This window comes from Chaetodon trifascialis, chromosome 7 (genome assembly GCF_039877785.1).
Source record: "Chaetodon trifascialis isolate fChaTrf1 chromosome 7, fChaTrf1.hap1, whole genome shotgun sequence".
Taxonomy (NCBI): domain Eukaryota; kingdom Metazoa; phylum Chordata; class Actinopteri; order Chaetodontiformes; family Chaetodontidae; genus Chaetodon; species Chaetodon trifascialis.
The window spans coordinates 25,015,444-25,286,199 of NC_092062.1; the positions used below are offsets into that span (position 1 = coordinate 25,015,444).

General features: G+C 42.5%; 17 protein-coding genes across 29 annotated transcripts; 7 read left to right on the plus strand and 10 right to left on the minus strand.

The window, feature by feature from the left end:
- The first annotated feature begins 13,105 nt into the window (after positions 1 to 13,105).
- Positions 13,106 to 17,292, plus strand: ethe1 (ETHE1 persulfide dioxygenase). Its single transcript, XM_070966518.1, has 7 exons — positions 13,106 to 13,691; positions 14,514 to 14,658; positions 15,247 to 15,395; positions 16,000 to 16,129; positions 16,308 to 16,397; positions 16,719 to 16,835; positions 16,940 to 17,292. The coding sequence occupies exons 1-7, from the start codon at positions 13,491 to 13,493 to the stop codon at positions 16,984 to 16,986; spliced, it is 879 nt and encodes a 292-aa protein (XP_070822619.1). The 5' UTR covers positions 13,106 to 13,490; the 3' UTR covers positions 16,987 to 17,292.
- Positions 17,293 to 23,292: 6,000 nt separating this feature from the next.
- phldb3 (pleckstrin homology-like domain, family B, member 3) lies at positions 23,293 to 46,440 on the plus strand. 2 transcript variants are annotated; one of them, XM_070967278.1, is made up of 15 exons: positions 23,293 to 23,775; positions 30,629 to 30,777; positions 30,997 to 31,107; positions 31,564 to 31,701; positions 32,153 to 32,281; positions 33,923 to 34,105; positions 37,076 to 37,186; positions 39,314 to 39,415; positions 39,961 to 40,048; positions 40,583 to 40,736; positions 41,930 to 42,011; positions 42,362 to 42,505; positions 43,347 to 43,557; positions 43,817 to 43,902; positions 45,719 to 46,420. In XM_070967278.1, exons 2-15 carry the CDS (start codon positions 30,631 to 30,633, stop codon positions 45,851 to 45,853), a joined length of 1,821 nt encoding a protein of 606 aa, XP_070823379.1. In that variant the 5' UTR covers positions 23,293 to 23,775; positions 30,629 to 30,630; the 3' UTR covers positions 45,854 to 46,420. The 2 variants fall into 2 exon arrangements, with proteins under 2 accessions (XP_070823379.1, XP_070823380.1); XM_070967279.1 differs by having other exon boundaries at positions 23,476 to 23,775; positions 43,350 to 43,557; positions 45,719 to 46,440.
- lsr (lipolysis stimulated lipoprotein receptor) lies at positions 24,115 to 143,722 on the minus strand. 2 transcript variants are annotated; one of them, XM_070967275.1, is made up of 12 exons: positions 143,540 to 143,722; positions 142,069 to 142,398; positions 140,347 to 140,466; positions 139,963 to 140,019; positions 138,533 to 138,679; positions 137,422 to 137,625; positions 137,049 to 137,105; positions 136,087 to 136,203; positions 135,339 to 135,630; positions 132,084 to 132,546; positions 130,162 to 130,569; positions 24,115 to 24,124 (listed from the first exon to the last, which is right to left on the minus strand). In XM_070967275.1, the coding sequence occupies exons 1-11, from the start codon at positions 143,577 to 143,579 to the stop codon at positions 130,534 to 130,536; spliced, it is 1,863 nt and encodes a 620-aa protein (XP_070823376.1). In that variant the 5' UTR covers positions 143,580 to 143,722; the 3' UTR covers positions 24,115 to 24,124; positions 130,162 to 130,533. The 2 variants fall into 2 exon arrangements, with proteins under 2 accessions (XP_070823376.1, XP_070823377.1); XM_070967276.1 differs by lacking the exon at positions 139,963 to 140,019.
- On the plus strand, positions 47,470 to 53,553 carry LOC139334197 (B-cell receptor CD22-like). The gene is made up of 12 exons (XM_070966956.1): positions 47,470 to 47,541; positions 47,657 to 47,700; positions 48,358 to 48,439; positions 48,626 to 48,994; positions 49,082 to 49,378; positions 49,976 to 50,233; positions 50,318 to 50,578; positions 51,683 to 51,949; positions 52,035 to 52,331; positions 52,426 to 52,516; positions 52,721 to 52,790; positions 53,299 to 53,553. Exons 3-12 carry the CDS (start codon positions 48,394 to 48,396, stop codon positions 53,551 to 53,553), a joined length of 2,211 nt encoding a protein of 736 aa, XP_070823057.1. The 5' UTR covers positions 47,470 to 47,541; positions 47,657 to 47,700; positions 48,358 to 48,393.
- Positions 55,718 to 64,551, minus strand: LOC139334098 (B-cell receptor CD22). Its single transcript, XM_070966850.1, has 16 exons — positions 64,226 to 64,551; positions 63,695 to 64,123; positions 62,343 to 62,630; positions 61,576 to 61,827; positions 61,090 to 61,347; positions 60,702 to 60,998; positions 59,789 to 60,070; positions 58,665 to 58,934; positions 58,173 to 58,442; positions 57,949 to 58,030; positions 57,791 to 57,851; positions 57,556 to 57,695; positions 57,288 to 57,345; positions 56,414 to 56,505; positions 56,259 to 56,328; positions 55,718 to 55,973 (listed from the first exon to the last, which is right to left on the minus strand). The coding sequence occupies exons 1-16, from the start codon at positions 64,278 to 64,280 to the stop codon at positions 55,731 to 55,733; spliced, it is 3,147 nt and encodes a 1,048-aa protein (XP_070822951.1). The 5' UTR covers positions 64,281 to 64,551; the 3' UTR covers positions 55,718 to 55,730.
- On the minus strand, positions 64,615 to 67,429 carry irgq2 (immunity-related GTPase family, q2). 2 transcript variants are annotated; one of them, XM_070966489.1, is made up of 2 exons: positions 67,317 to 67,429; positions 64,615 to 66,578 (listed from the first exon to the last, which is right to left on the minus strand). In XM_070966489.1, exon 2 carries the CDS (start codon positions 66,574 to 66,576, stop codon positions 65,437 to 65,439), a length of 1,140 nt encoding a protein of 379 aa, XP_070822590.1. In that variant the 5' UTR covers positions 66,577 to 66,578; positions 67,317 to 67,429; the 3' UTR covers positions 64,615 to 65,436. The 2 variants fall into 2 exon arrangements, with proteins under 2 accessions (XP_070822590.1, XP_070822591.1); XM_070966490.1 differs by having other exon boundaries at positions 64,615 to 66,559; positions 67,317 to 67,409.
- Positions 71,024 to 73,884, minus strand: LOC139334199 (myelin-associated glycoprotein-like). The gene is made up of 5 exons (XM_070966957.1): positions 73,567 to 73,884; positions 73,085 to 73,405; positions 71,741 to 72,022; positions 71,324 to 71,626; positions 71,024 to 71,040 (listed from the first exon to the last, which is right to left on the minus strand). Exons 1-5 carry the CDS (start codon positions 73,757 to 73,759, stop codon positions 71,024 to 71,026), a joined length of 1,116 nt encoding a protein of 371 aa, XP_070823058.1. The 5' UTR covers positions 73,760 to 73,884.
- Positions 82,110 to 87,098, minus strand: LOC139333893 (myelin-associated glycoprotein-like). The gene is made up of 9 exons (XM_070966583.1): positions 86,979 to 87,098; positions 85,691 to 86,101; positions 85,144 to 85,464; positions 84,545 to 85,015; positions 83,616 to 83,885; positions 83,232 to 83,513; positions 82,964 to 83,075; positions 82,810 to 82,876; positions 82,110 to 82,659 (listed from the first exon to the last, which is right to left on the minus strand). The coding sequence occupies exons 1-9, from the start codon at positions 87,085 to 87,087 to the stop codon at positions 82,264 to 82,266; spliced, it is 2,439 nt and encodes an 812-aa protein (XP_070822684.1). The 5' UTR covers positions 87,088 to 87,098; the 3' UTR covers positions 82,110 to 82,263.
- LOC139334200 (sialic acid-binding Ig-like lectin 5) lies at positions 91,834 to 95,050 on the minus strand. Its single transcript, XM_070966958.1, has 5 exons — positions 94,831 to 95,050; positions 94,284 to 94,604; positions 93,601 to 93,882; positions 93,345 to 93,450; positions 91,834 to 93,270 (listed from the first exon to the last, which is right to left on the minus strand). The coding sequence occupies exons 1-5, from the start codon at positions 95,048 to 95,050 to the stop codon at positions 93,162 to 93,164; spliced, it is 1,038 nt and encodes a 345-aa protein (XP_070823059.1). The 3' UTR covers positions 91,834 to 93,161.
- On the minus strand, positions 99,771 to 126,843 carry mag (myelin associated glycoprotein). Of its 6 annotated transcripts, none has more exons than XM_070965694.1 (14): positions 126,789 to 126,816; positions 117,954 to 118,062; positions 114,944 to 115,094; positions 114,740 to 114,846; positions 113,433 to 113,508; positions 112,958 to 113,326; positions 111,056 to 111,352; positions 109,207 to 109,464; positions 107,898 to 108,158; positions 107,291 to 107,596; positions 105,281 to 105,380; positions 104,573 to 104,669; positions 104,247 to 104,300; positions 99,771 to 103,595 (listed from the first exon to the last, which is right to left on the minus strand). In XM_070965694.1, exons 5-14 carry the CDS (start codon positions 113,476 to 113,478, stop codon positions 103,437 to 103,439), a joined length of 1,947 nt encoding a protein of 648 aa, XP_070821795.1. In that variant the 5' UTR covers positions 113,479 to 113,508; positions 114,740 to 114,846; positions 114,944 to 115,094; positions 117,954 to 118,062; positions 126,789 to 126,816; the 3' UTR covers positions 99,771 to 103,436. The 6 variants fall into 6 exon arrangements, with proteins under 6 accessions (XP_070821795.1, XP_070821794.1, XP_070821792.1 ...); XM_070965693.1 differs by lacking the exon at positions 126,789 to 126,816 and adding an exon at positions 121,980 to 122,104; XM_070965691.1 differs by lacking the exon at positions 114,944 to 115,094 and having other exon boundaries at positions 126,789 to 126,843.
- A 19,197-nt stretch (positions 143,723 to 162,919) lies between the features above and the next one.
- LOC139334151 (uncharacterized) lies at positions 162,920 to 166,842 on the plus strand. The gene is made up of 4 exons (XM_070966913.1): positions 162,920 to 163,080; positions 164,524 to 164,662; positions 165,063 to 165,170; positions 165,571 to 166,842. Exons 1-4 carry the CDS (start codon positions 162,935 to 162,937, stop codon positions 166,570 to 166,572), a joined length of 1,395 nt encoding a protein of 464 aa, XP_070823014.1. The 5' UTR covers positions 162,920 to 162,934; the 3' UTR covers positions 166,573 to 166,842.
- Positions 166,843 to 170,162: 3,320 nt separating this feature from the next.
- On the minus strand, positions 170,163 to 187,742 carry LOC139334297 (beta-1,4-galactosyltransferase 3). Its single transcript, XM_070967100.1, has 7 exons — positions 187,596 to 187,742; positions 178,305 to 179,684; positions 174,820 to 175,055; positions 174,052 to 174,239; positions 173,799 to 173,921; positions 173,466 to 173,570; positions 170,163 to 173,265 (listed from the first exon to the last, which is right to left on the minus strand). The coding sequence occupies exons 2-7, from the start codon at positions 178,576 to 178,578 to the stop codon at positions 173,010 to 173,012; spliced, it is 1,182 nt and encodes a 393-aa protein (XP_070823201.1). The 5' UTR covers positions 178,579 to 179,684; positions 187,596 to 187,742; the 3' UTR covers positions 170,163 to 173,009.
- A 3,733-nt stretch (positions 187,743 to 191,475) lies between these two features.
- On the minus strand, positions 191,476 to 198,883 carry psmc4 (proteasome 26S subunit, ATPase 4). Its single transcript, XM_070966838.1, has 11 exons — positions 198,808 to 198,883; positions 198,059 to 198,157; positions 197,181 to 197,367; positions 195,358 to 195,504; positions 195,005 to 195,114; positions 194,777 to 194,870; positions 194,397 to 194,564; positions 194,163 to 194,239; positions 193,171 to 193,339; positions 192,119 to 192,174; positions 191,476 to 191,955 (listed from the first exon to the last, which is right to left on the minus strand). Exons 1-11 carry the CDS (start codon positions 198,838 to 198,840, stop codon positions 191,842 to 191,844), a joined length of 1,254 nt encoding a protein of 417 aa, XP_070822939.1. The 5' UTR covers positions 198,841 to 198,883; the 3' UTR covers positions 191,476 to 191,841.
- A 3,022-nt stretch (positions 198,884 to 201,905) lies between these two features.
- On the plus strand, positions 201,906 to 208,146 carry LOC139334016 (uncharacterized). Its single transcript, XM_070966750.1, has 4 exons — positions 201,906 to 202,259; positions 204,841 to 205,110; positions 205,668 to 205,715; positions 205,985 to 208,146. The coding sequence occupies exons 1-4, from the start codon at positions 201,968 to 201,970 to the stop codon at positions 206,095 to 206,097; spliced, it is 723 nt and encodes a 240-aa protein (XP_070822851.1). The 5' UTR covers positions 201,906 to 201,967; the 3' UTR covers positions 206,098 to 208,146.
- A 4,158-nt stretch (positions 208,147 to 212,304) lies between these two features.
- On the plus strand, positions 212,305 to 231,287 carry scn1ba (sodium channel, voltage-gated, type I, beta a). Its single transcript, XM_070965616.1, has 6 exons — positions 212,305 to 214,404; positions 224,889 to 225,055; positions 226,414 to 226,651; positions 227,733 to 227,874; positions 228,207 to 228,278; positions 229,184 to 231,287. The coding sequence occupies exons 1-5, from the start codon at positions 214,350 to 214,352 to the stop codon at positions 228,271 to 228,273; spliced, it is 669 nt and encodes a 222-aa protein (XP_070821717.1). The 5' UTR covers positions 212,305 to 214,349; the 3' UTR covers positions 228,274 to 228,278; positions 229,184 to 231,287.
- Positions 231,288 to 232,551: 1,264 nt separating this feature from the next.
- gramd1a (GRAM domain containing 1A) lies at positions 232,552 to 260,464 on the minus strand. Of its 5 annotated transcripts, XM_070966118.1 has the most exons (20): positions 257,589 to 258,249; positions 250,444 to 250,672; positions 249,419 to 249,439; positions 249,051 to 249,135; positions 248,787 to 248,890; positions 248,489 to 248,584; positions 248,106 to 248,186; positions 247,166 to 247,284; positions 246,127 to 246,436; positions 244,797 to 244,950; positions 243,460 to 243,606; positions 241,995 to 242,116; positions 241,400 to 241,542; positions 238,878 to 238,981; positions 237,821 to 238,051; positions 237,212 to 237,296; positions 236,655 to 236,666; positions 235,659 to 235,766; positions 234,881 to 235,001; positions 232,552 to 234,727 (listed from the first exon to the last, which is right to left on the minus strand). In XM_070966118.1, the coding sequence occupies exons 1-20, from the start codon at positions 258,059 to 258,061 to the stop codon at positions 234,626 to 234,628; spliced, it is 2,847 nt and encodes a 948-aa protein (XP_070822219.1). In that variant the 5' UTR covers positions 258,062 to 258,249; the 3' UTR covers positions 232,552 to 234,625. The 5 variants fall into 5 exon arrangements, with proteins under 5 accessions (XP_070822219.1, XP_070822220.1, XP_070822222.1 ...); XM_070966119.1 differs by lacking the exon at positions 236,655 to 236,666 and having other exon boundaries at positions 257,589 to 258,248; XM_070966121.1 differs by lacking the exons at positions 236,655 to 236,666; positions 257,589 to 258,249 and adding an exon at positions 260,075 to 260,464 and having other exon boundaries at positions 232,554 to 234,727.
- Positions 260,465 to 265,290: 4,826 nt separating this feature from the next.
- On the plus strand, positions 265,291 to 268,731 carry LOC139333886 (sodium channel regulatory subunit beta-1). The gene is made up of 5 exons (XM_070966571.1): positions 265,291 to 265,333; positions 266,181 to 266,347; positions 266,856 to 267,090; positions 267,884 to 268,043; positions 268,679 to 268,731. Exons 1-5 carry the CDS (start codon positions 265,291 to 265,293, stop codon positions 268,722 to 268,724), a joined length of 651 nt encoding a protein of 216 aa, XP_070822672.1. The 3' UTR covers positions 268,725 to 268,731.
- Positions 268,732 to 270,756: the final 2,025 nt, after the last annotated feature.

Below are 270,756 nucleotides of genomic sequence, written 5' to 3' on the forward strand. Positions count from 1 at the left end.
TAATTGGTCCACTTTGGATACCTCCACTAAAGAACCAACAACATTCCCATCGGCCTCAGCTGTACTTTGTGATTAGTGTTGACTCGCAAATGTTAGCATGCTAATAGTGTAAACATACCTTCTAAACATCATCATGTTTGCATGTTAGCGTGCTGACGTTAGCATTTATCTAAAAGCCTCACAGAGCGTATTTTTTCTCTTTGCTTTGAGAAATCTGCCTGTCTTGTGTTTTTCAAGTTATTTACTTAATCACATAAATGTGTCCTGTTTTGTCTGTTTGTTAAATAAAATGTCATGTTTTTGTGTTATTGTTCTGTGGAAATGATGAATTGCTGTTTTGACTCTGAAAAGCTCTGCTCTTTTTTTGCTCATTTTCTTGGAAAACCTTCTCTCGTCCAGCTGTTTTGTGAAATGTCTTTTGCACTCCGGGTCCATCATGTTGACCGTGCTGCAGACACAGTGACCCACAGGCGATGCGGTCGTGTCTCCTATACCATGTTTGATCTCTGAAGTGAACTCAGCAGTGTAACGTAGAAGATGCTGAGTAACATCATGACTGGGGTTCTTTGTCGCTGCCGGCACCTTGCGCTGTCAGGTGCAGTAACGTGATAGGACGAACAAAATCCCCTTGAGAAGACTGGACACACACACACAGACTCGTACACACAAGTATGCCTCTTCAGATTCATAACAGGAGTATGATTGTTGGATACATATCTTTCAACTATGAGAAATTCAACTCCTTCACTCTGTGTATGTGTGTCAGTTCGTGCTGCCATTATGTTCTTCAGTACTTGTGAGTGGGAGCAATTCAGTGGTGTGGTGTACATTACCCTCTGTTGTTAAACTCTGACCCAAGCTCACAATTATCCCCATGCATATTTCATAGACGCCCGATGACAAGAGTGCATGTATCTGTTACTGACCTGCTCCCTGTTCTGACCAGAGGAGGACGATTAGGGTGGAGAGGGAAGAAGAACGGGCTGGAAGGAGAAGGAGGAAGATGTTGAAGGGGGTGGCATAATGAAAGGATTATGTGATAACTGAGGAGAGGAGGAGGAGGAGGAGAGCGGAACATTCACAAGAGTAGAGGTGACAAAGCTGAAGATGATGGATTTAGAGTGACGGAGCAGATGTCTTTGGATTAAAGGTGCAGCAGAGTGAGCCGCTGTTTTCGGTGTCTTGTCGCTGACGGTGCAACAGTGAGGCGTTTCTCTTCCACGCTGTGGTACAAGCTGCTTTAATAAGTGGAGGAGACACTTTCGGAAGAACAATCTCACGCATGCAAATGAAGTTGGCCCATGCAAATCTGTACGGTTGACATTCAGGTGAGAGCGCTTGAGGAAATGTTTGTGTGGGAGTGGGCTGAAAGTATGATGTGATGTGATGTGAAGTGAAGTGAAGATATGAGCCAGTTGTGGAAAAATAAGCTCTCAAAAACAGGAAAAGAACAGTAACATGGGGAAATATTACCCAGAATAAGCAAAATTATCTGCCAATCGAACAGGAAAACTTCACTTATCAAGATTTTTAAAACAAGTAAAACTATCTCGTCTCAACGAACCCACGGGTAACTTAAAAGTGGTGCAGCCAGACTAAAAACAAGTACATTTGTCAGGATACAAAGCAGTTTTGTACTCGTCTGTTGATCAAACAGCTTTATAATTCTGGAAGTTCTAGTTTCAGTTAATAAAATCTCTGTGAAATTATGATCTGTTTCTAGGATAATTCTGGATATAGCTCATAATTCTCATGACAATACTCTTTGTGGCCTTGTTTTGCATTTTCTCAATTAGATTTGTTTGGATTTATTACTGTTTGCCTCAGAGCATGCATGTATTTGGATGTTATCCAAGTCATCCTTTTTAACTTCTTTTGGGAAAATCTGTTTACTTCCATCCCCTAATTTAACAATACGTCATTAGAAAGAACCAATCTGACATTTGCTTACAAATAAGCAATAAAAAAAATAAAATCATTGATTAAAGTGGCCACATCAGATTATATATAATTCACTTATGTTTCTTATTTTGTTCAAATCAGAATTGGCTTTATTTGCTATGATGTGCACACATACGTGAATCTGACTCATTGCTGTCAGGAACAGACATGCATCTAAGAACAACAAATACTGAGCTAATAGAGATAAAGAGTGATCAGGACTGTAATGTACTGCAGTACATTAAAAAGAAAGATGTATGTCATGATCATGTGGCACAGTATCTTAGCGTCCTCTTTGAAGCATTATTCCCAGCTCACATTGCTGCTTTTGTTTCTTTTGCAGGACTCAGCTGAGGATTCGGGGTTTCCTCAGCTCGGCCATGGCTCAAATCCAGCAGGTCTTACCCAGACCAGCACACATATGCTCTTAATCAGAACCCACAAGATACACACTATCACCCCAAACAACATGAACCATACCTGCAAACATACGCTGCACTTCATGACAGCTACCAGCGACTTTACAAGTATGGATTTCCAGGCCCAGACAGGGAGCACCTCTGATGCACAGCAGCCAGCTGTTGTGTCAGCCTTTCCGTCCCCTGAGCACTGGTCGTCAACATCTTTTCAAAGTCCGACCAGTCATGAAGTATTGAGCATATCCTCTCTGGTCCCTCCTACGATCCTCACACTCGTGCCTCACTATAAACCTGCAGCCAATGGAAACTCGCACCCAGAGCCTCCAGCTTTTTCTGAAGTAACATCAGAGCCTGAACTTTCATCTTCTCCTTCTGGGTCCTCAGAGGCCAAAGATCAAAAAAACCTGACTTCACCACTTCCTTGTAGTTGTAGTCTCCAGGAAGTTCAGCAGAGGAAGCCATCTGATGGAGGCCCACTGGAGGAAGGATCAGTGGCTCTCATGTTACCCAAAGACCCCCCTGAAGAAGTGCCAGGTATGGCAATACTTCATTATTTCATTGTGGAGGTTTGATGAGGCCATGACATGGACACATCTTTGTCCATGCTGCTGCTGAAAGATGGATGAGAGCTTTGTAATCACTCTCATATCTGTTCACTGTGAAGTAAAGCAGCCAATTAGCTTAGTTTAGCTTATCTTAGCTTAGCATACAGACGAAACGATTGAAACAGCTGGCCGTGGTCCATTTTAAGGTAACAGCATCTGCCTACCAGCACCTCTAAAGATCACTAAATATAATGTCATATCTCATTTATGTAATCTTGACCAAACCAAAGTTAGGCTAGACTTTAGAATCAGACTTCATGCTAAGATAAGCTAATCAGCTGCTGGCTCCAGTTCTGGAGACTCATAAGTGGTATTGATAAGCTCTAACTAACAAAGTGTTGGGATAAGTATAGTGTATATCCCAAAATTTTGAACTATTCGGAGTGATGATTTCTAACTAACAGGGATTGTCGAAACCATGACATACATATTTAATATGACAGAATGAAATATCCTGCATTAACAAAACGCATTGTTTTATGGGTTCACATTCAGAAGGCTGTTAATTAACTGAACCTCTCTCCCGGATTGAGACAGAGGAAATTAAATGAAATTAGAGTCCGAATCTGTCAGGTCTGATTGGGACCCATCGAGTGCAGTCTGACAATTAAGGCTGTAATTCCTTTTCTGAAATGACTTATTGACTGTGTGCTTTAATGAAATGCTGTGTGAAGTTTCTGGTATCATTAGTGAATTAGTTTTTACACTTGACGTGAAGATGCTTTAAACTTAAGGTCATGCCAGCGGCAAAGCTTGAGGGAAAGCAGCGTCGATCTGTCCGTGCATCACTTTGGTTCAGCCTGAAATTTCTCAACAAACACGTCATGGATTGGGCGTAAATGTTGCACAGACCTTCCTGGTGCACAGAAGATAAAGCCTGCTGACTTTGGTGGTCCTCTGACTTTTCCTTTCACGCCACAATCAGGTTTACAGTTGGGACTTTGGCTGAAATGTCTCAATATGTGTTTGATGGACTGCCATGAGTTTTGCCATTCGTGAATTTTAATAAATGATGATCTTCATCTATCGCCATCATCAGATCAACATTTTGCACAGCTAACGACATTCCCATCATCCTCAGCTGTTGTTTGTCTTTAGTACTAATTAGCAAATCTTTGCATGGCAACACACTAAATTGTCTGTAGACTCTTTGTCTTATGATTGTTGCCCTTAAATCAAAATAATAATCCCCTGCTGCATCTCTGATACTCAGTTAGCAGCTAAATTCTTTAGCCATGCAGCTGAGTGAGAGTGTCCACATTAATGATCTACGTACATCAGCATTGCACCACTGAAAATCTGAGCTGTCAGTACAGATAATTAATCCCTGAGGATAGATTATTCAGTGTGTATCTTGAAACAAAAATACATAGCCAACAGCCCATATAGTAAAAAATCTGAACGCAAAAGATGTGAGGCGATGATGTTTCTGAGGGATAAGCACATTCCCAGTTTCTTCATCCGCACACAGGTCTGCACATTCAGCTCCTCCAGCTGTCCTTTCAAGTGATAGAGCTTTTTATCCTTTACAGTCACATATAACACAGTGATTATCTGCCTTGCCAGTCCTTTGAAGGTGCTTCTGCTTCATCTCCTTTCACGATCCTATTGATATAGTGTCCCATATATAAGCATCATGTTACACGCTAGGTCTCTTGACAGTGTTTTCCTAAAAGATAGATCATTGCTGCCACCCCCATAGGATTGTTTCCACTCTGTGCTGTTCTATAACTTCTGGAAATGGGTGTGATTTCTTAATGCTCGCTATTTTTCAGCCTCTCCTTAGGAAGCAACCTTAATCCATTTGCTTCCACAGAATGACAGAGCCATCCAGGTGTTCCTGACACCGGCATCCCTTCTATCCAAAGCCTCGCGCAGAGAGGTTTCTTATCAGCTCTCGGCCGAGATAGATGCTGCTACATTTCTCAAGAGTTTTTCAGGGCAGCAATAACACCATAATGTGGGACGGTGCTGCTGAGAAATCAATTTTATTGCCATTTCACCACAACGTGGCCTCTGACACTATTACCCATGATATCTTACATAGCTCATTGCAAACGCATTCTCATACCGCCCGAGATTGGATTGCATCAAGTCAAGCAAATAGAAAATACTGACTATCGACCAGTGAAAGTGTTTCATTATCATCCCCGCAGGTCTATTCTCAGACCTTTGATATTAATTATCCCTCTCATGTGTATCTTTTATCATTTTAATTGTGCAGTTTACCAACACCATGTCAGCCATGTGGACAGTTTTATCTATGATCCCTGTCTCTCCAGTCTGGACATGAACGCTGGATTCTGGTGTCGCAGCCCTGCACTTTGTACGCCTTCCATCCAACCCCGACCGCCGTCCTGCAACTCCAGCGTGTTACATGAAATGTCGCGTTTCATTCCCTCAAACAAACATTGACTCTGAACGTAATCCAGGCTGCAATTACATTTACCGACACAACGTAATTATGAATGCAAATTATGTGTATATAAGTGTCATTTCTGGGAGACAGAGTTGATCTCATGATAACTGATGATGTAGACGGATTAGATGTTGGTCAGGTTGTGAGTAGATTGCACAACATTGAACACAACATAAAGCAGCTCTTTTTTTCCTTCATGTTAACAAACTCTAAATTCAATCTGTTTATCTCTTCGTGGTTTGGAAAGAATTATAAATAATCAAATCCTTTCATTTCATTGTCTCTCGTTTGTTTTAGTCAGCCCACTGTGTCTCAGCTTCAGGCACGTCGTGGAGGATAAACCCAGCTTAGCAGCTTATCTTCCATTTTCATTTAATGAATAGCATTTGTCGGTCTTTTTTAGCCTGGCGCATATTCGCGGCATGCAGTTTTTCAGAGCACATAGGATCAAACTGATAGACGCTATTCAAGGGAAAGGCCTTTTACGCAAGAGGCATAAATTACCAGCACAGTTCATGAAAAACTCACCTTAGCATTTAACACAACACCACCATCAGTCCCCCTGCTGCTGCTGCAGAATGCTGCCGTGAGGCTTTTATCAAAAGCTAGAGAAGTTCCATGTTACACCACCTGAGATGATGTCAGTCAAGCATAAAATTGATTTCAACTTTTTTTTTTTTTTTACCTACTAGGCATTGCATGCAGCTCATGCTTTACCTCATATCATGAATGTGTTCTGTCCTGCGTGAGCTTTCAACAGAGTCGGCTCAAAGACCCCAGGGCAGCTTCCCCCTTCACGCGAGACTGAGCAGCTAATCCTCTTTTTTTAAGAAATGTCCTCCAACGTACCTTTTCTGTCATGCCCTCTCGTCCTCTGTGCTGTGTGTTGTGAGTGCATTTTGTGCTGTGTATTCATAAAGTTGATGCTGCTTTATAGTTGAGTCTCTAAGTGTCTCTAATGTTTTCTAAGACAGTGTGAAAGTAAGCATACAAAGAATGATTGCCTGAATCTGCAGCTCCCTTCGACTTTATGGAGCTTTATTGCAAGTTTCAGCTCATTGTAATGTTTTGGTTCGTTAAAATCGCTCTGATGGTGTCGTTTCCAGCCACACACGGCAGCTGCTTTCAGCAAAAAAAAAAAAACTCTAAAAACCGACTGTAAACTCCCTGCTCAGCCCCAACCACGAGACTGATAAGGTAACAGATAAGGTGGCGAACCCTGTGGAGTAATTAGCAGCTGAAATGAGAGGGATTTGCATTCGCCAAGTGGCCAAAACACCACTCCGAATGAACGATGTTGCTCAATAATGACTGGATGTACAAATACACAACTGTTTGCTTCTGCTGCTCCCACTTGGCCAAAAGTCACTGCAGGTTTAACACAACAGACACTGGATATTCTCATTCTGAAGTGCATTAATGCTGCAAGGTTAACTCTGAAACGTACAGCTTGTGATGCTACAGTGACCAGTTATATACAGTAAAGTTAATTGGCAGGAGACTATCCAATACATTACGAATTACCATGGTAAAATCTTTACCAGCTACGAGAGTTTTAACTGTATAAACTGATTTAGTGAATCACTAGTTTGAAGCTACCGAGTTAAGAATTAAAAAAGACGATGAAGTTAGCTTGTGTTGAAGCTCGAGGCCTTCTATACTGCTTAAAGATGAATTAATTTGCTTCTTTGTAGATTCAGAGCCTCAAGCCTGTTCATCTCGTGATCTGCTGCGGATCGTGAGCCTCACTATCATCATCAAACTGGTCATCACCTCTGCTCTCTTAGGTAACCTGTTTTACGTGTACATCTTCAGATGTACTGACCCGATTAAGGACGTGCTGTAAATTCTAGTAATACACTAAATCAAACCAGGTAAAAACAGTAATTGTAGACCTTTTCATGGTCCTATTGCAAAAGGACAGACGGTGTGCGTGTCTTTTTGTTACGCTGCATCAAAACTTCAAACTTCAAAGGCATGTTTATAGACCTCATGTGAAAGAATATATATGCGCAGTACTGCAAAGATGTCACAATGTTGTATTTAACTAATTAGAATACCCCACATGAGTATAATAATCTGAACATTAATGCCATAAACGATGGGAAACTGGCCAGATCTAGTCTTGTGGGGGTTTGTGATTAGTAATGTAATGAGAATAAAATTCCAGCGAAATAAGGAGAAAATCTACCTTAATGGGTTTTACAGGTTTAATATGCCAGTTGATATGTCCTCTCTGAATCTTCCTCCTGGATTTTGAATACCGAGTCAAAAAGGCAATTAGAAGGTATTTTACAATCTGTGGAACATGTTGGAGGGTAAAAATAATTTGCTGCGGTTCAGATTTGAGCAGCGGTACCACGTCCGCGTCAACAAATGTAAATGTGGACAGAAATAATGGGAGTTTTCACCATCTTCAGCTGTGAGGATCCTGTGAATTATTCATTTCTTGAACATAGCGTGTCATCTCACTGCGTCTCTCCTCTCTTGAAATTAGTCAAGTTCCTGGCCTTCCCCTCACAGTTAGGTGAATCACCTCCTCTCTGTGGTGTGAAGGGGAACTGCAGTGGCCCAACTCAGCTGCCTTTTCTGCCCAAGAATCCAGTGAACCAGACCGGGAACATCACAGCAGGTCAAAAAAGACACGAGAAGTGCACTGATTAAGGGTTTATCGGATTGTGATATTAAAGTTATTCTAATAATACCTATAATTATTACATATCCATCAACGGTCTGGCAGTTATAACTGTAAGGTAGTCATTCACTATATTAAACTGATAATATACTCTGCTAATATAACCTTATGGATTGCTATGAAGGTTATTCTTAGAAGCTATTGCACATGTCTTCTATCTCCTTTCTTTGGCTCCTTGCATTTAGCACACATCTCCTCTTATTCATCTTCTCGCACCCAGACTGTCCAGTTCTGGTCAGTGATGGCCGGCGTATTGTTGGGGGGGCTCTGGCGGCCCAGGACAAGTGGGGTTGGCAGGTCAGCATGCACTGGAGAGGGAAACACGTCTGTGGAGGTGCCATCATCTCCCCTCGCTGGGTCATCACTGCAGCTCACTGCTTTGTAGAGTAAGAGGTGGACATGGGGAGTGAAATGAGAAATCTTTCTTATTTCATCAGTGAAGGGAGAAAATCTCAGTCAGAAGCAGCCAGGTAGTGCTACACCATGTCTGCATATCCACAGTCCTCCACAGGGAGGGCTGTAATCAAGACCATATTAGTCAAGTCCAAGTTAATTCTACGTTTCGATCAAATCAGGTTCAAGTCAAGAGCTGGCTCAAGAGAAATTGAAGGCAATTTAACATCCCCATCAGTGCATTTTCCACACTTTGCATCCAGAAGAGCAGAGCTTCTTGAGCATCACAGATGTAGATCTGTCTGCGGGGCCTCTTGAAAATTTAATTTGGGATTTTGAGCAATCAATGCGCAGCCATTTTGAGCACTACTCCAAACTGTAAGCAGCTCATTAAATTGTTTGTAGCGCTGAAGCAAAAATAAGTAATTGACCAGAACTGACAGTTATGTAAGGTTATATAAAGTAATTACTTCATATTATTGTAATAATATGCTATAGCAATGTTTTAAAATAACACATTTACGGATTATCAGTGTCATTTTGTCCCCATTAAGAACTCACAACACTGCTTATAGATTACTTCAATTCTCATCTGACAATCTGTAGCATACAAATCAAGACCAGAGTAAAACAGCATCAGGCAGGCGTTGATCAGTCTGTGTCTCGCTGCTGTCTCTGCAGGAACAACATGCTCGAGGCGGCAGACTGGGTGGTGGTGGTGGACACAGTCAGCATCGCAGACAGCTCTGTGGGGAAACGTTACAGGGCCCTGCAGGTCCTCTACCACCCTCGCTTCAACAGATACAACAACGACTATGACGTGGGCCTGCTGCGCACCGTCACGGACATGGACATGAGAGGTAAGAGGAGGTGGCTCCTTCTGGGAAAAAACACATAATGTAGCGTGTTACACTACGTAAAAACTGAGAGCTAATTGTACTTTGCATGTAGAGAAACGGATTGCAAAAGAGGCCATGCTGATAGGAGATGTTTCAACTAAAATATTTAGTGTTATTGCTGCAAAAATCCACTATTCAGTGTACTTTTAAAGTTCTAATCGAGGTAATTGTGCAATGCTAACCTACTATTAACTACTGTTGCCATTAACTTATCAGTCTGTTAATGTTTTTCTTACATTTTTCTTAAGTAATGTTAAATAAAAACACTGATAAGCCTATTTTGGAAATAATGACCTGCTCATGGCCCGGCTGTGGCTTAGCGTTGCTGCTAGTCAGAAACCTGCAGCAAATGACGAGCAAGCATTCAGTTTCATCTTTGTTTTCGCCGTCTGTTGGTGTTTGCTTTTTTTTCTGCCATGCATTGGGTAGAGCATGAAAATGTGAACTTCCTGATCCCAATGTGAGCTGGAGGAGAAGGAGGTTTTGGTGGCAGTTGTCTCATGTCCTTCAGTTCAGTGTATTACAGAAGTTCATGGATTACTTTGAAATACAAAATATTTTCATAACCAAGCAGCAACCTCCAGGGCTGAAAAATGAAGCCAATGTTGAAGTGCCACAAAGTGCACTTCCTCAAATGGCCACTCGAGGCAGGCTGCAAAAGCCAGTCAGTCCCCATAGACCCCCATGTTAAAATTACAGCCTGGTACAAAAACAGTTTTGGTCCCTAGAGCTAATTTCTCTGCTCATGACAACTGAATTTTTACATAACTCGCTCATGGCTGCTTTGAGCGATCGCTAGCTTCAAAGTTTCAGCAGCCACACCTGATTCAGCCGGCTCAGCTCCGCCTCTTCGCACATTTTTGGATTAGCTGGGGGTTTTGTGGAGTCCGGCACTGCCGAGATGGCAACAGCATTTCATAAGTATATAGAGGAACTTAGCTGGGGAAAAAAAACAGTGACAATGTGTTGTTTCATAATACCGTGATAACCTTTATATCTTTATTGTTTCATATGTCAGATTATATTACAGCCTGATTACTGTGTGCTGTTTGAAGGTGGGGTGCGACCGGTCTGTTTACCCAGTCCGACTGAATCCTTCCCTCCTGGAGCTTCCTGCTGGATCACAGGCTGGGGATACATTCAGGAAGGAGGTGTGTCAAACCCTCTGATTGTACTCTTTATGCCTGACACCACCACCTCTGGTCCCACCTCTTCCATCTTCTTGGTCCTTTTTGATGTAATAATTTACTCCAACTTTCAACCTTTGAACCTTCAAGTGGTTGACATTGCTTTTACCCATGAAATTAGAAACATTAACAGACAACTGAAGTTTTATTCAGCAAAGGGAGCCCAAACCAAAAGGTGCACTTTTTGAATTTGAAAAGACAGATTTCACAGCTTCTTTCTTGCATGAGAGAAGTTCTGATACAAAAATACTTGAAGAAACAGAATTCAAATGATGACACACAGTGAAAATCAGACTTCATTTTTGTAATTTGCTCCTTTGGGGCCCACTGGCAGCTAAAAGGCCTGAAGCAGCTGCTTAGCTTGTGAATCTCTGTTAGGCTCGTCAGCTGCAGCCTGTCAGGGTGATTTTCGACAAATTAAGAGGAAGTTTCTTGACCTCCCTTTGATCCATACACTTACATCACAGTTATTTTTTCACCCCGTTCCTTTTCTCTGCCAGGCTTTGTGTCAGACGAGCTAAGGCAGGCACAGGTCAAGGTAATAGCTCAGTCCATCTGCGCCCACTTGAGCGTCTACGGCGTGTACCTGACTCCTCGAATGATTTGTGCTGGCAGCATGGACGGAGGAGTGGACTCCTGCCAGGTATACAGCCAGTGACACAACATCTGCACATAAACCCACCTGATGCAGAATAATTTTTAACCTTACAACAGATAACCCCCCTCAAGCTTGCATCACTTTCACCTCAGTTACCCAAAGAGTGTGCAAACATTGTTCAACACTTTCTTAAGGGAGACAGTGGTGGACCCCTTGTGTGTGAGACGGCCGGTGGGGACTGGAGGCTGGCAGGGGTGGTGAGCTGGGGAGAGGGCTGCGGACGGCGCAATAAGCCAGGCGTCTACAGCAGAGTAACACAGATGATCCCCTGGGTTGACAGATACATAGAGGTACCGTATGCGGTGATGTCCATGTCCGTCTGTCCTGTGTGAATGTGACATGGTCACAGCCAGTCGAGCTTTGTTTCTGGGTTTTATAGTTCAGTTACAGCTCAGTCAAACAGACTGGACTGTTTATGTGCTGTTGTCAAACTTTAAATGGAAATGATATCAGAGTGGGAAATGATTTACAAGCGGTGCCCAGCGAGTGCCCATGTTTTGAACTTTGAACTCTGGAGGGAGAGCAATTTGAGTATTTATCGTGTGTACTCCAGCACCAGCGTTATGTTCAAGTTTGGGTGAAAACATTTTCTTTAAAAATACATGAAAGGTATACAAATCAATAAATAATAGAGCCAGCAAGAACACCTGGTTCAGGAAAGCATGTTGGATGAGGACATGTCTTATACATACAGAGGGCCTGCCATAACTGTTAATACATACATTATGCAGAAAACCTCTTAACCATCTTATACATTTAGATTTGATTTACCTCCTTCATGGAAATATATAACTATCTTTAACATTAATGCTGGCTGACTTCTGTTTTTGCCACAGGACAAACCAGAGGAATTGCAGGTGACCACGACCGCCATGACTGACACCTCACGAAAACCTGACAATAAACAATAAAGAGGCAAACCTGTATTTGCTTGTTTGTGTTGTTTGTTATAAAATGAACAAAATAATTTGAATTTTAGGGTAATAGGCCTAGAGAGTGACGCACTCAGTACATATTTTGTCATAATTCTTGGAAACATAATTGAACCCCATCAGCTCGAGACTGTTTAAGTGAGGCTTGCACATGGACCAACTGGTCTATCTCGATGTCAATCAACACATCAACAGTCCTGGTCCTTTTGAACGAAATTAACTACACACTTGATTTTCATGGTGTGTTGTTACACAAATACAAGCAACATTTCCTTTTTGGTTGATTCCCATTTTCCTTTAAGGGAAATGAGGCAGTGCAGAGTTTATGCACGTCTTATTCATTGATGCTGCCATATTTGACACCTCCGCAATCCTAATAAAAATGCATTTTGTAGCAATTATTGCAAGGACATATGCATGTTTATATAATTCATTATAAATCTCAACTGCATCTATTCACTTCAAATGAATCTTTATTTTCAAATAGTCCTGGTTATTCTGAAAAAAAAAACTGTGCAGTACATCCGTACTCAAAGCAAATAGGAGACTTTGAGAGGCACATAACTGGAAGCAGGGGAAAAGCAAATGTCTGGACTTTGAACTGGATGGATTAAGGGATTATTTCCATGTGTTAATGTCAAAACAAACAAAAACCAAACCAGCCTGTTTATTCTTATACCTTGCAGCTACCAACTACTAATAATCTGGATTAATTCTGAGTCTTGGACTTGGTGTTCTCCTCAAACAATTTAATCTGTGGGTTTTATGCATTGTCTTTATTTTAATTCTCACCTTTTCCACCCTTTGATCTGCAGTTCCTGCATGAAAGCTGCTCTATAATCAAAGTTCATTATTATATTTACTGTTATTAATATCAAGACTGCCTGATAGGGTTCATGTCAGCCTATGCTCAACGGTCACGTAGCCCACCTGTGTAGGTGTGTGCGTCACGTGGTCATGCTCATGAGCTGCAACGCACCGTGATGGCTCGGGTGGGTGTGAGACTGGGGAGGAGGCTGACCTGCATGTCTGCTGCGGACTAACCCACTTTCTGCCGCTTGGTTGTAAACAAGCGGTTATGCCACCTTTTACAGCTTTTACAGTGAATAACAGTGACACCGCTGTCGGTTCAGGGTTCATTCAAGGAGAGAGTTTAGCCGTCAAACGACTCTGAGCTGGGAGACGTCTTATCTTCCGTAACCTCGAGCAAAACGACGATACTGATCAGCCTCGGAGCCGGTCCGGCGCCAAAGTAACGAACTGCCGCACGTTCACGAGACATTTGTACTTAAAAAAAAATAAATATCTGGCAGTGCAGTCGGGAAGTTGTCGGCGAACAACAATGTGCTCTGTCATAAGCGGACTGAGACCAGCTCAACGGGCTCTGGCTGCCACGCTTCGCATCAGAACAATCACCGAGGGCTCGCGGTACGCGGCGGCCGAGAGCAGGCGCTTCTGTCCCGGTGGAAGTCTTGGCACTGATCCGCTACGAGCTACCAGCCGGTCGTACTGCACCAGCATGGCTGGACTGCTCTTCAGGCAGGTGGGTTCATATTAATATGCTGTTTTGCTTCACTTGAGGGTGTTTTTTTTAGGTCTAACAGGTGAGGAAAAAGCAGGAGCGTTTGTAAATATTTTGCTTTTAGCTAACGGTAGCAGGAAGTGAGCTAGGCGCAGTTAGCCGTTAGCTTGCTTGTTAAGATCCCTGTTAAGTTTCATTCAAAGGCGTCATTTCTTTTAAATGAGTCAAACTAAGTTGTCTGATTTTGTATTGAGGTAGGGGCAATTTCAGCCAGACAGACCCCTTACCTTGCTCACACACGTGTACACTGTGTGTACTGTAGCCTGTGCTGTAACGTTAATAACGGTATGTACCTCATAGTGTCAGAATACAGCAGAGGAGAGACTTGTTTTTGGACTAGCAGCTCATTTTTGAGCTTTGACAGCAGCTGGGCAAACCAGGCTCAACTCAAGGCTTTCATGGTCCCCGTTATGGAACATTTTGGATATTTAAATTTCCATTCCCATGTCTGTGAGAACCGTGTGAAATGTCAACAAGCCAGTAAAATGACCTTGGCTTGAGATCATGTTGTGAGCAGGATGTCTCTCAAATACGTAGCCTTTGGTTATAAACACACACACAAATATGTGTTTAGGACTGCAAACTTCTCAAATACTTTTAAGACACGTGTTTTTGCTCCATATCATCCTGTTTTTTTTTTTAATATCTTTCTCTCTGTATCTCACACACATGTACAAACACACACCATCAGTGGAGGACGGGGACGATGTCTGCATCATTACCAGCCGTCGCCGTCCTTTGTTATTTACTTCCGAGTCACTCCCGTCCCTTTTTTCTGTTCAGCTCTTTGAGTCGGAGAGCAGCACCTACACCTATCTGCTGGCAGACACAGAGACCAGGGACGCGATCCTCATCGATCCTGTACTGGAGACCATTGACAGGGACCTGAAGCTCATACGTGAACTGGAGCTCAATCTGAAAGTGGCAGGTATCTCACTTCCTGTGGTTGGGAACTTTTAAATAACAGTGTCCCATCTTTGCCATCGCCCAACCTCTCATTTGTTTATTTGCGTACAATGTCCACTGCACCTTACCCTGTGGACTTTTATAAGTCGATTCGCTCAAGGATAATTTGGCCCACATATTGAATCAGTTAGCTTTGGCGAAAATTCTCAGATTTTGTTGCTTATTCTGTTAAATAAAGGTTAATTATATTCCTGGAATAAAGTCACATCTATAATCTGCTTCCTGGTTTGAAACCTCACTTTTCCTAAGACTAGGAGCTCAGATAGACCAGGCTCACAGACCATTGTACACTGTAGATTGTTGTTTACTCATGTCAAAAGACCCATGGGGCTGGGAAATACGGCTGAATATTGCTGTACGTAGCAAAATCTGGAAAACTATATGCAAGAGTACATATAAAATAATGAAACCGATGTTGAAAACAGTGGCTTGAGTTCCACTGCTAATCATTTTAACAGATGACATATTATGCCAAAGCTATCCTGCCTGCTTTTATACATGATAATATTGAATTCCTGCAGTGAACCATACTGTTTTTCTTTTCTCATAGTTAACACTCACTGCCATGCGGACCACATCACAAGCACTGGACTGATGAAGAAACGATCGGTTGGGCTGAAGAGTGCCATCTCCAAGTTCAGCGGCGCCTCTGCAGATATCTTCCTGTCAGAGGGAGACAAGATCACCTTCGGAAAGCATGTAAGATGCATGCAATCAATCCATACAGCCTTCATTTTAGACATACTGACTATCTTAGATGTATTAGTGACTACATTTGCAATGACAATGTTCTGAATTTTGACACGGATCATGTGAACAGCATGCTCTGGTTGGACGTTCCAAATTAGGCCTTACTCAGAATGGAGCATTTTCAGGTTAAAACATGTGGGACATGCTGATATTACTCACGTTTCAGGGGCATTTTTTGCGGCACATTCAGAACAGAGTTGAATGAAATGTTAAAATTTTCCGAACAGCCACCGTTAGCCCAACAGCCAGCGATTGCAGATGTAATTATGCAGGTGAATGTGTGGTTTATGGTCAACTCTGTGTGCTGCCTGGCCAGCAGTCTGCAGTAGAGATGCATGCACAAAAGAAAAGCAGAAACACACCTTCTTTTAAACATTATGAAACACTTCAGCGGTTTTTTGGACATACTGTATGTAGACACACCCTTGCATACTCTTGGTCTGTATCATTTGTTGTTCTGTAAAGAGCTGAAACTTCTTAGTTTAAATTGCATGATGATCTAATTTTTTTTTTTACATACCTTGAGTTGACCTTTGCCTCCTCTGTGCTCTAGTATCTGACAGTGAGAGAGACACCGGGACACACTGATGGGTGTGTGTCGCTGGTGTCTGGGGATCAGAGAATGGTTTTCACTGGGGACGCTCTGCTCATCAGAGGCTGTGGGAGGACGGACTTCCAGCAGGGTAGACACACACTTTAACTCTGCCCTAATAATCTCATATCAAACAGCTTGTTTATTCAATAATACTGCCCCAAAGAGAAACCATTTATTTTTGTAATTCTGCCAGAGGACCACAAGGGGGCAGTATTGCATCTATTTTCCTGTGGAATTGTCTGAGCTTTGCAATGTTTTCTCTCCAGGCTGTGCGAAGAAGCTCTACGAGTCAGTCCATCAGAAGATCTTTACCCTGCCTGACCATTGCCTCATCTACCCAGCACATGACTACTTAGGTTGGCTGAAAACCCACAAATCTGAATGCTTATGTCATATCTCACTGATATGCATAATATTATTAAGCTGTTGCCACCTGATCCGATGCACATTTTGTTACAAGTATGTTTGTACAAAGTTTTCAGACATGCCTCTTGTCATGATAATATACCTTCTCTAGTTTTATTTTGTTTGCTAATTTGATATTTAAATGTAATTTCCCTGCACGTACCGAATATTGTATGTCTTTTGACTGATCTGTGAGGTTCAACGTCTGGTAAACTTTAAGACCACAGTCACCACAGATAACATGTCGGGCTGCGTGTGTCTTTGTGTATCAGGTCAGACGGTGTCTACTGTCGGTGAGGAGCGCAAGTTTAATCCACGCTTGACCAAGAACCTGGAGGAGTTTGTGAACATCATGAACAACCTGAATCTCCCCAAGCCTAAAAAAATTGGTATCAAAAGCAAATTTGTCTGTAGTCCAACTTCCAGCTGTGCTCTGTTGGTCAACATAAGTCTACTTACCTTTTACACTTACACACTTCTTCTTCTGTTGCAGATATTTCAGTGCCTGCTAACCTGGTTTGTGGCGTACACCAAGTCTGAATATCCTGCAAAAGGGAGGATTTTAATAAAAATCAGCTGCATTATAGCAAAGGGAATAACAGTTATCATGTCTGTATCTGCAGGATTAACCAAAAACAGCTTCCCATGAAGTGCTTTATTATGTGTATGTATGTAAATGTAAAGATTTATATTTGAATAGCTCTTGTCTTGTACTGACGTCACTGTGATCACGCTTACAACAGAAATGCAATCAGTTCTATTCCATGATTAGAGGTGAGCGCCAAAGATCTGTTGGAAAATAACCACTACATGTATTTTGATTAAACTTAAATGTCAGTATTCTTTACTCTCTCTTTCAGCTCTTTTTTATGAATTGGGGAGAAAATGTACAAGAAGGAAAGCTCAGATAGGAATGTTCCATTCAAGGTTTGGTTTAGTATTCATGAATGCTTAACTGGGACAATTGAGTCCTTCCACATGGCCTTTCCAGTGATTCCGGACCGCTTTGGCCGAGGCCACACACACACACACACACACACACACACTCACTCACTCAGACACACACCACTCGCTGCTGCCAGCCTCGGCCCTTTTGCATAGCAGGAAGATGAAACTACACGATTTGCATTTGGAATCTTTTCGGGCCAAGTTTCCATTGTCAGCATGTCATTGCCATGTGTTCGTGCTCTCGGCTCTCATCTCTACCTCCGGATGGATAATGGACAAGTGAAATTTGTGTCATCATCCCGGCGAGGTATGAAGAAGAGCATCCGTGCCAAGTATCAAGACAGCGAAGCCCAGATGTTCTGTACGTGCTGCTCTCAGCCTGCGTTTAGCAGCTCATCGGCCAGTCCGACGGGTTTGTCTGGGAGTGTCGACCTCTGACTCAGCCTCGTGCCTCTGCCAGAGAAACCTGCACATTGATAGTACACTGTGTGATAGCGTTGGATTGATTTTGAGCTTTTTTGAGCCGCAGTGTTCCTCCTCAGACTTTCACTCTCGCCAGGATTAAATTGTATTATATGCAGTTCAGTTTACTCGACTTTTGGGAAGTGTTACTCAGCATGAAAGCAGTTGCTTAATTTAGATCATTACAGGAGAACTGAAATACCCCACAGCAACCTATTAAATGCATTTAAATGGATTGAAGTTTCCATGGCCTGCCATGCGTAGTAAAAAGCAGAAATACTCGAGAATTGATTGTTTTAGAGGAACATTATCAGACAACTGTCTAGCAATGTACTTCAGGTGGTTTTGTTGTAGTTTTTATGGAGGATCCACCATCATTGTGATGGACTTGGATTATTTATTGCTAAACAGTGATGATCTGATACGTCGAATCACACTGACACTGACTTTATAAAGAGGATCAGGTGTCGGCCATGATGTGACCAATCAGCATGAAGCGCAGTTACTGTCAGTGTCATTGTGTTTCCTGACTTATCATCCACTCAGTGTTTAGAGCAGCAATCCCTGACCTCATGTCAGCTCATGAGTTTTACATTGTGGCGTATATAGATTTCAAATTTTGGAAAAACTTTGATTAGCATGTGCAGAAGCCCTGAGCTGAGGTATTGGTGTCAGGAGAAAAAGGTTGGATCGGTGCATAATGAAAGGCTAATATTGTCCTGATACACAGTATATCTCTGCTGTGTTAAATCCAATCCAAGCTTCCAGCTGCACTTGCTGTCTGGGTTATGAATATCTTTGTTTTTGGGAGTGAAAGCCCTGCAGGGGTCTAAACTCCTCAAAAGATGCACAGCGACTTTGTGATAAAGAAAGCGTAGGGTAGAGAAAAGGGTATCTGTTGGTGGGTGGAGGCTGGTCACATGCAAGTCAATACTTTCAACACCATCTACCAGCTGTCCCTGCCAGCCCTCCAGACAAACGGCATTACGGGACCGCCTCTGCCTCACCTAGTGCCCCCCGCCGACAGACCTGCATTGTTTCTAATTCAGAGCAGGAGGTGCGTGCGACCGCTGCCGCCATCAAGATGAAGATATGTCGCTTTTGAGCCGTTTCCACGTAAAATGGTGCTATTCTCTTGATGCTGTTTCTCTGCTGGGAAGCGAAGGTGCCAGCTGTCCTTTCACCCAGTCTGTGTCACCCATCTGCCAGCCCTCTTTCACTCTCCCCCTCGGCCCACTTACACCACGCCACCGTGAACCCACTGCCCATTCTCTCTCACACTGGCCACATGTCACTGGAAAGAATCTATTACACTATCAGCTCATTCAGAAAGAGCTGTAAAGAGGCTGGTCGGGGCGATAAAGCCCTCAGAGTGAAGAGCAGGTTTTTCCCAACAGGCCCTAAAGAAAAATCCTTCTATAGGGGCTTAAAGTGTATCTGTGGTGCTTCGTATTGAGTTCAAAGGGGTCTTGTACTTGTTGAACATATATTTTGATCTCCGCAAGTTTTTTTGTATTCTTAAATCTCACAGTTTCACTCACATTTCCTCCAGGAATTCACATTACTGTGGCGTTCAATGCTAAGTTTACAGTGACTGTGTAACACTTAATCTCCACTGGGATCAATATAAGACTGCTGTAGCGACTTAGACTGTGTTTGTGTAACTCAATAGTAATGGTTCTTAAGGCACTTCATACGTGCACATGCTCAGTCATCCAGGTCACGGGATTTCTAATAGTAGTAAGTCACTCTGCTATGCTGGTACTGGAATATCTAATAGTATACTACATGATATTTATATTACCACACTAACATCCTGCAGGGATATGTGGTGAGTTTGTTGTACTCTGTATTGGCAATACAGCGCTTTATAATACTTTCATCTCTCTTGCTATCATCGTGATTTTTTTAAGCATCTTAGTGACTTTGTAGTATTAAATGGTGCATTTTTAGCACTGTATTATTCCCGCATTGCACATTCACTAAAATGCTGTCTTTGTCAGTTGTATCACCGCTTTCTCTCCTTTCCCCCTCATTTTCAGTTGCGTCCCCTGTTTACACACCAAGAGGAAGCAGCAGTTTGATGGTCAGAAAGCCATCTGAGGTCGCTGTGATGCAGTGGCAGAACAATTAGGCAGTTCTGATGGCGTCTAGTGTCCATGAAGCTCCAGCTGCGTGAGATGGTCAGTGAATACAAGTAAAACACGGGGGGTGTTGATTTGTGCGACCGCATGATCAGCTTTTACGCAAACTCAAGCTGCACAAGAAAATAGTAATGCATTGCTTTGACCCGGCTGATACAAACAGCTGGAGTCCGGGTCAGACCACTAGAGGTCAACAGGTTGACAGGGAGGACAGTGGTGATGGGTTGAGTACTGATGATGAAGAGTGTTTTCCAACAAAGAGGAAGAAGCCCGTTGAACCACAGACCAATAAGATGTTGTGGGGTAAATTCCATTTTACTGCATATATTATTCCCACATTTATTTTTTAAATTTTCTAGTTAACTGTACAACATTGTTTCAGATCCTGTTTTACAGACCAGCTCGCAGGTTAGTTTGACCTTCGGTGCAGCCTCCTTCCTGTGAGATGCTCTTATCTTTTCACTCTTACGCACATAAAGTCTGTCTCTGGAGGAAGGAGAAAGATAAGACTCCAGCTGATACTTCCTTATGAGTGCTTGTATTGTTTAAGCAGTCAAAATGAAAGGATCTCTTTTATAACAGCTGCCACTTTTTTGTGACTGCTGGCGGGAGAATGAGAGACAGATAAATCCTTAAAGTTTGAGTGTAACTTCATTCTTTGGTCTTTAGTTTTATGACGGCCTGAGTTCTGCGTGTTCATGAACAGCTGCAATAAAACTCTCTTTTGCTTTTTCAGTTCACTTTATTAGAGTAATTTCAACAACAGATGCCCAAAAAAATGCAGGCGCTTCATCTGCCAAAGATGCTGGAGGTAGTACATCCATGATGGTGCAGGAGAGAGGGATGTGAAGGCAAAACACTTGTCAAGTACGTCATGCTTCCTGTTGCACCATGTGTGATGAGGCCTGACAATCCAGGTATAGGTGACTATCAGGTGTACTGCATGCAGTTTAATCATAAACCTCCACTATGGGAATGTGATAGTGTTCATGTGTGTTTCTTCCATTAACCTGTTTTTAATGTTGAAATTAAATTTTAACAAAAATCCACAAGGAAATTACATCATTGTATTATGTGATCAAACATGATCCAATGTGCACTACAAGGGACAGATGATAAAAAATACATAACATTTTTTTATTTATTTTTTTTGCTGTAACATGTATCTTTCAACCACAATACAGACATTATCTAAAAACAAGTTAGAAATATCAAAATCTTTCCTGTTCTGGGTCTCAGGAGGATATATTGAGCGGTGAATGAGAAGAAGTGCTCTCTTCTCAGGACTGTGTGGGCGTGTATAGACGCTGTGTTTGATTGATATCTCTCTTAAATTCTCTGCACCTGTTAAGGTCGGAGAAACACCTGTTATCCAAAACATGACAGGCACAGTTTAAACCGGTTGGGCGTGATTTTCATTTCAGTTAGGTGCACAAACTTCAACAAACAGCTCTACCATGTGTGCACCAACAGCACAGTTAGCAGAAGACACTAATAAAAAGATATTTCACATGGCTTCATGTGGCAGAGTCTAAGTCTAATCAGCCAGAAGAAATGAAAACACCTGCGGAGGTTGAGTGCAGAATTTGCAGGGTTGCACATTTAAAACTGATCCCCATGCTATGTTACGTTTAACCCATGTGCTTCTGAAGTGTTACATTATGACATACTGCACAATTTCTAAAAACACTGCTTTAACAATGCATTCCTAAAAATTCCTTAAAGTTACTGTCTGGCACAGGTCAGGTGCCCAAGGTGTTCAACGTGAGCCAGAACCTCTGTGTAGAGGCCAAACATATTTCTCATTGCAGAATTAAAGAGAAAAAAGTCTTGAAAAGCTGACTCTTAACCTTCACTTTGAGGTTGTCCCATGAAAGAAACCATCACTCCTTCAAAGCACTGTGATCACCACTCCTAGTCCTCCCATGCTTGGGAAATGCTCTCGGATGCTCCAGTGGTGGCTAAAAGTGCCATACAGGCTGCACTACATGCTAAAAAATTAGTTGACCTCTACATGCCTCAAATTCATGACCGTCAACTGGTGAACTGGGGGCCACATCTGGCTTATCAAAGCTTCCCATACATCCGAGAAAATAATTCATTTTGAAAAAATGTGCACATCTTACATTACTAACCAGTAGAAGGGTCCAGTCTGCCCTGAGAGTCACTGATTAGCTTGCCAACCCCTTTAATGAAGTCCATAATAGCTCACCTGTTCTACAGAATCAGATTATTCTCCAGCTCCATCCTCTTTACTTCGTGGACCCACCAACCACCCACAGGGGCACTGGCCTCAGCTGAAATCTGATTGGCCCCTGAATTACCCCTGTCCTGTCACTCATCGCTCAACTCTTTACAGTCATGTAGTCATGTGGGAGGAAAGGTAATAATGGAAATATTCCCATGTTTATGACTTGGACGCAGCTCGGATGTTAATGACAATCAATTATTTTTGATATTAGCTATGGCTATCAGTTTTTATTGACCTGGGACTCGGGTAAGGCTTCACGCTGTGGTTCCATTGTGTTTTCCAGCTATCAATTTACAAAAAAAAATATTCAGTATTCTTCTACTTCAGTGTGTTCAAACTGGTATTACTCAGTGTCAGTAGCAGTTACAGTTCAGTGTTACCTTTCAAAAGAGAAAGAAGCTCACATGTACTCCAAATGGTTCAACCACAGCGATCAATTTACTTTGGGTAGACCTTAGAAGGGCATTTTAGGCTCTTTTTTACTGGACTGGTGATGGATTAAAATGCAATACATCTGAAAATTGTTCAGGCTTTATAGTTTCTCAGCTTCTTTTGAAGTATGTACACCTGAGGACAAAATCTGCATGGATGTTCAAAATCTAAAATGTGGCCCCTATATGGCCCCCCATTTAGAAAAATCCTTGATCCGCCCCTGATCGGTGCCCATTTCATTCTTTCGCCCCTGGCCCTCGGACAGCCTGGCTGTGCCCCTGACTCTGTAGGCCTGAAACCATGCATGTACCACGGGCCCTCCTACGGAGCTGAAAGACAGCAAACACTCCACCAATGTGTAACATTTTTCATCCCAGTACGGGACCAAATGACGCTTATTCCCTTAAAAACCCGAAATTCCTCAAAAATACTGCAACTAACCATGAGCTTATCAAACAGTTTTTGGACCCCACAGGTTCAGTCTCCTCCTGTATCACTGTAACATGGATATATCCCCATGGGAGCTCGACATGAAAAGTATTTAAGTGGCCTTTTACTTCACAGTGCGCTGGCAACATGCCTGGATGACTCTTTTAGTTGAGCCACTCCACAATGCGAAAGCGCCGGCAGCTCCCAGAATAGAAATCCCATTTCGGTGCGGGACTCTCACTGCAGTCTGAACAGCAGGGAACGCGGCGGTGAGTTTGCTCGGATTGAGGTGATTTCTGTACTTTCCCTCTCTGCCTTCAACACAACGCGCGGATCAGTCGGCACCCGCCTCCGCCGTCGCGCGCCTCCGCGTGCTTTTAGTTCAGTCTCACCTGTTGACGCCGACGGAAGCCCGCGCGGACCTGTCATGTCTCCTGGGAGGGACTGAAACCAACCAGGTGACGATTAAAAGCAAGCAGAAAGGCGAGATAACGCGACTGTCAGACCCGCAGGTGAGCTCGAGACAACCTGACGTGTGTGTCTGAAAGTGAAAGAGAAGTTGGCAGAAGGCGCGTTTCCCCTCGACGTTTTCGTCCTTTGTCGCTATGTCACGAACTGAGGGACCCTCGAGCGCTGGCGTTTAGGTCGGAGCACGTTCTCCAGGTAAGACTTTAATTCTGTTCTTATGTTGTTGTTTTTTTGTGTGTGTGTGTGTGTGTGTGTGTGTGTGTGTGTGTGTGTGTTGCAATAGAAAGTTTCCACCTCCATACAAACCGCACAAAGCTCGCGCAGTTCCTATTGTAAACAGCTTCCCACGCGGGACAAAATGCTGAAGTATGCGCACAAATGGTCGCCTGACGTGTGTGTGTGTGTGTGTGTGTGTGTGTGTGTGTGTGTGTGTGTGTGTGTGTGTGTGTGTGTGTGTGTGTGTGTGTGTGTGTGTGTGTAAGTGTAACCGGAGCTTCCTGACCTGGGTGCGTTAAAGTCACTGTTGGACCACATCACATCTACTCTTTAATCCTCCTGAAGCCAGAACAAAAGTCGCCAAAGCTCTCGGAGGCTCCGGCTGTGATTGTACAGTAATCACACTTCTTTGATTCATGCTCGGTAATGTTTTCGTCCCACCCTTTGGCCTAAATACAGACCTGAATAATTAAGATGATTCATGCCTTATCTGTGGAAACACTCGCAGCAACTTTCTCTGAGCTGTTTCTCAGTCAAACCCATGACAAATCGCTTACATAAACCCCCCTTTTGTTTACAGTGACCCTGAGATAGCTGGCGTTTTATCCCTCCATCAGCACATACAGGGTAAACAGAGAGTGTGGCTTCATGGAGGATTGTGAGGAAAGATTTCCTTTGGTTGGGAGGTTTGCCTTCAGTGGAGTTTTGCCTTTACTTATTATCTCTCTCTCTCTCTCTCTCTCTCTCTCTCTCTCTCTCTCTCTCTCTCTCTCTCTCTCTCTCTCTCTCACACACTCACACACACACACGCACGCACGCACGCACGCACGGACGCCTTGTTTTGACCCTCTGTGGACAAAGCAGCGTCTGAGCCCTGCATCCTATGCTGTCATTAATGGCTCACTGTTGTCTTGAGTCACAATTCCCAGAGATTTACTCTCCGTCAGCGCAGTCTGACCTGTTGCACACAGTGGAAAGACGGTTGATATTTTCTCAGAATACGACTTCATTGCCTCAGAAAATGAGATTTTCTAATGTGTAAGTCTGCAGCTTGATGTATGGAAGGCTTAAAGGAAGATTTTCTTACACTTAAATGTGTGCGATATTCAATGCATTTCAATAGGGCTGCAGCTAAAGATGTTTCACTGCAGATATTTTGCACAGGTGTCGCTAATGACCTCAATGCCAGCTCCTTATGGAATCCAGCCTTCAGTAATGGGATTATTTACACCTGTGTTTTTCTTTATCAATTTAATGCATCAATCACAAAATTGATGATATTCAGTTTATATTAAACAGGAGAGCAGCACGTCCTCACGCTGCAGAGCTCTGCACTGCACGAGCTGCTAAACTTGAAAAACCTCTTAAAAAGTACATTATGTTGGCCTCAGTTTTAATGTTTTCAAATGGTGCCAAAGCCTTGCAGCTAGTGGTACTGGAAGTGGCACGTCAGCCTCCGCTGAACTGGATGTCTCCGACTCTTTAAGGCTAGATCTGGATGACAGTCTGATCTTAGATTCAGTGCGACTGACGCCAGAAGCTAACATGTACCGCTGATGATTGAAATTGTTGAAAAATCTTCCATGCATAGAGCAGCCACTGTAGTCACTGCCCAGCATTTCGAACTGACATCAGCCAATTTTCCACAGCGATGTCGAAAAATACACCACTAAACAACAGAATGAGCCCAGAAATGAGCCCCGATACCATTAGCTTGTTTTTACAGAGCTGAAGTGGTTTAAGTTTTCTTTTATAGCTCGAAGTAATTGCTTGATTCAGGATGCAAAAGCCTGCGTTGCCTGCACTTTATTCGCATGTGACACTGAGCTTAACTAGCTCCTGTCATATGCATTGCTGCCCAGGTGTCAGACCGGGTTTGTCACTTTTCTCACACTGACAGCTGGATGACAGCCCAAACTCCCTCCCCTCACCTGCTTTTCCTGCTCACAAATGTGTGCTGCGATGACAGCTTCCTGGTCCTTGGCGCTGAGCCAGCAGGGGCCACACATAGCAGGTCCTGCTGGGTAGTCCACAGCAGTTAATCTGTCAAATGGTAGCGTGCTCTTTACCTGGATCTGAGGACCGGGTCTGGTTTTTATCTATAGATCTGTACAGAAACATTTAAACATATGTAGGTTGATGTAACTTAGACATACACATATGAATATTTAAACGGTGTAGCAACCAAACTGTATTCAAGACCTGTTTGTTTGGAGCCAAAGTGTAGCGCAGCCGTTTTGACAGTAGAAACGGGAAAATTACTTATGCTCTCTGGAAAGATTGCTCGCCGAAGATGCTAATGTGATGATGTCAGGGCTGCTATCGGAGAGTGAGTTGTAAAGGCTGCAGATCCGGGCTCTTTGATTGAAGCCACAGCCTATAATTGTGGCCAATAAAAAGATTTTGTGACTTGTCCCACTGGTTCACAAGGCTTAATAGCTGGTTTTGGGTTTGTACCTTGTGCAGATGAGAGGACGCCACTGACAGTAGCTACACAAGCATTTTGTTCTGGCTTGTAGTTTGTGTTTAAGGCCGTGCAGCACTGCAGTGCAGTGAATGTATGTTGTTATGAGCAGGGCTGATTTCACAACTCAGTAATCCTCTGAAAATATTTGAGTGTGTAAACCAGACGTGAGTCAGGTGAGGGAAAGTTTTAGTCTTTTATTTTTCAGTCTGTTCAACATCTGCATCCAGGAGAGGATCTGTTTTTGCAAGATTTATTTAATTGCAGTTTTTACTGCAAAGTTCTTGCAGTCTAGAAAGTCTCGTGTGTGTCGGACTGCGAAAGAACCTGAACATCCCACACTTCATCAGGTGAAATCTGTTCTTTGATCATATGAATTTTACCGGAGTGCAAATGATTGAATGGAAGAGAAATCAAAGCTTGTGGTGAGATGAGTCCTCTTCATAACGAACGTCTGGACGTTCTGCTTCAGCCCACAGAGCTGACCCCCGTCACCTGTCTGCTGTTCACACTGCAGCGCACAGAAACCCAGAGATTAGTCCCTGTCAACGCTGGTTTCTACCCCAGGTGAAAAAGTTGTAATAGACCTTCATATATTTTGCAGCTCGTTGTTGATTAGTTGGAGTTTGCAGATGTGAGCCATTATTTCAGTGACAGTAATTATTATGATTGCTGTATTATTCCACAAAAAACTCCCTTAATGAGTAATTGTTACTGTAGTTTAGCCATCGATTTGAGTGAACCCAGAGTGACTCCGAGCCCGGCCTCTGTGGATTAATCCGGCATTGTGCGCTGCCCCCTCTTTGCAGGGCAGTTCAGCTCACATGCTCCACGTGTGACATGTTTTTCCTATGGCGCCTTTGCACTGAATGCATCGTGACAGACTGTAATCAGCATTCACACCCGCACAGAGCATGTCACCGCCAGAGCCGCTTTTGTCCTGCGTGTTGCCGCTGGAATATAGCCGTTGTCCGTGTTGACTTTATGGTTTTGTGTACACAATGCTTAGCCCCACTTCTCATTTTAGCCACTCGCCAGCGAGGGGTCCTGACAGGGAGAAGGTCGTTTCAGAGGGCTGCTGTGTGGTGTTTTCAGCGCTGGGGAGCGACTGTGTATGTTGTTTTCAGTTTCAGGAGCAGATCAGTCAAACTTTCTATTCTTTGGTGCAGGTAGCAGCACAGCAGAGATACACTGATGTGCTAACATGTTAAAAAGAGAAGGGGCGCCAGTTTCACACATGAAGCTCGCTTTCCTCATCACAGTGAGTCCTATTCAGCCGGTGAGAACAGCTGAGTGTCTTCTGTGGCTCTGAAGGAGGAAGTTTGAAAATGAACCCTGATGACACCAATTTCACACATCAAAGTGTGTTTACAGGAAGTACTGTACTGTATGTGTATGTGTGAAAAAAGTCGACAAAGCCCTTTGTGGCTCCAGAGGAAGCTGCAAGAAGTCTGATAAATTGCCTCATGTGATGTCACTTGAGTCAGCACTGGTTAGGGTTAAAGTTTGAAAATGAGTCTTTGGGTTGGAAAGAGTTGAGCGGACCAGACCTGCAGCCTCATCTCCGCTGGAGGCAGCCTGATGCTACATTAGCTGCCGTATTCGCATAACACACCTGAATCTCTTATTGAACTGTATGCGACCAGGTTGCATTGTGGGTAATGTAGGCGTCAGGTTTTGACTAGGGAGAAGAGTGCAAGGAATAAAAAAATAGATTTCCTGTTTTTTTTAAATTAATTGAAGTTGAAAATAGTTTTAGAATAACCTTGCAGACAGCTGGTAATTCACTACAGTTAATTTCTGCCAGGCTGAAGAAAAACACCTGCTCAGCTAAAAGATGTATAAATCCATCAGAGCGTCCGCTGGGACCACCGAGTCTGCAGACGATTGCTACCTTTGCTATCAACAGACCGTTTAAAGAAAGCCAGATGAGTCAGCAGCGCTTGTTTGTCTTCCCTCATGCAGCTGTACGCTGACTGTTGATTGGCTGACGTCTGTGTGACTTCTTTGAGCTCAAACTCGCAGCGATACGGATGCAGAGGCTGAAAGTTCAGCGGAGCCTCAGACTGAAACCAAGTGATTGGACTTTGCTGATTTGAGCACATGATGAGACAATATGACACGAGCAGCTTTGTGTCATGCTGTTGAACTCTCTCATACTGGTGTGACTCTGTGTGTGTGTGTGTGTGTGTGTGTGTGTGTGTGTGTGTGTCATGGGTAATCAGCTGTTGCTGGGCATTGCTGATCTATGCTTGATAATCAGCGCTGCACGCTGATACAGAGTCATGAAGTCTTCTCGGAGCGGTTTGACTCAGTCTTGTGTGGCCTTTGGGCAGTCGTTGCATAACTCACACACATAAACACATGCGCACGCACACGCACACTGGATGCTGAAGTGCGTCTCTGTTCGCTCCCTCTCTGCTATCTTTTCTCCAGAGGCGCTCCACTCCCTGCAATCAAGCCCAATTATTTTGGGCACATAACTGTGTTTTGTTCTTTGATCTGTCTCTCAGGCTGGACTTTGCCCCCCCCCCCCCTTTTTTTTAAACATCTTTTTCCACATGTCCTCATATCGTTGTCCATCGTTGGCGCTCTTCCTACTGTCTCGCTCTCTGTGTTGTCACTGCGTTATGTTTGTTTCGCCCTTTTGTTTGTTGCCTTTGACAAACCACTGTGTTAACATGAAAGCGTGGACTTCAGTCCTGAACGTCTGTCCCTCTCGGCTCCGCGCCGTCGATAGTGTATCTGAGTGGACTTTAGCTAGAGGTCAGCAAGCAAACGCCTGCGCTGGTGTTTGTTTGGATAGTAACGTAGCTGAGTGTGAAGCTCTGCCTTGTTTTCACTAGAAGCCAACGGCCTTTACTGGAAAGCAGTAATGTGTTCCCCTGAGATACTGGGCTGAGGTGCATTATGCAGTAAATAAACAGCTAATTTTTTTGCTGTTTTATGGAAAGTACTTTTATTGCAGAATGATTTATAATATGATACTCTTGTTACTATGGGCAGGAAATTGTTCCTCTATATAAGGACAATATGGTTATAACACAAACCTGACCGGCTGACAGCCAGTTAGACCCTTTGTAAAGGAAATACCTCTTTAAAATACTGTTTCTGAGCAGAGGAATGAGTTTGTTTACTGTAAACTGTAGTGGTCGGCTAAAGAAAATGCAACATTTGGGTGCGTGAGGACGTGAAATCAGAATTTTTAATCCGTTTAAAGTGAGGCTGAACAGTTGAGGGAAATGTTATTGAAATCACGATGAAACACGATCCTTCGCCAGTGATCAGGCTGGAGTGTGAATCACAGCCATAAAAATGTCCTCATGATGAGAAATATTTACATTATTTCCCTCTGTGAACATATCAAAGCTGCAGGTTGCACATTTCGCTGCATCACTAGAAACATTTCAGTCTCCACTTCCTGCCGTTCCCTCTTCCCTCTGTCCGTCCACGCCTCCCCCTCTCCATCTCTCTCTGTCGATGTCGGTATGCCGGGCGTTAGGAAGCCCTCACTCATATCTCTGCTGTACAGTATATTTATCTCTGTGCTTCCACTCTGCCTGCATTCCCTGCAGCCTAATAAGGTCCGAGTACAAGGAGAGAGGGAGGGCACAGAGGGCGAGGGAAGATGGTGGGAAAAGGTTGGACAATAGGAGTCCAAAGTATTTTCCCACAAGTTGGCTTCAGTCTGTGTGCATGCCTGTTTTTGTGCAGCGGAGGACTAAAAGGCGAAATAGAACAAAGGGAGCAGGATAATCGAGGCCTTTAGGTTGACGTGCTCCCAAACGTTGGGAAGCACTTTGATGTAGAGCAGCGTAAACACCGCAGCATAGAATGATATTTATTCAGGTAAACGGACAAGAATGTGACGGAGCGAACAAAAAGGTACGACATAAAAGTACTTCAAAGTCTGTTCTCAGCCTTCGTGTTTGTGTGCGATTTCTCCTTGTAGTGTTTCACCGATTGTTCTTCCTCCATTCATGTACGGTCTGGCTGCTGATGCGCATCAAAAGCCTCCAACAGAAAAGGCTATTATTTATCACGCTTGTGTCCACACACAGCAGAGTCCTTCGCCAGGAGAGAGACCCTGAAACCACAAACCGTCGCCCACATCCTCAATCTCTCTCCCCTCTCTTTCACTATTGGTTCCTCTTCACTGCGGGTGTTTCCCTCCATCACACACCGCTTTCTGGAAGCCGCGGGGGGATTTCTGTGTTTGAAAGTGCTTAAGCGATACCACTCAGCTGTGAACCGTCACCTGATCCCTGACGCGCCCTCGACCGTGCAGCAGATTAGATTACCACAGCATTCGCCAAAGTCTCCCGCTGCGTAGCTCTCGTTAACTGCCTCCCCTGTGTCGGCCTCCAGAAATGCCCCAACACAACATGGAGAGCACCGGGAGCCAGTGGCGACAGGGGCTGCGGCCGCCGTGGATCACCAGAGTGGCCGGAGGTCAAAGCCCCGCCTCCTCGGGGGCGGAGTCGGACGCAGAGAGCAGCAGCACGGAGAGCGAGAAGGTGAGCGTGTGAGATGAAGCTGCTGATGATGGTGATGGTCTGTCAAACGACGTGGAGGCGGCGCATGAGGTCGCCCTCTGAAGCTCCTGCGTGGAAGAAGGAAGAAGCTTGTTTCTCCGTGCGGTTTAACCAGTGACTCATCATTTCCAGACTAAACTATTTACGTGTTTAAAGCTCAAATGTGGCGACTTTGTCTGCTTTGTCCTCCATGTGTGTCAGTCCTGCATTAAAAAGCTGGAGGTGGGCTCACTGAGGGCCCTGCCGTCGCCCTCAATGCTCCAACGGCGAATCACAGAGATCGACCAGCAGAAGGAGGAGCTAAAGATTGAGGTGAGCATGTCCTCTCATTGTCTCACCGGCACCTAGTTTTAAAATCCAGTTAATGGCAAACATTTTGTTAAAGGTGAGTTATTTGTTTTTCTGGACATACAGTCTGATAGTTCATTGAATATCTGAGCTTTGGACAAAAGATATTAAAAGATCTCACATCTCAGATGAAGGGATATGAAAAGAGTCGAAAGTTGCTCCTCTGGACTGAATTAAAGAATTTGTCATCTTCACCATCTGTTGCACAACAGGTGGTTAAGGTTTCATTTGAGGCTCTTTTAACATCTGCAACGAGTTAACAACCGAGGCGCAGCGCGCAGGAAAACTAAAATGATTTCAAGTCTGCACATTCAGCGCTTTCCAATCACCGACGCGGTCACGGTGAAGGAATGCGTATCGGAGACTTGCTCAGCGTCTGGTCAGTGTGATTCAGCTCGCCGGCGTCTGCTGTCCTTTCAGCTGCAGCTGGAGATCGCCCTGCTGCAGGGCGAGCTGCAGACAGAGAAGCAGCAGCTGCGCAGACACACACAGAAGCTGCAGGCTCTGCAGGAGGAGAGCCGACAGACGGAGAAGGACAGACAGACTGACGGACTGAAGGTAACGAAGTGAACGTCACACTTCTGTCTTTCATGGTCACAGAGCCGATGTGTTGCATTTGTGATGTGTCATGCCATGATTGTGTTGTTCTGTCCTGATTAATGGGAAAGTCAATGTTTTCTTTCCTGGACATCAATGAAGACTAACAGTGTTGATGTTTTGTTTAAATGGTTTAACAAAAGCTGGCAGGGATCCACATGTAGAAATGAGTGGACTCAGTAATGTTCCACAAACATCAACACATCGTTTCAATGAAAAGTCAGTTTCCATGCAGTGATTGTTGAGTAGAGCTGGTTTGAATTTAGATGTCTGTGGTCTTAAAGAACAAACACAGCAAATATGGTTGTTATTGTGCTTTTTTTTGTCTCTTGAGGACTTTTTGTTTTGCTTTTTAAAAGCTGATGACTGAACTCTTGCTTCACCCCCTCTCTGTCCGTGCCTGTCACTGCAGGAGCGAGAGGGTCTGGAGGAGGAAAGACGCAGGGTGGAGGCGCTGAAGAGGAGGTGTGAGGAGAAGGAGAAGCTGATCCCCAGTCAGCCGGAGAGCCAGAGGGAACAGCTGACACTGCAGCTGCAGCAGGTGAGTGGCTGAGCCGCACACAGCAGCGCAAAACAAAGCTTTTCTGCCGTAAAGTGATGATGACGTCTGACATCTTGGTCTCATGTCTGACGTCTTACGAGCTCAAAACCTTGAAACACGGTGCATGTTTGACCGGAATGGTCCATCTTAATGTAAAGGCTGCAGCAGTTGCAGGTGAAACCTGCAGAGAGACAGAGCTACTATCAGTTTCCTCTTTATGCACAGGAAAAATAGAATCAGCTCAGTCAGCTGTGGTCACAGGAAAGCTGCTGAAGTGATTTTTGAAGTTTTGACCTCTTCACACTTCTCCCTTAAAGTTTCCCTGAAGTTATTCCAAACATCCCTGCTCTGCTTCCACAGCTGTAGTCTGACAGATGCGACTCCTAGAAATCGTGGTAATCGAAGCAGCAAGGTGACGTTATCTAAACACAGAATCTATTAGATTAGAAGTGATTGAATTACCAGAGCAGGCCTTCCCAAAGGAGGAAGTCGAACTGCAGCAAAGCTACACGAGGGAGAAATACAGCTCAGTGAACCAAAGCGTAGAAAAAGTCATTGAAACTGCTTTGTTAAAACAATGATTGACAATAATTGACAGTGTACGCGTGATACCAAATGATAACAAGTCTAAATAAACAAATTATAACGTGACAAAAAAAGACATATTTATTACAGAAAGTGCTCAATAAAATCCTTTTATAATAATAATAAGAAGAAGAACATGGAACAAGAACGTGAATACAGGAAGATAAAGACTATAAAATCAATAAAAAGTGGATAAGATCAAATAAATAGTATTTTTTTACGTTCATTATGAATTTTTTGTAGTTACTGCAAAAAAAACAAACAAAAAACATTAATCTGCATGAATGCCGTTGAACGACCAGCAACCTACTGCGAAATGTAGTTAAATTACTGGTTTAATCACATGTAGTTCACCACTGCCCCACACTGGGAACATCAGTGGAGCTTCTGGATTCAGGCTCTGTGTCATGTGGAGTATCTAATGTGGCTCAACTCGTTTATTAAGGAAGGACTGGGAGTCAAAATGAATGATGTTATTGGCAGCGATCCCAATGAAAAATAGGATGTTAAGTGATACTCGGTCGACTCCTGACCGCGTGACACAGATGCAGGGTGTGTTGGCATCGCTGCTGACTCCTATACATAATGTTGCTTTTGTTTGAACAAAGTGTGATTGTTCAGTACCTGTTCAACCTGACCTGTGAGTGTTTCAGAGGTTTACACACACACACACACACACACACACACACACAGCTGCAGTGTATAGGATGTGTATGTTCTGTGTGAATGTGACAGAACAGGACGGGAGGCCTCCTTGTTTTAAAAGCAGTGATAAATGACAGGTTTGCCGCAGTCCAGCGGCGGGTTGGTTACTTTATGTTGTGGCTTGTCTGATTTCTTTGGAAAGATCTTTCAGAAACTGGTTTGTCATGAATTGCGCCACAGAGAAAACCACACACACGCACACAAACAGAGGACTTAAGTACACACACTACACAAGAAGGTGTTTCGGTTACGACACAATGAGGCCGTAGGAGTTTTTACTTTCACCTGCTCATGCACTTTTGCACTGAACCGTCTTGACTCTTCTTGAAACTGCATGTGTCCCCGCTGCAGGAGAAAGAGGTGATGGAGGCGGCAGTTCGGGCCTTTGAGGACTGGGAGTTTCGTGTTCTGGAGCAGGAGAGCGGCATTGATGAGGAGGACGAGAGCGCGGCGGGCAAAGAGAAGGAGGAGGGGAACCAAGGGGGGATGGAGAAGGAGATCTCGTGTCAGCAGCACGTGGTCAACGCTGCACAGGTAAACAACGGGGCTTAGAGGGAGTCGTTCTGAGGACTTCACAGCTGCCTGTCATGTGCTTCATGTCAGTGTTTAGCCTCCTTTAACCTCCACACACACACACACATTTCCCCTCAGCATAGATTTATGACAGCACACTTGTGCACAGAGCAGCTGGACAGAATAACAGCAACACCCCACAGTCTAAAAGATTCCAGTATAAACCTGCAAACACATCTACATCAGTCAATTTTGCCCAAAGCAATTCTGAACAAGGTCAAACTTGCCAAAAAAATAACCTTAAAACAAGTTTTTAATCATTTTTTGTTTAGACTCAGAGACTTGAGGTGCATTTGTTTCCAAGTATTGGACATTGTATTTTCATCTCCAACCTGGACCCACATACAGCTCTCTAAAAGATAATCAATATCAATAATGATATTTTAGCCTTAATAAGCCAAAAATAACAACCTTTATCAAACTGTACCGCTACAGTCTTTATTGGTTTTCTTGCTCAGCCACCCACCTCCACCCATCTCTATTATCTGCGAGCACTAATCCACAGTGAAGTCTGTGTATTCATGACTGCAAAGCGTCCGATAAGCTGGCAGAGCAGACACCCGTTCGAAACCGTTACTGAATTAGAAGAAAAAAAAATCCCTTCCTCGCTGAAACGCTTGGCACATTCCTCCAAGTGTGAGCTCCTGAAATTAATGTTCCTCTTTTCAGAGTTCAAATGAGGAGAGGGCAGACCCGAGACTTTTCTTTAAAGCCGCACATCTGAGCTCCTCCTACAGTAATCACAGAGTTGTTGGCATTGATCAACAAGGCTGTAAATCTTCAGATACTATTTTGGTTCTGTAGCACAGTGAAAATGATCATTATTGGCTTATTGGCCCTGAAGGACTCGTTTACCACATTATTTGGATTTACAGTACACACACATGCACATACACACACACTCCTCTTCTGTCACAGTCCACGGTTGCCATAGCAGGTTAAGACTTGCCCTCCCACCCCCGCCCTTAGTCAAATCGGGACACCAGCGTGAACTCTTTACCTCACGCTCGCCAGCATCACCCTGCCACCGTCACATGACTCTGTGCAGCAGGCTTAATTGTATCAGAGGCCACCATGAGAGAGAAATCAACAAAGTCAGAAAGAAAGCGGAGCAGAGAAGATGGAAGATAAAGGCATGAGGGGATCAGGATGGTTTCAGAGCAAGGCGACGCTCTCATGGCTACGACGATCAACAGGGTTGTTGTGTTTGTGTTTGTGTTGAATCTTTCATATGAAGTTGGTGTGTCTCCTTAAGTACACATAAAGTGCAAAACAATGAAAAGGATTTATCCAGGAGATTCACCTTAAGCTTAAAACCTGTTTTTGGGAGGCCTGTGATTGGCCACGCAGTTTACTTTTGAATAGAGCGGGCTGGACTGGGTGCAGTCACAGTTAGCGTTACTGTGGAAGCCAAGATAATCATCAGCATTCTGCAGCTTTGTGATGGAGAGAGTCAAGAAATGGAACAAACTGGGAGCCAGTAAAACAGATTAGGATTCAAGTCCTCATTGGAAGAGGCCTGGAGCGTGTTGGCACTTGTGTGATAAATCTTAAATTTCTAACTGCAGTGAGATGCCAACAGTTGAGACACTGTGCATTAGTGTGTACTTTGTTGAGATGGTGATTTATTGACTGGACCATATTTTTCAATGTTTGTTCTGCAGAAAACTTTACTTCACAGTGCATAAAAAAGACTAAGTGTCTACAGCCCTGCCTCTTTGAGGATAAACTAGCTAAATGCTAATGTGATGCTAACATGCTGATGGTTGATTTTAACCATGTTTACTGTTAACTTGGTGCAAGACACAAGACACAAGTTGCAGCCGCGGCTGATGGGAATGTCGTTAGGTTTGCGGGTATTTTGTCATAAGCCAAAGAAAAACTTAGTACATCGTGAGGATCACCAAAGTTTATACAGTTCATCTTGAGAAGGACATAAACTTATCTATCCAACAGTTGTCGAGACATGCTGAAATGAAAGGGATTCATCCATGTGTCACTAGCCTGGTTGAAAGGGGCGGACAGTGAATGCTATCTGAAGCTTTATTGACAAACGTTCTGTAACCTGACGGTGATAGCTGTTCTCTCATGTGATCAGTCCAGAGGTCAGTAAACACCTCTTGAAAGTCAGCCGTTAAGCGTTTTGTCGTGTGTCATTTGTTTACGTTCTGACGCAGGAAGGCCGTTTTTCCATTCTCATGTCGGATTCCACGAGAACATATGAGCGTAGACAATGGATCGATGGGGAATATAATGTCGGATTGTTCCTCAATTAGCTGCAGTATGTAGGAGGAGGAGTGCAGAGGGAGGATGAAGAGAGGGATTGTGTGAGAGGGATGGTGGTTGACTCAGCTGCAGATGACAGTTCATGTCTGTCTGTCTGTCGGTCTGTCTGTCTGTCTGTCTGTCCGTCCGTCTGTCTGTCTGTCTGTCTGTCTGTCTGTCTGTCTGTCTGTCTGTCTGTCTGTCTGTCTGTCTGTCTGTCTGTCTGTCTGTCTGTCTGTCTGTCTGTCTGTCTGTCTGTCTGTCTGTCCGTCTGTCCATCTGTCTGTCTGTCTGTCTGTCCCTGCGCCACATTTGCTGTCCTGAGCTGCTGTTTTAGCATCAGTCCCTCGTTTCTTTGAGTTTCACCCTCAGCCCTGCTGTCACGTGTCCCTCTCCTTCCTCTCATTAACTTGCAAAAATGGGTTTTTGATTTGCATCGTGTCTCGGCCGAGCATGTCAGCCTGGCTCGGGACTCTCGCATTTGGTCGCACAACACACACGCCCTCAAATCAGGGACGTTTACCCAATATGACATCACAGCATTATGAAAAGATCATGGAAACTCGCGCTGGCCCGATGAATCGGATACAGCACGTGCGATTTCTTTTGAGGAGAAGAATCTGTATGTCTGTCCACGCTGAGGGGAACTGTGACCTGAACTTTCAGGAGCGAGTCCAGCAGCTAGAGAGACAGCTGAAGGAGATGGAGAGGGAGAAGGAGAAGGAGCTGAACGCCTTGAGGAAAGAGAGGAGAGAGCTCGTCCACACCAGTCAAACGGTAAGAGGGATCTGTGACGTACGTTCGAAAACAGCCTTTACGTTTTTCTAAAGGGAGGGAACAGCCCAGATTTTTAGATTTTCAAATGCAGCGTCCAAAATCTGTGTTTACTACATAGTGCAACATATTTAACTGACATTTTATTTAAGTGTATGAACCTGAATGTGAAATTTATCCACTGAAGAGTGACCTCAACAATCATGCTCAGTGTGTGGACTGACTGTATGTTAAGTGCCCAATACCAACAAAGTGGGTGACCAGCTGCTGAATAGGGTGCCAGAAAGAAGGAGACCAAAACAGAGTTAAAACAGAATATTAGACTTACATTCATCAGGTGGCCAGAAACTCAACTCCAAATGAACGACACGATGCTCTGTATCCGCTGGATCTGTTAATAAGCAATTATTTGTTAGCACATTTCCCATATCAGCCTTTAAAAGTTTATATTATGTTAATGATGCGTTTACAGCTTGTTCTCCTGCCCCCAAGTGGCCAACAAAACATGAATTAAACAGAATGTGATAATCCTTTTTGACATGCATTCAGTTGAAAACAGCACAAAGACGATATATTTAATGTTTGACCTCATCAAGTTAATTGATTTTTGCAAATAACTGCTTAATCAAACACATTGGGACAGGAGCAACGCAAGTCTGGGAAAGATGTGGAATGCTCCAAAAACACCTGTTTGGATCATTCCACAGGTAAACAGGTTCAGTGGTAACAGGTCAATGCAATCAATGGCGACTACCCATGATATAGGTACCATTATGCATTGTGCAGACGGGAAAAAAGTTAAATTTAGATTTCAGCTGGATGAGAGGAATGACCAAAACTGTTTGGCATCAGAGGGCAGTTCTAATTATAATCATCCTCTACATAATTTCCCTATATGGTCAATAATGACTGATGTCAGACTGAGCATTTGAGTGCTAAGCTTTCCTTTCTCAGAGGGCTTCAGTTCAATTTTATCAGAAACGCTGAATGACTATTCGTCAGCTAACATTTTGAGGACAGCCCACACAGCCATGTGTTATCAGCGATTATTATGAATGCTCGCTCTTCCAACAAATGTGCTCTACCCATTAATTAAACTGCCGTACAGCCAGTGGTTTGCCTTTGATCGGACTTATGGCAGCACCAGCTGAAATGAGGAGGAGACAAGATCTGGACGAGGAAAAAGCAAATCGGACATGGAGAGAGAGAGAGAGAGAGTGAGCGAGAGAGCTAAACCGAAGCTGGAGGGAGGGAGGAAGAGGAGAGAGGGTGGAGTAAGCAATGTGAGGGAGGGTGCTGCGTTTGTGAATGTGTGTGCACATGTGTGTGGATGCGTGAGAGGCAGAGAAGGCAAGCTGGGAGAAGTTTCACATCCTCGCAGCAAGCGGTAAGCTAAAAAAAAAAAAGCACTTAAATCGATCTGCGTAGCTGTTAAAATTGTGTTTGTCAGAAAAGTGCCTCAGTGTAGCGTTTATCGGCTCTTCTAAAGGAGAGAATGGGAAAGCTGGAGGGAGGGCAGAAGGGAGTGGCAGCACAGAGGAGGAGAGAGACAAGACAGGCAACATGACCGAGTGTGTATGACTACAGTATGACTGCATGCAGGATGTGGTTTGTTTCTGATATGTGTAGCAAACTTTAACGGTGCGTCTGAGAGAAAGCTGACTTTTGTAGTCAACGGTTTATGATAAATGAGTCTGATTGTGTCAAGACCGTAGTAACAAGGACCATAAGAAGCATTTGTGATAGATTTTACTCCTGGATATTAACTAAATGTAGAAGACAACAATACCCAAGGATCAGCAACTGTTATCTAAAGCATGTTTCCTGTGGACATGAAGAGTAGTGAAAGAGGCAGATAAGGGTTAAACAGTGAGCTGCATGTGGCCACTGAATTGCTCATGTGTTTGTGAGTCAAGCAGGGAGGGAGGGTTGGAGGGGGAGATAGTGAGGGAATGATAATTTTTTAACTCATTACGATCCCTCTGGGAAGTGCACTTTTCATTCTCAGACAGATGTGGTATGTTGAGCGTCGCGCTTTCGTCGGTCACTGTCTTCATCATCCAGCCTGCCGCCAGGTTTCACCACAGGTGTGCTGCTGAGTTTCCATTGAAATTGAATCTGGTCCCACAGGTTCTCAAAGAGAAGAAGCCGCTCACGGATTGGTCGAACATCACCGGCTCAGCCCCCTGCATGATGTCACTCTCCCCTCTGACCGTGCACAAGCCTCCTCAGGTATGTCACCATGGATACAGCCTGTGTTTACAACAGAGCTGCAGCTAATCCATTTTTTGACTATCGTTAAATCAGCCTTTTATTTTCTCCTAACCTGAAATGTCTTGTTTTGTCAAGCCAAAGCTCCAAAACTCCAATATGCTCACTTTATTTAATGTCGTTGAATTCTAAGAAAGCCAACAAATATCAACGTTTTAGAGGCTGGAAGCTGCGAATTGTTGCTGAAAAAACACTTTAAAGGACCTGTGCGTTGGATGTACGGTGAGGTTGCAGATTGGACCAGCTCCCTCTGCAGATATAAAGAGTTCATTCCAGGGTAACAAACACAGTGATTCATATTTTCAGGTGATGACTATGATACTCCATGTCTGCCCATAGGTCCCCTGAATCCTACACACTGGCCCTTTAAATGCTTAATCGATTATCAAAATAATCGCAGATTGACGGTTGACTGATCGTCTCATCGGCTAATCCTTTCAGCTCAGGCTGAAGAGTGAAATATTTCTTCCACCTCTCATCCTTCAACTCTTTCTTTTACTTTCTAGGATCCATGCAAAGAATCCGTCAGTTTGCCCAGAAGGCGGAGCTCACATCGCAACAACAAGCTCCACGACAGGCCGCTCTCAGCACACGGTGAGCCATTCCCAGCCCTCTTTTGCCATTTTCTATTTGTGTTTGTGATTGTTTAATCTGAGAGCGCCATGATATAGAACAAAAACGCTCCCTGCGCTCATTCTGTCCGACTGTTTGCTCAGTTCCCTCCCTTTTAGCCGAGTCAAAGGCGTGTCAAAGAGTGCAGGTTGTTATTACGTAGGTAGAGAGCAGGATTTACCTGAACAGACCGGATGAGGCAGAGATGTATACTTAAGCCTAAAATCACCTCAGTAGTATCTGTTTTTCACACACACACACACACACACACACACACACACACACACACACCAGTATCTGTCACTAAATATCCTTAAAGCCTGATCCATGAGGTCATGTCAAGTCTTGCCTGGTGTTTGTCCTCCACCTCACTTTCACCGTGAATGCTGCAACTGAAAGTTCTTAATCTAACGTCATTCATCATCTTTCTCCCACGCCGCATCTTACATAAAGATATTCGTGCTGACTGACGCATGTTGTTCTCTTGTGTCTTTCCCTGTTTCCTTCCTCTCTCAGCGCTGGTGAGGACGCTTCCAGACAGCCAGAGCCCAGAGGCTTTCACTTCACCCATCCTCTCCCATAGGCTCAGCAACGGGCACAGACCTGGGACCAGCAACGGCGGCGGGCTCCTCACTCCGTGCAACAGTGCCACAAGCTCTCGCGCTGCCAGGTCGGTTACCCCGCTGCTGGTTTGATGGACTCTGCAGGAATGCACGTTTTCTAGGTCATACCTTTGGAAGATGCAGTTACCTTAAAAGATCATTACAGTTTGTTAAATCTGAGTCGGTGCTACTGTTGAACCAGATGATCTAAAGCAGTAAGTGAGTAAGCACACTGGAAATATCGATAATAACTTCATACAAGTGAGGAAGGTCCAAGTTACAGGACGTTAAAGTTGGTCGAACATCAGATAGTTTGGGTCGTAATGGTAGGGTCAGGGGTCAGGGTTAGGATAAGGGAGCTGAACCCCACCTCCAAAGAAACGGGAGAAGGGAGGAGCACGGTCCTTCCTCCCCCCACGCTCCCAGGAGTGGCTCTGATGTTGATCAGTATGTGTCGTACGCTCACAGGAACGACCGTATCCTTTCCTGCGGCGTACCACGGTCCATCCGTCATCCTGAGTAAGAGTCATGACTGAGTTTGTTTTTGTAACTGTCTGAAATGAAATGTAAAAATACCTTTTAGATAAAAACAAAAATAAAATTATGAACTGACATTTCTATTTCCAAACAGCGCGTGCCTCTGTGCAACGTTTCCACAAAAACACAACTGACAAAAGAAAGCAAAACCTGTGACTATGCCTGCAGACAGACACAGAGAGGAAGCTGTGATTTAGCTTTCACTTTCGTTTCTTAATGCTGCCCAATTCAGCTTGTGTTTTAGAATTTTTTCACTTGTTGTTAGATGCAGTAGATGTAGTGTGTTATGTCAACAGGTGTAAACAGAGTGCAAAGCTAGTCAGCAGCAGTATAGTTAGTTTAAGTTTACAGCTGGTGGACTTACAAAACACCAAGAAATATCTTGAAAATAAAGGACTTTGTCTTTTCTCCGAAGCTCTACAAAATAAAAGCCTGAAACAGTTTCTTTATAATTATCTGTCCAGAGGAAGACCATCCATCTTCCGATGAACACGTGCTGCTTTGAAGTCCCACGTTGATGGACAAGCCTCCTTACTAGCTGACAAATTAACATGTGGATGATAATACTGAGTGTTTGCCGTAATACCAGCTTCATTTGGTTAAAGCAAATGCAGTTCATGTGCTAAATGTGTGGGGACTGACTCTCAGTGTTTGTGTCTCAGGAGCAGGACTCCAAACAAGTGAACTGCACTGATTAATCCATAACCTCCTCTTCCTCTCACAGCCCGTCTCTGTTGGACCTCGTGGAGATCGAGAAGAAGCTGAGGGAAGCCAAGGCCGAGAGAGAGAAGCTGCTCAGAGAGAGGGTGAGTCACCTGCCGTGGGAAACACTGGCTGACATCTTTAATCGCCCGGGACACACTGCGTTAGACACAGCTGTCCGATCCCTCACAGCCGCCCACCTCGCACATGACGGCAGCAGATGTGTGGATGTTTGTAATGCATGTTTGCAGCATTGCATTTGAGACTGAAAGATGTGCAGCCGTACGATTGTGTGTTTGTGTGTGAAACCAGAAAGAGGAACTTCCAGTGCTCCATGTTGAAGTCTCTTATTTTGGAAACCTTTGTGGTCGAGCAGCATCATTATTGTCGCTCCAAATTCCACATATTTTGAGGATGGCTTTAATAACTTTCAGTGATGGATGTGTGCACCCAGGAAGAGCGACGACTGTTGTTGGAGGAGAGACGACAGAGAGAGCTAAACTCTCCCAGAACAGAACCGCCAGAGCCAGAGACGCCACAGAGGCCAGAGCCTGAACCAAAGGAGCAACCAAAGGCCGGCTCGCCCCCAAACTCACCGGTATGTATGAAATAACAACCACAACTGTGCAACAGACAGTGAAGAAAACGAGCAAAATTGACGCAGCGCAGCAGGGATATTCCACACATTCTTCCTCCTTGTCAAGATCTGACCCTTACATTACCCACAATGCAATCCAACGCTGACAGTTCGGATTGAGGTTTGGATGCTCGTAGCGGCAGCATTGAGCCGCTAGCCTCAAGCAGGGATGAGGAGTGAGTGCTGAGGCCTGTCGAGCTCCTCCACCAGAAATGGAAACCGACTCTGATGTGGAAAATTGCTGGAATTTAAGATTAATAGTGAAGACGCTTGTCAGGTATTTGTTAAGTGGAGTAAAAGAAAATAAGTGTCATTGTGTAAGTGTAGGTTCCATTAGGATTATATGTGTCCAAATAACATTGAAAATAGATGCAGCAGAGGTTGAGGTATCCTGACGCTAACATGGGCCAAGATCCAAAAACTCCAGATCCTACATTTCCCATAACGCATCAGTGCCATTCATGCTGTCAGGCTGTCCCCGTCTGGTGAACGCCACATCTGTCAAACTTCATTTGTTTCTTTCTTTCTTTTAAGAGTGTAGTCGTCAGTGATGCGCTGACTTTAGATAACTGTCTCAGACTTGATGAGGCTCCTTCACAGGCTTCCCTCCCTTTTTTAAGTGCAATATGTTTTCCTGTGTTTGAACCTATCGTGATGCCATGCAGTTACATTTTCATCACCTGATCGCAGACATCTCAGACTCTCAACAAAAAGGGAACTGAATGCTACCAGTGTTTCCCTGATTTCCAGTGAAGACAGACTGCCTCTCTTCAGTGCATCTAAACTCCATCTGTGTCTCCAGCAGCGCAGCCTGCCCCTCTTCCTCTCTCCGAACTTTGACCTCCGGGCCCACTTGGAGTCTCTGGGTCACGGCGTGGCCGGCTGCACGGACCTGCGGCTGACGCCTCGACGCTGCGCAGGCTTCCTGACCAAGCGAGGGGGGAGGGTCAAGACGTGGAAGAAGAGGTGGTTCCTGTTTGACATGGACCACAGGCGACTAGCCTACTATACAGGTTAGACGGGCTGGGAGAGCGCTGTGTGCACATGCTGACTGTGTGTTTGCATGAGTGGAAGCTGACAGGAAGCTGTGTTGGAAAATAATAGGCCATCATTTTCCAGCTGCCATCCTCTGCTTGTGTAGCTGTACATTCTGCTGTGTTTGCCAGTCAAAGGAAAGAAGAGTTAAATAATAACTAGTAGCAGGAACTTCATGAGTCCTCATGAGCGTGTTCTTCCTCATTGTTTTCTAACTCGTCTCTCTCTTCGCTGCAGACTGTGATGAGAGGAAGCTGAAGGGAGTCATCTACTTCCAGGCCATAGAAGAAGTTTATTACGACCACCTACGAACAGCCACTTCTGTGAGTTCTCACACAGCACACCAGCTGACATCTGTCACAGTCTGTCGCGTCTCATCCGGCTCAGAGTCTGTGCTGAATGTCTTTAAACTGGAGTTTAAACTGAATTTATGGCTACAAGCCCTCTGTCATGGAGGAAAACATCTGCAGCCTGGATGGACAGGCCAGTGCAGCTCAGTCATGAATCCCAAAAATCAATCAAAAAGTTGACTGATGCCTTTGTGCACCATGTATTTAAGGACTAACATGCATTTATAACATAATTCATAACATTTTAGTGATTCGAGCTTGCTCTCTCTCCAGTTGGGGCATTGAATGGATTATAGAGGTGGCAGATTTGTGTGGGATTAAACTCACAGACGATCCCTACAATTACTGCATTAGAAATCAAAGGCTGGTGTCGGGTAACGGCTTTATTTGCTGCTGGTGAGTCTCAGGTCTTAAAGTGTCACATGACACTATAGGTTTACAATGACATTATCATTACTATGGGAAACCCTGTCGGTCATGTCAGCGTGAGGACGAGTTTGTATAGCTGCTCGAATACAACAACAGAATAATCTGCCCTCAGGGCAGTTGCACTTGTGCAAAGTAACTGAGTACATTTACTCAAGTACTGTTCTTTGGTACCATTTTCAGGTACTTTTTACTTCTTCATTTCTGCTTCACTGCATCTCAGAGTGAAATGTACTTTTTACTCGTACATTTAGGGGACAGCTATAATCAGCGCTGCGCAGGTTCACGCTTCACACACACACACACACACACACACACACACACACACACACACACACACACACACACACACACACACACAATTGCACACACACACAGATTAAAATGAACAAGTTCACGTCCACAGTTTGGAGTTCACAGTCCCCAAAAAATCAACCAGTTTTCATTTGTTTGTTTGTTTGTTTAATGAGCTGCAACGGCTGCGGATCTCCTACAGTGAAGTCTAGTATAGTACAAGCCTGTGCACTACAGTAGTGGAATGGAAGTACATTTACTCAAGTACTGTACTTAAGAACAACTATGAAGTACTTAAACTTTACTTGTGTATTTCCATTTTGTGCAGTTTTTATACTTATACTTATACCACTAAATCTCAGAGGCAAATATTGTACCTTTTACTCCCCTACATTTGTCTGACATCTTTATTTACTTACTTTTCAGATGATAATGTTTCATAAGCTTCCTGTCCGGTGAAAACATGTATCTCCAACTTTTCTGCTAAACTGAAGGATAAAGTGTTTCTTCATGAGTTGAGAAAATTCTCCTACTTTTTAAACTAAATGCATCGTCCCAAAGCTGTAAACGGGCTGTTTTTATCACGAGAGGTCAGATATGTGTGGTTCTCACAGAGCAGCGACACTACAAATGTACGATAACCTTATAAAATACGACGCACACAGTGAATACAGGAGTCACAAGGAGCTCAACCTTCAACATCTACAGCAGTAAATGCAACATACACATTAATGCAGCAGCAATACACATTAAAAAAACATCAGATATAGTAGTAAATCACTGACATGGGTTAATTTTAAAGCACAATGTAAAGTACTTTTTGCTGATAGTAGTTATATACTGTATTTTTAGAGCTAGCTTCACCCAGACGAGCTGCTTATACTGATGCATCAGTATTGATCATATTAATCAGCCACAGGGGACATTTTTCTGTACTACTTTTGCTTTTGATTCTTTAAGTACACTTAATTGATAATCGTAGTATTGATCCGTCACCAGTGTGAGGAAAATCCTTCAGGCCTGTCAAAAAGCTCCCTCTTCATCATGATCTGTCTGTGCTTCCCTCCAGTCTCCACGGCCCAGCCTGACCTTCTGTGTGAAGACGTACGACCGTCTCTTCTTTCTGGTGGCTTCCAACGCAGTGTCCATGCGGATTTGGATGGATGTTATCGTCACAGCAACAGACGAGCACAGCCGTTATTGACCTCTTGCATGTGTAGACTGTAAAATCCTTGAGCGAAGCTGCTGGACGGGCAGTGTGTTTCCCCCTGTGCGAGGGGGCTGAGGTCCACCTCAGGGGCTGATTCTGCGCCTGGGCTCGGGGATCTGTGGACGAAGCACGCGAGACGGCGACCTGAGAGGAAACTGTTACTGATGAGTGATGAGTCAGTGGTGACGGAGGTTCACCGCTGAACCAGCTGCTAACCGCCTGCAGCTGAACACACCAGCCTGCACGCTGGACGCCTGTTACTCTTTGAGCCAGGCCTCCCCCTGCTGGTCACAGTCCTGCATTACAGGCCTGGTGTACGCTACGTTACAACAGGGGGTGGACACAATAATAGCAACACTTGAACAACATGATGTAATCCAGTAAAACAGCCCAGCAATAAGAGAGATCATGAGTTGGATTCCTTTACATCGTCAAGTGTTTCCACTTGTTTTCATAAATTACATTTTCATGCATTAAGTTATTTGGAAATTTGTATTTGTTTGATATGCAGATGAATGAAGGCATACACTGTTATGAATGCACTATTAAATGTTTATTCATAAAAAGCTGGCTTCAACTTCACTTTGTTTTTTCAACTTAAATCCTCACTGATGACATTAAATAATAACGGTAGAATAAAAAATGAGATGCATGTTTTCCATCAGTCATGCAGTCTTGCTTGCTGCTTGTTGCTTGCTGCAGTCAGTTACATACATTTCAACGAGTCGCCGTCACATCATCCTGTTGTTCTTCTGATTCCTCTTGATTGCATTTTCTTATTGTTTTATATCTGTTAGTGTAGTGAGTTATAAAATACAGTACATTGATCTGCAGCCATCATGAAGCCCGTGAGATAATTTCCTGCTCGTCATTGTGATTTCCACACAAGACAACACACAGGCTCACTTGTTGAGTTCATGGACTGTCCATTGTTTTGTTTTTTTGTCTTCACTCACTCAGTATCACATCACAGGTACTTCACTGCTTTCTAATGCAAAACTATGCTGCACTGCTCTTCCTTTTCATCTCACGTCATTACTGTTTGACATCAGCACACGGTGTTGAAACATTCCTTATTTGGTGCGTTTAAGTGCTTATGGAAGAATCCGGCCACAGAAACTTGCACAGTTGTCGAGCATTAATCTTTTTCTGATCGAAAGAAGCACTAAATTCCCATCATCCTTTACAAAATGTTCATTTTTGCTGATGTTTGTCTGTTGACATGTCTGTTGAATGTACAGCAGCGGTTGAAGACTTAGTTAAAATTATTAGTTTTCACTTCACTGAATATTAGCACTGCTTATATTTACCTTCAACATGACTGGATACTTTGCTAACTGAATTTCTATCTATCTGCAGGTAGTGACATTTTGCTTGTCTTTACTCCATTTGCGTTGATGTTCATTTCATTTCTCACTTCCTCTTCTAATAATCTCATGAAACAGTGAGCACCATTAAATCATAAAATACTCACTGGACTTTTCTGGTTCCTGAAACATTCTTATCTTCTGAGACTGGAGAGATTTGCATTACTGTAGCATAGAGAGCGAGTCAGAAGCCTGCTGCTGTGCCGGGCGCCCCTCCCCAGACACATCTCTCAAGAGCTGAGCGTGACATCCAGACGCGACACCAGTCTGACATGACCCAGGAGTTGGATTATCACCACTGACCCTTCAATGCTGGTAAAACCTTTATTTGCTCCTTTAACAATCTCAAAATCCTTAAATCAGATATAAGTACTGCATATAGTTCATGGAGTTGTGCTTTTAAACCTCAAACAGGCTCTTTTTGTTCCAGAAAATAAAGACCCCCGTATGCTGAACATCATTGTTGGCTGTAAGGTAAGACTTCATTTTCAGAAGCTCTAAATGTAAAACGTTATCACATCCTGTTGGTAGATCCATACAGAAATAAATACTTATTTCTTTCTCACAAACTTCTTTAAGTACATCAACTTAAACGATTTTAAAATACCTAAACATAAGCTACTTCTGCATTGTTTGCCAGAATCGCATTATTCCTCTGCGTCATTGTTCTGAAGGTTATTGCTGCTTGTTGCTTTCCACAATACGGTTTTGCAAAACATATGCAAAATATGATTGTCTGACATCATGCCTTTAGTAAAATTCTTTTCAGTGTAACAGCTGTTTCATAGACAGTAATAAACATCTCATGTTTGTCCTTGAAATCTTCCTCATCATAATATTCTTTTACGATATTTCGTCAGCAGAGAGAACAGAGAAGAACTGCTGTAGTATAAGTATCGGCAATAATATTGTGCAATGAATCCACTGTGGTTGTTGGTATTTTCACATTCAGAATGAGCATTGTACTGTGCTGATACCAGAGAGAAACTAAACAAACAACACTGGGAATTATGTTCAGCAACAATAATCGGCATTCCTCCTAAAAACAGGATTTATTCTGCATCATCCTTCTTATTCATAATAGTTCACCAGGGAAGAATTAATAGGTTTGTTTTTTTTATGTGTGTCCAGTACCTCTCTGTAGGATCATCAACCTGACAGAAAAGCATGACAGGTGCTGTAAAGGTGTTCCTCATATGCTGTCTACTTCAAGGTAGGCTAGTCCACATGAATGCTTTCTGGACAAATAGCTTTTTGTCTCGAGCTTGACTATTTGTGGGTGTCTGCTGTTCTTATAGATGCTGACAGTTTTCTAACTTTAAAGGTGTTTTATTGCAAGCTGTGAGCACTTGCTTTGCTGTCAGTCTTGGCTGATATTTCCTTTATTGTTGCACCTCAGGTAGCTTATGCGGAGAGTGGGCTGCCTTCATGCCTCAAACAGCACAGGGACTAAGCGGATCCTGCGTGATCATCCCCTGCACTTTCAGCTTGCCCCCGAATTATGATCAACACCTGGATGATACGTGTAAAGCCATTTGGAAGCGAGGCAGCTGGAGTCGGATGCAGGTGTTTGATTCCAGCCTCACTGGAGCGAGCGCGAGCTTGAACATCCTGCAGGGAAACCTAACGGGGAACCTGCGTGAGAAGGACTGCACCACCATCTTCAACAACCTGCCGTCGAACCATTATGACAACTACTACTTCAGACTGCAGTGTGACAACGACCTGAAGTTCAACTTTCAAACAAGTGTTATTATCAATGCACAAGGTTTGTGTTATGTCCTGTGACTTTTTTTGATGTAAATCTGCATTTTTTGGTATCTCTCCTGCCACTTCCTTTGTTTTCACTCCTCAGATTCACTGCCCAAACCCTCCATAACTCCATCCAGGCTGGAGGTAGAAGAGGGGACTCCAGTGAGGTTGAACTGCTCGGCTGTAGCTACCTGTCCCATTCTCCCTCCAGCTCTGACGTGGACCCCCAGTGTGGGCGACATTGAGGAAGCAATAGAAACCACATTTGCCACCTCCGTAATGAACTTCACCGCCTCTTACCTCCACAATGGGCAGAAGTTTTTGTGCACCATTCTCTACAACCGACAAGCTGGCAACAGTGACCTTGTGTATGAAAAAAGTTTGACCCTCCGGGTTCTTTGTGAGTATGTTTCTGCCACGTCATGTCATCTGATCCCACTTGTGACGCCATGACATGTTGTGAAATATCCATTTCTGCCTTAGTTTGTCCCAGGTTGAGAGCCTTGATACCACTCTCACATCTGTCTGTTAAATGGAGACTATAGCCAGCACCTGGTTAGCTTAGCTTAGCATAAGGGCTGCAAACAGCTAGCCTAGCTCTGCGCAAAGGTAACAAAATCTGCCTTCCAGCATTTCTAAAGCTCATTAATTAGCACATTACTGAGGAAGTTACTGTGTCTGATCAAGGAATTTGTAAAACCACGTCATTTTTACGCTTTGGTTTTTGTACAAAAAAACAAAAATCTAAAATGCAGGTAGTTGGAGTTTTGCTTTCAGACAGAGCTAAGCTAAATGTTTTCCTCTATATCTACCCTTTGTGCTAAGCTAATCACTAGACAACTAGCTAACAAACATTTAGCAGCTAAATAGACCTCAGGTGGTGCTAAAAACAGTGAATTACATTTGTCGGGTGGCCAAACACACAAAGCTACTGCAGAATGTAAAATATGTTCATGCAGTTATTTCCCACATTTATATTTTCTAAATTCTCTTCCAGATCCTCCAAATAACACATCAGTGACTTACTCTGGACCTGTACAAGAGGGCAGCTCGGTGACTCTGACCTGCAACTCAAACGCGAATCCAGCTGTGGACAGCTACGCCTGGTACAGAGTGGATGGAGATCAGGTGACAGCGCTGGGGACGAAGAAGAGACTTTTCACTACAGTCTCAGAAGTCGAAAGCCTGTTTTACTGCAAAGTCAGCAACAAATATGGAGCCCAGAACTCATCTGTCACTCAGATAGACGTACACTGTAAGTCAGGCTGAAACAGAAGCGAAGATGACGAAAACTGACCAGAAACATGGGCTGAAGCCTTGCTTGTGTTTCTCTTTCCAGTTTCTCCAAAGGAAACCACAGTAGTCATTGACCCTCATGGTCCAATACTGGAGGGCAGCTCTGTTAGTCTGGTCTGTTTGAGCCGAGCCAACCCAGCTGTGACCAACTACACCTGGTACAAAGATGGTGAAGATGATGAGGAGGCTGGACCGACCTTAGCTATAAACAGCGTCGACCCGAGCCATAGTGGTGGCTACCACTGTGCAGCAAAAAATGAGCTGGGAGAGGACGTTTCCTCTGCGATTCAGCTGGACGTACAGTGTAAGTTCATTTTGCACAGCAAACACATTGATTTCCACTGCAAACACACAACAGACCTGTATGTTTCCAGTGTGTTCATATACTGAATATGGCTCTACTGTATATCCAGCTGTGGTCACCCAAATGTGATCTGAAGCCAAGTCTCAGTCACAGGGCAACACTACAGTGTCTGGACCGTGGACAGTGAGGCTTTGTCGCGTTGCATGACAGCCTCAAAATCCTTTCTATGTCAGTGGTCCGTCGTGACTGAGCTCTGTTGTGTGTCCACATGTGTGCCAGTGTGTTAATTCATGTGTGGATGTTTTGTTTGGTTTTGAGACGTCATTTCCAACCAGAGAAAATGAAGAGGTTGTCTCGGTTAACGCAGGTTAAAATTTGCATAAATTCAGTGTAGACCACGGACGTATTTACAGGTTTTTGTAGTATCTATCAAACACAAACCTTTTCTTTTACTTGTTGATTCTTATTGCTAAAACCTTCAGTAAATAGGTTGGTTCAGTTCATTGAATAATAGGTTTTATTCCAAACATATGATGAGTTACAGTTTACCTCATGAGGTCCAAGGTTGAGTCTTTGCTCAAGATCGTTTTGGTAGCTGTTTTGGAGCTTTTGCTCATGATCGGCAGAAACAGTTTGGAGAGTTTTCACAGAGTTGTAGAAGGTCAAATTTACACCAAGACTTAAGGCTTAAAAGCCTTTATTCACAATTTATTTACAACCTTGCAAACAGCATCTGAGAAAACCAGATGATCTTTCTAAAATCAAACAGTGCAGAGCTGTAGTTTTTGCGAGGATCTGAGATTTTTGTCGTGATATCCGATTATTGTCATTTCATTTTAAATCCATGCTGCAACACACTGAGAAATATGTGAATATTGTCCAACTCTCGGGATGAAAACATGAAGCATATTCTCATCCATCACTCGTTTTTGTGTGACACCAACTTAAGGTACCAAATCAAACTGTCAATTTACAAATGACCACATCCTGAAAACCTTCCATCAATTGACCTGAAAACCATTTCTTGGGAAACCTGATCCTGCCTTCCCAACAAATAAGCAACAACCTTGGAAGCAGGACTAACAGAAACACTTTCTTTTTCAGATCCCCCTAAGAACACCTCAGTTTCAGTTGACCCCTCTGGCCCGGTGCTGGACGGCAGCTCCGTCACCCTCACCTGCACAAGCATCGGCAATCCGGCAGCTGTTAACTTCACCTGGTTCCGAGTTGCTGGAAGAGAAACGGAGATGGTGGGCTCTGAGCGAGACTTCATTTTCAACGTGACCAAACTCTCAGTGGACCAGTATTACTGCGAAGCTCTGAATGTGCACGGTGCTGAATGCTCAGAGCCTGCAAGCCTGGATGTCACATGTGAGATTTATTTCTCTTTTTGTGTTATTGTAATCCATTATTTTTCCCTTTGACCAAGCATGTGCAATTCCCTTCTCCGTCTCAGTTGCTCCAGAGATCCTTCCTTCTTCCCGCTGCGTCAAGATTTTATCCCAGATCCGATGTTCCTGCGACAGCCAGGGGAACCCCCCTCCCTCCCTGGTTTGGGAATTGGGCGGGGTGCCTGTCAATCACTCTGCTGACATCCCGATCAGGGAATTTCCCCTGGGGAGCCTGAGCATGAGGAGCGTCATCACCTTGTACCGCGTGGACGAAGACATGCCCTCGTTAGTCTGCCTCAGCATCAACTCACTGGGCTCCGACAGCTTTGTGTTCAACGTGTCCTCCAGTGAAACACAGCTGGGTAGAGGAACCTGCAGAACTTTATATTCAGCTTTCCTTTGGCATAATCTGCTTTCTGCTTTTTCTGACTGATATGGTTTGTGGGGACTTTTCAGGCCTCCATACTGTGTCTCTGCTGATCGGCTCTGCAGCGGGAGCGCTGGGGATGCTGCTGGTGTGTGTCCCGCTGCTGCTTTTCTTTTGCAGGTGAGAAACAGCAGCAGCTAACACCCCAAACACAGCACTGTTAACAGGAAAGTCTGGTTTCATCATGAGACAGAAACACATTTTTTACGTTGCTGTCAGGGCTGTCACTTGTCTTCAGTGGGCAACCATGGCAAAGCACGAATATCAGCAATATGACTATGAGACGACTGTGCATATAACAATGACTTCTTCTGTTTGTTGTAGGAAGAGGCAAGGCAGCCTTTCACCCGATAAGGGATTGGTAGATACTTCAGACATCCTAGTTACTAATGAGGTGAGTTTATGTCCTTGCACATACCTACATGTGCATGTAGGTGAAAACAGAAACCTTCACACAGGAAATAAACTTTATGCTGCGAAAGATGCAGTTGAATGAGAATTATAAGTGTCATCTGTTAGTGTCGAGCACTTGTTCACTGTAAGCTTGAGAAGTGGATGTTTGAAGTTTCTGTGGTGAGCTTGAATACATACAATGAACTACGTGTGGATTCTGCTTCATAAAGCCTCAATAAATGCTTTATTAACATTAGTAACCCAAGTAGTCACGCCTTATAAACCTCTTATAAAGCCGTCGTTATTACAAAGTGCTCGTCATGTTGCACAGTGGGGTGTGTTGTTATATGGAGTGTGGAAAAAAGGGCTTTTCAGTCCTATTACTGCAGCATCCCTCCTCTCAGGGTGTATTGTTGAGTCTTGTCATCTAATTGTGCATAATTTGGTAAAGACAATACAATCTCTTCTTCTCCGTAACTGAAGCTAATTGCCGTCTCGTTTTTCTGTAGACAAACTCTTCAAAAGTGGATGTGATTTATGCCAATAAAGCCATTCTGGAACAGGAAGGAGCTGCTGAGGAAGACCTTGTCCACTACGCCAACGTGGACTTTGTTAAACTGCAGGCCAATGCAGAGGACAAGCTCGGACAAGGGGAGATCAGGGGCCTGGACTCCAAGACTTCGGAGTATGCTCAGATCCGTCTGGAGTCCAGAGGAAGCAACGGAGGCAGTGCGAGCGAAGAAAAGACAGTGATGGTCTCGTAGGACAGGTCAGTGAAAAGGTTATGGCTAAACTTAAATGATAGCTGAAACACATGAGTCTGGGCTTCAAACAGCTGCGGGACTTTATAATGTCCCACTTTAGCCCAGCTGAGCAGATCAACCTCGTAAAGTCTGCAGCAGTTGAGGCAGCCACCGCACTGCAGGCCGCCTTGTTCGAAGGAAGTGATGCTCTTGTGGCTTCAGGTTTAGCATAACTCTTTTCTGTCAAGCCTTCTTGTGCCTCCATACTGAAAAATGTCTAGCAGAATAAAAACACCATAAAAAGGATTTTCTATGCGTAGAGTAGGTAGTTACCCCATGATCTGAATACTGGGGATGAACCTTTAACCTCCCCACAATCAACCATAGTGATAAATGTTCCCTTTAAACTCACGACTTTTATTCTTCTGTGTGGCTGTTTAATGTTTCAGTGCTAACGTTTGTGTTACAGTTCCATTAATTTGTGTCTTAAACCCTTTGTGCAGAGTGAAAGAAGCACGTACAGCGTGACATTTGTCAACCACTTTTTTATTGATAATTTTATATTTGTTCTTTGTTAAAAACATAAATATGTTTGTGCTTGTCTATAAAAACAGAGGAAGCCACTCTTCCTGCAAAAGCTGAAGTCAAAGTGCGTTATGAAGTGGGGCATTATGCTTATCACACGCTGTTTCAACAAACATTTTTCAGAAACAAGCATCAGTAAAGCAACATTACAGCCATGTCATCTTGTGCTGGAGGATGTTCACAAACGTCACAGTAATGTCATTAAATCTTTACAAATACACACATTTGCCCATACCTTCTTTTTTTTTTTAGAATTCAGGAGTTTAAATAAAATGTTATAATTGACCCTTGTCTATCTTTTCGGGGTCGTGGGTTCGGTATTCGTTACTGCACACAAATCAAAAATGATGCAGTGGAACAACAACAATGCACTGTAATGTAAAAACAACACAACAGAGTGAAAACCCCTTTTTAATAAACAAAAGCTGATGATTATGAACATGAGTTTGTGTGGCTCAGTAAGGTAGGACAAGAATATCGTAAAAGGTGGCGTCAGTCATTCTGGAGAGATGACGATGTTCACTGAATTTGTAGTTCAGTGAACATCTCCTCAAGCGTGGGACGCACTGCCTCGCTACCTCGCTGAACTGCTGCGGCGCTATTACTGCCAGCATAATGACGATGATGCGATAAGAGACACGCATCGTGTCACATGGAAAAAACATGCAAGACTCAGCCACGATCTGTTCAAAGACTTCTACTAGCAGTGCGTACTGATTTGGTCAAAATGTAGCATGCTGTATTCAAACAAAAGCAAAGTCTGCAGTATCCAAAAAATACCTGCATGTTGTGCTCATTCTGCAAATAAATCACCAGCATGCATGTGAACAGTCTGCCTCGCCTACTGTGTCCCACAATGCAAAGCGCTGGAGTGGTCACAACAACCAGCCACGCCAGTAACAGGACGTTATCGTATGCTTTTTCATCACTCATGATCATTTTTGAGGCGTGCAGTCAATTGTGTAGCTTTTAAACATTGGCAGTTTTACAAAAATTGACCTCAAATTGAAAAAGTGCTTCAACATGAAGCTCCGTAAGCGCCTGCAGGGATGACCAGCTGGCCAGCCAGTCAGTAACACTCACAGACCACCGCAGCCAACACAGCAGAGGAAAGCCAAACTCACACGTTTTTCATTGTCATACCGCTGTTATTCTGTCATTACGTTAAATATTTTCAGGTATTTCATTGATACTATGCAGTGATTTCAGAGGGGCAAATGTTCACAATTTGATCAATCCAGCACGGGCAGACAAAAATACCATCAATCAACAGGTTTTGTGAAAAGGCACCAGTTCAAGGATAACATCACGCTTCCAAAGCAACAGAAATACTGGGAGGACAACTTGTGTTACATTCACAGTGCAGTAATGCGACAGAGCGTCTTCCAGTAGATAGGCGTCACAAATCTCTCATGTAAATGGGGCAGAAAATCACAAAAATCACCAGTAACCAGAACCAGTAACCAGAGAGTCCGGCCTGGCACACTGCAAAACAAATCGATTTAACACTGCATACTGCATGCTGCTATGAAGAACAGTATGCAGTGTATAGTACATATCATGTCATAAACGTGGCATGTGCAGGAGGAGGGGTGGCTCAGCCCACCTTTAACTCAGAGTTTGACCTCAGAGTACTGCGTCTCCTCCTCGTCGGAGGTGCTGGAGTCGCTGCTGGTGTCGCTGCTGGAGTCTCTGCCGGCTCTCCGATGTCCGGCCTTTGCCTTGAAGCTCACCCGTGAATAATTGAGGTCCACGTCATCCTCACTGGTGTCGGTGTCGTAGTTCAGGGGATGTGGGGACTTGGCGCCGTGTGCCGCACTGACGTTCTCGTAGTCCACCAGCTTTTCTGGTTCATTCTGGGAGGATAAGATCATTAGCGTCATAAACTGTGACAGCATCTGGATCTGACGCACAGCTGAATTCATATTAATACACATTTGACGCTTGTGAGGACTTTTTTTTTGTTAGGGGAATGAATTTCTAAACAGGAAGCATCGTCTTTGCTACAGTATTGTAGGCACACAGATGTACATACTGTACTTCTGCTTTTCTAGATTTCCAAAAAATAGCTTTACTGTAACCACGAGCACAATATAGTTCAACCATTGCTATGATTTAGACGTGGTTTCTAGGTTTCTGACCTTGTTAGCTGGCTGCTGCTTGGACACCATAGCATACACCACATTCTCTTCTGCTTTTGGCTGTTTGTTCCTAGAAAAACAAACATCAGCATAAAGTCTGACATGTAATAACACCTCTCTTGCTGTGGGATTTTATGAGAAACATAAATTCTCACTTCTGCTTGTTTCCAAAGTGTACAGAAGCATAGTTGGGAGTCTCATCCACTGTGTGTCCGCCTCGCTGTGCGATTGGCTTCTGTGAAGGACCCTGAGCAGATGCAGACAGGAGACATCAGTGAATGTGCAGCAGCTACTCAATCACTTCATTCATGCCTTAAAATGGAAGCTGGGGGTCGTCCGGCGATTCATTGCTCCACAACACAGAATGATTAGTGTTCTGACAAGCAGGGCTGCAGCTTGATCATTGAGACGCATCCGGCTGTCTTTTTGCATGTGTTTGCATGCAAGTCCTGATGATGATTTTTACACAATTATTAAGCACTTATTTGAGATCAGAGGGTTTGGGTTTTGTATTATATTGCCAATTAAAACAACATTTTATATTCCTTCTTAAATTTTAACCTGGGTAGGTAAGTATGGGAAAATCTGAGCCCTTGCCCACTAAAACATGACCGAAAAGTTATTTGCTAAAAGATTTTCTTTGCAGTTTCACAGCTGTAGTGTTTTATGTGGCTGTTTTCAGGGAAGGACTTCCATCATGGCGAAGATGAAAAAAAAAAAATTGCCAAAAGAGATATAGCAAAGACTGAAATTTCCAGACTTTTTTTGCCTAAACTGAGTTAACCTCCCCTAAAATCTGGTTCCTACAATTCCCATAATGCAACTCAATCACATTTTGCATTAGACCTTTTCATACGTCCAGTTTCTGTTGAAAGGAGAAGCTTGAGCTAATGCTGAAGACAAAACGTCTTATCCCTGTAATAAAGGCTGATATACTGCAAGATCTTCTTCTTAGATTGTAGTAAAGTCTCGTTCATTTATTGCTCTCTTAATGAACTCGTGAAACTTGCTTTGAACAGCGTGACTCACCTGTTGTGCGGCAGGCAGATTCACAGTGCAGTAAACACTGTTGATGTTGTGTGCAGGCCTGTGGAACAACAGTGTCAATAAGGAGAAAACCAGGCAGACTCAGTGACAGACTCTACTGAAGGACAGGGCAGACTCTCATTGTGTCACTCGTGTCTGAAGGATTTTAAATGGACGCTTTGACTCCAGCACGAGCAGCAGCGTCCAGCGCTCCGTCCTACAGAGTGCGCCTTGTCCTGGGTGGGGACAGTGTGTGCGGCTGCTGTCTTACGTGCTGTCTGGACGAGGCTGGCGGCGTTGGGCCTGCGGACGGCACGGCTGCTCTCGTAAGAGGTCATCTCTGCTCCTGAACGGCTCTGCAATGACGGGCTCGTTCGTCAGATCCCTCCTCTTGGCGCAATTCCACCAACCCTGAATCGGTTTGCACACACATACACAAAAACGTCATTTTTGTCCAGATTTTTTTCAATAAAGAAGCAGAAAATGATGCACCAGTGAGGCCTCACCAGAAAACCAAAACAGGCTTGTGGGTTTGTCCTTCCTTGTTGAGCAGATTTGTTCCTGTGTCTGAAAACATAAAGGGACATGGCAGGGTTTCCACGTGCCAAATCATCTGTGAAATTTAAGCATTTTCAACGGACAACGTTTGGTTTTCATACTTTACCTATAAACCAATACAAGTACGAAAACAAGTAGCAGGCAAATCAGAACAAGGAAGAAGAACTTCAGGAATGTCATGAAGCCTCCTGTGGTTAGAAGACACAGAGCGTCAGTGTATACACACACAGAAGGGGCACGGTTTCAAACGCCTTTTGGAAAGTCTGATTTCTCAAAACCATCAACACGTCTCCCTTGTGAAAGCAATATACAGACAGATGATTCACTCACGGTTACGAAACAGCTCGACCGGGTCAGACGACCTTTGATTGAGTTCGTTTTTTGCGATGCAGTAGTAGACCCCCGGTTGGTCTGAATACACGGTGTGGCTCTGCTGGTGAGACACTATTACATCCTGTTTCCCGTCCTTTGTCTTCCTGTACCACGAATAGTCTGAGACCTGGGGAAAGCCGTCACTGCTGCAGCTCAGCTCCACCGAACTCCTACCATCAGGCTGCTGCTGCTTTGGCATTTGTGTGATCTTTGTGTGTTTTGGAGCATCTAAGCAGGAAATGAAGGAAAAAGGGAAATGGGATTTTGTTATTGTTGAAAGCTTTTCAATCTATATTAGGATATTCCCACTCAAGCCAAGAAGGTCTATCTGCAGACACACAGAGGCTACCGGACACGTACTCCTGTACATTACGTTTTTGGCCTCAAACGCTATTTAAAATATCAACATCAACCATCTGTACACCATCATGAGTGCATCAGTCTACTCACACTTGACTTCAATGACAACTTTCTCTGAGCGCCCGGTCCCGATTACATTAGTGGCCGCACAGCTGTACTCTCCCCTATCGGAGGGATCGACAGACTCTAGTTGGAGGGTCTGAGTCTTCTTGTTGATTTCCCGAGTCCAGTCAGTCGTCTTCATCCAGGTGAAAGAGGTCGCTTCTGGGTAGGACTTGGCATTGCACTCCAGTTTCAACCAGGTTCCTTCATTCACAGTAAGACTGGGCAACGCTTCTACTGTCACAGGCTTGGGACGATCTGTACAGAAAATAGAGCAAAAAACATCAGGCCCCAAACATTTAATAACTGGTTAAGATTGAAACTATTTTAAACAGCTCAGTTGTGAATAATAATTGCATAATATACAGAATTTTTTAATCAGAAGGGGAAATTCAAGGTAAGTCACTGTCAACAATACTGACACCTGTAAAATATAACCCACAATGCACAACTGTCAACGATGAAAAGGTGATTTAAATGTTACGGTCAACTGAAACTGAACATTTCAAACTTTTTAATTGAATTATATTTCGCTCAGTGGTGGAAGACTGAGATTTAAAAAACAGCAGCAATACTACACTAAAAATACTCCACTGCAAATGAAAGTCCTGCATAATGTTACTTAAGCAAAATGCACTTTAAGTATCAAACGTTATGACTGATACATTAGTTTGCGAGCAGTATTTTAATGTTAAATGTCTAGTTTGAACTACTTTATATACTGTTCGCTAGTTTATAATAGTTGTGTATCGAGATCTCTCAAATAGTTCGTAACTCTGTTTGCCAAACTGTCAAATAAATAGAGTGCTAGAGCACTGAAAAGCAGCAGTAAAATGCAAGTACGTCAAATTTGTACTTAAGCATGCAGTTCAGTGCTTGAATAAATCTATTTAGTTACTTCCTGCCACTAATTTAAGCTGTAGTAGCTACCGTGCGAGCAGCTGTGTCCACGCTTTGTGTGTTTGATTCAATCATAACCGAACAGACTTTTTTTTTTCACATGGAAAGAACAGAAGATAATCTACTTTTGCCACCTGAAATCAAGTTTTTCTTCTCTTCATACTGAGATTTAATGACAATAACTTTATGGAAAGAACCACTGAAACACTCACATTGAACCAGCAGCTTCCTGTGTGCGCTTGTCACTGAACCTTCGGTGTTCTCGGCGCGGCAGGTGTAAAAGCCTGCGTGGGTCGAAGCTGCAGTAACTGTGTATTTGAGCCTGTTGGAGTCACGATTAATATTGGGAGTGGAAAGCAGCTCATTCACCCCAGAAAAAGTCCTTTGCAAGGTGAGACTTGACAGTGGGGAGCTTTCAACGGTGCAGCTGATGATGAGGGGCTGACCTTCTGTGACCACATCATCCAAAGACAGCTTGATATCGGTGGGGGGATCTGTAGAGAGGACACAGCATGTGTGCTTGAATTTCAGAAGTGTTCAGTCATCATTAAACATTGCATGATATTTCAGCAGCAGGCCATCAACAGGAAGCCAACCTTGGTCCTGAAAGCTTAAACACTTGAGAGATTGACATTTCAGGAAAAGCACTTATTTGCTTTAGGGCAAAGAGTCAGATGAAGAGATGGATACCAGATCTCGTGTCTGTCCGTTGAAAATAAGGCTACAACCACCAGCAAGTTAGCGTAGCTTAGCTTAGCACAAATTCTGGAAATAGCTGCAGCTAGCGTGGCAAAGTTCGCTTATTAACATTAGCTAGTTATGCTGTGTAACACGCCTGGAAGCTGCTGGCTGTAAGATGGTGAACTGTCATTTTCTCTCTCTGGTTTTTGCATTGATTAAACAAATGAGCCAGACTAGCATGTTTCTAGTCTTATGCTAGGCTACGCTAACCGGCTGCTGGCTCCTATTTACCATGCAGATATGAAAAGTTCATTGAATTTTCTCATTCAACTCTCCATCAAAGCAAAATAGTAAGGCGTGATGACTTTTTGGGTGATTGAGTCAATCAGGTGTCAGCGTGGATTTTAAATCAATGAGCGTTTTCAGTGTAACAGTGTTACTTACAGAGTACTTTTATGCAAAACTGTGGACTATCCTCCCCTGTGTCGATGCTGTTGGTTGCGTTGCACATGTAACATGCTTCATCTGTTCTTTGTACTGAGTTCAGAGTCAGTCGGTTTGTCTCAGTCGTACATGATGTCCACTGTGATGAGTCAAACCGTTTTTTTGGCTTGTAACGGTACCAGGAGTATCTCTTCGGCTCAGGATAGGCATCAGTTTCACAAAAAAATGTAAGCAGGCTATTAATTTTCACATTTCCATTATTTCCACTGGTGGAAATTCTCGTCTTCCTTGGTCTGTCTGGAGTAGGGAAATAGCATTTAGTGTGCCTTGTGGTGACACAGCCTGGATTTCCTGATATGCATGCAGTACAAGGAGCTATGAAACTTACATTGAACTCTAATGTCAAGTGACTGTGATGTTCCAGTGCCTGCAGTATTAGTGGCACGACATGTGTAGGACCCACGGTCATCAGGCTCGACACGTTTAATATACTGGTCTGTATACAAACCAGCATTGCTCCCATTTACAAACCAATTGTAGGTGTGAGGTTTTGGATTGCTTCTCTTCACATTACATGTTAAAGTAATGGTATCTCCCTGTGTAACCAGAGCAGGTGAAGTCATGTTTACCTCAACCTGAGGTGCATCTGAAACAGAAGATTTAAACATTTCTTTAAGGTTGATCCACAACGACAATCCACAAAAAATACAGAAGTGTAAATTAAATGAAAAAATATATATATTAAAATTAAGGTTTCTTTTCTTAACCACAGCAACATATCTCAAAAGTACAGCAATAGTACAGGAGTTAAAACAACTGAAAATCACACACATCAAATTAAATGAATTCAAGTCATAACATAGGAAGTACTCACATAAAACATCAATAGTGACTGGCTTTGATTTCTCTGCTCCATATTTATTGTTAGCTTCACAGCGGTATTCTCCACTCTGTGAAACCTGAATTGATGGGATCGTCCATTCTGCCAGGAAGGACACGTTTTGTTCCTTTTGAAACCAGGTAAAGGTGGGGGCAGGACGTCCGTTGGCAGAACAAGTGAGAGTCACAGAATCTCCTTCCTTGATGAATGTGGAGCTTATTTTAGCCAATGTGTCTCGAGGACCATCTGTGACAGTAAATTCAAGTGAGATGAAATCAGTCAACACACAGCAAAATGTGACACATTGTGTTTCTTATCCAAAGTGGTCTTACAAGAAAGCCATAGTTAAAATTCGGTTTTTCAGACATATAACTAGGCTGTTTCTTGGGTAGTAAAATTGTTCGGGAGCACGGAAACTGTGTCCTAACGTTATGTAATTCAGTTGCATTGCCTGCATTCAAATGCTGCCTGCAACAAGCTGCTCAAACCGCACTTCATTTTTTAAATCTCCTTATCACCACCAAAAAGTGCATGGTTGCATAATTCTGACCTTAAAAGAAGAAGCACTTAGATGGACTTTTGGGTCGTGCCTGTAAGTATTGTTAGCTAAAGTATTCTTTCCCAAAGACATTACAAGTCTAGTCTAGGTCCACTTCTACTTGTACCGTACTGTAGACCACACAAATTAGAGGTATGAAGTCTGAGTTTTAAATGACAAACAAAAAGCAGACATGGCACAAACCCTCCATTCATGAACTTACATTCGACAGTTACAGTGATATTCTGAATCAAATACGGGTCTTTGTTGTCTCTTGTTTGGCATGACAACACCTTCCCATCATCCTGCGAGTTCACTGTAAAATGGACTGTGGTGCTTTTTGTTTTTCCGTCTCCTTGTCCAGGCTCTGAGCGCAGTGTTGACCGCTGTTCTGTCAAATCTCTGATTTGTAGGCTTGAAGGACACGAACTGAAAGTGGAGCATGTGAGTGTTATCCTGGTAGATGTGACTGCTGGAGGTGGTTTCTGAAAAGTGATGGGGCATGGATTTTCTGAAAATATGAAAAGAAGACATCAGTATCAACAGACATGTAATGATGGATATACATAACAGCAATTAATTTTAATCAATACAGTATTACTGTGAATACATATTTTTAATGTATTAAACACTCTAAGCCAATAGTTACATATGTACTAGTTACTAAGGTGAATACTGACTGAATTATGGAGTGAAAATTTAGATTATTGGCTGAGTTAAAACTCATGGAGCCAAAGCCTGAAACACACTAAATGATATTTTCTTATTCTTCCTCTAATATGACTGAAAAGAAAGATCTCATCATCATGAGATTCCACATCACTGTAAGATGAAGATCTTGTCTTTTAGGCTCTTGTGGTATTTAAATATTGACAGCTATGTCTTATTAGTCGGTGTGAGCAGTTCAAACCAGATGATGCTTGAGCTCACACAGAAGAAGAAGAACTGTCGCTACAGTAAAACATCCCAACGACCCAGCCCATCAATTCAATTCAATTCAATTCAATTCAATTCAATTCAATTCAATTCAATTCAATTCAATTCAATTCAATTCAATTTTATTTGTATAGCGCCAAATCACAACAGAAGTTGTCTCAGGACACTTTCCATATAGAGCTGGTACAGACCAGGCTCTTTTATCTACAAAGAAACCAACAATTTCTTCATCTGACATGTAAAAAAACCTCCAGATATTTCCACCCTAACCCCCCAGGAAATAAATCTGAACTAGATCACAAGGTGTTGAAAAATATCTCAACTGTGTGAGATCCTTTTTTTCTTGCTATCAACACGTCATCAGAAGCCCACTGATACACAGACGAGGGAGGGAGAGCCGAGCAGTGACTCACTGTGGTTCTTTTTGCTAATATTTTCCTTCAGATCAAAAAAATATATATATATATTCCTAAAATGTTTTTCTAATATTTATCTTTTTTTTTTAATCATATTTATCATTGAATCTTAACCAATCTCATAACTTCTGCCTCCAGATCAGCTCATCTCAGTGTTTGCATAGCTCATTTTAATGCTTGGTGTTTTCAGAAAGTATCTTTCAGGCCTTTCTGATCTACTTACCTGTAACTGTGAGGTTCACGACATTAGTTTTCCATTTTAGACCATCTTTTCCTTCCTTTCCTTTTTCTATAAATCTGAAAGCATAGTTTCCGCTGTCATGTTTGGTCAGGTTGCAGATTAAAACACTGCAAAGTTTTTGTGTGTTGTCATTTGAATTCCAGCCTGAAGACGGAGTCCCGATATATTGCACTCTGCCTGAAAAGTCTGGACTGACAGGACGTAATGTGGTATCAGTACTGGAAACGATAGTGGCATCATAAGTCTCGTTATTCCAAATTCCATCCTTCATCCAAAACCAGTAGGCATTATGAACAGCAACTTTAGCATCAACACGAGAAGTGACTATGCATTTGATTTCAATGCAGGACCCCTCTTGAGCTGTCAGGTGTTTCCCTTCGAGTCTGAAGTAGGATTGACTGGCAGCAAAGTCTGTGGTGGTGAAAATACAGAAGTCAGATTATGATTGTGACTTTAATGCAAATGTTGTGAGAAGCAAACGTCGTTCTCATGGTGGAGAATTAACATTCCTACTTGTTATTAGGGCCAGAAATACGAACCACCCGACTGCCTGAGCAAACATCTTCATGCAGCGCTAAAGCTTGATATCTGCAACGACAACAAAAAAGTGGGCATTCCAATGCAAATCAGGCAGACTCAAGTTTTCTCAAGTCAAGACAGTTGTTAGAGTGTTTTCATCCTCATTTCAAGATATTTGGTGAATTCTCCAGCATTCCAGACACGTTATTTTTTTTCACACACTATCAGAATTTGTTAATGTTCGTAAAAAAGGACAAAATTTTGAGGCTGAATGCTTTGCTGTAGTGTGTAGTTCAAATTATTGTCTTGATACAGAGGAGCCCGAAACATGTTACATTACATTACAAGATACAAGATAATTTAAGAGTTTATTTCACAGATTTAATCACTTATCCCTCCAAAATGTAAACGTATTATTGTCAAAAATTAATACAGTCAATTTACAGTATATACATAAGTTACACATGCCACTACATACTCATGGATACAACGAAATGGCTTTTTGTTGGAGAAAGTTAAATCCAAATCACTAAAAACTGACTACATTTTTCGAGCCAATTCGAGGTCAAAGCTCTTCCTCTAGACTCACACACAGTACCATCTTGACTGAGATGAACCTTTAGAGACAGAGGTGACTTTTCCCACTTAAAATAGGCAAGTAGAAGAAATATTTTAGGCTTAAAGACACAGAAATAAGCTTGTTCTTACCTCTGAGCTTTTGCTTATTCCAGCCTGTAACACACACCATGCCCCAAAATAAGACTTAAAAAAGGAAGTTTTCACGGTTGACCCAAAATCTTGAAGAATTTGCATGACCAATCACGCTAGCCACAGAATACAATTTTTCATCGTACTGATGAGGGTAGTCTTCTATTTCTTCCCTCAACTTGCCTTCTACAGTGTGCTTGCAGTTGTCTTTCCTCTCACTTCCTCTATTAAAAATGAAAGTCACTGTTCAAGGTGGGTGAAGTCTTTTTATCAGGCACAGAGCAGCTTACAGTGCTTGACATCTATTTGCAGAATGTATGCTTGCATAGTATTTACAGTGTCCTTTGGTACTTCAACCTTATCAGAAAGAGTGAAAATGTACCAGGAGATTTAAGAAGCATTGTATAAATAGTGCATTTCTTGAAGCCCAAAACATAAAAGTAAAGTTGAACTGCACATAAACAGGAAACATGACCCAAAGAGTAAAGCATTCGACTTCACTTCCCCTCCCCAAGAGCAGCAGTCACTATCTTCTCAGCATCAGCCGCCATTTCATCAATGGCTGAATTTAACGCTTGCAACATGGCAGTGAAGGAGCGACTGGCAGAACGGGCATGTCGGGGCATCGCCATCTCCACTAGCTTTGATGAAGCTGTAGTTAAGTCCTTTTCTGCTGCCGCCAGCCGCTTTTTCACTTCTCCTTTGGTGACCTCCAATGACAGTACACAAGTCCGCAGCCCTTTAAGTCTCGTGGGATCCAAGCCTCGCTGTCGGGCCAGTCGCTCGACCGATTCATTGTCCAGGCACAGAGATAACTGTGTTTTGGTGAGAATCCGCACTGCTACACTTGAGTCCACCATGGAGGCCACAAAGGGAACAGGAATGGCTGACACCCCACCAGATAGAGAGGCCGCTGCCCACACGAGTGCTTTGAATGCCTCCTTTTTCTGAGTGACCAGGTTGGAGGTGAGCGTCGGTAGAGCCAAGAGTAGCGCGTGGGCTCGGATCTCTGGAAGGTCTCTTCCCATGTCCTCCAACAGGACAGGGAAGTCAAACTTCTCCAGAGTGGAGGGTCTCACCAAGTAGACTTTAGGCTGTGCCACACCCTGTGATGTCAGCACTTCCTGACTGGCTTTCCTCTTTTCTTCTAGGCTTTTGTCTGTGTCTTTTGCTAAAGCTAAGAGGATAAAGTACACGGTTTGTTGCTGCAGTGAACGGGCCTCCAGGAACACCGCCACACTGTTGGGTTCGAGCGTCTGCATGAACGTCATAAAGACGGCATTGTAGCGGAGGAACTTGACTTTATCCATGTATCCCTCGGGTTCAAATGGAGAGGTGGATGGGACGGGTGGCAGGTCCCACAGGCGAAAGTCAGGGTGTTTAGGGTTTGGGTAGCCTGCCACTTCCTCTGGGGCAACAGGGGATGGAGACGGAGCTGCTCCATCATCCCCAGGGCCGAGGCCACGGAGGGAGTTCATGAAGGTGGCTTTTTCCTCTCCACGCTCCCCCACCACAGCTAAATTGATCCTGCTGATCAGGAGATCTTCCACTGCATCCTTGACATCTGATAACTTATTGCTCTCTATGGACTCTTTGAGGGTCTCGAGGAGGTTCAGGCCCCTGAAAACATCAGCCATTTCTGTGAAAGGATAAAGATTGTGTAAGTCCCTTTAATACAGAACTGAGCAGAAAGATGGTAACATAAAGGATATTTGCAAACAAAGCATTAAAACTGATACACTTTAGCATAATGAGTAACAAAAGACACAACAACATCCAACATATCAAAAAAAACATATTAAACTGGCAGCTTTGCAATAGTAACCATTCAACATACCCCAAGAAGAAAACTGAACTTCTTGGAAAGCAAATTATATTTCTAGTCTCACAGGAAACCTTCTCCTTTAGTTCTGGTGCACATCATGGGGACTTCTGAACTGAGGAGTTACATTAAAATTGCAACGGTACAAGATTACTGTCTCAGAAAATATTAGTAATTATTATCGGTAACAGTAACCGTTAAAGGAATGGAAACAGAGGGGTTTGAATATACACTATCCTTTATGCAAAATACTGTTTTATATTTTTAGAATGATATTAATATGATAGAATTTAATACCATTGATGTGAATGGTATGATAACCATCAATTAAACCCTAGTGTACATGGCTCTACATTAATAGAAATAACTATCACAAGCTCAGGCCCATGTAAAAATGAATGAAACAATGAAATATTAACAATGCATTGCTGTCAGTTATCAGTAAAAATTGTTCTAGCCTGATCATTTTTCTGTCATTTAAATATTCAAAGATCAGTCAAATTGACATCCTGGCAAAGCAAAGTTTCATTTCACCATAATGCAGCACACACTTACCAGCAGATCTGGAAGAGAAACCACCACGTGGGTCAAATATTTGTCCTCAGTTGTCAGATGTTGATTCTTCTGCAGCTCTGTAGCACCGGCAGCGTCAGGCTGATCTATTTAAGGGGTCTATCCAGCCAGTGAACATTGTAATCCTGTTAGCTCAGCCTTAATCCAGAGCCACTTGGCACACATATACATGCATACTGTGTGTATATGTACACCTACTCGCATTCATGCATAATCCTACAAGAAGGTGCACATTTACAACACATAAACAAACATAAAGCATCATTTAGGTTATATTAACTTTTATTTTTAAAACAGCTCACATTATTTTTATTAGTAGTAATAATAGCACTCTAATATTGCAGTGCAGATCTTTACCTGTAAGCTGTTAAACAAACACGAATGATGAAACTTACTAACTATACTTCATGGAGTACCTTAAAAATTCTACTTATTGACTATACAAACCGTTTTTCTCCTCATTGTCCACCATGTTGAAGATGAGATACTGGGCACCCTGATTGCTACGTGGTTAAAGCGTATTAATACAATATTCATGGTTCAACTCCGGAAAACGTCTCACATCCCAAAACCCACTCAATGTTTCCATGCTTACGTGTCTCATGTGCAGGGCCAGATCAGCGCTGGCCATCTCCGAAACCTGATTGGCCCGCTCAGGTGCCACCCCAGTTGATTGACAGGCCACCGCACGTCTCGTTGAAAGCAGCGTGATTTTGGAAACGATTTTGGTGAAGTCACTGGCAGATAGTGGGCCTAGGTGTAGGCTGTTTATAATAAGCCAGAAAGCATCGCGATGATGCAGCACCAATCCTAATGTGTAGCATACCAGAATAACGGGGAGAAACTCAGCTAAAAGCCTCTACTAAGCATTGCCACCCAAACGAAACATCATTCATACAAAAATAAATTGTATGGGCACGTGACGAAAAGACGAAAGTAGCGTGTGTCCACTTTAGTGCGTCTGCTGAAAAACGCTGCTAATATCTCCTCCTATGACTCCGTGTTAGCTTGAGATCAGTCACGAAGGTCCTGGTTATTTGCATAAAGAGGAGGGGGTTTCCAGAGTGCAGGGAGCGCTCTCTTTCGATATATTATCTTTGGGGTTTCTTCCTTCTGGGTCGTCATCGGTGTTTCTTCAGTGAATGTGGCTGCTGCCCCTCGATTCTCTTGACTCTGACTGGTCAATAGAGGTGTCAATCATCAAAATTGACCAATGGGTTGCTGAGCTATTGACCGATGTAACGTGCAGTTAGTTTCAAAGCTCCTTGTCACACATGAATGGGCAGAGAGCTCACAGAGGACACTGCTGACCAGACCGAGATGTTATTTTACTCTTTTATTTGCATTTCGTCCATTTATGAGATAGCAAGCAGAAAAAAGGCTGAAAAAGTGTTTCCATAGAGGAGTTTCTCCGTATGCTTGGACGAGATCACGGTACTCTGCCCAGATGCGCCTAAATGAGCGCCTGGACATACCTGTGTTAAAACATCTGTAAAACTGCTCAGGTTCATTTCTTTTGTATGTACTGTTGCACAGTTACTCATCAGATATTACTTTACTAATTCCTTGATGAATTTGACTACCATCCCATGATTTAAAGGTGCTTTTCACTCTAAATAATGCTTTTTAACTGTATAACTGTATTTTCCTTTTTTAAGCCTATAGTAGATGGACCCCCCTGACACAGGCTTGCCCACCCCAGGCATATCTGAAAAGGCTCAGTTGTATGAAATTAAATGACTATTTTGTAATTTAGGTATGAAGACTTGGTTTTTGTACGTTTGCTTCTTTTGGAGGTGGCTACCTTTCCTCAAACACAATCAGCAACGTGACAGTTTCATTTTCTTTTCATTTAACTTGAAAGCTGTTGGTTTATGAAGTTTGACTTTCCACATCATAAAGTTATTATCAATAAAGAGGAACAAAGTAATATTAATGGAGCTGAGGGAGTTTTGCACGTGGTACACGAGAACCTAGGAGCCAAGCTGGAGAGTCTTGCTTTCGTTTCTTTTAAGAGGAACCCAGCATGCAAAAAGAGTCTGATAGGAGCTGCAGATGTTATTTTTGGCTCACATCCTCTCACACAGTGATTTCCTGTCTGACAGCAGAAGTTAGCTTTATGTTTTGAGCTTTTACTACACACACACATTTATATATACACATACACGCATGCTTTATAGATTTTTTTCTTTTTTTTCAACTTTACACAGATGCTAAGCTAAGTCTTCATGTTCTAGCTCCATACTTAATCCAGAGACATGCGAGTGGTCTCGGAATATCTTCTACCTCTACCTCTGAGGAAGGAAGCAATTAAGTGATTAACCAAAATGTCTAACTTTAACACTGCATGGTATATATAGAGTAGTACGCGTGTATACGGTATGTACAGTTTACATGCTAAAACTAATACTGTAGACTGAAATTTAAGACAGAGGGTGGACATTTTCATAACAGATTTTCTAGTCTTTTGAGTCTTTTTTGAATGCTCACATCGGCACAGGTTGAAACAATGATGTGCATTACGTACGATTTCTACATGTTATATGTACTTGTATGTCATCTGATGTGGTAACAATGTCATTTAGATGTCAGATACATTTAAATATAGGACTAATAAATATATTTTCTATACTAATACAACCTTTACTTAACTACAGTCCAGTGGTCCACGCTGCCACGTGGCTGACTCCCCGATGATGACGATGATGATACACAGTGAGAGTTAAAGAACCTCTCTATTGTTTGACGTCTATCACAGGCTCAGCTTGGCTTTTGAAAGCTGCTGCAGAAACTTCACACACAATTACAGCACAGCAAGAAGTCATCACATCAGGAGGAATTACTGAAGTGACTCCAAACAACTAAGCAACACCACCCTTAAATTTGATCCATTAGATCCTCCACAGTGGAATACAGCGCCACCTCCTCCTCAGGCCCATTCTCTTTTGTCTCCTCATGCACCCCCATCACCACCTCCTCCTCTCTGCCCTCTCCATCTTGTCTCTCGCCTGCTTTTTCTTTCTTAATTTCAGCGTACTCTGTCTCTGTGGTTCCTTGCGTCGTCCCTGCCTCTGCTGGACTCTGTGCTTTAATCAGGGAGAAATTCAGGTCGGAGTACTCCACGTCTGATTTGCCCGCCGCCGCAGCTCCTCCTGCTTCAGGTGTCTCTTGGACGAAGGCTTGGTCATCTTCCGCTGCTTGACCAGCATCTATCTGTCAGGTATAAAGCAGAAATTGTAGCAGTGAGTCATCAGCAGCTGTTTCAACAGCGATTATTGGAAATCCTGACTAGATGCTTGATTCACCTCTGTTCTCCTGCTGTTCACACAGTGTCTTTTTCAGAACGTCCACTGGGTGTCACTAAAGTCAAATCCTACACATTAAGGCTTTCATGTATAAAATGATGAGCTGTATAAATGTAAATACCAGTAGATCCTTGTGACTTGTCACCATCTCCAGAGTCTCAGCAACATTTTTGGAGGTCCTCCGTTTTTTTCTGAGGAGACAGCAACAGACATTAACATACAAATGACGAGCAAAGATTATTAATCTGACACACCTGAACAAACCCTGAAAGACCATTCTGGGTTTTGGCTCACTTAATCCAATAAATAAATGTTTTTATTCCTGCTAAACATTTGTATAGACAATTTCACATTATTCCTCGAGTCCTGCATGAACTGCAAACATTACGCAGGAACAAAGTCTGCAATTCAGATAAACAAACAAAAAAGGAAAACAATGAAATGAATGAGAACTTCATGGTGTACCTGTGGCACTTTCTCGCCAAACAGCAAATGACTGCAGAAAGAAGAGCCCCAATCAAAAATGCAATGATGACTTCCAATCGTGTCACCGTCCTTAACAATTTCACATATTGATCTGGAATAAAGAGAAGCAAAAACTGAGGCCACTGTTGCTTTTTGTTCTGCAGTCTTTGTCACAGACTTGCGAGTAGAGAAAGTGACATCTAAAGGGTGAACAGTTACCTTCTTCTTCTTCTTCTTCTTCTTCTTCTGCTTTGTTTATGATGAGCTTCTCTCTTACTTCTCCATTCTCGCTGCTGCTGACACATTCAACAACAGTGATACTTTGGTCTTTTACAGTTAGCATCATGGTGCTGTTGACGGTGCGGTTTGACACAGTGGTGGTGACAGAGTACTCCGTGTGGTTCTCTAGCAGTGGCCATCTGATGGCCGGTAAAGGAAACCACTGACTCTGACTGGTACACACACATGTCAGAACCTCCGACTGAGTTATGCATCCAGAGCTGTTTAGGATCTTTGGATGCGCTGCAAAGAAACACAATCACGACATCAAATACAGCGTACAGTAAGATGATTGTAGAGTAGGTAGGATGACAGTTTTTCTTCATGTGGAGGTGGTCTACTCAGAGCTTGACTTACGAGTCACAGTCACATTGGGACATACAGTAACAGTCGTGTTCAGGTGTTTTCCAGTGCAGATGTACTGTCCAGTCTGGTCTGCTGTCACATTAGTGATAACAAGAGTGGCTGTTCCAGTGTTGTTCTGCAGGTCAGTTTCAGTTCTGTTCTGCAGGTCTTTGCTGGACGGGACTTTCGTCCACATGACAAGAGACAGAGGGAAACCGTCAATGTTGCAGGTCACATTCAGAGTATCACCCTGTTTTACAGTTGTCTTTCCAGAGATTTCATGCTTTTTGACATCTTTGAGACAAGGAATTTGGACAAAGATTGGAATTTAACCAGTTTGTATTGACTCTTAACACACAACTTCAGTGTGAGGAAAAAATCCTACAAAGGCCTCAGTAACCTGGAGCGAAGCGTTTCATTGGTGGAAAGATGGTCTTTTCATAAAACTGTGCAGCAGAAAGATGCAAATGTTTTGGATGTTGGTGTTACATGAGAAAAAGAAATAAAGGGCTTTGGTATTCCCTTTTTGCTCAAAAGGTAGAAAACCCACAATGACCAGAATGCACCGGGCCGCTAAACGCTCCAGCAGGCGGGTGATGCACAGCGAGCTGACCCGTGCTTGGGTTGTCCAGCAGGTGGCCACCTAGTCCAAAGCTTTTGTTGTTATCAGCTAAATACCACACAAAGATAGCTTCTGAAAACCTGAAGTGAGAAACAGATGATGCAATACCAGAATCTTGGTTTACTGACTGGACAAATTCAGTCAAATTCTTTGAGTCAACCAGCAGAATTTAATAAGAAAAGATTGATTTCCACTTTTCAAGTGGATAAGTTAGGCAGAACTTAAGCAGTAGCTGCACTAAAAGTAGTGACATCACCACTTTAACCACATTTCTCAGTAGCGTGGTGGTAGCGTCACTGTCTCCTGAATCACATGGCTTTTAGTAGCTCAGCTCTTTTATTGATCAAGTAGTAACGTCCACGCAAGCTAAATTTTCCCGAGCATTTCCAAAGCTCAAACACGGCAAAGCTCTCTGCTGCAGACTGAAATGAAACTGCTAAGTCACACGCAGATGTGTATGCGCAGACAACACAAGCACTTCCATACGACGCCATCACGCACCAACCTCTGGGCTGATGCCTACCCTGTCTCTGCTGCAGGGAATACAGACACCCGAGCTTGAGTTTAATTAATGGAAATATGGCAGAGAGGTTTATCCTACAAATGAGCCAAAGTCTAAACTGACATGCAAGGACAGGTGAAGGCACCCACAAACACAGATGAGCATACAAACACACCTGACGCTTGCTTTTTGTTATGAGGGGCATGTCGAGAATACATTAAGTGCTACTCACAGGTCACACTCAGAGTCACCGTCTCCTCTGCAGTCATGCCACCCCGGAAGCTGACCTTACAGACGACCTCAGTGCCGTTGTGTATGGCTGAAGGGTTGAAGGTCAAAGTTGAGCTGTATCTCTGTATCACAGCAGTCAGATCCTCAGTCTTGAAGGCGGTGACGTTCCCTGTGATGTGAGAGTCGCTTCCTCCTGCTCCGCTCCACGTCCAGGTGATTTCAGGATCAGATCCAGAGCAGAGACCAAGAGCAGTGCAGGTCAGCGTGGTCTGCTGTCCCTCTGTCAGAGGAGGAATCATCACGCTGGGCTTCTGGATCAGATCTAAAGGGAAGTGAGTGTGTACCGTGCAGGTTATTGTTCAGTTCAAGCACAACTAAGAGGAATCTACTCGGATAATGTTTCAAAGCACAGCACATTAAAAGTTCACAGCCCTCCATTCAACATCTTCAGAGATCATACAGCATTCCTGTGGTTCTTCCTACCTTTCACTGCGATAAACGCTCCATGAGATGCCTCTCCTTGCGTTCTTGCATTCAGGACTGCAAGCTGATATGATCCAGACTCGGCGGTGAGGTTACTGATGATGATGCTGCAGTTCGTCTGACTCAGATCATTCTCCAGCCACAACACTTGTCCTCCAAGCCCAGACTGAGCATGTGTTTCGGCGTTGTACATTATGTCAGAATCATGTATGTTGCGTTCACATTTGTACCTAACTGCATATTCCACAGTGCCAGGACTTAAAAAACAGCGAATCTCAACACAGAGTCCAGCCTCTGGTGTCACTTTTTCGCCACAAGATGCACCTGTCAATACAAACATGGAAAAATAATCACTCTTTAGGTTTTCTCACATTTTTCTGGAGTTATCTTTGGTTCATAAATCATTCATTCTTTCAAAGGTAAATATTCATGCTAGGACGTGAAGTCTCACGAGGAGATTGAAGTAAAGCTGCACACTGTACCTGCGTCAGCACTGCTGCTTCTCACAGCAAAGAGCAGAGTCGTCCAGATGAGCACACGCATCCTAGTTCGACTGAGACAGTCAGTCTCTCAATGCACCGGACTAAAGCTTGAGTCAGAAGCAGAACAATATTCAGACCACTTCATACAAAATGGGCAACAAACACACAGAAAGTTTGGCTGATCAAACTGAACCAGAAAGAGCTCCACGGCTGACAGCAGAGACGTTACACAGGATGTTGCACGTTCACTTATTTTGTACTTATGTGTCTAAAATTGACTCCGAGTTTCCCCGGGGGCACCAGCTCAACAACAGCTCAACAACAGCTCTGCACAATGCGTATCTGCAGCACATCCAGTGCCCCTGTCCAACTTTGGCCCAGACTTTCTCAACTACGGTCTCCCATGCAGCACAATCAAAGGCAATAATTTGAAAAGGCAATGTCATAGATTTGTTCAGGCATAATCCTTCACTTTAATAGATTTCATTCAGAAATACATCTAAAAAACAAAGTAAATGCTGTGTTTTACCAGTTCGTCTTGTTCCCGTGCTCTCTTCTCTTCACAGCGATCTCTACAGTGTGACTGCGCTCTTCCTCTCGCCACTTGTCGACCTCTTCCTTCTTTGTGCAAAAGCATTAATGCGGAGTATTATAGTAGGGGCAATATGATCTATGTTACAGCTCCTATTGCACCCCAGTTTCATGCAGTTATAATCTCTGCACATTATGCATCGCGTATCCTTTTGGCAATTTGTACCGTCAACACTCAATAATGAAAGAAAAGTTAACCATTATTGTCGGCTTGACAGCTGATTTAGAAAGGGGAAGTTTATGGTTGCAAAAATGAATTGTGGTCATCTTGAGAAACAAGTCAACCTACCTAATTGTATATTGCATATTTCCTTTGAGCACGTGTGTATATGAATCAGCAAGTGTGAATCGTGAATATTGCTTCAGTTTATCTACTACACCTCCTGGGCACGTGAATAACTGTGAATGGTCTATATTGGTGGCTAATATTTGCAATGCCAGTTGAATCAAGATGGTCAAAGAATATTCATGTGTGGAAAACTATTTTTTCTACATGCGTGCCCTTTCTCCATTTCAGCTTCAGCCTCTTGAGAAGCACTTCTGTATTTGTATATTGCGCAATATCTGTACTGTATCTACTGCTCTCACTCAGTGTTCAATTATCCATGTCCTTATATGGCATGCGTGTACAGTATTTCTCACAGTAAATGTCTCAACTTCCTTTTGTGCTACTAGACTATAAACACCTTCAACTAATAATGTGCAATTCTGTCATTTCAGTTGCTGTAGGCTTCCATATTGATCTCAGAGGTTGAGTGTCACTGAAAGTCCTACAAACAGCGTTTTCTGCAAAAACTCTTAGGGTCAGGTCGATTCCTGATACACATTTTTTATTTTTTTTAAAGAGAAGTAATCTATTCAAACAACCATTTGTACTGACCTGCAGAGTGTTTTTGAAATTTTAGGATACAATTTAAAAGTCATACAAATGTAAGTTTCTTGACCAAAGTGGTGAGAAAATTGAAGTGAAGAAATAAAAGTGAAAGAATGAATACTGGGCACATTTCTTCCATGCACAGGGTTAGCATTTATTTATGCGAAAAGCAGAGCAGAGCACCAGCCTGGAGGACAGAGCTGCACACAGCAAACATAAGGCTGCTGGGACCCTGCAGAGCTCCTGGGGTACAGACTAACCCCTGAGAGGCACCGAAGTTTTGCAGAATTGGACTGTATTTATAAAAAGTACCTCCAGTATCTTCTGAGACACAGTCACACATAGTGGCTTTAACCCAAAGGTGCACTTTATATACATTTTATACAGTACTGACATTAGATTTCAGTTTATTTAAAGGCATTTAAGGCTGCATTTATTGCATAAAATGAAGCTGAACTGGTACATAGTTGCCAAATCTACCTGATACAGAGTCAATAAATCCTGCGTTAGACACCAAAGCTTGTTTGCAGAAAGACAAAATGTGAAAATATTCCTTGAAAGAGCACATCTCAAACTCATGCCCTACCCTCTGTTCAATGTAAAGCTTGATGTTTCACCTTCAAGGACTCCACCAAGCTGCAGTCCTCAAATCTCAGGCATTATTTCATTCACACTGGAGCACACTGCCACGTCTGCCACGTCCTCCCTTTCTGGGGACAAACACTGTTTTGTGTCCTTATCGTCCCCAATCATCACCACCTCCTCTTCACTGCCCTCAAACTTTTCATCGTCCCCTACGCCAACGTCTTGTCTGTCCTCTGTTCCATCCTTCTTAATCTCAGCATACTCTGTCTCTGTGGTCTCTTGCGTATCCCGTGGCCCTGTGGGAATCCGCCTGGAGAAGTCAATGTTGGAGTATTCCACCTCTTTGCGTTCCACATCACCAGAGTCCATCTGTCAGGTACAATCAAGAAAGTCCATGTCGTTTGCCAGCTGATGCAAGCCAGACAAATGTGCGTAAACTATGCATGAAAGATCTCTATCACTGATCATCTTCAGCCATCACTAAACACAAAACGGCAGTAAATCTGGTTAGATGCTAAACTGCATTTCGTTGTCTCTGTGATGCACTCTGACAATGATAATAAAGTTGAATCTAGTCTAATCTAATTTTTGACATTTTTGTGTGACCTTCCACGACTGAAATGGCTTTCTACTAAATTTCCTAGTTTGAAAAGTTTGAAAATCAGCTAGAAAAGACTTGAAGTGCTGTCAGTAATCCATCAAAATGACTGCACCTGGGTTTATTCTATATTAATATATGAGAACTCTGACAGTATTTAAGCCTCTGGACGTTGATTTTCATACTGCAGTGAAATCAAAGGAAAACATTGGAAGTGTGTATCTCATCGCAAGACTAATATTCTATCAGAAAGCTGTGTTGGTGTAAGTACCAGTGCAGCCACATCAGCAGTCACCATCTCCAGAGTCTCAACCATATTTTCAGAGCTCCTCTGTTTTCTTCTGGGGGAGGAAAAGAAAAATGGAAAACATGTTAATGAATAAACAATTAACAAGCAAGGATGACTGAAATAAAGTCTCAGTAAAGGACCACACCTGTGAGTTTTCTAACCTTTATTTGATCAGGTGATCTGCGAATATCTTGTCCCAGCTTATCAGGTGAAGAGTGTTCTTCATTTATTATTTAAATAATAATTTTAATAATAAATTTAAAAGACAGGCCATTTCAGTGGCACAGTGGCTCAGCAGTGGTGCTTCACAGCAGCAGCGTTCTGGTTTCAAACACCAACAAAGCCGACTGCATTCATGTCTGCTAGATGATGCTGCAAACCCTCATGAATCTGAGCAGCACACAGTCTAAACCCAGAAGACGGATGACTGTCCATTTGCAGAAACTTAAAGGGACAATGTTCCATTACAATCTATTTGCAATTTGAGATTGATTTGTGAAAACTGCAGTTACCACATGATATTATAACGACAAAAACAGAAATAGACATAACGTCCAATTCAAGCAAGTTCCCTGTCTCCACGAACAGAGTGTTTTTGTACTACATGTAAGAACACATTGAAAAATATAAGATATATATCTAGGAGGTGTTGCAACTTTTTTGGAGTCAAGGTCGTTCATGAATAATGTCTAAAATATTTGCATGCATGTCCAACAGAAGAAACAAACTTCAAGGTGTACCTGTGGCACTTTCTGGCCAAACAGCAGATGGTTGATGACAAAACAATCCCAATGAAAAACGCAATGATGACCATCGGCTGTTTAACACTTTTCCAAAATTCTGTCAGTGTATCTTCAATGAGGTTGAACCAACTGGTTGCGTTCTCTGCTGCTTCTGGTAAAAACATAGAAAAAGATTTTTAAAAATTAGGAAGTGAAAATGTCAAAGTGGTGGTCTCTTGTATTCTCTTGTTTTGCCTCATTTTTTGATTGTTAGGGCATCTTTGGCCTCCCCAAGTACGTTGCTGCTGACACACCCAACAGCGGTGTAGCTGTGATCTTCTCCAGATACAGAAGCATTGACAACAACCGTGTGGTTTGACTCACTAGTAATGACTTGAAATGCGTGTTCAGTTTGAGTTTCAAGCAAGTTGACGGTGGGTAAAAGAAACCCCTCTGATGCACACACAGGTACTGAACCTCACATCCAGAGTTTGGATGCCTTGTAAACACAAGAATGATGAATTCACAGCAAAACGCTGATCATGTAAAATATGAGCATCCTTTTAAAGATTAGTACGGCCTACTCAAGCTAAGCCACAGAGACGATGTCAACACACGTTTTCAAGAACAGTCTACTTACGTGTCACAGTTACTCGTGCAGTCTGATTAGTGATCTGGGGTTTTGCTGTGCAGAAAATAATAATGATAATATTAATCAAATACTTAAATACTCTGCTGAAGAGAGAGATGCTGGTCCATCATGTTTTTACGCTTGATTTTATTGATGCTTTTTTTTCAATCAGGTTTTTTTGGGGGGGAACTGAATCTAATCCACATTTCAAGAACAGTCTACTTACGTGTCACAGTTACTTGTTCAGTCTCATTAGTGGTCTGGTGTTCCTCTGTGCAGAAAATAATAATGATAATATTACTCAAATAATTAAAAACGCTGCTGAGGAGAGAGATGCTGGTCCATCATGTTTTTACACTTGATTTTATTGATGTTTTTTTTTTTCATGCAGGTTTTTGTTTTGTTTTGTTTTGTTTTGTTTAGTTTTTGAGCTGAATCTAATCCACGTAATAAAAGATGCAGGGAAGCGATCAACACTGCAGGTCAGATCTCAAGCATCATCTGTCTTTGCAGTTGTAATTCCACTGAAATGGACAACTTCTCATATAAATTCATCAGGCAAGGACACAGTGCTTTGATGTGCTTATGTGTTTATCCCTGAGTACCCAAGTCAACATGCGTTCTGAGAAAAGCATGTCAGGAAAACATTTACAAGAACATCTATCGTGGTTAATTATTGCTATCTATTTCTTTTGAATTACAACATCATATCAAGATTGTGATAAAGCTCCATACCTGTGTTTGCACTGCTGCCTCTAGCAGAGACGAGCAGAGTCGCCCAGATGAGAATAAACATGATGATTGACGGTCAGTCTGTCCTCACAGGGGACATTTACACGACATGCGTGGTGAAAATGCAAGTTCAGCTGATGAAACAAAGGACGCTCCACATTTCACATTACAGATTTTAAAACAGAGGCACGATCATTTCATGCATTCAAATGTTTCAGTTGATGAAACTCAACCAGAAACACCTGCACGGTTGATCACACACATTTAAATACAGGATGCTGCATGTTCACCTTTTCTACAGTCCCATTAACAAACGTGGCGTCCCCTAAACTTTTTTATTTTGAAGCACTTTGTGATATCTGTTCCAGGAAGCTACTAAATAAATAAACTTACCTGCAGCAGCTAACAAACAGCCCTGAAATAAATCTATAAGCTCCCACAACACTAGATTTTCCCAATTAAATGCACACAATTCTGAATTTTATGACAATAATTAAGAAAGACTGACTTCTGCAACTTCCATTTACAATTTCAAAGGTTTTTTAAATATAAGGTAAATGTGTTTCACCTCTTTTTGTTTGTGTCCCTCTTCGCTTCTCAGTGATCTCTGCGGTCTCTGCTCTGACTCTTCTATTCCTCCTCTTTTTGTACGTCTTCCCTCTTTGCACCACAACAATTTTCCAGGAAGTTTCTCTACACATGGCTGGCCCTCCTTCAACTACCACACTGACCGCTAAATATCGTAGTATGTACAAATAATTTCTCACGCTACAAATGTTCAACTTTAACAATGAATACTAAAATTTACAAGTCTTGACTTTTAAATAATCTTCATGAATGTGAAACTGAGAAACGCTGAGAAAGCGGAAGTGTCCTGTGTGTGCATCTAAAAAAATCTTGTCACCTTAAAAAAAACTATCTACCAACTGTCCCCCTGCTTCGCACAGCATTAAACATTACCTGCATGTGGTCTGTACTAATGGTTAATATCAGCAGTGCCAGTTGAGTAATAATGGTCAAAAATAGTCATTAGTTTAAGGTTTATTGATATATGAAAAAAGGCAACTGCCACTGATTAAGTACATTTAACACCTGCATATTAAAAAATGATGCATTTGTATTCACCCTGGATCTTATTTTCAGCTACATAGAAAGAACTTCTGTGTCTGTAACAGAACGGTTTTTATGGTTGAGGTGAAGTTATGGATTGCCTAATATCACTGATATAAGATATGACATCACTGTACTTTCTCTAATAACTTCCTGTTTATGCTTTAAGGTGTTAGTTTATAACTATTTGCAAACGTTTTGTACAGCCGACACTCCAAGGAGAGTTGATGGATATGTTCACAGGATGGTTAGACTAAGTTGGCTCCTGTATAATCAGATTGCTTCAGCAATGACTTCAAAATTATCAAGAGGACCATTTTAAGTCCACCCTGAGTGACCTTGTAGTCATCCCTTTTGATACCAAGAAGGCCTCTGATCAGGTAGAATTTATCTGCTGTGCTGGATAAATTAAATCTGCAGGATGAATTCATTGCTTATTAAACTCCTCCTAAATGTTATCCTCTCACTTCAGCTTGTTAAGGGGCCCTAGACAGGGCTGCCCCCTCTCGCCCCTCACTAAATCAATTCATACAAACCCAATTTTAATGGCTTCAACGTCACAGACACAACTGATAAAATATCCTCACATGCAAAGGATGTTTTGCTGTTTGTTTCCAGACTTCAGTTCAGTCTTCCACGATTTTCGACAAACTAAATTTGTTCTGAACCGTCTCTGGTTGCAGGGTTAACTGGACCACACGTGAGTTGATGTCTGTTGGGTTAAAAGATCTATCCCTGATACAAAATTTACCATTTCAAGAATTTTTTCACACATTCACCTACTTTGGATTCAGGTCACCAAAGGAGTTTCCTCTCTTCTCTAAGGTAACTATCCCCCTCTTGTGGCCAAACTGCAGACTAATGTTGAATTCTGGAGATCGCACCCTGTTTTACTGATTGGCAGGACTAACTCGATTAAAATTATAGTCTGTACCGCTGTACCTCTTCCAGTGCCTCCCTGTGTTTGAGCCAAAATCCATTTTAGATTCTGTCATCCTTCCCATTATGTGGGATTAGAAACATCATAGAATTAAAAAAGCTCACCTTTACAAATCAAAACGGGTTGGTGGGCTTGCTCGCACTGATTTCTGCTTCTGCTACTGGGCTTCCAATATCAAAACAATTCTAATGTGGTTAGATAATTCAGGTGAACCCCCTCATTGGCTGCAGCTGCAATGGGAGCAATGTGTAGTTTGGGTGCAGTGATCCTGTCTCAGGTGGGTTTAGATAAGTCCACTTATGTGGAAGCAACATTATACAATCTGGAGGCAAATTAAGTGCATTTCAGGTTCGGTTTGCTCTGTTTCCTGCTCCCCATAGCAGGGAATCCTTCATTCCCACCATCCTAACTCGACAGTGGATTCTGTTTAGACACACACAATTGGTGACCTTTACCAGGGTTGGACCTTTGCCTTGTTTGCTCGGATGAAGGACACGTACAAACTGTCAAACACAACCTTCAGTGGTGGATCGGTACCATCTCTAAAATGTGTGTCCCGACAGAAAAATGTCGCATTTTTATGATTCATTACAGTTTATAGATCCCCCTGCCTGTGATATAATCAAAACCACATGGGAAAATGAGCTGGGGACACAGATCCCTGATGAAACCTAGGAAAAGAGCTTCAAAGTGATTAATGCCTGTTCTATCAGCTCTAGGTACTGTCTCATTCAGTTTCAGGTTATCCACAGACTATTAAACTCAAAGCTTCACAAAATGTTCCCAGACATCTCCTCACAATGTGATAAATGCCATAACGCAGAGGAAAATCTCCTCCATAGTCTCGCTCTGTGTCCCAGGATAGAGCGATATTGGACAAAAATCTTTAAAGCATTCTCCGACATTCTTAATATGCACACTGAGCCTGTCTTGATTGGACAAGGAGATTACTGTACTCAGATTACTGGTTGCTGTAATGGGGGTTTTTCATAGATGTGGTTAAACTTATGTGGTAAGATTATGACACTTAAACACGTTGAACTTTCATAAACCGTTCGCAGGACCATCATCCAGTCCATCAGTCCATCTCTGATGAGAGCAAAGAATCTGGTCCTCAAGAAACTCCACAATGCGACGTAGTCCTCAGATCTCATCCATTACATCCTTCACACTGGAGTACGTTGCCACGTCCCCCTTTTGCTCCTCTTCTGGGACATGTGTTGCCTCTTCACCCTCCCCCATCATCTCCTCCTCTTCTTTGCCCTCCAACGCTTCACCTTCCTCTCTGCCATTGTCTTCTCTTTCCTCTTTTGCTTCTTTCTTGATTTCAGCATACTCAGTCTCTGTGGCCTCTTGCTTCTTTGCTGCCTCCCTGGGACTCTTTCTTTTCAACAGGGAGAAATCAATGCTGGCGTACTCGACATCTTTTGGCCCACCATCGAGATCAAGGGCTGCTTTCTCTGCTGCCACAGCTTCTCCTTCTTCAGCTGCCTCCTGGTAGTAAGTCTGATCATCTTCCACCGCTTGATGAATATCGATCTGTCAACAGGTACAATGTAAAGTATATGTCTCACCCCAACCTCCTCTTTATGTGCTGTATTTTGGTATTGTTGAAGGAACTAAAATGTAATGTTCATGTGTGCATTTGTAAAGAGCTGTTTGTAATATTAGCTGAATGAATTTGAATACCAGTGGATCCTCTTGATTGGTCCCCATCTCGAGCGTTTCTTCCAGATTTCCAGAGCTCTGTTTTTTTCTGGGGAAAATGAAATTAATAGAAATGTGTGCATGAAGATTATCCACACACTAAGCCAGGAATAAATTACTGGAACGAACAGCGTACCTGTGACATTTTTTTGCCAAACAGCAAAGAACCGCCGTAAGTAGCACCCCAATCAAAAATGCGAGGATGATTTCCAGCCATGAAACAGTTTTTAATGTGTCTGTGAACTGACCTGCAATCAGGATGAACAAAAGAAAAACGGTGATCTCAGCGATAATATAGATAATCTCCTTTTGATGGCTTGCTCAATGGTTATCCAAACACAAAGGTCACAGAAAAAAAAAAAAAAAGAGGTACTGAAAAAGGAGTTGCAGCTGAGAACACGTACCCTCTGGTTGTGACACGTCTATAGAGATGTCGAGGTTTTCTTTGGCTTCCCCGTTTTGATTGCTGCTGACACACTCAACAACAGTGTTCCTGTGGTCCTTAACGGTTAGGGTCACGGTGCTGTTGACTGTGTGGTCAGACACCGTGGTAATGAGAGAGTACTTAGTGTGATTCATCAACAACGGCCAGTTGACGGTGGGTAAAGGAAACCCGTCACTGGTGCACACACAGGTCAGGACCTCCGACTGAACCTTACATCCAGAGTTTATGATCTTTGGAAATCCTGTAAACACAAAAGCAGAATTGCAACATCACAACAAAATGCGGATAGTGAAAAACAGGACCTTAAACATCCTTTTGAAGGAGGTTAGTTCAGTCTACTCACGGGTCACAGTGACATCAGCAAATACAGCCACAGTCGTCTGCAGGTGTAGTGCTGTACAGATGTACTGTCCAGAATGTTCCACCGTCACATTATGAATGACAAGTGTGCCTGATCCAGGGTCAGTATGAGGTACGTTGTGCAGGTTTGTTTTGCAATCCCGCATAGTCCATGTGATGGCAGACGGAGGAAAGCTTTGAACACTGCAGGTCAGATTCAGAGTACCTCCCTCCTTAACAATTGTAAGCCCAGTGATTACAGGTTTCCTCACAACTGTGAAGCAAATTTTAAACAAAACATTTGAAGTTAAATTTCTCAAATCAAACAACTAAACACAAGTAATGACATTAAAAAGTCAAATCATTATATACAATATAATACTTCAAAATGCAGAAATTGCGGAAATATATATACATGCATGTATGCAAATATAGTCGGTCCAGAAGACCTCTTCAGGTATTAGCAACAGAAAAAACAGAAAAAGTTTTAGTGTATGTGCTATCTGTAATGCTGTAGATATATAGGTGACTCCTCATAATAAATATCCATAAACATTTTCAAAAATACATACAGAAGTGTAATTTATAGTGTATGATATATATGTGAGAAATGTATAATATACCTGACAGTCTTTTTCTAACACAACCACTGGAGGGCACCAGAGTCTAAAAACTTCAGTGAGGCTGAGAACCACCTGAAAGCCTTCACAATGCCTCCATAGACCCAAGCACTTTTATAAAATCTAATTTCTATTCAAAACTAAAGCAAAGACAGTACATTTCTTCTGCAGTCAAAGTACATTAAGATGGCCAAATATGGACTTGTTGGTGCAGTTGTTCTCTTCTCTAAACTCATAGTTTCAATGATCTGATAAGCAAAAAAAAGAGGAAAAAACTACAAGACTGTTGAGAACTGTTAAACACTGCACTTACACATCACTTTTACATCAACCTTTTTCATCAGGGTGCTGTTCAGATGTTTTGCTGTGCAGATGTACTGTCCAGAATGTTCTGCCGTCACGTTAGAGATGGAAAAAATGCCCATTACGCTGTCGTCCTTCAGGTAGGTTTCAGTGTCGTTATGCAGGTCAGGGGAAGTTTCATTCTGCAGGTCAGGGGAAGTTTCATTCTGCAGGTCAGGGGAAGTTTCATTCTGCAGGTCAGGAGAAGTTTCATTCTGCAGGTCAGGGGAAGTTTCATTCTGCAGGTCAGGGGAAGTTTCATTCTGCAGGTCAGGGGAAGTTTCATTCTGCAGATTATCTTCTGTTCCATTTTGCATGTGTTTGGCAGAATATTTAGTCCATGTGATAAGAGATGGAGGGAAACTTTCAACACTGCAGGTCAGACTCAGAGTCTCACCCTCCTTCACCACGGCATTCCCTGTGATTTTAACATCCTTCACATCTATGGAGACAAAATGTTATATTGTATTATGCGCAATGCTACAACATCAGAAGTGACATAAGAGCACATCTCCAAGACACATTTTAGATAATGAAGAATAAGAATAAAGTACAGTATAGTTTACTCACAGGTCACATTCAGAGTTACTGTCTCCTCTGTCGTGATGTTGTTTGCGAAGCTGACCTTACAGGTGACATTGGAGCCATGGTGTTCAGCTGAAGAGTTGAAGGTCAAAGTTGAGCTGTGTCTCTGTGCCACAGAAGTCAGATCCTCAGTCTTGAAAGCGGTGATATTTCCTGTGATGTGAAAGTCGTTTCCTCCTGCTCCGCTCCACGTCCAGGTGATTTCAGGGTAAGATCCAGAGCAGAGACCAGGAGCAGTGCAGGTCAGCGTGGTCTGCTGTCCCTCAGTCAGAGGAGGAATCATCACTGTGGGCTTCTGGATCAGATCTAAAGGGAAACCGGTCCATGAGTGGAACTGAATGAGCAGCCTGAAGGTCATATCCACTTAAATTTGGGCTAAAATAGTCAGATACTTAAACATTTTAATTGGGTAATAAGTAGGAAACACATTACTTCACAATCCTTTGAGAATATAAATACACCAAATCTGTCAGTGCAGTTCAATGAAACAATGAACACATTATCTGCGCATGTTCAACGTAGCTCTTCATACCTTTAACGGAGACAGTTGCTCTTGGAGAGAATGTAAATCCATCTGGCCTCCAATTCAGGAGACCATTAACTCTGAGCTGATACACTCCAGAGTCTGACTCCGTGAGGTCATTGACGACGATGCTGCAGTCCCTCTTACTCACATCAGGCTCCAGCAGTGACACTCGTCCTTTGTACCCAGACTGAACTTTTTTACTGTTCTTGTTAGTGTGGAATATCATGTCTGAGTCACCACATTTTTCTTTCACTGGTTCACATTTGTACCAAATCATATGTTGGGGATCAAAGCCATAACCAGGGTAGAAAAAACACGGTATCACAACACAGAGTCCAGCCTCTGCTGTAATCTCTCCATCAATGAGAGAGATGCAGAATCTACCTTGACAGCGTGTTATTTGTTCCCCTGATCCACCTGTTAATGTAAACAGTGAGAGAATCAGAGAGACAGAGGATACTAAAATTTAGTGAACACACCATGTTGAATAGAAGACGAAGAAAGGCTATTATTCCTGACAAATACCAAGTGTTTTTGTTTTATAGAACTGCTGTTATCAGGACTCAGCAGTGTTGAACAGACAACACAACAGAATTTGAGCTTTTAAAGCGATAGTTCAGGTTTTTTAAAGCAGAATGTCATCAGTCAGTGCTTCCTTCACAGCCACCAGACTCCATTGACAAAACAGTAATTTTGCATCACAGAACGTGGTAGTTTCTCTACTGCTGCCTCGGTCGATTTGTTCGTGTTATTGCATGACTTTGGTGTTTTAAAGGGTTAGATCTCGTTCACAGAAGGCATAAAATGACACAAACTAACTCATCAAGGCAGCGGTGAGCTTTCTGGTGGCTTAAGAGAGTGATAGAACAGCTTCAGTTTCCCATTAGAAAGGGTTGTCTGATGACAATTTAAAATAATGAAAATATTCTAAATACAGCGTCCACTTAAGCTGATATTGATTTTTAAGGTGGGCCTTTTTTTAAGCAGCTAAAATGCATTTTGAAAATGCATTTTGTTGCAGTAAATTGCTTAGCGCCCTAAACCAGTACTCCTACTGCCTCATCAATAATGTATCTGGAAAACAAAATATGCATTTAAATAACTATTTATCCCAGCATTAAGTAAGTCAATAGATGCTGTGAGGCATGATACTAATCAGTAATCCAAGGTGGCAATTTGGAAAGATGTCAGGAACACATTTCTAAGGACAGAATATCATGGAAAATTATAGCTAGTTATACTGTTCATGTCTTTAATGTCGGCATGATAACAAGATCATAATAAAGATGCATACCTGTGTCTGCATTGCTGCCTCTCAGTGAGAAAAGCACAGCTGTCCAGATGAAAACAAACATCCTGTTTCGATGCTGGAGACAGTAAGTTTCTCCCTCTACAGGACACATTTTACAACAAAAGTGCAATAAACAAGAGGAACTGAACAAAAGGAAACTCCACAGCTGACATCATAGAACTTCATTAGGATGTTGCATGTTCGTTTAGTCCGTCGTTGCGAGATTAACACAATTTGCGGAGGGGTGTGACCACCTTAAACCCTGCCATTTTGTATGGTAAAGTGACTGTTCTCAAAAGATCTTATACGCTGTAAAAGAACTGTACTACAATAATCTTTACGACAAATGCAGCTTTGGCCCCCGAAAATTTTAGTTCCCCAAGCGCTGTTCAGCCAACACGGCACAGTCCAGCAAAGTCCACCTTTACTTTACCAGCAAATCCAAGATTAAGATAAAATAAGATAAAAATTTTTATATCCCACGTCGGGGAAATTAAATAAGAATACTGAAAAGCATTTTTTAAATTAGTCAGGGAAGAAAGAAGCATTTCACCACCTTCCATTTACAGTCCAAAAATAGATTTCAAACATAAATGAAATGTTGTATTTTACAGTACCTCCTTCTGTGCGTCCGCCTGCTCTCGCCTCAACACAGTTTTTACTCTAACTGCTCTTCCTCTCCTCACTTTTCTCTTTCTTCCCTCTTTGTGCAACAACAAGGTTTGAGGAAGTTTCCCCAGACACTGCAGAGCAATATTTCTCCTCCCTTGAGACTGACAGGCTTTTATACACTTCTAATCTCATGATATCATGATATGTGTATCATCTAGCATGTTACAAAGAAGTCCTTTTAACACTGAATACTGAATAAATAAACACTAAAGAAGTGAGAAAATGTTTTTTTCTTGCTTCTTTTTCTAAGTTCCTCTCCATGACTGTGAAGTAATGCAAAACATTTTGAAAAAGGGAAGCTTTGGAAATGAGTGAATTTTCATTATTTTATCTCAAGGAACCAACAAACTAGCACAAGCACTGAACACTTGTCCTCATGGGTTCTTTGTGTTTGTAATTGAAGTGTTAAAATTGAATGATTATATGTCATATACAGCTTCTTACAATCGCTTCAACAACGTATGACACACACAACACAAATACGGTGCTGTGTTGTAAATGGTCTGTATTACTAGCTAGTGTCTGCAAGATAAAACACTTCATTTGCATTCAGCATTTCCCTATTTCGACTACATATAGCCTCTTTACACCACCAGCTGCAAATGTGTCTGCAAATTTATAAACATCGTAACAATCAATCGTGATATATTAATTCAAAAGGATTTTGAAAATCACATCTCCAAACTTGTGACATGCACTCTATGACATGCAAATACTATGTAGTCTCTGGCAAGGTTTTCAATTTCCTCATTTTAGCTCACAATAGAATAAGCTTTTCAATGTAAAGTTGACACAGACAACTGTATTAAATACATTCAACGACACTTAACCATAACAAAATGTCACATGGAAAAATGGATTCCACAGAGGAGGAACATTTAAAAAGGTATGAGCATGTAAAATGAAGCCAGTAAAATGCTAAAAGGCAAACTAAACTGCCTTAAGGATATGTCTTAATACATGGAGGCCCAGCAAGTTCACAACTGAACTTGTAGTACTTCACCTGCGTCCAGCAGATTTGACGTGATTACCTCCACAGCAGTGCAATACCCTGTTTCACCGCACTAACTGTTTAGTACTTAACGACCATTGCACTCCAGAGGGGCGCTGTTTCACCTATTTGAGGAGACTCGGTGAAAACGCTGACAGAATATTCAAACAACCAGTCTGCTTTTATTAGTTGTCACTGTTGTATTAAGCTGAAGTATTGCGACATAATGCATAAGTAAGTTTAATTTAAAGAAAAGAAAGCAGCTCTACAATGCACAGAAGAAATCACTGTAAATAATATGTTGTTTTCATTGTGAATATCATTTTTCTACTTGTTATGTTGAATAATTAGTTGCACCTGTACTGACTTGCATGTAATGTATTGTTCTGTGGACAGAACTGTACAGAACACAATATGATCATAACATAATGATATGACAGTGTATCATATCATTATTAAGATCTCAGAATTATTTTTAAAATCTCTACAAACAAAGCAAAACCCTCCTCATCATAATAAGACCTGTGGGAGTTATTCAGCATGAACGCGTCATAGATTTTCAGCCACTTGAGAATGAAGTACAACGACTACAAGGCCTATCAGAACAGTTGCGCTGCATATTTACATTTCACCGTTAATGACAGCCAGATTACAGATACAGCAGTCAATGTCCTCTCTGTGAATATTTACTGAAGCTCTTTATACCTTTAACAGAGACATTTGCTCTCTCAGGCTTCAACACTGGCACTTGTCCATTGATCCCAGACTGAACTTTTTTGCTTGCTTGCTTTTTTGACAGTGCCCCATGATATTTAATGAATGGTGAGACAACTATGATTGTTTTTGTTTTATATAACTGCCGTTGACAGACAGCATGATAGAATTTCAGAATTTCACATATTTCTTAACCCATAATGTCCTTGGTGAACAAAAATAACTATCTATCTAGTTTCTAAGGAAGTCGATACATGCTGTGAGTCATGCTGCTAATGAGCTGGTAAATTCAGGGTGGAAAACTAAATATGTGTAACTTGGAAGCACCTCAGGAAGAACATGTATTGCGGCAGATTATGGATGATTTTGTGGATGACTATCTTTCATGTTGGCATCATATCAAGATTAGAATAAAGCTGCAAACCTGTGTCTGCTTTGCTGCCTCTCACAGACAAAAGCAAAGTTTCCCAGATGGGAACAAACAGTCTCTCCCTCCACAGGCTGTTTACACTACGAGTGCAATGAAAATGCAAGAAGTTCATGAAATAAAAGAAGCTCCACAGTTAACATCACAGATCTTAAAACAGGATGTTGCACATTCAGTTATTCCACAATTGCTTAATTACCAGTCATGACAGTGTGGCTTCTGTGTGTGTGTGTGTGTGTGTGTGTGTGTGTGTGTGTGTGTGTGTGTGTGTGTGTGTGTGTGTGTGTGTGTGTGTGTGTGTGTGTGTGTGTGTGTGTGTGTGTGTGTGGGCTATAATGGTAAAATGTGGTCTCGTAGTGGGAACCATCATAGAAGCCGTTTTGAGCACTTTGCATGGTGTTTATATGTCTGTCTGTTTGACTGAGGATAGATTTTGTCAATGCAAAAGTGTCACAACTGTGCAAGATGCAGGCGTACTGTATACTGGAGATCTAACTGAAGGCCGAGTTTGCTGATGGTGTGATCCCATCTCAAGATGATCTCTATCTTAAATTCAGCCACCACTTCAGCAAAGGTTTGGCTTGAATACTTTTATTGTGAAGCTGTTAGTTGAAGCTATAGAAATAAATATAGTTGCAGCATCTCAACAACAGCTCTGATACAATAAATATGTGTAATCTCTGCAATATTCCAGGGCCCCTGTCCAGCTCTGAATCATAGATCCCCTGTGTGTGACAAACACCAGCTCCAACAAAATAAATATCTGTAATCCTCCCATTTCCAAGCACGACGTCTCTAATACAGCCGTTCTGTATCAGCAGCAGAAATACCAGAACAATTTTTGTATTAGTGAGGGAAGAATCAATCACTTCGACCCTTTCAAATATTAAATCAGAAAGATAGTTATAAAATGAGCTACTGTCTATGCTAGCCCTTTTAATCTTGTTCTCCTGCTCTCTTTTCTCCACAGGTTCACTTTTCTAATTCTTCCCTCTTTGCGCAAAAACAAGAATTCAGGAAGTTTCTGATCTCGGTGTCAGAGAAAACCATCTTCGCTTTGTTTGTTTTGTTGCCAGCCTTATTATTACTCTCTTCCCATGAATGTGACATAAAACGAAAGTTCTTGAAAGGGGAAGTGTGTGTATGTGTGTATGGGAAGTGTGGGATAAACCCACAAACCATGATGTACTGAAACCTTTTACTCATATTTAGCTTTCTTAATATAGTTTAAATAATGCACAGCACATATTGTACACGATCATTACTGTAAATGATCAGTGTTACTGACTAATATCTGCAGTGCCAGTTCGGTAATGAGGGTCAAAACAACGTTATATTGCTCATATATATAAAAAAAAGACATCTCACTGGTGATGTACATCAAATATCGGCCGTTTCAAAGGGAAAGAGTCTGTGTCTTATTTCTTTTCTGAAGCCTAGAAAGCAGTTTTTGTATTTGTATGAGTATGTTTCCATTGATCATATATGCAATATCCTTACATACAGTTCTTTTCATTGTAGTGATCGTACATTAAAACTTTTTCATACGCTGTCACTGCAGTCAAAGTATCTCTCATTTTTCCTGTTCACACTTTGAGCTGCTAGTATAGAGCTGGCTGCAGTTCTTGTCACAATCAATTAATATTTGCCTGCATATTCCACATCAGCTGAAAACAAGACACGGAGCTGCAAATCTAATCGTGAACTTAAGCACTCATCATATAATAACCCCAAGATCAAGCCCAAGCCGGTAAAATCTTCCCTCTGACATCATTTTCTATGAGGTGACCCACTCAAATAACGACAGTTAAGTTCATGCATGGCTACAGCTGTAGCTTCTCTTGTTCTACAACGTTAAATTAAGTCATCTCTAGACCTTAGACCTATAAAAATGGAGTAGGAACAAATGTGCCGTAGCCTTTGATTATCAGGCTCGGTTCATTTATCTTTGGGCCAAATATTCAGCGTTGTTTTTAGCTATAATGACTTTTCATTGTTTGTGATTCATGGCAAGGGAAAGCTCTACCAGTAATGAGGAAACTACAACAAAACTACAAATCAAAATGGCCTTTATTGTCAAAGACAATTCCATATACCATACTGCAAAGATAATTTCCTCCTTTCTAGACTTTACACAACGTATTCCATGTGTGACCCACACAGAATGTGTTCACATTGGTTTAAAATGTATTTTTTCTGTAATATAATGCTGTTTAAGGGGAGTATAAAAAGTACAAGTTAATGTCATGTTATGACACAAAGGGGGCCACTAGGTGGCGGTAGTAGAATGTTGAGTGGCCGGGAGCGTCTCTTTCTCGGTGGAGCCGAAGCTCCTCATTCATACGAGAGCTGCCGTGATGAAAACAGCAACTTCTGACCCTCGTTTCATCTGTTATATACAGGTTGGTCCAATGTTAGACGAGTCATAACAAGTAACAAACGTGGTTGTTAGTGTGGTTAACATGATTAGAATGTTGTAAAATAAGGTTCGTAGCCTTAGCGTGTGTAGATTGTTTATCTGCGCTAGCATCGGTGGGCTAGTGGCTGCTGCCTAGCGTAGTGCTAAATGTGTACTCCCGCTGTATGAGATATCCCGCGCACAGGTTATTCTTCTCTGCTGTGTGTTTAAATTGTTATATATATTGCATTTTCGGTGTTTCAGAGTGTACTGTGTTGAGTTGAACTGCTGTTTACTACTGTGTATTCGCTCTCAGGAAGTTAAATGGGTGCCTTATTGGTTGAGATGTGAACAATGTGAAATGAATGACAGTAATGTCAGTAATGGGAAAGGGTTTGTATTCCTGGTTAAACATGGTTTAATACTATATGCTATATTTACAGGGTTTAATACTGTATGTTATATGTGTACTTGAAGCACTTTGGTGAAACATTTTGAGTATTTGAAATTGAAAGATGGAAATATTGTGTTTATTTTGAATAAATTCATACGAGAGCTGCCGTGATGAAAACAGCAACTTCTGCTCCTCGTTTCATCTGTTATATACAGTAATCTGCCTGCTGGCCCCATCACCTGGGACCTGCAACACATGCTGTTTAAGATAAAGGTGCAATCACAATTATAACTAAGAAACATTTTCCATCCATTTGACTTGGAAATTAAAAGAAACCTGCAAAGCACAATAGATTACTGTGATTATACTGGAAGATCTGTCTATGGTGTGTGAACGTAAACAGATCATTGCAACACAATGCATGCTCAGTTGACTCCCTAGTCTATAAAGGTTCTTGAAATGTATACAAAAAGAATAACGCTGTATAATGCAAAATAGAAGTTAAACTGAAATGCCATGTTAGTCAAATTTTACACATGTTGGAAGTGAGTACCATCTTCTACCACAATCAATGGAACCTGAGACCTGAGTTACTTCAGAGACTGGCCAATGACGTCATACTGTGGTGATCGGTCTTTTTCCTGCAGTGACATGTACGTTTGGTCCTCTTGCTCTGGTTTCATCTTTTTTCTTGTGTTCCTTCGGAGAGAAGAAAGAGTGAGACATGTTGCCTTAAAGGTCTCACAAGCATAAAATGATGTGCAGTAACGTACCAAAGGACCATCATGCAGGTTATGCAGATGACATTCACAATGAGGGATACAGCAGCGATGGCCCAGGGAAGCACTGCACTGTGAGGTCCGCAATGCTGCGCAGGATCTACCATTGGATATCACATAACGAGGTGTTCAGTGGGGTCAACATACCTAAAAGAATGACTACTGAATGCAAACTGTTATCTTCTTGGTGGTGCCATATGTTTGAACACACTGATAACAGTGATTGGTGCTGATTCCCGTGTGTGTTCACCTTCTGGTCTCTCTGAAGTTATGACCTTGATGTTCTGTCGCACTTCCCCAACTTGACTGCTGCTGACACACTCGACAACAGTGATGCTGTGGTCCTTCACAGTTAGCGTGATGGTGCTGTTGACTGCGTGGTTTGACACTGTGGTAACGACAGAGTACTCGGTGTGGTTCTTCAACAGCGGCCATTTGATGGTAGGTACAGGAGACCCCTTGCTGATGCACACACAAGTCAGGACCTCCGACTGAACCTCACATCCAGAGTTTTTTAAGATCTCTGGAAAGCCTGTAAACACACATCAGAGCTGTATGAACATGGGTCTTCACAAGGTTGTACTACTTTTCACCTTTTAGTCACAATCTGAGCAGAAAAATGAGGTGAGGATTTAAATGGATGAAAATAAGGGGGGAATCAGATTGTGACTGTCCTTAACCAGGCTTCTGATCTCCATCCAGGCACCAGATGCTCAGGGGAAAAAACAAATCACACTATATGAAGTCCAAAAGTCTCGACACTTTAACCAAACTGAAGTTTATTTCATGCCTGAAACGTCCCTCCAGCTCAACCATGAAGATGCAAAACCTCACAAATTCCTCAGCAGAACATCAGCAGTGAGCTGGGAGAGCTCTCTAATTCTTTGCCAGGTGAAAACTAAATGTGAGGGGATAAATCACAGCTATACTCACAGGTCACATTCAGAGTTACTGTCTCCTCTGTCGTGATGTTGTTTGCGAAGCTGACCTTACAGGTGACATTGGAGCCATGGTGTTCAGCTGAAGAGTTGAAGGTCAAAGTTGAGCTGTGTCTCTGTGCCACAGAAGTCAGATCCTCAGTCTTGAAAGCGGTGATATTTCCTGTGATGTGAAAGTCGTTTCCTCCTGCTCCGCTCCACGTCCAGGTGATTTCAGGGTAAGATCCAGAGCAGAGACCAGGAGCAGTGCAGGTCAGCGTGGTCTGCTGTCCCTCAGTCAGAGGAGGAATCATCACTGTGGGCTTCTGGATCAGATCTAAAGGGAAACCGGTCCATGAGTGGAACTGAATGAGCAGCCTGAAGGTCATATCCACTTAAATTTGGGCTAAAATAGTCAGATACTTAAACATTTTAATTGGGTAATAAGTAGGAAACACATTACTTCACAATCCTTTGAGAATATAAATAGACCAAATCTGTCAGTGCAGTTCAATGAAACAATGAACACATTATCTGTGCATGTTCAACGTAGCTCTTCATACCTTTAACGGAGACAGTTGCTCTTGGAGAGAATTTAAATCCATCTGGCCTCCAATTCAGGAGACCATCAACTCTGAGCTGATACACTCCAGAGTCTGACTCCGTGAGGTCATTGACGACGATGCTGCAGTCCCTCTTACTCACATCAGGCTCCAGCAGTGACACTCGTCCTTTGTACCCAGACTGAACTTTTTTACTGTTCTTGTTAGTGTGGAATATCATGTCTGAGTCACCACATTTTTCTTTCACTGGTTCACATTTGTACCAAATCATATGTTGGGGATCAAAGCCATAACCAGGGTAGAAAAAACACGGTATCACAACACAGAGTCCAGCCTCTGCTGTAATCTCTCCATCAATGAGAGAGATGCAGAATCTACCTTGACAGCGTGTTATTTGTTCCCCTGATCCACCTGTTAATGTAAACAGTGAGAGAATCAGAGAGACAGAGGATACTAAAATTTAGTGAACACACCATGTTGAATAGAAGACGAAGAAAGGCTATTATTCCTGACAAATACCAAGTGTTTTTGTTTTATAGAACTGCTGTTATCAGGACTCAGCAGTGTTGAACAGACAACACAACAGAATTTGAGCTTTTAAAGTGATAGTTCAGGTTTTTTAAAGCATAATGTCATCAGTCAGTGCTTCCTTCACAGCCACAGTCACCACATTTTTCTTTGACTGATTCATATTTGTACCAAATCATATGTAGGGGATAAAAGGCATAAAAGTACATGGTATCACAACACAGAGTCCGGCTTTGCTGTAACTTCTCCATCATTAAGAGTGATACAGAATGCATCTTGACAGAGTGCTCCCAGGGATGTCCCAAATGGAGAGCCATTGCTGTGGAATGCCTCCAGTTGGCTGCTCTGCTATATCTTTCAGAAGTCTGCAGAAGAGTGTGATGGGCCCTGAGTCAGATGCAGTGGCAACATCTGATGAATGCCTGAAGGAGGCACTGGTTTCTCTTTCTTCTTCTGGAAAGAATTGGGGCTGAGAACCTCAGGAGTACTGGAAGGGGAACAGGCCAAAGGCGGAGGACCGCACACAAAAGCTGCTTGGCCCTGGAGGAGGGCGCATGAGAGCCAACACACTGCCGGTAAAAGTCACTTGAAAATCTGGAGGGAGTTCTAGTCACAGGTTCACCCGTGCCAGCAGTAGAAGGAGTAAAGATCTACTGAACTGTGGAACTGGAACAGGAACTGTGCATGGATTAATGGTCAAGAGGGCATTTCAGGGAGTCAAGCTTTGTCCACCAGTGCCCTGTGATTACTGGTGAGCCTTTCCTTTCACTGGACAGGTTGCAAACTACCTGTGTTAGCCACTGTACATGCAGCGATTGTCCATGCAACACTGACGTCATTCCTCCAGGGAGAGACTGGTCCTTCCCAGCTGTATGGGCTCCCACTCGAGGGCAAGGCTTGACTTGACAGAAGAAGTGCAGACAGATGCACAGGAAACTGTGGACTGAGAACCTCTCCCTCCTATTGCCTCTGTCATGCAGTTATCAGCTTGTTACTTCACGTTTCACAGCAGCTGGTGCAGCATTTGACTGACCAGGATGAGCTGCTGAATCTGGTCGTGGAAAGCTTGCAGTTATTTGTCATGGCATGCAGGGGATTCATAACCTGATGCAGATAATCTGTTACACAGATCCATCAGGTAAGTCATCCATGGAAGCTGTTTTGGAAAAGGGCAGGCCCTTTCAAAAAATACCTGACAGGTGATTTGATGAACCATCTATCACCATCTAACATGGGCCATCTTCAAGTATTCAGATCAAGGAACAGCATAATGTTGTAGGAGGACATTCTTTACTCTTCTTTCAAAGAAGAAATACTCTCCTAATAATAAGCTCTAATATAACTGATGCTGTAGCATCATCTACACTAACCTCTTTAGGAGCGGCCATTTCTGTTTTCAAACCTACCTCGCTAGGTAAGAGGATTCTGAGAGACCCCACGCAATAGCAGTGGGTTGCTGTTTATATTGACATCGAGCCAGTGTCTCCATCTCTTCTCTTAAAGTCTCAGAGGTAGCTGAGTTCATAACTGGCAAAAAAAGTTCTACCAAAGTTCAAAGACAAAGGAATCCAGGAGCACAACTAAGGAGGAAGATGTAAAAGCAAAGAATTCACGGACACAAAAATCCAGGTAGGCAAAATACAAAAGGGTCAGCTGGATCAAAGGATAAGCAGGTGAGGTGATTCTACTGACAGGAGGGGCAGGCAGGTGAGAGAGGCAGAGTCTGAAATGACAGCAGTTAGAAAATGTACGCACAAACAACCACACTGAGTAAACAAGCAATGAAAAAGAAGACAGAAATTGAAATGAAAAATTCAGGGTGGAAAACAGAAGTCTTCACGGCGTTGAAGCATTTCAGTGAAACATTTGAAGACATTTATCATCACAAATTATTCCTGATTCATAATTCTATTTTCAAAATTTAAATGATCAAGTTGGCATGACAACGAGATTACAATAGATGCATACCTGTGTCTGCATTTCTTCCTCTCGCAGAGAGCAGCAGAGTCACCCAGAAGAGAGCCAACATCCTGATTCAATGATTGAGACCATCAGAAGCACAAACCACTTATACACAGAGGATTAAAGACAAGCATGAAGTGCAGTGAAGAGGAGATGTATTAATACAGTATATATATGTCTATGTGTATACGTATTGTACATTTAGTCACTTAATAGTTAATTAGAGGAGTGTTGCTAACCTGATATTTTTTATGTTGTGAAACACTTACGTAAAGAGTTACTGACAAATACCTTTTGTACAGCTCAACAACAGCACTGACACATTTCATTTACAACCCTGATTCCAAATAAGGTGGGACTCTGCACAAAACATAAATCTAAATTTAATGCAATCACTTGCAAGCAAACTGTGTTTACTGACAATAGTTTTATGTGTTCCCGAGCTCATGTAGTAATATCCTTTATACAATCATGTGTTTCACAAAGTGGTGAACCTCGCCCCATCCTCGCTTGTGACCGACTGAGCCTTTTACTCAATCATGATACTATCACGCTGTTTTCAATTGAGCATATTGATTAGCGCGGGTTAGCAAATGATCACATTCTGTTTCATTTATATATTACACAGCATTACAATATATTTGCTTTTAATCAGGCTATATGATATTATTCAGGGAAGAATGAATAAAAGGATCTTTAGAAAATAAGGTAAAAGTTGTGTTTTACCTCGTTCCACTTTGCTCTCCTCTTTCCCCTCCACAGTATTTCTGCTGAGTGACTCTGCTCTTCTCTTACAGTAACTCTTTATCTCTTCCTTCTCCTTTTCTGCTTCTTCTCTGTTTTTGCGAGCGTTGTGTGCATCAAAGAATAAAATGTAGACATTTGTGTTGTAATTTTTAGATCACCAGGACGAACCATAACCTGAAAACAGCAGGTGTGCTGAGAGTGAGTTTAACCACTCCAAAAATTAAACATAAAGTACATTAAACTGTGTCTGTATTCATCCCTTTTCTCTAATTTTACAATATGAAGACTTAGAAAATCACTTGTTTTTGACTTTTGTTCAGCCTGCAGGCAAATCAGATGATGAATGATAATGTACAGTATGAAAGTGGCGCCAACTCTGCTTTTTGTTATTTCCATCCTTTTAAGTAAGTTTTAATTTCTTTAATTTTTCTCTTGGCACCGCAACCATCGTCTGCAGAACCTCCTTTCTTCCATGCCGCAATATATCTCTTGTTAAATTGTCACATTTTGGTAGGTTCCTTCCAGCTTTGCCTTCCTCCAAAATGTCAACAATTCTTTCAACGTCCATCCGCAGACTGTTAGCGTGTTAGCGTGCTAACATTTGCTCAAAGCAGCAAACACAAAGTACAGTTGTGGCTGATGTCAAGAATTAGTCAGTGCACGTAACCAACAAATAACAAAAAACATAAATTGCGTCACATAAAAAGTCAGAGGGTCCCCACAGTTATTACAACGCATCCCAAAGGACACGTGATTCTCTGCACCAAATTTCACGCCAATCAATTCAACAGTTTCTCAGACATTTCATTCAAAACTAAACCCAAAAATGTGGCGTTACATCAAAACTCAAGATCACTAAGAATCACTGAAGTCATTCAGGTTCATTCCTCATGCATAAATAAAACCTATCCGACAGCTGAGATATTACAGTGATATTAAAGGAGTGGTTTTCAAAGTGGGGGCCACCAGGGGGCACTAGAGGGGCCTCAGAAAATTGGAGGGAAGTTAAGAAAAAAAAAGCACAAAAGCAAAACATGTTAGTTAATAACATTCTTATGCTAATCAAATGTAATAATAATTGAGTAGTGAATAAAAGTAATAAAAACATTCTAAAAGTTGATGTTTCTTTAGATATTTTGTAGCATTGTTGGTGGGTTTGCAAAGGGGGTCCCCTGCCAGAAGCTAATGCTGTTTGGGGGGCATGGCATGGAAAAGTTTGGGAACCCCTGGTCTAACGAACCAGCTCACCGACATTGCCGTCGCTGAAGCCATGCAGCGAGCTTGGCTAAAGACTGTCAGGTGATTGGCAGGTTGTAGGTTTAATCCGAGCAGTCACTGGTGCTGCTGGTCTTCAGGTGATAAGGAATCATTAAGTTTTGCAGAGTACGTGTAAAACTTTAAACAAAGCCCAACTATGTATGTGTTTTATTGATATTCTTACCTATAGTCACCTAAAAGTAACATATTAGCTTATTTTTACAAAAAACATCAAGAAAATCCAGACTGAACGTGTATTATCGTGATGATGGGGAATGATCTTTAAGCTTGACCATCTAACGCTGCACTTTTTTCCTGTAAAGTCAAAAAGTAAAGAGAGAATAGCACACAGTTTCATCCTGGTGATGTGGCTTTTCAAAACAAAGAGACAGCATGAGAAACAGACCGCTCACAGTTTGTTTTCTATCAATAACCAACTGTTTGCATTTCGTGTTCTTCTTATTTTATTTATGTTTGCGTGGAACTGAAGACAGATGAATTTGCTTGAGGCATGAAAGACTTGTTTAAAATAAAAGAGCAAGCAAACTACATCATTGCAGAAATCCTACTTTCAATAAGTAACAGTGCTAATTTGCAGAGAGATTGCAAAACCCTGATCTGAATTATTGTGTCAATCGTATATGTAGAAAACAAAATCTCCAGAACGATAATTATGATCACCACAAAGTATAGGACATACAAATTTGCTTTACAACACACGGTGACAAAAGATTAGGTATTTGAAATTTCTACTTAAAAAAAAAGAAAGAAAGAAAAAAGTAAAACTCCCCATGAGGCGTTCAACGACAGAAACTAGTTATTGACTTTGTGCATGTGGGCAATTTAAGAATGCTAGCCAGCATATCTGGAACCTTCCACCATTAATTTGACAGAACAGTGTCTTAATAAAAGGTTAATGTGAGTAAGAATAGCCAGTTTACATACACAGGGAGCCCCAGTCCTAGCTTTTTATATTAATTACCAGAAATTTTGTTGACCTGCTTAGGTTTTGTTTTTGTTTTTGTTTTTTGTTTTTTAAATCAGCAGTATTTAATTTTGACTTTTTCAGTCAAATTTAACCCAAAGTTGGCTCATTTGTTAGCATTAACTTCAAACATGACTTGAGGCATAATAAGACAAAGGAATGCTTTCTAAAGATGTTATGCCAGTAAGGAGAAAAAGGAAGTTTAAGAGTCACTCAGCTGCAAATAAGAGATCATAACAATGCATGACTTTACATTACCACACACACTGGTAAGCGGGATCTGACTTCTTGCACAGCTTACACACTCAGACTTGCACAATACAGCATCATGGGTACGTCAGAAAAATGATCCAATGCATCACATCCGGTTCACCTTTTCTTAGCCCTGTGTCAGAGGCAACTTGAGGCTTCATTAACACGGTTTATTCAAATGATGTTTTGGCAGACAGTGTTATTTGGGTTCATTATAACTGCTTAAACTGCAATTACTCCTCATAGTGTAGTGTTGTCGTATTCATTTTGCCATTGCTGCTTATGAGCAGTGGACCCATATATGGAGTTAGCAGTTAGCAGACAGAGGCCTTCGCTGTATTTTGTGCTCCTACTGATTGTAAAACCAATAAGAAACACAGAGACACGCTGCTGCCTTGATGAACTTAATCCATCATTTTAAATGAGACTGCCTCAGTACAGAGTTGTTTCATAACATGCATTTATGAAGCCTTAGTCAGCGCACGTGTATCAAAAGTAATTTCAGTCTTTGAGAAGAGATCATCGCACATCTCCAGCTAGATTTTACTTTCCACTTGAGACTTCTATCGACATCAGCGCAGCCTGTTGAGGAGGAGAAAATCAGTGGACAAGCTGCATAATTGATGCTCAGCACACTTTCAGTGTTTTAGAAATCATTTCTTGCAGTGGTGAGTGGTAAGTAATTGTTTTGCATGATTCATTTACACGACAAAATTGTTTAGCATAACGTCAAACAATCCAACACACAGTACACCATAATCATACATTTGCATTTTCACGACATGTTTGTGTGAATGAAGCAGGTACAGATACGTGCTGAGCAGTCAGTCGCTGTTGTCTCATTTGAAATGACAGTGGAAGAAGCACAGCGGTGGCTTAATTGGTGGGTTGAGACTCTTTGTCTAACGAAGGAACGCCACTCCCTTACTGGCATATTTTTCACAGGCAGTGCGCCTCAGCCTGTAAAAACACTTAATGTCTTCCTGTCACACGGCTCTAGATCAGGGTTATCTCGGTCTGAACTTGGACACCAAAATTTATACAGAAAGCAGTAAAACAAACTAGCTGTGTGTTGAGTTTGAGACATGGCCATGGCCAAAAAGATGCTTTGGTTGCATTGTGGGTAACGTAGGATCCGGAGGCTTCTGAGCTTGGCCTCTGCTGCTCTGATTTTGACTGTTCTTTGTTTAATTCTGCCTCTTGTGAATCACCCAGTTTAAAGGAAACGCACTACTAAATTCCCTTTCAGTGGTTAATAAAAAGAATAGGTTCACACAGCAGCTATTACACTTTAAATCAACCGCAATCACAGTCGATAACAAGGTTACTGTACTCCCTGCATGTAAACGCACCCTCTGATTTGACTTTGACCATAGTGCACACTAGTCAGAGGTTGGTACACTTTACTGAGCTCATATTAAGACAGTGTTCAGTCAAAAATATTTGAATGATGTGTGACAAGGCTGTTTTTTACTTCCCACACTGGCTTTTATCCATATTTTAATACTTACATGTGTGCCTGCTGGTGAAACAGTCATGCAGGGTATTTACTGCACATCCCTTTTCCTCTCCATATACATCTGATTAATATATATATTATTGACACCATCATTATCGAGTTAGACTATTAGTGCGCCTTGATATTACATCACAGGTTCATCAAATGTCTTTGAATAGCACAACCAACTGGCTAGTCAGCATCACTTTTCGTCATTCAAACATCTGACGCATCTGTGAGAATAAAGCATCGACTTCTGATGCGCGAACTTCCCAAAGACCCCAGTGATCAGTGTCCTGTGATCTTTCAGCACGATTTGAACACACACGCACGCGCGCACACACACACACACACACACACACACACACACACATTGTCTGAAAGAGATAACACTTTGGCCGCTCGCTCGCAAGTATGTTGTGCTTTAGGTCAATCGGAGAGCTAGAGCCCACGCTTCGGGGAGGAGATGAGACAGACGTTTTGCATCAGCCACAGTGCAGGAAATTCTCATAAATCTCAACACGTTCTACTGTTAACTGGAAAATGCTGGACAGAAGCTGTGACGTTTCTCACAATGGATTGTGAGAAAGACCACCTGAATTTACAAAACCTCCCCTATTATTATCAAAGGTGATGGAGACTTTTGTTTCATTTATTACGAGAGGCTTCCGGGTCACAGCTCACGTCAAATGCAACCATGTGGAAATAAGACGCTGAGATGCGTTTCCATCTCTCGGCCTCAGTCGGCTATCTTCTCGGGATGTAATTAACCAAAAGGGAGAGAGGAGAGGTTTGCTCTCAGCTGACAGACACACATAAATAGAAGAGAACAAAAAGCGCGGTTACTCCTTGCCCCGATGCTTCGACTGGCAGCAGACACAGTGACAGTTACAAGAGGCAGATGAAGAGCAAGAGTGAGACGGATGCGAGCACTCAGATGTCTGCATCAACAACCACCATGAAAGCAGAAAACAACAACAACAACAACAACAACAACAACAACAACAAAAAAAAAACGTGGTCGCTGGTTAACGCTGCATGTTTTGGAGCTTGTGTACTACAAGCAAGGCTAGAAATTGAAATCAATTCTTTTACATTGTCCAGTGGGTCATGCTCTGACCCCAAAAAGTACCAGTTTTCCCAAATGATGGCGTGTGAAGGGGTGTCCCATGGAGGAGGGGCAGCATGAGGGGGAGCACTGGCATCGAGTGGTACATTATCTGTGACAAATCTGAGGGAATGAGACACAAGGAGTCATCATACGCGGGGTGAAATCCAGTCGAGGATGGAGAGTTATTACACAGTTTATGGGGCAGATGATGTGTCGGGGTTGCCACTGCGTCTCGCATAGCCGAGGGATCAGGGAAGGATCGCGATTCATTTGGCTTTGATTTCCGTGTAGTTGCTGCCGTCATCCCCCCTCCCTGAGGCCCCCTCCCTGGACCTGGCCCCGATAAACTCCAGAGCAGCGTAATTCAGCTCTTGCCTCTCCAGTCCTGCCATAGAGCCCACAGGTTGGTAATCCCCGTCTTCTCCCTGCAGACAGAGGGAACGATCAGCGGCACAAATCACTGGCAAGGTGCCGGCGACACCTCGGATGACAGAAAGAGTGCGACAGATGTTAGTGGTTACTGCTCGACAACTGACAAAGAGATTGAGATGTTTCCTGTTAGTTTGGCAGTTTGTGTTAGCAATGAGGCAGCCATGCAGAAGGCAGTTTTGGAAACAAATGGCATTGTACGGGACACAGAAGCGGAAATGCGAGGAGATGCATCTGTCGCTGCAACCTGGTATCACACCGAAGCGTGTGAGAGACCCGCAGGTCTACTGTGCCAGTGTCACGTTTTGCATCGCATGGGCGTGAAAAGACCGCAGTCGAGTTAGCGATGATAAATATGCAACGTCAGGTTCGACTTTCAAAATAAAGCTTGCTGAGGAACGTTTCAGATGGCAGATGCAGTTTGGTTCATGGTTTGGCTCCTGTGTGGACATCCTGTACTACATTTAGCGCTCTGGTCATTGTCGCACCTTCATACACGCATGTAGTTTTCACGCCAAGGTGAGGCAAAACGTGATTCTGGCACGCTGTCCTCTTGTGGTTCAGTGGGTCTATTACACGCTTTGGCTTGAGACTGGGCTGGTCACTGAGGTTTGTGTTTTTAATGGGGATTTGTTTAGGAACCTTACCGTGGTCTCCTCTAGAATGGAGTTAAACTTTGAGCCCAACAGCTCTGTCTTAAGCTGTGCAAGAGTTAGGGGAGAGAAAAACAGACAGAAAAACGCAGAGAAGCGATGAAAGCAAGAGAAAACAGTGTTTGGAAAGGTCATGGTTGGAGCTACTGGACTGCTGCTGGGAGAGATTCCTCCTATTACCTCATTTTCAGAGGTCAAACTGGGGTCTCAAAATTTACATCTTGTTGCATTACACAGAACTATAACCCCAAACAATGTGAGAATGGTCGTCCAACCCATCCTCCATCATAATCATAATCATTGACATCAGCATGTCTCACCACTTTCTTCCTCAGATTTTGTTTGTCCTTCTTGACTGCGCTGTAGTACAAAGCTGGGTTCTCCAGGACCACGTCCTGCCTAGGGTTGCCATTCTCTCTGGGGGACGGAGTCACATAATCAGACTCGGTCTCGACTGCCACTAACTTAGGGTGACACGCCAAGCCTGGGCATCCATTTTAAAACAACAAGCTCTGTAAGGTTATGTTGGAGGCCAACTGTGGCTGTGAGTGACGTGGTTATTTCATGGGTTTAGTCGCTGAGCTCACACCCACTTCAGGGGTGATGTGCCAGAGAAAGCTTGCAAATTTGGGGGTCCAAATATGCCTTGAGGCTAAAATAAAGCACCTTGGTTAAGAGGGCTACCTGGGTTGTATTTAGCATAGCAAGGATACAGAAGCAGTGTCAGAGCAGGGAATCGTGCCTGCAAAATATAAGGTTAGTCCAGCTTTCTAACCCACTCCACAGGGCAGCCAATGTGGATCTCCAAGGATTTGAACTTGTCCTGGCAAATAAACTGCTCTGGAGAAATGATTCTCACGTCCACATCAATCCCACATTCACTCATAAACTGTACAACGTGCGTCAGTGTGTTTTAGAATGGATGGCAAGGCTTAAGTGTTTCCTCGGATTTCAGAAAATGCTTCGTGAGGAAAATGACTACGTCTGCCTCGCGTCGGCCTCTCCATTAGTTTGTCATTTATACTCACTTCTTGTTGTTGTGGCCGACGTATCTCACTGCTGCGATGATGAAGGCTATGACCGCCACTCCTCCGATGGTGCCAACTATAACTGCCATCATGTACTTTTCTGAAAATGAAGGTGATCAAAAGGAAAAATAAGGGTATCCTTTTTTTTTTTTTAGCTAGTGATGCTAGTGGTGAACATATTGAACTAAACACAGAAAAACGGTGCACAAAAAGACGTTATATGAAGAAAACAAGAGCTTAAACCTCCATTATGTAACACACCAAAAATTGAGGGATTGCTCACTTCATCACAGGATAATTACATCAATTTAGGGGAAGAAGCTGTTTGCTTGGCCAGTAAAGGAGACAATACATAGGAGGAGGAAACATCTGTTAATTATGTCCATCCTGTATTTTCATGATGATGAGAGAATCTAAAGGATAAGGCTCACAATAATCTAAATTTTTGTGTTTGTCATGATCCCCTGAATCTCACAAAGTGACAAAAACCAACAATGTCTTCTGGAGGTTTCACAGCAACTTCACAAGAGCAGACAGTTTGCAGGAGGTATGGGCAAAATGAAAAGAAACACATAATCCTACAGAGCAGCTAACGAGGAGTGCGATTATGATTGCCAAAGACAACTAATGGATATGTGAGAGAGTAGAATAAATGTCGCTGTCTATGGTGCCGATGCAACTGTCACGAAGTCGCTGTCTTAGTGACTTTGTTTTGCACTAATAACTGACTCGGGCCTCTGACTGTTTGTTTGTGCATTGTAAGGTCTAACAGTGGGGTGAGACTGCACGACTTGAGCATGCTTTGCCATTCCGAACATTAATAAGCTGCATCGGGTGACAATTAATTTATTTAACTGAATTTTAAGTGTCATCATTAACATGTACAGTGAACAAGCACATTGTGTCATGGCAGTCGTTTGACATCTAAATCCACATTACATTGAACTATTCAGTTTGAATCCATTGTTGCATTCAAAAGTCAGATGCAAAAAAAAAAGAAAAAAGACTGATTGTCCGGCCCGTCCATAAAAGCCGAATTCCCAGCCAGTTACTTCCCACTGGCGCCGGGACTGAAATAGCTGCTTCATGAATTCAGAAATTCATGCACAAAATGTTGCACAATGTCAAGTTATGCATTTGGTGTTAAGGCCTCTTAGTCCGTATCTGAACAAGTCAAAGTCCTCTATCCAGCTGATGGCACTCCTACCACGTCCATCTGTTCCTACTTATCATGCAACAAAAATACATAGTTTCATTTCTTAAAAGGCTTAATGACCCCCTGTGACAGCTGGGCACTCTCGGCAAAGGTCACTCAAACATGAAGAAACAGTGCATTTATTGGTTACTTTTTTTCCTGTCGATCAAAACAGGTTTAAGTTACCGCAGCAGAGCAGTGTGTATGGGATCGTCTCAAAACAAACTGCAGTGCCCACGTCAATGAAGGAAGACGTCGTCCGATGCACCTGTGCAGGTGACTCAGCCGTCACCCTGATGAACAGTTAGCTAGTCAGACAGTGTCACGAACCCTCTGACACCAAAACATCCACCAAAACTGCCATTCATCACTCACTGTGACTATCAACATAAATACCTGCACATTGTCATTGTATATACTGCTTATTGCTTCATCATTCTTTGTATATATTGTTTATTATTCCCTGTTTGTGCACACATACTTGGGCAGTAAAGCCAGTTCTGATACTGAATCTGATTCTGGTGTTTTGTTTTTTTTTCCAGACAACATTGGATGTCTATGGCACAGAGGAGGACTTGTTAGTGGATCAATTTCTTGTTGTTGACAATGAGGAAAATGTGGAATTTCAACGTACTCTTTAAATTTTAGTGTCATATTGATATACAAAATGATAGGCTGCATTAACACATGAGAATGTTGTTAGAAAGATGATGAAGAAGAGGCAGAAGGAGGGAATTTTCATGTGATTTTCCCAAACATGACAACAAGAAACAAAAGTAACGATCAGCTCAGGTGTACGGTTAGTCTCTACTCACTCTCCTGCTGTAGCTCCAGCAGCACGCTCTCTCTTCCGTACACGTTGGAGATGCTGCAGTGGACGTTGACGGCTGGACCGTTGTCGACCCGCTCGCCTTTCTCCCGCAGCTTGATCATACCCGTGGAGGTGTGTCCGTCTGTGTGCGTGTAGAAGTTGTACCGGCCGTCTGTTTCGTTGATGGTGACGTTCAGGTCGGGCAGGTAGAACTCGATGGTGGGTTCAGGGTTTCCTGTGGCCATGCAGACACACTGGACACCCTCCCTCACCACTGTGCACTTTGACTCCTCCAGAAGGACCGGGGCATCTATCAAAGGAGGCAGGAGGGTAAGGAGCTGCAATAACAGCATTGAATATGACACATCAAACTGTTCTTACAGTTATGAATCATATTTAGGAGTTTTTCAAAAAGAGCTTAAAAGAAGCATGATATGCTTTTTTTTTTTTTTTTAATTTCCCACATCCATTGAGTATGGATGTGGGATATTTTTTCAATTCTGCAAGCTCCAAAAGTTGGAACAACAACTTTAAAGATGTCCGTTTTTTATTCTATGTTCTACTTTTTCGACACTACTGCTGAATGAAATGCAGGGCGGTGAAGCACTCACACTCGACGGTGATGTTGAGGGAGCTGCTGGCCCTTCCGTGCTCGTTCTCGGCCAGGCAGCGGTACTGCCCGTCCCCCTGCGGTGTGATCTCCACAATATCCAGCACTGACAGCTCATCTGCCGTGATGGTGCCCACCAGCTCCCCGTCCTTCAGCCAGGTGAGGGTTGGGGCCGGGCTGCCCTGGGTGCTACAGTGCAGGGCCAGCGAGGTTCCCTCTAGTACGGTTACGGAGTCATTTACCAGGGGCTCGCGGGGAGGGTCTGCAACAAAATGTACAGCAGTTCTGGAAAAAGTCTCTAAAAAAATTAAACATCTAAGGACAAAATGTGCAATAAATGATTTCTTTGGCCACTTGGGGGCAGCAGAAACAAGCTGTGAACACAACATGGACGTCATCACCTTTTCGGTTGATATGGTTTTCATTAATTAGCAGTCATGTGTCTGCTCACCTGGCTACTCTAAGCTCAGCATTCACTCTCTTTTTGGTCGCTACCAACTCTTGAGGGAAACATCTGCCTCGTTAGCTGCTAAATGCTCCACTATGGTCACCCGCTATTCCCCACCCCACTCTCATACAACATGCTAATGACTGGCAGGTTTTGCGTTCACATAGGAAAAAGTCAAATCATTATGCAAACTCAATCCACTTGATTTTTATTGAGCTATTTATCAACACTATTGCAAAAAAGTAAAAGAAGGTGGGGGGGGTGAAAGTGAAGTATTAAATCTTTAGATCCTTGTTTCATTTCTTGTGGTAAAGTTTAATTGGCAGTGGCATTCTAAGGTCACAATTTGATTGTTTCTTGTGTCTCTCGTGTTTGTACGAAACAAAAAAAAATACGTTGATTTATGATACTATTAGTTGTTATATGGATTTGGGACACAGCTCCGAATTTTCCACAATATAGCCCAATACACTTCTTTATTGTTCTGCCATTGCCTCCCTGAGGCTCTGAAGCTCTGCAGTACACACTGATTTATTGGTGAAGCAAGGATAGTTTGGAAAACACTGAGCATACTGTACAAATCAACAGCAGCTAGTGGATGATTTGAGGCTTTTATATTTGCTCTCTGTTGACTGTAGCTGCTGTGAATCCAGGCCAACATCAGCTGTCAATCATGGGTGAGCGTTTGATAGTCAAAGCATTTTCAGTGGACGGTTCCTTTATTGCTTTTTGATGGAGAATTGAAGATAAATTATTTGAAATCATCATCTAAACTCCCAGTTTCTGACTACTTACTAATTATATGCAGAATGTACAATATTTATGTTGTAACTGGGGCGCAGCTACTGTCTCAGGGACTCACACTTGACAGCCAGGTACAGTGAAGTGTTCATGATGCCGTAGCCATTGTCCCCAACGCAGGTGTAGATTCCCTCCTGTGCAGGCGTCACATCGTCCAGGGAGAGGGAGACGTTGGACGCCGTGTCCCACAGAAGCTCCTGGTCTCCGAACATCCAGGAGATCCTGGGAGGAGGGTTACTGTCCACCTCGCAGTGCAGCATCACAGAACTGCCCTCCATCACCTCTGACGACACGTTCACCCACACAGAGCGTGGGGCGTCTGGAGGGAAAGTAAGATGGATAATTAAATGTCTCAAGACGACGCTGAAAGAAAGTGTGTTGATCTTTCCTGCTGAAACAATATGCAATGCAGCCCATAAAATCAACAACACAATGATGTATTTGCATTTCTGTTTTGATATTTGATGCAAACTTCAGGAACCTTTTGTTGAAGAACAATAATAGGGCTACATTTCCGATATGGATAACGTAATTTGGATGTGCACACCCTCAAACAAAAGCTCAGATTTGTCCTGAGCCGATTAGTGTATGGTGTAACACCCAAATAAAACCCTAATTCCAAAAAAGTTGGGATGCTGTGGAAACCAAAATGAAAACAGAATGCAATCATTTGCAAACAAACAGTGTTTACAAAGTGTTCCCATGCAGTAAAGTCCTTTATACAATCATGTGTTCACAAAGTGGTGAACCTCGCTCCCTCCTTGCTGGTGAACGGCTGAGCCTTTCCGGGGTGGCCCTTTCACACCCAATCATGATACTCTCACCTGTTACCAATGAACCTATTTACCTGTGGAATGTTCCAAACAGGTGTTTTTGGAGCATTCCACATCTTTCCCAGTCTTTAGTTGCTCCTGTCCCAACTCCCTCATGAAATGTAACAGCTTTGATGACCCTGTGTAGCACCATCAAATCAAATCCTGTACAAGTGCACTCTGCATTAATGCCAATCAGTAAATACTAGCATTCTAACACACTAAACTAAGATAATGAGTAGAGTAAACATTACACCAGCATTATTATTATTCATCACCATCATCATTGTGAGCATGTTAGCGCGCTGACATTAGCATTTAGCCAACACTACAGCCTCACTGCCCCCAACTGCCATGTTTTGCATCTGGGTTTCTTGTGTTTTGCAGAAAGCTGTGGAATACTATTCTGAATATATGCCTCTACATTTCCTACCCTACACAGAGTTGCTGTCAACTGAAAGCTAGCTTAAGCGTTAGCTCCAAGCCTTTTTTGGAATTTAAATGATGCATGAAGCAAAGATTAAAGAGGTTGCATTCCTGTCTGGGCCACCTTTGAGTCACTTCCTGGAAGCCACTCAAGAGAGAAATTTGCTGTATAGAAATTCATAATAGGGCGGCACGGTGGCGCAAACAGGTAGTGCGCGTGCCTCACAGCAAGAATGTTGCCGGTTCGGTTCCCGGGTCGGGCCTTTCTGTGTGAAGTTTGCATGTTCTTCCCCTGCATGCGTGGGTTCTCTCCAGGTACTCGGGCTTCCTCCCACAGACCAAAAACATGCTCATTAGGTCAATTGGTGACTCTAAATTACCCCTAGGTGTGAGTGTGAATGGTTGTCTGTCTTTGCATGTTGCCCTGCAATCAGCTGGCGACCGGTTCAGGGTGTACCCCGCCTATCGCCCGTTGAAGCTGGGATAGGCTCCAGCCCCCCCGCAACCCCGAAAGGGATAGGCGGTATAGAAAATGGATGGATGGATAGAAATTCATAATTGCGGCTGGGACTCCAGTGTCAGACACAACAGTCCCTTTGTGACTGTAGATAGAGATGGGAAAGCATCATTATTACTTACTGGCTTTATAATGTGAGGGGCTTTTTAACTTACACTTGATGTCTAGAGAGATGAGCCTCTCATAGACCAGAGTGGTGTTGGGGTAGTAGACTCTGCAGCCCAGGAGCTGCCCGTTGTGCATAGGTCTGGGTGTGAAGGTGAGGGTGCTGGAGAGTACAGCTGTGTTGCTCTCCTCCAGGTAGTCAGAGCTAAACTCCGGGTCGGGCAGGTAGTCGGTGTACATCCACTGGATCTCTGGAGTCATGTCGGGGCAGTTGTCTGGAGCATAGCACGTCAGCTCAAGACTCTCATCGCTGACAATCTCCTCTGGGACGTCGATGTTGGGTTGATCTGGAATACAAAGGCATTATTGGATTTCTTTAATAATAAGAGGAATTTTATCTTAAGATGCAGCTCAAGGTTAAGCAGAAAACCAGAGCAAAGACACTGTGACAATCAATAAAATATAACATAAACCATAAAAAATTTAAAAAATAGCATCAAATCAATGAAATGAGAATGAATTAAAAAAAACATAAAAAGCTATTAAGGCAAGGTTACCCTAAATTAAAAGCCAGGTTACATGGAGATGTCTTTGAAATGTCTTCTTTAAAATAAATATCAAGCTTGCCATACAGTAGATAGTGTGAACTGAGCTGGTCATTAATTATTTATAATGCTATAACTGAAAAATGGATAAAACATGATCATTGCTTGCCTGGTCGAATGAATCTTTGCAGCCATTGTGCTGAAGTGATTAAATCTGAATCTAGTGAATCTATGGCCCCGACCATGACTCTGAAATATCAGTAGCCTAATGTGCTATGTATTGATTAATCCGTGGAGCTGTCCTTGGTGCTGATGAACCATGAACCATCTTCCAGTCTTTGTCCGGGAGGCAGACACTGTCTCTACATTTAAGAGTAGGCTTAAAACTTTCCTTTTTGATAAAGCTTATAGTTAGGGCTGGCTCAGGCTTGTCCTGGACCAGCCCCTAGTTATGCTGCTATAGGATTAGACTGTCGGGGGACATCCAAAGATACACCGAGCTCCTCCGTCCTTCTGTCCCTCTCCATCCGCACGCTCTCATGTCCTACCACGGCGTGTTACTAACTTAGCTCCTTCCCCGGAGTCTCTGTGCTTTGTCGTCTTGCAGGTTCCCATGGACAGTGGCTGAATCTGGATTGTGGATTTCAGCTGCGTCTCCTGCCTTGGCCCTGCCTGACATCCACTGCAACTGCTACTGCTGTTATTACATCCACTGTCACTGTTACTGTGACTGCGTGTCTGTCTCTCTGTCTCTGTCTCTCTCTCTGACTGCTTTTCTGTCTGTCTGTCTGTCTGTCTGTCTGTCTGTCTGTCTGTCTGTCTGTCTGTCTGTCTGTCTGTCTGTCTCTCCCTCTCTTGCTCTTCCTCTCTCACCCAACCGGTCGAGGCAGATGGCCGCCCACCCAGAGTCTGGTTCTGCTCGAGGTTTCTGCCTGTTAAAAGGAAGTTTTTCCTCGCCACTGTCGCCAAGTGCTTGCTCATGGGGGAATTGTTGGTTTCTTTGTAGATAAAAGAGCTTGGTCTGTACCAGCTCTATATGGAAAGTGTCCTGAGACAACTTCTGTTGTGATTTGGCGCTATACAAATAAAATTGAATTGAATTGATGCAGTGGACTGATTTGTAATTGTGCCTTTTTCTCTCAATCTCACCCTTCTGTCACTTTCGTCTTAAACCTATGATATCAAAGTGACAACCAGCAACATGTAGTCACAGAAGAGAGAGAGGATCATGGAGACACACTGCCGCCTGTAGTGTTCCTATAATATTCCAATGATCATGCTCCCACTGAGCCGTCCCCCTGTTAAAGGTTAACAAATAACCAGCTGATATTAGCTATAAACTGATTTCATAATGATTATTATATTGGTAACAGTTTAATGTATATTCCACTCTGATCAGTGACTTACCCAGAACTTTGAGCTCAGCGTAGTCTGGGAACGTATACATGTTGGCTCCGCCGAGGTCGGCGCGAAAGTAGTATCTCCCTGAGTGCTCAGTGCCGATGTTGTTGATGAGCAGAGTGCAGTTCCTCTGGTGCAGGTCACCCAGCAGCTTGGTGCGGCCCTTGTAGCTCTCGTGCACGACGTCTGTGCGCGTCTTGAAGACAACAGGAGGGAAGAGTTGAGGGTACGGCTGGCCGAAGTACCAGATGCCGTGAATGCCACGGTACGGCCTGATACCAGACGGATACATGAACGTGCACGGGATGACCACACAGGAGTTTGTCATGGCCGAGATGTCCCGAGGTACCCAAACGTTCCACTGGCAACTGGCATCTGCGAGAAGATCAGTTGAGTTGAGTGAAATATGGTTACAGAGTGGAGAATGCAAGAATATGTCTACTCAACCATGAAACAAAGAAGAGGTACAGGAATTTATTACCATTGATGATCAACAGCAGTGGCAAGAGCAGCTCCAAACACCACATGGTCTCTGCTCAACGCTGGACCATAGACCTCTGGAACACACAACATCCTGTCAGTTACAGCACATGCATCATCAGGAGAAAAAAAAAACCTCAAATGTTGTTTACAGCATCGGTGCTGCTGCGTGACTCAGACACTGCATCTACAGTATCTGTGACAATCACACAAACACTCGGAGATCATGAGACTTACATACAGCATGGTACCCAAATCAGTTTTTGAATAGAAAAAACTAATTAAAAAAACACAATGAACAGCAAAGCAAGGTTGATGATGATACAAATTTGTTTGCAAATCACAGAAGTTGCACAATTTGTACACAGAGGAAAAATTTGTCTTTTCAGTGAATCACCAAATTTCGAGTTGGGCGATGTTTGCATGACAACAGCTTTTCAATTTCTCTCCAAAATGAACAATTTTTTTGCAATATCTAACAAGCGATTCTAATTTCATATTTCAATAACTCATCAAATCTCATCAGCACTCATCTTAACACAACAGCTCATTTCATGCCTGAGATATTACTAAGCTGGTAAAACACCATCGCCATTAGTCAAAGACTAATTTATCTCCAGAAACACCTCCCAGCAGACACTGCAACAACAGGTCGAACAACAGGAGACACACAATGGAACATTTTTTCTTCCTCGGTTATTAGATACATGTCTCTTTTGGAGCACATTATATACTAAATAACTGGATCAAGTGACTGAAATGTTGCATGTTGCAATGCCAAGTAAACAACATAACACCAGAGATGGTCTCCTGTAAAAGATGGTGCCTGAAATTCTTTAAGCGTCAGAGCTCTCTTCACTGAGATGGGAATTAGATATGGTGGCTAAATGCTAATTAACATTCCTCATTTAAAACATGTGAAGGGCTTTGAATGTGTTGCAGTGTATTTCAGTGTATTTAACTTAGCTGCTTGTATTTTGAACTCTAGCTCAGGCTAAAATTTGAATGGGTAGCTACTAGGCAAATCAGCTGTTTAGATTTAGATAACTTCAGCTATAATGCTCTTTTTTCTCTTTCGGTATTAATCAACATCCTTCCTAACTGGCTTTCAGGCAGCTGATGCTGATTCAAATCCAAAATGACACTGAATGTGTTTTGTGTCAAAGCAACAAAAACAGTTTTCATGGCTTGGCCCACATGTGGGCTTGTTGTGTGAACAGTGTGAAGACTTAAAAAAGGAACAAAGGAAAATGCTTGTTAGTAGCTTTGTATAAATAACTGTGCAGTGACTCGTGACTGTGGTTTTACCTTGAAATGCTGATGTTGGAAACAGACAGACGCTCTGCAGGACAGCTAGTCAGCAGCTCCACTAGAGGGTGTTCACTCACACCCAGACAGCTGAACAGCCTTCTTCTCTGTAAAAAATAAATAAAAAAACACTAGTGACATCAGCACCATCAGGCAATGACATCACTCAGTAGCAAGTCACACAAACTCAGCGTCAGTCAGCACCTGTTCGCTGCCTCTCAGTGGAGTCACTCATTACGGCCGCCATACGTAAGCTCGTCCAATGAATGACACTCACTGTTGGCCGAGCGCTGACACGACGCCAAACTCCAGTCACCGCACATCATGTCATCAGTGGATTACTGATACTATTTGGCTGCAGTGGAAAGAATTGAGGAGGTGTGGAGAGACTGATAACCACTGTGATGACAACGTACATAAACAAACGCTGCTGAATTTATTGAGAAGAGGAAGAGGCACATAAATAATTTAGCATAACATCTCACTGTAAACAGTTTTACTCAATTGATATCTTTATTAAATGAGATATTAAATGTGTCGTCTTGGGTTGTTTTTGTTGGCTTTCTCTCTATATATTCATCGTTTGGTATATCAGCTCTTTCAGTTTTGATTTCAATCTTATCAGAGTCAATCAGGATGATATATCAACCTTACTTTCACCTGTCACTTAACAGTAACATTAATGCTACTAATAGCCAGAATACTTTAATGTCTCTATGTAAATTAGTCATTTAACATTGAGGCACTGTGATATCTCTGTCGTTCTCGTAGCCACGTGCAATAGGTGTAAGGATGAGTGATGTGTAAATGTGTGATTGGTCCCCCTGCTGAAGGAGGAGGAGAAAGCCTAACCTGTACATGTATTTCCCTTGAATTGAACAAATGTAGACCTCATTACGATGACTTTGAGATAAATTTTCCATAGTTTGCTTCAGCGGGTAGCGCAAATAACTTTTACTCGAAAACAATCCCAGACAGTAACAGAATATTAAACTGAAGTTGTACGCTGGCGCTGTGCTGCTGCTGCTTCGGCATCGAAGGTTGAGTTTAGTGGCTTTACATGATCGTCATAGACCAGTTTTTGTCCCACAGGGTGAACTATAAAAAGAAAACTGACCGCCCCTCTTACTGAGTCACTCAGAAAAACAATCTTCACACCATGCTTGCCCCTACTTCACCCCTATTTGCTGATAAGTGACGAGACACATTGAGAATTTTGGAAATAAATTACATCCAGTAATAATAACAATGATAAGATTCTGGATCTGTGCCTCTGCAGTCCCGTGCTCGCTCTGACTGATAGCTAATTTGTTTATGCATATGAATGATATCTCCCAATATTACACTCTATCCCGACAACCTGCTTCCACACTGCACACGCTAACAAGTCTGGGTTGTTAATTTACACGTTTAGATGTTTCATGCAATGATTTTTGCTGTGAAGAGAATTTAACATATGCAGGCTGGTGACTCTGTGAAATTACACTCGACAGTCTGCAACAGGCAGCAATGCAACATCTATGAAACTCGTCAGTGTAATGTAATGTCAAAGCTTAATCCATCATTCTCGAGTGTTTAGTTTCTATTTTCAACATACTAATTGAGCTTTTGCTTTTTGCTTCATGCTTCTAAAGGAATCTGTAACTGTCCAAATGCTCTATAAACAAAATCATCATGATGACTATTGCTTGTGCAGTGTATGTAGATCGAATATATGCAGGAGTCGGAGCAGAGGATTTAGCCTCATGCTGCAGCAGCCGGTGTGTGCAGATGGCAGGCCTAAGAGTGGATTCTGTTCTAGAGCTTCGTGATTAACACATCACAACATCCCCCAAAGAATCCATGACCAATATTAGCCATGTTGACGGGGAAAAGTGAAAAATGATGTTGACTTTGCAGGAGGCTGTGGATTTCTCCTGCTGCTCATCATGGCCGAACAGTTACAAAGTCATATATATATTTGAATAATTCAAGGAACCTACTTGGTTATTAACTACCTTCTACTCCCCCATTTGCCACCCTTCTTTAAACCTGCAATAACTATCATTTTAGCCACTTGGGGGCATCAGAAACAAGTTCATCTTTTAGATGATATGGCTGACTATAGCAAAAAGCTGCTGTGTACGCAACACTATGCTTCATCCGGAGTCATGTTTGTGTCCACCTGCCTGAACGTAAGCCCAATAATCACTCTCTTCTAGCTCTGTTTTAGGTCTCTACCAATCTTGGAACTCATCAGCTATTGTCAGACAACGATAGAGCCTCAGGGGGGGCAGCGGCCAATATTTGGGGGGTAATGGATAATGGATATTAGGGCCAAGACTTCCTCTTCCGTGTGCCTGTCCTTGTTTGTGGTCTGATGGTCTGATTAGCAACTTGAGATGCAAAGACAACATTTTGGCTAGTCTCTATAATCATATATTTTCATATGAATGCACATCATTTTTTAAAAAAGTGAATAATAAGGTAGATCATTGTATCAGATATATATATAGATATATATAGCTGATGGGCTCCAAGACTGTAATTCAGCCAATGCACACCAATACACGATTGGTCAATACTACTCAGAATGGACTTTTAAAGGAAGCCACAATGCTTCCAAATCTAATTTTTAGAATAACGATGCATCGAATGACAACGTGAAAGGGGTCGCTCGTAGTCCTGCGACTTTATTGTTTTTATTCCCTCTCACCGCTCTCATAGTGTTGCTTTCAGCCACAGCTGGCAGCAGCTAGAAAGCACTAAAAACTCTACCTGCTCAGCACCAAACAGCAGACAGACACAAGCAGCAACTATGTGATGGACAGAGTGGAAGATGTCGTAAATAAATACCCAGATATTTTCCTCAAGATGATAGCCGCTATAAAAATAAACAATTCAGATTGAACGGGGTCACGCTTCCAGACGTCTTGGACCATTATGACACACTGTCGCCTGTGACAATCCTAACTTTTCTCCAACATTGCGTCAAACTTCACCATCTGCACTGCAACAAAAGGCCAAGAGCCGTGCGAGTGCGTCCAGGCAGAGAGGCCGTCCATCAGCAACGGCAGGAGAGAACAGAGCCGGGCAGCCAGGCAGGGCCACTGACACCACCACCGACCCCAACAACAACGGCCTCATTGATGGGGCAGACAAACGGCTGGCACGGAGCACACAGCATACGTGTGCACGCTTAAGCACACACACGACACGCACACAAAACACTTGCCTCATACCAGCCTCAGCACCAGGCTCCTGCTCCCTCTCAGTCCTGACTCCTTCTTCTGCTTCTTCCAGTTGTCTTTGTTCTCCCTGAGTTGGTCGTCTTGCTCTGAATCCTAGATGTTATGGAAAAGGGTGGAAAAGGGAGATAAAGAGAGATGTGAGAGGGAGACAAGGGGAAGGGGAAGAGAGGGGGTCTGTACGAGCAGCGGTTTACATGTATCGTGGGCAGCTCTGAATATGCGTTCAGGCATTTCTGGAGCTGTTCTTTGGCCCACACAGAATTCCTCTCCTCTGTTCCACCATTTCCCTGAGCCGTCCGGTGTGTCTCAACGCCTTCAACTCTGGGATTTGATCACACTTCCCTCTGAGGTCAAAGCAAAACATGGTAACATCAGTGGTGCCCAAGACACGAGGGCAAACGCTGCGTGGTGAAGGAATGACGATTCAATGTAAGTAAGGCTGCATTAGAGCAGCATACGGAGAGTAGGAGGAACACTGAACTTGTGAGATGAATATGGTTACGTAAAGATTTAGATTAGCTTGATGCAGATTTTGACGGTAGAAAGGTTCATTTGTTTAAAATCACCACCAGAAAAAGAGCCTAAATCACACAATTAAACTCCAGAAAGCCTGCGAATCTGCAGCCATGCCTCGATGAATATGAATTTCAGAAAAAGGCTTCAGGGCACCATCATTGATCTTTCAAGCTGTATGCAGATCTAATATTTTCCCTGCTGAGGAATGTTTGTGGGCGAGGAGCTCAAGCATGAACAAGCACTGGTTAACATAGAAAAGTAACAAAGGCAACTTATCTATCCAATTGGCACTTTTTTCCCACCCTCATTGTTACATGTAGGGTGAGTCACTGTGTCCAAAAGCCTTTAGGCCATCGGCCAAGTGATGGCATCGACCAGCCGTGGATAACCTCAAGGGAATCCCTCCGCACACAGTCTGGAGAGGGGCTGAAGAAGAGAATGCTGCATTGACGCTCTGAATCCGTGTACAAACGAATACGCGGCGTGCCATACCCCCCCACACACAAACACACTTGCAGCATAAGGCATGCCAACACGCTCTTCAGAGTGGGGGGTGCAGCTATGTGACTTTCCTCTGCATCCCCTCTGTGCTGCTTGTAAGCTCAGCCGGCTCCATTGTCCTGCTGGGACTGGAGTCATTGTATGCGCAGTACGTGCACCTTAAATGTGCAGGAGCAGGCGGCGTGAGCGTCTAGCTGAACAGAATCACGTCATGTTCCTTTCTGTGGTCTTTTATCACAAAGATTGAAGGAAAATGGAGAGAGAAATGACAAGAAATAGCATGTTGGAAAAGTATAATAAGCAAAAAGACAAAGCTTGCTCAGCTCGGACTTAAGATAAGATAAGATAAGATAAGATAAGATAAGATAAGATAAGATAAGATAAGATAAGATAAGATATACCTTTATTAGGAAATTTCAGGTATTACAGCAGCAAAAGTGGATAGCAAACATAGAGGGCATCAGTAAAATATGTAATCTAAAAGTACATCAGCGCCTATTTATCTTCATCTGATCTTTTACCCACTGTGTGCAGAACCTTCTTTTCTAATATCTAAGGTAATCAAACCTAGACATAATTACTTATTCCACATCACGCTTCAGGGAAACAGATGCCATCTGAACAATCATCTCTGCTAAATCAGGCCACGACACCTTTTATGAGTCATTTTACATTATTGAAATTGCTCCCACAAACCAAAAGGCTCACACAAACAATCGACTGTGCCAAGAAGAACATTTTCATTGTGAATATCGTCTGCGGCCCGTGTACAAGAGCGTCGCCGTGGCTCCTGGACAGAATGGGAACCTTGTATGCAGAACACTGCCCATTGTGCAAGGGAGAAACTGGAGGAATTTTTCCGGAACAGGCCCGCTCACAGCTTGCGCTTTGCCGTTTGCCTGTGACGCGCGTTGGTCCACCACAAGCTAAGGCCCCCACTAAAATACTCAGAGGAGCAGATGGTCTTAAAACATGACTGCTCCCCCTCCCACACATGGAGCGCTGAGCTGCGATGAGCACAGCGCACCGACGCGCACACACATGCACACAAGATACAAACATAAACACGGATTTGTGCCAATATCCAGTCACACAGTCTGTCCAAGGTTCTGCAGAGAGCGCTGGCATAAATAAAAGATTCAGACTGGACTTCGAGGTTATCAAAGAAAAATAAACCATGGCTGCTTGCCTCTTATAGGTACTTTGAATTGTATGCAAGTACTTCTTTTTTTTAGGGTATTTTTTATCTATAATATGAATCTGTTTGCACTTCCTTCCTATAGAATATATTTCTTCTCCTTTATTATCTATCAAGAGTGTTGTTCTGGGCATTTGCACGGGTCTGTGGGTGTGCATTTTTTCCTCATCTTTAAGAGACAGATCACATTTTAGGAGTACCGTACCAAGAGCGCATGAAGCGAGCACGATAACAGAATAAGCCACAGCTGGCAGATCACCGACATAAGAGGAGCACCGGTAGCTTATTTCGATCTTTTCTACCTGGCAAAGCCGGTTGACTCTGGCAATCCCCGGCCCAGTGGGCAGATGGTCAGCCACAGGCCTCCTCTCTCATTACAGCGCTCTCCCTTCCGCTCTGAACAAAGGGGGGTGACAAACAGAGCCGTCACCTGTTCAGCCACACAGACAGATAAAGTGTGGCCCTAACCCAATGCTCCCCGAAACACCGCGCTTGACTCGCTCTCGCAAACTGGAAAAGTGAGGATGAATCCGCTGGCCTCTGTCCTCCCATCACCACTGCTCTGATTCTGCATGACACATAATTAAAAATATAATGTTTGGCCCGATGGGACTCGAGACTGATCTACTGTTACATTACAGAAAGTGATTCAAATCAGAAGCTTAAAAAAGTGCCTGAAATCTTACACTGAAAGTCTAATTGGATGGAGAAACTTGCTGCACACGTCCACTGATTCTTACAAAATGCATTAATTGGCCTAAAGGGGAAGCAATAATTAAAGGTCAAAATCTGAAACTCAAATGTATCTCCGCTGCTGTGATTTAACTTAACCTGCAGGGATTATGCTTTTTGGCACTTTGATCTGCTTCAAAATTCACGAATTGGGCATTGATTAAGAATTAAAATCACACCGCAATGCTTTTTTTTAATGAAATGTATGTTTCTCTTCTAAAACCTGCATTTTTCCTGATGCAGAGAAACACCGTGGCTTCTGGCGCAGTCATTTAAGAAAACATATCTTTCACTCATTTGGCAAATGCAAACGACTTTGCCAGGTTTAGATTACTTGTAAAACTGTTTTGGTTGGCGCTGTAATCAGAGGCTCTTCTACCTGGCATCAGATGTCTGTCTGGATGTGCTAACACGCTCTGGCAATTACAGGGACGGCTCAGCGCTAATGGCACAGGCAGCCAAATCCGTCCAGTAATAATTGGCAGAGCTTTTAGCAACCCCTACTAACACCGAACAACACACACACACACACACACACACACACACACAAAACACACTCACTCACTCATGTGTGCACGCTTACACATCATCACAAACACGTTCACTCATGCACGCATTCATTAAGGCATGTGCACGCACGCACACACACACAGTGACTCATTACCTAACTCAGCCTAACTTGTGACTCGTCCAGCTCGGATTTTTCACTCGCTCACTCATCACATCATCTTTGAACGCTCACGCAAACAAGCGCACACTCACCCTGACTGTAGGTGTTTGACCTTAAAGAACAAAAATAGCAAAAATTAGATAGATAGATAGATAGATAGATAGATAGATAGATAGATAGATAGATAGATAGATAGATAGATAGATAGATAGATAGATAGATAGATAGATAGATAGATAGATAGATAGATAGATAGATAGATAGATAGATAGATAGATATTTGTCCTCCTCTATTTGCACAAATCTTCATCCCATTGCCAAAAAAGCCTCCAAATCCAAAAGCTCCCAAGGGCATAAAAGATTTCAAGTGAGAGAGAAAGCGCTGCTGCTCACCTGTGCAGGTGACCCTGGCTGACCTCCGAGCGCTCGCCGGCTCCTGTATGAGCAGTTCCAGCAGCCTTCCCTCTACAACTCACACGCAAAGCGTTGCACCAGCCCGTTGCTAGCAAGACCTCTCGCCACTCTCTGTACCAAGCCCCAACGGTGGGGAATAAAGTGCCCACCCCACCACCACCGCTGCCGCCACCATCATCACCATCACCCCTCCCATATGAAAAATCAGTCCTTCAGTGTAGCAGCATTGTTCCGCGGCTTCGCCCCGAGGCTCAGCCATTCATAAATACACACGGGGCCACAAAGGGCCACACTGTTCCCCCTCGTCCCAACAAATATGGGTGAGGCTTTGAGCTCCGAGGCCTTTCTGTCCAGCGCGGCCAGTTGGTTTACGCTGGACGGAACTGAGCATATTTGATCATTTTGGATTAATGGACAGCACAGCCACATTTTTTTTGTTTTTGAGGTCAGTGTAACAGAAGGCAGGAAGTGAGTTTGGAGGGGGTGATGCAGATGGTGTGGAAGGGTAGGGCCAGTACGAGGGGCCTGAATCTGTATGCATGACTTGTAGCCAAATCCATCACTTTGAGTCTAAAAAACCAAGTCAAGGCTTCAGAGGTTAGAGGAATACAGAACCAGAACAGCGTTTCACCCCAGTGACCACAAATCTGCCTTTCAGAGGGTTGTGGTTTCTATTTTTGAGTGTGTTTTCCCACCTGCCAGGCAGCTACAGATTTCCAATCATTTCATTACCAAATCAAAATTAACTTGAAAGTTTCTGGAGTCTGTTTTTACTGAGGTCATAGTCATGCAGTCACGCTATTCTATGGCATGATTTCTTCTTTACAGTCACACTTTGTGGCTCCAGCATCAAGCTGCAGAGTTCAAAGCCACACCTCAATGCAGCAATACCGTAAGTACGGTTTCATAAGAGATCCAAGATACCAGATAATATATTAATTTCTATCATTAAATATATGTTATAGAAAAGACTGAAAAACATCACACTACTGAGAGACCATCAGCTGCTTTTATACTCTGATGGAAAGATTCTTTCATGTCAGCAGATGACTCGGAGACGGTTTTATGGTTGCACAGATTATGACAACATAACAGGACATGCACTGACTTTGCGTTTTGAATTCGCATTTAATTAGAGGACGCTGAAGTGAAGCGTCCCTGTTTTGGCAGGTCAGTTATGTCAGAGGTTTAAGAAAAATGTAAGTTCCCTGGTAGTGAATGCACTTAGATGTTGACATGAGCAGTATTTATTATTTACATTGGAAATCCACAATTCCAATAACTCTGATATGACATTAACGCAGCATTAGGGCTACAGTAACTGTGACGATGCCATTGTTGAATACACATTAATGGCGACTTCATGTTTCAGAAAGAAACTGTCATCATCTTTGTGCCTATTAGATTAAAAATCCAAAATCTAAAATTCCAAATCTACAAAACTCAAAACTACTTTTGACCTTTGCACTGATATTGCTGAGGTTTATGACACCTTACTGTAAAGTCGTGGCCGGCACTCAGAGTTGTGCATGTTGTGTATGTTAGGGGTTGCGTATCGTTGTCTCCACTGAGTGAAGACGCTGCAGACTCCGCCTTGGTGTCCTTGAACCACAGAGTGAACTGAGGTCACTCTGAAGCTGCTTTTAAACACACTGATTTTATTGTCCTTTAGTTCCACTTTGCATACTTTCAGCGCTCCTTGTTTTCAACATGTGTTGAACGATAACAGTAATCTGGATACTTTAAGTGATGATACTGTGATTTTTAAAGCCTGTTTTGTACATCGCATTAGAGAATATGTCTGTATACACCTGCCAACTCATCCTTCCTACTCATACAACTGATAAAAACACATTATGAAGCCTAAATGCGGCATTAAGAGCGTTCGCACAGTTGCATGGTGCTGTGACCATGTCGTGAAACCCCAGGACTTGTCAACGCACCCCCTCCCTCCTCCTGACACAGGAGCCTTTTGTCTCCCGAGGCCTTCTGGGACAGAGCAGCTCAGCTCGAGCCTGACACCGCACAACACTGGGAAGTCGATGCACACAGATAATTGTCTTTTAATCACAACAATCCCCTTTTCTCTGCCTTCGCTCGATTGTTTCTGGCTCTTGTTCGACCTTTCTCTCTTGGATGTAACTCTTGTGGCTTTTAGCAGGTTCAGCCAGCCACATCGAGCTTGTGGCTTTCATGATGGAGCTAACAACGATGGGTCCCTTACAGGAGGGGACTCTGGGGCAATCAGCTGTTACTAAAATGATTAAATCTATTAAAGCATCTGTGTATAAAGCTCAAGCGTTAAACATTCATTGACGAATCTATTATCAAACCTGTCACGTCAACTGAAAACAGTACAAATACAATTTAATGTCTGACTTCATCAGCTTCATTGATTTTTGGAAACACCTGCTTATTCTGAATTTGATGCTGCAACCCCTTGAAACAAGTTGGGACAGGAGCAGCTAAAGACTGGGAAAGATGTGGAACGCTCCAAAAACACCTGTTTGGATCATTCCACAGGTAAACAGGCTCATTGGTAACAGGTGATAGTATCATGATTGGGTCTGAAAGAGGCATCCTGGAAAGGCTCAGTCATTCACAAATGAGGATGGAGCGAGGTTCACCACTTTGTGAACACATGATTGGATGAAGGATATGATCACATGGGCTCAGGGACACTTTGGAAAACTGTTGTCAGTAAACACAGTTTGTGTTTAGCTATGATTGTGCTTCCTGTCGTGGCGATGGCAAACGCTTCGCGCTGCCTTGGAGTGCGGCCGTTTGGAAAAGCTATTCCTATACAGTCGGACAACATCTAGTTCACATCCTGCATGTCCTGCAGCATGGTGGGGGGCGGGGCTCGGTTATACAGAGCCACCCTGTCTTTACTGGTTCCTCACTCTCCTGTTGGATTGGTTGCACACGTAGTCCTCTGATCCATCACAAACTGAGCAAGCTTCTAATCACCAAGAAAAATTAAAACACCCCTGTGAGTGTGCAGGGCCTTTACAACTAACGAAATATCTCCGAAATGCATTGTGAAGCATCTTCACACAGGCCTGATTAGCTGTTTAGCATCCTCATATTACAATTATTACTCTTACAAATAGATATATTCCTTCATCACTGTGCATCCTGCAAACAGCTGCGTGTAGTTTCCTTTTCTTTCTTTCAGTCACTTCCAAAACAAATGCAAACACCAGTCAGATCAAGATCTTTACATGAGAAGGGAGAAACACTACCACTCTTGTCCACAGGGGTCGCCAAAATCAAAACAAAATGAGAGTTCCTTGTAGTTGCTTTAAAAGTTTGAGACACATTCGCTTGCTGCTCTTAACCAAACAATGTTGCAAACACAATGCCGCTAAATAAAAAGCAAAGAATACATAAAACTGAGAATTTAGTCACTTTCTGGGGACGCTTGGTCGTCATTATCCAACTTTCAAATCCACAAAGCCTCTACCTTTGAAACAATTCTTGTCGCTGTGTCCTCAGAGTAAAACACGGCAGAATCCACGCAGTGTCAAAACACACAAACGTGCACTTACAGTGTTATGGTGTAGACATGTAGGGTGGTGTGGGGCAGAGGCGGTATGTGGGTGGGTGAGGGGGTTGTGGGGATTGTGCTGGACAGCGACGGGTGACAGGACAACACACTGAGAATGGATCCATTGTTCCTCTGTCCAGTAAAGTGGACAGAGGCAGTGGATGGCTGCCATTTGCATGACTATTGCATGCAATGTGTTTAACTGCTGCACCTAGAAGACGTTTACCAAAATCTTTTCATACTTCTTCACCATTGATTGGATGAGCAGAAACAGATGGAGACAAATTACCATCAGCAGCCACCCATGACAATGTGCATGCTACTCCACCCTCAGTCATTTCACTTATTTCTAAAGTCCAGCTCAGAGGGAAGCGGATTCAATTTGAGACTCAATTAAACATTTTAACTTGTCATTTCTTTCCTATCAGAATGAAAATGATAGTGTATATCTCCCAGTATCGACCAAATTCAGGGTTACATCCACAACCCAGACATGCTGCTGTCCCTGTGTTGCATGGGATTTTTACTCCCGAAGGTGCAACTAATCTCAAATTTGTCCTACTTGGCCTAAGTTCCCATAATGCGGTCCAACTCGGCGTGTGTTTAATATGCCACTCGTTTGTTTAAAACATATTTTCCCATTAAAGAAATTGAAATTATTGACAGTTATTTGATTCTGTTACTCCAATGACTGAAAAGCAGTGACAAGCCAGACATACAGTAATGGACATCTAGAGCAATGAGAGCAATGGCCACCTCCTATTTCGGCACAAAATGAATAAACATGGCTGTGATGGCAAAAAAAAGCTCAATATAATAAGTAGATGATAATTTGTTATGGTGAGAACGATATTTCCTTTAGTCAAAATGCTGAAAAAAAAAAAAAAAGTCTGTTCATCTAACAAACATAAAATGCACGAAACATGAGAAACAGCACATTGGTTATTTTCTCTGTATTATTCTCAGCTGTAATCACATGACACGATCGCATAAATATCATAAAAATACAACTATGTGCAAAGGTGCTGCTGACTCCAGACATACACCTCACTGCTGCCTATGACCACAGCATCAAACTCACTGCCATTCTGTTGCAAAGAAAAGATATAAAAATTAGGAATTTGAAGGGAACAGATGATGAGTTTTGACTCAGAGAGATGCAAAACCCAGCAGCTCGCTCAGATTTACATACGAGTGACGAACAGTAACTGCAGACGAGTGAATAGCGGAGCTCTTACCTTATCAGCTGATCTGAAGCCAGTGAGGAGCTCAGAGTCGTCTTCTCTCCTTCGGCATTTGCTTTCTCCGCTGCTCTCCCTCCTCCCTCCTCTTTCCCTCCATCAGCAGACTGGGTCTTTGGCACAGAGAACCTGTGACGGGTGGGGGGGGCTTTCAGGCTTTAGATGCACACATGATTTTCATTTAATTAAAGAATTAAAGGAGCATATTAGAAGAAACTCATTTTTTCGCAATTTGAGTCTCATTTTATAGTTTTTGAAATCAATTCTATTTCCAGACAGATTATCTAGAGCACTATGTGAATGTAAATGCCAGTAATAATCCATCATTGCACAAGAAAACTGTGTGCATGCTGAAAATAAAAGTGGCTCTATGCAGTCCTGCTGAGCAACAGGCCATAAGTCTCTTCATAATGGAAGCATAATCAAAAGATTTATGCAAGTTGAAAGGGAGTTTGTTAAAAAAAAAAAATCACTTTAACAATGATATATCTTACATTTTGTTGTCTTTTGAAAGGCAAACTCCATTCAATCGTAGTAATTTCAATCATAAAAGTCAGTCTGCAAGTGAGAAACAGCCCCTGATCTTGTCAGTTTGGGATTGGAGACACAAATTAGTGAGACAAACCCAGCGGTGGAACAATGTGGAGTGTGTAGTTGATGGCACGCTGGGAAATGTAGGATGCAGCATTTTTGGAACTTCAGATACAAAATCTTCTTCTTCTTCTTCTTCTTCAAATGTGACTCTTGTGCGTGTCCTAACTTTATGGAAGCGTTTCACTAACTCGAAGACGAAGCCAGTGTTTCTCCTCAGATTGCTGCACAGGTGCAGCCGCTCAGATAGTTTTCGGGAAGTTGACGCATCTCAGTGATGAAAAGAAACTATAAATAACGTGATAAACTCAGGGGCGGGGCTTGCAGACAGGTAAGCCAGGCAGGTGCTTGGAGGCCCCGGCCACTTATTTAAACAATGATTATTGATAGGCCTGGGCTTTCAGGCCGCTCTGTTGGTCCCTGGACCTCACTTTAAGAACCACTAATCTATTTTTTTCAGTATTCATCTCAAATGTCCCGGAAATTGTGCATTTATGGATGCAAAAACCAAATTTTTGCAGCGTGCATGGGTGGGGTGGGGGCCCCAGGGATTTCTTGCTTGGAGCCCAAGAGACGCTAGCGACGCCACTGGATAAACTGTGACAAGGTTCCTGATATCAGTATCCTTGTTCGACAGTGGTTCAGTAGGACTTGAAGGTACCGGTCTGTGGTTCCTAAAGTGGGGCTTGAGCACCGTTAGGAGTCTCCCAGAGGGTTACACCTTTTCCAAAAAATACAATTAAATGTGATTACAGGTTCATTTCAAGTCCTCTCTGCTGCCTCCAATCTGCAGAACGAACGCTTGATATTCAACATAAATATCAAAGGTCTAATCTCCCAAAATGAAGGGGCTTAGGTGTCTTGCAATGAAGAATATTCTCGGCATTTATTTTATTTTTACCTTGTGATTATCCTGAAAAAACAGCGATGCTTTTTTTTTCTTTTACATACACACTGAACTAGAACCACTGGATGCAGTTTTCGCTCAGTTATGTGTTAAAGGACAGTCACACTACAATATGTCATTGCTCACTTTCTGCATTCGCTCACGGCATTTAAAGTCTCCCACTTTGAGCATGCTGTGAGAAATAGCCCCACATTAGTTATTACAATCCATTTTAAAGCAACAGCTGTGTTGAATTCCCATATTAAGCTGTAACTGTGTAAAATCAGGCACTATTTATAAAGCTGGCACTCGTTTCATTTGCAGGCTTGAGTAATTATGGCATGCGGTCAATCTTAATGCAATCACAGAACGTTAGATATTAGCAGAAGGCGTCGTTTGGAGAGGAAAATGCAGAAATCGGACGAGCAAAAAGCAGAAGCAGCGTGGCACTTCCTGTCGCACGTTGGCATCGCTGAGGTTCTCGAACGCTTGATGAAACAGTCAAGAAAGCACCCTTCAGTGAACAGAGCCTGAAGTTCTGACACGACAGATTTCAACATCACTTGCGCCGCACACTTGTGAAAGCACCGTCACAGCTGACATCGTGTGGTGGTGAGGAGATGAGTAACACAAACCTCGCTCACTGTAACCATCCTTTAGTGTCAGGGACCTCGGGGTGATTGACAGCAGGAAGGACGTACACGGTGAGGAGACGGTTGTCATGGAGAAAGACCCACAAACTGCCAGGAGAAGAGCAAGAGTGAAAACAACAGATGAAAAGATGAAATTCTGACTCTCAGTTGAGCAACATAAACGATTTGTTAATGGATTCTTACCTGTTAAATGGTGTGCTCTGGAAGGACGGCAGGTTTCCAGCCTGCCTGGGTCACTTCAAAGGTCAAACCCTGAAAATCTGACCTTCTACTTCTGATGCTATGCACCCAGAGCAGTATCTCAAATACACAAATTACTGTAATATGAATTATATATGCAACCACAGTCTGAGCAGACACATTCTAAACAAACAGTAGGAGAGGAGTGCAAGAAAATGTCATCGCGCCTTTGCAAATTTTAAATTCATGTGAGACGGTGTCAGACAGGCAGAGACCAAACCCCAGGCTTATTTCTGAAGCTGTAATTTGTGGTGTTCGGATATAACAGTCTTGCACAGAGGATGCGTGGTCTTGAATCCACATCTCTTTTATACTGTAAACTTCAAAGAGTATATATATCTATACATCGCAGACTTCTTAGGATGGACTGTGCTCGATAAATATAGATGTTCCTGGTTTGTGTCCACACAGTGCCACCACACATGGCAAACTTTTAATGAAGCAGGAACAAAGCAGCAGAAGCACTTCAGTTAATACTGAAAACTTCCAATAATGAACAACCGGAACTTCCTCAGTGTCTCAGGAAAAAGGGTCGTGGTTTAGTCCATTGAACAAATGCTGTGATTAATTCGTCCCAAGTTCCAGAAAAACACAGACTGGAGTCGACCGCTACAGTCTGCTGAGCCATGAAAGCACACACTGACATGATGGTGTCATCTAGTGGTAAAACTCTGCAAGTCAGATGGCCTGACAACAGAGACCTTTATTGTAAAATTAGGTTTCATCACATCACGATGAACATTTGCATTTTCAGAGCGTATGACTGGTCAGCTGTACAATATACTGCAGGTTAAAGGTGAAATTTTGTGTTTAAAAATAAAAATAAAAATAAGTACAATTTCGCACAACACATTTTCTAACCAAGACTATTTTGTTCACCGGGTTTCTAAACACACTGAGCACGACTGACACGACGACAAGCAAAGATAAAATCATTTCCTTTAAATGTACATGGTTTTTCACAGGTTAAAAAAAGCCAGAAAAATCTATAGACCCCTACATGACATCTACACCGAGGAACCAAAACTACATAAAAACGTTAAAGCTGAAACCAATCAGGAAATGTTTACTCGTCAAGATGTTAAACACCTTTGCAGGGAACTATTTATCAACTTGACTTTCACATCTACAGGTAAAAATCTGTACACTCTAAGGCACTTGTGGCAGCCACAATGTTTTATACATGAAGAGGCGCTTTTCACCTCTTCCCGGTTAGAAAAGTGTTCGTACACATTCAGCAGAAATTCATAATCATTTTCCTCTAAGTGAGGCAACATGAATATCAGGCTAACATTAGCAGAGCGGCTAATATTTACAGCGTTAGAAATCATCTGGTCCCGGATGGAAGCTGCCGCTCACGTCGCGCCTGGTTTCACACCACCAGGCTCTCCCGACTCACGGCTCCGTTCTGCAAGACAACAAAACTCGTGTCAACTTGACAAATGAGCTGGACGAAAAACGAACAAAATGAACTAATGAATAACCTGTCCGCATTATTCATGTTATCACTGCCGTACACCGGTCTACCGCAGGATTATATTTAATTCTATTCTCCTTTATATTTTATTGCTATATTTCAACTCCGGCTCGATTTTATGTCTTAGATTCTCATTTTCTTTAATTATGTGATTTTCTTTTCATACATTTTGTATGAGCACTGAGAGCAAAGGCTTTCATTGCCAAGGCCTGCTTCCCTGTAGCTGTTGTGCTCATGACAAATAAAGACCTTGGATGGGAATTCATTTAATCTCATTTCAGGCGACACAGTCAGACTTTAAGAATAACAGAGGTGATATTCTATATTTTTCTGGTCGACACATCCAGACCAAAATCAACAACGCGCAGTCCACCTCTCCATCTTTTCCCTTCCCTGTCTGTGGCGTGCAGCTCCGAATCCATTCATTTCTACTCAAGATGTAAATCTTTAAAAAATAGGCCGCAAATTAATAATTTCACTTCGTAAAAAGCTAAAACTGCAAAGGTTATGTTTAGCCACAGATTAACTCAACTAAGCCATAATGGGGAATCACGACGGTGGACATCAACTGTGTGTGTTAAGCCAGCTTTTCTTCATCAGGCTCTGTGCATGTTCCCATAAAAAAGAGGCGTCTGGTGCGTCTTTGACTCTTCTTTTGCACAAAATGTACAGATTGTGTGCCGCTTAATTCAGCCAAAAGGAACAGGTGGTTTTAAGGAAAAAGTATGAAGAACATAAAAAAATAAAAATAAGGCATAAAGCAACAAATAAGGCAAGAGAGGACAGCTGAGAAAACTGCTAATGGTGTACATTTGTGAATTAACATCAGTGCATGTTCAATGCCTAAAGTTTATTTCTAATGTAACTGCACAAGCTCTTAGACTTTGTACTAAGCTGAGACTTGCTGCACACGCACCAAATGTTAGTTGGATGAATTCATCATTTGACTTTTCAAGGGATTTTTTCAAAATAAGGAAACTATAGAGTATCACCACACTCATCCTTCAATCACTATAATCACATTTTCTTCTTAAAAATGTCCCAAAGCTCCTACTTAAAGCATAGGTTCACAGTTTTTGAGATGTGTCTTAAAACGGCAGACGGGTTCCCATCATTCCTCCTGTTCACTGGATTGGATTGAACTCTAGTGCCACAGTGTAAGATCTGAGACAATGAAATGCCATGTAGCATCCAACCAGCAGCGCGTAAAGCAGTGAAGCAACGTACATGCAAAGTGAAACCCTAACCCTTTGTTCTGTGTAGACAGAACAAACAGTACGTGGGTATTCACAGATATATTCAGTCTGAATTCCGAGAACCCAGTAAAAACCAGTTTCAGTGTTCATGTGGGCACCTGACTCTCGCTGAAAGACAGACTTGAAGCCGTCCTTCAAAGTTTTTCTGAAAAACCACCAACTCTGAATGTGAGTGTACTGAGCACACACCTTGCGGAGGTTGCTTTTCTTTGAGGATGAAACACTTTCATTGTCACTGTACGGTGGGGGCAGAGGAGGTGGGTAGTCGTCACGGCGGCCTGGGTATCCAGCAGGTGGGTTTTGAGGAAGTGGCGGGGGCCCGCGTGGCGCCCTCCCCCGATCCGAGCGGTCGCTCTCGCTGTCCAGTCGATCCCGGCTGCGTGCCCTCTGCTGCTCGCCCATCCTCTTCCTCTCCATGGCTTCTCGCAGGAAGCTGTCGTCATAATCACCTCGCCCGCCCCGGCCGTCGCCGCCCGGCCGGCGACCCCTCTCCAGGTCCATCAGATCGTCACGGCTGCGGCTGCGTCTCCCTGGGAGGCCGCCGTAGCCATCTCTTTCTCCTCTCCGGCGATCTTCGGGGGAGTAGTCACGGCGCCTGCGGTCATCGAAGTCGTAGCCGCTGCGGGCACTGCTGCTCCACCCATCGTCCGAGCTAAAGAGACAGAAGGAAGCAAAAATGAGGGAAACAAAAGCATACTGCGGCTGTTGCTCTGTCTCTGAGAGACAAGCTTAAACTTAAGCCTCACACTCATTGCTGTGCCCTCAGTTCCAGTTTAAACCACAGTTGAGGTTTGGGTTACACCCGGTCGTTAAAGTCACCTCAATGCAAAACATCTGAGGTTTAAGCTACATGCTGCACACACTGAGTAACGTCTGTGTCTCTATACAGGGTCAGATTAATAGCGGTCAGATCAGTATCTACAAGTTTTCTTATCCAGCAATAAATAACTGACAATCACCAGATCCTCTCCGGAAGAAATCAGCAGTTCAGCATCTGACCAAGTGTGAAATATGGACACAGTCCATTTTGAGTTATGGTGTTGAATTATGGCCATTTTATTTTATTTTTGTTGCTAACGTTTACATTTGTTAAAGTAGAAGAGGCCATTGATTATAACATTTTAATTTGCATGTGAGTTCCTTGAACAGTTAGTGAAATAATAAATGGAGGAGTTTATTTGACAAACTGACACCACTTTTTCTATTTGTTGAGAGAAATGAGAAAACTAACTTGCGGCATTACAAAGACCCAGATTTTGCAATGTTTGCATAGAAACAGCACAAGTGCACATTGGCAATGCGACGACGTTTAGCCACAATCTGGATACAGTGTTCTCAGTATGACTGTGTCTGGTTGACAACAGGTAAAACCACCAAAAACAAAAGTTTAGGGAACCCACCCAGTGCGCAACTGAAATGATCATTTCTGGGATGGCTGACTTACGATTCCCCCTTAAACTCCTCTATTGTCTACATTTTACTTACTGAAGGTTCCACTTTCAAAGTTCTGGTGCACCCTCTTAAACAATGGAAGAATTGCTCCACACTACTGTACAAAAATGTAAGAAAATGACAAGGATAAGCATCAGCTTCGTAACTCCTGATTCTCTTATTTCCATATTATTTTCCTCGAACTTTAAACCTTTTGCGTTCCTGGTAATCTGTCAAATTCACTACTATTCTGTTTCTATACTAAGGAAAAACAGGACCTCACCATGATCGTGGTCATGATGGTCATGTGTATGGACATAATAAACAGCTGACAGGAAAAGAAAAAAAAGGAGAAAAAAAGATAAATTTAGGGAAAATTATTGTGAAATTTTTCTTAATCTGCTGCACACTTAAAGCTAGAGTAGATTTATGTAATTTGAGGGCAATTCTTTATATTTCTTGAAATTGTCTTTACATCGTGACAAAAATGTCCCTGATGCTAACCTGCTAGCTCAACAGTTGCGTGTACGAACAATAACCATGCTGACGGTTTGCGTTCATTAGGATGATGTTTGTTGTTTCCTTACATGTGAATGAGACATGAGGCAGTTGGATACGGTTAGCGACGGCGTTGCACTCGATGATGCGACTGTGGCGTTTATTTACGTATTTATTAAAAGCGAGTCGTCTTCCTAACGCTTTCTTGTGGACTTGTCCTCCAGCAGGAGTGGGAAGGTTTTGGACGGAGGCATGAAGGGAAGGGATGGTCATTTTCGGGTGTATGCTCTGAAAATCCAGCTTACTCTCGCTGGTTTCTCTGCAGCATTGCCAACCCCAGCTTACATCGCATGTCACGTTTACATAAAAATGCACTAAAGGAGATTATGATGACAATATGTAGGCTGAGGAGGAAAGAAAGGAAAAAAAAGAATCAGGGGTGGTTTTCGTAGTATCATTATTACATGAAGGGAGAGCAGCAATTTTTAGAAGACAGAGCGTGTGTGTGGGAAGCCCCAAACTCAGCTCACACACTCAACTAGAAAGAAAATGTAATCACAGTTTTGGGGAAACCAAGATGTGGTGAGTTCTAGCTGTATTTTCCTGTGCTAAAGATGCTTAATATAGACCACAAAATGAATTGTAGTAAATATACTATCTACACGTAATTACACATACATAGTGTAATTATACTATACATACATACATACAACTAGCATCATTTTGTTTTATATACATACATGGTAGTTCAAGGTACTTCACTTGCCATTTTCAATTTTCCAAATAACAAGTAATTAGATTAAGGTGCATCTATAGTTTTTTTAGGATGTAGTTTCAAAAATTCTTCTACTTCAACCTATAACAAATAAATCTTTTTGATAATGATCCATTACTTTTATTTTGTTGATTCCTTTATCTTTTAATAATTGGGACCGGCATCTGTACTGAGAGGGACATCTTGCAGTTTAAAAATTAACCCGAAGGTTTACTGAAGTGTGAAAATCTGGGATGCATGTAACCACAGTCAAAGGCCAGGAAGAACAAAAAAGGGGTTTGCACACCGAGTCTGTCAGATTGCTCTTTTAATTCAGTTCTCCGTTTCTATGCAGAGGTGACAACAGATGTCACTTGTGAAACTTACTGACGTGCCTGTTCATCATTTATCACGTGCTAAATGGCAGCGGAGGCTGACCAACACGGGCCACCATGTACAACACTTCAATTCAGAGTCAGCCTGGAACCACTTACAGACAGATGTGCAGCCACATATCATGGTCTCAACTCGAGCATTAAAAATGTAGAGGAAAAATCTGGAAAATTCAACTGGAGCTTGTAATTGCTTTTTGAAGTTGTTGAATATTTTTTCTCAACTGTGCAATGACTTTATTATCCATATTGGCAACAGTAAAAACAGCCTTTCAGCATTCATGTTCAGTTTTGTTTTCTAAGCTCAGTTCCTGCAGCTCCACCTCCACCCACTGTGAAGAGGGGTGGTAACTGTAAGGGAGGACTCACCCTCTCCTGCCTCTGGGCCCATCTTGACGTCGGTTCGGTGAATCTCGCCCATAGCGCCGTCCAATGTCATCAAGGTTGTCCATTGAGCGGGCACGCACACGATCTCCCATGTACCCTCCGCCACGGCGTGGATAGTCATCACGACGGCGGCCTTGCTGGGAAACGCTGCTGATGGTGCTCATGGCCTCATCCTGGTCGTAGACCGTGGCCAGAGGCGGCGGCTGAGGACGACCCCCACGACCTCGAGGCTCCAGGTTATCATGCAAGGAGCTGACTTCACTCATGTTATCCACTGAGGGAGGAGAACCAGAGAAGAAGAGACGGTAAGTAGACCAGAGGAAAATAAAATGTGTTTGGTCACATTTGGACATTATGAAATTAAGTATCTTCAGTGAGATTACAGGATTCTAATACACATGGTCTTTCAGCAGGACAAGGCCAAAAGAGAGATCCAAAAGCCTCCCCAGGGGGCGCCGGAGAGCTGAACGAGAGGGAAAGTTTTATTGTTTCTGTTGTCGTAATGGTGTCGGCATGTTTACATCAACATCGGATTAGCAAAAACATGACTCCATTTTCACAGGAAGTTCAAATTCACACTGAGCTAATTGAAAATGAGATCCACTGTAAAATACAAGGACGCCGGTGAGTAATTACGCTTGGCAGCAGTTCCTGTAACAGGTTGATTTATTCTCTCAAACAGCTGGGGCGTAACTGTGCCCATAACAGCAGGAAGTGATGAGTGACTCACAGCGGTTGTAGTTAGCAGGTCTGGATGGGTCCAATTTGGAAATTTCCTTCTCCATATAGTAAATGGCACGTGTGGCGTTCCCGTTGGGGTCCACTTGGATACGATACCCACTGCGAGCTGATGGGAAGAAGAAAGAAAGAAAGAAAGAAGGAAAGAAAGAAAGAAAGAAAGAAAGAAAGAAAGAAAGAAAGAAAGAAAGAAAGAAAGAAAGAAGTTTAAACTTAAAAGCAGCTCCTGCACATTGGAGCTGCAGCTCCCTTTGATTTTATTTACATAAATTTTGATTTAATGTATCTCAGTGAAAACAAGTGTAGCTATTAAATCTGACACATCTTATTTTTCATGAGCTACTTGATCCAAATACCAACGTTCCTGGACCAAAACTTTAATGTTGAAAAGCTTAAACTATTGATATGAGAGAAGTTAAACGGGGAGAACTTGATTCCTGAAATTGACATGATGCAGTCCAGTAGACAGACGGAAACTATAAAAACATTCTTTCTTCCACATAATAAAGTGTTTGTCACAGTCAACAAGACACCAGGGGGCAAAAGAGTCATTAAAAAGCATGTGTACTGTCAAATATTCAGAATTTTGCTAAGTGAATTATCACAAAAATTCTTTTAATACAGACTGTTTTTCATGCCAAGTGTACATGCAGACCCTGAAGAGAGGAAAGGCTAAAACAACTGGCATGACACCTGAATATAATCATAATGCAAATCAGCTTTGATAAGTTCCTTAAACTCATTGTAATTTTCTTTCAGAAGAGCAGAGAGGTCTTACAGTTAGGTGCAACTCTGCGAACCCACACTGAAAACACACGTCATCATCTTTCTATTGCACGATTTGAAGTGTGAAAATCTGTGTGAATGGACAGGTGTTTGCGGCACAGGTGGCAAATAAAAATAGAATAGAAATAGAATACGTGAAGCCCCCACACCCCCCCCAAATCTACTCACTGTGGTCTCCTCCACCATCTGGGTCATGCAGCAGAGGCACCTGGGAGCCCTGTCCAACTGCACAGACACAAAAAAACCAATTCAAATTCAACAAAGCTCCACATTAAACAAATCAGGTATTCATAAACTCTATTTGCATAGAACCTCATACAGGAACTGCAGCTCAAAGTGCTTTTCAACAACACAGAGCTATATCAAACTGGGTATTGCATTGCATCATTATGAAACTCATATTTTCAGTTAATGAACTTGAATGTGTGGAGTCCGCTCAAACTCAACATGACAGAAGGGCTACAGAAATGACTCAGCAGCTGCCCGTCGACCAGATGGATGGAAAATCCAAAAGAGCAGTTGTAATGCGAGCAGCTCTCACCTGAGCTGGCGCCATCGTATTCTCGACCGTAACCGTTGTTTGGCGGTGCGACTCCGACTCCGTTGGGTAGAGGAAGCAGGGGCATGCCGGGCTGGTTCAGCAGTGGGCCGCCGTATGCTGGCTGAGCGTACATACTGGGAGCATACAGGGTGGGAGCATATTGACTGGCAACAATTGACTTTGCTGCTTTTCCTGCCTCGTACACTGTGAAATAACAGAGGGCAGTTTAAGAAAATGCGATCGTGTGGAACACGAGAGAAAAAGCAAAGAAAAAAATGTCTCCTGCAAGGATGGAAGCTGACACACAGCAAATGTTTATTTCTGGCTGAAATGATTTGTGCCACACTCGTGTCTATCTGTCAGATATATAGCTACAATCTGCAGGTGGTTAGCTTAGCTTACACTGAAAAAAAGCCTCCACAAAACCACAACTATTTAGTTTTAACATTTCAGTTTTTGTACAGATTAAACAAACTAAATATAAAATGTTAATTAGTGACCATTAGAGTTGCTGGTATTTTTTTAAAGCCTGGAAAGCTATTTCCCCCTGCTTGCTTGCTTTTCAGCTAAGCTAAGCTAAGCTAGGTTAAGCAGCTACTGGTGGCAGCTTCATATTTACTGTACAGACATTAGAGTCTTCTCATCTAACGCTCAGCAAGAAAGCAAATACATTTCCTACTATGTCAAAGTATTGCTTTAAAAATGAAAAGACTCTTTCGTGGAGTATAATCTTTCTTTTTAGGGGATTAAAACAGTGACTCAGACTGTGCTTTAACACCCTTGTGGTTAGCTCTCTAGTACATGCTCTATTATCTACAATAAAAGTAAATTGAAACTCAATTTGTGAGGCAGTTTGCTTAAGCAATCCAGAAATGAAAGAAGCTGTGAAATGTAGGTAAATTCTGACTGTGTGTTTGGATTTATGTTCACTTTACATTTAAAAACCCTCACAAATTACAGTACAACAGCACATCACATGAATAAGTGCAGTAAAATTTAGGAACTTTCCTTTGCAATGCACACATTTTATCCCCCCCCCCCCAAAAAAAAAAACCCCACCCCCAGTAACACCCACAAGTGCAATGTCATTGGCTTTTCATTTGGTACTTACATGCTCGTGGGCAGCAGCAGCGGTCGGGGCAGCACGGGCACCTGATGTAGCAGCAGCAGGTGTGTGGACAGCACTGACACCAGCAGATCCCGATCAGGAGCAGCAGCAGTAGGAAGCCCAGAACCACCAAGACAACCAGGAGCCAGTCTGTGTGGGCCAGCAGGGGCGTCAGAGACATTCATATCAAAGCTTTACATCATCAATCCATAAGAACCGATTTTGCTCCTTTAACAGGTAACATCCAGAAAATAAGAAAACATTTTTGAGACAGTTACTTTTGTATTCACACAATCTGGAGATTTAAACATCAAACTTCAGTTAGTTTGCAGGCCTGAGCTACAGATACAGAAAAGAAGATGTCAACGTAGTGAAACAGGAAGTAGCAGCAGCAGCAGTCTGTGGCTTGACCGGGTGGTGCGGCTTTTAGTTTATAACGACAAACAATCTGATTTACTCACTGGGTAATGCTTGAATTGCATTTTTGTTATTGAGTGTTCAGATCAAGAAAACACATCAACCACCGAGGTAATTTAGATATTTTTCATGGTTTTGTCAAACCAGTAAATCCAGTTTGTTCTTGCACCCAGCGCCTACAAGTCAGCTCAAGAAGCACACGCCACTTAGGAAAGAGACAAAAACAGCCAGACACTGTTCGTTCAAAAGAATCAACTACAGTGAAGCTGGTTTAGCAGAGCACAGTGCAAAAACAGTATTTGACTGTGTACACTGATAAGGTAATGTGTGCTGAATGTGTGTCCTTTTGTTGCAGCTACAGAAAGTCACACATGGGAGCTGAGCCATATTGGAGAAACTGATAAATGACAGATAAGGAGGAAGAAAGAGAAGGTTGAGGATGCACAAACAGAACAGCATTATACTGTTCAATGCAGGAGGCGATTTGAGGGGGCAGATGAGGGGGGGTGTCATTACCGTTGTTAGCAAAATGACCAAACTGTATCTCCCTTTTCAAGCTGCCATCCCCCCATTCGTTAAAAAAAAGGTAATTGTAGTAGAAAGACAGACGATAAGTGGAAAAAAAAAAAAAAGTTAGAAATGTCGCAATTATGGTTAGGGCTTCCTGCAACAATGTCCCTTAAGAGCAGGGGGCTGCTCCCATTGGGCCATGTCCCACGTTAAAAATTAAATCATGACCAATTAAATGTTCGCTCACAGCAGGATGTTTTTATCACTCGTAGCTGCTACTCGTCTGTAATTAATCACGTACTTTGAGTTTGATCAAAGGAAGGCTTAAATTGTTTAACAAAGGAAAAATACATTTATGAACCTTTTAAAACACACAACCTGGGTGACCTGAAACAGTGCAGCCGGGGTGCTGGATAAGAGTTATTTGCCAATCCCATCAACTTTACAGCTGAACCTCATGCTCCCTCTAACACCTCTACTGAGCTATATCAAGGGGCTTGTACTACCTTCCATAACCAGTAAGTCAATGCCAGGCAGGAGGTCAGTAGTATTTGACTTTCTCTCTGTGAAAGAAAGATAAAGCCACAATTACTTTAAAGTGGTATCGGTCTAATTTTACTGCCAACAACCCACGACTTTACACTAGTTCAGAACCAGGCTGGTGGCAGACCAACTGACTCTACACCTGCCCCCACATGAACTCAGCATCAACTTGGAAAATCTGTCAGGTCCTGTCTGTTTGAATCATTTCCCCTTAATTATTTCAAAACCTTATGTGTAACTTGTGTAACTGTGTGGGGTGGGTGGGTGGGTGGGGAAGAAAGGGAAGCTTAGAGAAGAAAAGCCGTTTTTACATGCATGTCAGAGTGTGACCACATGGTCATACTTACCCAGTACAATTAACTCTGTGTAATCTTCGCCGTTTCCGGAGAGGTCCTGGGAGGACACCACAGAGCAGACGTAGACGCCGCTGTCGCCCCAAGCCGTCTGCGCGATATTCAGGTCTGCATCTGTGAGAAACGACAGTGCCACAGGTTGGACTTCAGTTTTAAAGTAGCTACAAAACCATTATCCACTATCATTACAATCTCATAATAGTGGGGCCTGATAATGGCCCCCCTGCAGTAATTTGACATCTCAGACATGGCGAGAGTATTCTTCTACACCCGGGTCTCTTTTACCGTGAACTCCAATGCAGCCTCGCTATGTTTTTGCCACACACACTCATAAGAAACACTTTGGTTAACTCCTGAAAAGTAAAGTTTCCCAGTAACGTCTACCAAAAGTATCTGATCAATCACGAGTAGATGAAAGTGTTTGACACCTCTGCTCTGGAGCCAGTCAGCGTGACGAGCAACCTGAAGTGATCAGCTGTTTCTGCTTAAAGCTCCATCGTGAGCGTGAGAGCAGGTGGTCTGTGAGGCTGAGCCACACAAGCGTGAACTGAGCCGTGGTACGATTCATTCTGGACCTGCAGAGGCGGATCTGCCACCGTCCCCACCCACAACGATGGTGTCGTATAGTAAGTGTAGTATTAATTTTTAGACAGGCCTATCAAAAGTTATCACAATGCTTTTATTCTGTTGCGAATTCTCAGGGCCTCCAGCTGCGTCACTGAGCTCTGAACTCCCCCTGCATCCTGTCATTGTCTGAGATCCGCCAGCAAGGTTTTCTTCTCTGTATCTGCATCACATCTTCAAACCCACAACTTAGATATTAAAACCCCAAATCAGACAAGGAGAGAAGTCTCGCAACTAACTTAAATCTCGGCTAATGCATTAAAACCTTACTTGCACATGTGCTGCATTTTACCTGGTTTTATTTGTGTTGTTACTGCTTCAGGACTGTTAAAGGCTTTACAGACTGGCCTTTGAAAAGTGTTTAAGTGATCATGATGTTCTCCAAAATACCAAAATTAAATATCACAGTGTTGTTCCACACGCACAGCACCGACGATACCGGGCAGCCATTGTTTTACAAGCTGATATCGCTCTTCATCATTGCATCATCTCGTCACTGTAGTCACTGCAGTCATAAATACACTGGTTTCAGTATGTTTCTTCTCCTTTTTTTGTTCCTCTTGAGTGTTGAATATATGCAAAGTGTTCCACCTGGACTCAAGACCAGCAGGTCTACACAGAACTGAAAGTGGAACAAATCATACTCTGATGTCGTAAGAAATGAGTGAAGCCCACAGACACAGAACATAGACGTTGTGTCTGTGACTTCTCTTATGGATTTTTGAAGAGCTATTATATAAAAACTCAAAGATATTCAATTTACTATAATGTTAAGACAATGAAAGCAGCAAATTCTTATAACTGGGAAACTAAAACAATCAAATATTTGGCATTTTTTTACATGAAATTACACAATTAACTGTTGATCAAAATAGCTTTTCTAACTTTTTCTGCTGATTGACCAATCTGTTGCAGCACTTTTCTTAGATTGATAATTGCTTTTATTGATTTCATAGCATACTTTCTTTTAGATTAAAATGACATATTATGGACATTTTTCAGTCTTAATTTACCTGTCGAGTTAAAAAAAAATCATACCCAGTCTTTGAAATGATCTTCAGATGCAGAGTAAAGTGGTTTCCATCTACTCACTGTTCAGGAAGCTGATCTTGCGGCCCTGGTAATCCGTGCCGAGCGTCACGGCGTTGCCTTGCTTGGAGGCCACGATGCGCACCGTCCTCTGGCTGTCGGCGCACTCGATGTTGGGGTCATAATTGGGGTTGTTCTGAGACAGGATGTTCTCTGCACTGCTGGGATTCAGCGCAGCCTGGATGGGGTCCCGGCAATATGATTTATACCTCCACGTGATAACAGGAGGCTGGGTGGCGGTTGTCTGGTAGTTACAGGTGAGGGTGACAGGCTGGAAGAGGATGACGATGTACCTCTTTGTGGGACACTGGACCGAGATAGCCGTGATGGACTCTAGACAGAAATAATAATACTGTTACTGACATTTTGTGATATTAGGTCAAAGTCTCCCACTGGTGTACCATAACCATGGGCGTGGCACATGACAAAGTATTTGCTCCGCTGCCAGTATCACTGAGACTGAGTGCGATGAGTCACCCCAGACGAGTTTTCAGCCTGACCATTACAACAGAGTAAATCATGACAGCTGCGCATACTTGAGCAGAGAACACAGAAATAATTGATACCAGACTGGACAGAGTCAAGAGCTGAGGTTCTGGGCTTTTCATTCATCTGTAAACAGTAAGAAAAATACTGAGTGTTTCCAGCCAGACTTGTAAGTGGAGCTCACGTGTTAGCCACAGACAAATTGTCTGCTGTCACTTAACTAGACTTTTCTATCATCCTGCAACAGTTCCCTGTGTGTGTGTGTGTGTGTGTGTGTGTGTGTGTGTGTGTGTGTGTGTGTGTGTGTGTGTGTGTGTGTGTGTGTGCGCGCGCTCTGACTCAGACTTCCCTCATCCTGCCGCCTTGTAACTCTGCTTTTAAAAGGCGTTTGCTAAATTCAAATTATTATTTACTGACTTACAACAGGAAGGACACAAGGACGAGGACACACACACACACACACACACACACACACACACACACACACACACACACACACACACACACACACACACACACACAGAGTGTGGTTTGCAGATGCAACATTCAGCAGAAACATTTCCCCCAACTACATTCTTCTCCATTTCTACAAAGGATATATGTCACGTTTGTTGGTACTCTTTCATTAAATGTGTAACACATCGTCATCATGTATTTGTATCTTTTAAAAAAATAAAAATAAACTAAAATTGCCCATCCTCTTTATAGGTTTTGTTTTTTTCCACCATAAAAATGTATAGAATGTCAACAAAGTAACGAGTTATTGTGGACTCCTTACAACAGGTTGTTAAATGTGTCAAAATACAACATGTGCGTTAAATAATCCCTAAAATGAACATAAACAGGCCTAAAGGAGTCATTACACGAAGAAAACATCAAAGGAATGTGTCGAAATCGAGAGAGGGCCACAGAGGCAGTATGCCAGCGGCCTTTTCACGGAAGAGGGCCCACCCTGACCGTAAAAAAACAAAAAAACAGGCCGACTTACCTGTTGCCATTAAAGCGGCGATGATTAACGTCCAGAACATGTTTAGTCCTCTGTGAGTCGACTCAACGTATTCTTATTTTATCAAGTACACACAAAAAAACTGCAGCTTATACATAATATTGAGCGGAACTGTACTTTTCTTCAGCCAGGTAGCTCCAGCTCCATTTTGTCTCTTTGTGTCTTGTAAGCGCGGGGAGTACCTGAACGCCCCACGTCAGCCGCGCAGCCAACAGGTGAGCTTTCACAGACAGGTTGCGACACTCAGGGGTGTGTAGCGTTGTCTGAATTGTTTTTTCGGTCGACGGAGGATTCATTTTAAATACCTGAACCAGGTAATGAAAGCAGAACCGCGTTACAAAATATAAAACAACCTGTCTGCCGCTACTTTTACCCGCTCAGATAGAAATTTGACAAAGAAGTCGGGTTTCACTACCCTCCAGTTGGTACGACCCAGACGCTGATAACGCTATCAAAGCACTGTTTGTTAATGTTCAACCTGTTCGTGAGACGGCGCGTGCGTGTGTAACCTAGTTACCAAGTAGCCCCAGTTTGCAGGTGACAGACTTTGCAGTTTTACCAGTGGCTGCTGCCTGCTTGTGGAATATAAAGTACATTTACTCACGTAGTGTACTTTAGTGCAGCTTTCAGGTACTTGAAATTTACTTTGTGCTTCTACTCTCCTATAGTTTAGAGGGAGATTTAACCCATTATTTATTTGATGACTTTAGTAAATAATTACTTAATAATGCTTAATAATATAGAGTGTGAGATAAGCTTTATTGATCCCTTGGTGATATTGATAGGCTACCCAGCACTATATGTAGTCAAAATAAGTCCCACCTCTTCCAGCTGTATTATTTAAGTAACATCAATAATTATAATCCTGTAATATGATATACAGTACATATATGATTTTTAAATGGGACATGCTGCAAAAAGACTACTTTTACTTTTGGTACTTTAAGTATATTTGATGCTAATATGTTACTGTTACTTACATGTTACTGCATGTGGACACATGTGAAACACCTGGGAAATTCATGTGGTTTTTCTGTAAGGGCAATTTTGAATGCCTGACTTTTACTTTTAGCAGAGTACTCTGCACCGTGCTGCTGCTACTTTTGGCTGACAAAAATACGAAAAGCAAGTAAGGCCTTCTCTAGAGTCAGTGTTTGGTTTGTCCTTCTTGGGCCTCTGTAGAAACATAGAGGCGCAACATGGCGGACTCTGTGGAAGAGGACCCGCTCCCTCATTCTAAGCTAACTAAAACACAACAATTCTTATTTTCAGGTGATTAAACACCAGTGAAAACATTATTATGAATATTATATTCAATTGATGCCAGTAGATCCCCATATATCCTACACACTAGACCTTTTTTAGTAAAAAATGTAGCAAATTAAGTTTGTTTATATGAAATATAGTAAATAAACTACCCAGTTGTACATAGAGTAGTTAAAGCTTGAAAAAATTATGCTCACACATTAACGCATTAGTAGCTGTAATACCATATATACTCTTCAGAAAGTGGGCCATTCTCTATAATGGGTACTTTTACTTTAGTCATTCTAAGTATATTATAGTCAGGGTATGGGGGGGGGGGGGCTTTGATGTTCCACTTCTACAAAATAGCAGCGCAACTTGGTGGCATTTTCCGGGTCATTGAGACTTGAGAGCGCTGCATAGTCATTAGTAGGCCCAGCCTTGCACTTTGACTTCAGTAAAAATTTGAATGCATAAATTTAACTTTAGCTAATGAAAAACACAATGGCCTGGTCCAGTGTCTGTGTTAAATAATGACAGAACCACAAGCTTTTAAAAGCCAATTTTAATTAAGACAGCAGGTACACATATTCATCAGGCCACTTTTGCAGAAAGGTCACTAATTTCAATTCATTGTCGCCATTACTGTCATTAGCTATAAAGTGGAGCTGAAAACTGATTCGTCACGTAAGCAGTTAGTTGATTGAGAGAGAAATGATCTGCAATTAGTTTCATAATCGATTTCCAAGAAAAAAAATCCCAAAAGCTGTTTGTAGTTCCAGCTTGTCAGTTTGAAAGAAATACTGTACATAGGTAATTTCTATAAAACATCTACAGAGACCATTGGATGGAACTACAGAGAGAGAGAAAAGCCTCAGCTGACTGTCTTCTTCTTCCTCTTGATCGTGCAGTAGTCTTCACTTTTGTCTAATTTAAATCCTATTTAAAGAAGAAAACATGATCTGAGTGTCTCGTGTGAATCTGTGGAGATAAAAATATTTGCTGTCCACTAGCGGGCATCCTGTCGTTTTGGAATTAATATTTCAAATTAACGAAACTTTCTAGAAAATGGTTCGGTAAGCACGAATGATTTTGTACCGAAACTGTTTAAAACTTAACTATGGAAACTAGAAATAATAAAGAAAGTGAATACATTAAAACAGACACACCTACCTGCTCCTCTGGCAGCACTAAAAGGAAAATAATAAAAAACAGATGTAAGCAGAGAAATGTGAAGCAGCACATCCAAAACATACATTCACTTTATCCTTTTAACCTAAAATATGATCACTTCACTGACTCATGCAGAAACCTGCTTTGAGCTAGTTCTGTTTCTCAGTTGAACATGTTGAATGTTGTGTGATCGGTTACAATTTTGAGTCACACTTACAGAAGCGATCACCAGCGCTGCCACCACAATCAAAAAGAGGACTGAGAAATGAAAACACATAGCTGACATGTTGGGTCAAGATAAAAATGAATTTGGTTTCTTTACGGTCATGTGGCTCGTCAATGTCAGCATCAAACTGACCCTGAGTGTGTGTGTTAAATACATACCAGAGCCAACAATCAGTCCAAGATGTGCAGAAGAGGTACAGAAACAGGAGCGCTGCTGTGCACCTGAAGGAGGAGAAAGAGATTAGAAGAGCATCAGGAAGTCCACGAAACCACCCCATTACCTTCTCGTTTCAATGCAACCGTGCAGTTTATGTAACACTTTATGATGCTTTCATGATGACAGACAGCCTCATGTACAGCACTGGTTCCCAACCTGGGGGTCCCAACCCCCACTAGGGGCCACCACAGCTTCAAGGGCGGTTTTGGGGGCCTTCTTGATTTTAAGAGGTGTAAGAAAAAAACAAAAACAAAACAGTAGGCCTATGTATGAGCATTTCATTAATTTCTGTGGAAAAAAAAACTAACTTAAATTGTTGTTTTTTTAAGTTTAGATAATTTTAGAAGATAAAACTGCAAATCGGCCTCATCCTGCATTAAAAAGTATGCAGAAAAAACAACAAAGAGCTAATAGAACAAGGGCCAAACACTGAATCTGTCAAAAAGAGGCCTATTAAGTAGGTATGAGTGTTAGAAATTAAAAACATATACGTGATACGGATAAAGAATTGTATAAAAGGCTCCTAAAAACATCAGGAAGACTCATATCTGATACGAAATTCACAGGAAATAATCTGCTCAAAATTTATCCAAATCGCTTGTTTCATGCAGTCTTGGGTCATTTGGGTTAATTAGACAGTTTATCAGTTGCTCTGTTCTGTTATTGTTATACCAATAATATAACATGAAATACCCATATGCCACTTTGTCACAATGGATTAGACAGAAAAGGGCTCCCTGGAGGAAAAAGGTTGAGAACCACTGATGTACGCCAATAGATGGCAAACTTCACCTGTGCTGGAACACATCAGGTGTGACAAACAGCCAAACGTCTGCAATTTAGATGAAAAGCAAAAGACATCTAGCTTTTATATTACCACCGTATTATATATCGTCACCTTATTAAAATAATTGTCATTTTTCAAAAGTCATTTTTTGACAAAAAAATATTATTTTTGTTAATTAATTAATTTATGTATTTATTTATTTATTGTGTATAAATCAACGATGCTGCCCACCTCTGGTAAAGTTTTCTGAAAAACTTGAAAAAATGACCATTATTTTAATAAGGTGACGATATGGAGCTAACTTACACTCAGTTGCCAGTTTATTAGGTACACCTAGCTAAAATTAATGCAGTGTCAATTCCACTGTATGATCATTTTGGAGGATGTGTTCTGTGGTGCTGTTGAACTGTATTGCATTATACTGCCGTGTTTCTATTATTTGGTCGACCCTCATGCCCATAAATAGGGAGGACGAAATAATAGAAACACCTGTCTACAATTACTTTTAGCTAAGCGTACCTAATAAAGTGGCAACTGACCGTAGAATCAGGCAGGAGGTGAGTCACTTTTAAAGTGAACAAAGGCAGCCTCTGTTAAAATCACAGAGATTAAAACACTTTCATGAAATAAGTCGTTATGCTTTACAGAAAAGGAGCGGCGGTACCTCTTCACAGAGAAATTGGCATTTGGGACTGTTGTTTAGGCCGTCATCTGGTTACTACACAGATTACACTGAACAAAAACAAAGAACATTTCCGTTTCCTAAGAAGGACCCTAACAACTGTTTCAATATCATTCCACAGACATTATATTACTGTGCAGCAAGATGTTGTTACCAAAAAGAAATACTGTAAATGTTGATGCTGAAATAACAGTTATATGTAACCCCACTGTCTTTTCAACCAAATGTAGTTCAGTCGACGTGTGGAATCTTTTGACCAGCAAATGACCAAAAACAGCTGAGTTCAGTACATTCATGTCATACGTACAGACTGGAGAGATATTCGTAATGTGTTGTCCATCACTATCTTCCACCTCCACCTCTTTGACGTCCTCTGAGCAGATGATGGTGATGTTGCTGCAGTTAAGGCACACAGTGCAATTCATAGGAGCGGGTGGAGGGATAGCACAGCATCGTGGGAATGTTTGATTGACAGCTCCTTTGTACAAACAGCGGTCATCAGTGTCATATATGGTAATCAGCTTTGGGCATCTGTCCTTGTCCACGCAGGTAAAGCACTTCACTGCGGTCAAAACAAAGAAAGCATCAATGAGTAACAGATGTAAATATGGTAGTAATGTGAGGAAATAAAAATTTCAGCGCAAGTCACTGAAAAAAAAAACTTCCTAAAAAAAAAACTTTAATTGTTGAAATGATAAAATCAATTCAATCATCAGGCACGCAAAATTTCTCTGTTGCAGGTTGAGCACTTATGGCCAATAATATAAGGAAGCAATCAATAATAATAATAATTATAATCAATAAAAAATAAATACACTTTTCATCACATACCACCAGCAGTGGCCCCGGAGACCTGAGCAATGAATACCATCAAACAGAGGACGTACGCTGAAAATACAGACCAAAAAAACAAAACAATTATAATAAAATAACACAAAATATAATCTCCTCATGAAGCGGTGTTACAATCTAAATCCTGTGTTCTGTCTACTTTTCTAACGTGGAGTTTGATGACACTGTCATAGAGGTGTTAATTCAATCGCATGTTTTTGTATTGAGGTCACAGTTAGTGATGCTGCATTATGTTGCATACAGTCCAGTACAGCATCACCTTTAACTATGACCCCGATAATAAACGTATTATTCAGCTCACACATTTCTGACAATGTAAAGCACAACTGAACATTATAAATGCTGTAAAGGTGGGATTTATTGCAGAGATGTATTTACAGTAGACTGTACAGGTGTACCTAATAAAGTGGTCACCGAGTGTATATTATTTAAAGAACACTTCATAAATGTGTATATAATTCCATTTTATTTTATTTATGATTAAAATGAATAGAAATTTAATTACCTTTCCGGTTCTTTCCAGCAGCTCTTTTCCTGTGATATTTGTGGTTTGCCACTTCTCCAGGATCCACTGGTGGGCCTTTCTGCTTGTCTGGGTTTCCCCAGGGGTCCATTTTGGTGTACATGACGCAGCTATCTTCTTCTGCTACCCCCACATCTGGGTGCTCCTCTGCACTGGCTGCTGCTCTGGGTAAAACCCTGTCAGCGTCCTCCCTCGGATCTACTAGGGCTATTGAAGTGGCTTGTGATGGAAAAATGTTGTTTTGGCCCACAGCTACAGCGGATGGTGTTGAGAATTGTTCCCAGGCAGAAACAGTGAGCGACTCCACCTTTGGAGCAGCGGCACGCCCCGAAGATGGCTGTGACCAGATCTTTTCTGACATCTTAGGGCTCTCAAAGATGGCTTGTTCCTCCTTAGGTATGGGGATCACAAAGCTGCCTTTATCCGCTACAGGCAGGGTACGCTCACTGTACTCATCACTGAACTTGTGCTGCATGTTGGAGGAGAGGCCTGCGTCACTGTAATATGAAAAAAAAAAAACAAGCAGGTTTCTTTTACAGTTTTTTTAAAGTGGAAGCAAGAAGCACATGCTGGCGCTTCCGGAGAAGAAAATGTGAAATACATTTAAACAGATGATATTTTACCTGCATTCACAGAAACAAATACAAAAAGCAGCTAACATCGAAATGACAGTGCATTTGCATTTCAGGACACCCACATCTGAGCCCTGCATATTTTGAAAGGACAATAAAACAGAAACCTACCCGCTCTCCTGGCTGTGGACGCCATGGCCACCTTCAAATGCAAAACATAAAAAACAGTAAATCTACTGATAACACTTGTCATTTACAGCCTTAAAGCGGTTTTTCCCCCCTAATCTTTACGTACCAGCAAAACATATTATCCGGGCATACTGTTTGCTTACTTTAAAAACAATCTCTTTATCTGTTTTTAAAACATACACTCGAATGTTGTTCTTTAAAAATACCCAGATAATTAAACTCAAAACTCGGAGTAAATGAGATAAAATAAGCAACGGAAACTGTGGGAATGTAACTATAACTCACAGACAAGAAATTTTCATGCTGCTGATTCGAATTTTACTTCACTACTGGCACAGTTTCGGTTTCAAAAATATGAACAGAGTCATTTATTTGGTGGTTGAAGTTGAGAAAACCTGTGTTTTGATAAAAAGCTACGGGAGTTTAGCCCTCAGAGGACACGGCTTGGATCCAGTTTGCAGGCCCAGAATGAATGAAACATGCAGCAATCCCTGAAGATGGCAGCAAAAAAAGCTTCCCACCGCCCGATTAAAGCAATCAAAAGATGGAATTCAAATGAATAAACTTACTTTCTGAAGAAGGGCAGCAAAAATAATCCGTTGGATGAGTCATTGTTGTCGCACCGAGCAACAGCGTAGAAGAGAAGATGTTCTTAGTACTCCTGAAATGGCTATGCACGTTTCAGGAAATGTCTGACATCCCCATGAATTACAGAAACTGAGATACACTGTCACCATCTGGTGGAAGAAGGAAGTCCTCATACAGTTTGACATATGCAGTATTGCACAAGCTAGGCTCGGGAGAAACATGCATCTTATTTCTTTAACCTTTGCTGAAACATGTCGGTCCCTCTTCTAAAGACTGGCGACAGAGAGGCTCAGTTTATACCTGCTATTAAAATGTGTCACGTGAACATAATCTACCACTAAGCATTAATTTGGACAAATTTTTTCAGTGAAACAGTGAATCAAACCGGCGCATGACCAACCCAAAATGACTTCTTCTTTCCCCCTCGTCATCCCTTTCGCTTTTGTTTAGTGTTTTTCTGTGGTGGAGGAAAAGGAAAGGAAAAGTCCTGCCATTTGAAATCGGGGTCAAAGAAACAGCAACAGAGAATCAAAAAAGAAACGCATTCAGTTTTGGATTAATAGCTTCCTGTGGAATCACTGCTTCACAATCTAATTCCAGATCTTAACCCTGAATCTGGAGGGCGGTCCATCATCTCACGAGGGTCCAGAAAGTGGGTCATAGCCGGGACTGTAGAATACAGAAGAAGTGAATGAATGAATGAATGAATGAATGAATGAATGAATGAATGAATGAATGAATGAATGAAGATAATAATAATACAGTGTACATTTATCACAGGTTAAGATTTATGCATACAAACAAACACAAACACACACTGACATTTCACCACATATGTGCACATATTGATATGTATGGCATTGAGACATTAATGGCCTCCTTAAACATGTGGTTGTAAATGTTTTTCAAAAGAAGCTCCAGATTTTGATGATGTAATTTCTACAGGAAGTGCATCCCAGAGTTTGGGGACCCCTGACAAGAAAAGCCCGATCCCCTCTGGTCAAAAAGGTGGACTGGGAACAGGATGCCAACAACGTGCAGGGGCCCAAAGACCCCTAAACTAGAGCCTCTGTTTAGAGTGGCTCTAAGCAAACGCTTGTTGGAAAGTAAAAGGGCGCAGTCCAAAGTTGGGCCATCCCAATGATGTTTTTCATTACAGTCCTTTAATACTGAATATCTGCTGATATCTAATCCAGTCATATGTGTATATTCATGCCATTGTGAGGCTACATTAAATTAGCAAAACAATGTAAATACATTTGACAGCAGAACAACTCTGCTTGAAGGAACCTGCAAGCTTTTTTGATGGTTTCATATAATATTTTGTATTATTCTATTGTATTTGTACAATATGATATTCAAACAATAAAACCAGTTTCATTTTACCCTCCGCAGCTCTGCTAGTGGCTCTGCAAGGTTGCGCACAAGCATAATGGTGCTATGAGCTAAATGCTAATGTCAGCATGCTAGTATTCTCACAATATGCAATGCGATGCTAACATACTGATTTTTATCAAGTATGTATTATCATTATTATTTTTAAGTAAGTATTGTCAAGTTTACCATGCTCTCAATCTTAGCTTAGCACCTTGGCATGCTAACGTTCGCTAACTAGCGCAATATACATAGTAGCCGAAGCTCATGAACTGATGTATTACGCTCCTTCTATGTAGGTATGTATAAGGAAATAGTCACTCCTGGACATCTGGAGAGAAAGAAGGAAAATAAATAATTACATAATACTAATTTAAAAATAATAAGAATAATTTTGACAAAAGAAAAAAAAAATCCCACTTTACCACCCAAAAATGTCAGCTACTTTTCCTTATTGCCATCTTTAATTCCTCTTAATAGTACATTTCAATGTCTCTTACCAGCAGGCTTAAAAAAAGAAACAAAGTCTTGAAAACCTGTATGTGAGGCCTTCTCTAGAGTCAGTGTTTGGTTTGTCCTTCTTGGGCCTCTGTAGAAACATGGAGGTGCAACATGGCGGACTCTGTGGAAGAGGACCCGCTCCCTCATTCTAAGCTAACTAAAACACAACAATTCTTATTTTCAGGTGATTAAACACCAGTGAAAACATTATTATGAATATTATATTCAATTGATGCCAGTAGATCCCCATATATCCTACACACTAGACCTTTTTTAGTAAAAAATGTAGCAAATTAAGTTTGTTTATATGAAATATAGTAAATAAACTACCCAGTTGTACATAGAGTAGTTAAAGCTTGAAAAAATTATGCTCACACATTAACGCATTAGTAGCTGTAATACCATATATACTCTTCAGAAAGTGGGCCATTCTCTATAATGGGTACTTTTACTTTAGTCATTCTAAGTATATTATAGTCAGGGTATGGGGGGGGGGGGGCTTTGATGTTCCACTTCTACAAAATAGCAGCGCAACTTGGTGGCATTTTCCGGGTCATTGAGACTTGAGAGCGCTGCATAGTCATTAGTAGGCCCAGCCTTGCACTTTGACTTCAGTAAAAATTTGAATGCATAAATTTAACTTTAGCTAATGAAAAACACAATGGCCTGGTCCAGTGTCTGTGTTAAATAATGACAGAACCACAAGCTTTTAAAAGCCAATTTTAATTAAGACAGCAGGTACACATATTCATCAGGCCACTTTTGCAGAAAGGTCACTAATTTCAATTCATTGTCGCCATTACTGTCATTAGCTATAAAGTGGAGCTGAAAACTGATTCGTCACGTAAGCAGTTAGTTGATTGAGAGAGAAATGATCTGCAATTAGTTTCATAATCGATTTCCAAGAAAAAAAATCCCAAAAGCTGTTTGTAGTTCCAGCTTGTCAGTTTGAAAGAAATACTGTACATAGGTAATTTCTATAAAACATCTACAGAGACCATTGGATGGAACTACAGAGAGAGAGAAAAGCCTCAGCTGACTGTCTTCTTCTTCCTCTTGATCGTGCAGTAGTCTTCACTTTTGTCTAATTTAAATCCTATTTAAAGAAGAAAACATGATCTGAGTGTCTCGTGTGAATCTGTGGAGATAAAAATATTTGCTGTCCACTAGCGGGCATCCTTTCTAGAAAGTTCGTAACGAAACTTTCTAGAAAATGGTTCGGTAAGCACGAATGATTTTGTACCGAAACTGTTTAAAACTTAACTATGGAAACTAGAAATAATAAAGAAAGTGAATACATTAAAACAGACACACCTACCTGCTCCTCTGGCAGCACTAAAAGGAAAATAATAAAAAACAGATGTAAGCAGAGAAATGTGAAGCAGCACATCCAAAACATACATTCACTTTATCCTTTTAACCTAAAATATGATCACTTCACTGACTCATGCAGAAACCTGCTTTGAGCTAGTTCTGTTTCTCAGTTGAACATGTTGAATGTTGTGTGATCGGTTACAATTTTGAGTCACACTTACAGAAGCGATCACCAGCGCTGCCACCACAATCAAAAAGAGGACTGAGAAATGAAAACACATAGCTGACATGTTGGGTCAAGATAAAAATGAATTTGGTTTCTTTACGGTCATGTGGCTCGTCAATGTCAGCATCAAACTGACCCTGAGTGTGTGTGTTAAATACATACCAGAGCCAACAATCAGTCCAAGATGTGCAGAAGAGGTACAGAAACAGGAGCGCTGCTGTGCACCTGAAGGAGGAGAAAGAGATTAGAAGAGCATCAGGAAGTCCACGAAACCACCCCATTACCTTCTCGTTTCAATGCAACCGTGCAGTTTATGTAACACTTTATGATGCTTTCATGATGACAGACAGCCTCATGTACAGCACTGGTTCCCAACCTGGGGGTCCCAACCCCCACTAGGGGCCACCACAGCTTCAAGGGCGGTTTTGGGGGCCTTCTTGATTTTAAGAGGTGTAAGAAAAAAACAAAAACAAAACAGTAGGCCTATGTATGAGCATTTCATTAATTTCTGTGGAAAAAAAAACTAACTTAAATTGTTGTTTTTTTAAGTTTAGATAATTTTAGAAGATAAAACTGCAAATCGGCCTCATCCTGCATTAAAAAGTATGCAGAAAAAACAACAAAGAGCTAATAGAACAAGGGCCAAACACTGAATCTGTCAAAAAGAGGCCTATTAAGTAGGTATGAGTGTTAGAAATTAAAAACATATACGTGATACGGATAAAGAATTGTATAAAAGGCTCCTAAAAACATCAGGAAGACTCATATCTGATACGAAATTCACAGGAAATAATCTGCTCAAAATTTATCCAAATCGCTTGTTTCATGCAGTCTTGGGTCATTTGGGTTAATTAGACAGTTTATCAGTTGCTCTGTTCTGTTATTGTTATACCAATAATATAACATGAAATACCCATATGCCACTTTGTCACAATGGATTAGACAGAAAAGGGCTCCCTGGAGGAAAAAGGTTGAGAACCACTGATGTACGCCAATAGATGGCAAACTTCACCTGTGCTGGAACACATCAGGTGTGACAAACAGCCAAACGTCTGCAATTTAGATGAAAAGCAAAAGACATCTAGCTTTTATATTACCACCGTATTATATATCGTCACCTTATTAAAATAATTGTCATTTTTCAAAAGTCATTTTTTGACAAAAAAATATTATTTTTGTTAATTAATTAATTTATGTATTTATTTATTTATTGTGTATAAATCAACGATGCTGCCCACCTCTGGTAAAGTTTTCTGAAAAACTTGAAAAAATGACCATTATTTTAATAAGGTGACGATATGGAGCTAACTTACACTCAGTTGCCAGTTTATTAGGTACACCTAGCTAAAATTAATGCAGTGTCAATTCCACTGTATGATCATTTTGGAGGATGTGTTCTGTGGTGCTGTTGAACTGTATTGCATTATACTGCCGTGTTTCTATTATTTGGTCGACCCTCATGCCCATAAATAGGGAGGACGAAATAATAGAAACACCTGTCTACAATTACTTTTAGCTAAGCGTACCTAATAAAGTGGCAACTGACCGTAGAATCAGGCAGGAGGTGAGTCACTTTTAAAGTGAACAAAGGCAGCCTCTGTTAAAATCACAGAGATTAAAACACTTTCATGAAATAAGTCGTTATGCTTTACAGAAAAGGAGCGGCGGTACCTCTTCACAGAGAAATTGGCATTTGGGACTGTTGTTTAGGCCGTCATCTGGTTACTACACAGATTACACTGAACAAAAACAAAGAACATTTCCGTTTCCTAAGAAGGACCCTAACAACTGTTTCAATATCATTCCACAGACATTATATTACTGTGCAGCAAGATGTTGTTACCAAAAAGAAATACTGTAAATGTTGATGCTGAAATAACAGTTATATGTAACCCCACTGTCTTTTCAACCAAATGTAGTTCAGTCGACGTGTGGAATCTTTTGACCAGCAAATGACCAAAAACAGCTGAGTTCAGTACATTCATGTCATACGTACAGACTGGAGAGATATTCGTAATGTGTTGTCCATCACTATCTTCCACCTCCACCTCTTTGACGTCCTCTGAGCAGATGATGGTGATGTTGCTGCAGTTAAGGCACACAGTGCAATTCATAGGAGCGGGTGGAGGGATAGCGCAGCATCGTGGGAATGTTTGATTGACAGCTCCTTTGTACAAACAGCGGTCATCAGTGTCATATATGGTAATCAGCTTTGGGCATCTGTCCTTGTCCACGCAGGTAAAGCACTTCACTGCGGTCAAAACAAAGAAAGCATCAATGAGTAACAGATGTAAATATGGTAGTAATGTGAGGAAATAAAAATTTCAGCGCAAGTCACTGAAAAAAAAAACTTCCTAAAAAAAAAAACTTTAATTGTTGAAATGATAAAATCAATTCAATCATCAGGCACGCAAAATTTCTCTGTTGCAGGTTGAGCACCTATGGCCAATAATATAAGGAAGCAATCAATAATAATAATAATTATAATCAATAAAAAATAAATACACTTTTCATCACATACCACCAGCAGTGGCCCCGGAGACCTGAGCAATGAATACCATCAAACAGAGGACGTACGCTGAAAATACAGACCAAAAAAACAAAACAATTATAATAAAATAACACAAAATATAATCTCCTCATGAAGCGGTGTTACAATCTAAATCCTGTGTTCTGTCTACTTTTCTAATGTGGAGTTTGATGACACTGTCATAGAGGTGTTAATTCAATCGCATGTTTTTGTATTGAGGTCACAGTTAGTGATGCTGCATTATGTTGCATACAGTCCAGTACAGCATCACCTTTAACTATGACCCCGATAATAAACGTATTATTCAGCTCACACATTTCTGACAATGTAAAGCACAACTGAACATTATAAATGCTGTAAAGGTGGGATTTATTGCAGAGATGTATTTACAGTAGACTGTACAGGTGTACCTAATAAAGTGGTCACCGAGTGTATATTATTTAAAGAACACTTCATAAATGTGTATATAATTCCATTTTATTTTATTTATGATTAAAATGAATAGAAATTTAATTACCTTTCCGGTTCTTTCCAGCAGCTCTTTTCCTGTGATATTTGTGGTTTGCCACTTCTCCAGGATCCACTGGTGGGCCTTTCTGCTTGTCTGGGTTTCCCCAGGGGTCCATTTTGGTGTACATGACGCAGCTATCTTCTTCTGCTACCCCCACATCTGGGTGCTCCTCTGCACTGGCTGCTGCTCTGGGTAAAACCCTGTCAGCGTCCTCCCCCGGATCTACTAGGGCTATTGAAGTGGCTTGTGATGGAAAAATGTTGTTTTGGCCCACAGCTACAGCGGATGGTGTTGAGAATTGTTCCCAGGCAGAAACAGTGAGCGACTCCACCTTTGGAGCAGCGGCACGCCCCGAAGATGGCTGTGACCAGATCTTTTCTGACATCTTAGGGCTCTCAAAGATGGCTTGTTCCTCCTTAGGTATGGGGATCACAAAGCTGCCTTTATCCGCTACAGGCAGGGTACGCTCACTGTACTCATCACTGAACTTGTGCTGCATGTTGGAGGAGAGGCCTGCGTCACTGTAATATGAAAAAAAAAAAACAAGCAGGTTTCTTTTACAGTTTTTTTAAAGTGGAAGCAAGAAGCACATGCTGGCGCTTCCGGAGAAGAAAATGTGAAATACATTTAAACAGATGATATTTTACCTGCATTCACAGAAACAGATACAAAAAGCAGCTAACATCGAAATGACAGTGCATTTGCATTTCAGGACACCCACATCTGAGCCCTGCATATTTTGAAAGGACAATAAAACAGAAACCTACCCGCTCTCCTGGCTGTGGACGCCATGGCCACCTTCAAATGCAAAACATAAAAAACAGTAAATCTACTGATAACACTTGTCATTTACAGCCTTAAAGCGGTTTTTCCCCCCTAATCTTTACGTACCAGCAAAACATATTATCCGGGCATACTGTTTGCTTACTTTAAAAACAATCTCTTTATCTGTTTTTAAAACATACACTCGAATGTTGTTCTTTAAAAATACCCAGATAATTAAACTCAAAACTCGGAGTAAATGAGATAAAATAAGCAACGGAAACTGTGGGAATGTAACTATAACTCACAGACAAGAAATTTTCATGCTGCTGATTCGAATTTTACTTCACTACTGGCACAGTTTCGGTTTCAAAAATATGAACAGAGTCATTTATTTGGTGGTTGAAGTTGAGAAAACCTGTGTTTTGATAAAAAGCTACGGGAGTTTAGCCCTCAGAGGACACGGCTTGGATCCAGTTTGCAGGCCCAGAATGAATGAAACATGCAGCAATCCCTGAAGATGGCAGCAAAAAAAGCTTCCCACCGCCCGATTAAAGCAATCAAAAGATGGAATTCAAATGAATAAACTTACTTTCTGAAGAAGGGCAGCAAAAATAATCCGTTGGATGAGTCATTGTTGTCGCACCGAGCAACAGCGTAGAAGAGAAGATGTTCTTAGTACTCCTGAAATGGCTATGCACGTTTCAGGAAATGTCTGACATCCCCATGAATTACAGAAACTGAGATACACTGTCACCATCTGGTGGAAGAAGGAAGTCCTCATACAGTTTGACATATGCAGTATTGCACAAGCTAGGCTCGGGAGAAACATGCATCTTATTTCTTTAACCTTTGCTGAAACATGTCGGTCCCTCTTCTAAAGACTGGCGACAGAGAGGCTCAGTTTATACCTGCTATTAAAATGTGTCACGTGAACATAATCTACCACTAAGCATTAATTTGGACAAATTTTTTCAGTGAAACAGTGAATCAAACCGGCGCATGACCAACCCAAAATGACTTCTTCTTTCCCCCTCGTCATCCCTTTCGCTTTTGTTTAGTGTTTTTCTGTGGTGGAGGAAAAGGAAAGGAAAAGTCCTGCCATTTGAAATCGGGGTCAAAGAAACAGCAACAGAGAATCAAAAAAGAAACGCATTCAGTTTTGGATTAATAGCTTCCTGTGGAATCACTGCTTCACAATCTAATTCCAGATCTTAACCCTGAATCTGGAGGGCGGTCCGTCATCTCACGAGGGTCCAGAAAGTGGGTCATAGCCGGGACTGTAGAATACAGAAGAAGTGAATGAATGAATGAATGAATGAATGAATGAATGAATGAATGAATGAATGAATGAATGAATGAAGATAATAATAATACAGTGTACATTTATCACAGGTTAAGATTTATGCATACAAACAAACACAAACACACACTGACATTTCACCACATATGTGCACATATTGATATGTATGGCATTGAGACATTAATGGCCTCCTTAAACATGTGGTTGTAAATGTTTTTCAAAAGAAGCTCCAGATTTTGATGATGTAATTTCTACAGGAAGTGCATCCCAGAGTTTGGGGACCCCTGACAAGAAAAGCCCGATCCCCTCTGGTCAAAAAGGTGGACTGGGAACAGGATGCCAACAACGTGCAGGGGCCCAAAGACCCCTAAACTAGAGCCTCTGTTTAGAGTGGCTCTAAGCAAACGCTTGTTGGAAAGTAAAAGGGCGCAGTCCAAAGTTGGGCCATCCCAATGATGTTTTTCATTACAGTCCTTTAATACTGAATATCTGCTGATATCTAATCCAGTCATATGTGTATATTCATGCCATTGTGAGGCTACATTAAATTAGCAAAACAATGTAAATACATTTGACAGCAGAACAGCTCTGCTTGAAGGAACCTGCAAGCTTTTTTGATGGTTTCATATAATATTTTGTATTATTCTATTGTATTTGTACAATATGATATTCAAACAATAAAACCAGAGTTTCATTTTACCCTCCGCAGCTCTGCTAGTGGCTCTGCAAGGTTGCGCACAAGCATAATGGTGCTATGAGCTAAATGCTAATGTCAGCATGCTAGTATTCTCACAATATGCAATGCGATGCTAACATACTGATTTTTATCAAGTATGTATTATCATTATTATTTTTAAGTAAGTATTGTCAAGTTTACCATGCTCTCAATCTTAGCTTAGCACCTTGGCATGCTAACGTTCGCTAACTAGCGCAATATACATAGTAGCCGAAGCTCATGAACTGATGTATTACGCTCCTTCTATGTAGGTATGTATAAGGAAATAGTCACTCCTGGACATCTGGAGAGAAAGAAGGAAAATAAATAATTACATAATACTAATTTAAAAATAATAAGAATAATTTTGACAAAAGAAAAAAAAAATCCCACTTTACCACCCAAAAATGTCAGCTACTTTTCCTTATTGCCATCTTTAATTCCTCTTAATAGTATATTTCAATGTCTCTTACCAGCTTAAAAAAAGAAACAAAGTCTTGAAAACCTGTATGTGAGATATTCCAGCGGTATGAGCTCAAATATCAGTTTTAGCCTACCCACAACTGTAGGTTGCGTAATATGAATCCTCAAAAAAGCTCAGAAATACTGAACAGATGAGATCCTTTAATATGAGACCTGAGGTTCAGTGTCAAGCTGGAACATTCAAAATCAAGTTACGTTTCCCAGCAGCTTTAGCACAGCGCTCGTCAATGCGCACACATGTCCACCTGCCTCATTTCCCACCTCCACTTCACATCGGGAGCACAGTCAGTCAAACTTGGATTCACCCTGTTTCTAAGATGTGATCTGTAACCGATGCAGTATCCTAAGCTGAGACTCTCGTTATGGAGGTGTTTTCTCATCTGACAGAAGTGTCACCACATTGTTTTTGCCTCCAAAACGTTCACAAATCACTGTTAAAAAAATCTGTTTTGTGATTTTTTTAAGCCTTGTGATTAAGCTTTGGTGATATGTTTGTGCCTATGGGCACTTTGTTTCATTACATGGCTGTGACACACAGTATAAATAAACATTGTATTTGAGCTACTGCATTAGATTGTATAATAGGTGTAGCTCCTGTATTTTCACATGGTCATCAGAGTGGCAATGCCCCCTCCCGCTCCTCCTGGCTTTGTCATCTCAGGTTATTTACAGTGTGCTTCCCATTCCTGACTGCCACTCATCCTGCTGCAGCACTCAGGTGCGCCTGCTTGGCTCACGGCTATGAACCAGAAGGCGTGGAACAGGTATAAAGAGAGATAACTATGTCAACTCGTGTTCAGACCTGACGCAGCTGCTTTCCCTCCACAGCACAAAGGTAGGCACCTGAGATGAAGAACACTACCCAGATTTATCCACTTTTAGAAAAGTTGTAGGGTAGCGTGACAACCTCTTCACTCTTTGTTTTCTTTCCTGGTTTAAACCCAGTGTCTTTACTCCTGATCATTATAGCAGAATGTGTGTGCTGAGGGGCCTTTCATGCGTTCACTGGTTATTAGACGTTTCTCCTGAAACCCTCAGCCTGTCCTTTGTGAATATTCATTGCTTTAAGGTGACTGAGAGTTGACTATTCATTCTCAAGCTGCTGTAACTGCTTTATTTCTATGTGTACATTACAAGCTGCCAACTTCATGCAGCAGCAAAGACAAACTCTTCCCTCTAGTAGACTTACCAGTTTGTCTGCTTTTTTATGTTCCTGTTATGCAACCCACAGCTCCACGTCTGTGTGAAATGCTCTGCACAATGCTGACTGGAGGTCAAAAACTTCTGAAAATGCCAAACATGTCTGTTTTGATCAGTGCATGGTAGTTGTTATTTACACAACAGGCTGAATTATGGTTGGTTCACACGATGAGCAGCCTGCTTGTGTTATTTATTCATGTTTGTAGAATTCCTGTTTTTCAGGTGCCACCCACTATACCCACAGTTGGCTCAGCAGTCCAAATATTGATCCAATCAAGCAAAACAAGATGATCTTTCAGTCAGATTATCAGGCTTTTTCCTTTGTAGCATAGAATTTCCGGTCTTACTCAACACAACTGACACTCCCTTCCCAAGAATGCTTATTTCTACTCATTTGGACCTAGTTGCCCTTTAGCTCTGACAAAAGGAAGCTTGGAGGAAAGAAATGTGTACAAACGTTTGACAGTCTGACATAGTAGCTCTGTTGTTTAGCTGCAATTTGGTGACTCTCATAATGTTTGCAGTTGATTTCATTGAGACGTTGTTAGTGGTGGAAGAAGTATTATTTCTCTTGAGTAAAAAATACCAATACCTAAAACTAAAAAAAATTCCCTGTCCTGAAATTGCATTGAAAAGCAGCAGAAAGTTCCTGACAATGTATATTGTAATATTAGATTATTAATACAGATGCACTTCTGTATATGAAGCATTTTAATGGTGTAGCTTCTGGAAGTAAAGCTAATTAGAGTTTAATCTATGACAATGGATTGTATATCTAAATGCGTATCTTCAAAGAAAGTAGCTCTCAAACAAATGCAATAATGAAAAAATGACAATATTAATGCCTTAAATCTAATGAGGTGGTTCAAGTATAAAGTGCAAAGCAAAGTATAAGTGTCTTAAGTGTACTTGATACTACTGCTTCTGCCACTGGAGACTGTCAGAGGTTTTGTTTGAGTTCGGTCCCTCTGAAAATAACTTAAAAACACACCTGATAAACGCTGCTAATTGGAATTTCTCTGAATATGAGTCACTTGAATGGGTTCCTTTATGACCGAGATCACAGCAGTAACTCCTGTATGAATTGCTCTTGCATGAGTCATAACTTTAGTTTGATGCACGATCACGGAGTGGAAAGTCCCAAAAATCACTTACGCCACCTGCAGTGACAAAACAGGCTTCACTCACAAAACCCCCGACAACAGGATATTTACTCCACAGCACCACAAACCACAGCATCAAAACAATTAAACGTGTAACATTTCACTCAGAAACATTTCTGACAATACAGACTTCACCGAAGTGCCGTTTAGTGCAGGAAATAAGGTTTTTCTGCTGTTTAGCACACCTGTAATTTACTGAAATGATCTCAATCTCATTCTCCAGCCATATCGACGTGGCCTACATGGCGTATTCCACCAGCACTCTCGCACAGGGCTGCTTTGGGAAGGTGTACAAGCAGAAGTACAATGATACCTGGGCTGCAGTAAAGAAGGTCCCCCAAAACCTCATCAGTAGGAAGGACCTGGAGAGAGAGTGTGACGTGTACAAGTAAGTAAAAGTGGTGATTCATAAATGGTGAGTGGGTTAAAAACATAAAAACATACTGAACAAGGAGAAGCTGACTACTTAAAATGCTGTAAGGGAAAACACCAGAGTTTCCAAAATGCCTGAAGAAGGAAAATCGCCATGTAATCACTTTTTCTTATGTGGTGAGGGTTTTTTTTTAACGTCTCTCCCCCAATACAACACAACATTTCAGGAAAGCATCTCACACATATAATGCAATCAAGACACAAATACCATATTGTAAACTCCTGTCACCTCCAAAAAAGACCCACATAGTGAAGTCATAAAAGAAATGACAGAAAACACAAAATGCTCGAGTAAAGATAATTGCTGGCCACTCACAAGCAAAAACTGTGCAAAGGGGGACCGCTTTTATACAAATTCATCTGAGGCCCCACGCAGTAGAATGGATTTTCTCTTAAGGAAAACGCATAGTAATTTATCACATTGCATTGATAGAGTGGGTTTATATACATCAAGCCAAACATGCAGGATTGAAAGGCATGAGATGTTTTTAGCCGCGCTAGCATCATGGCTCTGGGGATGGCAATCAGTCAATCCAGCCCTTGGATCTAGAGAGAAATATCTCAGCAACTGCTGGATAGATTTCCATGAATGCATCCCAATAACTTCATCACCATCAGGTCATGGTTTCATTTTTTCCAATACTTTGGTGGATGACCAAAGACATGAAAAACCATCTGCCTTATGCTAATTAGCAAATCTTAGCATGCTCACACGGTAGTGGTGGTGAACACAACACATGCTTAATTTCAGCATGGTACCATTAGCATTATGAGCATGAGCCAACGTTAGCATTTAGCTGTGCAGTTGCTAGCTCACAGAGCCGCTAACATGGCTGCAGGTCCTTGGAGTTGCTAACAGACAAGGAGTAAGAACCAAGAACACATTGTTTTGGATCCAATGCTATTTTAATGCCAGGAAATTTCTGCTTTTGATGCCCAGAATTTAGCATACAGGTATGTGGCATCAGTAAGATACCTACTGGATACCACAACCCCTATGCAAATACAAGACAATAAATGGGATAATAAGGATGCATTCAACAAAGTGCCATTTACTGCTAAGAAAAGTGTAATTGTAAAAAGTTTAAATATGATATACTTATTAATCTAGCAATTATTATTATTGGTGGGGAACAACACGTTGGGCTAAGCCTTAGAAGATGGGGATTCGTTTATGACTGTTACTGCGTGTGTGGTGGATTAATAAAGTACTTTTTAGAGTAGTTTTTACCTCCTTGTTTCCTTTACTTATTTCACTGTAAATGATCTGAGTTGAAGGGTTTTTTTTAATGGTGATATAAATTTTGGGACTCAAAAGTCAAATAAATAGTGTTTTTAAATGTTATGCTGATTTGTCAATTTCCCCTTCTCTCCATGACTTGTTTCCACCGATCTGCAGCAAAGCTGATCATCCCAACATAGTGAAGCTTCTGGGCAACATAACTCTCAAAGACGGAAAATGGATTATTCCTCTAGAGTTTATCTTTGGAGAGGACTTAGAGACCACCATCTTCAAAGCATCAAAGTCTAAAATACAGGTAAGTTATCAGAACAACAGACATGACAGTGAAGTTATGGGTATTTGAGACACGTCATGTTCTTGCAGTGTGCATTGGTTTAGGATATAAAGTTTCTTCCTGTACCTACCAAAGCTCAGATTCAGACCATCATGATTTGATCTCATGCTTGAATTACATAACTGAAACTCATCTAAATGTGAGTTTCTAAACAACATCTTGTTTTCTGTGACTTTAGTCTGCAAATATCAGTCCTGGGATGTGTGAGGTGTGTGTTTGCCTGTGTGTACATGCCTCACTGATCTCACGTCACACCTTGTTAACTTCAGACAAAGCGTTTGATTCAGGCCTGAAGGAAAGAGGCGTGCAACTCAACATGAGGCAGTAAGCTAAACCTGATCTCAAATTTCTGTCTCTGCAGTTGACCCCGGCTAATAGAGCCACGATCATCATCGGTATGTGTGAAGGGCTTCTTCACCTACACTCCAAAGATATTGTCCATCAAGACCTCAAACCTGAAAACATCATGGTGAGTGGACGCCTGCACACACTTCCCGAGTCTTAGTAATATTAATACATAAAATATCTAATTTTGGCATCACTGAGATCTTTGACTCAACACAGTTTTATTTAACAAGACAGTCAATAGAACGTTAAGATTAAAATGACAAAAACAAAACAATAAAATGCTAAACTAGCATGCATATTAGTAGCATATTGGCTGTTTATCAGTCATTCTAAAGCACTTATCAATACCTTATTCTGCATGACCACATTCTATAACTACTAGGCCATTAACTAAGAGTTTTTCCTCAATAACCTCCAAATTACTGCTTATTGATAATAAGTAAGGAATTTGTTGTACATGATCAATAACCTAACCCTTCAGAATAAAGCTCTGTGAATTATTGTGTAAATGTGTCCTGCAGGTGGAGCACAACACAAACAGAGCAGTCATCATCGACCTGGGACTGGCCAAGTTCTTCCGACATGGTCTCAACTCTGCCGTGGACATGGGGAACGAGGCCTACTCAGCCCCTGAGGTGCTGCAGAGGGGCAGCCAGCGGGACCAGCGCTCAGACGTGTGGGCCATGGGGAAGATCATCGCTGAGCTCTGTGCCCGGATTCGCCTGTACACACCCAGCGTCTGTCCCGCCAAGATCAAGGAGACCCTGAAGGATCTGCCGTACTGCCACGCTGTGTGCAGGATGGTGGAGACCGACCCTTCTCTGAGGGCCTCCATGGCTGGGGTCATCGGTGATTTACGAAGGGCCGGAGGTGCAGGCATTGTCACCAATACACCCGTTCAAAGAGAGCACCTTAAGCCTCCGCCACCTCACATTAATGTCAGAAACCATTCTCCGTCACCAGCGAAGAGAGGTGCAATGAACAGGGAAGCATCTCCAATGAACAGGGCTCCGTCCCCGTTCAACAGGGATGCATCTCCAATGAACAGGGCCCCGTCCCCGTTCAACAGGGATGCATCTCCAATGAACAGGGCTCCATCCCCGTTCAACAGGGATCCATCTCCATTGAACAGGGCTCCATCCCCATTCAACAGAGATCCATCACCACTCAACAGGTCTCCATCGCCACTGAACTGGGAGCGTTCTCCCAAACCAGACTTTAAAGCTTTGCATCCTCAAGCTGCGCTGCACCTCTCTCCTTCCCCTCAGAGGACAGAGGACAAGAACAAAAACCAGGCTCTGGTCCCGAAAGGCGGAGCCGACCTCCAGCAAGACTTCATGAAAATGAGGTTGTACCAAGAGGCTGCCAAGGATCTGCCCTGTAACCTGCCCACGACAGGGAGGGTGGTGGTGCGGCGCTTTGAGGAGAAAAACGGTGAGGTTGAAACATGGGAGCAGAAGGAGGTGGTGACTCGTGATGGGAAGATAGTCAAGTATGACGATGTCAAGTTTAATAGCAAGTAAGAATAAGGATTTAGCAATATGGTGTTTGGACGATACTTCATGTCCTCAAACAGGACCGCATGTGCTGGTTGAATGGTTAGTTCGGGGTCACCTAACTTTTGGTATCTTCTTAGGAAAGCATTAAAATGCATTTCCACTGAGTTTAGGCTACACAGACAAAACTGACTTTTTACAAACTCAGAAATGCAGGCTGGCAGTTTGAAGCTGTAATAAGAGGACATTTTGAAATGGCTGCGATCATGCTGCAACATGATATTCAGTCAAGTTAGGAATGGAGCTCAAATGTACTAGAAAGAAATATCTGCAGGCACGAACAACTGTCTGTCAATGTTTTTCAGCATCTGAATGTATAAGACTGTGAACATGACTCATACATTTTGGGTATATTTATGTATATAAATAAAATCTAAAATCTGAATTTCAGAGGTAGATTTTGTTTCTTTGGGATGCTGTATGCTCATATTTACCACGCCTTTTTTCATTAGATCGTCGTGGCATTAGCAGTTTCAATCTATATATCTGAATGCTGGCCACAAGAGCCAGCAGCATACAACAATGTAGCTAATCCTTACATTTGTATGCTCGAACCAACATTTTCACCTGAAATTTTCCGATTATTATCATTAAAATTGTTGCTGATTAATTTAACGTGTTAATGATCTCTGAGTTCAGAGTTCTTAGTTTTCCACGGATCAGCGCTCAGACACACAAAACAAAAAACACTGTTTTTTATTCTACTGACCCCTTTAAAACCAGTGGAGCTGGTTTCACAGTTCATCACTTTGTTTTGCTCTGCTGCAGGAATGAATGACATCTGACCCCTCCACCACTGAGTGAAGTGCACTGTGTGCAAATCTGTACTTTTACTTCTGCTTGATTTGACATTTACAATCTGTGTTTGTCACACTGGTATGTCTTAGAGCCATTTCACATTTCACGCTTCCCCCTTCAAACAAATGGCACTATAAGTTTCTAAGCCTCAGTTCTCAAGTGTCCGACATGATTTGTGATCTGGCTCTTAATCCCTCAGTCTATCTAAGCCACAAAGGAAGTATGTGTGGTTTCCACTGCAGTGCCTGTTGCACTCAATTGAAGAAATAAGAAACGCAAGTGGTGAAGGGGAAATGATGTCGCTGCTGGTGTTGAACGTGATTTTACATCGACAATTTGATGCAAGGTAAGAAAGGTACGAAGCTCTGGCAGACTGCCATTCCTCTCTGCATGTATGAACGAGTGTGAACTGAGGAGCCATCAGTCTTTTACAGCAGTCATACTCACGTACTGTACTGATGACGTGATCCTCCTCTTTAAGATGGCCAGTTATTACGTGTACAAAGAGATAGTGGGCTGCAGTGAAGGTTTTTGGACACTTCATGACCTGTTATGGCAGGACAGACAAGACGCGAGTAAAAACTGTGTATTAATGGTGAGTTTGAAATATGTTTCAGTCACTGTCACTTACCCCAGAAATCAAGAAAGAAATCATCACATGATAAAAGGCTATTTCACCTCCACAACAAGACCTCAAGCCTGATAATATCATGGGAGGGCACATGCATGCGGTCTTCCCCTGAGGGTTAGTAAAACCCGCTGAAATGACAGAGCTTTCTTGTTCAGTCACTGAGGTGCTTTACTGTGAGAATTTATCACGGGTCAGAAGCTATGACTGCGAATCTTGGCATGCCATACAGACCATGAGACGTGTGGGCGACGGATGAGATCATCGCTGAGCTTCTCATTGGATACAGGATGCCCTGCTCACATTCAGGATACAATGAGGGGAAATGTCTACTGTGCCATGGGTGTTCGACAGCAGTCCAGTAGGGAGGGTCACTGTCCATGCTCAGCTCCATGAAAGTCCAGCAGTATCAGCCAGATGGTACCTTCTCAGTACTCCTGACGTCTCTTGATCTGGCCACAGCTTTCTATTTGTGAAGATTCTCAGTCACCCAGGTCATGGTGTTCTAAGGCAGGTTGAATCAAAGCCAGCTGGACTTGGTTGTAGATACTTGAACCCTACTTTCTGCCTCTCATCCAATGGGCTTCATCGGGTCTGACTGATGAGGAGTCCCAGGTATTTGAACTCTGTGGGGTCCTTATTAAACTGGTTGAAGCCGCTTGGGTGCAGCTGGCAGTGTGAACAGCAGTCATTAAGGTTGTCACATGGCCAACGGTGAAAAGCTGTTAAATCTTCTGGGAGGGGATGAAAGGACAGCACTGTAGGTGGTGGATAGGAGGTGTTGTGGCTCTCTTCCTCTGTTGGTTTCTCAATGATTTATCCCCAACAGCACTGCCGAGCTTAATTACCTTAAATTTGGCCATGGGGGAAAACTAATGTCAACCAGTGAACTGTGAATGAAAGGTGGGAAAATAGACACTAGGTGGACACATGTTACAGTACATATGAAGAAGAAGAAGAAGAAGAAGAAGAAGAAGAAGAAGAAGAAGAAGAAGAAACATACTTTTATTATCACATCACACAGTTAGTTGCACACTGCATGCACACGCCATGCTTCCCATGAAATTATTTTCTCCGCGTTTAACCCGTCCTTGGTCCGTCCTTGGTCCGTCCTTCCTCAGCGGCAGACCAGGAGCGCTGGGCTGCCAGTTAGTTAGTTGTAGTTGTTTCTTCATCTGACGGTGTTTTATGACAGCAGTGGATTGTGATGGACGGCTGCAGCCGTGTGAGGCTCTACGGCAGTCACATGTGGTGATAGGCTGCCCTCTGCTGGACTCAAGGATAAACTGCACTGACCAGTGTCATTGCGAAATAATTGTTCTATTTTAATAGAGTTGTAGTTTCTCAGTCACAGACCACACTCCGTTCCAGTGACTGATTATTGGAGAATTAGTGATTTACGCCTCTGGTGACCTTAAATGACCGTGAGCCAAACTTTAAGGGACTTTCCTGAGAATGTTGGTATGGTTATTATTAATTAAGGGGAAATTGCATCTTTATGCAGCCCAGCACAAACTTGTGAAACTTATTTTTCCAGGTGAAAACCTGAGGCAAAGACCAACAAAAGTGATTTTATCTACAAACACTGATGATCAAATAATCCATTATAAAATTATTAGGTACACCTGTACAATCTAATGTGATCCAAAACAACTGTTCTGCCATGATGACTGCTTTTATGATGCTCACGTTTTGTTGAGGTGCTAATATAATTATATGATATCATCATTTATGGTAGTGTTGCAGTGGACTGCACTGTATTGAGAGATGTCCCTTTTCAACATTTCAGCATTTTCTGGCGGAGCAGATTGTACAGGTGTACTGTTTATTGTTAACGCTTTCTACCATTGTCTGTAAAGTCATTCCCATTCTGCCACAGGTGCCGTTTCTGAAAGACAGCGCCAATTTGGAGAAGATGTTGTATATTTAAATATAAAAACACAAAAGAATATTCCTCTATTTGTATTTGCTTCACTTGCACATGGCATGTACTGTACTGTGTGCACTGGGATGGAGACTCGCTTCTGGCCCATTTTTAACATTGTTTTAAGATAAAAAACAATACAAAAAATAAAACACACACACACATACACACACACACACACACACAAAAAGTGGCAGCATCTCTTTTGAATAATCAGTTTATTAATGAATTTAAGGCCACTCTGGACTGTGCAGAATTCATAAAGAGAGCAGAAACAACTCACAATAAGTCACATTGCCCTTGGTTGCTTCAGTACTACCCTGTGATGACTGCTTGCTATTGCTGCTGAGCTTATCCACATCGAAACAGAACCAAATCAAATCAAACATAAAGAAGCTTAAAAAAAATAAAACCCAAAACATCGGGTCAAGTGGTACACGGTAAAAGACGGAGGCTGTACGTCGTGACTTTGGGAATATACGCTTATACACAACAGTGAGGAGCACTCCGCAATGCAGATGGAAACTTTAAGTCACAAGAGGACAGTTTCCAGTTCACGACACAGACACTTCAGCATGCCAAGGATTTCCTAGGTGGGCACCGATATGTGTCCTCTCCATGTTGTGCTCAGTACTCTCCCTTACCCTTTCTAAAAAGTTCTTTGCCATGCACATAGCCTGGATATAAAGAAGCTAATTGTACCACGTGTTGAAATGCTAGTACTGTGTGTGTTGCTAAGGCCATAGGAGTTGAATATGAATTCACACAGTCTTAGATTTAAGGAAAATCACAGGCGACCACTCTCAGAGCTCGTCTCGTCCACTTCAGCAGACAAATACCACAATGACAGAAAGACAAAAACAAGTTTCAGTACGGCATTTTGAAAAAAAACAAAGGAAGCATCCAAAAAAAAAAAAAAAAGCAGTTTTCTCATCTGCTGTTTGTACTGAAAACATGTTTTTAACTCAGAACTGAAAGAGGTTACGAATATTGATAGGAAGAAATGACAGGCCTGACCATGAGGGTAGAATACCACAGCGTTCTAGAAACTACTCACAAGATATGGAGTACGCTGTACACACATGCACGCACGCACACACACGCACGCACGCACACGTTTTTCATCCGTTATCACAGCTTTCCATGCAGTCGTCTTTGGTTTCAGCCTGCCGGTACAGCCACACTCACTGCGTAAAGGGACTGCTTTGTTTTTTTCCTCACGTAAACAATCAAATCTGTCAGGGCGGAGAGAAGCGAAGAGGAGGGCGGAGAGTTGACATGCAGTGCGCGGGCACTAGTGAGAGGATATGGCGGATATCTCCGTGAGAACTTCTTCATCGCAGGCGAAATGGGTCAGTGAAATCACAGACGCCGTTTGCGCCAAGTGACTAACTGTTTTTAAGAGTTTGAAAGTAAAGAACATTTCAAAATAAAAGGAGAAAGAAGCCTGTGTACCATCCTTTGAGGGTTTTTAAATGAACAAACCAGCCCAACGTAACGCAGAATACATAAAGGAATCCCTCAGATGAAGTGAAGAAAAAAGAACATGCAAAATAAGGTTATCTTGTGCTAAAAGCAAAACAACCTCCACTGCCGACCAACAGCCAGAGAGATCTGTCATGCTGTACTTTGGGCTCAAGCTACTCAACTGTTTGTCTACATGGACTGATTCGGTTAAATTACTGATGTCTGCTCCTGTGCTGATCTGCGGACGCTGCAGAAGTGACTTTCTATGGTTTGGATGGATTAAAGATGGGAAAAAGATTAAAAAGACATTCTAAAGATTGACTGCATACAACGTGCTGAGGGAGCAAGCCCACACTCTGGAGGGAAACATTTACATAACGGGTCATAGAGGGCGCTGTACATAATCTACATATACTGTGTGTGTGTGTGTGTATATATATATACTGTATATATAAAGTTAAGCAAGACAGACTCATTTTGATGTGAATCACAAGCTCATCTGAAGGCAGAGGACTGATCACCGTCACCAAGAACTGCTCTGTTTGATAAAAGCAAATACAAACACACTCACTCTCACACACACACACACACACACACACACACACACACACACACACACACACACACACACACACACAAAAGAAATACGAAAAAGAAAATTCAATCAAATGCTGAAGATATTGGATATGCTTCAAATCCAAAGGCTGAACCGAATGCGCTGGCGAAGACAGACGCAGCTGCACAGAGGGACTGTACCTTGGCCTGCAATGTTTTCACCGTTCTCGTTCACAAGAGGCAAAACTACGTGTACGGCCTCCAAAACTTCACCATTAGAAAGATGTAGCCTCTCTTTGATACACACAGCAAATGGATATAGATCAGTAACTGTGTAGGAACCCTTTCTGAAGAAGACCCCAGGTCTTCGCAGACCGACGGGATATGTTCACTGTTATGTCAGAAGCAGTGATAATTGTAACAGTGGCGCACAAATCTGTCAAATTTCTTCACTCTGTACTCATTGTAGCAGCTTCACACACTAAAATGGAAACAAAAACCGTCACTTTCACCCATGTATTCATTGGCTTTGAGACAAAAAAAAAACGAGCGAGGACTCTGCTGTGGCACAGTGGGACTGCTGGGAATTGCAGCTACTGCTCCATTTAACCCAATATTCTAATTAAAGTAAGGTACGAGTGAAAAGACAAAGAAATATGATTCTAAGGCATCACAAGGTTTAACCAGCGACCTCAGCGCTGTGGATATATAAACTCATAGAGTCCAACTTTAACCCTTCACTCTTCAGCGTGGCTCCCTTGGAAGAATAATCAGCGATGTCACACGAATCAGGGCGAAGAGCCGTCACCTAAGGGATGAAAAGTTCAAGTCTACTGTTTTCATTTTCAGTAAATCAGGTGTTTTTAATCACCTGAACAACTACCCCCAGTGTCTGCAGGCAGTATGATGTCGATTCTACACGAGCTAATTCCTCCACAAACTGGTGAAAACTTAAAATGAGCAAAAAACTCCAGGCCACTGAGGAGAAAAACCACCCATCGAAGTTATGGCAGAGTGAGACGCGAGGGCCGACTAGTTCTCTGAGGGGCCCTCTTTGGGTTTGGCAGGGGTCTTGGCTGGGTCTTCGGCAGGTGCTTTGGCTGCAGTTTTGCTTGCAGCTTTGGCAGGAGGGGGTGGTGTTGGGGGTGGATGGAGACCAGCCTCGGTGCCGATGTTGACAGTGATGTTGGTGTAGAGGGGCAGGTATTCCCGAGAGATTGTCTCATATTCAGCTGTGTTCATCCCATCCAGCTTCCAGGTCTGACGTGTCTTGGCCAGCATGTTGAACCTTAAAATGGAAGCAAAGGCGCAGAGCAGAGAGCAGTGAGGACTGACGGCTGCACAGCTTTCCGTTCTGCCTGCTGATTCTACTTAAGATCAAGCAGAAGTTTGTCCTTAATGTCACAGTTCAGATTTTTTTACTGTCTGCCAGCACAAACTGAATTCAGATCTTCTACAAACTGAAACAAACTGCATCTACTTGTTTACCTCTTTGGGTTCACGTCATTGCCTTTGTCCAGTTTGTGTTTAATCATCTTGTAACGGCCGACCTTCAGTGACGGACGAGTGATATACATCCCGGCCAGAGTCACTCTGAGAAGACGGGAAACAAGCGTCAGTCTTTCACACAGTCCACCTGGGTCTCACACATCTCCTAATGTGGTCCAGGAGGACATGAACCAAACCAGATTTTTTGACCTACAGAACTTTCTAATCAACTGAGGGTTATTTTTGGTTAGTGTTTAGTATCAGAGTGATATCAGAGATCATGGTAACTGGAAATGTCAACGTCTGACTGGCCACTGAAGCATCAGTTCTCACCTGATTCCAATGTCATCGTCCTCTCCACCCCAGCCCCAGTAGTTGTTGGGAAAGCCGTTCATTTTGAGGTAGTGCAGTGGCGTCAGAGCTGACACTCCTCCAAAGTACATCTTGTATGGAAGCCTGGAGAGGATTAAAGATCAAAAAAACACCAGTGAGCATTTCAAATAAACGTGGAACATAAACTGTGCTATGGGTCTATCTGTGAAAAGCAAACCCTTCAACGGACATTCACAGACAAGGTGGGACATACTTGTAGCCAAACTTGTCCATGGCGATGGCTGCGTGCTTGGGGTTGGAGTCGCAGACGTATGTGTTGCGATCGTCCTCTGGAATGAGGTCCACATCGTGGAAGAAGAGACAGTCCCAGTCTTCCTCCTTCATGGCCTCCCGGAAACCCACATTCATCAGCTTGGCCCTGTTAAAAGTGTAGTTTCCAGCCTGCAAGGTGAACAGACACTTAATGTCCGTCCACAAGTATTTAAACTGAAACTATCTCATCACCTCTGAAGCAAAGAAAACGTTGGACTTGTCAGTATGATGAAGTGAGGTTATGGGGAAAAAACAGCACAGCATCTGATGCACCACATATTCACCTACTAGACTTACTTTGACACATCCTCCAAGAAGAAGACAAATCTTAAGCAGAAAGATTGAACAGTATGACAATATGTGCAATAATACAGCTCAAGAGGCGTAAGAGATAAAGTGCTGAGGAGTAAACATGAATGAATTGTTACAAGCAGCTAAGGAGATTAAACCCTCTAAGCTGCTTGAGCATCCTCATCCTTTTAACGTGCACGTCCTGTGGCTGCACACTAGAGGGCACTCTACACCTGGCCTGAACTGTAGTGGATACACAGGAGGGACACCGTCCATACAGACCACATTAACTAGCTGTAGTTATCTGACAGAAACAGCCCTATGTTTCAGCCAAATGTGACATCTATGTAAAAGCAAAATGTCTTCGCCCACTGACTCTTCCTTTAGCAGTAATATGTGGTTTGGTTGTGTGTTTCACCTGGTGAATGACGTAAATTCCATACTGGAGCTGCTGGCGCTGCAGAAAAGGATGTAGGTAGTATAGCAGGAACTTAAGGTGGTGTTCTCTGTGTCTGTGGGGGATGATGATGGCCGTCCGGTGCCTCGCCTCGCAGTCAGGCGGCCTGTAGCGCCCCCCGCGTACCACCAGCGGGTTTTTCCTCTGAACCTCCGCTAGAGTGAGCCCCGACGGAAAGCTGACGTGCAGCGGCCCACCTGTGGGCACAAATTGGCCTGCTGTCATTGCCAGTAGAAAACACAATATGTTTATTGGAGTGAAGGCAAATGATCTGGTTAGAGCCGGAGAGCCTATGATTTGAATATGTTTTTGCGGTTTAAAATGAACTCTTTATGAGTCTGACGTGCTGAACTTGACTTGTGAATCTCCTGACACTAGCACAGAGCTGAATGTGCTCAGAAACATATCAATACCAGTTGATTAGGGAAGACAATTTCAGTTCGTTTTGCTTTTGATAGCCTGACTTCACTGGTAACTAACTGGTTATGTTTGAGCTTGAGCACACTGGACTTCATCTGCCAGTCTGTGCAGATGAAGTGACAGGCAGCTGTGATGTAGCTAGCTTGACTTCTAGCTCATCCTTCTTCCCCTCAGTGTTTTTCAACATGTTTCGTCTCAGCAGCTCTCTGTGGCATTAAGTAGTTCAGCTTGAGGAACCGCACTAGCTTTCTGAATCCCTCGCCCTCCACAGTGACTGGCAGCATATCAGCCCCAATCACTCGGCACACCGACTTGGCCTTGGACCGACGCTCATCACACTTTCTCCAACTGGCTAGCAGCGCCATGCTCTTCGGCTGCGAGCCATCCTCAGACATGGCAGCCAGGTGCTTGTTCTTAATGCGGTGTGGCTCAGTGCTGCTTCTGCCACTAAACTGAAGCATTTTTAACCCTTTTTCACACCAGGCAGAATACAATTTAATACTTATTTCATTATGATACAGGACAAAGGATGAAAGTATGATGGAAAACCAGTAAGGTCGACAATTGTTATTGTTATTTTTAAAAGTGTTAGCACATTTTACAGTGCTTCCCAGCAAGATAAAACTATAATTCCTAATGATATAATTAATTAAATGAATGCGACCTGGACCCAGATTTAAAGATGAAAATGGATGGATGGATTAATCATCAAAAAATATTGATTAATTTACGTTTTTGCTGAGATTGACACTGTCACTATTACGCTAAGAGGTCTGGTAGTGCAGACTGAAACTCCAGAGAAAAGGATTAAAACAGCCTCCTGCAACACAATCCACTATCACAACAATCCCGCTTTTAGTTTAGAAGTGTATCCCAAAAGCCAAACATCAGGTAGAAGAACACTGCTGAAGTAACATTACTGCCTACATGAGGCGAGAGACAATATTTGAGACCTTCATTAATGAAATTCAAGACTTCTTCACACCTTCTAATCTAATTTAAAGACAGACTTATTAACTGAGATCCGAGGTCAACAAGTAGTATAAATATTGATACAGGCAGGCCTAGATGTGCTCTGTCAATACAGGCCGTGCAACATGACACAGGACTTTATGATGACAGAAATCCAGTGTACAGCCCACACAGTTTGGCTGTGGCGTTCCAGCAGGATCTGTTTGAACTGCTGTCGCCTCCTCAAACCTGTTTCAGTGAAATGCCAGGTGGTTTATGTCCACTTCCTGCTACCTGACTGAAACTGCCATAATACCTCAATGACCTTTATCCATCATCATTTCTCAGAAAGCAGTCAATGCCTTGCGGCTCGGTTAACAGGATGTAGTTTAAAATTACTGGTAGTAATGTGGAAACAAAGATGCAGAGGGCAGAGCCTGGAGAACAGAAAGCTAAGCCCGCTTTGACTGTGCATCTCAGGTATACTGAACAAAGACTGCACCAGATCAGATTGTCTAGGTAATGTGTAACAAGTGTGTGGCAAGGACAATAACAAAGAGACAAACAATGACTTGCTATGCAGGGTTTGCTCTACCTTTATCAGATGTGGGTGCAGCACAAAACAAATGTTTTGTCACGGCACCTTAGCCGACGAAAGAAAAAATAATGCTGAGAGCTCTCGACCACAATGTGCTGTCATTTATTGTTGCGTTATCTGCTCTGCCCTCCATTGTGTGTGTTGGACAGAGGGCTGGGCTCCTTACAGGCCCACACACACAGCAGCAGTAAAGCAAAGAGGCCCCGGTGGGGACGGTGAACCAGGTGAAGTGAAGGCAATGTTTAGAGGAGCGATATTTCCACCTGCTTTGAGTGCATTTATTGTTGTTTAACACAACAGCACGCTTATTAAGCTACTTTTTACGAACAAGCTAAAAGCCTGGCCTGACGGTTTATCTCAGTTTTCCACAAATCTTAATATTTGGCAGATTCTTGTGAACTCAGCTACAGGCTGAGACAGCAGCAGTGAGGTTCCAGAAGGTTTCTTTATTACTCTTAATGCCGTCTGGCGCAGCAGTTTAAAACTGCTGGCAGTCTTACTTAATACTAAAAAAGGGGGGGTGAGTCCTCAAATATTCAGTGGTCTAGTGTTATATTCATACTTCATTTTGAGCCATTTTTAGATATGTGCTTCTTTTAGGCATGTAAGAATATTTTTCTTACAGTGTCAGTGACTAACATCTTAATTACTGTACATCCACTGTTTAAAAAATAATCATAAAGATCCAAAGAGAGACTTTATCAGCTCAATTTGCCAAACTTGCGCCTAAAAAAACTCTTTCATTACACAACTTTTTACAGGCTGGAAGCTTTATGCAGTACATCAGAAAAGGCACATACTGTAAACTACAACAAACTACCACAACACCAACAAGCAGCACGAAGTGTGACGGCCCACCAACTACTGTCACACAAGTCATGGCTCAGCTTCATTGTGTTAAACGGAAATGTTTGACGGCTGTGCCACTGCGATGCACTCGGCTGCCGTTACTGCTGCTTGAAACATGATGAAATTAAGGCCACTGTGTGAAAATATAATCTCCAATTCCTAACAACACTGCAGATGCAGAAAAAAAGATTTCAGACGATTTCTATGAAAAATGCACTTGAAGCAGAAACAAGTGGTCCCAACCAAGTGGCGACTCTAGACAACAGCTGGTGAAGAGCACAGCCTTTGAACTGGAGAGTCATCAAGATCCTAAACTTTTAAATAAACAGAAATTAGCTTCATAATCCATTGAAATTTGCTTTTCAATTATGTCTATAATAATGTCGGTTTACAAAACAGCCAATTGATATGCAGGGAGGGACAGGGCTGCTATCAGTAACTCAAAGTCAAGGTGAAGGGACAAGACTAATGAACGATAACTACGTAATTCTGGAAGACTGACATATAAATTTGTTAATCCATCAACACTGGATTTCAAGATTTACATGTGTGGAGAAGAGAGTGATCTACCTTCAGTAATACAGTTCAGTCTGATAAAATGGACACAGAAGTAGGCAAAAACACTCACCTATTAAAGGGGACGTCTTAGGGCAGTAGGGCATGTCATCTCCATGGCTATGACCTTTGGATAGGTGGGAGAGGTTGGCATATACGTCCCCTCCGGGAATGCCAGCTGCTGTGTGGTTGCGGCCTGATAAACCAGTGGTGTCAGGCTTGCGGAAGATGCGGATGAAGTAAGAGACCCTCTTCTGATATCCCTCTCGGGACAGCAGTGCCATAACCACCAGCTGGATGCCCAGAAACATGAAAAGGTAGCGCCATTTGGACTGGATGCTGACCATGGCGACGGCTCTGCGTCGTCAAAGCGAGAGGCGGCAGTGCAGAAAGTCACGACGATCCGGAGCAACCTGACTCTCAGTGATTCAACACTGGGGCTATGTAAGCTCTCCCCGAGCAGAGACAAAATTCAGGAGGGTGGTGATTGTCAACTGTGAATCTGATGGAGGCTGGTGTTGTGGCTGTTAACACCCACACACAACGGCAAATATACTACGTACCTTCTGAAAAATACGGCAACATCCACTAAAGGTGACAGTTACTGTATGTAAAGTTACATGCAATAATCTGTGGCAATATGGAGAACGAATATAGAGCAAGACGTGTGGAAAAAAACTAGACAAAAGGCACTTTTGGTAGGATGCAACCAAAAAAACACCAAGAGGAAAACTAGAAAAATATTCTACACCAAGAAAAAAGTTTTGTCTACTTTTCTCTATTTCACTGCATCCCTTGCTGCAGGTCACTATGTGGCAAGTAGCTCCACAGCTGACTGCTGGTCCAGACTGTGATTGGCGTGGGGTGGTAATGCCAGTCCCACATCATGTGGTTTCACCCCCATTGAATTACATCTGTCGCCCCATGAAGCTCATTCTCCTCCGGTCAAATGAACGGCAGCGTTGGGTGTCTCTCACTCACTCACTCTTCCTCCCTTTGTGAGCTTTATGCTGCCTTCTGTTCTCCCTCATGCTCTCTCCTGAGGGAGGCCTCTGCAACAATAACAGCCGCCATGACAAAGGGGAGCATATGCAGCCGTATAGGCCCTATACTTTACAGAGGATTACACAGCTTCCATCCACTCACTGCCCGACTGGCTGGAGAGACAGGGGGAGTGGACCATGACCGGTGTTGGAGGAGTGGTCAGAGGGTCGCATGTGTGTGGGCGGCTGTGTATTTGTTAGGGGGAGGGCTTCAGTGGCGAGTCAGGCTGAGAGAAAAAGAACTGGGGGAGGAGGTGATGGAGGAAGAGGAGGGGGGAGAGTTCTGATTCCCACTGCTATTGTCTCATGACGCAATCCACAGCTATGAGGCACCTCGAGCAGCCAACTGGGCTGATGGCCGCTAGACTCACTGGATGGACAGGACGTGGACCAATCACTCCAGCGCGACTCTGAAAGACAAAACACAGAAGAGGAGGAGGGACGGTTACATTGACTGTCACCCTTTGGTTCAAACTGTTGACATCAGCGATTCTGTACTTACAGCACAATGTCTTTCCCATACAAACAATGACTAATTGTGTGCAGTACAGGCCCAACAAATGGATTGTGTTTGTTTACATGAAGACTCAACAGCACAGTTGGATGGCTTTGACTAATCAGGCCCAGCGTGGGCTTCAGTGCAGATGCCTCCCCAAAGAGAGGCCTGCTGCCCACAGTGGTCGGCAGATGGGAAGCTGTGCACCACCGTGTGGATGAAACTTCTTTATTCCAGAGCCAATAAACTCAGTGGCCCTGTCGCTGTAGTTTGGTGCAAAACTGTGCTTCCCGACCTTGCATAAACCCTACCCCAGCTCTGGTGCTGTCTGCTGCAGCATCCAGCACATCCTTAGTCGCAAATCAATTACTGCTTGTTAAAGTAGCCAGCCACAGACCACTAATCCTAATCCCACTGAATGCTAAGAGACTGGTGGAGAGACTGAGAGAGACGGATAGACAAAAAAAAAAAAAAAAAGTAAACAAACGGAGGAGCTGCCAACTTTTCACCTACGCATAAAACCATCGCTGACTTCACAGCTTAGCTTTCACTCCCAAAAGTCAGTGCTGGGCAATATTTGTTTAAGTCTGTTGCACCAAATCAAAGGTCTAAAACTGCCACGTCTCCCAGTGCACTTTAATATTTACTTTAATAACTAATATTAACCAGTGAGTCATAAAGGCCTCTCTGGGCTGAAACCAGTCACGTTTCCCACACATGTATTCTATATTGTGGTAGGCGAATGTGTGCTTTATAAAAACTACTTCACGAAAATTCAGAAATTGATTGATTGAATGCCAAAAGCACAGCTGCTTCAACGACCATTTCTACTGAATCATTAGTATGTTGTTGATATCTTCAGGCCTGAGCACGGCATGCTAATTACACCAGGGAAACCAACGCATTATGGTGTGTGGTTTCTATTAGCTTTCAGAAGCAATGTTCTTGTCTTTGCCTTGTTCTCATGTTGAGTCTGCAGTCAATCCATATCACACTCAACAGGCCGTGTGTAGTGTACCTCATTTGTAAAGGGAGAGAGGGTGAAAAACAAAAAAGAGGCAGCAAAGATGAAAAGCAGAAAGAAAACGACTGAGTGCGCTGACAAAAAGCACGACTGCCAACTGTGATCTTTTCATCACACGAGCGATTGATTACAATTATTAGTCGTGATAATAAAAGCGACTTTTAATGTACCATTTCATGACATGTTGACATTGACATCAAGGAATGTTTGGACAGTAATTGGCACATAAAACTACACCTTCCTTTGATTGTGAAACGTCATCTACACAGATATATGATATATGACATCTGACAAACTCATGCTCGCTGAACTGTAGTGTTGATGTATTTCTGCATTTTGCTTTGACAGCTGACTGTGAGGATTTTCAGTTCAAGGATGATAAAGGTTTTCTCTAAGGGGATATGTGGATCAAAAGGGAGAGGAAAGCCTCTGCCTGCCGCTGCAGATGAGTTTCATCTGCATGTGGAACTGTGAGCAGATGGGAGATTGACCCCTCTCACTTTGCCTGGCCCCTATAATAGCCCCATAGATTATGGATATGATTTATGAAGATCATGCCATAAAGACTCTGGTTAATCCCACAGCAGGGAAATTCAACTCCACCACTCAGTGATGTGATCAAGAATGCAAAAAACAAGCAAGCTGCAACACAATAATCTTTTCTTTATTTTAAGTAATGATTAAGACTTATGAAGAGGTCGTGTAACATGATCTTTCAGGCTCACTAGAGTCATATAAATGATTAAACCTCTCAAGTTTTCAAGGACAAAACATGGCTGATAAGATCAATGCAGTGTGCAACCTTGAACTACTAGATGGCTAAGACTGGTGTACCAGGAAAACCTCCAGGAACTGAATTCCATAACACACCCTCCCTATACACCCATATTACAGCATCACATTCGTCCGTAATGAGATACAGGAACGCTTTTAAAAAGGGGAGAAATGATAAGTCTGGCTTGCTTTAAAGCTTGAGGGCCATATTGTGCTTGAGCTGCTTCATACAGTGAGAGAACTTGGCAGCAGGGACCTCCTTCAACAAAGCTCAGGCACTGACTTAACACGCATATAAAAGAGACCCAGTGACTAGATTTAGACAAATCTTTCTGTGCTGGCTAAAAGGCTGAGGAAGAAGAGTGAACCAAAGAGAGAGGAAGGACAAAGCAAACTAAGAGGAGCTGGAGGGAGAGAGGGAGAGCAGCCAACAGTCCGGTTACACTGTGTTCTTTTGACTTTATTGTCTCTGCTGCACGGATATCCTTCCTTTCTGCATTTAGAGTTTAAAAAGAGGCAGGTTTGGCATGACATATCATACATCCAGCACGCCAAAGGAGCCTTTTCTGCTCTCTCCTCTGATTTCTTTTTTTTTTTAACCTCACTGTGCTATGCGCACTTTAAACAGTGATGGCACATAACAGGCAACAAATGGGACATTTTCTGTTCTGCCCACGGGGCATTAATATTACATATATGTGGTACGTCCACATGCATGCTTGCACACACACGAATGAATGCGAGAGAAGCCAAGAGGGCTAGCATGGGGGTTAGAGTGAAGAGAAGACAAGAAAATAAAAGGGGGTGGGGGTATAGAGTAGGGAAGTTATATATTTAGATCACCATCTAGGGACTATAGCTTACGGTCAGCAGTGCGCTTCAAATCCTAAAGGGACAGCGTATAACTCATGCACAGCCCATTGACAGCCATAGCAGCCCCAGAGGGAGAAGAACGAGCAGCTAGATCACAGCGGGGGTCGCCACAGAAGACGTTTACCTAACCAGACATTCCTACTCAGTCTCTATTGGCCCCAACAGCTCAGTTACTTTTCTTCTTTCTTCCCCTTTTTTCCGCTCTCTCTACCGAGGCAGCCCGTTCTCTGCACTGGAGCAGATCAGTGGTACTTATGCACAAAACATCACATTTTCAACACCAACGGTCATTTACTACCTGTCATGGGTTATTTTATAGTTGGTAGTTATGGGAGCCAGAAATTCCAGGCACAGCTGGTTCGCATCAAATGAGTACAGAACAGAGATGTGGCCCATTCCCCTTGGAGTACAATGCTACTTCGCTCTAGCAGATTAGCTGCAACTGCATTCAAAGCAGTGCTTCTGGTAAGTGTTACAAGAACGGTATTGGGTGTTCATTTCTTAAGTCCTCAGAAGCAACATACATCTTAGCCAGCACCTGGGGGGAAAAAATTATCAAGAAAATAGAAAAATAGAGGATAAAAAAGCTTAGACCTAGACTAGACTGCACATTGTGGTAAAGACCTTAACCTCTTAACCCCGTCGAAGCACATAGCAAGGCTCTGCATTAGAGGATGAAGCTTTCACATCTGCCCAAGCGTGTCATCAGTTCTATATGTACCAGCCCATCGAGGATGAACGAGTGCACTCCAGTCTTAAATGTGTGACCTTCCTGTAAATCTGCTAAACCCCTACCACTGTGAGTGGTGGGGGGGGGAGTCCATCAAATCCCACTGTTTTTTTGCACAAAAATCCACTTTTGTTCAAGGCTACAGCATAAGACTCCTGTATGCCATAGAGGCTTGTTACTCATCTCACTTAAGATCATGTATCTAACTCAAACAGGTCAAGGTTGCAGGACACAACCTCTATGCACATCTAACAGACACACAAGACTAGAGAGGCTACTTAAATGTACAAGATTGCCATCCAGGCTAAAATCCGAAGTCATACTGAAAATACGAAAATAAACGGCCACAATCACAGAACATTTGTTGACATGCTATTGGAAATTAGGTGTAGTTACATTGATCCAACATTTAGTCAAGCAAAACCCATCCACATGTTGTAAGATTTAACTCAGATACTGAATACGCTGTATTGGACTCAGATTACTACAACCAGTTTGATTAATGTGCATCTGTCTCAGAAGGAAAAGTCAGTGAACTGAGTTTCATGAGTGAAATAGAAATCTGCAAACTGCGTTCAGAGAGACTGTTGGAACGGATTGGAACACAAAAGTCAGGTAGGAACAAAACTGAAGACTGAACTTCAGAGGTCTGCAACCAGGCTAGAACTCCAGCTGAGATTTTCAAGACCTTAAGAATGGTTTCAGAAGAGAAAGCAGCCCGAGTGGCTGTTTTTCCACCATTCGTACAGTGTTTGTTTGAAAGTTACATCCATGTCAAGTACTGCCTATACAGCCGAAAAGATTTAATGGTGGTAGTGCATAGTCTACTCCTATTTAGTCTCCAGAGGAGTTATGTAAGGAACAGTAAGTGCAGTGTGCTCAGAGTCAGGTGGATGAACAGCAAGTTGTCATAAAAAATAAATGACATTAGTGCTTTTTTTTCTAGTTGTCACTATAGGACTTAATGTATCAAGGACATACGAGTTAGCTTCGGCTGTTGCTCAGGGAAGCTGCCTTATATTATAAATAACAGGTGCCTTCAAAATCGTGCTTGGCATCCCATTAGCCTCAGAGCTTATCTGTGGTAAAGTCGGGAATGAAAGCATTAATATATTTCCCCACAGGTTTTAACCCTGTCCTCAGTGTGCTTTATTCTTGGCAGCCACTCAGCTCTGCAAACAGCATTGTGTCGTGCATTCCACAGCAACAATAAGAAAATGATTTATGGTGTTGAGGTAAAAACGACAGCATTAACAACTGGCACAGAGATGAATAGTTCACAGACAAAGAGGACATTCCAGCAAACCTGCCGCGGTAGGCTTAGTCAACTGTGTCTCCCTTTACCCAACCATGCAGCATTAACAGGAACTGAACTAATAATTGCACCGTGTTAGCATTTCCCCTTTCTTAAAACCTGAGATATGGTTGAGGAACCCAGATTGAACTTTATTAAGGGAGCACTGACTGGGATGCTGTTTGGGGGCTATATTCCACAGCTGGACTATGTCAATCCTCAAAACTCTTACAGTGAGAGTAGGGCTGGGTGATAAAACGATAACGATGTGTCGCGCGATAGACACATAACAAATATCAATAAAAAATGCGTTCGATAAAACATTCGCTAATTTTTTTTCTTCGTCGGAAGAAACCAGAAGTTGCGAAGCAAGGTTGGTTGCCTGAACAAAGGCACTTGCTCTCAGGTAACCGAGCAACGTAGGGTGTGACATGCTAACAGCCAATCGTGTAACAGTATCAAGTTCGGTTGAAAACATTTTATTCAGCAGAAGGTGAATCAGCTTGCGAACTTCCTGGCACTAAACCTGCAGGAAAAAAAGTTCTCAGGTTTCTCTCCATTTACATTTTTCACTTTTATTTACAATTTATCATTTGAGTGTTTTCCATGGTTGTGTTGACAATTTTTTTGCTTTCTGCCTTGATAGCTGAGGGGATTATAATCAGAGGAAGGTTAAAGTTAAAATAAAAATGTTTACATTTAATGTATATTTCTCCTGGTCCTAATTTTAAATAGGTCATAAAAAATATCAATAATTATCGATATCGACCGACATAAAACACTTATATCGTACAGTTTTCAGCCATATCGTCCAGCCCTAATTGAGAGAGTGAAAGCTAATTAACAGGAGAGTTTCAACTGGTTCAAAAACTGGTGCTTAATACTGAACATATCTAGGAGTGAAACTGATGTGAACAGATGTGATCAGCAGACCGCAAAGACCTCTTACACAACAGCATGATTTCTCTTCAAAAGGCTGCCAAGACGTGAGGGGCATATTCTTTACAGAAACCACCATCAGTTTTAAAAATACAGCAGACTTGAAGTAAAAATGTTACTCAGATTCAGCATACAGGAGCAGGCCTTTTCTCTCAAGCACCAATCGAGCAAGACAAGGCAATGAAATAATGCACAAACATGCCCTGAGAAAAGAGGTGTCTGCATAACAACGCGTGCCAGCGTCCTTGTCATGGCAACCCATGCCGAGCCCTGGCCATTCATCGTGGGTGCAGCTGGTACACGTCTCTATGGCTGTTCCCTCAAGTACGACTCTGCTGGGACTGACTGCTGAGGAGGAGGGGGGGCACATCATCCTCCTCCTTCCTCCCACTTTTTCTTGTCATCTTTCTGATGTTGGTTGCTTGTGTTGTTTCCATAGTGCAGTGTTCACACCCAGCAATAACCAACCCACCAGGGACAGTCACTTATCCAATCACAGCAACTTGCAGTGGGTTGCGAACTTAGCTATGACAACCATGGAGACAAGGAAACCCACATGGGGGTGGAAACCCACAACAAAACCAGAGGAACCAGTTGCACAAGAAAGGAGTTGACACAACAGGTCCTGTAACATTTCACTTAACATAAAATTGGAAAGACCTGACGCGGATCAGGCCGACAGTTATTGCCAAATGCTGTTCAACATGAGTATCGAATCCAGAGAGACAACAACGAACGACAGCTTTGTCAAAACTCTGATCAAAGAGTCTGACAACTAAAACTGATCATTCAGTTTGGAGGAAAAAAAGTTATTTAGGGGAGCTGCATTTTAAGCTATGCCATCACCCTGGCAAAGGATTATATTGTCACAACCAACCTCAATATCATAATAACCTGCAATAACTGTCAATGGTCGTGTGCGGTGGGAGGGGTTTTTATTCTCTGCCATAAATAAAGTAACAGACAGAAAAAGGAGTGGAGACAGCACCCAGTTTGATGGACATGCAGCTAAGTTAGTCGCCACGGTTGTGTTTTAAAATAAAAGTTACACAAAAGATCGATCCTGTAATAAAAACGTATGCATGTCTCAGAGATGGAGGGCATTTTCATTTGTACCTGGCCGCAGTCTTCTTCTTCTTAAGGGCAGACGAGCTTATCAGTCGCTTAATGAGTGTGAAAGTTTGCCCTGGCCCTGACACGTCTGTTTACACATAAGGAAATGAGGACTGTACGTGCAGAGCACAACATCCTGACCACACAGTGTGTAGAGCATCACGGCAAAGATGACATCCCAGCTGTCAGCAGATTAAATAAAGGAGTCGCCCTTCCGTCTGCCTCTCATTCCTCAAGTAGCATAACGTTATGGACTCAATCAATCGAACAGCTCGGAGGGGGAGGGGGCCGCCATGCAGAGCCTTTTGTTCTGCTGAAGAGGGAATACATGAGACCACAGGAAAAGCACTGAGGCTACGAAACCTGTTTCAGCCAAATCAAAGTGACTCGAGCGAGAAAATAACATGAATGGCGTAATCAATAAGTACTTTCAGCACTCGCTGTTATCTTTACTGACACCACTTTGATTAACTCGAGCCCTTCATGAGAAGCTGTTAGTTAGCTGTTAGTAAACCGAGTTACTGCCAATTACAGTGGTCATTAAGCTCATTACAAAACTTTTGTTAGCATCGCCATGGAAGTTTTAGCAGTGACACGGAAACTTGCAACCGGGGGGGCAAACTTCCAGGTGGTTTGTTAACTCACAGTTCGGTTAGCTAAAAGTTGTGCAAGCATTTTGGGAGGGTGACGAAACTGAGCTGACATTGACTGGCATTAGGTTAAACATGTTGGCCGTGTAGCTAATGCTACTTTAATTTGATTAGCAAACTAAAAACACGCACTTAAAAAAACAGTTTTTCGCCGCTATGTGCGCAAACCGGCGTTTAAACGCTTTCTGAGGGCTTTTCGTAGCAGCGTATTGAGACATTACGGCTCTCCGCACTGTCTTCTCACCCGATCTCCCAACTGCAACCTCGCCAGCTGTGACGGCAAAGACGAGACGAGCCGAGCCGAGCTAGCAGCTGCGGGTTAAATGACGTTAGTTAGCTGGCTAGCTAGCGAGCCACAAACACGGCAGCCACGCAGACTGATACCGTTTTCGGTATCAGTTAAGTGTATTTTGCTGTTTGGTTCTTACCAGAGGGGCTGCTTGAATCCCTCGACTGGCTGAGTAGCTGTTAGCCGTCGATATCCCCAACACAATGCCCTCCCTCCACCGGATTTCCTATCCGTTTTGAAGTTGATGTGCGGACGCTGCGATGTGCGGTCGTATCGCTGAGCGAATGAGCAGAGTCGGGCTAACAGCGCTTTTCCCCTCCCCTTCACTGGAAGTCCCACATGACATTAGAAAAAAGCTCCAGTTTCGTTGTTTCACACGAGAAAACTATGAATACATCGTGGCTGTTTTAGGAGTGACTGCAATATTAGGAGCTCATGTATACTGGTACAGATTGGCAGTAGCACTACTGTATTTAAAGTAACGTTAACTTTGATAAAACCGCCGCCACAGGGGAAAAATATAGAAATAAGTAAATAACAGTAAATGTTATCCCATAGCTAACATAAATCTATAAATAATATAGAAGTATTTGAGATTTGGACTCGATTCTTTCTTTAAAAGTGTCAAAAAAGATAAGGAAGTAAGGATTTGCTGTGGTGTTAAAATTGTAGTTGAGGCTGTCTGAATACCTCACAGGACCTAAAGGCGAAAACATGATCCGTTTCGACCTGGAAAAATGCCGGAAATGAAAAATGAGATAGGCCAAAGCGGCTGTGCATTGTGTATTTTCAGGCTTATGACACAGAACAAGAGACAGGATGTCAACAAACATCCCTCTGTCCCCAAACTCGGAACAAACTGTGGATGAGACAGCCTGAAAGTTTAACTTCGCCTTTTTGTGAATTGATCAGCTCCACGTGAATGTCCTCAGTCACTGTTTAAATAAAGCTACGTGTTCTGGAACTGGACAATGCCAGAAAATAAACGAAAACAAACATTTGGCATTTCATACATTCACATTTCACCGCTTCGGGTAAGTGGAGATCATTTGCTTTCGATTCATGCGTTTGACTCGTCAGACTTACTTTGCCTTTTACTTCCAAAAGCAAGTCTGATGAATAGAAAGCAAACAGAAACACAGTATGCTTAGTTACATGAGAATATCAACAAATACGCAGCTTCATTCATGGCTGCCAGGAATCTGAGTTCGACCTTGTCTGTGTTTTTGATGGGATTAGTCAGCAAAATGTCTGTCCCAGCACATGTGTACCAGTTGTTTAATGTCAGCAGCTCAAGCCAGCATGGATGCTTTGGAGCCAGCTTTGTGGTGGACACAGGATTTTGGACCAAACCACAGGCTGAGTCAAATCTTTGCCAGGTCGTACCACCGGCCAGAACTAGCAGTGCTGCAGCGCTGTCCCTATTATTTTGGCCAGGTCACTGAGAGCCTTCCTACCAGAGCACAGGTGAAATGCAGGTGGGTGCTGCTTCTGTACTGGGGGGTCACAAACCTTCAAGGACCCCAGACTGTGTTCTTTTAATCTGCTTTAAACAGCCCTGTTTCCAGAAAAGTTGGGACTGTAAAAGGTAAATAGAAGCAGATTGTGATGATTTGCAAAACACTGAAACCCTCTAAATGAAAACAGCACAGAGAACACATCAGATGCTGAAACTGAGAAATGTAGCTGTTTTTGAACATCAGGTCATTTTGATTTTGATGTCAACAACACATTTTTTAAAAAGTTAGGACAGGGTCATGTTTACCACTAACAACACTGTAAGCGTTCAGGACCTGAGCTGTAATGTGGAGAGTAAGATCAAACCTTAGTGATCCAACAACAGGGAAATTATGTTGTTACAAACAGCGGCAGAAGAAACAGAAATAAAACAAAATAAAAATCAACTATATATACATGTTCATTAAAATACAAAAAAGTGTATAAAAATAGTTGCTTTTTCAGTTTTCAGTGCAGAATTTTAGATCGCACATGGATAATAACATAGTGTTATGTAATATTGCACAGTAGAAAAAGTATAAACACAGCAGAAAATAATAGATATATGATAGTGGGATGTTTTTTTTCCATTCCTGCTGGATGTACAATTTCAGCTGCTTAACAGTTCAGGGTGTCCTTCGTCGTGTGTTTGTATGCATTTGCATTAATGAAGCTCACGGCCGTCCACTATCGGCTTGGCCTTGTCCCTCATGTTGAGATTTCTTCATCTTTTAACGGCATTGTGCACTGTACACAATGAAATCCCCAAATTCTTTGCAGTTTCACATTGAGGAGCATTATTCTCAAATCGTTGCACTATTTTCCAGCCCACTCTGTCACAGAGTGGTGAAGTCCTCCCCATCTTTACCTCTCTGGGATGCTCTTTTATACCCAGTCGTTACTAACCTGTTGCCAGTTAACACACTGCATTGTGAGATGTTCCACCAGCGGTTTTCTTTCAGCTTGAGGTCTGCACCAACTGTCAGCTCATTTAAATCAGGGTTGAAAACATTATTTGCTACAGCTTTTACTTAAATACATTTGCTCAATGATTTTAATCATTCTAAATGCTAATTTATTGTCTTTTACTGGCTTCTGTTTTTAATTTTCCTTTAATTGTATTTTATTTTTATTTTTCTATTCTCTTCTAATCTCCCTTTCTTTGAAATGTATGATTTTAATGTATTTTTATGCTTCTGTAAAGCACTTTGAATTGCCTAGTGTATGAATTTTGCTATACAAATAAATTTGCCTTGCCTAGCTTTTCACAACTTTTCCAGTCTTTCGTTGCCACTGTTAAAATATGGGGTTTCAGTGTTGCTCAAATCATCACATTCTGTTTATTTACATTTTACACAGTGTCTTAAGGGGTTGAAGCTTGGGATATAAGACCATATTACATTGAACCTAAAAGCTGTTCCTCAGGGGAGTCCGCTCCTCAGCCTGTCCATGTACACTCATGCTAAGGTGGACAAAGGTGATATTTGCTGTAGCCTGGCGTGTTTTTCTTTCTGAGGCTGCAGCTGGGATGCTATAATGAATGCTCTTCCCCCCACTTGTGGCCTGAAGGGAGAGCTACAACCTAAGGCCGCACTGGTTCGACTCATGGGCAGACTCCAAACAGAACGAGCAGAGGGCCACTGAGCAGCAGGAAAGAGTGCGTTTAAGGACTAACGAAGAATCCCAGCCCAGAACTGGCGTCTACTTGAGTCGACTCTGTGAACTCCGGGATTCAAATACTGGCAGGAGCATATCCACGCCACAGTATATTTATCTGATGTATGGCTGCTGCCTGTAACTGCCGATACGTTCTAGTTTTTGTCTCATAGCTGTTACTAAACTGGTCTTACTATAGATATGAATGCTGAGCATGTGTCTCATGTTGTGACGTTATAGATGACACTTTAATGTGTGTGTGTGGGAGTCAATACCCATTTTATTCACAGTGAGTTTAAGGGCAACATTTCCCATTTGCATTGCCGCAATTTTTTTTCTGTCAGGAAACACGGCATCACGACTGAACAGTGCTAAAGTAGTGTTGATAAAGGTCATCACCATCGCTGAGGTAACTATTGCACCCACAATAATCCCTACCAGGGCTGCCAAACGGGATTATTTTCATCGTCAGTTTATCTGTTGATTACTTTCAGAATTACTCGCTTGGTTGATAAAATGTCAGAAAATAGTCAAATATGTCCATCACGATTTCCAAAAGCCTAAATAGCATCACTTTCTTTTATCATTATTCAGAGCATTTATATTGTTGAGATATTTCATGTCATGAAAGCTGCAGAAAATCACATTATAATCCCATTTGAGGAGCTGGAACCAGTGAAATTTAGACAGTATTGCTTTAAAAATGCATCGATTAATCACTCAAAATAGTGGCCAATTAATTAGTAATGAAATAATCATTAAATTGACTACCTGTTGCAGCTCGTAACACAATATTACCTTCACAATTAAGTATCTTAAATTAAAAGTCATGCCTTTCAAGGCAGAAAAACAATGACATCATCTACTTTTTTTATGGAAAACATCTTTAATGGATTTTTTGAAGTAATGTTTTGCTAAGTGAGTACATATAGATACAAATGTTCTATCCTAGCTACAGTCAGGGCCAGATATTTTTAAGAACCAGTTGAGTGCCTGTACAAAAATCCCATGGTAGCGTGTCTTCTCAAGGCTGGAGACAAAGGGCCAATCTGACATGAGGCCTCGTGCTGCAGTGAGTAAATTTAGTCCAAAAAAAATCTATGCAAGTCATGGACTGCAAATCCACAAGACACACTGTAGACGCAGACACACAGACGCAGATCAATATCAGACTTGTGTGTCTGGACACCTTTTTTTTTTTTTTTTCACCTTTTAGGATGTATTTTTTCTATCTACTTGTAGAACTCGTGCTCCTGCTCATCCTTTTTGATGACGGTCTTGTAAGCCTTTTCGAAGTCTTTGGCCAGGACGATGTACCTGTTCTCACGTACTGCCAACATGCCGGCCTGAGACGGCAGAGGAAGAAATAAACAAAAGGAAGAAAAACAAACAAATTGTACACATTTAGTTCTAAGTGCAAGCTTGTTTACTTCCATTCGTTTTCATTTCACAGTGCTCCAAGGAAAAAAAGACAGTGTGAATAAACAGATAATTAAAGCTCTCGCTCACCTCCTGGCAGATGGAGTTGATATCAGCTCCAGAGATCTTGTCTGGTCGGGCCACATCTGCACATCAGTTAAGGAGGACTGAACAACACAGCAATGCCAAAACACATTCAACACGTCTGAGTATCTGAGCCGTGTGAAATCGGTTTTCAGGTGGTGGAGGAAGAAAATTTCAACGATGAAATGATGAAAATATTCAAAATGAAGCAAATATCATTTAATTTGATGTAGCACAACATTCCATCGATTTTTAATCAAACAGCTCTTCAGCAGGACAGCCTTGAACGCACCAGGTGAGCAGGTCTGACAGGTAACGCTGCTCTGTTTACGATGCTTGACCAGAAACGGGCAAAGCTTTTTCATTTCTTCCAACAGAATATCTGCCTCCGCACATACAGCCATGCAGTCTTCAACAAACTCACATCTTACATCTGTGGACGCGCCTGCACCTCTGAGTGTGTGTGTGTGTGTGTGTGTGTGTGTGTCCGTCGTAGAAACATAACAGCATAGGCACTGTGGAAAAAAATGCTCATAAAAGTGGGAAAACCCTGGTTTTTGGAAACTGCAACCACATTTTGGCAGAAATGAGAGGAGGATGGGGACGAGTTGCAGACTCTTACCCTTTACGCTGTTTAAATCGCAAATGCACCATCTGCTGTGTGTTTTGATTAAAATTTTCATTTTGTCTTTCCTGAGTTTGCATTTTGCATATTTGTCAGTTTGCATGCAGCATGAACAGTCCAGCAAAAAAAAGAAAAAGGTGTCACGATTCCATCACTGCCATTCAGAGCTGGAGCTGATAAGCACCCCTGACGACATCATGTGACCTGACCATGAATGCCAATTGTACTCTTTCCCACCGAAGACAAAAGCCAGACGTTAGTGGGTGTTTTTTGGTTTTCTGTCCAGAATGAAAGAGGATTAAGTGACCAAAACTCACTGTCGATTATTAAACAACAGGCAGCCAGAGACATGCAGAGAGACAGACAGGGACACGCAGAGAGACAGAAAGACAGACAACACGTTGTTATTGTTGTTGTTGAACCAAAAGGATACAGTCCTCCAGGTCGACCTCCTCAGAGAGGTTCATTTTACTGGTGATGGTGGAGAAAATGAGACGTTTCTGCCTGCGGTCGGGCAGGGGGAACTCAATCTTTCTGTCCAAACGACCAGGACGAAGCAGGGCAGGGTCCAGTGTGTCTGCTCTGTTGGTGGCCATGATCACCTAGGGGGCGTTCAAATGTCATCAGGTGTCATGTGAGCATGATGGTAAACTGCAAACACACTGGGTGCATTTGGTTCCACACATAATGTTCGCTTATGGCTCACTGAAGGGAAGACAAATGAGCTACTGGTCTAACTTGGACTGAATGCACTGGTGGTATCTAGGGCAATGGTTTTGCCAGACCTTCGAAACTGGCAAACTAATGATGGAACCTCACAGGAGAGGCTTTAATCAGTCACTCACAGGGCGCTGAAGCCATCATTTTACAAGCATTTATTTAATCCATATGACCTACACATGATTTTTTGAGGCAAAATATTACCAATAATAATACTTTTTGATTCAAATGTTGGTATTTTGCAATAGCAACTGAATATGTCTGGCAAATAAACAGCTGACAGAAAACTGCACTTGCTTCATTCACAGTTTAACAGGAAGCGACTTACAAAGCTACAGCTGTACAGTCAACAGGATTTGTCACTGAGATTTGCTGTCTGCCCAAAAAGCCCTTCGGAAAATGAATTCTTCACAGAAAAACATAAATAAGCAGCCATCCTATTTAAAAACTGAAGGCTTCCTTTGAGCAAGCCGAACTCGTAAAAAGCTCATGGGCAAAATGTGCATTTAAGGTTTCAGAGACTGACAACATGAACCTTCTGGGCGCTTTCTAAGCTGAATGAATGGACACAAGACGGCACGGCTGGTGTTTTCACTCTGACAGCGCTCCAGCATCATCAGTGGCACTATGAGTCAGCTCGTACGGACATGCTGCGGTCACAGAGGGAATGTGAAGAGCCGCCTCGGACAGGTGGACTGGACTCACCTTGACATTGACATTCTGGTCGAAGCCGTCCATTTGATTGAGCAGCTCGAGTAAGATTCTCTGCACCTCCCTGTCAGCTGCAGAAGAAAAAAAAATAAGGGAAAATGTTAAATTTTTACCAGGATGTTATGGAATTTACAAGGATGTAAACAGGGGAAGACAAACCTGTCTTAAAATGAGACTGACTACATGAAGATTACAGTAAGTCAACAAGTGAGCAACAAATGTTCATACCTCCAGTCTGTGCATCGAAACGCTTCGTGGCGATGGCATCAATCTCATCGATGAAGATGATGGCCGGGGCATTCTCCTTCGCCAGCCGGAAGACGTCGCGCACCATACGAGGGCCTTCGCCCAAATACTTCTGAACAAACTCTGAGCCCACCACACGGATGAACGCCGCTGGGGACACAGAGATTGGACAAAGATTCATTTTTCATATTACTGTGCAGACTCCTTATCGATAACCCATAACTGAAATGAAGCATCTACTGTAGATATCACTTGTAGTTTGTAGTAATCAGTGTTATTTTAACACATACAGAAAATATCCAGCAGTAGTATACCAAAGGTGGAAGTTCTGTGCAAACATGTCTCTGATATGGAGGACTCACCTGTAGTGTGATGTGCTACAGCCTTGGCCAACATGGTTTTACCGCAACCTGGAGGTCCGTACATAAGGACACCCCTGGGTGGGTCAATGCCAATCTGAGAAAGGACACAGAGCAGGTATTAAATGTCAAGCACAGGTTTTTACATTTTTTAGCAAAATTCATCTTATTGCCCTCAGTGGCATAAAAAAAATACGTGTCTGTGTTAAAATTTTCTCTTGAATATCTGACCTGTTTGTAGAGCTCAAAGTGTGTGAGTGGCAGCTCTACAGCTTCTCTGACCTCCTGCTTCTGAATGTCCATACCACCAATGTCAGCATACATCACATCTGGCTTTTGGTCTGCAAACAGAAACACAGTGAACTTTACACGAGACCTCAGACCTTCTTTAGCAGCTTCAAGAAAATGGCATCTGTATATTTAATGTACAAGATGATTATTTGCCAATGTTAGATAAAACAACTGCAATCTTCTGTGACTCCATTAAAAATAAATGTAGCCTCCAGATATGAGCAGTTGTCCTTGCTGAGGAGCCATTAACATGTCCAGAGATCCTCTGGGACAGACTGGTGCTGAGCGTTTACCTGACGTCAGCATCATGATGCTGCTGTCAGCTTCAGGAGGGAGCACATCCACCAGGGCATTGCTGTGCTTGTGCAAAGCCACTGAGGCGTTGGGCTTCAGCAGCTCTCTGTCGATGGTGCTCAGGATGCGCACATAGTAGTTGGACCCTGAGTGGGGAACAAGGATGTAGAAAAAGGAGAGAGAGAACACAGGAACAGAACTCATTACACATTTAAAACATGTACTTCACACTGAATAATTAAAAGTTGACAGCATCTTTGCAGGTTCTCTAAAAAGACTTTGAAAGCCAGAACAAGCTAAAGCATTCGAATATACAGCTCGTATGCATCATCTGCCCTCTCATTCATTTTTAATTTCAGTGCTTTTGAATGTTTAATGCATATTACTTTGTTTTCTATTTAGCTATTGGAATTGTAATGTTAGTAAGAAAAAAATGTTACCTGGTGAAGAAAATATTCATTACACACCAAATATTACCGTAATTTCCGGACTATAAGCCGCTACTTTTTTCACACACTTTGAACCCTGCGGCTTAAACAACGAAGCAGCTAATCTATAGATTTTTACGGGCTAACGGCCTCTAAGGGGGCGCTCTAGCAGGAAACGCAAGAGCAAGACAGACAGGTGGAAGAGATAAGGCACAGAGGAAGATGCTAGTTTGATCGTGTTTTCTGGTAGGCTAATAGGCTACAGCTGCTAGGCTGGTTATGTTTTTTAACCAGCCGTGTTACTGCACGTTTGCTGTCATTTAACTGCCGTGTTACTGCAATTTAACTGTTGTTTCACTGCCGTGTTACTGCACGTTTGCTGTCGTTTTACTGCTGTGCTATTGCTGTGTTACTGCCGTGTTACAGACACTGTTTGGAAAAAAACATTTATTTATGGTAATTAAAAATTAAAAAAATCTTATTGTGTACCATCTTTCTGTGTAAATATCTCATGCTACAACGTGGGCACCTGCGGCTTATAGACAGGTGTGGCCTATATATGTACACATCTTTTTCTTTCTAAATTTAGTTGGTGCGGCTTATATTCAGGTGCGCTCAATACTCCAGAAATTGTGGTAATACACAGCAAAATTTTAACCACAATAGTAAATATTTGTGAAAAGCAACTCACAACATGAAATAACAGGTTCTATTTCAGTGTTTTGGAATGCAAACTAGAGGGCAGGTGCAACATCCCACACCTACCCCGCCAAATCCTCAAGGGATATTACAGCCCATGAAGTAGCCAGGTCAGCTAAGAAATTCTCTCTGATATTTCTCATTGAAATTTCCCTTTGATTGTATTATACATAAGCTATTTGGTCGCGGCCACACAAGAAAATAAATGAACAAACTCATGCATGTGTGCATGCATGCAGCACTAGAAAACACTCAATGCTAAAAATAGGGATACAGGGATTCAGATCTCATTTGCATGCGCTGCCAAAATCACATCCTTTCAAGCTTGGGTCTGTTTTTTTAAAACATACGAGGACCATCGTGGGCTTGTGTAAAACAGCTTTTTTTTTTTTTTTTTTTTAAATCAGGAATACATTTTTTGACTTTTGCAGACCCCTAGTGCAAATTCAAAGGCATTAAAGACACCCTGCAAGCTTTCCTGTTCATCATTCGACATTTTATTTGTAAAGCACCTTTCAAGAATTCAAGAACTGCAGCTCAAAGTGCATTATTGGAACAATGTGATATGCAGGTGATGGTTTGTGGAACTGTCACCAGGGTCAAACAGAGCATCCTCTCCAATTTTTAATTACTTAAAAATATTACTGGAAGCACATAATTCTTTGCCTTTTACATTTTTTTTCTTTTAACAGTACCTGTAGTGGAGCCAACAATGGCTGTGTTCTGGTCAACAGCTTCCAGGAACTGGCCAATGACAAGTGGGATGCTCTGTATCCTCTTCACCTCCTCCTGGGCATGGAGGAACTCTTTCTTCAGGTTTTTCTGTTCATCTTTGATGTACTCCTCCTGCACCTCCAAAAACTCCAGCTCCTGCTGCAGCTTCTGCAAACATACAACAAGTAGAGAAAAGAAGGGTGAGAACCCGCAGAGGCTGAAAGTACCAGAGATTTGTTTGTTGAAGGTCACAGACCACCGTTGCTGGCTGCAACAAATATCATGAAACTCCTTCAAGGGAAAAAAAAAAAAAAGATACAGAATTGTACAATAAACGCAAAGGCCCTGTGCATCAAAATGATCTAAAATACACGTTTAAGTCCCCCTCCCCTCGAAAATGTATTTTCTTACAGGTGACTGTTTGAGCTTCACTGTGTAGAAAGATGTATGCCAAGAGTTCACATTCATCTCCTAAAAGCGGAAAGTTCATCCGTGCTCAATGAAAATCCAATTTCCAGCGATGGGCGTATGAGCACGATTTGTGACATCACAAATGGGCTGGAATATTCAAATTACACTAGTATATGCATATACTGAAAATTGACTTGTGTCCAGCTGTTTGGAAATATAAAATAATTAAATATTCATATATTCCAGAACAGATGTAATTTTAAGGGTTTAACAAGGGATGTGTGTGATTGAACATCGGAAAGTTTAAGCAGACTACAGTCCTCTGTAATCCATGAGGACACTGAATAAACCCTGTGAAATTCACCTTTGAAGTGTACAGTTTGTCATTCTCATAAGATAGATTGTTTTTAACAAATGATTTTAACAGACGTATGAGAAGGTGTCAGACCTTATATCTGCTGTATAGGTCCTCAAGATCTTCTGGTTCCGGTGCCAGGAAGGACAGACCTGTCTGAGGTCTGGAGGTCAGTACTGCCGGCATGTCGTCCTATAGAGGTGACAATACCACAAAAAGGATTAGCATGAACTTACAGCAAGTTATTGTTGGATTTAACAACACACATCAGCAAAGAGCTTGTACTGTTGTTCACCCAGACAAACAGAAAAACATATACATTTATGGCGCAGACTACTTTCAGCTCGGGAACAAATGACAGCAAAAAAATGGAAATTTACAGACGCACACCAATAAACAACTTTATGCTTGGTTATTACATGGCACCTTTCAGTGACACTAGCTTAGCTAACCTTAGCTCTTAGCCGCTAACTTAGCTAACTCGCAAAAGCAAAAACTACGTACTTAAAGCCGTTTGCGACTCATCGATGAACAACAAAAACACCCCTAAATGATTCACACAGATCTTTGGTGACTATGTTTTTATGAAAACCCAATTCTACTCCGTCGAAAACATCATGCTAATGATAGCAGCTAACTTGCATGACATAGCAACTGCACTGAGCAGAGAATGAATTGGCAGGTTTGCGTTTCGGCAGCATTAACAAGCTAACAATTAGTAAGCAAAAATTTAGACAAACAGCCATGGACAGCGACACTCAAAAGCCTAGATTTACAAAAACTAACACACAAACGATGTCGATTTTAAGTGCAAAACAGGAAACAATCTCACTGACTCATACCGGGCTCTTTTCTACAGCTACGATATCCTCCATCTTGAAATATGCCTACTGACTGACGTTATGACGTCATACGTTGACAGAGAGTTGTATGGGTAATGGAGTTCTCCTGTAGACTTCTACGGTGGTTGGCATCTCGGTGTTCCCACCGCCACCTGCTGAACTGTAATAGCGTCACAGTGCAAACTTAGTAGCCAAACTCAACTCAGCACATTTTAGTAATAAAACAATAGAATTCATTCCACATATTATAGAGTGGCATACGATTTTTATGATTTACATGAAAATAGAGCTTTTTCAAACCGTTTTTTAACAGATTGTTACCACAGGCATGTGGGTGTGCAGAGTTATCATGTGCATATATCCTGTTGCAGAGCAAGTGGTCCTCACACCTTTTTAACGCTTGTGTGAAAACACAACATACATACACCGCAGTGGTTTCCATTCAGGGCTCATCTGAAAAATGTTTGATAACTATCAAAAATAGGTGATTTCTTTAGAACTATGTCATTTCTCCTGTGTGGGAGACCACATGGAAAAAAGTACACCAGTGTCTGGCGACAATGCACCGGCCCAAACATCTGTATCTGGGAGATAGTGGTTTGTTTAAAGGGCATCAGTATCTCTTTGTCTGGTAATTTATTAGTCAACCATGTGGGCAGCTGAATAATAAAGTGAACCATGATAGACAACATTGAAAGCAACCATCGACAAAACAGTCTCTTACAACTTACTTGCAAGTAAGTGGAGATTGTTATGTTGACTTGTGTGTCCAAGATCAAGATTGAGCTTTTGAGCTCACCTTTCGAGCCAGCATGCATAAGAAGTCCCAAACATGCCCAGAATGAAGGAGACTTTGAACATCTACAGTTTAAAGACAACTGAACAAACATCTGCTGGTGATGACTATGGGATACAGTCGAAAGCTCCAGAACAAGCAAAAAACTGGACTTGAACTGAATGGAAAGTAAAACACATGTAAAATAAATTTTTTTTTAAAAAAGTCATATTCTTCTGTATTCTTAAAGGAAATAAAAGAAGAACATCCTGTTTCTGCTCTCTCACTTTCATGCCCAAACTGACTTTTTTATGTGCTGCATTTTATTCAAAATATCTTCAATTATTTGCAGAAGTCAAGAAATGTTATTTTTGTACCATCATAGCAATGCTAAAATACTAAAAACGTAAACCTGTGTATGATTTGTTTATATTGGGAGGGTTCAGATGAGTAATACCTTCCAGCCTCAGAGGAAGTGGTGTATCACATGCCTGCGCATACTTCATCTCAACTCAGAGGAGGCAGCGTCGTTGTTCTAATGCGTCTTTCAAAGTTAAAGTATTGAAATGTCAAAGATCTTTTTGCCAGCAGTGACAGAATGGGGATGGTCACAGTGGATGATTCTCCACCTTATGGTCGCAGGTACAGTGTACAGAGATTTTTGCTGTTGTAGATGACAGGCGTAAGTTTGTGTTTGTGACAGGGATCCTGAGCTTCTGCAGGCTCACTCGCTGCCAATTCCAAATTCTCAAATCTTAAGGTGGGTTGATGCTGTTTCCTGCAGGTGATCAGGTTTCATTCAGGTGTTTCCAGCCTTTCTTCAGCTCTTTCTTTACTGTGGTATTGACAGGGGTGTGTGTGTGTATTTTTCTGATACAAGACAACAACAACAAGCAGCTTCAGGTTAGACGAAGACTCATGATAAATCCAAGAAGAGAGAACCCTCAAACGTAGCTTTATGTTAGTGCACAGAGAGGCGTCCTTACAGAAAACTTTTTGAATCAAATTACGTTTCAGACCTCCTTTAAATTATGTATCGGACTCCACTTCTTGTGTTAGTCTGTTACAACTTCGAAAAGCTGTTCACAAAAGTCTATGAACCAGCACAAACTTTGGTCTCTACGCTAGATTCTTTACCGTCTCTAAACTTGTTTTGTCGCATCTTTGGGCGTTCCTGCCTTAAGTCCTCAAAGCTTGGTGAGCAGCACTCATCCTATTGTTTGGATGTCATGAGAAAATTAATTTTCCACCATGTTGACCCATTTTGAACAGCTGACAGCGGCTTGGTGCAAAATTTAGTGGCATGTGGGATTTTCTGTTTTTGCATGCATTTCTGACTATTTCAAATTTGAAGCTTAGCTTTGGGGTGTTTTTGCTAAATTGGATGAGAAACAGAGTAAATGCAAACAGGAAACGAGGGGAAACGAGAGCGAGGGGTGTGCAACAAAGAGCCCAAAATGAATCAAGGATGTTGTGGTTACATGGTGTGTGTTCAGAGATCAGGACGTCCACATTTGATCATCATTATTAGCGCATGTGATAATCACCGTGATAGTTGAATTTAAGGTGTGACGTTCAAGTGCTCAACAGACAGAAAACCATTTTTCAGACATCTGAAAAGCAGAATGTAGGAGGAATTGCACATGATCATCAATTCTAAATAGTTTTCTCTATTAAGCTGAGAATTGGTTGGTCAAATGTCTTAAAAAATTTAACTTGCAGGTTCAAACATCCCAGAGTTTGCTTGTAGCTGCTGCCTGCAGCTGTTTTATGGTGTCATCATGTGTCATCATAACACAGTTTCATTGGAACAACACAGGTGGAGGTTGATGCCACCACAGAGTCAACAAAGGTCCTCAGGAGGCCCCCCTGTTTCAGCAGATACAGTCTGCTCTGGCATGTGTACAATCAGTCTGGTGCAGTTTATTATCCAGGTGAGCACTCAGGTACTTGTCCAGTACCTGTCTGCTACCTGGATGTTCACTGGTGTCAAAGGAAAGTGTTTGCACCTGCAGAAGTCCACCACCAGCTCTTTGGTTTTCAGTGCATTCATCTGGAGGCGGTTCCACCAACACCAAACCACAAATCCCTGGGTCAGCTCTCTGTGCTGCCTGTCGACCCCATCTGTGATGAGGCTGACGATTGCAGAGCTGTTGGCTGATGTTCATGTGAAGTCTAGGGTGAAGAGGAAGGGAGTCAGGCCTGTTCCCTGCTGCAGACAACCGTGTCAGACTCACAGTCCTGTTACTTTTGACAGGAAATGATTACAGTTACCCAACACGCTCTCACTTTTATTTGTATTTTTATGTTGTTTCAGGAACTTGCTCCCTGGTCACAGTCCACCAGCCTCCTGTGCTTACCACTGCTCTGGGTCATGATGTTGTCATGCCGTGCCAGCTCAGTTTTTCCCATAATGAGAAAATGGTGACCCCACCGGTTCTGTACTGGGTGTACTTCACAGAGGATACTGAGAGTGCCAAAGTGTGGACCCCCTCGGAGAAATATGAGAAACGTGTTGACCTTCTGGACAGTGATTCGTATTCCTCAAACAAGTCCATATCCCTCAAGAACGTCCAGTGGGCCGACAGCGGGAAGTACCTGTGCAAAGTCTCCATCGCCACAAAGAGGGATGAACGTTTCAGGAGCAAAGGGAGTGAAACTTTACTGATGGTTTATGGTAAATATAAGCTTCTCCTTTTGTTTTCGACCAATGTATGCAACATGTCTGCTGTGATTTCTTCCTTGTGATCTCATCGGGACAGTCGTCACAGAACATATGTGAAAGAGATGGTAACGATGTGAGAGAGAACAAACATAAACCACTACCACTGCATCACAGTGTAGCATGAAGCTGTGGTTTAATGTTAAATGTATTAACATCCTCATGCTCCTCCATTGGCCGACAATAGGCATTAGAAATATAATGTGTTCATTAGTCAGTATGTTGTTTCATATCTTCACATCATATATTGTCTCTTCAAATTATTAAAATAGTTGACTTTACCGCCACTATCTGCTATCTGTGTGTGTGTGTGTGTGTGTGTGTGTGTGTGTGTGTGTGTGTGTGTGTGTGTGTGTGTGTGTGTGTAATGTGTGTGTTTACAGTGTTTGCAAAATACCTGACTACAGTCTAGGCTACATCAGAATATTCTATTACTGTTAATCCCATATGAATATTAAAATACGCCGAACCATTTGTCCTGTATCATAGCTACATGACGTTTGCAGCAAAAAAAAAAAACGTGTGAAAATCAGTTTGGTATTCAGAGAGTTACGATGGATTAAATGCGCTGACACTTCTCTGCGCCTGCCAAACAGCACTGAGTGGAGCGGGTGACCGGTCCAAGACGGCAGCCCCACGGCTCGTCAGCACCAATAGGCAGTAGTGGTCGATGCGGCGTCTGCTCTATCTCTCTAAAATGGTCAAACCACAGATGTTTTGTGGGTTCGACCATTTTATCTCTAGTTAATACATCTCTCAGATCAGGTTGTGTTCCAGCTGCTTTTAAACATGCCAATGTGCAACCTCTTTTAAAGAAGAGAAATCTGGACACTTCTGTTCTGTCCAATTTTAGGCCCATTTATAAACTCTCCTTTTTATCTTAAGTCTTAGAGAAAGTTGTTTTTAATCAACTGAAAACTTTCATAGATGATTTTAGTATTTCTGAAAAATTCCAATCTGGTTTTAAGGCACGCCACAGTACTGAAACTGCCCTCTAATGAGTTTTTAACGATCTTCTGTTAACAGTTGACTCTGGAAATTCTGCAGTTTTAGTGCTTTTAGATCTGTCGGCAGCTTTCGACACACTTAACCAGGCCATTCTTTTATCGAGGCTGGAACAGTGCGTGGGCATGAAGGAAACAGCCCTTAAATGGTTTGAGTCCTATCTGACTGACAGGAGCTTCTGTGTTTGTCTTGGTGAATGCTCCTCACCAGTGGCCCCTCTCTCCTTTGGGGTTCCACAGGGCTCCATATTAGGTCCTGTATTATTTTCCCTGTACATGCTGCCCCTGGGGTCAATTTTTAAAAAGGTTAATATCTCGTTCCACTGCTTTGCTGATGACATTCAGATCTATCTGCCCTTAAAGGCTGATTGTGCGGACTCTCTGGAACCTTTGTTTAACTGTTTAAAAGACTTAAAATCATGGTTGGGCTTAAACTTCCTCTGTCTTAATGAAGACAAGACAGAAGTTGTTGTATTTGGTTCTTCTGACAAGCTGGATTATTGTACTAGCACTCTTGGCACTTTAGGGTTTGTCACTAATCCCTTTGTTAAAAACCTGGGTGTGTTCTTTGACAGCGCCTTTAATTTCAACAAGCAGATTAGCGCTGTTGTTAAAAACAGTTTCTTCCAGTTAAGGATGCTCGCCAAACTCAAGCCTTATCTTCCTCGTGGTGACTTTGAGACAGTCATTCACGCTCTGATCACGACCAGGCTGGACTACTGTAATTCTTTGTATGTTGGCCTCGATCAGTCATCTCTCCGCCGGCTGCAGTTGGTCCAAAATGGTGCCGCTCGGCTTTTAACTGGGACTAGAAAGCGGGAGCATACAACCCCAGTCTTGGCATCGCTACGCTGGCTTCCTGTTCATTTTAGAATAGTTTTTAAGGTTTTATTTCTTGTTTTTAAAGTTTTACATGGGTTGGCCCCCCATTATTTAGCAGACCTTATTCAGGTCCACAAACCTATTAAAGAACTGAGGTCGTCCAGTCAAGTGGTCCTGGAGGTTCCCAGGTCCAGACTCAGGACTAAAGGTGACCGAGCCTTTTCAGTGGCAGCCCCTAAACTCTGGAACAGCCTGCCGCTGGACATTAGGGCTGCTCGGACTATGGAATCTTTTAAGTCCCAGCTGAAGACCCATCTTTGCTCAATGGCCAGTTTCTGCTGGAGAAACCTCTCTTTGCTATGTACATGCTTAATGCTGCTTAAGTTCGTGTGCAGTACAAACACAGAAAACATGACTTAGAGTTGCATGTAGAATAATTCAAGCGAAAGATCCCGTAAATCTGAAACTGACATAAATAAGTCGAAATAGTTTCCACAGTGGAACCATTGGCGGTTTGCAAAGTCAAGACAAGCTTGCACGGAGGGAAAAAAATATGAGCTCTAGTTATTTTCTTATTATGCCAGAGTTAGTTCTATGGTAGCTAAGAGATTACTGACAACCTGCACATACACACGTTTTAAAGAGTCAATTACAGATCATTTAACATCCATTTTATGTGTTTGAGTTTATCTCTCTGTGTCTCCTCTCAGATGCCATGACCTTTAACCTCACCAGTCACAATGACTCTCTGCTCTGGTGTGAAGTAAACGTGACCCCGGATCCCGGATTTGTTTTGTCCATTTTTCATGACGGGCACAAACCCCAAAGTGTTGACTCTGCCCCACGAGATAATGGCACAGCTCTGCCCTACGTCACACTTTCCGAGAGCGTTTCGGTGAAGAGCGAAGGAAAATATGAGTGTCAGCTGCACCTGAACAAAGACTTGATAACAAAAAGCATCTTCTACTACCGCCCGCCCGGTAATGGTAAGTTAATCATCTCATCATCTCAACTTAACAAAGTGTGTTTTCTTGTGAAAACGGGTCAATCAACCAGTTATCAGGAGAAAACAAAACGCTGTTCCTTCTTGTTACTTGTTTATCAGAGATCAGATCACCGTGTCAGCAGGCATAGGTGATGTCTTGACAACTGTAGATTTAAGCTGAAAATGCCAAATCAAGGGGGGCCAATAATTAGCCATGATGTAAAGACTCTCATATCAAATCACAAAGGAAAACATTCTCACAAGTGGCAACTAATGGCAAGAAACTGGCCTTTTGTTGTTCTGTCAAGTTCTGTTATCTCGAGATAACAAAATAATTAGCTCATGAACTTGAGACGGAGACATTAAAAGCAGTAATTGCAAACACGGCCGCTTTGGCTTCTGTAGGATGTAGTTTTATTGGCCTAAAGACTTCTGAGTAGAGAAGCTTTAAGCATGAAATATGAGTGAATATTATTGTGAAATGATGCAGAATTCAAGCAATATGCCAACATTAAAGCGGACACTGGTTTGATCTGACTGCTTTCTTCTCAGTGGATGGAGAACCTGGAGATGCTGAAAAAAATGTTTCAACTCCTTCTGGTGAGTCTCTCCTAAACGGCAGGAAGCGCTCGCTTTCTGCTGCTTCTGCTCTTTAGGAAACTTCTTCATACTTTGTTCATAAAGGATGAACTCAAACAAATTACAAAAAGACATTTGTAGACCTAATGGTTGGTTTGGTTTGTAATTTGGGTTAATTTTGGCTTCAATTTGCTGTTACAGGAGAAAGGATTACAATAAATCCAAAGCTGTTTCCGCGGGTGATTTAATTTTAGGGTTGTGCTTCATGTCTGTGGTGTTGTGCTCCTCAGAGCCAGGCGTGGTGGTGTTTCCAGAGCCGTGGCTCCTGTATGTGGCTCTCCTCCTGGTGCCCATCACCATCCTGCTGGGCCTCGTGACTGCCCTGCTGATGCGCAGAAGCTGAGGTTGTCGACATCGGGCTGGAACGCTGAGGCTTAAAAACAGAGATCCAGGCCATCAGCAGAGAAACAAGAAACATCTTCAAGACCAAAGTTCATAACCAGGGACAACCAGCATCAATAAATTCAAGCTGAAAGGGAGCACACTTTGAATGGAAGTAATCTTCACAATGAAATGATCAGATTATGGCATAAATGTTGCTGCTCTGTCAAACATTGACACGGCTGCATCCTTCAAGTGCCTGTAATGGTTCAATAAGGCTGTCCCATGTCAGAGATGTGTCCTTCTTTTTCCAACATTTAGACAAAGCAAGCAAAATGTATTATGCACCAATCAGTTGTTTCCTGTTGCATTCACTGTGAACTCATAAATCTCCATGCAGGGTCGCTGGTTTAATCTCAGGTTTCAGCACCACATGAAAAACTACTTTGGATTTGGCTCACAGAACATCTGATGTGGGATGCACACTCAGACAAAGCCGTTCCAACTATTTCCTGTGAAGGATGGATGGATGATTTTTCCTCTATACATCCACAATTTTGGCATTTTAGTAATCTGCAGGCTTTATTTAATCAAGGAGTATCAGTTGTTTCTTTGCTCTGTGCACTCACAAACATGCTTTTATAACTTCCTGGGAGCGTCTAATCAGCAGGGCCAGCTCGGTGGGGGTGGTGTAAGGTGAAAGTAGGCATGGAGGTTTTTGATTTTATGTTCTGCAAGCCAATGTAAATATATCACATGACATGGCGAGTGATGATACGTCAGGGTTGAATCATCATTAGATATTACTGACACTGAAACATGGTAGCTACATTTTTTGGTAAAATGTGTAAAAGGCTTTGTAACAAGATCAATTTAAGCAAAAGACGGACTTTGATTTAAGGTGGAGGATGCAAATCACAAAATACTGTATGTCACTGAAACATACTGTCTATACATTTAAGGCGGAGATCATCACAAAGTCCATCCATCCATCCATTTTCTATACCGCCTATCCCTTTCGGGGTTGCGGGGGGCTGGAGCCTATCCCAGCTACAATGGGCGAGAGGCGGGGTACACCCTGAACCGGTCGCTAGCCGATTGCAGAGCCACATACAAGGACAAACAAACATTCACACTCACACCTACGGACAATTTAGAGTCATCAATTAACCTAATGAGCATGTTTTTGGTCTGTGGGAGGAAGCCGGAGTACCCGGAGAGAACCCACGCATGCATGGGAAGAACATGCAAACTTCACACAGAAAGGCCCCACCTGACCCGGGGATCGAACCGGCAACCTTCTTGCTGTGAGGCACGCGCACTACCTGCTGCGCCACCGTGCAGCCCCATCACAAAGTCATGTTATTCTAAATATTTAGTGGGATTATCTATACAGAACATCTAACCAATAACAACTTGTACAACAGTTTCTCCTCTCATTCACAATGCAAACTGTATCTGTTAATACTGAACGGTGCTAAGGTCCTTATATGTGAAGTGATATACAAACAAACTGTGTTATTACTCTTCTTTTCCATTCTTAGCGCTCTTTAGTTGAATATGCACATTCTCGTTTTGATACTAGCCATGTGTTTTGCTTTTGATTTCTGTTTACATCTCTATCAGAAATCTAATGTAAACCCACGTCTGCAGGTTTCTCTTTCACTTCTGGTTCTCTGTCTCACAGTTTTTACCATCAGTTCTTTCACAGTCCTTTCTGTTCCCCTGCTTTGAAATAAGGAAAGGTATTGCCAATACTGCTCTGCCTCTAATGGCGACAGGGCAGTTGCACAAAGGGGAAACCAGCAGAGTGACCCCTTTTTTCTCTGATTAAAACATTTATGTGGTAACTAAAAATACATCCATGTGGCATCAGCTTCACTCAAAGCGTAAACCTAAACAACAATAAAACCCGAGCAGATCTAAAAGTAAAATCTGTCGGTGAAATTCACAAACTCCAGTGACCCCGTGACTAAAATGCATCGTCTGTCAGTGCGTCGAACCTGCTCACTTGTGCAAGAATCAAGGACGATATGTTTGTATTTGTGGATAATAAAACAAATTTACCCTCAATGCGTCTGAGTGAGATGAGTGGAATTCATCCTGCTGTGACTGAAGTTAATCCACATATTTAAAAAGATGAAAAAGGGATGCTGGTGGAATTAGGGACAGGAAGGTCACACAGTCACACACACACACACACACACACACACACACACACACAGTCACAGAGGGAGTGAGAGGCACGGTGCTTTTGTCAGGACGAGGACAGGGATGCAATCAGCACAGTAATCCTGACCACCGGCATTATGAAATGGCCAAAACGAGAGATCAGCGCACACTCAGTGGACTGATTGCTCTCTGAGCCGAGGCAGAGGGCAGCCAGCCATTGTCATGTTGCGTGGTGTGTGTGTGAAAATCTGTATATGCGGGTGAATGAGACAGGAAACAATCGTGGCTAAAAAAGCGGGTTTGAAACCTGCCATTTTTAACAGTCAGGCGGTCTGGATTTAATGACACTTAGTTTTGAGATGAGTGATCCCTTTAAAATCACCAGACGTGCACCAAGTGTCCGGGGTGAGTTTGAAATTATTGAAGCAGAAGGTTTATCTGTCTGAGGCGCATTTCTAGAGATACATAACATTTGTTAAACACACAAAAAAGGTGGCGGGTTTAGAACCAACAGTTCCATCCAGCAGGTCAAAAAGCAGCACACTCAAAGTATTAGAAATATCACTGGAGTATAAAAAAGTCATCACAAGTACACTTTTTTTAAGTTAAGTTTTAAGTATATTTGACTTGTACTGATGTCATTAAGGTCTCCTTGAATTTATTAAAAATGAATATACTAATTCTGCAGCACGTTTAAAAAAGTGTACTTTATTGTAAGTTTGTTATAAATCGTACTTAAGTTTACTTTAGAAAAGGCTACTAAATTACAATACTGTCAATAGTAATGATGTGTACTTGTGAAAAGTATACTTATTTTCAAGACCTTTGTAATACAGTATTCGCACGCTTAATTAAAGTGTACTTTAATTTCATTTAATTTTAAGTATATTAAAGTATATTTCCCACACAGTGGTGATATAATACAAGTAGGGGAGACCGGGGACAGTTGTAACACTCTCAGTTTGACCAATCAGGAAGGATCTGTGGTGATGTCATCAATATAGCCCATGCCCACTTCCAAAGTGAGCTCACAGGTGAAGCCACATGTCCCTAGGGTAAAAGCTCTCTGTTTTGGAGAAGAAAAACTATTTTTCAGGTAAAAAATTAAAATTTTCCCCATAAATATTTTTTGCATAGTGTCCATTGTGCTGCAGATACAGTTGTTTCACGTACATAAGTGCAATTAGTAGTTTCTCTAGTTTAATTTGATGTGTTGCATTAGTGCTAGCTTTGAAGCTAAATGCCAAAAATGGTTAGTTTTTTAATGGCTGCCAGGGTCCGGGATGGTTGTAACAGTTCTTAAAAAATTGCAATAATAATCTTAATAAATTGCAACCCCTGGATCGTAGCGTGTATGGTCCATTTAAAAAATGATCAACACAGCCAGCGATGCATGGATGAGGACGAGTCCTGCTAAAACCATGACATGAGTCTGGTTAACACTGCGGTCCCACTTGCTGCGACACCAAACAACATACAAGCTGGATTTCGATGTACAGAAATATGGCCTTCTAACCAAGAAATTTTTCATGACTGTGACTTTGCACCTTCGCAGGTCACAGACAGGCCTGATCCATCTACCATACCCTCCACCTCAGCTCACCAACCAGGCCATGCCTCCACCTCAACTACCCTAGCGGCTGAAGCTTCAACCTCAGCTAACCTGGAAGCCCAAGTTTTCAGTCCATCTGCTCTCCGTCCATTTCCTAAAGCAGGAGCCAGGATTAATCCTTGTGGAAAAAGAAGAAATTACAGTCAGAAGTCCTCACAGACACACCAGTAAAACAGGCACGAGAAGAGGAAGAAAAGAAGAGAATCTGTGCAAAAAAGAAAATCAACTATCATGGGCAAAAGAAGAATATTGCAAGCAAGATGAAAGCAGCAAAAGAAAGGCCCAGGCATGATGACACAGAAGATGCTGACTCCTCAGATGATGAAAACATCTGCATTGTGTGCTTGGAGCACTTTGATAATTCACGGCCAAAGGAAGTGTGGATCACATGTCAGCAGTGTAGATTTTGGGCCCATGAAGCCTGCACCCCAGGCAAGGACAGGTACATTTACCACAACTGCCTGTCTGATTAAACGAAACGGCAGTTTACATGGTTAATAGGTTCAAACGTGGTTTGTTGATTGTTCCATAGATCTCTATTTTATTTATTTTGTGTTTTATATATTGATTTATTTTATAGTATTTGTTTTTATTGTATTTAACTTGCACTTTTTAGTTATTTTTTATCATTGTTTTTGTATTCTTAGATTTATATTGTTCCTTCTTTATAATTCATTAAAGTTCCTGCATATAATTATTAGTGTGGATCTTTTTTAAGTATAACAATTTAAGTGTTACAACCATCCCCTAGTAGTGTTACAACTTACCCCAGTACCAGGGTAGGTTGTAACAACATTCCACTTTGTATTTGACAATAATTTACTTAAACTGTGATGGTGTATTAAAAGTACAAGTGAATGTATTTTATAGCAGACAAATATGGGTACTACATGTCAAAATCTGAGATCTCCAGCACAAACAACAGCTGAGTTACACCTGCTCAAACAAAAAGTGTTACAATTGTCCCCGGTCTCCCCCACTGCAAGTGTGTTTGAATGCTCAGGAATCCAGATTTCCACTGGTGGACTTAATTATACTTGTAATTATATTACTGAAGCAGCACTGAAGGACTTCTTGAGTACACTTACTATACTTGAAGGTGACAAAATGTACTAAGTGTACTTTTGTTAAAGAAAGAAAGAAAGAAAGAAAGAAAGAAAGAAAGAAAGAAAGAAAGAAAGAAAGAAAGAAAGAAAGAAAGAAACAGGTTTAAATGCTATAACAGGAAATGATCTAAAAAAAGATGGCTGTCATTTTGATCTCCAACCAGACTGCACCCATGGAGGGATCATGAGACAACAGGGCCTGGGGACACAGTCCACACCGTCCTGAGGTGGGATATTTGCAGCACTGTTGCATGAGGCCGTTCCAGCTCGAGGTGCAGCTGACGGCTGAGCGCAGCGTGCTGTGTTTTCCTGTTTGGCTTCATGGTGGCACTGTGGTGTCACTGCTCCACCAAACTGAGCTAAACAAGACTGAGGATTAATCTCCACTGTCACATCAACATGGTGGCACTTCGCCGTCTTTGACATTTCAAGGTTGTCATGGCCGTAACTGAAAATAAAGGCGCGCGTGCAGAAACTGGTGATGAGGATTGATTTGTTGTCTTTCTGCCAGATGATGAGTCAGATGACTCAGAAGCAGAGCAGGAGCAATGCTAGCTCAGGGGCCGCGGCAGTGACTGTGATTTGTGATTACTGTGACTAATGTGTGCTGCAGAACAGTTACAGTACAGTGAGCACAGCGTGTAACACCTCACAGCATGAATACAAACACATATGCTCAATATATTTATGTATTTCTGGCATCCACAAGTGGCTGAAAACAATGTCAAATATACGGGATGTTTCTTTTATTTGGTTTATTACTGTGTGTTAATGCTCCGAAACATTTTCAGGCCGTTTTATTTGATTTATGTATCCGTGTTACATCAATAACAGGTCAATAAAAGATCCATCAATGTTAAATAAAACATGTTATTGCTTAATTTTTCTTATGTCTTTGCTTTGCACTGCCTGCCATTGCATATTTGCATTTGTGACATGTAGATTTTGCCTCTTTACATTTGTCTATGACTGCTTCTTTGAATATTTAAGTAATTTTTATACACTAGACTAAAGCACAAGCTTGCATTTCCGCCCACATGATACTGTGTGTACGTGACAAATAAACCTTTGAATCTTCACTCTGCGTCTGTCCTGTTTTTATGTTACATATGTGTTATCTTTTATTTTGGATTCAATGTGTTTCGTAGATCCAAACTTTTAAAAAAGCGGAGTAGTTCTGTGGACATCACGCGCCTGATCCTCCTGTAACTTTCAGTTTTCCTGTGGTATCACTGGCCTGACTTGTCTTTGCCAACACGTGGAGGTTTCTGGAAGGGATGAAAACATCACATAAAATCACTGTTGCCATAACGACGGCTCTATATTCTCCCTCCTCCTCCTCTCCTTTCTCCATCCCTCTGCTGCAATGCATCACACCCTCCCTCCTCCTCCTCCTCCTCCTCCTCCTCCTGCATGCACCTCCCTCCCCCAGCCTTCACCCATCCCAAAGACTGATTAGCGCGGCATCCTTCCTCTGACGCACCATGTCATTTCTGGAGTTTACTGATTTCTCCCTCTCTTTCTGTGTGTGTCCCTCCGCTTTTCCTAATTTTGACGCGTCGCGCAGCATCTCCAGGGGGGATATGCGTGTCTCCTGGTGACATTTCCCGGCGCGCGTCTCCTGTTGAAGCCAATAAGAAGAGGAAGGGCATTTGTTTTTTGTTTTTTATTTTTTTCTATGTTGCGCTCGAGCCTGAAATCCCTCCGATGATACCCGGTGAGGGAGCAGAGGGACTTCCAGCATCTGGCGGCCGGACGTGGGATGGAAGCCGTCCATCTCTGCCCCATCAATAGCAGGAGACGTTTCAAGGATATCAGTGAGGAAAAGCGCAGCATTTGTTTGCTTTTGCTTTTTTGAAGGGGGTTTGGTTAAGAGGTGACAGGTAAAAGGGACGCTGCGCTCTGCTGCGTTGATGGGATTTTTAAAAGAGGACAGGCAGGATTTTAGGCATTTATAGCAAATCCACCGATGCGAGATTGGTTGATTGTAGCTTCTTGTATGATCGGTTCAAACGCAAAGCCGCACCGCCGGAATGCACAAAACAACGGCGCACTTTTTTTAGCCAAGGAAGACGCACAGAAGGTGGGCAGCGGTGTAAATAACTCCCCCTTAAGCCGCTCAGTGCATGCCTCTGAGACGGCTGTCATGTGCTGGTGACCCGTCTGAGCACCAGAGCCACCTGTGCCGTTGCAGCCCGTGAAACACCACGCGCACAGAGCAGCCCAACAAACCATATGGTTTAACTGGTGCGCGCAGACAGCCGATGATTTCACCTGAGTAAGTCTAAAGGCTCTGCCCTCGATCGCTGCCTCGAGTTTTAAGGAGAGATGTGTAGTTGTGAAGCTGCAATTTGGACTGCAGAGAGAAAGCAATAACACGTGAGGCAATAACAGTAAAAAACAAAAGCTGATAATTGTAATTTCTTCCTAAACCAAAGAGAGGCGGAAGCAAGCGAGAGGACACTTCACACTGCTCTGCGCTGTGGCTCTATCCAGCACTGACCCTCCTTTTTGCAGGGGTCACATCTGCACTCCTACATGAGGGAAAAGTCAGGAAGTGCTGCTCAATGTTTCCAGCCGGAGGCGTTCATGCATGCAACATTTTGACATTTCTAACAGACTTTGCTGCACAGTCACCCTCAGCTCCATTGCACGACTCTCTCACGCACCTCGTCTTCCATTTTCAGCACCAAATTCCCACCGGACAGCTCAGCACCGTCCGTCCCCTCTCAAATCAGCCTATCAGTCTTCCAGTAGCTTTTAATGTGAATCACTGACGGTGCCGTTTAATGAGCGGTCTGTGTGTCAGGACACTGGCATTATTTGGTGCATGCAGTCTCACTGTGGAGCTAAACAGGCCTCAGGGTGTGCCACAGAGTATAAATAGTTGAACAAAGGCCCTTTTGAAGCGACAAGAGGCCGAAACCTGAAACTTGGACAGATTCCTCCCTCTGGTAACTCTATATGCGGACACACTGAGAGGCTGGACACACTCTCCAGCAGCACAGTGTGATTCAGACCTTCAGAGGGTGAGGAGACACTGCTGCTGTCAGGTTTTTGAGGTGCTTAAGAAGACCAGATCAGCACGAAGACCCACCCACCCCTCCTTCCAGCTCTTGTATCAGCTGGAGAAAAAAAAACAGGAGAAGAAAGACACCCGGGCGGACCACACCCAGAGTCCCAGCAGCCTCAGGAAAGAGTCTCCTCTTCTAACCTTCCAGACTTTTAATCATAGTCAGGACGTCTTTGCTCATCACCGAGCTGGAATAGCTGCTGTACATCTGTCTTGTATCTCCCATTCTGGAGTGTGTGAGTGTGTGTGAGTGTTTGTGGTGTGTTTTGACGCCGTTGAGAGCCGCCAGCAGTGTTTTTTCTCCTGTCAGGATGCCTGCAGTGCCAGACCTGCTGCTGGTACCTCTGGCCCTCCTGGCGCTTCAAGGTGAGTGGGCAGAGGTTGCGCACGTTTACGTGCCACCATCCAAACCCCCCGCTGTTCGTTACTGCTGTTGAGGTGTTTCCTGTTGTCTGATGTTGCCTCATCTGCCGCTGTCTGCTCTGTTTGGAGGCGTGTGTGTGCTCAGATGCAGATGTGTGAGTGGGTGTTTGTGGTTTCATCATTGTGCTGGATTGCTCGCTAAAAGCCCAGATGTTCAGGGTTTTTTTTTCTTTTTTTGAGTAATGAGATTAGAACATGTGGCAGTGTTGAAATGGAGGACACACACAGCACACGCGCACACATGCATGCACATACAGCATCCGTTGTGTATTCAAAGGTCTAGAACAATGTAGATTATTCATCCCTCCCTGTGTGTTGCACTGGGGCACAGAGGTCTCCTCTGATGTGTGTGTTTGTGTGTGTTTGTAGTTTAGCCCTGCAACTAACTCATTATTGATTCATCTGCCACATTTTTCTTCATTAATTTGTCTTATAAGCAGTTTACAAAATAGCAGCAAACAGTTAAAATGCCTGTCACGACTTCCTAAAGGTCATCAAACGTCTGGCCGACGCTCCAAAACCCAAAGATGTTCAGTTTACAGTGATATGAAATCTCACAATGGAGAAGCTGGAGAATGTTTTGGTGTCTTTGCATGAAAAATTGGCCCAATACTTGATTTAAATTGATCAATATTCTGTCGCTTGACCAGTGAATTAATGGTTAAATCGTTTCATCTTGAAATCAGGAGAACGGATATTCTCAGTGAGTGGATGCAGCGAGTGATGAGTTGTTTATGTTGTTGTTGTTGTTGTTGTTTGTGTTTCGGGTCAGGTCTCTACTGTACGTGCCCTTCACCTGAGTTGCCCTCAGCCTTCCCGTTCCTCTTGCTGGCATCTGTATCGTTTGCGATTTATAATGCTGCTGCCATTCATCCCTTTACATCGTGAAAAACGCTGACCGAGCTGCATAATCCGTCATTGTTAAATTACTGTCAGTCTCCTGACACCCACAGGAAGAGAAGCAGCTCTGCAAGGATATAATCCCTCACCAGCCCGTCTTAAGAAATTTATGATCACAGCCACGGCTCTTTATTTATGGCCTCTAGCGTTATTTGAAAATTAGCAGCTGGCATGCATGAAAAATGACTGGAGGCAATTTAAACAAGATGTAGATGTTAATAAATGTGTGACAACCAGCCGGTGATTTGTTCATTTTTAGATTAGACTAGACAAACATATTAAACTTAACACATCTGCCCCTGCACTCCCCCTGCTACTGCAGGAAGAGGACGGCAGGTTAACAAATCACATACATATTTTTTATTGCAAAGCTTTAACTTTTTTGTATAACCAAAGCAAACCACAACATTTTTTAGTTGGCATGTTGTTATCAGAAGCAATCTAATTTTAAGCACTGGGATTTAAAACTAAACCCAAAAGGAGATGCCGGTCTGGCATTCAACACAGCCCCATAATCTGAAAAAATCTAATCATTATTGTCTGTTCTTCCTTTACATGAGGTGTCAGTAACTCCAAGACATGAGGTTGAAAACAAGCAGGCAGAGCTGCAGAAAGTGGAGCCAGGAAGCTGAGAGCGAGCAAAGAAGTGAAGCTTGGCGACAAAAAGTAAGAAGGTTACACAACCTTGATTGACAGAAAGAGAGAGAGAGAGAGAGGAGCCAGCGGGTTAGTTAAGGACAGAAGTGAGCGAGCACATCTGGAGCTGGACGCGGTGAGGGAGAGGACATGAGATGAGACAGGAAATTGGATGGAATCTCCCAAAAGAGGAGGAGAGGAACAGATTGAGGCTGATAAAAACAACAGCTTGTGCTCTTTGTATTTCGAAATGTGCTTTTTACACGAGCTAAAAAAAAACCACGGGATGGAGTTCAAGAAGTTTCTGAGCGAAAGAAAACAGATATTACAACAATTAAATAATAACCAGGGTGATCTGATGGTGATCACATGCTTTGTCAGCCTGAGTTCCATCTGAATTAAGGTTGGCGACGGAGAATATAATTAGGAAAAGAAGAAATAAAGGGACAGCTCACCCCAAAATACAAGAAAACAGACTTCATCTGTAGTTCATCCTATCAAAATGAGCATTTTTAGTGATGCTCAGGGCGCCAAAAACCTACTTCAGCTTCTCTCTTTCCAAGTGTAACATCGTGATCATTCACAATAATCTAAAGATCTCATTGCAGCCACCAGTTTCCTCCAAAACAAGGAGGCTTTAAATGACACAAACTAAATGCTACTGAGCTGCAGCTGATATCAATACGAACCCATCTGGACAGAAACAGGAAATCCCATTTGAAAGAAGGAAAAAAGAAAAACTATTTCTTTAACCAGACTCTGATTGAAGATGAGCTGCATCATCTGGCCACGGCGCCTTCACATTCGACTCAAACTAAACAATCAATTGACGGCCGCTTGCTTTCAAGCCAAAGCAGAGGCTCATAAAACCTAATGGATCCGATGGCCACCTTAATTAATGCACGCAGCAGAGAGACTCAGAAAGGAGCCATTTAGTCTGCAAATGGCTCAGGCGTGAACTTCTGGTCAAAGGAGATGGCTGTCAGCAGGATGTCGAAACAACCACACCGTCTTCTCGTTTGGATCCATGTCCATTCCATCCCTCGCTCCAACCGCTGCATCTGCACAAATTGGAGATTGCATTACAGAACATAAACTATTTATACCTTCTCAAGAGATGCACTGCAGCGAGTTTTTAAAAAGTACTACGTATGATAACTGGTTTGTACTTCAGCTTACTCTGACTTGTGATACTGTTGGTCATTATTCCAAATAGCTTAATTTAGGAAAATAGCACATTAATATAAAGCAGAATTTTGAGTGCTTTTTTTCAGATTTTTCAACACTTATAGCTCAAAGCTTTATTTCTGGCCAATCTTCCCTTAAAAGTTGACTAATTTTTCAGACTGAAAGCTTTTGTGTGAGGATGTGAATCGCCCTTTCTTCCAGCTGAGCTTGCTTTCAACCTCTCATATAATATTGTGTCATCGTTGTCTTCAGGCCTGTCCTACGACACTTGCAATGGCTTCTAGCAACATACAGGATGTCTGGATCTATATTTATTGCCTCGTAATTGTTGTAAACATGGAGGTCTTGATTGATGCACTCCATATGAGCGGCCCTGCAACGTGAACACAAACATGCATGTGATTTTCAGCAGCTATCGCTCATTTGTGCCTCGTCTGCAGCTGCTGTCGGACTCTGAAGCCTCGAAGCTCATTCTGAAGAGAGTCTAATTTCAATTCTATTGGACGCTTTTTTCACTGCAAGGTCTACTCTAAGCCACGAATCTGGAGCGAGATACTGTGTCGCCGCACCCTAATTGCAGGCTGCACGTGTCCTGCTAACTTGTGTCACGCACATGACAGACAAACGCACACACCTGAGCCCCTGCTCATCCAGCTGTGCCACAGAGGTCGGCGGCACCAGGGTGGCCTGTAGCTAGAGGGGCTTTGAAGGACGAGATGACCTTCCACACAGCTCAGTTTGTGTTTGTAGAGCTGAGAACTCATCGGTTTATCAGGAATTATTGTTAACACGCCTTCAAAATAGCCAATTAGGCGTTGTGCTCTGCACTTATAATGATTTATTTGACCCTTGTGATCAGCGTGAAACTGCAAAAGCAATTATCCTGAAGTCAGTAACAATGCATTGTCCATCCATCCATTATCTATACCGCCTATCCCTTTCGGGGTTGCGGGGGGCTGGAGCCTATCCCAGCTACAATGGGCGAGAGGCGGGGTACACCCTGAACCGGTCGCCAGCCGATTGCAGGGCCACATGCAAGGACAAACAACCATTCACACTCACACTCACACCTACGGACAATTTTAGAGTCATCAATTAACCTAATGAGCATGTTTTTGGTCTGTGGGAGGAAGCCGGAGTACCCGGAGAGAACCCACGCATGCACGGGAAGAACATGCAAACTTCACACAGAAAGGCCCCGCCTGACCCGGGGATCGAACTGGCAACCTTCTTGCTATGAGGCACGCGCACTACCTGCTGCACCACCGTGCAGCCACAATGCATTGTCTTACAGTTTAATATAATGTTGTTATTAGATTGCTTCACGTTTCTCAAGTCTAAAGAAAACAATACTTTGTAAGACCCCTCTGGGAAGAATAAAATGTTATGAGTGCAGACCTGTTTATTGACCCACTGAATGCATATACTATTTTCAACTTAAGTACCACTTTTAATCAGTAGTTTTTTCCCAATATATCAGTTTGTAAAAGGGCAGAATGTGCTGCAAAATAAGTACATTTAAGATTCCTGCCTCAACACCAAATACTGTCACTGTCAGGTAAAAAACCCTCAAATGTGTGGACTATGAAAGCATTTTAGAAGTTTCCAGATCTTCCAAATACACAAATGCAAAAATCCCTCTGACTTTAAACTCTGAACAGTAACTGGAGCTACCACACAGCTGTGCAGCCGCAGAGAGTTGCGGGAAACGCTGAGGAAATCAGCTGTAACAATCTCTCAAGAAAGGTGAAAAAAAGCAGAGCATAGGGAGTTGATGTCCTGGAGGCAGACAGACCAATAAGAAGAGAGACGTGAAGCTCCTAAGTGCTTTCATTGCTTCCATGCTTCATCAGCATTGATGACGTACCGCTTCACGCCGCCCGAACGCTGACATGAGATGGTGCTTCTGGAAAGTGCTTGTGTGCATGTGTGTGTGTCAGAGCTGCACAGGGGCAGACCAGGACAGTGTGAATCAGGACATGCAGCTCATTTTCTGTGTGCGGAGGGATTTTTGAACAATGTGTCACCTGTGTTGACAAAAAGGACTGCTGGATGACTAAGTTAAAGCCGTGGTAGGAGGCTTGTGCACGTGCACGTCCCTTCAGCTGGTAAAAGCCTAGTCTCAGAGAGCCGGACCCTGCGCTGGAGAAAGTGATACTGGAAGCGTGATTCATTGGCAGGAAATTTAAGAGCTCCTTTTCCAACAATGGTGTATAGTATGTGTGGCGTACCAGCCTCTCATGCTGCTGTTAAATGACATCGCAGCTGCCTGTATCTATAGGGCGTTTGAGGGTCTTTCAGCTCATTGTTTTGGTTTTGCAGCCTAACCGCTTTAGAAACCTCGTTACTCCAACAGCAGCAGGAGGCTGGTCTCAGCAGAAAAGGTCCAACACGCTCACTGTACTCTACCTCCCCAGCAAGGAAAAAAAAAAGTCAGTGACCAGCTGGTGAACGTAGTGGAGCTTTGAGCAGCTAAAGAGCAGGATATGTAGGAGGTGGTGGTGACCAAAGCGGAGATAAAAGACAGTGAATATTGACCTTGTGTACATTTGTCAGCGGGCCAGATGCACAGCTACAAATACATGCTAATGTTGCTCCAAGTCTGCAGGCAAAAACAGGCCTAAACAGGCAATAGAATGCTAACACGTTAGCCATATCAATCGTACAAGCCAACAAGATGCCGAATCAATGCAGTTTCTACCCTGTTGCACAGCTCTGCCACAGCAGCTAACAGCACCGGGTAATGCATCTTAACATTGAATTTTGGAATATAATTCTTCAGTTTTCTCATCACAATTTGCGATGATCTGTCAGTAGAACCGGAGCAGCTACGTGTGACAAAGCCATCATTCATGTTATTAGTTCCAGCTGTGCGTTTCCTGCTTTCACAAGTCAGAATATCCGGCCATGAAAAGCTGACTATATTGAATATTGTGTGACATGCAAATGTCACCAACAAGTGGAATACTGTAGTACTGTAGTTGAGTACTGAGCCAAGGACTTCTTGAGGAAAGAGTGAATGTGCGCCTTGTGTTTGATTCTTCAAAACAGATTCTGATCTATTATGCAGAACAAAATGTCATTGAATATAGATTACAAAGAGCCTTTGTGCCTGAACTGCAGAGAAAGGAATGAAGTGAGATGGGAAATTTGAAATGAAATGGGAATTTGAGTAGCATTATGTTTCTCTCAAAATGTATTTGCTGTTGAAAACTAGAAGTATATAAACATTTACATTTTTGTCTATATATTATTTTCCAGAGCAAGAAGAGAAACCAAACTTTGTGAGAAAAATAAATGAATATAATGTGACAAGGTTTTGGTTTTATACTTGTGTTGAGAGCAACTAAGTTAATACTTAAAGGGTAATTCCAGTATTTCTACCTGGGGTTATTTTTTTTTTACATATTTTGGTGGCTAAGTGACTAACAGGTGCAAAACTTTTGGAACTGGTCCAGCAGATTGCCTCAGCTGGCAGCTGTGAAACAGGCTGCAATGGCTACTACATAATCTTCAGTGGAAATTGCGCAATCAAAGCAAGCCCACTGAAAGGGCTTGTTTTTGCCTCTGACAGGCTCTGATCACTCTTCTAGGAGTCTGACAACATTGTGGAAATGACTGCTACAGAGACCTTTGCGGTTCAGCAGTAAGATCCTTTTGTTTTTGTGTTCAAAGCCACCAGACTGCACTGACAAAAACAGTCATTTTACCTCGCAGAACACAGGAGCGGGTCCACCGCTGCCCCAGTCAGTTAGTTTGTTTGTGTGACTTCGGTTCAACGCTGAGATCTGAAATAAGCTTTTATATAAGTACAAACTATGCTCTTGGAAAATGGTTGAGCTGCTTTAAGAAAAGCCATACAGACAGAGAAGCAGGCAGGGCTTCCTCAGGCTTGCTCCATACTGACAAATCAGTGTGCCATCACTTCACCCGCCACGCCAACATGACAGCTCTGTGGAGTGAAATGAAAGAGACGCTCACAGTGCAGCGTGCTCCGTTGCTCTACTTGTTCCAGTGGAAAGTCTCTTGCTTGGTGTCAAGGGAAATATCATGGATGCTTGGCATTTCCCCAGGTTAGGTATGCTTACAGTATGTGTGTGTGTTTATGTCACTGGTAACTCAGCCATGGCAACAGATGTTGCCCTCCCTCGTCTCTTTTTGCTGTTGCTTCGTCCAGTTTTCTTTCCTACCTCTCACTTTGGCCACATCAGCGAACCGCCTTCATCGTTTTTGTATTTCCTTTAGCTCCCAGCGATGTGATAGCATAGCTAAGCTCAGTGGGTGGACGGTCTTTTGTGCAGCTGAAGCTTTAAGTCAGTATTTGTGCTTTGTCGGCCTCAGGGGCATGTAGCAAATGATATGAGGGATTAACAAGACAGCCCCCCGTCAGGAAAAAAAACTCCTAATCTGCATTTTCTGGAATATCCGTTGCATAATCCTGACCCTCAGTCCCCAGATTACGCAATGGATTTGCATTTTTGATGCTCTGTGTGTATGTGTCCTGCTGCTCAGGCGGTTTGGTGGACTCTGTTTAGTCTGCACTTTGGATGTGCACTTCCTTTTGTGTCTGCTTGCATGCTCGTCTCTCTCTCTCTCTCTCTCTCTCTCTCGCTGTGTCTTCACGCTGTCTTCTTAACTTGCTGTCTCAGCTTCGGACAGTCAGCAGCATCTGTGCTCACCTTGCACAATCTTGCCTGTCTGTGCGTCACCCGCCTCCCTCAGGATTACTGCCTCACACTGTCTGTGTGCTGCTGTTCCTGCTAGATTCTCATCTGTATGTTCTTTTTTTGTCCCCTTCGTCTTGCAACTTAAGGGCCCTCTTCTGTCTTCAGACGTCCTCTTAGTTTACTTCCTGTTGTCCGTCAAACATGTGCTTTGTTGTTGTTGTAATGTGTCTCCTCTGTCTGTGTTCTAGGTCTCACCTCCTTTTTTCTGAGCAGTCAATAACCCATCTCAAACCCCTCCGTGTTTTTCTGCATGGGATGTCTCGCTCTTGTGTCTGTCTGGTGTCTCTTTGCCTTTCTGTCTTTCCGCCTGGAAGCTGATATGATAGAATCCCTCGCAGACTTGAGTCAAAATATCATTGCATATCAATGTTTAACCCCACATTTGCTGGTGTCTGTTAGTTGATTTCCTGTGAGATTTCACAGGGGCATGAAGTGATGAATGACTTTCATCGACCTCTATTGGCAAACGAGGATTAGCTGCAGCACTGACAGCTGGTGCATCTCACAGCAGCCTGTAATCAACACAAACAGTCGAGTCACATTTGTAACCTGCAAGAAGCTAATTAGATGGCAGAGATTAAGCCAAAAAGCATAAAACATTATGTGCATTGCCCTCTGTGAATACCTTCAGTTCAGGAGAAGATGTGCAAATGGTGTTTGCCTCAGGTCTGCTCGTTATAATCTAGAGGTCCTCAACAGACCCGCCCTCCAGAAAACATGAAAACCCAAGACCCTGGCCCTGACTGAACCCTGTTTGTAGGTTCAGACATTTAAGTTTTCCTCATTTGAGTTATTGTGGTGGATGTCATGTCTTCGTAGAGGCTACTTTAAAGGGTTCATTTTCATAGTTTTGGACTTTGTTTCTCTGAACAGTGACAAATCTGATGGCGAAAAAGAAACACTGAAACAATATTTGCATTTGATTAATTTATAAAGATAAGTAACATCCTTTGGAAGATCATTTCCAGGAACTAACTTGTTGCTGTTGCAGTAAAGAGTCACAGTGGAACAAGGGATTGAACTCAAATGCAGACCTGAAGGAAGAGCTGGTGCAGATCCACAAATTTATTAAGATGAGTGACAAACAAACCCAAAGCTTATGGGCAGATGAGGCAGATGAGGATCAAAATCCAAACAAAGGGAGCAGAAGTCTAAAAGTAAAGTTCAGGGGAAACAGAGCTAAAGTCCAAAATCTCTGAAACTCTGGGAAAACTCACAGGACAAGAACACTGGACACAAGTGGTACAAATAGACAATAGAAAACCGGCTTAAATTCACAGAGGAGGGAAGAATAAGAAGGAACAGGTGAACACAATCAGACAATCACACAGGCCGGAAAACACAGGAAGTAAAGCAAAATACGACACAAAAGATAAACCTTCAACATAAAACAGGAAATATAAAACCAATCAAATCAATCATGACTGCATCTCTGCAAATAAGCCAGTGAGAGCTACATTACTACTGATAGGAATGATGTCCAAAACTCTGAAAACAAGGCCGAGTTGTATGAAACTGATATCAACCTTTATGTTTTCAGCGGACCTGATAGGTCCTGATGAAATGAGATCCATCATCAATAATGCATGCTGCGTTTTTATCCATCTGAACAAACCAATTACTTGCTTGAATGTGGCTTTGGTACAAGCACTCAGGATATCTGAGACTGCAGGAGATCTGGAGTTTAAACTCCGTTCAGGTCCACTGGAAGCACTGAATCCAGCTCCAGTCTAGGTCCAGCTCGGGTTTAGACGTCCTCGGGTTCGGCTGGGTCAGGGCTCTGTGTTTCCAATGCACGGGTTCATATCTTATTTTGATACAATTGCAATGAGTCCATTTACTTTTGATTTAATATCTTTGTGCCTGTGAAGTCTGACATTATGTTCTTAACTTTCTCTTCTCCTCCTCCTCCCCCCTTTTCCCCCTCTTCTCTCTCTGCAGTGCATCAGCCTCTTCTAGGCCTCTTCCCTCCTGCTTCCCCATCTCTCCATGCTCTTGCAAAAATGGCTGTTACTACTGAAGCCTGTGCTAACTTTCTGTTTCTTTCCTCCTCCCTCATTCCTCCCCTCCATGTGTCTCTGCAGTGTGCTGGCATTTCTATTTGTATAACTCTTTAAATTCTCACTTTGGTGCTGCGATATTTGTGTCTCAGGGAGTAAAAGAATAGATCTTTGTTTTTATATTTGTGTACGCGAGGCCATGGACCATGTGCAGCCTCCGTGAATCTAAACCAAACTTTCAGTGATTTCAGTTCATCTTGAGTTCATCTGATCAGCATTGTGTTTCCTGTCCTCTCCCACATCTCCCTCCCCCCATCTTGTGATTTGAAACAAAAGCATCCCCAGAGGTCAAAGTTGAGAATAGCACAAGATCTTTGGCTGAGAGCCAACCTGAGGCCTCAGTGGAAACTGCAAGGTGCAGTGTGAGAAAGAAACATTTGGAGTTACAGGTGTGTAACTCCCGGCCGATGAGATGTGTCATGGTGATGATGGCATATATAGACTCACGCTTCTATATATGAATTTAGCTCAGCTACCAATTGACAGAATGCAAGAAACTAGTATTGCTCACTGCAACCTCTTTATTTCCCCTCAGTTTCACAGATTAAAAACACCTCAAATGTAAATTACTACAAAACTGAAAACCAACTGAATCAAATTCACAATAATCCATGAATGAAATGATGAGTGGAAATAAAAAAAAGCATATGCCCGTGACAAAAGAAAAAACACGCATGCAATGGCCATTGGGCGCAAGCACGCAAATATACAAAAGTTACACAAGCTACCGTTGTTTTGTACAGTGCTGTTTAGACAGTTTGCCTGCAAGTACTGAGATACTGGAAAACATCAGAGCTCTGCCCATGTAGCAACCTCTCCCTCAAGTCACGGGTACATGAAAAGAGGATGATGGCCACCCAGTGAGGTGATACAGGAGGTTTCTGACTGTGTGCTCTTCATCCTTTTCACTCTGTAGCATCTCTGTGCCATGGAGCCTGCGTGGAGTTGGACTCGGACACAGAAGCCGTTGCCAACGAAGGCTTCAAACTGGGCTGCATCTCATGTAAGATGAGGGGCGAGGTGCCCGCCACAGCCAGCGTCGACTGGTACTTCAGAGCTTCAGACGAGACCGAGTTCTCGCATGTGAGTAGAGACACGAAATTCGACGGCACCGCAGAGCAGTAACGTCATTGCAACAAGGAAGAGTCATGGCGGAGAGGAAAAAACAGTCCAAAACGTGGCTTCATGTCACAAAGATGATAGTGAAACACCAGCAATTTGCTGAAACATCTCTCTATGCAACACAGGTTTAAATTCCAGGAACGCTTCCTGACCAAGCAGCACGTCTGTTATTGAGGGTAAATGTTAGAACACCATTAGTTAGAGCCACCTCGACCACAACAGATCAAGAATCAATTAAGAATTGGATCAATAAGAACAATTGCTAATGGTTTTGTTAGAGTAGTCAAGCCGTTTTCTCCCCGTTTACAGTCACAGCTGACTAATGTAAGCTCACTGTCTTCTGGCTCTTGTGTCATATTTAAAGTACAAAATGAGAATGGTATCAAACTTCATTAAATACTTCTTCTTTCTTAAAAAATGCATGTTGTTTGAGGAAATCTAGGGCAGTAGATCAATGCACAGTTTTGGGGTCAGAATGGAAAACACATCAACCTCTAGCTTGAGCATGATTTCTCTCTATGTCCTGCTTAAAAGCTGAGCAAGAGACTTGAACTAGCCAGGAGGCCTGGAAGAGAGGCTGCAAAAAACATCCATAATGCTGGTTTTTGTGTAAATTTGGAGATCTGAAATGGACTTTTCTCCCCGATGTAATGAGTTCCTGTGTGTCCAGATAAAGCAATAGCTAAAATCAGCATAAAGCCCCAAACGCATTCATCACAACAAGGTCGTTTGTCTCCTCTTCTGGGAAATGGCTGCAATGCATTTATCATGAGAGAGAGCAGAGTGCTGCATTTTTCATGACAGCCCCCCATTTCTGTTGACTGGAAGACAGCACATTTGCTGGCCCAAGGAGTACTCACCAGGCAAAGCAAAGAGGCTATTACAGTACATGCTTAGGAGGAGAGATCCCTTTAGCCCATTTAGAATCCAAATGCAGTAACTGACCAGGAAGCAGTGGTGATGTGGGAACCAGTAGTCTGTTTCCTCCAGGATGGAAGGAAAACCCAACCAGCACCCACCAACATCCAGCAGGAAACGGCAGCTTTCTGTCCTTGTTTTATGTATCCATGTAAACAAATGGGACTATAATCCACACGCAGACTATCATTAAAAAAAAACACTTGCAAAACGTGTCAACGAGCCTTAACACTTGCAATGAAGCAAAAATTACTTGATTTGGAGCAAATGGATTATAACGTGTAGCAACAGCAGTCTTTAAACATGCCTGAAACTCTAGTCATCACTTTGCTGAATGTTGACAGTCTCCATTTCGTCTTGCCTCGTTTTCAACGAAATCCTATGCTGTAATTCTCTTCCAGTTATATAGCTATGACGACCAAAGAGCCCAGATCATTGACCCACGTTTCGACGGCCGTCTGGGCTGGAACGGCAGCAAGAACACCAAGGACCTACAGGACGGCTCCATCTACATCCTTAACGTGACCTTCAACGACACGGGGACCTACCAGTGCATATTCACCCGCCTCCTCATGTACACCAACTACGAGTATCAAACAAACACCACCAAGATTATCAACATGAATGTGGTGCCACAACGTAAGCACAGATGGGAGGGGTGTTGTACATTATGTGTGAGTGGGGGCTGAAATTAGCCGAAACCACTATGACATTGCATTGTCGGTTTTATTGTTCCGGGACATGATTTATCGAACTTCGAATGACACTTATGAATGTGCCAAAGAGCCACCTTAAAATTTACAGCAAACCTCAAGACTAGCAGAAACTTACAAAGACTGAACAGACCAGACGTAAAGACTGTTTACACCAACTTGCAAAGATTACAACTGAGTAAATAAACTAAACAACCAATGCAATCACCAGAATAAATGCTGCCTTTCTATGTTTCTGCAAAGCACGGATTCAAACTTTACGTTTCTTAACATTTCAGGTTCAAAATTTATGTTGTGACAATGCTGCACTTAAGGTTTGGTTAGGTTTAGGCACAGAAACCACTTGTTTAGGGTTAGGAAAAGATTTTGCCACCACAAACACGGCTGGAGAATGTCCTGACGTCTCCCCAAAGACACCCGGTTTAGTCGCTTCAAATACAAGTCAAAGAGTCATCTGCTGCTTAGCAGTCATCTCCAGCGTCAGGCCCGTCAGGCCACCACACCCGATTCCACTCCTGATGAGAAACTCAGCTAATTCACGTGCAGCGGTAATCTGAACAACATCACTTTGATACCTACTGCAGGTACATTGATATGTACAAAATGGGCAAATTTAACAAGTGCTTGAATTAGCAGAGGTGTCCACCATGGCTCAATGCTGGGTCCTCTGAATTTTAATGGCTCAAAACAGGCACAGTCACTGGTGTTGTTTCTTTTTGTTTTGTTTTGTTGTTGTTGTTGCTGTTTTTACTGCCAAGCTGAGCAGTAACCTTTAAATTAATTGTGGATGTCAGCTTGGTAAACCCTATCCGCAGCAGCCAATCAGGAACTGACGAATTCTGATACCCTGTAATTCAGGACCGGAGGTCGTGAATTATGACGACGTTGTTTGAAAAATATACAGCCTGAGCAGCCCAGGTCCTTTTCATAGTACAAATGACATCCAGTCACCTTTCCACAAGCTTGATACCGTATATCTTAGCCTCTGTCCCCCTCTGTCTCTCCAGTCACCAGGGGACTTGCATCCATCTTGTCTGAGGTGATGATGTACGTCTCCATCATCGGGCTGCAGCTCTGGCTGGTGGTTGAGATGATTTACTGCTACAGGAAGATCGCGGCAGCAGGAGAGGAAGCTCTGAGAGAGAGCGCGTATGTAACACACACACACGCACGCACGCACACGCGCACACGCACACGCGCACACACACACACACACACACACACACACACACACACACACACACACACACACACACACACACACACACACAGCCTCCCTCCTTTATTTTCACATCCTGCTAGGCCGTCCAAATGTCCTGATTTCCCACCAACCGCTTTCACAATCTGTTTCAATCTGCTCTTTTCAAAATAACAAACATTTTTCTATTTCCACACTGAACCGATGTCTCGCTCTGATTCTGCTTCACTGACCTCGACCGCCTGTTTTTCCCTCTTCTCCTTTCTACCACTCTTTCCTTCAGGGCGGAGTATTTAGCTATAGCGTCCGAAAGTAAAGATAACTGTGCAGGTGTGCAAGTGGCAGAATAGCACCGGTAGGTCTGGATTCTCTCTAAACTTGATGTCTGAGTTCAGTTTGGTTGTGTGCTTTCCCTTTGTTTGTTTACAACGCCACGCCATGCTTATACAGTTTGTTTACACCTGCTGCGTTGTTACCACCACAGGAGCAGATCTGGGTCCAAAGTTCTTTGTTTTCAGTGTCCACCTCTGTGTTGATATGTTGTGTTTATTTATGTTTACTGTTTATTATTTATGTTTATCTATGTTTATTTTACAACATTCAGGTTTTTTCGTTGAATATATGTTACCTGTGCAGCTACTTAATATGTCAACAGGGCCGAATCTTCATGTTTTGGTCCCTTGGCTCAGCTTTGGCCCCTGGTTCTTTTACGCTTGTGACCCCATAATGTGAAGCAATGCCCACATTTAGCCGCATGTCTCAGAGACATGAGCAGTTCAAATGAAGGCTGCTCCAGATGCCTGCCTTGTCAGGTGGAAATCTGCTCCACCCACCCATCGTTATTACCCTCTTACACTACAAAGGATCACCTGCCAGTTTTAAGAAAACATGGACGCCATTTTTTTACGCGCAGACTTAGATTTTAGCCCCTAAAACGCATTTTATTAGACTGAGAAAAAGCAACACTCTCAATAGTCGTTTACCTGCTCTGTTCCTCCCTCAGTTAAATAAATTGTGCCTTCAAATTACTTCATTTATTGGCCCAGTTAAATTGCATCATTACTTTTGCTTCCATTAGCCTTTCTGCCTCCTTTTTGTGCTTTTGCTATGCGTCGCTTCAGTTTAGGACAGTTTAATTTTTATCCTGGACCCCTGAAACACGTCTGTTTGGACTTTAGATCCTCAGAGAGTAGAGCCAGTGAAAGCTGAAATATCTTTTCATGATTCGTTTTCCTGACACTTTTATGTTTTTTACTTCAGGTCAAGGAAGAACTCCAAACTGCTTCCTTGAGGAATCTCACATCCACTCCCGCGCCCTCTCCTCTCACCATCACTCACCTCCCGCCATCCTCTCCACACGATGGGAAAATGGAGCCACAGAGGAGAAAGATCTTCGTAAAGTTTTTTTCAGTGACTTCCTGCGAAAGGATGGAAAAGGCTGAACTGTATCCCACTGAGGGGCGGGAGGGATGCATCAGGTCGAGGTCCAGCAGGACCACCTCCTCCAGCTGGAGGAGGAGAGAGCTGTAGTGTATATACACGTGTATAAGCATACACAGATAACCGTTGAACACATGTAGAGTATATTATAGGCCTACGTTGTATATCCACTATCTGCATGCTTACGAGCTTTTCAAAAGGACCGGCATCATGCTTCTGATGTTCTGTCACACTTGTGTTTCACAGTTTTTAATCAGTTTTGTCATATTTCCGTTATGTGTTGACATCAGGGTTTGACCGATACAGGTTTTCCAAAAGCTAATTGTTTCCCTGTAGGTTTTTGAAGCTGTGGTGGAAAAAAATTACTGTCAAATACCAGTGAGATTAAATTTGACTACTAATTTTCTTTGGAAAAACGCTGATATTTTGCTCTCATGCCAAATAAGTATTTGGTATTTTTCTGCAGAATTTCACCCTAAAAGAGGCTCATAAAACAGCATTTTGACAAAATGGGACACAATAAATGGAAAATAAAAATAAAAAGACAGAACTGAAGCTTCACCATATCAGTGATGTCCACACAGGTGGTCAATATCTAAACTTTAAGGACACCTAATGGTATATGTATTAGCTTGATGATAAACTGGTAAACCACTATCAATGGTCCAACCCCGACTGACAACTTATCAAATGCATTTTTCTTCTTCAAATATTTCTAATATAGACAATTATAGGTCACAAAAATGTGAGATGAACTATCACTTTTGGCACAGTGGTGAAATTCAGTGAGTCACGAATGTCGTTTCAGGTGAAGGTCGTTGCATTCGGTTTTATCTGCAGAGTTTTGAGCCCTCATAAAGGGACCTGCAGTCGTTAGACACAGGAACTCGTAGCTTAAACTCAGTGCCAGTCATGTTTTTAATGTTTCTGGATTGGAGAAACGACTGAGATGAGATCCTGTTTGATCTTAAATTCTCAGACAACACAGTGATGTTTTTCCTGTTTTTTCCTTGATCCCAAGAGCTCATAATGATGAATAGTCAATTTCTGCGCATCAGCAATCTAAAGCTAAATTTCAGTGGAATTCCCTTTTAATGAAAGCATGTGACAAGGAGTGAAAACAGCAAAGTGTGTTTTCCTGCGACGAGAAGACAATGCCCACTTTATTGCACCAGAACCAAAAAAAAAAACAGCTTTACCAATTTACCTGAAGAGACATGAAAGCGTCACTTTCAGCTGAATTTGTCCACAGAGGGGACTTTGCAGGTGTAATCTCAAACGTTTAAGTGTCTTTGTTGAAACTTAAGGGCTCAGCAAATTGCTATGATCTCACTGCCGTGGGCGAATGCACCACAAAACCTGTCCAGAGTGCCTCCCGGCGTGAAGCCTGTGGAAACCAAAAGGAGGAAAGAAGCCTTGTTAGAAATCTTTAGAGTAGCACCTGCTCTTGCATCTCTTTCCAGGCAGCCAGTTCCTATTGGCGAACACTAGATGGCAGCCAAACACTGCCGTTCTGCATGTTTACTGTTCATCTCTTTTGTACCAAAACTGACTTTGACACATTTTGAGATACCGAGAAGGGGACACACGCATTTAAACTGAGAAATTCATACAGAACAGCTGCATGATGGGATGAGCAAAGGGACAGGCGTGTGATTTTTTTGATTCAGTAGACTGTTCAATGAGTGCAGGCTGAGAAGAAGCCAAGAGGAAGAGTGGTATTTCCTTTTTAAGCCATTTTCTACATCGCTTACTGACTGAAGGATTTGCTTTTGAGGCATGCACGTTTGCATCATCCAAACACTTTCTGCTGCACGGATGTACCACCCAGTGAAACGAAAACCACACTGCTCCCCACGTCGCTGGTCTGCTTTGTGTCCACGTGTTTTCTTTCAGCAGCGAATAAAACTGTAGTTCGTGTGTAGGTGTGGAAGTGTTGCTTGCCAAAAAGAAAAGAGATGGGAAAAAAATAAAGACACGGAAAGAAATAAAATTCTGGTGAGAAAATCAGCCGCGTCTCGTTTGAATTCTTTGGATTTTCAACAAAAGCTAAACGTGGCTGATATGCATTGAGGCCACCCCTTTAATCTGATTGGTCATCCCGTAATCCTTAAGAATGATTGGCTGTCGGCCCAGTGAGAGGCGGACCTTAGTTTGACATGTAAACTTGAAAGTGCTTTTTCTCAGTTTTACATTATGGTAAATTCTGTTTGTTGGGTTTCAGTCTTTGAATTAAGGGCAGGTGAGTTGAAGATGTCGCCTGTGGCTCTAGGAATTTTTCTGACATCTTACGTCAAATAATAAGAATAAAATAGCAATAAAGCAACACGTTATTCCCTTTCAAATTTCCTCTCCTGCACTAGACACTCTGACCTTTTCAGACTGATGGTGTGCAAAACAAGCAGAGCTTAATTCAGCAAACCTCGTCCAGCTCAGGTCTCCGCTGACATTTTCCCAGCACATTCAGGGGCTCAAACTGGTCAAACTGGCACAAATCAGGACGTCAAGGCGAGTTCCTGAGTCAGTCCTTTCATCTTGTGACTGGATTATCCTGAACAGAGAATTTCTCTTTGGATAAGATTACTGTGAAGTTCCAGAAGCCGACGGCTCGTAATGTGAGGAAACGTCCTCGGTGTAATGAAGGAAAAGCTTTTTACTTTATCTTCAAAGCTGGTTCACAGAAAATTTGTCTGTGACTATATTGATGATCGATTAAAGGTTTTAGTCGTTAACCAAAAAGACGGCAAACATTTCTCAAATGAAAGCTGCTTTTCTTTGTCATAGATGAGTTAACTGAACGGCTTTGGGTTATTCAGACAAAACAAGACATCTGAAGACGTCACCTCGGACTTATTTTAGCAGTTCTGAGACTACATGAATACTTCGGAGCTTCTCCTGCGCTTCGTTTGGGAAATAAAACAAGACAAACATCGAGGTGGTGAATACTTCTGACAGATTTCTACTGACTGAAACTGGTCCCTGTAATGCTGATGGGAACTGAATCAATGAATTCAATGAACAGTTCTGAAACTTGATGACTTTTGGACTGTTGGCTGGACGAAATGAATAACTTGAATACGTCAGCTTGGGCTATGGGACGCTGCGATGGACGTCTTTTTAACATTCACAGACCTTTTCTGGACCACATAAACCAATAAGCAAAAATAAAAATGTGTTGTGAATCTTTTCGAGGTGAAAACACACACAGACTCAAAGATGAGCGACGAGTGTTTGCATGTTTTAGAACTTTTCATTTCTCTCCATGGCGTGGTGTACAATCACATTACAGTACATTCTCATCCCTGCTCCTGCGCCGTCTCTTTCTCTCCCTCAATCTACCCCAGACTGCCCCCCTCCCATCCCCAACCCCACCCTCCCTAAATAAATATTACACCCTTTGTTATCCGCGGATAGCCATGCACAGCATGGCCCACATGCTTCTGTAGCCGCCATTTTCAGTGAAACAGAGAGAGAAAGAGCGGGTGGAGGGGAAGAGCACACAGAGGAAAGAGAGGAAGAGTGAGGATGAGTGACGAGAAGAAGAAAACAAAGCAGGAGTACAGATGGGTGACATGTTTTCACATCATCAGAGGCCAGAATCGAGCGGACGGAGAGGACTGGCTGAAAATAAGCAACAAAGAAAGGCGACAAAATAATAAAGATAGAAAATGAAAACGGAATAAAAAGAGAAAAGCGAGTGAGTCAAATTAATCTTATAAACACACACAAAAAAACAATACTGCAAAACAGATTCCCTTTTTCTTCACCTGGGCCTACAAAATTCTGGTTGGTCCTTTTCGTTTGGAAACGCCCGGCCCAGCTGGACAACAAAGTAGCTGTTCTTTCTTCCTGATCGAGTCTACGGTAAATCCTGAACGGTTCCGGTCTGGCTCTGTGATACGAAGAGCGAGCGACCACGTGTGAAAGAGAAATCTCCAGAAACAAACTTAACAAACGCCAATATGAAAAGGTAACATCTGAAAACGTAACATTGAGGACTCCTCGTGAACACGCACGCACACATCTGGCAAGCCAACATCTTCTTTGCTTGGTTTTTTCACTGCCTCTACACACATTCACACACAAGTCATCATCATTATTATTATTATTATTATATACTACTTTGAAACATTCAAAAAGTACTAGAATCACTATTGTCATTATTGCTGTGACAGTAATCCTTCTCGTGTAGCTCTTCTTGGTCCGCGCCGCAACAGCAAATCAGAGCACAAAATACCAACGAGTGACTTCTTCAGAGCAGGACAGGACTTCAGATCAAAAGTCATTGGTAATAATAAATACTCAGACAGCCAAAGAAACAGCTGCAGCTCGCTGTCCTTACAAACGACCCAACGCGCTGATTTTGAAAAAACGATAAAACCCAGACCGGACTGGGAGGAGCGGGAGGGTGTTTGGGATTTATCCTCAGATGTATAATCTACATCTAAAATTAAGGGAGAAATCTAAAGTGTCTGGTGTTGAAATGTTCCTCGTCCCCTTTGGCAGAGGTCCGACGGCCTCCGAGGGGGCCCGGCTCGGACGTGGAGGAGCAAATCCCGGGCGGGAAAGAGCGAGAGGGGCGTCCTGCTCCTGTCGGCGCTCTCCCCCCTCCTTCCGGGTGTTTGTCCGTCACATCCGCACAGCAGGTGGTGGCCCCTCTTTTCGTATCAGCAGGCGTTCACTAGAGGCAAAAGGTAAGTAATTGTTCCCCGGAGTAGGAGGAAGAGCTCCCAGAAATCACTGACCCCCTCCCACGGCACCTATGAAATGTATGTCAGAAGAGCACTGAAGTCTGTGATAGTCATAAAATGGGAGGAAAATGACGGAGGTCTGAAAGAGTTATTCTGAAACACAGTAGGCCTTCTTTGAAATGCTTCTCGAGGAGTGGATGGTCTGAATCGGCCCGCCAGTGGCCTGCTTCCAAACAGTTCGTACAGGTGACTTGCAGCTGTAGGTAAATTATTGCTGTGGTCCTGATAGCTTCCAGTCTGAATGAGTTCACTGAAGTTGTTTCTGGTTGAGGCTGAAGGCAAACGTTGCCACTTCAAGTCAGTCAGGTGAGGAGAGTTGTGGGTAATGTGCCCCCCCGCCCACGCGTCCCTCGTTTCCTAAATCGACAACCAGGAGGGTTGTCGATTTAGGAAACGAGGGAAAGAGCAAATCGTGTCCTGATCCATGTTAACCAGCGCCCTCTTTTCTACCAGGTGTGTTCAGAGATGGGAGACAGTTGGGGGGGGTTGTGGTGACCAGAAGAGGCAGGACTCAGGCCTCAGTCAGGGTCTCTGTGAGGGTATCATCAGGGGGATCCTGCTGCACCTCTGGGACCACGATGCCCCGGTGGAGCTTCTCTAAAGACTGCTTCATCTGGGAGAAAAACATGGACGGGGTGATGGAGAAGGGGGGGGGGATGGGTCAGATACTGCTGTGACGATCTGCTGACCGGCCCCCTCGGGACCAAGTTACGAGCATTTTACCTCACAGAGTATAATAAAGACACACACACAGACACACACACACCTGGTCGAGCAGCGTGACGGACGACTGCAGGATCTGCTGCCACTTGCTGAGCTGAGCCTGATGAAACTGCCTCTGAAGCTGCAAGACCTGAGCCCACTCTCCAGCTGTCTGAGGCAAAGGACTGAGGGGAGGAAAAGGAGAGGACACGTCAGAGGGGTGGAGGAGGAAGAAGGAGCAGAGGAGGTGTGGAGACAGAGCGAGACGAATGCCAGTTATCAGCAGTGCAGTCACAGCTCTCAAACCTGCAATAGCAGATTTTTGGCCACTAGGGTGCAGCAGAAACAAGCTGTAAACTCTACACGGACACATCATCAGTTTTGAAGTTGATGAGATACCAAGAAATTCACTTGTCATGTGTGTCAATGTGTCAATTTGGGATTTGTCTTTTCTCGACCTGATCGACACACGTCCAATCATCACCCCCCTTCTAGCTCTGCTCTGGTCTCCACCAACTCGTGAGGGAAACATGAGCCTCTTAAGCCGTGAAATATTGCACTATGTTCGCAGCTTTCCAGAGCTTTTTAAGCTAAAAACAACACTGATGGGAGACAGATGAGCTTGAACGCATCAAAATGCTCCATAGAGTTAACATGTGATCCATTTTCAATACTGATAATATATCAATTACCTCACAAAGGCAAGGGGAGATTTGTTGCACTGCAGAAACTTCACACTCCGTGGGACATCCCAGACCTCAAATCCCACAAGAATAACCTGAGACCAAAGGCCAATTAACACCATCATAGAGAGTCTGTGGAAAACAGCGCCAAGTGTTTACCTGTCAGCAACAGAATAGGAGTGCCATGTCTCCAGTGTATGGGCCGCTCTTTCCAGAGCGTACAGCTTGTAGAACAGCAGCATGTTGAGAGCCACCAGCACCACCAGACTGACGGGGACAGAGAGAGAAGACCTTTCATTTACTGACTGCGATGAAAATGCTTAAAAACTGAAAATGCTTCAACGAATCGCGAAGAGAAAATCAGTGAGATATCAACAGCGAAATGCCATTACGGATGGCAAAGAATGAGAAGGCACGAATACTTGGATGTTTGTCTGTCACAACCCAGCACTTCTTCACAAAACAATGTCAGTTTACTGCAGGAAAAATCCACCCTGGAACAAACGCTAGCGCTGTAAACAACTGTGACTGTGTTACTGCATGTGGATCGTTTGGTTCCCATTGATAACTGCTCAAATGTTGATGGAATGATGTAATATTTCCAGTTTAAAGTCTCAGTAAGGACAACTGTCTGCACTCACCGACAGTCAACAATCACACATCCCAACACACCAGTTCCTCCACTGGTGGTAGCTGTGAACAAGAAGGCAAAGCACCCACAAAGCCAAAGACTTGAAAATCTGTTGGTCTCTGTCTACATGTTCAGAGCCTGTGATTTTCATGACGCAGAAAACAAACCAACAACAGAATAAAATCATCTGATAACCATAATGATAATCTTTGGTCACACAGATGTGCATCAGCCACAAGTGTCTGGATTTTCCCAGACCACTCAGGAAGAGGACAGAAGTTACAACAGAGGCGTGATAAACTGATTATGACGCGAGAATCATCTGCCGAGGCCTTTGGACGTTTTGTGGAAAACAAATACGGACTTAAAAATAACTCCAGCTGACAAATTTGTGTCAAGAATTAGAGAAAAGACTTTACAGTCTGAGGGCACCTCAAGTGTATCGAAGGGTGGATTTTTCCTGCGTCAATTACATCGTTTATTTATGCAGTCAGTGGTATAAAATCAAAGCCTCTCATACGAACCTGATACAGATCCTATTCACAAGAAGTAATGCAGAGAGGAGGGGGAAAGAAGAGAAATAGCAAGAAAGGCATTGTGAGGCTGTTAGTATGCAGAAAACTGATATCCAACATGTCTGAATGAGGGAGCATTCAGACGTGGATACAACCAAGACAGCAAAAAGCCAATATAATCAAAAATACACAATCAAACCAAGGATTTGATCAGGTGGGAACTCCTTAAATTCTTCTACATCACACAATAGAGGAAAGCATGTACTGTTCTGCTAAGGAGGAGGACCACATGCAAGGCTAAACACATGCTTTTATGTGTCCACTGCACTGATCTGCACTCTGCACTCTCCACTTAGAGACGCTCATCTCGTTCTGAGTAACTCATTGTGTGTGAGATGACTAGTGAATAAGACACAGGACTCATATGATCAGTGTGCAGTAAAATATAAAACATGCTGGAAACCATCTGGAGTTAAAATAACCACAAGGGACGTTCAGGACAGGGATTCAGAAAGCCTGCTGTTACTCAAGGACCACAGACACACAGTACCAACACTTGAACTTACATGAAGCTGACGATGAGGAGGATGGTGGATATACTGTTGTGTCCTCCACCACGTGAACGCTCGCCCAGCTTTATGTACTGGGAACCTGAATAAAAGGAAATAAAAGTGCTCAGGGTTTGAGTTTCCAGAGTATATTTCTAAACAGAGATGACTAAATTAAAATGTTTCTAGTCCCTGAAAATGCTATCCTATCACGTCAAGTAAAATCTAATTAGAACCAGTTTCTTCTTTCTCAGTCCCAAATTTGTCTGAAAACTACTCCTCTTTTTTTCTTTGTGACATCCAACTATATCAGGCGTCTCAAACTCATTCCACAAAGGGCCGTGTGGCTGCAGGTTTTTCCTCCAACCAATCAAGAGCATGCAGTCTGACCAATCAGCTGTCTGAAAACTGAGATCAGCTAATGAAATGAGTCTGGTGTGCTGCTGCTTGGTTGGAAAGAAAACCTTGAGTTTGAGACCTGTGAACTATATCCATCGATCAATGATTGATATCTCTGTTTCTGTAATGTGACTGCAAACAGAACCACTAGAGGGCAGTATTGCACGGAACTTAAGCGCAAAACCTTAAACGCCCAAAGCGCTTCAGTAACTTCCCTGTGGGACTCACTGGCTTCTCTCCGGTCCCTCTCCTCTCCGACTCCTCTGTCCCCTCTGTCCCCAGCGCCCATGCCGCCTCCCTCCCTCTCTCTCTCCTTCTCGCCCTGCCGTCGAGAGCAGGCGCGTTTGCGTCGTCGCAGGGCCGGCGGGGTCTTGGCGGCGTCGGCGCCCACTGCTTCGCCCGTGGTTACCACTGAAACCTCAGACTGTAGTAGTGTCTCCAGCTTGCACACCTCGCTCTCTGAATGGGGGAACGTAGATGGAGAATTAAGAGAGGAGAAATTAATGCACGCGCAACACAGGAAAGTAAAGTGGAGGGACAAACACAACTGGATCATGGTTGAACAGCCAATCAGAGTGCATGCTGGGACCGAATGCTTGGTCACAATCTTTGGCCGTATGTGTGGGTATTATATGGCAAAGTTCTGCGTAAATGTTTAAAAATCGACTCATTTCAAAAGCCTCCTTCTTCACTGAAACGTGGATTCTGTGTACGTGCACTGGAAGTTTCAGGTTTCCACATCGCGCTTCAGTAAATTGCATACTGGACCACGATTGGCTTCCAGGCCAGTTGTGATTTCAAAATCCTGCTTGTGGGTAAATGTCCTCACTCAGATTCAAGATGAGCACAGAGCAGATGAATGTGAACACAAGCTCCTCATGTCACATACGCAAACACATCATCCTGCACAGCGAGGCTCAAAGCACCCGAGTGAAGTAACAATGAGAGCTCAATGCCGAGAGGAGGAGGAATGTAAATACAAAGAAAGCTATCAAAAGTCAGTATACTGTATAAATAAACATTTCTTGGTATTGAGACTTTGAACTTTATCTAGTTATTTCATATCAAATCTAAATGTGCGTAAGTCATTGACTACATGAACAGACGCTCATCATCCACGTCTGTTCAAAACAGAAAGTAACACCATGAAACTGTGTATTTGACTCTCATATCAAATGTGTTTACCTTTGCTCACTTATTTACACAGTGGAAATATGCCAGAACAGCCAAGTTTGGTTTCCCCAGGCTGTGTGTACACAGAGATCAGCCGGATCATCTGACTCACCCATATGTCTGTAGTACTCCTCAATGCCACTCCAGGTGTTCTTTTCAATCAATGCTTTCACCAGGCTCCATGGCTGCTTCCTGTAGCAGATGTCTGAGGAAACTCTGGGCAAAACAAAATCAAACAAAGCCTGTTATATATATATATATATTTCTTTTACAAAGAAAAACACCTTTCAGTTTTTAAGGACAACTCGACCTGTTCTGTTTTGCTTTGACATTAATCAGTGCTGTTCTCAGTTACTGATATCATACATTACACTGGTGCCTGACAACAAGCAGGAACGTGTGCAGGCGGCTTATACAAGTTAAGTTATCGTGTTTGCATGTTCCACAGAGAGCAATTAGAAAACACGTGTCGCACACCAATCGCAGTACACCAACGTTTCGAAAATGATGGATCTGTGCTTCACGTCTGCTTTTGGGAAAGAAACACTGCTCTGAAAAGAGCTAGAGAGGAGAAGTAAATAACGAGCAACGGTAGAAAGAGTGGTTTGTCTTCCCAGGTCAGCCGTGATTAACCTGAGAACAGAAGGTAACCAGAACAAGTCTGGTCGGTTTTACGTTTTACTTTACCGGCATTCTAAATGAACCGTCACTGTTGGCTGAATAATTCATTTGACAGACTATTTCTTGTTTCTAAAATAATATTAGAGCCACTCGAGGGTCCTCTGAAAGGTGCGCATGGTTTGGTCTGCTCCGTAGAGGTGAACAAAAACAGTATTTTGGACAGACTTTTCTGGGCACACTTCCTCGCACTGTTTCCGATGGGTTAACATTGGCACGTGAAGTCGCTAGCCAGCTAATATTATAACATTTAGCTTCCTGATTCGTTAGCCAGCACATGCACATACAGTAATTCTTTGTCAATTTAGTGGCCAGAATAAGACGACTTCCTTTGTTTAAAGACCAGGTTATAATGAAGCTTTGACAGAATATTCTAGACTGTTCTGAAGTCTCATTGTGATTACAGCATGTTGAGAGAAGGAGGCTGAAATATGCAACAACTTCACATTATGCAGACTGCTTATAAGTACTTAATTACTGATTACTCTAGAGAGCTCTACACATGCATGCATTCGCTTGCAGCAGTTATTGGTGCAGCTGTGAGAATGGATGTATTAAAGGGGAAGGGAGTCCGCTGAAGGTGAGGGGAGTTTATTCCATTTTGGATCCGATTCAGATTCAGAGTGGAAAACCACTCCACATAAAGACTACTAGTGATACAGTTACTGAGACGCAGACAGCGAGACAGTCAAAGCTCTTACTTAAATGAAACATTGCATAATAGTCTGTTCAGGCCACTGTCAGTGGAGAAACTTCTGCGTCTGCCTTTTGTTCTACTTCCGCTGTGATTGCTCAATGCTGGTGCAAAATGATAAGAAAGATGCTCAAATACAATATGTTTGGCCAGTCGTGACGTGAAGAAGGAGGTCAATCAAAAAGGGCCTGGAAATAGAAGCAACATCACTCAGCAGCTGTTTATTGCTAGAAGTGACTCAGGGAAGCGGCGTGGGACATGAGACGAAACAAAGGAGAGAGAGCTCTGATGGGGCCGTTTCAAGTCCCAGTGAGAGCTTCTGGTCCCCAGGCTGAGGGATGTAACCAGTTTGCATCATCTATTTTGCTGCCAACTGACATCAAATGCAAAGAGGAAATGAAACACGGCAGCGATCGCTCTGCACCGTTTGGATTTCTGTTCAATTCTGTGTCATACTTCCCTTTGACTGGACTGGCAAGTGGAAAATTCAAAACCTGTGCCAAGCAGCTGCTCAGGTATTCAAGATGAGTCAGCGTTTGTTGCTCTTTCAAAGCCCTTTGGTTTGAATTTAGAGTTTGCACTTTGTTGTTTCCTGTTGGTGCTGCTGTTTATCTAAACATAGATGAGGCTGTTAGAAATGACAACAAATGATCAAATTATAACTTTGAGTCATAGATCAACATTTTCCTTCATGAAGCCTCCAGTTGTTTTAGTCTACAACCCTGATTCTGAAAAAGCTGACACGCTTAAATAAAACAGATGATGTTATTATTTGCTAATCTTCTTTTGACATATACTCAACTGAAAACAGCACAAAGACAATGTATTTAATGTTTTAGCTCATCGGCTTCATTGATTTTTGTAAATATCTGCTTATTCTGAATTTGATGCAGCGACACGTTTCTTACGGGACAGATGTGGAAAGGTTGATTGGTAACAGGTGAGAGCATCATGATTGGGTAAGAAAGGGGCCTCAGTCGTTCACGAGCGAGGATGGAACAAGGTTCAGCACTTTGTGAACACGTGATTGGATAAAGGAGATTACGACATGGACTCAGGAACACTTTGTAAAACCGTCCCAACTCCTTTGGAATCAGGGTTGTAGCAAACACAAGTTTTGAATCTGTAGATTAAATTCAGCGCTTCATTAACACCCATTCAGCATGAGAGCAATCCTGAGGACGACTGTCCCGCGTGGCTCCTCTGAGCTCAGAGTCAGAAGATTCCACTCACATGGATCAATAAGACAAAACCAAACCTACCTGAGCCGGCTCTTGTGCTTGTTGATGGAGGTGAGGCAGTATCGGTGGACAGTGTAGAAGTAGTCCTGGTAGGGGATGCCTGAGGTGATGACCTCCGAGTCCACCACGTAGCACTCGCCCCGGGCGCTGCTCTTATGCAACGTCTGGGAGAAAGAGAAACGTGGAGGTTGGTTGTTAATGGTATGTGTAAGACATGTGCGTGCTGGAAAGAATGGGATTAGTTATGAAAACAAAGATGATTCAAAATGCTTTGAGGGAAAATAAGCTAAAGAAATATTTGAAATCAACTTCTACTTTACCATCGTGTGTCATTATCTCCCAGTTGTAGGTACGTTATTTCTGAATTAAACTCGTTTGCTTTCATGATGGGTGAGATTAATTGTTTTTGTTCCAACAGATTCTCAGCTGTAGCACTGACACTCGAACCCTTTACTGGATCCAAAGATGGAGCCGTTACAAAGCAAAAACTGAAAGATCCCCAAGACACAATTGCATATGACTATTGAGACATTTCCACTTCAGTTAAAGCTAAATAAGTAACCCCTTATTTGCCTTTAGCAAAGCCTGTAAATAATGAAACTAAAACAGGACTGACCTGCGTCTCCACCACAGGGGCAGTCTTTGGGCCGAGAGGGTTGTTGAGGGCGATGGTGTAGCTGAGCACACGGCTGGTATTCCCACTGCTGCTGTCCTGCTGCCATTCACCCACCGACAGGTCTGAGAGAGGGAGAGAAAAGAGACGGAGAACATGAGCGAGTCCAGAGAGGACAAGAGACAAAAAGTTCCAAGAGATTTCGTGAAAACGAGAGAGCGAAAGGACAGGAGAGGTTGAGCATTTGTAAATGAAAAGGAGAGAGACGGAAAATTCAGGCGGGCGGAAGAGAGAGAGAGAGGGGACAAGAGAGGCTCGATCCATGCTCCCTCATAAAAAAAGAAAGGAAGAAATGCCCCAATTAGAGCTACACAATGTTCCCAAGCGGGCTGGACCTCCAACTGGGGTAGCCAAATCAACTCCACGGCTTCACCTCTGTCCTCATTTAAACCAGCACAGACAAATGTCCAAAACACACACTGCATTTCCGTCTGAAGTATCAGTCCTTTAAATAAAAAATAGTCACACACTGACAGGACAGCAGGGCACGAACAAACAAGAGTGGCATAGAACAGAAGATGGAGGGTGGTTAACATAGCGTGAACAGCTAGCGTGGCACCCTCATTAGTGGCACAATACAGTGGGTACAGCATGTTTTGAGGGGTGGGGAGTCTGTCATTACATTTAGATTCATCAGCTGGAGAGTAGCACAGGTGCTTCATAAGACCAACAAAGCTATTGTCATGCTGTTGTTTCTACAGTTTAAAAAAAGACAACTGGAGGTATTTGCAGTTCTTTTTCTTATTCCCATCCATAAGTAACGTAGCAGCAACAGCACAGATGCTTGCAGCGCACCCACAACTGAGCGCAATGGCAGTATGAACAGCAAGCATCAGGTTCTAGTGACAGACGCAAAGAATGCAAGCGTGAGCAATTTTTCCGCCGACGGCAGCCTCGATAATCCACTAAGCAGCAGAGTGTCGACAAACACCGGGCCGTAACTGTCACTGCTCAACAGGAAAAACTCGCTCTCTCGTGCTTAATGTTGTGCAACAAGTTGATGCAAGTTCAGCGGCGGCTGCTGAAAAGCGTTGTGGGTAATGTAAGAATATCACATCATCAGACGGGTTTGTAGCATAATACACATTGTTGACATATTCATGTGTACATATTGTTTATTATTCATGGTTGATTTATAATTTAGTATAGTGCACATATTTTTACATTGTGTTTACATATTCTGGAAGATATTTCTTGTTTCTATTTCATTACTTGTTCTATGATAGGAGCAACTGCAGCTGACCCATTCTCCCCTCAGCGATCAATAAAATATTCTTACTCTGAAAATGTCGAAAAGTTGTGCAGCCTTAGTGAAAATCTGTATCTGATCATATGTGTGACTGTGTAACAAGCAGTTACAAAGTTCTGACCATCACGTTCGTGTGTGTAGGTGTGTGTGTTTGCCCACCAGTAAAGTGTCGCTGGGAGAAGAGGTGCTGGATGAAGTGCGTGTCAGCAGAGAAAAGCAGGTCGTGCAGCTTGTCTACACTCATTCGAACTGCAGCGTTGATGTGCAGCCGCCCGCTCAGGTCAGCGCAGAACGACTCCACTTCACCTGAGGGTCAGAGAGGGAACAGCAAGGATTTGATTTCTGTTTCTGGTCATTTTAGCAGACTCATTGTTTTTTTGTTGTGGTTGAACATTTATCCGTTTAGTTCTGAGGCGTAAATCCGGCGCAGGTTCCTGTCACAAAAATGCAAATGTAATGCTAAACCTTGGCCAGTGTATGCAAGATAATGAAGCAGGGTTGTTTTAGGGAAATTGGCCAAGATAGTAATTTTATGCCCAATGAATTCAGATTGCTGCTGTATGTCGTTGCTTATTCCTGAATGAGTGAATTAATTCAAAATTAAAATCTTCTGAAATATGCTCTCAGAACTTAACATTCAACCTCCAAGCAATCATATCAACATGTCAGCCTGGAGGCAATTTTAGGTTCATCATCATCATCATCATCTCATCAAAACTACTTGGATAAACTTTCAAAGGAATGATGTGATTTAGTTCACCAACAGATTCACCAACAGAGCACTAAACACTCCATGTTAGTGTCTGAAAAACCTTCCCTGCATTTATGGAAGAAATGATGCAGAAAGAAACTGGTATAACCAATACTTACATTAGTTTCTCTTAGCATATTGAATAAATAATATTATGTTACTGTTCCCGTATATTTTTTAGTCTCCTGTATAAATAAGTGAAACTAAAAATGAGTTGGAAAAAAGAAATTGAATTTTATGGTATGGTACATTACTGCATAACTAATAAATGCTCAGACAATCTTTATATTTGGCTACTTGCGATGCTATGTTCATATGCAATTCAAAGGTATTGCCGCATTTTGTTCACAAATGTCTGGATTTGGTCAGTTATAAGGTACTTGGGACAGATCACACATCAAGCTCGCTCTCACCGCCACTCTCAGTGAGAAAGTGTGGTGGCTGCCTGTTCCAAAGGCCATGAAAAACACTCTGCTTGTACTGTAAATTTATTTTTGGAAATTCAAGGTTTTATATTTTAGAAAACTGAACAGGAACAATCGTTTGGAAAGAAAATATTTTTTATCCTCTTTCTTTTTTTCTAAGAGTTATCCAGACCTGGAAATTACTAAAATCAAATTCTCATTGTTGGATCTTAAAAAGTTACTATTAAAGTAATCTGATTCTAATTTAATTTTCATGTACTTTCCACTGTCTCATCTCTGCTGGGTTCCTGTGGTGGTTTATTCACCCAAACAACACTCACTCTCTTCTTGTGTGTCAGAGGAGTTGCTGGGATCTGTAGGCAATTCCTCATCGTTGGTGATATCCAATGAGGAGAGGTTTCCCAGACTGGTGGTTGGCAGGGGCAGCATGTGATTGGCTGACTCAGACAAGCTTTCCCCACCCTCTTCCAGATTCTGATGCAGTGAGGAAAAAAAAAACACCAGAGGACAGTTAGCAAGAGGTTTGTAGGGAAATCACCCCATTGTCATATGACTTTGAGAGCAAAGAGGCCTCAGCTGACCTGTGCTGACGTGGCCTGAGCAGGCATACCCACCGTAGCCAAGCAATTAACCTGAAACTGACACACAGCACTCCATTTATTCACTTTAACTTGGTTTGGGCTTGATCTGTCTGTATGAGGATCAAGTTTGCCAGGGAAACAACCACAGCAGCTGTTTTTGAGCCGAACTGACACAGAACCAATTAGAACAACTATACAGTGTTCTTTATGCTGTATTTTCTGTCTGTTTGTATTGTATTTCACTTCATTTTATAGTGTTTTATTTAAATGTTGAACTAATGAATGACTTTACTTATCTAAGCATCGCCACTGTGTTTGAAAGGTGCTATGAAAAAATACGTGGATTATTATTATCATTGTTGTAATCGAGCGCCTGTCTGTGCAGTATTTGAATGATGTCAATAAAAAAAGGTACAGACAGGGCTCGATATGTGTGAAGGCTTTACTAAGTCACATGTCGTTTAGAATGGTCACGATGGCAGTGATTAAAAAGAAAAACTCCAGCAGACAGATTAAAGCAGTACATCCATTTGAGTGCTGTAAAACATGAATGGGATCATTTGCTGATCATTTCTGACATATGCTAAATTGAAAATAGTACAAACACGCTACACTTAATGTCTAACCTCATCAACTCAATTGATTTTTGTGAATGTCTGCTTATTCTGAAATTGATGCAGCAACACATTTCAAATGAGCTGGGACAGGAGCAACTAAAGACTGGGAAAGACGTGGAACGCTCCGAAAACACCTGTTTGGAACATTCCACAGGTAAACAGGCTCATTGGTAACAGGTGATAGGATCATGATTGAGTAAAGGGGCACCTTCGAAAGGCTCATTCGTTCACAAGTGAGGATGGAGCGAGGTTCACCACTTTTTTCAATATGCATAACGATGACAGTCTTGCAGGTGGTGCAGGTCTTTCATTATTGTTGCTCAACTGGACTGCACATGAAGTAATAAAAAATAAGCCCTCTAATGCCGCTAGCCTACACATAACACTACAGTGAAGAACAGCTATTGCAAATGCATGGTAAGTAAGTACACATGGATGTCAAGAACACTCACAAAAGAGGCAGCAGCAGAGGCCGGAGCAGAGGCAGAGGCGTTGGTGGGAGTGGTCGACGGCAGCGAGCTGTGGGAGCTGGGCGGGCTGGGTTCAAGGGGGTCAGAGCTGAGTCTGCGTCCAGATGAGGAAGGCACCTCTATGGGCAGACAGGAGGCGGAGGAAGGGGGAGAGGAGCCCCCGAGGTTGACAGCTGATGGAGGGCTGGCTGGACTGCAGGGCACCAGGGGAGGGGGAGAGCTGCCAGTGGAGGGAACCGACACTGAGCTCAGGTCTAGTAGATCTGTGACCGACACTGACTCGTCTCCTGGCCTGGGGGACAGAGGGTGGAAGTGGGAGTGAGTGAGACATATACAGACAAAGTCACACTGTGAGAGAAAGACACAAAGAAAGAGCCAAGTGTCTGTTGGGAACTTGGGAAGAGGGGTAGCAAATCTTTAACCAACCAGACATTTAATGCAACTGTTATGTAAGCGGACATGTAAAACACTACCTCACATAAAGCTTAAATAAATTACTTGGATTTGGGTCTGGAAAAAAAACTACACACAAACGAGCCCTGTTTCCTAATACAGAAGAATCCACATGTTCGGTTAAAAAAAGCACAAACTAAGACCTCAAGCTATAAGTATGTCAGTTAGTCTGGTGGTAGTGGCACATTCATGCAACCCAAGGAGCTGACGAGTGTTGTTTTCTTCTGCTGCTTATTCTTTTTAGCAAGTAACAACAATTAAATTACAATTTTGACCCCTTTGTCTCTCTCGCCTTAGTCGTTCAAGTTACTGATACTTTAATGTCAATGATAGCAAACAAAATTCCCAGCATAAGAAGCACAGTCCTGTCCTTTACGCTTTACGTTAACATTTGCATGCACTGTAAATGTAAACAAATTACATAGAAAAAAATTATCAATCACACACAAAACTTCACACTCTTTCAGACTGTTAAGTGTGTTAACATGCCTGTATATCAACAATATAAGACTCTCAAACAACATGCACTGCACCACATATTAGCATGTTTTTACACGTGAACACTCACAGTAGGCCGTTCATGTGCTCGGCGGTGGGGGAGACATAGTCGTCGTCTTCACTGGTGAGGCCCAGTTCAGTGCCGTAGCACTGGTGTACGATGTGCCAGAGCTCTTTGGGGGACAGAGACTGCAAAATGAACACAAAACTCATATTCAGTTCATATTAAATACATGATCTGCTGATATCTATACTCATGTACTGCTTTAATTTATTACAGCTCTACAGCTCTCCATATCCTGCATTCACTTATAGTTTAGCAGTGTATGTAGATATTGTTGATACAGGCTGTCATGTGGTGAGTGTGGCTAACCCTGACTACATGATACAGAGAGGTGTATTCACTGGGGCGCCTCTGTTCATTGTGTAATATAGTGTGAAAGCTTTGATTGATTCTCAGAGTGCTAATGAATTCAGCAAAAAAAAACAACACATAATGAGGTGGCACTGAATACAGTCATTAAAGGCATAAGCATTACACAAGATCTATCAATGACATTTAAATAATCAACACAATTTTTGTTGTTGTTATTGTTGTCAGACTTTGAAAATGAATAGAGCAAATATTCAAGTTTGAAGATAGACTCTAATCACAATGCAGCATTTGATGATCCTTAACACCTTTGCTTTTGTTTCCAGGTGAAACAGGAAGTCAATTCCAGACAGTGACATCGAGCCAACATCTTACTAAGTGTCCAGCACACATTTCATCTCACCATCTGCTGCTATGTGCTGCAATACGACGCTGCTGGTTCTGCAACGCCACTGTCCACATAAATGTCTATATTCAACCTCAGCAAATAACAGTGATTGAATTTGTTCTCCCAAGCCTGTGTTTGTGGCCATCTCCTGCTTCTTGACACTGTGTTCTATTCTAAGATGTTAACTACTAGCCATGCCACACCAGGGAGCAGCATAAACCGCCAGGAGGGTGGATGAGGAGGCTGTACCTTGTCCAACAGCGCGTTCTGCCACAGGCGGAAAATCATCATGAAGCTGCGATCCCTTGCTCCGAAAGATGTGAAGAAGTGCTGAGAGGGGGGAAAATCAGTGGGACAGGAAAGGGGGGGGAAAGGAAGGAAGAAAGACAGAAGAAAAAATGTGACAGTGGACTTGACGGATGGTTTCCCTCTGTTGGGATGTTTGCTTTCTTATGCTCAGTGGCGATCAACTTGAGTCAGCTCATTTCATACAGCTTCACTGGCACAAAAAGGATCATTTGAGGTGAAACAGTAGCAATAGTTGATACTTTTCATGCTTTTGTACCAGCGGTTAATTCAATTATTTTCCTTGAAAATGTCACAAGTCAATATTCTTTGTGCTCAAGTCTGACCTTCTCATTGTCAGTGCTGATCTGGATGGCGTTTGGGATGAGCTTGGCAGTCTTCTCCTTGGTCATAGAGGTCACGTCTTTCAGCAGGATAGTAATCTGAATAGAGAAGGAGAGAGATTTACTGCGTGCGACATGCTCTGTTCTCACCAAGGCCCTGAGTTTATCTGTATATTGATCAGCAAACAAGTACATTAAAAGGACTTCTTATCTGACTGCAGGTGCGACATTAACCAGGTTACAACAGGCATGTGTTTAATTGTGCGCGTGCAAATGTGTACACAATGTGTGCACGACTTACAGTGGTTTCCCAGCGGAAGATGTTACTGTAGAAACAAAGCCAGTTCTCTGACAAATAAAGGCGGCCCTGAAGCAGTATGTCCTTCTGCAGAGCGCAAGAGTAATCTGAGGAAATAAACAGGAGAAGATAACAGGTCAGCGGACAGAGAGACAGGCTGATTCTAAGGTGAAATGGCTGAGTATTTAATCATCCTGAGTGCAAGGTGACACAGGTCTAGCTCACTGCACACAGAGTTTATCATATATCAACATGTCTTTTACTTACCCACTATAAGTCGCTCTGTGTCAGGAAGTTTCTTAAAGAGTTTACGAAAATCCTCATTCCGCTGTTTGTATGTAGGACTGAGAACCTGATGGTGAGGACAGGAAAGAGAAAGGAGAACATGGTATTCTACCTCACAGCTAGCTTGCACGAAAGTGGACAGCCACCGACTGGACCGGGATATTTAGTGAAGCAAGTGAGAAAAATGGTGTGTTTATCTGAAGGACAAACACTAAACGTCTTCAGCACCGATGATGATCAATTTGCTATGTCAACTAGTTCCACCCGCACAGAGCTAAAAGACAAACATCAGCAAAGTCAAGTACCCTGTGGTGAAAATGCCTAATTAAGGACTTTAAATGTATACTTACATTGTACCAGCTCTGCATTTTCTGTAAAGAGAAAAACAGCGTATTAAGAAGTGAACAATGCTCAGATGTATCTGTAAGAATAAAAAGGCTCCAGTTAAACTGTTTTTTTTACATGTGCGGAAAATCTATCAGCATGCGTAGTTTAAGTAAATCCAGTTTGATATATGTATAGATATGATCCTGCCAATCCAGTCCCTAGGTTAAGCTTGCATCATGTAACCTTGAGGTATTGTAGTGTGAGAGGTATCAAACCCATCAGCACTTCTCCATTTTAGGACAGTACATGTCACCAACCAGCTCTAAAGAACAATCAATAGTATAACAAGCTGTTCTTTCTACAGCAACGAGGCTGAAATCATATGTGAAAGCTTAAACTGAACACACAGGAACACAGAATTACAGACACTGTCTAGGTAAATTTACAGCAGGCAAATACGCTAACATTGACAGTCTGGTTGACAGGCACAGTCAACAGGGTAATCGCCCTCACGGCTGAGACATGAAGGTTAGGAAAACAGAAAACAAACATTTACATTCACTCAAGTGTAGATGGGAATTCACTGGCATGGACGTGGGATGCCATTCCACCCCCACCCACCCAGAAACATCAGCTGTTTATGTCCAATTACTTTCGTTCAAAGGTCGACCTGAAAATACAGCTGAAAGTTCGGACTGATTGAAAATTCTGCCAGGACGGTGCATTCACGCTCAACTGTTTATTAGCTTGTTACTGAACGTTGTTTTACATCAAATTCTACAAGATCATCATGAAAATGACTTGAGTCTTTGATGAGGACACACCGCAAGATTGTCCAACATGTTCGATTTGATCGTGTCATTGCTCACTGGGATCACGCAACAGAGATTTGAGGCTTTTACCCACACACGTAAAGCTGACATAGCAATCATACTGTATACTGAACTGGAACGCTGGTAGTTAGTTCTTGCCTTCAGCCTGATCCCTCTTGCATTTTACGCTCAGCATCCATAACATATCGTTTTAATCAAAGGATATTCTGAGTTACCTTGGCATTGCGGCTGAAGTGGCGAGAGGCAAGTGGGTAGGCGGATGTGAGGGAGGAGGCAGAGGGTATGGAGGGCAGGGGGCTATCTGAACCTCCTCCTCCTCCGCCACTGCTCTTCTCTCCTCCTCCTCCTCCCCCCTCGCTTTCACTGGCCCTGCCACCCCCAAGGACCCTGCGCCGCAGGGAGGGAGAGCTGCCGGGGGTGCTGCGTGGTGAGTTACTGGCCGTACTGCAGACAAGAAAAGACACAGAGAGAGGTTCAGCTCAGGGGAGAACAGAGGAAACTCTGACATATTTTAGCGCTAAATTGTGCTCTGTAATCCCTTTAATGTCACGCAATGATGAAAAGCTGCAGGCGCTTCCTATTTGATAACAGCGTGTCATTTCAAGCTGCCAACTCAGGACTGAAGAAAGGCCATGTGAGGTTGCGTTATCAGCTAACTGATTTTGACTGGTGCTGGAGCCAGACAGTGATGGCATTTAAAGCCGTTCAGCAATGGGTCTTAAGACTGTCCAAACAAGAAGTGGGACTTCACAACACAGGACCAACAGTTTCCTTTAGAATAAAACACTACAGAGACAGAACTTCAGAGAGTTCGTGCTGTAATTAAAACTTGTTATGGTGGACTGAGATATGCACTTACTCGAGGACTGAAAAGCAGCATTAGACATCCATAAAGGCAGACAGAAACGTAATCGCTGACCACTATAAGAGGTGACTATTCTCAATAAGCTATTTAAAGACAACGCTTTACTCATGGCTTCCTTTTACTGTATTTTGCATTTTATATAATACACATGTAATAGACAACAAAATGTTTCTGACATGGCTCAGCCTCTACCGACTCCTGCCAAACATTTACATCTAACGTTCTGGTCAGTGACACATGAAAATGGCTGTATTTGTGTCACAACACAGTTTCCATGGTTGCAATTCATTCTTCTCTAAGTAAAACAACCACCACTTTCACCGTCAGTCATCTTAGAAATGCGCCTCTGCCTTTCATACATGCACACACGGCTATTTACCATCGTCCACTCCATTATCCTGAGCAGACACCATGAATCAGACGCACAGTAGCTGCCAAGTGCCTGCTTTGAGTCAGTAAACTCCACACTTAACATCTGACTTGATGAATGCTTTGCTCGCTCACTCAACAGTATGTTGCGGTGGCTCCTTCTGGGCTGCAGCAATTTCATTAATGAAACAACACAAGAACCCATTACTTCACTTACTCCATTTGAGCCGAACTGCTCTGCACAAACCAAATCACCTCTTTCTTCAAGTGATCTCCAAGTTAACTATTGCTCTGCAACTTTATCAGCTTGAGCCGTCATGTTTTCACACCCTCCATGATGATGATGATGATTTTGTGTCACCCCCCCCATCTAATTTATGCAGGGTGGTGAATCCTGTAGACATTTTGTCCACATTGTTAACACTATAATTCCTTATTCCCTCCATCTAGCTCTCATTTGTCTAACCTCATCCTAACTTGAGTCTAAACTGGCCTAAGTAGTGTTAGGATGAAGCTGGGCAAAAAAGCTTTTAAACATAACTAGACAAACTGTAATAGCGAACAGAAGGACTTGAAATTTTCAGAGCTGATTGCTGTTGGAGAACCTATGCAGGTTGAATGCAACTGCTTCTAAATGTATTATTTTTACATCTTAAAAAGTCACATTTTTAATGCATTTGAACTTCATATTGTCCATGCTCTTTTGCAGAGTGTCCAAACGTTGTCAGGCTGCCCTGTAGTCTGATCTGGTGTCTCTTGAAAAGCAGATTTTAATATGTATTTGGTGAAATAATTTAAGAAATGTCATGCTCAAATCTATAAACCTTGTTGCAGCTTTCAGTGACAGGAGCTGATCATTTACAAGATAGACTCCATTGATGGCTGGGAGAAGCAGAGGGGAAACTGGGGGTCCATCCGTGGACCTAAATGGGTTCATTTTATAGGAAAATAACTCCGAAAATGTATGTTATCTAACACAGCACTGTCAATCACAATGACAAAAGGCATTAAGCTATCTTTATGTAAACGCACATAAGGACAGCGGGTGCTGTTAATAGGCTTGCAGTGCGGTCAGGACACTGGGTGAGGTGTATATCTGTGTCAGCATGTGTTTACAACCCAGGGCACGATGCAGACTCTCTGGTGGAGTTAACCTTAATATTGTCCTCTCTCCCGTCACATATTAAAGCGAAGCGAACATACCGGTACACGGATCGGGAAGGCTAACGGGCTGCTAGCACAGCGGCTAACCACAACAACCCAATCCAGCAAACCTTTAAAGCGTTTTAACCGCACAAACACATAAGAAACGAGATAAAGTCAGCTATCAACCGGGGTGAATTACACAACTCGTTTCAGTAAAGAAGCACAAGACAGTACAGGGATGGAGGCTGCTGTGCTGAAACGGGATGGAGGGGTGTGAGCGGCTGTGCACCGTCAGATGGCACATTAACATATAGCTAGCTACCCGTTCAGACGGCTAATATCACACTGCGGCTGCACACCTGTGTTTTTACATAAACGACGCCTGTCCCACCCATATTATCAGTGGGATTTGCAAGCTGTGACTCATCTGACCACACCACACGTCTATGAACGACATGTAACCACCATAGACATATTACAGCATAGCATATGCTGCCCATCACACTAGAAGAGACTCTCCTTATGTCACTTACTCGAACATGTCATGAGGCTTTTACGATCCAACAGATATCCACAAAAAAACACGCGTTGCTGTTCACTGCTGTATCACTGTAGCACCGGTTCTCCTGGTGTGTGTGTGTGCAGCTAAAGCAAGCCAGGCGCTACAGCGGTGTGTGTCCGCTACTCTGCCTTGTTTTCTTCGCCGAGCATCGGATTAGAAATGCAGCCATCGTCCACTGTCCCGCAGTTGGATGTTAATGTCCCATAATGGCTGACGCCCCTGCACCTCACAGCCAGGTACCGGACGGGCCGCTACTCCCTATGCCGCTTGCAGGACCCGATAACGGGCTGCAGTCTCTGCGTCCATCCGTAATCCCCTTTGCAACTAGGGAGAGAGTAGGGGGAGGAGGGAGGAGGAAGGAGGGAGGAGGCGCCATGCGTTGAATGAGGCTTTGCTATTTAACAGTGAGGTGGTGCTGAGGGGGGCACAGATAAGGATGATAAGACAGGGTCAAAACTGGGAGGTTTTATCTGAATTCAGAGGGACCAGAACCTCAGTGACGGCAGGTCGCTATAACATTTCTCTTCGTGATGAATGCCTTTTTCCACACGTGAAACACTGACTTTGGCAGGCTCTACGCCTCTTCTATTATTAAACAAACACATGCTAAAAGCAAGCTTCAGCATTATTCCCATTCAGCTGTGAGGATCTTGATTTCCAACAAGACAAAACAGCACAGTAGGTACTGTGTTTTAAATGATGTACTGATCAACCTCGCCAATTAACGATTAATCTACTCATTTTTATAAAATATTGATGGATGGTGTCATTGTCAAACAAAAGTGCTAAAAATTAAATGGTTCTGACTTGTCAAATGTAATATCTGCTGGCTTTCATGGTCCTTTATAATACCAAATCTTTTGGATTGGACAAAACAACAAGCAATCTGAAGACATCACATCCACATCGGGGGAAACTGTCACAGGCACTTTTGCCAAATCTCTAACATTAACAGACCAAATTTATCAAGACAATAATTGGCTGATTAATCAGTAATAACTATTAGTAGAAGTTTTGGGATGAATACCTTCATACTATCAGAAGGAGGCCCTTGCATTAGCATATATCTTAAAAAAAAAAAAAAAAAAAAAAAAAAAAAAAAACAGGCTAAAACATGACCAGCATTGTAAATACATGGCTGCCTGTGGTGAATCCACCTGGCCAAAGCCCAGAGCCCATGCAATCCCTTAACCCTCAATCTCTCTGTCCATCCCTGTGGATTAGAGTCCACATCATAATCCACGCTGGGCTGAGCCAGGCCAACATCTCCACCACTCTGTCTCCCTCTGTGTAATCTGCTTTTCTGAGGTTCACCAATGGGCGTTTCATGGCCCGGGTGGGCACTGAGAGCGAGGCAATAAAGGAGGCAGAGTGCAGCTCAGAGCAGCCCAGAAAATGTACAGGATCTTGTACACAAGACAAGATGCAAATGTGCCACTCGTACACCCTTTCCTTCCTGCAAACAGAAAATCTCTCATTTCAACAGAGCAAGAGAAAGCAGAACAGTGCAAATGGATTTGTGTCAAAGCACAGATCAGTGTCTTTGGGCTAATTAGGAGATTGTAGCTTGGGGTATACACATGCTGCAAAATCCAAACAGTCTAGGGTACATGCTATCCTAATACGTAAAACATCAGTGCACATGACTATAAAAGCTAATTACAAAAAAATGAGTACAAAGTAGATACAACTGTGCTGGACATGAGGTACTAACCAAGAACAGTGAAAGAAACTGTCAGGAAAAAAGGTAACCGTCAAAAGTGGAAGTGTAAACACACCAAGTGAGCGCAGACCACGTGAACCAGGGAAAGTCACAAAGCTGCACTGATGCAGTGTGGTGGAAAGAGAAAGGTCAAAATTACAATCAGTCACAGTCAGAGGCATATCAGTTTAGATATTTGGAAGGCTAAACATGTGCTAACTTCTTATTATGACTATTTCAGGACAAGTTTGTATCAAAATAAGAAGAACAAGGTCTCTGTGTAAGGTGGAACTGCAGGAAATGTATTTGTGCTACTTGTGCAAAGTAAGTGAAGGCAACTTTAAATAAGCAAATCTGGTGACTGAGATGTTCAGCAGGAAATAAAAAGCACCGATATGTCCCCAGTACACCCCTTCAACCTCAACATTCAAAGGCTGAACAAAGAAGTTAGAAAATCAGCAGCTAGAAACTAAATAATCCATCAGATGTAATTCCACCTTTACTGACAGGAAACAATTGATAAAACATCTTAGGAGATCACTTTGTAGACTCGACCCCCACAAACATACTCCCAGCTTTGGCAATTGCTATCAGATTATTTTCGTCAGTGGTCTTGCAGTCACACTGGCAGATTTGTCACTTCTTGCCATGGTCAAAATGAACACTTTGGACAGATAACATGAAATATCCTCAAATAAAATGCCTTAAATGCCTAACGTGGAAACTTATTGTTTGTTCAGGAGCTACAGCCAGATAAGTTTAGCAGCCTGGATCTTTGTTCCCTCTGAATAATTTCACTGATATGTCTCCTTTGAGTAGTGTCTACTGTATGCCAACTCTGGGTGAAAACTGAGACGCAAGAGAACAGAAGTTACTATAATATTCAGAAAAAGTAACACTATGATAACGAAAGAATTATTACAGTATTACCAAGACTAAATTGTAGCCATTGGCAGGACATCATAAATTCTGCTCTTCCCAATAAATTAATGGAGCATTATCGCGTACTTTGAGCTGCTGTGTTAAATAACATGAAATGACAACAATCTGTTCCTACTGACACGATAAAAGTCCAGTGGGAATATTGGCCCCAACACAATGAACTGATGGAGCCAACGTCGTCGAGATTCAGTTTAGATGGTCTGCCACAATCAATCTCCGACACATCTTGAGTGGTTTTTGTGTCTGCTGCCTGCAACTTATTTTATCTGGAAAAAAAAAAAAAAAACTTTCCACTGTTGAGCAAGAAAAATAAACATTTGCCATGAGGCTGCAGGGGGAGCTCAGCGCCTCACCTTCGGGGCAGACATTACAGCCTTGCCAAATCATCTGGCAAATCAACTGTGTTTGGGGAGCTTGTCATGCTGTACAAACAAGCGGACCGGAAATTTTTTTCAGTGCAATGAAGAATTCATTTGTTTGGTGCAAATAGAGTTATTGATTTCTTTTATGGCTTATCTGAATGATGGTTTACATAACCCTCCACATTTGTTTGCTTTAGCCTTACTGTAAAAGGGCATGTATGTGTTAGGATTTACCCACCACCTTTCAGAACTAAATCTTTGACTTGCTTTTAAGCTTTATAAATACATGTTTTTCACTATAAAAAGCCACTATCAAAGCATTATAGGAAGAGCCATAACTCAAATCTGGACGTTTCACTGATATCTGGCAAAACAATATAACCGGGTCAATAAAATGATGTGTGAATGAAGAAGACAAGGGCACAGCTGTTTATATGGAGCAGAGAGAATCACCCTCTGCTTGCCCTCTGTAGCCCACTGCAGTGTTGCCCAGAACCTCTTCTGATTGGACTCACATGACATCATCAGACTGAAAGCACTCTCCCATTGGCTGAAGGTGATGTCATGCTTCAGAGGAAGGATAAATGGCGCATGAACCCCGCCTCTAGCTCCTTGTGACTGACAGAGCTCTGCATGACAGCAGACTCACTTTTTTTTGTTTACAGTTTACATAACCTTGCTATTTTGCTTGTTTAAGAAAGGTCATCTTATACTGTTCTTTTAAAAGAACAGTCAATGCAGGTCACATGTAGTATGCATGTTTTTTCAGTTTTAAGAGCAGCAAGGCCCTTTCTTGCTTCATCACTAATATTCCACTATGTGATCGCTGGCCTGCTTCTTTATCTGACGTCAGAGTGTACCATGAATCAACTCAACTTAATCGGGATTTTAACAGTGTAATCTGTCCTCACTAGTTTTAGCCATTAGCTAATTAACTCTACCCTGTTCCAAAATAGGTGACCTCATGTGTCATTTGAGAAAAGTAGACTAAGCGTAAATCTGTCAGATGTAAGGCCTTTTTTCTGCCCACCAACATGCACAAATGAGAGGTTGCTCACTCCAGTCAGTCACTGCAGGCAAATCTGGTCTCAGAAGGCCTGAATGCAAATCAGCTGAGGTTTAACTGAGCTTTAAGCGTAGAATACCCATGAGACAGTCAAACATAGTGCTGACGGTGTGCACTCTCTGTTCTAAGCCACTGAACCCTATATGGTGCTGCTGCTGTAAGATAAGTGATCCCATTCGCAAAGAGAGGACTGTCAACTGCATGAAGAAAAAAGGCACTTTAGCTTAGATCTCTGCTCTCGAGGCAATAAATAAATGCTGCACGCTAGCACTTTATTTCATTACTTCTTTCATTGTACTTTTTGGAATCTCTGGCTGGTTATTTGGGATGAATCCAGCTCACTAACCTGCAGCCCTCCCAGTCAGAGTCTCTGCTGAGCAGGCTCCTGAGGGACCAACGGGAGCGCCGGCTGGGAGAGGGACTACGAGACCAGGAGCGAGACGGTGGCAGGAGGAGGTCCTGTGAAGGGCTGTCCTGACCTTGCTCTTCGCCCTCCATCTGACTGGACACAGAGGGTGAGGGTGAGGGGCTCCGATGTTGAACGGTGCCCTTCTCCACAGTCTCCTCAATTAGAATTTGCGTTTTTCTACCCCATTGTCGCTTAGGGGTGCAGCTTTGCTCTTCCTCATTTTGTTTCTTGGTTCGGGTCCTGCTGCGGTGGAATCGACCATGGCGGCTGGAGCGTGACAGTCTGGGACTGGGTGAGCGAGACCAGGATTCAGTATCTGAGGATGGCGGCAGGACAGTCAGCGTTGGAATGGGGATGGGCTGAGCCAGAGTGATACCCTCTGGTCCCACGGGAGACGACATAGTCATCATCAGAGCTTTCCAGGGCTTAATTTTATGTTTCAGCCAGGTCAAGGACAACAACAAGGCCTTGTTGGATCTCTAGAGTTGAGACTGACCCATGACTGACTGAGGTGTTCCAGTCATGCTTGCATTTGGGTATACTTTGAAAACACAATGGGTAAACACATCAAGTTGTCACGCCGTGCAATGAAGTCACTCGCTCATTCAGCTCAGCGTTGTTTAATAATAAACCACTTATTAAGCAACCTTAACTATAATCAAAGATGATTCAGTATTATCCATATTTCCTGGGAACTGGAAATGTCTTCATATCAGGCAAGTAAATTTCCCCGTAAGTGTTGTTCACAGACAGAACAGTTCGCAATTAACAGTCGTGCGGGTGCTCCTTTACAGTCAAAGATGATGCAGCAACGAATGATGAGGTCAGGACGAGGCCCGTCAGATAAATTCACAGGCTGTCAGCAGTCTGTTCGTGTTCTTTAGGCAATCCATTTCCAGCTGTCCAGTCTGTGTATATACTCTACAGCTAATTACTTTGTGATCTTATGTGCCTCCTCCTTCCTCCTCTGCTGTCCCGTCTCTCTTTCTTCAGTGTTCACCCGCTCTGCTCTCACTGGCAGACTTCAAGCTTGCATTTGCATTATCAGGCTCAAGTTGAAGTCTGAGACAGACAGACAGACAGATCTGTGTCTGGGAGTAGCTACCTGAGGAGTGAAAAGAGCAGAAACTTTGCATTCAAAAGGCTGGCCTACATCTGACTACCACTTTTCTACAAAGCTTTCTCTTCAAATATAAATCACTGCACCTTCCCACAAAACAAATGACTGTGAGACTGGGACTATTTCTGTCTGTTTTTTTGATACTGTCTGCTCTGCTAGTTCTGGGAATATGGGGTATCATATGACAGTGATGATTATTTGCAATGAAATACTGCTCCCATTAGAGGGCTGATCAATAGGATTTATTTATGGTGAGTATCTTATGTGATGTGCATTCTTTTGCCCAAGTTTGGAGAATTGTTTAATTATTTAGCAGCACTAATCACAATTTTCTCCCTTCAAGTAACTCAGAAATTGCCAAAACTGGGTGAACATGGGGCCGATAGATACCCGTCACTGGGTGTTTATCAGCGGACAGTAACGCACCAAGATTTCATCCCCGTGTGTTGCAAGGAAATCTAAATTCCAGTAATTCCAAACCTTGACTGACATAAACACAGCTGATCCTGAAACTGCCAGAAAGAGCAAACACACCATCTGACAAAAGCAACTGTCACACACTGACAGACTGCAGACATCAACAACACCCTTGAAAACACATAGTTCATACAGCCAGTAACAAGATCTAATAGACACTATAGGCAACCAAGAACATGACAACATGAAAACCTACTGCAGATGTGTCCTCCAACAGGGAAGGGTTGTGTGTGTGTGTGTGTGTGTGTGTGTGTGTGTGTGTGTGTGTGTGTGTGTGTGTGTGTGTGTGTGTGTGTGTGTGTCACTCCATTGTTTGCCTTCAAAGCAGGCACTTCCAAGGCAAGGGCCCAAGCACGTCTGACAGTATTTGCTGTGATCTGTTTGAACAAGAACAATCTTGGCACAGACTTGTTTGTCCAGAGTAATCCACCATAATCCCCGTGCAGCCTTCACTCTTTGGTCCACGTAAGCTTGATATTTTTGCCCTAAAACACAGGCCATCTCGAACCATCGTTGTACAACATTACACACCGAGCACAGCCGTTTCAGACGGAGAACACAACAGTACAAAGGAGCAAGTTTCTGCAGCGTGAAGCAAGTATTCAGGGTCAGAGCATCCTGTGATATCAAGTTCATCACTAAACTTTGGTGTTGTTCTGTTCATTTTGTCTTAAGAAACGCAGCACAACTACTGATATCTGTTGACATGATATTGTGTGCTGTTAAAGGTAAAAATGGTATGCTGTAAGAAATAGGGGTGACGTTTAATAACATGGCACAGAAACAAAACTTTGCAGCCTTGGGAGAATTAAGTTGGAACTCCTACCTCCCATTTGATGAGTTGCCTCCGTTTCTACTATCTTGCTCGGCTTCGAAAACAAGCCGAGCGACGGTGCGGGGTGTAATGTTAAAATCCACTTTTTCACAGGAACACATCAACATTATTAGTTGCGTAAAGAAGCATCTGCCGGCTGCAGCTAACAGTTAGCCTTTAGCCAGCTAACCAAATTTAGCTAACGTTATCCCCCCGACCTCTGAAGGCCGACAGCTCACAAAAAGATGACTATCTGGCTAGCAGGCTGTAATTTTCAGTAGAGAAAGCAACATGCCGACGCCTTCCATTTTCACGTTAAAAGCACCCGGTATAAAACACTGTAATCAAAGTAAAGTTCAAGCTAATTTAGCCAAGTTGAGCTTAGCATTCGTGGCATACTAGCTCGGATTTAAAGTAACACACAAAACGATTTATTGTTGAAAAGTGGAAAGGAACGAACTCGGTCGGTCGAGCAATTAACTTAGTACGTGGGGGAGTAGGAAAAGTCCATATTTTTAAAAAATATATTTCTGCCACGTATTTTTGACAAGCATCAACCCACCAACACTTTCTAACGAGCACAATTCTAGAAATAATATATAATGTTTATTAGTTTGGAATCATATGTATACAGCTATCAACAAAACCAAAGAGACACCCCTACAGCAAACTTTGTGGTACAGTCCGGGAAAAATAACTGTTCGGAGGATGTGAAGAGAAAAGAAGGCGAGTATTTACGAGAGACGAACAAAACCCATCCACAAAATCCGATTTTACCCTTCATTAATTATAATCTCATTTCAACTTTAAACAAATCTACCACCTTGCATTCATGAAATGGGCCTGTTGTTACAGCTTGGTTTTATTGCGAAGCGAAACAAATGCAGTCCTATAGGCCTATAGTTTCACTAATCACAGTCATGACAGTGATTTCGCTACACATGAATACATGTAAATCCACAGTTTAGCATGATTTCAGAGTTAATTTGAAGGGAGCTGTTTTGACCAAAATTAATGGACAGGAACATTGCGACCCCTTGTGTCTGACAAGGGTGTGTGCAGTGATTATTTGTAGCCTGATAACTTGCCTCATCATTCACCTCATAAAATTGCTATGTGTGAGGTTTAAGAATCCTTATTAAGCAGTCATTATCATAAAATAATGAAATCATTGATCATGGAACTTTTTTTTTTAGCTGCAACAAAAACACAGTATGGCATAATGTGTGTGGCCAATGGACATAATCATCTCACCCCTTCCCTCCTGCAGCAGCATTGCTTCATATGGTCTCATGAACTACTACAGGGAGGATGCAGCCTGCGAGAGACTGGACACCTTCTCCCCCAGGACACGTACAGTGAACAAGGCCAGTGACCGGTCACCTTGTCTGAAACTGAAAACAAAAAAAACACGAATGGACAAGACACTTTCAGTTAAGGATGACATGAATGTAGAGATTTTAACCACCAGATGCACATGGGTTTAAAATGTACTCACAGATTGGACAGAGAACCTGAAATGCTGTTGATTTTATAGCTCTAACTAATGATTATTTTCATTATTGATTTGTAAAATTATTTTCTAGATGAATCAAGAAAATTGCCTTTCCCATTAATCTAGAAAATGAGTGAAAGTGTGAAGAAGGCATTGTCTTCAAATACCTTGTTTTGTCTGACCAACAATCCAAAACCCAAAGATATTCAATTTACTATCACATAAAACAAAATAAGTGAAATAAATCCTCACACCTGGGAGGCTGGAACCAGCAAATGTGAAAATAACTCAACTAATTAATCAATTATTAAACTAGTTGTGGCTAAGATTTACATTGATCAGCCAATCAATGAACTGACTAATAATTTCAGCTCTTAAAAGAACCCACGCATTTTAGTGTTCTGCTTTAGGAAGTACTACTTCAACTTAATCTCATTTCTAATGCCCACACCCCATCATATGAACACACTTTGCATGTTTCAGTCTTATTTCCATGATGTTGAGCACTCAGTGTACCTGACTTTTTAAAAATACACATAAGGGCAGACATCCTCTCACTTCAACTCCAGAGGCTATAAAACTGAGACATTTACAGCCCTGAAAGAAACAAAGTCAGAGTTATAATTTCAAGTGTTTTTTTTTTTTTTAATGAATGTACAGTTTTTAAAAATATAGATCCTGAAAATCTGCACATCTTTTCCTGTAATGAATTTGCCTTTACCTGCCTGTCAGTTTTATTCTTCAGCCAGCAGTTGCTTCAGAGTCCTTTCAAATTGACAGCACAGCATCACAATGACTTGGCAATTTCAAATTCTCCTTAGGTTTACCAGGCATCCTTCGTCTTCTCACTCCCTGCATCCACCTCCGGCAATCAACGCTTCACCGGCTCCACTTCAAAACAGAGATCCGAGGTCTGTTAGCTATGCAGCCCGGCCAAGAAACTGCTCCAGGATACAGGGAGTTGTGTTGCTGTGCACCTCTGGCTGCTGAATCGGGGACTGGAAACTCGATCTGTGCTAAAAATAAAAAAACATCACCAGCATAGCGAGGAAGGAGGTGTGTCGCTCACTGTGTGAATGCATGTGTAGGGTCAAGAGAGGTGCAGTCCACCCCCTAATACACACACAGGACACACACACACACTGGGTTTACCATATGTCAACATTTCCTTGAAATTTCCCCATCGTGTGTGTGCCAACCCAAGGTCTTTCTGTCACCCTCTCTTGGTCACGTGTGTAATTTTCAAGATTGCTCAGGCAGATTTTTATTGTCACTATCTCTCACAGGGTACCACAAGGTTAAAAGAGACAAGGACCCTTATCAGGAGCTCAGTGCACCACTGTGTCATCTGGTTACATCACATGACAACATCCCTGACCTCCAGCACAGCCAAAATACACAAACACAAACAAGCATATACACGCAGCTTAAACAGCTTATGTCCTGCCCCTCTACGCTGTGCATCTTCTTTGGGATTGTACGTCCTCAGAGGGGGACATGTTTAATTTGATTTCGCGAGGCATTCCCCTTTAAAATGAAAAAGAAACGTCTCCTTACATTCATCACGTCAACACGCTGGCTCCGCCAGCCGCATGGATCTCTTTGTCACTGTAGTCAGCACACAAGTCGAGGCCTTCAGTCAATGTCTGTTTTGTCAGCCTTGACTTCAGCGACCTTGTTTTTCTGACTGACGCTGACTGGCTGTCAGACCCTTTGACGGCAGATCAAAACTGATAAGAAGAAGGACTATATGCTACAGTTACAAAACTTGACCTCTTCTGGTGTTAGTGGAAAAGTGTGAATAAGTGAGTACATGATTTTATTGATATAATCAATGACTATAGTTTGCAGCAGCACCTGAGAGGTCCAAGCAAATCTTTATGCTGAGAGGAAAATCACAAATTCACACAGATGCCATGTATGATTCTCAAAACAAGGCCGATAAAGAAGGAATAACAAAGAATCTCAATTGTCAGTTTAACAAATTCAAATAGGAAATGTACAATAATAGCAGAAAATGATTTTTGGTGGCTAAAGGGAAAGAGCAGGAGGCAATGCAAGATATACAAGAAAAACACAAAAGTTTATCACCATTCAGCAAGAAACAAACTGAAATGTCTAGCGTTTTGCGGACTGGCAGGTGACCAGGTGACGTGCACTGATACACACAACACTGAAGTAATGTTGATCAGATTTAAATGGGGTTAAATGTGCGTCTCAGCTTGAAGCCTGTGAACAAGATAAACTGAGTCATTCATACGACACTTTGGATAAATGCCTCACATCTGAATTGAGCTCAGTACTCTCTTAAATATATATAAATGTGTGTGTATATAGATAGATAGATGATAAAGTGACAGTACATAAAAAACAACAGTACAGACATACAGTATGAAACGCAGAAGTAGACAGATATATATGTACTATAATTTGTCTATTCAAACCAATAAAACGTGACAAAAACAAGACAAAACAACACAACAAAACAAAGAACAATAATTCTAATAATGATAATACTAAACTTGGCACTCGAGTAATGGGGACCTTAGCTGTACCTGAGTGTGACAAAGTGGGCATTTGGTTTGTTTGGTTTGTTGTGAGGAGTTTATCAGCGCTTCCAGCTCAGGTTCTTATTCCCCTGACTGCAGCTGGTTTTTAACAGGGTGACATTCACAGCATGGAATGAGAAAGTAGCATAAATATCCTCTGAAACATTATTGTCATTAGCACAGAATTGCTCTCCCACTGAGATGCTAACAGATACGACGAGCAAACCCGTTATCTCTGCTGAAGTGTCCCCCAGCAAAACATTAAACCCCTGCCAGCTGCAGGGTCTGCAGCTGACCTCTGACCTGCGCAGAGTTCCAGGAGAACAGAGCATTTATTTACAGACCAAGTGTCACATTGCATTAAAACACAATAGCTACCCAGTCTGAGCGTGTGTTTGAAGGAAAAGATTTGTTTAACAAAATATGTCAGGGACGGTTTTGCATGCTGCACCTGCTCTTTCTTTTTATTTAACAATGAATGTATGAGCCACTATACAAAGGAGTATGAACACATTTAGCCGAAGATAATGATAAGGTAAGAAGTAATAAGCAAAGCCTGAAAAGTATTTCAAGATATACACTAATAACTGATTCACTTTTTAAGAAAATTTACAATAATACTCCACTAAGAAAGAAAAACTTCACTTTCCTCTGTCAGTATAAATATATAATATATATATATATATATAATATATAAATATATATGTTTGTGTGTGTGTATATACAATATAGATCAGAGGAAACATGGCTGTAGTCTTGCTTTAGACAGTTATGCTGTGTAGTTATGGATCAGGTCTCATCCTCTCAGGTTTCCTGCTGGCTTTCGACGCTCACAACGTCCACCTCTCCTGGATTCACACGCTCTAAATATAGTCGCCTTAAAGTCAGACGAAACTGCAGAGGAGATTTAAAAGTACTGCGAAGAAACACAGACAGTTTTTTTAGAAACGTTGTCGGTGTTCTTTGAGACTTTCAGTCATTTTTGGCCTTTGGGAAAGGCACCAATGGACTGACGGTCTGGATTAAAGGGTGGATTGGCTTGTCAAGGATTTGGGATTAATCAAGAGTCGAGAGGCGTTATGTCAGTAATGTAATGATATTCATCACAGATATATACACACAGGTTTACGTCAAGGAAAGTTCAGGATTTTGTTCAACTGCTGGCATAAACTGATCCAGCAGAAATGACATGCCACTTGTCTTTTTTAGTTGTCTTCAGTCTTCTCGGTAAGTCCAAAATCAGTCATGTTTGTACCTTCAGTTATGAGAAACTATTGATGTTGGTGATGGACGTTGCATGTTTTAAAATGACTTTCTGAAGTGAACTAGGACGAACACCCTTTGCTTAAACGTGATTGGTTAATTCTTAACCAGTGTATATTCACTGTAATTTATTGTCAAAATTCTTGCATTTGAAAATGTCAATGAGTCAAAATTTATTTTACTGGACTCTTTTAAAATCATACATTCCTAATACGTTGATATTTCCATTTCACCTGCCTTCAGTAAACAGGAAATAAGGATCTCGTTATCCAATAGACTCTTAATTCACACGTTCTCAAATATACATTTGCTGCTGTTGAATAAAATACAATTCATAAGACAAATTTAATCACAGAAAAGGGAAACTAAGATATAAAATATCTTATTCTGGCAAACTTTCCTAAAACTTTCACACATATTTCATGACTGTGGCAGAGAAATCATCTGAAAGACTAGTATTCATTCATTAATTTAAATATCTTGAATTAAAATAGTTAATGTTCATTCTTATCACTCACTGCAGTGATCTTTATCCTCCTGTTGTAGCTTTATTGTCTTCTATTTCGTTTTAATGTATTGAAATTCTGTGTGTCATGTGGAACACTTTGAATTGCTTTGCGCCTGAAAGTTGCTGTACAGATGTACTTGCCTTGCCTTGTAAGAGCCCTGAAGAGAAAATGTTGAAAAACTTGTCATGCTGACACGATCTCTCTCCTCTCCCACTCCTCCTCCTGCTTCCTGTTCATTTAAATCAGACATTTTTTCTCCTCCTCCGTGTTCTTCAGCTTCTTCTTCCTCTGTTTCCCTGCAGTGTCTCAGTGTCATGGCGGCTGTGCGGAGGTGGACTCCCTGACCGAAGCCGTGGCAGGAGGGGGATTCCTGCTGGGCTGCATCTCCTGTAAAAGAAGAGAGGAGGTGTCCGCCCGAGCCACCGTAGACTGGCACTTCAAACCACTGGGACAGGAGGAGTTCAGGCATGTGAGTTCACCCAAGTCTTTGATGGGACTGTTAAATCTGATTGGGGTTTGTGAATGCAAAGGGACTTCTTTTCCATTTTTGGAGTCATCTGACAGTCGTTGAACACGAGAGAGAGCCAGCTCTGTCCTGGGCTGCCCACTGGACTCCATCGAGGAGGTGCCGGACAGCAGGTTAGCCAAGCTGACATCCATCATAGACAACTCCTCCCACCCCCTGCACCACACTGTGAGGACCCTGAGCAGCTCCTGCTGCACAAGACTTTTACATCCCCAGTGCAGGAAGGAGCACTACCGCAGGTCATTCCTGCCCACAGCCATCAGACTGTATAACAGTGCACAATAAACATCCACTCAAATGCAAGTTGTACTGATAACCTCTGTTTTCATGTGCAATCGTCACTTTTAAATTAGTGTGTACGTATTGTATATATTGTAAATTACCATAGGGTATATAACATTTGTGCAGTATGGCAAATTTTCCTATTTGCTTCCTTTTTCTGCTCTCTCAGATTTTCCACTATGACCACCCCAGTGCCGACGTCCTCCACGAGGACTTCAGCAACCGCGTGGAGTGGTATGGGACACAGAACAGTGATATTCAGACAGGAGCCATCTACATTCATAACATCACCTTCAACGACACGGGGACGTACCGCTGCACCATCCACCGCACCCTGTTCCTGACGCTGTATGATGAGCACGTCACCGTGCAGAAGGAGGTGGAGCTCAGTGTGGTGCCCGTAGGTAAGGTGGGGTGCTGGTGGAGTGTGGTGGAGGAAGCATTCAGAACCTAAATCATGGATTTGTGAAACGTTTAACAAGACTGCTTTTTTCAGGGATCACAAGCCAAAAAAGACTGGAAATGACAGATTTAATATATGAAAACAAAAAACTACAGTAAGCCTTTAGTTTTGGGGCACAATTTTTACTGACTTAGATGAATGTAGTGAATGTATGTACAATATTTCCCAATGAAATTAAGTACAAGTACCTCAAAGCTGCAGGCCTGCTTATGAAAAGCACTTGAGTTACTTGCACTTATTTGTATTCTGGCACTGGCTGTCAGTTTTCTTCTATTTATATTTGGTATCTCTATTTTCTCTTAACATAACATAAGACAACATAAACATAAGGCCTTGGTTCTATGCATCCTCCATCATGACTCTGTTTGGTTTGAAAGACAGTGCAGTGCTTCTAGTGGCCATACAAGGAACTGCAGCTCAAGGTAAATGTGGCTAGGGCTGCTGTTGTTTTCCTGTTAGAAAGCAATACTAGCTGACCTTTCAAGGTTAGCTGTGAATGCAGGTCATGAATGAAAGAAAAAAGGTTTTATTTACTTTAATCTATACTTTTATCAGAAGTCCTCCTTAGCTGTTTGCCAGTCAGTCAGCTTGAGCAATAGAACAGTGAGGCTGGTCATGTTCCGGCTGATCTCAACCACTGAGATGATTTCTGACTTAAGAGCAGCTTGAACAACAACTGTTTGTGAGCATGGTGCAGCTTCTATAACGCTGCATTGTTGGGTCCTCTTTCCAAGCCAACCGGCAGCTGACAGCAGTGATCTCAGAGATCGTTATGTACGTGCTGATCGTGCTTCTGCAGCTGTGGCTCATCGTGATTCTGGTCTACTGTTACAAGAAGATTTCGGAGGAGCACGAAGCTCGGGAGGCCCGTAAAGCTCTCAAGGCCCAGGCAGAGTGAGTCATTGGCCTTTACGTGGTGTGATTCATTTTTGATTCTTCTTTAAGCCAATATGCTGCGTTCAGGTGTAATACTGTACAACTGTTTGACCAAATTATATGTTAATTCTGAAATTTGTGAAAATTTCCTCTGAACTTCAATCAGCCTGATTTAGCAGTAAAATCTTTTTTTTTTTTTTTTTTTTTTTTTAATACAATGTTTAAAGGACCAGTATGTAGGATTTAATGGCATCTCGTGGTGAGGCTGCAGACTGAAACCAGCTGAATACCCCTCGCCTCACCCCTTCCTTTCCAAGCAGGCACAGCCACTAAAGTTGCAAAACAAACCATGAAAGGCACTCTGCGGAGCCAGTGATTGGTTTGTCCATTCCAGGCTACTGTAGAAGCACAGTTGTGCAAAATGTCAGACTCTGTGGATATAAAGGACTTATTCTAAGGTAGCGACAACACCTGAGTGATTCTTACTTTTCAGGTGATTATACACTGATCAAAACATAGTTAGCATTATTATATTTTATTTCTGCAGTTTTCTGCCAGTAGATCCCCCACACTGGTCCTTTAAGTACATTTAAAAGTGCATTTGGGGGGATTCATTGTGATTCTCTCTCTGCTTTTTCTTTTTATATTTCCAGGCTTTTAGAATCAAAAGACGGCTGTGATGGAGTGCAGTCAGAGTAACAGCACAGTTGAGTTAGATTTATCTCTCAAGTCACCATTATCAAGACTTACAACATCTGATTTAAGATAATATGACACGTATGAAATGTACACGTTATTCTCTTTAACCAGCCGTTTATTTTTTCCATTTTGTACCCAGGTAAGAAGATCATCTCTGCGAGAGTCAGGCTTCATTTTTGTACCATGATTCTGCTAACAAAGGCACAGTTACTGTATGAGGCTGGATTTGAATGTCTTGGTCACACTCAGTCGGAGATGTAACCTGTATGGTTAACTGTAAATAGAAGACGATGGTGCAGATGGCAGGAGGCAGAGCAGATTTCCTTTAGAGATTTCCTTTCAGTGTCTAAGGTGTCCTACAGGACTATTAAACGCTTGAAAGTGTGCAAATTTGTACATAGGGCTTTGTATGTAATGTGGGGAATCCAATTATTATTTTTACTGTTGAGTCATCGCTCAGTTGATTAATGTATTAATTTCTAGTTTAAAAAAAAATGAAAGTCAAATTACCAGAGGACATGCGTAATGTGTTTGACAAAGTCCAAACAACACAACAATATCCAAAGCGATGAGGCATGCAAAAATGTTAGAACATAAGCCAAAAGGCCACGGCTGAATTTTCCATTGATAAACTAAACAGATGATGACTTGTCATTGTCAGCATGCCTCAGCTCTCATTTCTACAGTGCTGATGGAAATTTAATATAAATGGCTTTAGCCAAACTGAGCAGAGGTAGTTAAAAATGCTGGGTTTTATACAAGTTAATACAAACAACAAGTGTTGAATTTTGACTCAACTGTGACCAGTGTCCTCTTAATTATACCAAAAGAGAGAGAGAGTTCTTCACTTTCATTAATGTGACCTTCTGGGTATCTGAGAAATCTTCATATCTTGAAATTCTTGTGTGAAACTGAACAACCCTGGTATCATGACATGGACTGCGCTCCAAAACCAGCTTTAAAGTATGTAAAGCATAAAAGTCTGTTTGAGTCAATCTGAATTTAGCCGTGTCTGTCTGTGTTTGTAAAATGAACTAAAGTAACTGCTACAGCTTCCTTGTGAAAATATAATTATTGTGGACACACTTTGCCCTTTGCCTGCCAATCCCACCACAGAATGAGCACAATACCTGCACACATCTCTTCCTTCTGAAATACCCTATTATTGTAGGTTTCACACACACACACACACACACACACACACACACACACACACACACACACACACACACACACACACACACACACACACACACACACACACAGCTACAACAGTGAGTTAAAGGACATTTGGAGGTGATTGTGTTGTAACTCAATCTAGTCTGAGCTGTGCGACAGACTGTCCAAACTGCCTCTGGTCTGAAAGCAGCTTTGTTCTCCTGCTGCAGCACGTCACCATCCTGAAAATGACCACACGCTCCTACTCTTACTGCAAAACTGAACATCAGAGATTTTCCTTTTTTAAAAACATGAGACAATACCACAGCCACACACCCTCCTCACAGACTGGGTTTGAACAGCAGTCTTGAGCCACAAAGGTTGGTGGAAACTGTATCTACAATCAATATTTGTCCCTGATGACTTTGCCACACAGCTTTAACATAAATAAGTTAAATCCGATTCGACACGTGATTTTCATGTCATATTACCAGATTAATACTGCCTCATTAAAGTCTGATGTATAGATAAAGACAGTATTCTTACTCTAAACTTGCACCAGTATAAGACAGCATTTGAACATGTGCTACACCACCGCCTCACTATACTGAGCTTTTGACCTTGCCCTGTGACCTCCTCGCTTCATTAAATGTGTTGACGTGCTCAACGTTCCGCATATCTCTTCCACGTAAAAGCATGAGCATGAAGGAGGGCGGGAGGGTTCTATTGGAGGTGTAATTTGGGAGTAGCTGCTTCTAGTCCTGCTGGACACACAAGTCTTGAAATGATCGATGTTTGTTGGTGCCAATGACAGCAGGGCCGATTCCCGATCCTTAAGAGGTAGGTTTTTCTTTCTACTCTACAAAAAGCTTGA

Coding starts and splice junctions, on each gene's coding strand:
- ethe1 (XM_070966518.1), top strand. CDS start 13,491: ATGTGCTCTGTCATAAGCGGACTGAGACCAGCTCAACGGGCTCTGGCT. Junction 13,692..14,513: donor CTGGACTGCTCTTCAGGCAG/GTGGGTTCATAT, acceptor TTTTCTGTTCAG/CTCTTTGAGTCGGAGAGCAG. Junction 15,396..15,999: donor AGATCACCTTCGGAAAGCAT/GTAAGATGCATG, acceptor TCTGTGCTCTAG/TATCTGACAGTGAGAGAGAC.
- LOC139333886 (XM_070966571.1), top strand. CDS start 265,291: ATGACATGCCACTTGTCTTTTTTAGTTGTCTTCAGTCTTCTCG. Junction 265,334..266,180: donor AGTTGTCTTCAGTCTTCTCG/GTAAGTCCAAAA, acceptor GTTTCCCTGCAG/TGTCTCAGTGTCATGGCGGC. Junction 267,091..267,883: donor GCTCAGTGTGGTGCCCGTAG/GTAAGGTGGGGT, acceptor CCTCTTTCCAAG/CCAACCGGCAGCTGACAGCA.
- phldb3 (XM_070967278.1), top strand. CDS start 30,631: ATGCCCCAACACAACATGGAGAGCACCGGGAGCCAGTGGCGACAGGGG. Junction 42,012..42,361: donor AGAAGCTGCTCAGAGAGAGG/GTGAGTCACCTG, acceptor GTGTGCACCCAG/GAAGAGCGACGACTGTTGTT. Junction 43,558..43,816: donor GCGACTAGCCTACTATACAG/GTTAGACGGGCT, acceptor TCTTCGCTGCAG/ACTGTGATGAGAGGAAGCTG.
- irgq2 (XM_070966489.1), bottom strand. CDS start 66,576: ATGGCTGATGTTTTCAGGGGCCTGAACCTCCTCGAGACCCTCAAAGAG.
- gramd1a (XM_070966118.1), bottom strand. CDS start 258,061: ATGATGACTATGTCGTCTCCCGTGGGACCAGAGGGTATCACTCTGGCT. Junction 242,117..243,459: donor CTCCCAGCGACACTTTACTG/GTGGGCAAACAC, acceptor TCCCTCTCTCAG/ACCTGTCGGTGGGTGAATGG. Junction 237,297..237,820: donor GAGGGACCGGAGAGAAGCCA/GTGAGTCCCACA, acceptor CCTTTTATTCAG/GTTCCCAGTACATAAAGCTG.
- psmc4 (XM_070966838.1), bottom strand. CDS start 198,840: ATGGAGGATATCGTAGCTGTAGAAAAGAGCCCG. Junction 198,158..198,807: donor TAGCTGTAGAAAAGAGCCCG/GTATGAGTCAGT, acceptor TCACCTCTATAG/GACGACATGCCGGCAGTACT. Junction 193,340..194,162: donor ACCAGAATGTCAATGTCAAG/GTGAGTCCAGTC, acceptor AACGCCCCCTAG/GTGATCATGGCCACCAACAG.
- LOC139334199 (XM_070966957.1), bottom strand. CDS start 73,759: ATGTACAACGCCGAAACACATGCTCAGTCTGGGCTTGGAGGACAAGTG. Junction 72,023..73,084: donor GGTGACTCTGAGTGTGACCT/GTGAGTAGCACT, acceptor CTTGTCTCAAAG/ATGTCAAAAAGCATGAAATC. Junction 71,627..71,740: donor TCCCAATGTGACTGTGACTC/GTAAGTCAAGCT, acceptor GTTTCTTTGCAG/CGCATCCAAAGATCCTAAAC.
- LOC139334197 (XM_070966956.1), top strand. CDS start 48,394: ATGACAGGTGCTGTAAAGGTGTTCCTCATATGCTGTCTACTTCAAG. Junction 49,379..49,975: donor TTTGACCCTCCGGGTTCTTT/GTGAGTATGTTT, acceptor ATTCTCTTCCAG/ATCCTCCAAATAACACATCA. Junction 52,517..52,720: donor CTGCTGCTTTTCTTTTGCAG/GTGAGAAACAGC, acceptor TGTTTGTTGTAG/GAAGAGGCAAGGCAGCCTTT.
- lsr (XM_070967275.1), bottom strand. CDS start 143,579: ATGTTCTGGACGTTAATCATCGCCGCTTTAATGGCAACAG. Junction 137,106..137,421: donor ATACGATGGCGCCAGCTCAG/GTGAGAGCTGCT, acceptor GTGTCTGTGCAG/TTGGACAGGGCTCCCAGGTG. Junction 132,547..135,338: donor GGGCCCAGAGGCAGGAGAGG/GTGAGTCCTCCC, acceptor CTGTCTCTTTAG/CTCGGACGATGGGTGGAGCA.
- LOC139333893 (XM_070966583.1), bottom strand. CDS start 87,087: ATGTGTCCTGTAGAGGGAGAAACTTACTGTCTCCAGCATCGAAACAGG. Junction 85,465..85,690: donor AGCAACTGTCTCCGTTAAAG/GTATGAAGAGCT, acceptor GTTTCCCTTTAG/ATCTGATCCAGAAGCCCACA. Junction 85,016..85,143: donor AGTAACTCTGAATGTGACCT/GTGAGTAAACTA, acceptor TTGTCTCCATAG/ATGTGAAGGATGTTAAAATC.
- LOC139334098 (XM_070966850.1), bottom strand. CDS start 64,280: ATGAAGATGTTTGCTCAGGCAGTCGGGTGGTTCGTATTTCTGGCCCTA. Junction 61,828..62,342: donor TATCACTGTAACTGTCGAAT/GTAAGTTCATGA, acceptor TTACTGTCACAG/ATGGTCCTCGAGACACATTG. Junction 56,506..57,287: donor ATCTGCCTGCCGCACAACAG/GTGAGTCACGCT, acceptor GCATCTGCTCAG/GGTCCTTCACAGAAGCCAAT.
- LOC139334297 (XM_070967100.1), bottom strand. CDS start 178,578: ATGGTCAGCATCCAGTCCAAATGGCGCTACCTTTTCATGTTTCTGGGC. Junction 175,056..178,304: donor TAAGACGTCCCCTTTAATAG/GTGAGTGTTTTT, acceptor TTGTGCCCACAG/GTGGGCCGCTGCACGTCAGC. Junction 173,266..173,465: donor AATGACGTGAACCCAAAGAG/GTAAACAAGTAG, acceptor TTCCATTTTAAG/GTTCAACATGCTGGCCAAGA.
- scn1ba (XM_070965616.1), top strand. CDS start 214,350: ATGCCTGCAGTGCCAGACCTGCTGCTGGTACCTCTGGCCCTCCTGGCG. Junction 214,405..224,888: donor GGCCCTCCTGGCGCTTCAAG/GTGAGTGGGCAG, acceptor TTCACTCTGTAG/CATCTCTGTGCCATGGAGCC. Junction 226,652..227,732: donor CATGAATGTGGTGCCACAAC/GTAAGCACAGAT, acceptor CTGTCTCTCCAG/TCACCAGGGGACTTGCATCC.
- mag (XM_070965691.1), bottom strand. CDS start 113,478: ATGTGGTGTTTGGAGCTGCTCTTGCCACTGCTGTTGATCATCAATG. Junction 113,327..113,432: donor ACTGCTGTTGATCATCAATG/GTAATAAATTCC, acceptor ATCTTCTCGCAG/ATGCCAGTTGCCAGTGGAAC. Junction 104,301..104,572: donor AAAATCTGAGGAAGAAAGTG/GTGAGACATGCT, acceptor ACTCTTGCACAG/CTTAAGACAGAGCTGTTGGG.
- LOC139334200 (XM_070966958.1), bottom strand. CDS start 95,050: ATGATATTCCACACTAACAAGAACAGTAAAAAAGTTCAGTCTGGGTAC. Junction 94,605..94,830: donor AGCAACTGTCTCCGTTAAAG/GTATGAAGAGCT, acceptor GTTTCCCTTTAG/ATCTGATCCAGAAGCCCACA. Junction 93,271..93,344: donor ACCTGCATGATGGTCCTTTG/GTACGTTACTGC, acceptor TTCTCTCCGAAG/GAACACAAGAAAAAAGATGA.
- LOC139334016 (XM_070966750.1), top strand. CDS start 201,968: ATGCCGTGCCAGCTCAGTTTTTCCCATAATGAGAAAATGGTGACCCCA. Junction 202,260..204,840: donor AACTTTACTGATGGTTTATG/GTAAATATAAGC, acceptor GTCTCCTCTCAG/ATGCCATGACCTTTAACCTC. Junction 205,111..205,667: donor CTTCTACTACCGCCCGCCCG/GTAATGGTAAGT, acceptor CTTTCTTCTCAG/TGGATGGAGAACCTGGAGAT.
- LOC139334151 (XM_070966913.1), top strand. CDS start 162,935: ATGGCGTATTCCACCAGCACTCTCGCACAGGGCTGCTTTGGGAAGGTG. Junction 163,081..164,523: donor AGAGAGTGTGACGTGTACAA/GTAAGTAAAAGT, acceptor ACCGATCTGCAG/CAAAGCTGATCATCCCAACA. Junction 164,663..165,062: donor CATCAAAGTCTAAAATACAG/GTAAGTTATCAG, acceptor CTGTCTCTGCAG/TTGACCCCGGCTAATAGAGC.